The sequence below is a fragment of the Cervus elaphus genome, chromosome 19 (genome assembly GCF_910594005.1).
Source record: "Cervus elaphus chromosome 19, mCerEla1.1, whole genome shotgun sequence".
Lineage (NCBI taxonomy): Eukaryota > Metazoa > Chordata > Mammalia > Artiodactyla > Cervidae > Cervus > Cervus elaphus.
The window spans coordinates 65498233-65744875 of record NC_057833.1 but is presented as its reverse complement, the minus strand read 5'-3'; the positions used below and the strand labels follow the sequence as shown (position 1 = coordinate 65744875).

Below are 246643 nucleotides of genomic sequence, written 5' to 3'. Positions count from 1 at the left end.
TTCTGCCAGTGATCGGAATGTGTCAGGCAGGCCTCAGCACAACTGGGGAGAAAGAGGGCCGTGCCCCGGAGAGAGAGAGGCTGGAAAAAGTGCCGAAGAGAGGGCAGCAGCGGGAACAGATGAGTAATAGGATTCCTGGGCACAGCATGTCTCATCCAGGGATTCCAGGCACGTCGGTAAATCACGCTGGCTCTGGGCAAGCGCCTTCTGGCTGCCTGGCTCTGAGTGATGGAGTGATGCTGTGAACTCACCCCCGGTCCATGGCAGGGCCTTCTCCTTGCAGACGGGTGGCCGGAGCGGCCTGGGGCTGGCGCACGCAGACTCTATCCACTCACAGGATAGGTGTCTTTGGAGAGCCCACCACAGACAGAGCAGGACCTCCCACGGAGTGAACTGCAGATGCAAGATCGTACTCAGTGAAGACAGTCTTCAGGCCCCTGGTGTCACTATTCCTTGTGTCCAACATTTCCAAGTTGTTTTGACTCTATGCCTAGTATTATCTCAGATCACTTTTAAAGCAGAAAATGGATAGCTTTTTTTTTTTTTTAAAGAAAATGTATAGTTAGCTGTCTGTGATTTGCCTCTTCAATGTATAGCTAGTTTCATCTCCATTATAAATTAAGTGTTTTAAAGCAGTATGTGCATATATATATATATAATATATAATTGTTATTATAATTATGCAAAGTAAAAAATGAGATTCTTTCCCTGTCTCCCACAGTGTGGCCTTCCGGACCCTTCTCTGGCTCTCAGGCAGGATAATAAAGGGCACAGATCCAGGAGTCAGGCTGACGGTTGCTTCCTTGGCCTCCTGGTTTACGCTTCCCCACGCAGACCTCGCCTATTTATTTGACCCTTGTTGCGCCCGTTTTCTTATTCGTGGAATGTGTGTTGACTCACTCACATGGGAAAGAAGCGAAGACCCACTGACTCACTGCCTGCTTGCAAAGGCCTGGAATGAGTCAGGCCGGCCTTCAGGGAATTTGCAGACGCAAGTCAGGATTCCTAAGGAAACCCGGGAGGTCCCCCTGGAACGGAACGGGGACCTCTCCCACCAGATGCGGGCGCAGACCCGGGAGGGGTGAGCTGGCGGCGCCACGCGGCTCCGGATGTGGCCACGGCCGCCGCCCCAGGGAAGCAGAAATCATCTCAGAAATGCACATCTTGCTTCCTGCCAAGATGATTCAGATCAGCCCGAGAGAGAGAGGCCAGAGGCGTGGTGCAGCTCCTTCAACAGTAGACGTTTCTGAGGCACCTGCTGGATGCACCTTCTGCTCCCGTGAGCAGAGCACCGAGAACTTTCCCCGAGCTGCTATCTGCTGAGGATTCAGAACTAACTGCAAACAGCAGAAACCAGGGGGGACTTCCACGATGAAAAGTAGTTGCCAGATGGCAGAGCGGAGTGGAGGGTAGCGGAAACGAGCAGAATAAATCATGTTCAAGATAAAAAAGAAAAAAATGCACTCATGACTCATGCCCGTGACATGCTTTTGTCAGCTGCGATCCTGAAACTCAGGAAGCAAACGGTGATCTGGACCACAGCAGAGAGAGGGACGCCCCGTGTACTTTTGGCGGAATCGGGCTTGGGGGAAGTGGCCGGTCCGTGCGGTTTCTGATGGAGGTGCAGCTGGGCCTGTCTGCCGTTTTCCTCCAAGAGGAAGTGAGAGGCAGCAATGAGCTGAAGAAGTCCTGTTCTTAGGGTAAGCAAAGCCACGGTCTGCTGGCAGCCTGTCTGTCCCAGTGCCCGCTGTGGCCTCTCAAGAGGAGGGCCTGCCCACCGTCCCACTGAGAGAGCCCCACCTGAGCCCCACAGGCAGCCCACTCAGCACTCTCACCCCCCAAAGAGACGCTGTGCCCACAAGCAGTCATGCCCAACCTCCCATGGCAGTCACTAACACACTTCCTATCTCTGCGGATTTGCCCATTCTGAACATTTTCTTTAAATGGAATCGTACACTAGGTGGCCTTTTGTTCCTGCCTTCTTCCACCTGGTGTACTGTTTTCAAGGTTTATGCTTGTGTACCACGTCCAAATTCTTCCTTCCTATGGTTGAATAACATGTCACTGTATAGACACATCACATTTGTTTATCCATTCATAACTAAGTGGACTTCAGGTTGCTTCCACTTTTGGCTGCTATGAATATTCATTTACAAGTTTATATATGCGAACATGTGTTTTCAGCTCCTTGTGTATACACCTAGGAGAGTAACTGCTGGGTCATATGGTAGTCAGTGTTTAATTATTTGAGAAACTGTCAAGACTGTTTTGGAGAAGGACATGGCAACCCACTCCAGTATTCTTGCCTGGAGAATCCCAGGGACAGGGGAGCCTGGTGGGCTGCTGTCTATGTGATCACGCACAGTCAGACATGACTGAAGCGACTTAGCAGCAGCAGCAGCAGCAAGACTGTTTTCCAAAGGGACTACATCATTTTACAGCCCTGTTAGCAATGTTCAGTTCAGTCGCTCAGTCATGTCCAACTCTTTGCCACCCCATGGACTGCAGCATGCCAGGCCTCCCTGTCCATCACCAACTCCTGGAGTCCACCCAAACCCATGTCCATTGAGTCGGTGATGCCATCCAACCATCTCATCCTCTGTTGTCCCCTTCTCCTCCTGCCTTCAATCTTTCCCAGAATCAGGGTCTTTTCCAATGAGTCAGCGCTTCGCATCAGGTGGCCAAAGTATTGGAGTTTGAGCTTCAGCATCAGTCCTTCCAATGAATATTCAGGACTGATTTCCTTTAGGATGGACTGGTTGGATCTCCTTGCAGTCCAAGGGACTCTCAAGAGTCTTCTCCAATACCACAGTTCAAAGGCATCAATTCTTTGGCACTCAGCTTTCTTTATAGTCCAACTCTCACATCCATACATGACCACTGGAAAAACCATAGCGTTGACTAGATGGACCTTTGTTGGCAAAGTAATGTCTCTGCTTTTTAATATGCTGTCTAGGTTGGTCATAGCTTTCCTTTCAAGGAGTAAGCATCTTTTAATTTCATGGCTGCAATCACCATCTGCAGTGATTTTGGAGCCCAGAAAAATAAAGTCAGCCACTGTTTCCACTGTCTCCCCATCTATTTGCCATGAAGTGATGGGACTGGATGCCATGATCTTAGTTTTCTGAATGTTGAGCTTTAAGGCAACTTTTTCACTCTCCTCTTAAGCATTCAATTATTTTCACATTCTTGCCAGTGCTCGTTATTGTCTGTTAAAATCACAGCCATCTCAATGGCTGTGGTTTCTCATTGTGGTTGTGATTTCATTTCTTTCGCGGCAAATAATGATACATACCTTTCTCTTCTTAATGAATAATGTTATGTATTGATTTGTGGCTGTGCCGGGTCTTCGATGTTGCCTGGGCTTTTCTCCAGTTGCGGTATGTGAGCTTCTGTTGCAGGGCCCCTCTCGTTGCAGAGCCGGGAGCTCTCTGCCCTCAGGAGCTGTAGCGCGGGGCTCAGTAGCCGCCATTCCGGGTGGCGCACAGGCCCCGTTGCTCTGCAGCCCGTGGGATCCTCCCGGACCTGGGGTCCAACGTGTGTCTCCTGCCCCAGCAGGTGGACTCTTCACCACTGAGCCACCAGGGAAGCCCTGAATATTTTTCCAAGTGCTTATCGGCCACTTATATATCTTCTTTGAAGAAATGATTAAAATCGCATGCCTCCACTCTGCCCCAGACTCCCCTCCCATCCAGGCTGCCACATAACACTGGGCAAAGTTCCCTGTGCTGTACAGAAGGTCCTGGTGATGGTCCATTTTAAATTCAGCAGTGTCTACATGTCCACTCAGCATTCAAAAGACTAAAATCATGGCACCCATCCGGTCCCAACACTGAAGGGACCATGGTTTTAGTATGTCACTGTTTCCATTGTTTCCCCATCCGTTTGCCATGAAGTGATGGGACCAGATGCCATGATCTTAGTTTTTTGAATGTTGAGTTTTAAGCCAAATTTTTCACTCTCCTCTTTCATTTTCATCAAGAGGCTCTTTAGCTCCTCTTCACTTTCTGCCATAAGGGTGGTGTCATTTGCATATCTGAGGTTATTGCTATTTCTCCTGGCAATCTTGATTCCAGCTTGTGCTTCATCCAGCCTGGCATTTTGCATGATGTACTCTGCGTATAAGTTAAATAAGCAGGGTGACAATATACAGCCTTGACGTGCTCCTTTCCCAATTTGGAACCAGTCCATTGTTTTATGTCCAGTTCTAACTGTTGCTTGACCTGCACACAGATTTCTCAGAAGGTGGTCTGGTATTCCCAGCTCTTTAAGAATTTTCCACAGTTTGTTGTGATCCACACAAAGGCTTTGGCATAGTCAATAAAGCAGAAGGAGATGTTTTTCTGGAACTCTCTTGGTTTTTCTATGGTCCAACAGATGTTGGCCGTTTGATCTCTGGTTCCTCTGCTTGAACATCTGGAAGTTCTCGGTTCACATACTGTTGGAGCCTAGTTTGGAGAATTTTGAGCATTACTTTACTAGCGTGTGAGATGAGTGCAATTGTGCGGTAGTTTGAGCATTCTTTGGCATTGCCTTTCTTTAGGATTGGAATGAAAACTGACCTTTTCCAGTTCTGTGGCCACTGCTGAGTTTTCCCAATTCACTGACATATTGAGTGCAGCACTTTCACAGCATCATCTTTTAGGGTTTGAAATAACTCAGCTGGAATTCCATCACCTCCACTAGCTTTGTTTGGAGATATGCTTCCTAAGGCCCACTTGACTTCACATTCCAGGATGTCTGGCTCTAGGTGAGTGATCACACCATCGTGATTATCTGGATCGTGAAGATCTTTTTTGTACAGTTCTTCTGTGTATTCTTGCCACCTCTTCTTGATACCTTCTGCTTCTGTTTGGTCCATACCATTTCTGTCCTTTATTGTGCCCATCTTTGGATGAAATGTTCCCTTGGTATCTCTAATTTTCTTGAAGAGATCTGTGGTCTTTCCAGTTCTATTGTTTTCCTCTATTTCTTTGCATTGATCACTGAGGAAGCCTTTCTTATCTCTCCTTGCTATTCTTTGGAACTCTGCATTCAAATGGGTATATCTTTCCTTTTCTCCTTTCCCTTTCACTTCTCTTCTTTCCTTAGCTATTTGTAAGGCCTCCTCAGACAACTATTTTGCCTTTTTGCATTTCTTTTTCTTGGGGATGGTCTTGATCCCTGTCTCCTGCACGATGTCATGAACCTCCGTTCATAGTTCATCAGGCACTCTGTCTGTCAGGTCTAATCCCTTAAATCTATTTCTCACTCCACTGTATAATCATAAGGGATTTGATTTTGGTCATACCTGAATGGTCTAGTGGTTTTCCCTACTTTCTTCATTTAAGTCTGAATTTTGGAATAAAGAGTTCATGATCTGAGCCACAGTCAGCTCCCGGTCTTGTTTTTGCTGAGTGTATAGAGCTTCTCCATATTGCAAAGAATATAATCAATCTGATTTCGGTGTTGACCATCTGCTGATGTCCAGGTGTGGAGTTGTCTCTTGTGTTGTTGGAAGAGGGTGTTTGCTGTGACCAGTGCGTTCTCTTGGCAAAACTCTGTTAGCCTTTGTCCTGCTTCATTTTGTATTTCAAGGCCAAACTTGCCTGTTACTCCAGATCTCTTGACTACCTACTTTTGCATTCTAGTCCCCTATGATGAAAAGGACATCTTTTTTTGGTGTTCGTTCTAGAAGGTCTTGTAGGTCTTCATAGAACCACTGAACTTCAACTTCTTTGTCATTAGTGGTTGGGGCATAGACTTGGATTACTGTGATATTGAATGGTTTGCCTTGGAAACAAGCAGAGATCATTCTGTTGTGTTTGAGACTGTACCCAAGTACTGCATTTTGGACTCTTTTGTTGACTATGATGGCTATTCTATTTCTTCTAAGGGGTTCTTGCCCACAGAAGTAGATACAATGGTCATCTGAATTACATTCACCGATTCCAGTCCATTTTAGTTTACTGATTCCAAAAATGTCGATGTTCACTCTTGCCATCTCCTGTTTGACCACTTCCAATTTACCTTGGTTCATGGACCTAACATTCCAGGTTCCTATGCAATATTGTTCTTTACAGCATCAGACTGTACTCCCATCACCAGTCACATCCACAACTGGTGTTGCTTTCATTTTGGCTCCATCCCTTCATTCTTTCTGGAGTTATTTCTCCACTGATCTCCAGTAGCATATTGGGCACCTACTGACCTGGGGAGTTCCTCTTTCAGTGTCCTATCTTTTTGCCTTTTCATGCTGGTCATGGGGTTCTCAAGGCAAGAATACTGAAGTGGTTTGCCATTCCCTTCTCCAATGGACCACATGTTGTCAAAACTCTCTGCCATGACCCGTCCATCTTGGGTGGCCCCACATGGCATGGCTCATAGTTTCACTGAGTTAGACAAGGCTGTGGTCCATGTGATGAGATTGGTTAATTTTCTGTGATTGTGATTTTCATTCTGTCTGCCCTCTAATGGAGAAGGATAAGAGGCTTGTGGAAGCTTCCTGGTGGGAGTTATAGCCATAGGAAATATATTTCTTAAATAATGTCTCGGAAGTTGAAATTACTCCTTAGTCCATGTGCTGAAGTAGGGATGTTGTGTCGGCAAGTGTGGAACAACATGAATCTCAGGGTACGTTTCCCTCTGAGCTCTTGGGCAACCATGTCTACTGTCAATGAGCAGTCATCTCAAAAGGAATCTTTTCTTCTGAGCAGTGGGTTTCAACAGTTGGCTTAAAATATTCAGTAAGCCATCTTATCAACAAATGTGCTGTCATCCAGACTTTCTTGTTCTATTTATGTAGGAAAGGCAGAGTAGATAACGTATTTTTAAAGGCCCCAGGGTTTTCAGAATCTGAGTATTGGCTTCAATATTAGCTCCATTCAGTCAGTTAGTTCAGTCACTCAGTCGTGTCCGACTCTTTGTGATTCCATGGACCGCAGCACGCCAGGCTTCCCTGTCCATCACCAACTTCCAGAGTTTACTCAAATTCATGTCCATCGAGTCGGTGATGTCATCCAACCATCTCATCCTCTGTCGTCCCCTTCTCCTTCTGCCCTCAATCTTTTCCCAGCATCAGGGTCTTTTCAAATGAATCAGTTCTTCTCATCAGGTGGCCAAAGTATTGGAGCTTCAGCTTCAGGATCAAGTCCTTCAAATGAACATTCAGGGCTCATTTCCTTTAGGATGGACTGGTTGGATCTCCTCGCAGTCCAAGGGACTCTCAAGGGTCTTTTCCAATACCACAGTTCAAAAGCATCAATTCTTTGGCACTCAGCTTTCTTTATAGTCCAATTCTCACATCCATACATGACTACTGGAAAAACCATAGCCTTGACTAGATGAACCTTTGTTGGCAAAGTAATGTCTCTGCTTTTTAATATGCTGTCTAGGTTGGTCATATCTTTTCTTCCATGGAGTAAGCGTCTTTTTATGTCATGGCTGCATTAGCCCCTAACATTAGAGTAAGCCTGTTTATGAAGCTTTGAAGCCAGGCACTGAGTTCTTCTCTCCAGCTATGAAAGTCCTAGGTGGCATCATCTTCCAACAGAAGGCAGTCCCAGCTACACTGAAAATCTGTCGTTTAGCATAGCTGACTACATCTTAGCTAGACTGTCTGGATAACCTGCTGCAGTTTCTACATCTGCACATGCTTTGCCATGCACTTGGGAGTCTTAGAGACGGCTTCTTTCCTTAAAACCTCAGGAAGCAATCTCTGCTGGCTTCAGCTTTTTCTTCTGCAGCTTCCTCGCCTCTCTCAGCCTTCAGAGAACTGAAGAGAGCTAGGGACTTGCTCTGGATCAGGCTTTGCCTTAAGGGAATGTGGTGGCTCGTTTCGTCTTCTATCTGGACCACTCAGACTTTGTCTGTATCAGCAATAAGGCTCTTTTGCTTTTTTACCATTCATGTGTTCACTGGGGCAGCACTTTTCATTTCCTTCGAAAACTTTCCTTTTGCATTCATTTACAACTTGGCTGTTAGGTCAATGGACCTAGCTTTGGGGCCTGTCTGGGCTATTGTTATGCCCTCCTCACTGAGAGGAATCATTTCTAGCTTTAGATTTAAAGCAAGAGATGTGTGACTCTTCCTTTCACTTGAACACTTAGAGGCCATATTAGGGCTAGTACCTGGTCTAATTTCAATATTGTTGTGTTTCCAGGAAGAGGGAGGCCCGAGGGAAAAAAGATGAGGAAATAAGTGGTGGACAGTCAGAACATACACATATTAAATTTGCCATCTTAAATAGGCGTGGTTTGTGGCACCCCCAAATAATTACAATAGTAACATCAATGATCACTGATCACCATAACAAATATCATAAGAATAAAATTACAAATTTTTGCAACAATTACCAAAATGTGACAGATACAAAGTGAGGATATGTTGTTAGAAATATGCTGCTTATAGACTTACCCAATTCAGGGTTGCCACAAACCTTCAATTTGTAAAAAATGCAGTATCTGTGAAGTACAATAAAGCAGATCCCAATAAAACAAGGTCTGCCTGTATTATGCAAAATCTTTTCTCCTGTGAGCTCCTTTCCCCCTATTCCTTTGTGTTATTGTCACAAATTCACATTTTCATACATTATGTGCCCATCAACAGAGATTTATAATTATAGCTTTATATAGTTGACTTTTAAATGAGAAATAAAAATTCGCAAAAAATAGATTTTTACTGTTTTTAAAGTTTAGTTTGCTGTTATCATTACTGTTGCTGTTTATGTTTTCATTTTTCTTAATAACAAATAGGTAATAATAAATAGAACATCTTAATCTGTCCTTCATTTTTGAAAGACAGTTGTGCTGGATATAATGCTCTTGATGGACAGTATTTTTCTTTCAGCACCGTGACTACCACATCTCTGCCTTCTGACTCCATCAGCTCTGATGAGAAACCAACTGTTAATGTTATTAGTTAGGATTTCTTGTACATGATGGATTGCTTTTCTCTTTCTGCTTTCAAGATTCTTGTTTTGTCTTTAGACAGTTTGATTATAATGTGTGTAGGCTGGATCTCTTTGAGTTTCTATTCTTCTTGGGGTTTTTTTTTTTTTTGGCTTTTGTGTAGCAGAGTTTTATTAAAGTGTAAAAGTGGACAGAGAAAGCTTCTGACATAGACAACAGAAGGGGCATGGAGAGTGCTCCCCCCGCTAGTCTTTTTTTTTTTTTTTTTTAATTAGTTGGAGGCTAATTACTTCACAACATTTCAGTGGGTTTTGTCATACATTGATATGAATCAGCCATAGATTTACACGTATTCCCCATCCCGATCCCCCCTCCCACCTCCCTCTCCACCCGATTCCTCTGGGTCTTCCCAGTGCACCAGGCCCGAGCACTTGTCTTCTTGGGGTTCTTTGAGCTTTTTGAGTTTGTAGATTGGCATTTTTGAAATTAAGTTTCAGCCATTATTTCTTCAAATATTCTGCCTGCTTTTCTTTCTCTTCTCTTTCTGGGACTTTGCTTGTGTGCATGTTGCTATGTTTATTGGGATCTCACAGGTCTCTGAGGCTATGATCACTTTTCATTTTCCCCCCCTTTCTCCTCAAGACTAGGAATTGACCTATCTTCACACTCACTGATTCTTCTGTCTATTGAAATCTAACACTGAGTCCCTCTATTCAAGTTACTCTAATTTCCAAATACAGAACTTCCATCTACTTTTAAAAATATTATCTCTATTCTCTCTTTAGTGAGGTTTTTTTTTTTTAAACTTTCTTTTAATTCTTTAGACATGGTTTTCTCTAGCTCCTTGAACATGTTTAAAATAAATGATTTAGCTTCTTTGTCAAGTAAACCCAATGTCTCAGCTTCTCCAAGGATCATTTCTATTGATTGTTTTTCCTGTGTAGGGGTATTACATTGTTTCTTGGCATATCTCAATCTTTTGTTGAAAATTGTGCTTTTAAAATAACATGGCAATTCTGCAAGTCAGATTCACCCCCTCCCCAGAGTTTGCTGCTTGTTACAGCCATTAGGTGACTTTTCTGGACATGTTCTGTAGAGTCTGTGTTTTTTGCCATTGTGGCCAGTGAAGTCTCTACTCATTTAGCTTAGCAGTCAGCTAATAATTGGACAGAGGTTTCCTTAAACATCCGGGACCAAAAGAATTCCCTGGTCTTTGCCAAAGGGCTGTGTATATAAGGGCACATCTTCAAAACTCAGCTTGGCAGTTGAAAATTGGCTTTTCCTTCCTGTTTGTGCAGAGCCTCAAAACTAGGCACAGGTAAGAATTTAGGGTAGCCTCAGTCTCATACAAGAAGGCACACAGGTTCATGTGTGTGTGTGTGGCATTCTAGATTTCTTTTCAAAACTCTTAAGGACATCCTTCCCGTAGCTTTTCTTTTTAAGCTTTTGGTTATCTGTTGATTGCCTCAGCTCTTATCCACCTCCGAAGGGAAGGGCAACATTAAAACTCTTGCCTGGCGCTGGGAAAACAGGAGAGCTACGTGTAAAAGAATGAAACTAGAACATTCTCTAACTCCATACACAAAAATAAGCTCAAAATGAATTAAAGACCTAAAGGATACTAAAAAACTCCTAGAGGAAAGCAGGCAGGACACTCTGACATAAATCAGAGCAAGATCTTTTTGGATCTGTCACCTGCAGCAATGGAATACAAACAAAAATAAACAAATGGGACCGACCGAATTAAAAAGTTTTTACACAGCAAAGGAAACTGTAAACAAAATGAAAAGACAATCTATGGATGGGGAGAAAATATCTGCAAACAATGCAACCAACAAGGGCTTACTTTCTAAAAGGTACAGCTCATGGAGTTCAATGTCAAAAACCAACCAACCTAATAAAAATGTGCACAAGATCTAAACAGATATTTTTCCAAAGAAGACATACAGATGACCGATGGGCACATGAAAAGATGCTCAGCATCACTAATTATTAGAGAAATGCAAATCAAAACTATAATGAGGTCATTACGTCATGCCAGCCAGAATGGTCATCATTAAAAAGTCTACAGATAATAAATGCTGGAGGGGGTGTGGAGGAAAGAGAACTGTCCTGCAGTGTCAGCGGGAATGTAAATTGATGTGGCCACTACAGAGAACAACATAGAGGTTCCTTAAAAAACTGAAAATAGAGCTACCATATGATCCTGCAATCCCACTCCTGGGCATATATCCAAAGAAAACCTTAATTTGAAAAGATACATGCACTCCGAAGTTCATTGCAGCACTATTTACAATTCCCAACACATGGGAGCAACTTATGCAACCAAGACACAGAATCAAGACATGGAAGCAACCTATCCCTTGACAGATGAATGGATAAAGATGTGGGGGGTGTGTGTGTATACACATACATACATAGACCTACATATAATGGAGTTTTTACTCAGCCATAAAAATGATGAAATAATGCCACTTGCAGCAACATCAACATGGATGGACCTAGAGATTATCATAGTAAGTAAAGTAAGCCAGACAAAGAAAGAAAAATATCATATGATATCACTTATCATATGGAAACTAAAAAAAAAAAAAAAAAAAAAAAGATACAAATGAATTTACAAACAGAAAGAGACTCACAGACCTAGAAAAGAAGCTTATGGTTACCAAACGGGAGAGGGGAGGGGAGGGATCAATTAGGAGCTTGAGATGAACATATACACACTAGTAAACATAAAATAGATAACCAACAAGGAGCTACGGTATAGCACAGGAAAGTATACTCAATATTTGATAATAACCTGTACGAGAGAAGAATCTGAAAAAGGGTATCTATATATGTGTGTATGTGTAACTGATCAATTTGCTATATGCCTGAGACTAACACAATATTGTAAATCAAATGTATTTCAATTTAAAAAAATCCCCCCAAAACTCTTTCCTATAATTGTTTTCAACAAATATCTCTTCAGGAAAACAACTTTCACAGTGGGTCAACTTTGAGCTTGCTCAGCTACAGACAACACGGTAAGTGGGATCTTCCAGGGAACCATTAGGCAAGCAAAATGATGAGAGTTCTCGGGAGTGAGGCTTTGAAAGGGCTCTCGTGGTGTTGTGCTCCTTCCCGTGGCTGCCTGGCTGCACCAGGAACGTGGGCTTGGTTGTCTAGGCTCCCTCAGAGCTGGAATGAGAAATGCAACTAGAGCAAGCTGTAACACCACGAAGGTCACCGATCTTATTGAGACTCAGTGGTCCTTGCTGTCTTCACTGACATCACTTGGCAAAAGCTTTTGGACCATCTGCAACGTCCTAGGTCCTACTCCTGTTCCTCACCTAACTGTAGGCAACCAGTGGCATTTCTTCCCATGCCCCTACACTTACAAGCACCTAGAATGAGGAGAGAGACAAAGCCCTTCTCCAGATGCCCCCTTTCCTTGAACGCTCTTTGTTCACATTCTGTCATTTCATACCATGAATATCAGAACCTCAAGAAACTTTGCTCTCTAGCATACTGGATCCGACCATCTTTGTGGCAGGCACAATGAGGGTTCAAACCAGGCTACACAAGACCATGTCAAGTGCAAAATTTCCTGTGAACGTGAAAATGCACTGTTTCTACTAGGTCCGAAGCAATGTAACTCACAGTACTCTGCTGTTACCAGAAGTGAACCACCTTTCCATTTTCGGGTCAGGGGTGGTCAACATTACCGTAAAGGCTGTTTTAGAGCCTAGTGCTCACCTAACCTCAATCATTGGGCCACGCGCATTTCTAGCTAAAGATTTAAGCAAGTTACATGCCATGGACTAGGAGTGGTGGAGCCAACAGGCATTTTAGAAACACTTCTCTTAATCCAGATCCCCTCTCTTTAAATGACAACTGATGCTTGGGTTAAGCTATGACATGCTTTGGGCTTCCCCGGTGGCTCAGATGGCATGGAATCTGCCTGCAATGCAGGAGACCGTGGTTCAATCCCTAGGTTGGGAGCATCCCCTGGAGAAGGGAATGGCTATCCACTCTAGTATTCTTGCCTGGAGAATGGACAGAGGAGCCTGAGGGCCTACAGTCCATGGGGTCATGAAGAATAAGACATGATTCAGCAACTGATACTTTCACATGATTTGGGGTTAAACCTCAGGTTTGCTTTTGGGGATTAGCTTGCCATCTTTGTCTATCCTTTTCCTGCTTTTATTAATTTCTTACTTCAACATTCTTCCACTTTCTCAGCAAAATCTTATGGCATCTCACATCAAAATTTGTATGATTCTTGAGTGCATAAATGGGGGTCTTTTAAATCAAGGATTTTCCCCAACTACCAAATACCACAAATCTTTCTCTGTGGAATAATCACCATTGGCATCCCTCTTGCTTCTCCGACTAAAATGTATGCTTCTTGATGGCAGGAAGTTTATCCCTGGCACAGTTCCAGGCTTTAAGACAGTGCGTGCTGCACAGTATGGGCTCAAAAAATGTTTGCTGAAGGCCTTAAAATCGAAAATGCGATTTTTCTTTAAGTTGAGAGAAGGGCAAGGAGGAAGAAATACTTTTAAGATCAAGTCACTGCCTTTTCAAATTAAGGAAGTGCCACACCTCAGCCTTATTTCAAACCTAATCAAGAAAGAAGGCAGGTAAGACTCATAGGCAGGCAAGAGGGGTACAACACCCTCAAGGAAACGAGAAATAACCCAGACAGAGGCAGGCAGAGAAAAGGGGACTTACACGAGTGCTGGAGGTGAGGTGAGGACACGATCTAGCTGGTAGAGAGCTGGAGTGAATGGTCACAATCAGACACGGGAGGGGAATGGCACTATGTTGAAATCGAACACCTACCCTATCAGTTCAACACTACCAGGGAAGAATTTCCAATTCCAAATTCATTTCTGCAGCCCCCTTTTATATCTGAACCCCCTACACCAGAAGGAGAACCACAAGAAGGGAAGGAGCAGGCAGAGAGCAAAGACTGCTAGGCACATCCACAGATAAACCTACAATGACGACAAAACGCTGTGGCTCATTGCTTCAGGACTAAAGTCATTGTGAACTAAACTCAAATTCTTCTTCTCCAACAAGCAGCGCCAACTGGCTCGGCAGCGGCGTACCAGCCACTGTGACGCAGAGGCGTGACCTGTGTGCGCGGAGGGTGGGTTTGCCTTCTTGTGCTCGGGTCACAGGAACACAGAGGGGGCAGACAGAGCCCAGTTCACAACGTGGTCAGGTCCAGCCAGGCTCCAGCTCTAGCATCACCCAGCCAAGCCCGCCGGCCACCTGCAGAGGCAGAAGTGAGGATGTTAGCTTGACAAGACCTGAAGCAGCAACAGCAGCAGAAACACGAGCAGCTGTCATTCTGAGGCTCCAACGGGAGGACAGAGTCTGGTAAACGCTCTGCCTTCTCTGCACTACGCCCAGAGCCTAGTGCAGTCCTTGGGACACGGCAGGTGTTCAATAAACATCTGGCGCGGTTACCTGTGTTTCTTCTCAAACTCGTGACCTGGGATATAAAACTGAAAGGAACTTACCTCGTTTAGTCGTCAAGCATATGGTCCAGTTTCAAAATGGCCAATTTCAACAAGGACTAGAAAGCGTTATCAGAGGTCATCAGGTGACCGAGTACCAAAGGTGGGAACGACTGCCTGGATGTGACTCTGGGCCTCATGAATTACTGGCTAAACCGGCTCAGGCAGAAGTCAGCTCACCTTTCTGCCTCATTCCTCCTGCGTTAAATGGTGCTATGAATAGGTGCCACCTCATAGGACAGTTGTGCGGATTAAGAGATGGATTTCAAGTACTTACAGCCTTGCCTGGTACATGACAAACACTGTATATGCACTTTCTGTTACTATTATCAGCATTAAGATGATTTGGCCAAGTTATTCAAGTCTTCTTGGCCTGCTCCTCCCATCACTTATTTGTATCTACTTGCTCTCACTTCCATCTAATCTCTGCGCATCATACATACTTCTGTAGGCTTACACACTAAGTGCTGACATCCGCTCCACCCACCTCCCTCCACCAAGCGTTTTAAGAGCGGCAGATTCTGTTCTGTCAGGCTCTCCTTTGCCCCTTCTCCACCTGCTCAAATCTGATTTGTTCCTCAGTGTTCTGCCCAAATACCACCTCTTCCAAGAAGTCTTCTGATCATCCTTCCCAGAGGGATCCTGTTGTAGTCTTCACTTGCTTCAGTTAGCAGCTCATCAATTACACTTTCACTTTCCACTTTTAGGTATGTACCTTCCCATGATGAAACTATAAGCTCCAAGAGGACAAGACCCCAGTTTGGAGGCTCACTTTCTGCCCATTCCCATTCCCAAGCATGTAACAGGCAAGCAATAAGTATCTGTTGAATAACTGTATTTAAAATGTTTGTTTAGAAAGGTTCATCTAAATTCTAAAACAGCTTTATTGAAAATTCAATAAGTTGCTAAAGAAAGGTAAAAACCAGTTACAATTCAACACTAGTCATGTATTTTAAGGGAAAAGAAGGTTGCACGTGAAAAAGAAAAGACACTTGATTTATTGCATTAAAAAACTTTATTTAAAAGGTCTCATTTAAGCCAAATTAAACCCCAAATCGACAGCTCCTGACCTAAATGGTATGGTTTGAGTTGTGTGTCTTGTTAAAGGAGGTTATTTGCTATTATCACCACTGCCCTAAAAGTAGTTCCAGAGCAGAAGGTGGTACTATAATACACATCAGATACTTCAGATGCCATCTTCCAAGCAGAAGTTAAAAAAGCAAACAGGTTTTTCTATTCTGTACAAGTATAAAAACCATTACAGAATAGGGCCTGAACGCCTTTGACGCACAAGGTTTAACTATAAAGGGTGCTGTGTCCCTTCATTCAAGGAGTCTGCTGATTTCCTCCAACAATACCAGTGGTGTTCCAACACTGTTCAGGATGATACTTTGGGATTTCCCCTCATCTGGTGCTAACCAAAGGAAGCGGTTGATCAAGCCAGGGGACAGCCTATCACAAAATGATATCATAAAGCAATGGAACAGTTCTCTAGTGGGCAAGTGATCGGAAGACCCACTTCACAAGTATTTCTAGTCATGGCATCATGTACGTAAAATGATGCAAGCTCTGAATTCTGGTGCGTCTGAGGATAAATTAAGAACAGCTTGTTACTTTATAGCCACACCTTGAGTTTCATCAGAGGCAGTAAATCTAACAGTGTGTCTGAGTCCTTCTGGAAATCGCTTCAGCAGATGAATCCAACAGCCTGCAAAAGAGAAGAGGGCATGTGTCATCCTGCTGAGGTTCTCCATGTTCTCTTGGAGGACGGACCCAGGGCCCAAGGGCCTAAGTTCCTGGGAGGGAGGGAGGCTTCAGCTCTACCTAAGGAAGACCTTTATAACAGCTGAAGCTGCTCAGCAACTGAGTGGGCTGCCTGGTGAGGTAGAGTCACTGCAAGTGTTCAAGGTGGAAGGGTCACACAGGTAGAAGGGGCTCCTGCATTTGTTAAGAGGCTGGACTGGATGAACCTCAGGTCTCTTTCAATTCTGAGACTCTAGGAAATTCCCTCAGGGAATTCAGAAGAGAATTCCTAAAAGGAAAGAGAAAGTACACATATGTATACTTTTAGAATCCTCTTGAGTTTTTTCTTTTTTTTCCAAAAGGTACAAAAGAAAATGTAGTCTGCTGTCTTTAAAATGCATATACACCTTCCTACCACTAATAATTAGGAAGGGCCCATTATGACTTCTTTATATTATAAAGAAAAGATGGACAATTACATTTATAATTTCTGTAAATATTTTAGAAAAAATGCTTAAAATCTAGTAGTCAATGCCCTAGAAACTTTATAGATTTTTAAGTAATATGCACAGATACAAATACATTATGCATTAAATACAACTCACATCTGTGTTTTATTATACTCTAAAATATACAGGAATCTTGATGTACTGAAAGAGTGCAAGTAAATACAGTATTCAAGCAGTCACTATTTCTATTTACATGCTCATTAATTCTTCAAAAACCCACAAAATTATCAAATAGATCAAAATACTGTTCTGTGTTTTCACACTTTATATTCAGAAAAACCAGCTGATAATTTACAATGTCATAAAGTTTCCAGTTTCACGATACAAAAAGAATAAAATGAAATTGGGAATCACTTTGTGAAAATTTATGGAACTCTACCCCGACTTGGAAGACCCCCTACGTAAGTGAAATCATTTTCACTGGGAAGGTGACAGTTACAGTAAAAGCAGACCCATATAAATAGTCATTTAAAAGCCTAAACATCAGCCTTCCCCCACTCTTTGTTATTTGGAAGGCAGTCTTCCAATCTAGCATGTTATAAACACGCTACTTTAAATGTGAATAAGACCTAAAGGCTTTAGTATTTTAAACCTTGCCCAGTATAGAAATGCCTTCCAAGAGACTTGATGATGTTAATTTATGAGTAGCAAGGGAGTTTTTCTTTTTGATTCTTCACTAAACAATGACAACAAAAATACCCTAGTCCACTGTGGAGGCACAGGGGAGACACAAAGGTGACCAAAGTGTACCACCCAAAGCAGTGAGGCTGAAACGCCACTCCCCAGGACCGGACCACTGGGCTGCAACAGGGTGAAAATCATCCACTTCCTGATTTTACGAAATTTCCTTCTTTGAGGAAATTCTTTACATTTTCAAACAAAAATAGTTCAGTTTTAAACCTAAACCATTCAAAACCCGGCAACCAACAGCCTGACCCCAATCTATTACAAGTCTACATCACAAATATTTTCACCCTGACTGCACCCAGTCAGCTGGTTTTCAATTCTATTATAAAAGTTGGAATTTTAAAATTTTTATGTAAAAGAAAAAAAATGTAAAAATACATCTGCTTTCTCTCATGGTTTAATACATATTAGGAGGCTTTCAGATGTTTTCTTTTAAAAAAAAAAATCAACATTGAAAACCAAATCTCAGCTTCATTTTCAGAAATATTGAAGTTTGGTTTAGATAATGTCTAGTTTCACCCGCTCCAGTTTCCGCAAAGTGGTGCTCTGTTAAAACCCGAGTTATTTGGTCCTTTGGCAATTTGCTGTGCACATCATGCCTATTGTACCAAACTTTTATTGCCCTTAAATTTAGTTGTAGTTTTATTGATAAAATTGAAATCTAGTGTCCTTATCTCTTCTTTGACGATAGTGTTGCTTGTGTGAGCAGATCAGGGTGCAGTGTCCCAGATAATTCCAGGCACTGCAAACCCAAAGTCCACAATGATGAGGCTATGTGCCATCAAGTGTTCTCCTCTGGTCAAGTCTGCTTCAAGATTCCAGCAGTTCCTTTTGTAAAACATGCCTGTAAAACTGTTCTTCCTAATGTCATCATATTCCTGTTTGCACTCTCTTAGGTTGCGTTTGTATGTGAGTAAGAAAGTGCCTTGTTCCTGAAAAAGCACAGTTTGAAGCATCAGTGTCAGAACGCCTCCCCAGGTCTCTGGCTCAGCCTGTTAGTAGGTCTCTGAATCGGAGTCATTGAGCTCATCCACATCGGTGTATAAGTACTCCTGCTCCCCGCCGATGTTGTTGAAGCTACAGTAGGAGCTGGGTTCATTTCTCATGATGGGCAAGGCTTCAAAGCTGACAGTTTTCGAGGTGTTGGTGTAGCGGTTAATGGCATTGAATGTCAGGGATGATAAAGGGCTACTTGACGAGATAGGCATCATGGTGGCCAGAATGAGCGCGAGGCAGTCCGCCACGTCCTTGTTGGGGGCACAGGCCAAAGCTGGGGTATAGCCTGGAATTAAAGACAAGGTTAAAATCACTCATCCTGAGACTCACTTCACTAAAGAAAGGTAGTAAACCTATCCTGGTCTTCAACCTTAGACATATTTTAAATTACTTGGCTTATGTAATAAGCTGGCTTAATTAAAATGATTCAGAACTTTGTAATAAATAGTAAAAGAGGAAGGTCATAGAAACCTAGGGTGGGAGGAGACCTAACAGACTACAGAGGAAACCGAGGTCCCGGATGGATGGTTCCTCCACTATCTCATAACTTATCTGCATCCATCCAAGTTCCCAGATGGTATAAGGCTAGAATAAGGGGGGAAAAAGTCTGGTAAAACTTCATTCAGAATGCTGGGGGAGTTTTACCGTTAATTTGAAGTTCTGTAAGGAAGGGCTTACATGCTGAGAAGCCTAAATGTGCACTAATTTGTGAATGAGGCTCTGAGCTGGTGCTCAAAATATGCATGTTCAATGAAAACACATGGCCACCACTTAACTTCTTTTGGGGTCATAGTCCATTGAGAAAAACATAAACAGGTTTAAAGCTCCTAAATCAAACAAATGTTTCCTTTGCATATGTTCCCTTCTTTAGCAGAAGACTGACTTTAACTCTAAATGCTGGGCTGGATGAATCACAAGCTGGAATCAAGATTGCGTGAGAAATATCAACAACCTCAGATATGCAGATGACACCAACCTAATGGCAGAAAGTGAAGAAGAACTAAAGAGTTTCTTGATGAAAGTGAAAGAGGAGAGTGAAAAAGCTGGTTTAAAACTCAACATTCAAAAAATTAAGATCATGGCCTCCAGTCCCACCACTTCACGGCAAATAGATGGGGGAAAAGTAGGAACAGTGACAGACTTTTTTCTTGGGCTCCAAAATCACTGAGAATGGTAACGGTAGCCATGAAAGTCAAAGACGTTTGTGCCTTGGAAGGAAAGCTATGACAAACCTAGACAGTGTATTGAAAAGCAGAGACATCATTTTGCTGACAAGGTCCATCTAGTCAAAGCTATGGTTTTTCCATGTCATGTACCATAAAGAGAGTTGAACCATAAAGAAGGTTGAGTGCTGAAGAATTGATGCTTTCAAACTGTGGTGCTGGAGAAGACTCTTGAGAGCCCCTTGGACAGCAAGGACATCAAACAGTCAATCCTAAAGGAAACCAGCTCTGAATATTCATTGGACGGGCTGATGCTAAAGTTGAAGCCCCAGTACTTTGGCTACCTGATGTGAAGAGCTGATTTGCTAGAAAAGACCCTGATGCTGAGAAAGACTGAAGGCAAAAGTAGAAGGGGGTGGCAGAGGATGGACATGAATTTGCGCAAACTCTGGGAGACAGTGGTGGACAGAGGAGTCTACTGTGCTGCAGTCCATGAGGTCACAAAGTGTCCTAGCAACTGACCAATACCACCGCAACAAAGTATCCGTGCAACAAACTGGGAACACTTGGTTGGGTCAGGAAAGAAGACAGTGAAAACACAGAGTCTAATTAAATCGTCAACCTCTCTTGTTACTGGAACAATTTATAATTGGATCATTAATCTGAAGGTTAGAATTGATTACAAAATAAGATGGGTACTTACTATGACTTACTAACTTTGGACCCTGATTACGATCTCATATTGCAAAGTATGTAAGAAGACATTAGGTCACAGGCGACCTTCATTGCCATCTGTTTATTATCCTTTTCATATGCAAAAGCAATATAAAACCTTGAAAATGACCAACAAAGATCGTCTACTGGCTATTTGATTTACAGCCTCACAATGTGACCAAATATCCTATACAGGTTAGCAATTTAGGCTCTTCACTTTAATCTATATTGCTTCTTATTTCCAGAAATGTAATTTGCTGACAGTGAAAGTTTCTTTTAAATTAGGTGAGACTGAACTTATCTTAGTGGGTGGTACCACTCACTCCTATGGATTTCATGATTATATTAAACTAACGATTCCCAAATTTCTACGTCCAACCTAGATCCTGCTGACTTTGGGCTCCAGATCCATATGTCGATGTTCAATTAGCCACTTGGAGTTGCCAGTGAGCTTTTCTCATGTTCCTAAGTGAACCCAGCTCTTCCTTCTACATTCTCATCTTAAACAATGGCCTCCCCTCCCCTGCCCATATCGCTCCATGCCAGACTGCAGGCCATGTCTTCCCTCCCCAGGCTCCGATGAATCCGGGGATTCATCGGAGCCTGGGGAGGGAAGAAACATCAATGTCCTTTCACCTCCAACATCTCTGCCGTATTTCTGCCCACTCCCTCCTCCCACCATGACTGTGAACTTGTTACCTAGTCTAGACTTGCTCCCTTTCAGACTAGCTTTGTTCTCCCTGACACAAAGATCCTTTGCCACTTGACCTAAGAGACTCAGGTGTGGTCTAACTCAGTACTCACACTGCCCTGCGTTGTATCTCTATTAAATATGCCACTCTCTCAGCTTAGAGTTTTCTCCCGTGTTTTCACTTGTCCTTTGGATTCTGGCTCAGAAGGCACTTCGGGGGGATACCCTCCCTGATATCTCCTGCAGCATTCCAGGTTTATTCTAACTGAACTGCTTCACGGGCCTTGGGACAGCCTGTTTGTTCTCACTGCCACGCAAGGCAGTGGGCTGACCTGGACCCTACCGTGCGTCTGCGGGACTCAGCACACTGCTCACCGCATCATCACCTACACACACCCGCTGAGCCTGATGTGGCCAGGGGCTCTTCTAACCACTCAGCACAGATCTGTGCGCACAGACTCCTGCCTCGTCTATGAGAAGATACGCTCCCTGGAAAGAAGGAAAAGGAAGGAATACAGCAGGGTAAGAAGAACTGAGAATGCGATGGGGGTGATCAGCAGGCTGTGTTATAAGGGTAGTTGGGATGGGATTCACTGAATAGATGACATTTGAGCTAAGACTGGAAACAGGTGAAGGGTTCAGTCAAAGACTATTGGGGACAGAGTGTTTGAAGCTGCAAGAAAGATCATGATGCACGTACACCATCACGTACACGGTGTGAGGAGCTGGCGTGGCAGAACAGGACAAGGCGGGACGACGAGGAGACAAGCGGGAGTGGTAACAGAAAGAGCTGACAATCGGCCCCAAGAGATCATCTAAGGACCATCGGTAAACTGAGATTCGGTCGGCCCCGAGAGATCCTCTAAGGACCATCGGTAAACTGAGATGCGGATGAGCAGCAGCTCCCCACACGTTTCTCTAGCCTCAGTGCTGGCTTTTCACTGCGGTGCTTGCTCTCACTGCGGAGCAGGGGGCCTACAGCACTCAGGCCTCAGCAGCTGCAGCACATGGACTCAGCAGTTGTGGCTCCCAGGCTCCAGAGCACAGGCTCAGCAGTTGTGGGCACATGGGCTTCATGGCGTGTGGGATCTTCTCGGACCAGGGATGGAACCCGTGTCTCCTGCACTGGCAGGCAGGTTCTTTACCACTGAGGCACTAGGGAAGCCTCTCCCACGTATTTTAAAAGGATCCTGGCCAAGGGTGGTGGTAGAGGGGGAAAAGTGGGCATATCTGAATATACTTTGGAGGCAGATCAATAGTACAAGTTGGTGGACTGTGCCCTGGGTATGAGAGGTGTCAAGGAGCAATCGCAAGGATGGGAATGGTCATCAGCTGAGCCAAGGATGGCTGTGCAGAGAGCAGGCTTGGCAGGGGGAGAGAGGGTCAGCAGTCCAGTTCTGGACCTGTGCATCAGACATTCACAGGGTATGCTATCAGTCAGGCAGCTGGAGACGTAAATTCACACATTCTCAGCACAGATGCAGTGTTTGGGACCCCAGAACTGGATGAGGTCACCCAGAGAGTGAATGTAGGCAGTGTTGCTGTTCAGTCACTAAGCTGTGGCCGACTCTTTGTGACCCCATGGACGGCAGCACACCAGGCTCCCCACTCCTTCACCATCTCCCTGAGCATACTGAAACTCGTGTCCATTCAGTCAGTGATGCCATCGACCATCTCACCTTCTGTCGTCCCCTTCTCCTCCCACCTTCAATCTTTCCCAGCATCAGGGTCTTTTCCAATGAGTCAGCTCTTTGCATCAGGTGGCCAAAGTATTGGAGCTTCAGCTTCAGCATCAGTCCTTCCAATGAATATTCAGGGTTGATTTCCCTTAGGATTGACTGGTTTGATCTCCATGCTGTCCAAGGGACTCTCAAGAATCTTTTTCAGCACCACAGTTTGAAAGTATCAGTTCTTGGGTGTTCAACCTTCTTCATGGTCTGACTCTCACATCTGTACATGATTACTGGAAAAAACCCATAGCTTTAACTATATAGACCTTTGTTGGCAAAGTGATGTGGCAAAGTGATGTCTCTGCTTTCTAATACATTCTCCAGGTATGTCATAACTTTCTCCTTCCAAGGAGCAAGTGTCTTTTTAATTTCACAGCTGCTGTCACCATCTGCAGTGATTTTGGAGCCCAAGCAAATAAAGTCTGTCACTGTTCCCACTTTTCCCCCGTCTATTTGCCATGAAGTGATGGGACTGGATGCCATGATCTTAAGTTTTTTGAATGTTGAGTTTTAAGCCAGCTTTTTCACTCTCTTCTTTTGCCCTCATCAAGAGGCTCTTTATTGCCTCTTCGCTTTCTGCCAATAGAGTGGTATCATCTGTGTATCTGAGGTTGTTGATATTTCTCCTGGCAATCTTGATTCCAGCTTGTGATTCATCTAGCCCAGCATTTTGCATGACATACTCAGCACAGAAGTTAAATAAGCAGGGTGACAATACACAGCCGTGACGTACTCCTTTCACAGTTTTGAACCAGTCTGTTGTTTCATGTCTGGTTCTAACTGTTGCTTCTTGACCTTGCATACAGATTTCTCAGGAAACAGGTAAGGTGGTCTAATACTCCCATCTCTTTAAGAATTTTCCAGTCTGTTGTGAACCACACAGTCAAAGGCTTTAGTGTCATCAATGAAGCAGAAGTAGATGTGTAGAAAAAGCAAAAAGAATGAAGTACTGAACTTGCGAGCTCTCCAATAGTAACAAGTTGAGGAGAAGAGAGAGAAACTTAGTGAAAGAAACTGAAGATAGCACTGTAGGAGGAAAACTAAGAAAATGTGGAGTCCAGAAAGCCACGTAAAGAAAGTTTATGCAAAAAAAAATGGGTATACCTGAAACTAACAGAATGTTGTATGTCACTTATACTTCAATAAAAAATCAGTAAAATAAAAAATATTCAGTTCTAGTAAATATAATTATTTAACAACAAAACAAGAAGTTACAAACCCTTATCCAGTTACTAATTCAAGGAACCAGGTATTTGTGAATGAAGAACATCCCTTTAAGAAGGATACTATAGTAAAAACCATATGCATTCTCTCTGACCCTCCCCCTTATCCTGCCATAAGTGATCTGCATCTACTGGTCCAGGGGACAGCGTGCTGCAAAAGCAAAGTATGGAGACTACTTGGGGGAATATCAGACACTAGCTATGGCAGACTGCAACCTTCCCATCTGGTATTTCATATACATTTTAAATTCCACATTAAAAGCCTATTCCTAAGGAAGGAAGGAATAATCAGTTGTGTTGAATTCTGTATGTCAAGTCAAAGCAGAGTTGATTCCTAACACTGTGGAGGTCACTGGTGGTCTTGCTGAGAACAGTGCTGTAGTGTGGTGGGGTGAAGGTCTGACCAGAGGGCACTGAAGGGAGAAGAAAGACGAGAACTGGAGACAGAGGGAGAAATGACTCCTGAGTAACTGTGCTGCAAAGGGGGACAGAGACATACGGCCACAGCAGGAGCAGTAGGAGTAATGAGAGGTGTGTTATGATGAGAGAAATGATGTTTTTTTGCAGAGAGATCCTACAAAAGCCATTATTATAGGACACAAAGCAAAGAGATGCTACAGAGACCGCCTCAGGCAGGCAAAGAGGATAGGCCCTGGATGGGAAGACTAGATTCTGATAAAACCTGGCATTCAAGTAAGGGTCTTGATAAATGTTTGCTGAAAGAACAAATTCTTTGAATACTAAGATAACAAAGGTGATATCACTAAACCAAAGTTAATAAATCCTAATTCTGATTTGGGCTTCCCAGCTGGTGCAGCTGGTAAAGAGAATTTGCCTGCCAATGCAGGAGACTCAGGTTTGATCTCTGGGTTGAGGAAGATCCCCTGGAGGAGGAAATGGCAACCCCTGGAAAATCCCATGGACAGAGGAACCTGGCAGGTTACAGTCCATGGGGTCGCAAAGAGTCGGACTCGACTGAGTGCCTGAGCAGGCAAACACAACTCTGATTTAAGAGATGCGTGAAACTCGGGAGCTCACCTGTTAGATGGACTTTCCCTGTTTCTCCTGCCCTCGTTCCTTTTGCCACAAAGTGTAAGCCCTCGTCAGTATTAACTCCAGCTCTCCTCTCTGACCAGTGAAAAGTCCCCAAGTCTCCTTTCCTTCAAGTATGGATCACTGAAAGGCCAACGCCTCTAGCAGGTTAGGGAAAGAGCAGGCAGACACTACTCACCGTTCTCATCGACCGCAAGCACGCTTGCCCCTTTCCCCAAGAGTTCTTGAACCACCATTGTCAGCCCGTTTCGGGCAGCAACATGCAGAGGTCTGGAGAGAAAACAATATGTGTACACGTCCATGTGTGCAGGCCCATGCATGCGTGTGCTCACTCTCTACCCTGGTTGTTGAAGACCATTTACGCTAGGCCATGGAGACCCACAGACGCAGACCGGAGGCCGCTGGTCCCGACGGCAGTGAGGAGGGGAGAGAGGCCCGGGAGAGCCAGGACTCGGAGCGCCTGTCAGCGCTGCACCCAGCGCCAGCCAGCAGCAGCTCCCACCTCCTCCAGACCCTCGTGCCAGTTTCCTTCAAGACCAACGTTTAAAAAGATTTACTAACTAAACTGCATTCTTAAGTTGTGTTAAGAAATGTGGTTGGCAAACACATGTATTAAACAATAAAACTGTAAACTGCAACAGCACAAGTTCCAATAGGTTTTTAAAACAGTTTACAGGTTCCATGACTCATTCTGGACCCTTAAGGGATGAGACTGAGACCTGAATGGGAACCATTATTGTAAGATTCTTCTCTTTACTAAGTCTCAAAGCAGAACAGCAAATGAAAATGGTGAGGAATAATGGAAGACGCTGGGCCAGGATTTAGGCAGTCACCCAGAACTGGCGGCTCACATTAAAGACCTGATTATTTCTGAAATCTCTCTAGCTACAGACATGTATAAAACTTTTTGCCTCATTTGTTGTTAAGTGTATTATTTCAGTTGGTTGCCATAAAACACACAGAATAGTATTCCTTTCCACCATAAAACTGGATTGACTGACAACCTATTATTTTCAAGAATAAGGGTTTCAATTCAAAAACTTTTTAAATAATGTCTTTTAATTATGATGATTTTAGAAATGAGTTTTGTCAATTTTAAGAACTGTTTTTTATTTTTTAATTACTTCTGTGACAGACTGACTCCAATCACAGAAAAGAATTCCATTAATCATTTTTATAATTAAAGGTCACAAGGTTTACACTAGATACTGGAAGTACTCACGTTTGCAAAGCTGCATTGGTTGCATTGATGAGGTTTCTATCTGTTATCTTTTCCAGTATTAACAAGGCACTAGTTTCATGACCCTAAAATTATGACAAATAACTCTTAAAAACTTCGGCACCATCAAAGATAACTTTATACACTCAATACACCCCAATCTTCGTCCATATATTACCATTCATATACTATGCATTTTCTTGGCTAATGTCTTAAATATACGTCCAAACATGAATTGGTGTAATGGGGTTACAGGAGAGGACAAGAATATTTAAGATTATAGAGATTAGAAAAAGACAATAAGTACATTTAAGCCTGTGGTCCAAAACTTACTTGGCTTACTGGAAATTTCATATACCATGATGTTTCATACATAAGTAATCTTTTTTTCCAAGAAATCTGATGCCAGTGATTATTAGACAGGTTTGGTCCCTAGCTCTGTTCATTTTAGTTAAGTGGAAAAACCTTAAATGCCACTGTCGATATTAACAATCAAAAAATATTGTTAAGATGTGTACCTACCTTACTGCAAGCCAAATGGAGGGCGGTGTTTTTACTGTTATCTTGTAAAGTCAGATCTGCACTAGCACTGCTAACCAGCATCTCTGGGAGGAAAAATTGTATCAACTCTTTTGTATATGAACATACACCTCAGATTACTAATAACTCACTGCAGAGAAATGAAGACAGAAAGGAAAAATATCCCTCTGGCAAAAACATAAGTGCAAAAACACATTGCAATATAAAGGTCTATATTATATTCTCGTGTGTGTGTGTGTGTTGTATAAGGAACAGACAAGAACAACAGCAACTGACATTCATTCTGTGAGTGCTTACTAAATTTCACACTGTTTTAAGTACTCTAGATTTATAGTAACTTATTTACCTCTCAAAACAACCCTATGAAGTAGGTACTGTTATTTTTGTCACTGTACAGATGGAAAGACTGAGGCATGAGGCCACTCAGTTGGCAGATCTAGGACTCACATTCAGTCTGACTCCAGAGTCAGGTTTCTTGACCATCCTAACACTGCCTGCTAACATGAGGCCAACTGAAAATACTGTGGACCTAAAAGAAAACACGAATGTAGGCAGGTAAAAGGTTTTAAATCTGAGGAATGGTGAGATAACTAATGGAAAATTCAATGAACCAGAGTCAGATGGGAGCTATATTATACACAGGCAATATTCACACTTAGAACAATGAAAGCCTCCAGCGTTTCTTTACCGACTGTGTTTGTCTGTCCGTTTTCTGCAGCCATCATGAGGGGCGTCTTCCCAGAGGAGTCCACGGAGTTCACATGAGCATTGTGGCTGAGCAGAAGCTGCAGACACTCCACGTGGTCCGTGAAGGCGGCTGCGTGGAGAGGAGTCCTGCCCACAGAGGAATGCAAAGACGGGGCTAAGTCTGTGCGTGTGTATTTTTCATTTATCACCAGCAGCTTTCAAGGATTTACATACCAGGCTATAAAACTATTGCCTGGATACAAATAGGCTTACTAATTCCTGCCACAAAAATTTGTATTTTTGATAACTATTATTTAGGTAAACTAATATAAATAAGGGTAAATTATGAAACTGCCAAAAAAAAAAAAATGACATTAAAGGAAACTTTGAAAGAAACAAATCCGGCCCCATCATCTATTACAACTGTTAGACTCTTTGTAATTAGAAATCTGTTAACTTTATTAAAGAGTCTTCAGGGGGACTCCCTGGTGGTCCAGTGGTTAAGCATCCACCTTGCAATGCAGACAACATGGGTTCGATTCCTGGTTCACGAACTAAGATCCCAGCTGCCGCAGGGCCTGTGTGCTGAGACCCAACACAACCAAACACATAAAAGAAAGAATCTGCCTTGCAATGCAGGGGATGAGAGTTCGACCCCTGGTGGAGGAACCAAGATCCCACTGAGCCTGTGTGCCACAATTTCTGAGTCCACACACTGCAGCAGCTGCGTACAACTAGACTCCTTGAGCCACAATGAAAAATCCTGTGTGCCACGATTAAGACTCAACACAGCCAAACAAAAAAATAAACAACAACAGAGAGTCTTCGGGTAACAAGCACGTGCTAAGTTGCTTCAGTCGTGTCCGACTCTGCAACTCTATGGACTGTGGCCCATCAGGCTCCGCTATCCATGGGAGTCTCCAGGCAAGAATCCCGCAGTGGGTTGCCATTTCCTGCTCCAGGGGACCTTCCTGACCCCGAGGTTGAACCTGAGTCTTTTCCATCTCCTGCACTGGCAGGCGGGTTCTTAATCATGTGTGCCACCGGGGAAGCCCAACAAGAACGTATGTTTTTAACAAAGGGAAATCTTTTTCCCAGTTTCCCTGGTCAAGGTAAAAAAGCCTTTTATAATGAGAATATAATTAAGATTTTGTAACAACTTGTAAATATAAAACCAACCTTTAAGTAATAAAGGAGTTTCTTTAAATTCTCCCATATTAATCTAATAACTAATGAAATTTTCTACATGGTTGAATTCCTACCTTCCTTTTGAATCTGTGGCGTTCACAATGCTGGAGCCTAAGGTATCAATTAACATCTCAGCAGCACCCTCGTTGTCATTTATTCTGTGAAGGTAACAAGGTGATCACTCTCAAAGCGATGCTTTGTTTCTTAAATACTCAAATCAAATCCGATTCATTCTGCCTTTACTTACACAGCACAATGCAACGGACTGAAAGCATTTCCTTCCGTTTTCTGGAAAACATCTTGTTCTAAAAGGAGTTCTACACATGTCTCATGACCTAGATAAGTAAATGGGAACCAGATATTAAGATCCAAAGAAGATACTGAGGTGTCCATACATATCCACATATCCCAATAGATTAAAAAAAGGGCTTGAACACGGATTACAAGTAGTCAGTTCCCTGAAGCCATTAAACATCAGTTTTAGGCACTTTGAAATCCAAAGTACAACTTCAGCAGTTTATTATTGACAAGTATTTCTTCTGTGGGGGACAAAAATTAGTCTCACTTTTTCCATGGTGACCAATTAGAGTTATTTGGGCATTATTTCTTGAAATGATCTATTTGCATATAATAGTGTAACTTTCAAAATAATATATATTTACGTAACATTGTTGTTTTAGTAGCTAAGTCATGTCTGACTCTTTGTGAGCCCATGGATTATAGCCCACCAGGCTTCTCTGTCGTGGGATTTTCCAAGCAACAACAATACTGGCGTGGGTGGCTCTTTCCTTCTCCAGGGGATCTTACCAATCCAGGGATTGAACCTGTGCTCCTGCATTGGCAGGCAGGTTCTTTACTAGTGAGCAACCAGGGAACTCCTACTTATGCAGACTGAAATATTTTCTGGTTATAGGAATGAGCTAATGGTATTATTTTACAGAAGTGTTTAGAGGAAAAAAAGTACATGTCCCTGTCCCCATTCCCAGTACTACTCTCTAGACCTATTGCCTTATAGTTCCAGAACATTTTGAGGCATATACAACTGCATGTACAGAAATACATACTTTTTCATTTTTATGCAACTGGGACATTCTGCAACTTGTTTTTTACTTAAAAAACTATATGTCTTTTCATAATAGTATATGTAGACATCCTATTGCTGACTGGGAGAACGTCACAGTATCAGAAATTATCATAAATGATTTAATCTCTAATTACGGACTTCAAGGTGACTGCTAGTTTTTCTTTGTGATATCATCATCAATGTTGTAAATGAAATATTTCAGGTCTTAAGAGAAAAGTATTTATTTCTTTTATATTTCCAAGAACAATTTTCTGGAAATTATATTGCTGGGTTAAAGGACAATTACTGAATACTAGTAAGTATCAGGTCCACAACTTTTCTTTTTCTAAACAGTTTTATCTGTTTACTCTTGGCTGTGCTGGGTCTTCACTGCTGGGCAGGCTTTTCTCTAGCTGCAGAGACCAGGGGCTACTCTCCAGTTGTGGTGTTAAGGCTTCTCACTGCGGTGGCTTCTCTTGTTGCAGAGCACGGGCTTTAGGCGGCTCCAGGCTCTAGAGCACAGGCTCGGCAGTATTTTCCATCAGGGACTGAACCCGTGTCTACTGCACTGGCAGGCGGATTCTTCACCACTGAGCCACCAGGGAAGTCCAGGCCCACAGTTTTTAGTAGCAACTTTAAAAACAAGGGAAAACCAAACCTCAGATTTTCTTAAACCCAATTTTCAAAGCCAGGGTTTTCATAAAAGTATCCCCTACTGCTGTATTAATGACGGAAAATTAAATGTTGCTTCTACCTTGTTAAGTCATTTGGGATCCGCATTAGGAATAAAGTAGATTCTTAAAGAGCCTCTTGATTTATTTCCATGGTTAACAAGGTGATGCTATATTTCTTTTCTAATTACCCTAGCATTCTCAAACAACAGTTCAACTTAATTGTTATACTATAATTGTTTCTACCAGGAAAAGAAAGTATGTTTTAGGAAGTCTGTGGTTATATTCCATTACCTGTGAGTTCTTTCATTTAGTGGTTCTCAACTGGAGCAATTTTAGCCCTCAGAGAACATCTGGCCACATCTAGAGACATTTCTGTTTATGACATTGGAGATGGGGTAGGGAAGTGCTGTGGCATCCAGTGGGTAAAAGGCAGGGCTGCTGCTAAACCTCTTGCAGGCACAGGACAGTCACAACAAAGGATTAAACATTATCTGGCCCCAAATGTCAACAGTGCTGAGAAACCCTGCTTTAACTCTCCCTCTCCAAATGTTAACTCATGGCCAAGAAGTAGAGAAGGACAATGGTCCAGTATTCACTCGAGGGTTTCCTATTTTCCTGGGATAGCAGTTCTCAAGGTGTGGGGATAGCAGTTCTCAAGGTGTGGTCTGGGAGCTCCAGGGTAGTACTGGCAAACTATTCTTTTCTTAAAACAAGCCATCAGAGAAACCTGCTTCTCTCTCTCTTTTTTTAAAAATACTTATTTTTCATAAAAATGCTATTTTTATTAACATGTAATGGATTTATTACTATTTTAAAATAAATATCCTTAAATTTCTCAGTCCTAATTTACCACACAGTAAATATGAATAGCTAGAAGCCACAAGCCCTGAATGGGAAGATGTGAGAGTCACTGCCTAAGCAGACTGTAGACAGCGAAAAGGGAGTCCTGCGGCCTGCAGGCACTGCTGCATCATCTTAAGCTGAAAAACTTCACTTTGTGTCCTGGTTTATAGAAGGAGGAGGAAACTGGTCTCCTCATGTTTTAGAGGGATATTTTGAAGATGCTTACAAGCATCAAAAAAATTTGATACATTTTTAAAAGGAACACATGAGATCATGTAAATATTCTTAGTTCTGTGACTGAATGACTCCACAAACCGAAAATCTGAACGTTAAAGCTGAGTATGTATGTATAACCAGTTCTCTTCTAAAGTGTCGCCATTATTCCATTTTAAGAGGCTGTTTTCTGTTCTGTTGGAGTGCTTCCAATTTTCTTTTCAGCTGTACAATTACTAGTCAAAGTAAAACTATTTACATATTCTACTCTCAGAAGGCCAAAATTATAAAATAGCCTTTTGGCTGTAAATATGGTATTAATTTTACAATGCCTTTACATTCTCTGTACATAGAGGAAACATACATCTAATTCCTTCCAGCTCAATTCAGAATCATTACCAATTCTACTACAGCCTGGAAATTAGACACACCTGTTATGATCTTTAAATGGGAACCCGGCATGTAGTTTGGGCAAAATTTTGTGTCTTGCACACAATGTGCTCAGAGAGTCTAAATTCAGGAGTGATAAGAGTAGGGAACTCACTTAAAGAAAACCATGTTCTCCAGAAGGACCTGGTAGGAATGTTATAATAATAAACACCAACTCTCCAAAGGACAGTTATAGCAGTATTTTCACAACTAAATGCTCTACCTGAGGAAAAATACCTTACTGTATGATGTTTCTAAGAGCTAATTCTCACTGATTAAAAAAAAAAAAAAAGCAATAAAAGTCTGCTTCAAAATAGTTTTATCTCACTGATTTCTTAAATAAATTTCACATCTCTAGATGTCTTACTACTATTTGATTTTCCCTATACTTATAAGATGTCAAATTACATTGTAATGCAAAGGAAGAGTCGAAATGCAAAGGTTTTTATAGTTTCAAACCTGCTCTGGCTAAAGATCTGGGATAGTAAAAAAAAAATGAAACTGACTAAGCTTTTGAATTAGCAATATGTTTAACTATTCAAATTTTCCATGGTACCATCAATATAGTGATGGTGTGATCACTCACCTAGAGCCAGACATCCTGGAATGCGAAGTCGTGGGCCTTAGGAAGCATCACTACGAACGTTAGTGGAGGTGTTGGAATTCCAGCTGAGCTATTTCAAATCCTAAAGATGATGCTGCCAAAGTACTGCACTCAATATGCCAGCAAATTTGGAAAACTCAGCAGTGGCCATAGGACTGGAAAAGGTCAGTTTTCATTCCAATCCCAGAGAAAGGCAAGGCCAAAGAATGCTCAAACTACCGCACAATTGCACTCCTCTCACACACTAGCAAAATAACGCTCAAAATTCTGTAAGTAAGGCTTCAACAGTACTTGAACCGAGAAATCCCAGATGTTCAAGATAGATTTAGAAAAGGCAGAGGAACCAGAGATCTTATTGCCAACATCTGCTGGATCACAGAAAAAGCAAGATAATTCCAGAAAAACATCTACTTCTGCTTAACTGACTATGCTTAAAGCCTTTGACTGTGTGTATTACAACAAACTGTGGAAAATTCTTAAAGAGACGGGAATACCGGACCACCTTACCTCCCTCCTGAGAAACCTGTATGCAGGTCAAGAAGCAACAGTTAGAACCAGACATGGAACAAAGGCCTGGTTGAAAATTGGGAAAAGGAGTCCGTCAAGGCTGTATATTGTCACTCTGCTTATTTAACTTCTGTGCAGAATATATCACGTGAATTGCTGGGATGAAGCTTAAGCTGGAATCAAGATTGCCAAGAGAAATATCAATAACCTCAGATATGCAAATAATACCACCCTTATCACAGAAAGCAAAGAGGAACTAAAGAGCCTCTTGATGAACGTAAAAGAGGAGACTGAAAAAGCTGGCTTAAAACTCAATGTTCAAAAAAGGAAGATCATGGTATCTGCTACCATCGCTTCATGGCAAATAGATGGGGAAACAATGGAAACAGTGACAGACTTTATTTTGGGGGTCTCCAAAATTACTGCTGATGGTGACTGCAGCCATGAAATTAAAAGATGCTTGCTCCTTGGAAGAAAAGCTATGACAAACCTAGATAGTGTATTTAAAAGCAGAGACATTACGCTGCCGACAAAGGTCTGTCTAGTCAGAGCTATGGTTTTTCCAGTAGTCATGTATGATGTGAGAGTCCCTTGGGCTGCAAAGAGATCAAACCAGTTAATCCTTAAAGAAATCAATCCTGAATATTCACTGGAAGGACTGATGCTGAAGTTGAAGCTCAAATACTTTGGCCACCTGATGCGAAGAGCTGACTCATTGGAAAAGACCCTGATGCTGGGAAAGACTGAAGGCAGGAGGAGAAGGGGATGACAGAGGACAAGATGGTAGGATGGCATCACTGAATCGATGGACATGAGTTTGAGCCAGCTCTGGGAGATGGTGATGGACAGGGAAGCCTGATGTGCTGCCATCCATGCGGTTGCAGAGTCAGACACGACTGAGCAGCTAAACAACAACAATCAATATTCAGAGTTGCAAAATGACCAAATGTGGTCAATCCTCAAGAAGAGAGCAATGCTTTCTCAGAACAAAAGAATAGAGCTCTCAATTCTGATACAAGGACTAATATGAAAATTAAAAGTTTATCTAGAAAACGCTCATGAAAATTTTTGATTCCATTATTAATATAACTTTGCAAGATTCATATTTCTCTTCTTTTACTACAACTCAACAATTATTTCTCAAAATGGTTCCCAGTAAAAGAATCACACGAAACAGCGTATTACAAAAAAACAGAAGCCTCCTCTGCAGCAAGGCAGTTAGCTGAGGTTTAGAACAGCCACTAATTTTTTTTAAGCAAGTGGATCTTATACAAAGAGGTAATTTCTATTTTCTGTACATTTTGAGGGAAAGTTGTTAGAATTGTCAGCTAGTTTTGTAGATATGTTCTTAAGACTAACACTAACCTGAATGCTACATTGAAATTTGAAACAACAAATAAAAAATCCCTTGTATCTTTGATAATAACCTAAGTACACACTTGGACAGAATTGATGTTTTACACTATACATAGTATAGTCAACTGTTACTGAAGATGAGCAAATCTATCAACGTGCTGTTACTTAAATTATTTTAGTGACATTTCAAAAGCCAAACCCTGTTTTTCTATCCTTTAAAAATAGCTTTATACTTCTCTCTCTGACCTTTGGTGAGATTACCTGTAAAAGGACTAATGGTGACAATTACTCTCCCGGAAGCTAAAAGTAAGTCTGTTACAACCGTGCAGCCAAGTTCACTTAACTGTGAAAGTGTCCAAAAGTTTCTAGTTCCTACTTCTATGATCTATTCTACTAGCACTTCACTCTCTTAAAATGCTGAACATACATGTTACTGTTGATGTAAGGATCTTAACTTGCAGAGTGCTCAGGAAACACATTCCAGTCTAGAATATGATACACTCTCAGGGAAGTCAGAACGTGTTACAGTCGCCTATCTCTCTGTGGCATACACACAGCAGGCAGGGGATGCGGGTCTGGGTCTCTGTACTTAACCGTTGTAGCAGGCCCAGTGAAGTGCTGTGTATCCGTGATTGTCCACCATGGCTGGATTTGCATCCATAGATGCTGCCGACTGCAGAAGGGCTCCAAGAACACCGATGTGTCCACAGGCAGCTGACAAGTGTATTGGTGTCCGGCCCCTGCTATCTCGAAATAAGCAGTTAGCACCATGTTGAAGTAATGCATCCACACACTCTTCATGGCCTGTGACTGCCTGAAAAGAAAATTCCTGCATGTCACCGAACACGCTGTGTTGGGCACTACATACCAATGATAGCTAATTAGGAATTTTAAAGTCTGTATTCCCCATGTCCTCCCACCAGTCAAGGCATTTATCATATTTTGAGTATTTTTATTGAAAGTGGCTTGAGAATTCAGTTAAAGCAGTAATTTTTTCAAAATAAAAGTAATATGAAAACTAGGAAAAAGGGCCTTTCAATTGAATGAAAATATTTCAAAGGTGAAAAAGTTAAGACAAAAATGTGTAAGAAAGAAAAGAAAAAATGTATAAGACTATTCAAGATTTTAGGGTTTTAAAATTTTGTTTCAATATTATCTTTCTCTGGATTAAGTTGTGCTTTGTGGTTGCTTAAAATCAGAGTTCAGAAACTGAGACAGTGAAAGAAACAGTAAAGATGATTTGGTAAAAACTTCATGAAGAAAAATATAAACACAGCCTCGTTCAGTTTTAGGTAGAACGAGGTCATAAAAACCTTCAGAAAAGAAGGCTTCTGCTCACCCCTCTGTGCAGGGCCGTCCTTCCCCATCGGTCTCTGGCGTCGACGCTTGCGCCTTTGTTGAGCAGTGAGTACACACAGTCCGTGTGCCCGTTGAGCACAGACAGCATCAGAGGAGTCCTGGGCAACAACAGGAGCAGCCCCGTCACCACTGAGACCTCACCCGGAAAGCACGCTGGGCTGGCGGCTTTCGGAACAAGCCCTTCTTTCTGTGACTCAGCTTTAAAGCACACTTAAAAAGCTGCATTGGACGTCACTCAGTTACACACTATGCCAGACTTACCAAAACAGGGGCAAAAGTATGAAGACTGAAGATCTGTCTTAGATCCCAAAACTAATTAAAGAACAGGGAAAACTTACTGTCCATTTCCATCTTGAATATCTACTGCATTCTGTGGTTCGGCATTTCCTATTAGTAGCCGTAAGCATTCCGAATGACCATTTGTTGCTGTAAGGGATATTTAAAAATTTCAGCAATTATATATACATATAAAATGATGAAACAGAAAATGTTCATCTTAAACCACATTTTCTTGATATAATTTCAGAATATTCTTCGAATTTAACAAGAAAGAAACTGCTCATGGGATTCCCCTCTCTGGGGGTGGCAGTGCACTTTGGAACAGCAGCCTGCCTCCAGCCACGCGGTCACACCGCGATTAGACAGGTCAGTCACATTCTCCTCTCCCAATGGCTGGTTTCAAGCTCTGCCACTGAGACGTTCAGAAGTCTGAAGGGCATCTGGGAAATATTTTTATCCCTGATAGTGAAAGTTATCCTCCTTTCCTGATTTTAGATGTGATCCTTGTGGATGCTTCAAGGAAATTCTGTTTAGTCCCATCTTTTTTTTTTTTTTTTTTAAACTGATTCACTGACACTCAGTACATAGCAGCGGGCTACTGACGAGTGTTTGTATAGCATACTGGGGATGAGAAAAATACCTGACTAGGACTTCTTCACCTATATCAGTCTTGAATTCGTTATTTAAAATGAACACTGCTTGTAGTAATTCCTGTAGAGAGTGGTGACTCCTTATCTGTAGTGATACACAGAGTACCGAGTCATCACAGTGGCAGGGTTATGTGGCTTTCCATTTTCACAAGTCTACAACATCACAGAACACCCCATGAAGTAGGTCTCACACAGACACTTTGTAACTCCTGTCTCATTAAATGTTTAATGTAGTACCCTGGTACAGTAAGTAAAATATTTACCAGATGTTAAATGAAAGCACGTACCAATTCAAGATAATTTCCATCAAAATGAAGTAAAAACATATTGTACTTTTTGGTGTTTCTGATAAAGTACTTCAAAGTTAGACTATTATATAAATACAATTTCTAAAGTAGATAATATTTTTTAAAAAGTGATTATAATCTTGCTGTTGTCTTTTCCCTGAGAGTAGAATCATTAGAATTTTTACAATCAAAGTCTTTAAAACAATTACCAGGAGTATAATATACAAGAAAGTGAAAAAGAAGAGAGTATTAGATGGAAAGTGGTAAATAAAATCATTCATAGTCTTTGGCATACCTGCTGCATGTATAGGTGTTCTCTTCAAAATATAATCTTTGACTAAGATTGAGGCTCCCTGATTAATGAGAACATCCACACATTCTACATGGCCCTTAAATGCTGCAAGGTCCAAGGGTGTTCTTCCACTACTATTTCTCACGTCAAGATCTAACAAAGACTGTACTAACACTTCCAGGGCTTGATGGTGACCATGATAGGCCTAGGAACAAACAAAAATGGAAATTAAAATAATACATATGTTTAGACTGACTTCTTAGAAACCCTAGAACATAAAGGAGTAAGCAAACTTGTCTTCACGTCATTGTATTTAAGATGATCCAAAACTTCTGTACTGGTAACTCAGAAAGTTAACTATAACTTTTCTAATAATCAATTAGTAGGCTGCAGTGTTAGGGATGAGTATTCCACAAATAATACAAGTTCAAATGACAGGCAATCTTTTCACAGGTATATAATGTCTGGTTTATGGCAGACACTCTGTAATGTGTGACGCGGGTTCTAAGGAAGATTTCACTCTGAATCTGTGATTCCAAAGCCCAGGTTCTTCATCAGAGTTCAGCGTCCCGCTTCACCAACAGAATGTTACTGCGCTTCGACCACAAGAGACAGTAGCAGCTGAAGTTCAGCTGGTTCTTGTGTCCTCTGGTTTCTCAAAGTAAAATGACCACCCTATCCTACAATGTGCTGTATCTCAGAAAAAATTTCTTTTCAAAAATATTTAAACTGTGCCCTGCTGGAATAACTGCCATGCGCTAGGCACTGTCCTCGTGTACAGCAGAGCAAGGAGATTTTACAATTTGTCTGAAACCCCCTCTTTACACAATCTGATAAAGGGGCTTTCCAAAGAACTCATTTCAAAACCAACATGTCAACTGAACATCTATTACGCTTATTGGACTGGACGCTGAGCAGGACGTAAAGGCAACAAAGACACAGTTCTTGGTGGGGAAGCAATGTCTTCTCTGTTCACTCACGTCACCCCTTTTAGATAAGGAATGAGTGATTTTCTGATACTGTTCAGACCTGCAGCTTAGCATATACAGGCAAAACTGTAAATGATCCCATGTGAACTTTTCATTTAGAACTGAAAAATATAAAATCCTACCATGCCTGTGCTAAATATCACTTGCTTCTAAAAAGAGGTATTTAGCTAGAAAGAGGGCCCCACACTGTATCAAAGGGCTGTTAAGCTACTTCTTGTGGGAAATGTCAGAAAGGACCAGCAGGAGATAAAGCTGCTCTGGGCCTTACTGATCTCGAGATCACGGAGCTCAACTCTCTGTCTGAAGAGAGTTGAACAAACCTCTAGGCTTGTTCTTCAGTACCAGTGCCACTAAAAGAAGGGCAACTAGAAGCCAGGATGATGTGCACAGGGCTCTTGTCCTCATGATGTCTCTGACTGGGTTAGGACAAGGGACTGGGCTGTCTAGCATGTGCGAAGGCAGGACCAAGGCCGGTTTCCTTAGGCCTCAGGTCAGTGTGTTTTCACTGCAGCAAGTTGTCCCGGATTGGGAGTTTGGAAGTTAAAAAAATCACTTAGGTAATTTCTGAAAACCCCCTTGGGACAGATACAAAATGCCAAAGTGGTGGTATAACCACATTTCACTGAACCTGATTATAAAAATCACAAAACTGTTTCCATTTCAGCTTAAAAATACTATTTGGCACACTCCTGTTCATAATAGCACTATTCACAATAGCCATGGAGTAAAAGAACTAGTTAAAAGAACTAAACTTTTGAGATAATGTATTCAAAAAGTTGACAAAGTGCTTAGTCTGGCACCTAATAAGTGTTTCAGAGATGAGGTGCTATTATTGTAAGAGTGACGATAACGATGCAGGAAGAACTGTCTACACCCTCTCAGACATCATTTCTTGCCACCCATAGTAAAATGGCTATTTTCTCCATGCTGGCTTTGCACTTCCAGATGACTTATTTACTGTACAGGTCTGGAAGAGTACATAGTACTTCCAAAGACCCAAAGGGCAAGGAAGCAAGAAGCTTCAGCATGTCTTCTTAGTTATTTAGACCATGGTAAGAAGTACTGCTGGGGAGACAGGGGCAGAAAGATAAGGCAGAAAATTCAGTGTACATGTGTCAGTGTCAGAAAATATGCCAGAAAAATGTTAAGACAAAAAATAATAGTATTTGTGAGAAGAAACAAACAGGTCACTGAACTTTTAGTGACACACATTAAGTATAGACCCTTAAAACATTTTACTGCACTTGAAACCAGAGGTCTCACAACAGTGACCATACCCAATTCTCCTGACTCTCAAAGTCCCCCCACATCCCACAACAAAGATAATTCTTCTTTTAGCACAGAAGGAGTGAGATTGAGCCCTGCTTGAAATCCGTAAGGTAATTCATTCCTGTATATGACTTAACTGTCACACTCTCTCCTAACCTTCTCCTCTTAGTGATGGACATTAGTGAAGCTAGAAAATCATGAAATTAAATCCTATAGCATGAGCAACCGAAGGACCAGTGAAGACACACTTACCACCCCCAAAATCACAAAGTAAGCAAAATGTTGTAGAAATGCCACAGAAATTATTGTTCTTGTATAATCTGCTTAAGAATGCAGAAGCCATTCCACTAGAGTAGGTCATTTTAAAGTTCACATCTCAGGCATATTATCTCCTTAGAGCAGGTCTGGGGGAAATTAAACCCACCCCCCCCACTTTCTTTTTAAAGACAAACAAACAAAAGCACATTCAAGAATTCTCTGTTAAGCAAGTTCCTACAGCTTTAATTCTATGATCATCATTATCAGGACCCAAAGTTCTCGGTCCTAGCTTGAGTCAACACAAACAGGGATGAGATATTTTCAGTAAACCAGCCATCAAGTTGGCTGTGAAGGCAGTACTTACAGCCAAGTGTAAAGGGCTTATTGTTGCTCTATTGTCTGAATCATTCAGCATGTCTGTTCCCGATGTTTCCATTAACTGAGAAGGAAAAGAATTTTAAATGTCAGAAATGGCACTTTAAGACATACCACAGCAGGTATTCCTGGTCCCCCTCCCCCTAGTTCAAATCCATTTTTAGAGTATAAGTGGATACTTGAACATGAATTTAAAAATCCCAGAACATTATATTATGAAAACTAAACTCAGAAACCTTACAGAATGGATTATCCTGAAAATCTGGAACACACTCTAAGAGTTTTGAGGGAATGGCTATAAACTCTGACTTGGAAAGAAATGCTATTTAACTGCCACCAAGTAAGAACCTCCTCCCTCTTCCTCCCTCATAAACATGATTTCTGTCACCATCTTTGTTCCCAGGAATGTGTCAGACAGGCTCCAGTTCGACTGAAAGCAAATACTTAAATACTCTGAATAGTAACGGGAAAACCGATTAATACTTACAACATCTAAAGGAGTTTCACTTGCAATCTGAAATAAAGTTTAAAATAAAAACACTGAGTTGAAGAAGCAGTCTATGTAGTAAAGAGATAATGCAAACTACATGTCTCTATTTACCTATGGCTTTGTTAAATTCTCTTCTGAACTTGTGCTTTCTTTGCCTCCAAAAATTTATAGTCTTTTAAGTAAACAACTGTACAGCAGACCAAAAATGTATATACATGGGTCTCAGATTTTAGTCTAGAAATACTATAGTAACCTAAGAAAATAGTATTTCTGAAGCATGGTTCTAAATGCTATATTACGTATGACAACCTCCTTTTTCTTTTTTATACCCACCCTCCTTGAATTTTACTCCCACTTTAAAGCAAGCAATGTTAATTTATAAATAAATGAAGAAATCTGTGACATGAGGCATGTACCACACACTTGAGAATCATTTAACTTGCCTTTTGGTTTGGCTGAGTTGGGTGAATGGTGTATATACTCAGGAATGAGACCACATTTGAAATAAAAAGCTCCGCTGCAGCAGATGAGTCTCCCCTTTCAGGACAGACTGCTAGTAGACTGGGCCTTTCAGAATCCCTAAATATACAGGGGAATCTTCTCACAGGGACATGTATTTCTCACATGTGACAAAGTTACAGTTCTTTAATGCCTTCCAGAAAACCTTTCAAGAGGCAGGGGCAGTGAACGCTAGGTGGGCATGGGGGTTTCTACGGGAAGGACACAAGGAGACCTCTCCAGAGATCTGATTTCTTTCTGTCCCCTTTTGCCGTGAAAGGGAAAAGGGAATGAAATAAAGCTTAATGAGGTTAAGTGTGAATTTAAGATGGAAACGGATTCTAAAGATATTACAAGGCACTTATTTCTTGATTCATTTATTCTCATTGTCACTGCATTATTAGAACATAAACTCACACTGGTCCTTCCACAAGAACTCAGGATTCTTACCAGCTGAAGACACAGACGGTGACCATATGCAGCTGAATAATGAACGGCATTGTATCCTTGCTTGTCCCGGATCCCCGGATTTGCATCATTTCTTAGTAAGTATTCCAGGCACCTATTACAGTAAGATATATTCAAAATTCTAAATCCTGCATTTTAACCAATGACAAAAACAAAGACAAATTCAAAACTGGCAATTTTTCTTACACTCAAATAATGTAAAAATCATAAACACATCTACACTACATAAATTTATCATTTAAATGACACTGACTGTAAGTGTCACAAAACTACAAATTAAACGTTCATAAGAGAATCTCCTTTATCCACAGCTTGTCCATCTATGGCGCCAGTCAGCCTGCTCCGTGTTTGACAGGATTAGACTCCTAGTGGTGGGGAGCATCTAATCTATCTGGACCACACAGTAAGTATGATATCTCATTAGGAAGCTCAAGAAAGGATGTAAAAATATCTCCCAAAACCAAGATCGGAATTCACAGATCTCTTTAGAGATCTGAGCAGTGTGTGGACAACGCACAACTGGTATACAGGTAACAAGAAAGACCTTTCCACAGGAAATACACTTTATTCCTGTGCTATTAAACGATGAAGGAAGCAGTTTTAAAAGGACTTTATGATTCACAATTTGTTATAATTGTGATAAATGTTATTGTTACTACAGCCAATAAAAGAGTACTGTTAGAAATTAAAAGATTTATCTCTAGAGTTAGTTTGATACCATCCACCTTGGACAAATAGTTTATTCACCTTTATGGTAAAATGGCTTCTGTTTATTCATCTTACAGATGGACATACAAATTTAACTAAATAATCTAAACACCATTCATGTTTTTTATTAAGTCTGTTTTAAAAGCACAAACATTTCACTCAAGGGCATATCTTTCCATCTTTAATCAAGTTTTCTAGATGTGAATGACAAAACAGAAATAGTTCTCCTTACCAAGACTTGAATAGAAGACAGATTCTATCAGTGGAACAAACTATTTTAAGATAACTTGCTGATACATGAGTACGGGGGGAAAAAAAAGATTTACTTAAGGAAAGCAAAACAAGTAGGTTAGTTCATGCTTACTTTGTGAAGTAGGAGGGCAAGTCTCAAAGCACTACTTACCGTGACTAGTTGCAAGTATGCAGCATTAAATGGTCTGAAATAATTCAACCATAATACATGCAGAAATTCCTATCAATCATAGTGTTAAATAGTTTACCTTCACATTATTAGATGATTTGTCTCCTACAGCAAAACAAAGACTAAAACTTGATTTACAACTATAAAATTACTTCTATTGTCATGCCTTTCAAATTTTGCTAAGCAGTATGAATTTTCATAACTACTTTGTAAGCATTATCTTTATTTTTTTAATTTTTAATTTTTATTTATTTATTTTCATTTATTTTTATTAGTTGGAGGCTAATTACTTCACAATAGTGTAGTGGGTTTTGCCATACACTGACATGAATCAGCCATGGATTTACATGTATTCCCCATCCCGATCCCCCTGCCCACCTCCCTCTCTACCCAATCCCTCTGTGTCTTCCCAGTGCACCAGGCCCGAGCACTTGTCTCATGCATCCAACCTGGGCTGGTGATCTGTTTCACTATAGATAATATACATGTTTGGATGCTGTTCTCTCGAAACATCCCACCCTTGCCTTCTCCCACAGGGTCCAAAAGTCTGTTCTGTACATCTGTGTCTATTTCTGTTTTGAATATAGGGTTATCATTACCATCTTTCTAAATTCCATATATATGTGTTAGTATGCTGTAATGTTCTTTATCTTTCTGGCTTACTTCACTCTGTATAATGGGCTCCAGTTTCATCCATCTCATTAAAACTGATTCAAATGAATTCTTTTTAATGGCTGAGTAATATTCCATGGCGTATCACAGCCTCCATTCATCTGCTGATGGACATCTAGGTTGCTTCCACGTCCTGGCTATTATAAACAGTGCTGCAATAAACACTGGGGTGCACGTGTCTCTTTCAGATTTGGTTTCCTCGGTGTGTATGTCCAGCAGTGGGATTGCTGGGTCATATGGCAGTTCTATTTCCAGTTTTTTAAGAAATCTCCACACTGTTCTCCATAGCGGCTGTACTAGTTTGCATTCCCACCAACAGTGTAAGAGGGTTCCCTTTTCTCCACACCCTCTCCAGCATTTATTGCTTGTAGACTTTTGGATAGGAGCCACCCTGACTGGCGTGTAATGGTACCTCACTGTGGTTTTGATTTGCATTTCTCTGATGATGAGTGATATTGAGCATCTTTTCATGTGTTTGTTAGCCATCTGTATGTCTTCTTTGGAGAAATGTCTGTTTAGTTCTTTGGCCCATTTTTTGATTGGGTCATTTATTTTTAAAAAGTGGTGCTGGGAAAACTGGTCAAGCACTTGTAAAAGAATGAAACTAGAACACTTTCTAACACCATACACAAAAATAAACTCAAAATGGATTAAAGATCTAAATGTAAGACCAGAAACTATAAAACTCCTAGAGGAGAACATAGCCAAAACACTCTCCAACATAAATCACAGCAGGATCCTCTATGACTCACCTCCCAGAATATTGGAAATAAAAGCGAAAATAAACAAATGGGATCTAATTAAACTTAAAAGCTTTTGCACAACAAAGGAAACTATAAGCAAGGTGAAAAGACAGCCCTCAGATTGGGAGAAAATAATAGCGAAGGAAGCGACAGAGGATTAATCTCAAAAATATACAAGCAACTCCTGCAGCTCAATTCCAGCATTATCTTTAACAAATGAAAAAATTACTGACATTCAGGAAAATTAAATCACTTGCTCCCAATCTTTTGGTTACAATATGGAAAAGCAAGGACTAGACCTTGTATCTTTTCTTCAAGTGTTCATTCCTTGCTAGAAATGCTTCAGCACATGAGTTAATGAGTTAGTGACACTTTAACCCGGGTATTTATAAAATACTGAACCACAAAACTTCTTAATCTTGAAAATCTAGACCTCACTTTTGACTTGCAAATGAGAAGGCAAAGAGTTGATCCTCACTTTCTTTCTCACTGTAAGTTAACACATGCTCATTTTATAAAACTCAGAAAATTAAGAAAGAAAAATTTTCTACGAAACCCTCCTTCTCCTAAAATTAACTATATATGCAAAATCTGGAGGAATATTTATGGCTAAGTAATCTAAGTATCTAAGTAATACTAAGTATCTAAGTAATAAAGCATACTCACTGTTGAATACTTTGTTTTCTTCATCTGTTAGACAAATTAAATATCTTCATCCCAATTAAGCATGTAATTTAAACAGGGGAGATGTTCAAACTATTTAAAGTTCTCCTATTCTTCCTCCACCACCATGAACTCCCACCACTTTTTCTGGCACAAGTTCAGACTGAATGCACCCCGCGTGCTCCCTGGCTGGTCAGAGCTGTGGGAAAGGAGCACTCACCCGAGGGCAGGGAACGTGGCACTGTCACCAGAGGCCTCGGAACGCTCCCTGACCACGGGGTGCACAGAGCAGTCAGTTCTTACGTGAAACAGATACTACGCAGCTTAAAGACTATGGCTCATCCTCAAAGGACGATTATAACATATCAGGTACTGTTTAAGCAATTTTGATACTCTTATCTCATATGACACTCTACCGCAATATGCTACAAGAGATCAGTGGAGAAATAACTCCAGAAAGAATGAAGGGATGGAGCCAAAGCAAGACCACCAGCCAGTTGTGGATGTGACTGGTGATAGAAGTAAAATCCAATGCTGTAAAGAGCAATATTGCATAGGAACCTGGAATGTTAGGTCCATGAATCAAAGCAAATGACAAGTGGTCGAATAGGAGGTGGCAAAGGTGAACATCGACAGTTTAGGAATCAGCGAACTAAGATGGACTGGAATGGATGAATTTAACTCAGATGACCATTATATCTACTACAATGGGCAAGAATCCCTTAGAAGAAATGGAGTAGCCATCGTAGTTAACAAAAGAGTCCGAAATGCAGTACTTGGGTGCAATCTCAAAAACGACAGAATGATCTCTGTTCGTTTCCAAGGCAAACCATTCAATATCACAATAATCCAAGTCTATGCCCCGACCAGTAATGCTGAAGAAGCTGAAGTGGAACGGTTCTATGAAGACCTATAAGACCTTTTAGAACTAATACCCAAAAAAGATGTCCTTTTCATTATAGGGGACTGGAATGCAAAAGAAGGAAGTCAAGAAACACCTGGAGTAACAGGCAAATTTGGCCTTGGAGTACAGAATGAAGCAGGGCAAAGGCTAATAAGAGTTCTGCCAAAAGAACGCACTGGTCATAGCAAACACCCTCTTCCAACAACACAAGAGAAGACGCTGCACATGGACATCACCAGATGGTCAACACTGAAATTATAATGATTATATTTTTTGTAGCCAAAGATGGAGAAACTCTATACAGTCAGCAAAAACAAGACTGGGAGCTGACGCTGGCTCAGATCATGAACTCCTTATTGCCAAATTCAGACTTAAATTGAAGAAACTGGGGAAAACCACTAGACCATTCAGGTATGACCTAAATCAAATCCCTTATGACTATACAGTGGAGTGACAAACAGATTCAAGGGATCAGATCAGATAGACAGAGTGCCTGAAGAACTATGGACAGAGGATCGTGACACTGTACGGGAGGCAGGGATCAAGAACATCTCCAAGAAAAAGAAATGCAAAAAGGCAAAATGGTTGTCTGAGGAGGCCTTGCAAATAGCTGTGAAAAGAAGAGAAGTGAAAGGTAAAGAAGAAAAGGATAGATATTCCCATTTCAATGCATAGTTCCAAAGAATGGCAAAGAGAGATAAGGAAGCCTTCCTCAGTGATCAATGCAAAGAAGTAGAGGAAAACAACCGAATGGGAAAGACTAGAGATCTCTTCAAGAAAATTAGAGATACCAATGGAACATTTCATGCAAAGATGGCACAATAAAGGACAGAAATGGTATGGACCTAACAGCAACAGGAGATATTAAGAAGAGGTGGCAAGAATACACAGACGAACTACACAAAAAAGATCCTTCATGACCCAAATAATCATGATGGTATGATCATTCACCTAGAGCCAGACATCTTGGAATGCGAAGTCAAGTAGGCCTTAGGAAGCATCACTACAAACAATGCTCATGGAGGTGATGGAACTCCAGCTGAACTAATTTGAATCCTAAAAGATGATGCTGCGAAAGTGCTACACTCAATATGTCAGCAAATTTGGAAAGCTCAGCAGCAGTCACAGGATTGGAAAAGGTCAGGTTTCATTCCAATCCCAAAGAAAGGCAATGCTAAAGAATGCTCGAACTACCGCACAATTGCACTCATGTTACACTCTAGCAAAATTCTAGCTCAAAATTCTCCAAGCCAGGCTTCAACAGTATGTGAACCGTAAACTTCCAGATGGTCAAGGTGGATTTAGAAAAGGCAGAGGAACCAGAGATCAAATTGCCAACATCTATTGGCTCACCGAAAAAGCAACAGAGTTCCAGAAAAACATGTACTTCTTCTTTACTGAGTACACCAAAGCCTTTGACTGTGCGGATCACAATAAACTGTGGAAAATTCTTAAAGAGATGGGAATATCAGACCACCTGACCTCCCTCTTGAGAAATCTGTATGCAGGTCAGGAAGCAATAGTTAGAACTGGATATGGAACAACAGCTGTTTTTGACTAGGGGAAAGAGTCCGTCAAGGCTATATATCGTCATCCTGCTTATTTAACTTATATGCAGAGTACATCATGAGAAACACTGGGCTGGATGAAGCACAAGCTGTAATCAAGATTGCCGGAAGAAATATCAATAACCTCAGACATGCAGATGACACCACCCTTATGGCAGAAAGTGAAGAAGAACTAAAGAGCCTCTTGATGAAAGTGAAAGAGGAGAGTGAAAAACTTGGCTTAAAGCTCAGTATTCAGAAAACTAAGATCATGGCATCTGGTCCCATCACTTCATGGCAAATAGATGGAAAAACAGTGGAAATGCTAACAGACTTTATTTTCTTGGGCTCCAAAATCACTGTAGATGGTGACTGCAACCACGAAATTAAAAGATGCTTGCTTCTTGAAAGAAAAGTTATGACCAACCTAGACAGCATATTAAAAAGCAGAGACATTACTTTGCCAACAAAGGTCTTGTCTAGTCAAAGCTACGGTTTTTCCAGCAGTCATGTATGGATGTGAGTTGGACTATAAAGAAAGCTGAGCACCGAAGAATGGATGCTTTTGAACTGTGGTGTTGGACAAGACTCTTGAGAGTCCCTTGGACTACAAGGAGATCCAACCAGTCCATCCTAAAGGAAATCAGTCCTGAATATTTATTGGAAGGACTGATGTTGACGCTGGCCACCTGATGTGAAGAACTGACTCATTTGAAAAGACCCCGAGGCTGGGAAAGATTAAGGCGAGAGGAGAAAGGGACGACAGAGAATGAGATGGTTTGATGGCATCACTGACTCAATGAATGTGAGTTTGAGTAGACTCCGGGAGCTGGTGATGGACAGCGAGGCCTGGCGTGCTGCAGTCCACGGGGTCACAGAAGTGGACGTGACTGAGAGACTGCAGTGAGCTGAACCTCATGTGGCCATGTGTTAGGTCAGACTGTTACTCCCAGTTCACAGATGAAATGCAGAGAGTTAAGTAACCTAACCAAGGTCTCACAGCAATGACAGTACCAGTATCAAACCTAATGCTGTCCTACACGCATAAACAAAACAGTTAAAAAGGCTGCTGAATGCAAAGTTGTATACAATAATCATATGTATTTCTCTATTTCATAGCACAAGGGAATTTAAAGGTAAGATTTATTTTGGCAGTAAAAATATGAAATACTTAGAAATAAACCTAAGGATTACAAAAGTTCCAAGAAGAATGTATGATTCCACTTATATAAGGCTCAAAACAGACAAAAATACACAATGCTATTAGAAGTCAAAATATGATTTCATTTTTTTGAAAATCTATCTCCACCAAAGTGTATCTTAGTGAAATGTATCTATGTATTAATAAACACATGTATCTATAACCATCTGACAGTATGAGGGACATGAAACGATCTGCATAAATTTATGGAAATACTTGTGTTAGTGGTGCCTATCACAGAAGAAAAGGTGTGAGGAGGATTTCTTCCTTATATGTAATCAGAATAAGCAACCCCAGTCCCAGGTCCTCACCCTCGTGCTCATAGCCAGCCCTATTTTTGTTCAAATGGCAAAGAGAGTTTTGTTTACAAATACTGCATACATTTAATGTTTTTGTTTACCGAGTCAGGACTGCCTACAGTGACTGCAGGCATCAGGATGACAGGGACAACGAGTAGGGTGAGTGGAAACGATGTCATGTGTTTTCCCAATATCTACGGAAACTGAAGACAGAGGGACACACGGAGAGGGTGTTAGTTATATGTTACTTATAATAAGTTAGTATCTGTCACTGTGAAAACAGAGAGCCAACGGCAGCGTGTCAGAAATCCCACAGTGTATACAGCCTTCCCTGGGGGAGGGTAACAGGACATCACCAACCAACCGTTAAAGAAGGAAGCCAGCAGACACACATTACTGAGTAACAGTATTTGAAGCCAAGGGGAATTAGTTTCTCCTTTTAGAAAACATTTCACTCTGGGTTTGGCAGCAGAATGAATTATTCCAGATTCTCTTATTATTACCTAACCTATTCCTAGGATTTATAGCCTTGGAGTCCAAAAAAATAAACCAACGCTTTAATTCTACTATGTAAGTCTCCAAAACGTGCTGAGAGGATGCCTCTGGTACTCTGTGGTTACTGTGGCGTAGAGCTACCAGAGGTTCCCAGGGAACAAATCAGAGTTAGTAAATGATAGTGTCAGACAAGACCTCAGGGATTCTGATACTTTAAAAGTAAGAAAGAGGCTCCAAAAACAGTGCTAGATTCTTTAACACGCATGACCTCAGTTTTCCCCACAATTCTGAGAATGAAGGCTACTTCTTAGAATTGTGGGGAAAACTGAGGTCACACATGTTGAAGAGTCTAGCTTCTCTGGTAGCTCAGACGGTAAAGAATCTGACTGCAATGCAGGAGACCTGCATTTGATCCCTGGGTTGGGAAGATCCCTCGGAGAAGGGAATGGCAACCCACGCCAGTATTCTTGCCTGCAGAATTCCATGGAAAGAAGAGCCTGGAGGTCTATAGTCTATGGGGTCGCAAAGAGTTGGACACAATTCAGTGACTAACACTTTCACTTTTTCAGGCTTCATTCTAATTTTATAGATAAGTTTTTGCCTAACAATTACTTGCTTAGGCTCAAAAAGGATAATATGAAGACCTCAACACTTAAACTGGGTCTTTTGGATCAAGCTCATGTTCTTTTTAGTACATCAGGCTGCTTGTAGAGATACTGAGAATTAAGTGTCTAGGTAATAAATATCTCTAGCCTACTGCTCAAAACAGCTTATATTAGTTAAGAAAACTAACAATTTAATTCACTTCACTACTAAGTACAGTTCTAAAGAAAAAGTGGACTGGCTTAAAATAAAACCACAAAACTCCAACAGTATAGATGGAACATTGTCATGTTTATGTTTTTGTGTAGGAATTCAGGTTTAACTGTCTAAGGGCCGGAGGACAACGGGATAATCTCTGTGTCTATGTGACCTCAGTGGAATTTATGTGCATCATGCTGGGCAATATCCAATAAGCAGTTGATGGGAACAGTGGTAAAGGACTACTGACCCTTTACCTTTATCCTTTAAATGATTATATCATTTAGAATGATATAATCATTTTAGCTATAATCTATTTTAGGAAAACCTATAAATCAAATCTTGAAATTACAAAGTTTATAAAATAGAGAATAATCTACTTACCTAAGTGTACCAAAATACTTTCTGATTTGCAAAATGTTTATCACAGATTTTCTTTAAAGCTATACTAACCAAAAACATAATTCAAATAATTTATAGCTTCTCTCGAAAACTATCTATGTTTAACTATTTTGATATACATGAAACTATATAAATGATATATTTCTTCAAAGAGAAAATACAGTCATTCTTTAGTATCCAAGGGGGATTGGTTCCAAGAATGCTTGTGTGAACCTTCAAGTCCCTTATAAAAAAATGAACATAAACCTACAATGAATATAGTCGGCTCCCCAAATCTGCAGATGCAAAACCAGCAGACACAATTCACTGATAGCATATTTACTAGAGCTTTCAAGATTAGAATTATAAACACAAATCCAACATAACAAAAGGGATTTGCAATTACAGTCACAGAATTTATAATAAATTAATATTTGTGAATAATATCATTAAATTATGCTTTTTATAAGGAAACAGATCTCTGTTAAATGCAACTTTCTTGAAGTATACTTTATAAAACCTTTCCCTCAAAACTATTATTTTTATTTTCTACCCTTCACTGACTCAGACTCATGGGGAATACCACAGATACTGAAGATATCTTCTCTGTCTCTAAAGAGCTCATTTTCTTCCATGAAGGCAATATACATTAAGGTACTGACATCTGACCAACTTCAGGTGAATATTAATTATGAAAGAATTTATAAATCTCTCATTCATTTTTATTAAGTCATCCTTGGGCAACATTTACTCACTCACTGTCTACATAATTTACTTAATATTTAGTACCAACTATGTGTCCAATTCTGCTAGTTCAGTTACTCCCTATTTAAACACTAACTTGCAGGGATCCCTTGGGAATATGAACGCTCTACCTCTGAAGGATACTGGCATTCCAATCTCTGCCCTATCTTCTGACGGCACTGTCCGTCTACCTCTTGCCTCTCCCTTTCCCTATGATATACTCAACACTGCTGCCTCTGAGAAGTCAGGTGGAAGAAGCTTGGAAGTGATAGATACTAAGATTTGCTTTTGGAAGGGAGGACAAAAAGGGACCTTTTATCTTTCTTCTACCACCTCATTAGTTCATAAGGCAGGTTGCTGAGTAGCAGCAGGCAGTAATAACTATGATTAAGAATAACTATAAAAACAACTTCTTTTCCACACTAGACACTCAGGGAAAGAAATAATAAACAGTACAAATTTGCTACAAAATACAATACAATTTGCTATAAAAGTCGCCATCTGTATGGAAGATGCTGGTCTGTAGAAACAATAATCCTTCATTCTCACCACATGGTACTCACTTGCCATCTGTGTCTGACGTCGCTGCATAGTGCAGGGGTGTGCATCCTCTTTCATCAAGGTCATTCACACTTGCTCCGGAGCCCACGAGAGCGAACAGGCACTGGTAGTTGCAGTTGGCAGCAGCATAATGCAGTGGAGATCTTTTTGCCCAAATTAATTAAAAAAAAAAAAGAGTCAGGGACACAGGCCAGGAAGTATGAGCGCAGTTGATCCACCCGGTTATAAACACTGTATTTATAGTAAGTTGGAGGTTGATTTTTGCCATACACTAAGTCTTTCAAAGGGCCAGACAGAAAGCTAGGAGGAGAAACCAAGATGCCTGACAGCCTCTAAGAAAACATAATAAGACAGAAACACAGTTAAAAGGAAAAGAATGTAAAATAAGACAGAAACACAGTTAAAAGTATTTCATAGCTCAGACAGTAACAATTACAGTTTTCTGAGTGAATTATGGATACACTTCATATTCTGCTCCAAAACTTGTATTTTCCTTCCTCCCTAATACCATCAGCAATCTGAGAAGAGTTTTCATTTTAAGAAAGCTTCCCCTATACTAATACAAATGTTTCACGGTACAGAGGTAGCAGCTTCTGTTACGTCTCGATAGAGGAATAAATGGTAAGAAAAATACAGAAGTATTAAAAAGAATGCTGTTGTATCAACTGTATGGGAGAGCTGCACAGTAATATCAGATTTCTCAAGCAAAAAATGCATAGTTTTGAAGATTTTTCATCACTTTGAAGAGCTAGGGTACTGTGTTAATTACTAGAGACAGAATATTTGTAGATTACTTCTTTCCAGTTACTGACATGAAAAAGAATGCTATTAAATTTAGGAGTTTCTGTATTTAGATTACAAAACTATAATGATTCATGACTTTTCATTTAAAAAAAGAGGAAGAAAGAAAGAAAATAGAAAAGTGAAGGTAAATTTAGTCCAGAGTCTTCATGGCATATTGTTTTCTAAAATATTTACCTGGTAAAATGACAGTGAAGCATTATATTACTTTATTGTATAAAGTATAATATAGTAATAGTAGTTTTGAAAATGCAATTACTCCTGAATTATTTTCAAGCCTGTAAACTCAGAAGCTCTATCTGTAGCATACAATGCTTCATGTACTACAAACTAACTAATATAAACTGGATTAAAGTCTGCTTACACCTGCATGCCCTAGAGCCTGTGCTCCACAATGAGCCACTACAACGAGACGCTCGCTCACTGCAACTAGAGAAGAGCCCCCGCTCACCACAACTAGATAAGAGCCTACACAGCAATGAAGATCCAGCGCAGCCAAACACATAAAATAAATAATTTTTAAAAGGAAAAGAAAAAGCATGCTTACAAAAATAAATTAGCTATAAAAATATTGCACACCAAAGACAGTGATTTTTGATTTCCTGGGTCACTGGCTCCTTCAGTCAGAAGGCTTATGAGAACACTCTGTTCCTCAAAGGAATGACGTGGTCAGACAGTTGGTTTCACTTTTCTTTCACACACTTCTGATTCCCTACCACATGTGATTCTATTGACCTCTGCACTATACCATTCCAGGCACTGATACATATCCACACATTTCCTTCCAACACATACCCTCTCTTATTGTATACTCTGATATAACTCGTAAACTGTTGACACACATTTTGCTCATATTGCCACCTTTCTTTCTCTTTTTCTACTGAGGTAACACTGGTTTGTAACACTGCACAAGTTGCATGCGTCCAACATTAGACTTCTGTACACACTGTAACACGCTCACCTCTGTTTTTCAAACTGCCTCCCACCCTCTCCTATATGGTTCTAACAGACGTTGGGTCGATTCCCACTCTAAGTAACTTAGCAGACCCCAGCGGCTTTAATCACTGCAGTCACAGATGCAAGCAACAGTGAGGTCTGGGACTGAACAGTGAGGATGCAGCCTGGCTGAGTGACACACAGGGACTCTGCTCTGCATTCACATTAGTAACCTGCTTCCTCCCTCCTTCTGTGCTCTGGAACCAAAACTAGGCCACAGAGTCTCTAATAAAGAATGACTTGAGGGAACGGAGAACTACCACTGCTCTTGTAAGTTTTTGTTTAGGGAGCACAGGTACCACGTGGTTTTAAATATTCATAGCTATAAAGGAAGAGGGGGGAATGACATCATAAAAGGTATGTAGTGCTTATAAAGTAAAGCTGTGGCTGGTAGGCTGGGGCTATGGCAGGGGCCCAGTTGGAAGGAGGTTGTGGGTAAGAATGAATATTCAGAAGTTATCTATCTATTGGAGTTTTTCAACAAATCATGATCACAACATAAAAGATGTGAAATTTTTTAGTTAACTCACAGAAGCCAAATAACAAGATTAAGGAAGTCATTAAGGACTTCCCTCGTGGCTCAGACAGTAAAAAATCCGCCTGCAATGCAGGAGACATGGGCTCGAGCCTCGGGTCAGGAAGATTCCCTGGAAAAGAGAATGGCAACCCTCACCAGTATTCTTGTCTGGGAAATCCCATGGACAGAGAAGCCTGGCGGCCTACAGTCCATGGAGCTGCAGAGTCGGACATGACTGAGTGACTAACACATAGAAGCCAAATTATAATATTAAGAAAGTCATTAAGTAAATAACATTAAGCAGGAGCTACAGGGGAACTGTACCACAGCTCACCTTCCAAACTTGTCTTTTTTGTTGAAGTCTGCACCAGTATTCAGCAGAAGGTTTAGGCACTCCAAATTACTACCAAGGAAAAATACAATGAGAAGATGCAACTGTCAATAATTTTATGATGAAATGGATAGGTTTAAGTAAGTATAAAAGTACATTTTCAAATGAGGGCAGAGTGAATAAAATACTATGATTTATATTTTACAAAACAACAACAGAAAAACATGCCATGATCAGCTATCTTTTTCTTAAGAAAAGTAAAAATTTTGTTAACATACCCTCCAGCTGCAGCTGCATGTAGACAGGTCCTGCCAAAATCATCTGGGGTATCTATATCAAATCCTACAAGAATGAATACATCTTACATAATACTATATGCATGTTACTTTATATTAAAGCATTACATTAACAATTAAAAAATCACACCCCATCATACACAAAACTATGACTTACAAATAGGTACAAATTCATTTATAATAGATTAGTAATGTATCTTTTTTTAATTACCGCTAAAAGCCTGGGGTTTTTTAAAAACATGCTAGAGTACTTGTTTAAAAGTCATAGGATACAATGGAATATTATTCAGCAATAGAAAGAAATGAAGTACTACTGATACATACTTATAACACTGGATGACCCTTCAGAACATTTCTAAGTGAAAAAAAAAAATCAGTCAAAAAACCACATTAGGTGATTCCACCTCTACAACCTATCTAGGATAGGTAAATTTAGAGACAGGAAGTAGATTATTGATTACTAAGGGCTGGGGGAGGGAAGAAATGGGGAACTGATGCCAAATGAAATTTATCTGGGTGCAGGCGGTAGCGAAAATGTTCTAAAACCCAGTGTAGTCATGGTCATTTATCTCTGAGAATATACTAAATTGTAAGATACACGAACATTTTGGGGGGGGTGCAGTGTGCCACGCTGCACTGCATGTGGGATCTCAGTTCCCACACGGGCACAGAAACTGCACCCCCTGCCTTGACAAGTGTGGAGTCTTAACCACTGGACTGCCAGGGAAGCCCCATGAATGGTTTCTTGGTAAAACTTTTTCCTTTGCTACCCGTGGATTACTACTAACACTGAGAAGAGAGTTTTATAATTCTCTTTCATAGATAAATGGCTATGTGATTACTTGTGGCACGCATACACTTAAACACTCAAAACACAATCACCTCACTTAAAAGGTATCACTGAGGGCTTCCCTGGTGGCTCAGTGGTAAAGAACGCACCTGCAGATGCAGAAGACGCAGGTTCGATCCCTGATCTGGGGAGATCCCACACGCCGCAGTGCAACTGAGCCCGTGCACCAAGGCTGCGCAGCCTGCTCCCTGGAGCCCGGGAGCCCTGACTCCTGAAGCCGGCACGCCTAGAGCCCGAGCTCTGCACCAACAGGCCAGTGCAATGGGAAGCTCGTCAGCACAACTACAGAGCAGCCCCTGCTCTCCCCAACTAGGAAAGAGCCCTCACCGCAGCAACGACCCAACAAAGCCAAGGGGAGGGAAAAAGGTATCATTAAGAAAAACTCAGAAGGGTCTGTCTCACAATATGCTAATTTTTCCCAGAAACTTTCCCATAATTCTTTCAGCATTCATAAGTATTAATAATACATAAAATCTGTTCAACTTTTATAACATGCTAATAGAATATCATTTAAAGTAAAATCTTATATATTTAGTACTTCTATGCATTTTAATAAAGATCTTTATAGTAATATTTATATTAACAGAAAGCTACTGATCCTGTTTTGTTTCAAACTATGTGGCATTTTAAAACATTAATTAAATATGGTATGAATTTCAGACCTAGAAGATACTGTGAACTGGTCGCTGGCTCTCAAAAAGGAACCATGCAAAAGATATTTTGCTTCCAGACATAAAGGGACTACTTCAGGAATATTCCACATGCCATTCCCCAACTAAGAGAGAGGAAGAAATCACTAGAAAAATAAATATCAAATCTTAAAGGGCCCAACATCTTCTAAGAGGGGTTAATAAATGATCCATACTTGGACGTATTTGTATATAATTTTGCAAAAGCAAGATGGAGGGGAGTTTGGGGGAAGCATAAAAGAGGATAATTTGTCTGTGAAGGTTCCACTCACCAGAAGAAAGAAGTTTCCTACAGCAATCTGAAAAACCACTTAAGGCTGCCAAATGGAGGGGGAACATTCCATGTATGCCACGTCTAAAGCAAAGAGGACAGTATCTTCACCACAATGCGAGAAAAAGGCAATCACTTAAGTAAAAAGAAACTACTTAACCTCTCCAGCAACTCTCCTCTTAGAGTAGGGTTTTTCAAGCTCAGACTACTGTCCCTGTGGACTTCCTGTGGGTCTGTGTGTGTTGGGGAGACAGCAGGACATCCCCAGTGCCCCTGGGCTTGACCCACACTGGATGACATTAGCTCTCTCCCCAAATCAGGACAACCAAAAATGACTCCAGACATTTGTCTCAGGAGCAAAAATCATCCCACCTGCTTTGCCATCAAGGATCATTACCACAAGGCAAAATGTTTTGCTTAAGACTGTTCACTGCAGTAATTTTTCCCAGCAGTAAAAAACCAGAAGTAAGTTGTGTTTGTAAATGAGGAGAATGAATAAACTGTGAAATCTTTACACAAGAATTAAATTTTATAAAACAAATCAACTAGAGTTACTTACAGAGATGAGGAAAGAAAAAAAAGCCCCAATTTATATTTACATGGCTAAATCAACAACTGCGTGTGAAAAAAAAAGTTTCATGAAGCATACAGTAGCATACCATTTTTAGAAAGCTTAAAAGAAAATTTAAAACATATTTATGAACATATAAAAGTATAATAAAAATTTAAAAATACACATAAGAATGATAAGCATCAATTTAAGTAGGGTGTGTACTTCTGCAGAGCATGCAAGAGAATCCATCTTTCAAACAAAGTTTTACATGGAAACTTTAACATATTAGTCATAATCCATAAACAATTGGGATAAAAAACATAAAAAGACCCAATGAAGTCATATTAAACATTCTATTACATCATCAACACAAAGAGGAAAAAGCTCACCCAAGAGAGAACCACACTGAGAAAAGCCGCGCGCTCCCTGGCAAGCCATCAACGCCTGGCACGCACTTACTTGGCGGTGTCGGCCCCGCTCGTGATGAGGGTGTTGATGAGCAGCTCGTGGCCATACCTCGCTGCTATGTGCAGAGGAGTGTTGCCATTCTTATCTTCACAGTCGATTACAGCTCCTGCAGCAAAGGAGGAATAAAATCCATAGATTTCATCCACAGCACAGTTACTGGGTCAGGCACTGGGACTGCAGATTTTATACTTAAAGCAAGTTTGTGAACTGAGCATAAGATTTTAATAGATTTAAAAATCAGAAGACAGTCTGCAATGCCTCATGAATTATTTGATCATGAGTTTATTCCTACCCTTTCCTTGCCAAATGAGAACAGCTATTGTCTTATCAATACTTATCAATACTACTTACAAACAGTTCTTTGGAACATGGCTTGTGAAACACTGCCTTAAAGTAATGTACCCAAAAGTTCTTTTTATTTAGAAGTTTAGCTTGCCTAGTACTAATTCAAATACAAAATAATACAAGTTTAGAAAAGAAATGAAAATGCTAAAAACAGTTCAAGATATTCAAAAAGGGAAAGAGAAACGCAACTGAGTTTTGTCAATATATAATACAAACTGCAGTGGAAAGGCAGTTATTTTTCTATTTAGCATGTTTTTTAAAAGCCAGTACTAACTGCTAGTGATATTATATAAATAATCTAAGCGAAACAATACAGAAATAAATGAAAAATGACTATAAAAGATACATGTACATGGCATATAAAATTCTTCATTATCTGATTTTCATGAGATATGATATCAAATGTCAAAAATATGTATACTGCTATGACAATTCCTCAATACCATTCACTATGTGGATGCTTTTACTACACTTTAGAAAAAAAACAAACAGAAATACTTTTTACCACTCTGGATAATGGTTTGTGATCTGGAGAATCTACCATGGAGGGCAGTCATGTGCAGTGGAGTTTTTCCATCTTTGCTCTGAAATAGACACAAAGATTTAAAATTCTGGTTATATTCGTAACACGTAATTGTTCATTTTTATTTTGAATATCCTCTTGCAACTTTATTTTGTATGACTATTACTCAAGTGTTAGGTTTAATAAATGTCTATGACAGTAAAACAGCTATCTGAAATTATGAACTAATGTTTTAGTATGTATACCATAAAGCACAAATACACAATGCCTACAGTTTATAGAAGGTCCTGAGTGGTAGGTGTGTTATAATCTTAATATCACTCCTATTTCACAGGTGGGAGAACTGAAGAATAAGGATACTAATGATTTGACCAAGGTCACATCATTGGAAGTGGTACAGCCAGGATTTGCTGCCCAAGGTTCAAAATTTTCACATTGCTACAATTCTTTTGTCCTAAAAGAAATGCTGAATCATTCCCTGACCAAGGGAAAGTGAATGTCAGAATTAAATTCAGCCACTATAATTCACTTTAAAAACTTTATACACTATTTAGTTTATAATTACATGTCATCAACATTGTTAACTATTTTCTCAAATTACTTAAGATAATAAACCAGACTGGTCGTGCATGTGTATTCAACATAGAAATTCTGAAATTTCAGAGGAATTCCACATATGAAGAAAAACAATGCCTGAATTACGTGATATCTTTTACTGTGAGTTAGGTAAAGTCTTTTCTTCCCTCAATTATTTTGTTAATCAAAACATACATGTGATTATCACAAAGGAAGAAGTATTTGGGGGTACCCTGGTTATCTAACCAAAATTTAAAGTATAGGGTGGGGGTGAGAAAAGGTATAACAGCTATCTGGCTTGACAACTGGATATGTTGCATGAAATTGTTATTTTTTTTTTTTTTTTTACTTTCAACACACATACTATAGAGTTTCTATCCTCTAGAGTAACTGATTACAGAATACCACTTGAAGAATGGAGGGAAAAAAGGCAGTAAGTGACATCGTCAGTGTGGCTGGGTTCATGATAAGCAAGGTTATGAAAAACCAGACCTATATTGCTCTTTTTATAAAAACATTCACTTACATCTAAATAGTATTTTGTAGGACAATCAATTTAAAAACTTACAAATTGAATAATTACGAACCTAAATTTACATTCCAAATGTAAGTCATCCACAATTTGATCAGGTTAGAAACATTAAAATAGAGGATGAAATGGGAGGAAAAGATGAAGGAGAAAGGTGACTTGATAAGGAGGACTTGAGGGTCAGCAAGTATGATTTTCTTTCTTATAAGGCAAATAGCCTGGAAAATCCCATGGACGGAAGAGCCTAGTAGGCTACAGTTCATGCGGTCGCAAAGAGTTGGACACGACTGAGCAACTTCACTTTCACTTTTCACTTCCAAATAACCATTTGACAAATATAGGAAACACTGGTGTCAGGAATGAAGATATATTCTTGAATGAAAACACATTCTTATTACTCGAAAACTCACTACTATCAACAGTTTTTATACAATGTCAGGGTTGGACGGTACCCAGAAATCAACAACCTGGAGACAGTGTTTCAGTAAGCTTGGTGCTAAGGTAACTGGACAGCTACACATCAGCAGGAAGTTAGACATCCTCAGACAAGACCAAAGCAACTTTTATGAAATCAGTTTTAAATCAATGTCATGACCTGTTGTCTTCAAATCTACTTCACCACCACATCTTAACTGCTTTGCTAAAATATTCCCTTGTCATGTGTAAAATCCACCACTGAATTTTCTAAATCATTAAGGAAGTAACGTCAAATAGCACCATTGATAAGAGCCAAGTAACCCCCTTGTAGAAATAATTCTCATCTCTACATTTCAAAAGAAAACACAGACTTAAGAATAACCACAGGTAGTCAGCTACGTAGGCAATGACACATGAACCAAATAATCAATTATCTTCAAACTATAGTAACCACTTGTCTAAATGGCACTGTATAAAATAAACAGAGAGCTTAATTTTTACTGAGCAACTGATAAACTAAAAAATGCGTAACAGTTAATGATGTAAGTAAGTCTCTCTTACTCCAAGATACTTAATATTTAACAAAGATAATTTTAACTATAGTCATTTTATCATAAACAAATCTAGACTAAAAATATCTGATGAGATCTTTTCATTTGAAAAATGTTAGATAATTTCAAATTTTTTTATTTTGAAATACTCTTCACTAAAAAAATATTACTAGGCTTTTGAGGAAACAAGTAATGAACTTTCCACTCCTGTAAGAATTTTTTTTCTGAGCACTGATTATCCAAACAGCAGGAATTCTTCAAATCAAAATAGGCAGTTCAAATTTGTTATTAGGAAATTTTTAGAAGTTATTTAAATTATTAAAAATAAAACTTCAGGGACTTCCCTGGTGGCTAAGACTCCGAGCTCCCAATGCAGGGGCTCTGGGTTCGATCCCTGCTCAGGGAACCAGATCCCATATGCCCCAACTAAGACTTCACACTGAAGATCCCGCATGCTGCAGCTAAGACCTGGTACAGCCAAATAAATAAACATTAAAAAAAAAAAAAAAAAAACCTTCAGTAGGTGATCTGACTGAGAAGTGAAAGCTGTAAACGTCTTTTCTTAAAAGAGACACTCATACCAGAGAAGTGTTTTTAAAAAATACATCATGCTCTTTGCTTCCATGGTTTGGTACGTGTAACTTCTGTCCTTTAGCTGGCAGGGGCAACTCAGAGCCATGACCTAAATACAGACGGGCCTGCTGCCACTACAGCTGTCAGCGTGGGTCAGCGGCATTGTTAAAGGAGGTTTCCAAGTCAGAGGTGAGAAAACAGACTCCTTTCCCGACCCTCTGAAAGACACCAGCTCATCACACCTACAAAGGGAGCTGGAATTTTATGTAACTAAGCTCTGAAAACATTCCAAGCTTAAATGTTTTACTAATCCTAAACGGTTCTATTTTTTTTTATGGTTCCTTTTTTTCATACCACAAGCCATACCACAAGGTTTGGCAAGTGTTCAAAGAATGAATTAATAAATTAATACAGACACAATCAGTGAAAGCAACTTGGAAAATATAAATGACCATTACACATTATAAAGTAGTTAATTGTGGTTACATGTGCATTTCCAAAGACTTATGAGTAAAAGTACATTTATTGTGGCTCCAGAGCTTTTATGTATTTCTAAAACTCAAATGCTCACTCTTCGAAGCGACTGACCAAAAATCAACTATTCCTTGTATGTAAAACACTGATATTCATCTTTTAACTTTTCTAACATTGTGAAAAATTTCAAAACAGCAAAGTTGAAATAATATTACTGTGAACACCCATATGCATACCACCTAGAGTCTACTGCTAACATTTTACTATATGAACATTATACATTAGTCTCTCTCCACCCAACCCACGCTATTAAGTGATTTTTTTTTCTTTTTAACCAAGCTGTGTGGTATACAGAACAAGGGATGAAACCCATGCCAGCTCAGAATGTTAACCACTGGACTGCCAGGGAAGTCCCTAAAAGATACTTTTCAAAATTAGCTACAGATAACGCTACTTATTACCTCTAAAACACTTTGGTATGTGTATCATTAACTAAGGTTCAATATTAGCTTGGTTTGTAACCTTCTAAGGGAACATTTACATGCAATGAGGCCTATGAAATCTTAAATGTACCACTCGATGAGTTTTGACTAATTTTTATTCATATAACCCAAAGCTGTCAAAATACAGGACATTACCACCATACCAGAAAGTTCCCCCATGCCTTTTTATCAATCCCTCCTCCCAGTGACAATAACTGTCCTGTTTTGTACCCACAACTATAGATAGTCTGGCACCCCATTACTATTTTGTCTGTTCTAAAATCTTATATAAGTGGGAACAGTGAACAAATTCTTGTGTAACACTTTTACTCAGCATAGTACTTTGAAGTCTTATCTGTGTATGTACCAGTAACTCATTCCTTTTTATTGCTAAATGGTGTGTGCTACCAACAGTATTAATACAGTGCAACCCGAAATACTAGAAGGGATTCTGATTTGACTTCCTACCTTCATATTGACATCGGCCCCATTGCCTACTAGAAGCTCTAAACACAATGCTCCGTGTGTAGATGCAGCAGCAAAGTGCAAAGGAGTAAACCCTTTTTCATTCTTTTGATTTACATTAGCACCAGAATCTATCAGTTCATTCACGACAACATCCTGTCCATTGTAGCAGGCTACGTGAAGAGGTGTATTTCCATAGGCGTTTGGTTCATTCATCTATTGCAAGACAAAAATGTCAATGTTAATGCAGTCTTCCTAATTATTAGTGTTGTGAGCTACCTTAACAACATTATGATTGAAATCAAATTATTAAAGTGAGAAACAGGGAAAAATAATACAGACAAGGCTCATCATTTTAAACTTATTTTAAAAAAATGAACATAACTACAGCATTTTGGTGTCAAATAGATTTTGTACCATCAGGAAATATAATTCATATATACAATGTCTATTTCAAGATAAAACTGAATGATTCCAAGAGATATTTTAGGAAAATAAAAACATATTTTAAAAAGCATTCTACATAATACACAATTATAGAATTAACTCTAAGAGTTATGAAAAATGAACACAAACTGAAAATTGACATATACTGAAAAACACACATATTTTCTCCTGGTTCATTTACAGTGACCAAAGATGAAAGTTGGTTTTTAGTAGACAGCAAGATTTTTTAAAAATGAGTAATATCCTTTCCTATTCATTTAACTCATTTTTTCAACAAACTTAGGCTCTAGATATTTTCCAGCCTATATACTGATATACTGATATGTTACCAAAACGAATATGCTCTAAACAATATAATCAATACTGAGAAATAATTCATGTAATCTTTCTATTCCTTAAAAAATATATTGGATTAATATTTTCAAGTTTACACAGCTTTCCTGTAATGAAGAATTTTACCTTTGCCCCCGTGCTCTGGGAGGTAACCCATGGCATGCCTGATAGACACGTCCTTATCTAGGCTGGGAGCTGGCCACCCTGCCCCGAGAGTAGGGTTAGCACAGTGGGTGGTCTTTGGGGGCGGTGGGGTGGGTAGGGTTAGCACAGTGGGTGGTCTTTGGGGGCGGCGGGGTGGGGGGGGCAGGGCCACAAAGAACAGCCATGTGATTTGGGGGAAGGGCTTTGGATCGCTTGGTCTCTGTGGACTGAAATCAATCACATGAGCAATTTTGATCAACCATGCCTATGTAGTGGAATCTCAACAAAACTGATAACAAAGCTCAGGCTGGCAATACTGCGTGCATGCACCACACTCTGATGCTGGGAGATCAGAGTCCTAACTAACTGCAGGGAGAGGCCAGAGGGAGCTTTGTGTTTAGAACACTCGCGCGTCTCTTCTTTTGGCTGATCTTAATTTGTAATTTTCTGCGTAATAAATCATAACTGTGAGTATAAGAGTGCTCAGTGAGTTTCTGGAGTCCTTCTAGTGAATCATCAAAGCTGAAGGTAGTTCTGTGCCCTCTAACCTTGTGGTTGGGCCCAACTTATCACAACTTTAACATTTTCCTTTCTCAGATCTCCAGTAACAGAAATTAGAGGAACTGAAAAAGCCACATATAACTTTAGTCAAATCATCTAGATTTCATCACCAAAAGCCGGCAACCTAGAATAGATTCTCCCTTGGAGCTCCCAGAACTTTGAGAGATTACGTTTACTGCCTTCAGTCACCCACTTCATGGTCATTTGTTATGGCAGCTCTTAGAAGCTGAGTCATGCAATCAGAGGCCGTGGGTCACTAAGTGGCTCCAAGTCTGACCACTTTTTTGGAAGAATGCTCTCACCAGAGTTTATTTTGCTGCCAATAAAATATGCTTTAAAAATTGTCCCAGAACGGACTTGAAACAGTGACCAGAAGTAGGCTGTCTCATTTATCTAGATCAAGGGTCTCTTGGGCATTATAATCTCTGTGCTGAAATAGAGCTATAGAAGTGCTGAGTTGAAAAAAAAAAAACTTTTCATCTGTTTGCACTCTACAAGATTCTACCTATGTTTGGCTTTCTGATCCCCATCTTTCAAAAATTACGTGCTTCACATAGTCCTTAAATTAGTAAATAGTTCAACCAGATCACCAACTATCTTTCTGTCTTTCCAGCTGATCTAAACTACCTCCCTTTCTCCTGGTTGTTTTAAATCAATGGCTCAGGGGTAAAGAATCTGCCTGCCAATGCAGGAGACATGGGTTCAATCCCTGGATTGGGATGATCTCCTGGAGAAGGAAATGGCAACCCACTTCAGTAATCCTGGGAAATCCCATGGACAGAGGACCCTGGTGGTCTACAATCTATGGGGTCGTGAAAGAGTCAGACACGACTTAGCAACTAAACAACAACAAATAATCTGTGTTTTAAAGAACCAGATGAGTTTGTCAGACCTGTACCTAAAATAAGAGTAAATCTGCTAACTGAAAGTTGCTCAGTTGTGTCCAACTCTTTGCAACCCCATGGACTATATATATAGTCCATGGAATTCTCCAGGCCAGAATACTGGAGTGGGTAACCATTCCCTTCTCCAGGGGATCTTCCCAACACAGGGGTTGAAGCCAGGTCTCCTGCACTGCAGGCAGGTTCTGTACCAGCTGAGCCACAGGGAAGCCCTGAATCTACTAAGGGTGGGGTGTAACATGCATGTGCCTCAAGGATGGACTGTGGGAGCTCCAGGTATTCTTAGCTACCCCAGTTCTATTATCAAATATATTCAGATGAAGCAAGCAACCCCTCCCTAACCAATCTACAGATTCATATAGTAAGGAACACTTGCAGCTGACGGGCCAGAAGCCTTTCCCTGCCTACTTCTGACCAATACACTGTAATAGAACAGTTACAGTCATTTAAAGGAAATGTTAGACAAACTGGGCAAATACTACTGACAATAACCAAGCCACTTAGGAAACTAATCCAAGTATGTCTGATCTGCTGGTTTCCACAGTTGAAATGAAGCTACAGGGGGCTAGAATGTGATGGAAAAGGGAAACTTCTGTCAATCATTCATCTTTGGAAAGTATTCTACCTCTTAACACATTTGACTAACTTCATGTCTTGGTCAGACATCAGCAGACTGTATATTACATAAAGGAGTATAAACACAACACTATTAAAAGACAAAAATGTTACTGTAAGAAAACATCTTTTAAATTTGAAAAAACTTCCACCGACAATGAAATCACAAACACACGAAACGCTCCATTCTTCATCCTGCTTAGTACACCTACATCAACCCCAAGATCGAGAAGGTACTTGACCACGCTGATCATCCCGCTGGAGGCTGCTGCGTGGAGAGGCGTGTAAGACTTCTTGTCCTTGCATGTCACCTCAGCTCCGTGCGCCACAAGTAACTTCACTACTTCAATGTGACCTGAAAATGTGTTTATGAAGAAAAAAACAAGCAGAGAACATATGGAAAATATGAAATACAATACGATCCTGAATATTTTTAAAGACAGGTAAAAATACAAGACAAAGCTCAACAAGTCACCACTTAATCATACTATAACCAGAGAGTGGGCACAAGGAAAAAATAAGAACTCAGGATAATTTTGATAAATGTTGACAGATGCCACAAAGAGCTGAAAATAATACATTTAATTTTCTTATCCGATGATGATCCTGCAATCCTCCTTTTACCTAGATCATGTTTCCAAGGTTGTTTTTAATACACTCTCAAGTTACTAAGCTAGCTTTTTATGTCTAATAAGAGACATTAGTTTATGTTTGCATGCTTTAGTGGAATCTTCTATTCAGAAATCTGGGAGTGAATTTGGCATATTTCTTAAAAATGTCAAGTCTTTGGAACACTAAGCTAAAAACTTCTCTCTCACTATTTCCAGCTGTCCTTAACAACCTTAGTTTGTTACTCACCCATGCTGATTCCCAAATCTCAGTGGTCTAAACCATTAGCGTTTTCTCATTAGCATTATGATAGCTTGTCAAGAGGGCTCTGCTCAGTCACTTAAGGATCCAGACACATGGAGCTGACACAGTCTTGAAGGCAGCTGGTCACTGTGCCAAGAAAGGGGACTACAGAGCTTCACACCATCAATCAAATGCTCTGGTCCAGAGGCCATGCTGCTTTCATTAGTCAGAACTAGTCTCAGGCTCCCCGCAACCATGCAAGGAGGCCAGGAAGGAGGACCTGTATCTGAAAGGTGAGAGAACCACTAGTCTCCTTTCCTCTTCTCACATCTTATCAGACTAGGTTATACAGTGCTTTCTCCTCCTCCCCAAAGCTTTCCCACCACTGTGCCTTTGTCCATGAAACTGATTTCTTCATTGTACAGAATGTTCTGCTTGGATGTTTCTTTCTAATCACTGCTATTAATCCGTGAAGAAGGCCATGTCAGTTCCTATCTTCCCTAGAAGTCTTATAAATAAGCCTTCTTATAAGTCTTCCAGTTCCCTAGAATTACATGGCCAAAAGCACCCACTACCTGCAAATACGATCTCATAAGCATATAATACCTTGTGATGTTTCTTATACTTGAATCATTATTTAACTAACACTTTAATTACTTTTATGTATTAGGTTCCCAAATACAGATCTTTAAAGGAAAATGTCATAGGTTCTTAATGTTCTCCTTCACGGTATACTTCAAACAAAACAGACACCCAATAAACATTTGTTGCATTAAACAAGTTGTTCATGATGTCATTTTTAATACCCCTTTATAGGAAAGGAGTATATAAAGTTAGTAACTATGAGATTTTCAAACACAGCACCCCACTCTCCTGAAAAAAGGATACTATAGGATGTATAAAGAATCAAGTATATTTGGTTGTTAATATATGTAAATTATCAATTAAAGTGTATACTTTCAGATACTTTTTCCCATCTTAATATGAAAAATATCTACTATATTTTTAGGAAAGGAAAAATCAAAAGAATATCTATTAAATCATTAGATGTCAAAGTAAATGTGACTATCATATAAGAGCAGTAGCTGGTACAGAGATCTCTCAAGACAGACATGTTACTTCTCTGACCTACGGCTCTAGAAAAAACTACTACTTGGGTTTGTCATAATGTATTAAAAATCAGGACCTATAATACCTGGGAGGGTCACACATGAATGGAGCTTATTTAAACCAGTTAAATGCATATTATTCACTAACAGGCCAAAAAGAAACAAATTCTGATTTTTAAGACTAGAAGGCCCATAACACAAACATACTGGAAAAACTGTTCAAAATTAATATATCACTCTAAGTAAATGACGCAGATCATATTAACTGTGTAGATTCCAGGAAGTGTGAACTTTTCCTGATGTTGATAAAAAACCTATTTTTAAAAGGTGCCATGCGTAAGCAAATTTACTATCTTAAAACTGACAAATATTTATTTAAGCACATTTCTGAAATATGCATAAATTTCTTTAATGGACCACTGAAAACATTAAGAAGAGGTCTTTCCATAGTCAGTTTGGTGTGACTTATTTAAAAGAAAAAAGGCAAGAGAGTTCTAGAGTGAAATAAATATATTGTTCTAGCTAGGCAGACCCTAGCCAGAATATGTATGTGTTTTCCTTATCAATATATAAAATGATGGTACCCAAGGGGACTAAATTTCATTCAATTTATCTGAGTGTATTTTCAGAAGATAGCATTCAGTAGATAAGCACGGCATACTTCTGTAATGAGTAACAACATTCTTTAAAAATAATTATATCCAAGCAATGTAAGCTTGATAAATATAATCATTATCCTTCAGGAATTTGGAAAATTCTCTGTATTTTTCTTTTGTTCATGAATGTATAAATAAAACAAGCTATGTTTGTTTTTTTTTTCTTTCAATTTTTACAGGAGTACAGTTGGTTTAAAATGTGTCAGTTTCTACTACACACCAAAGTGAATTAGCTACACACATACATATACCCACTCTTTTTTAGACCCCTCCCCACACAGGTCATCACAGAATACTGAGTGGGGTTCCCTGTGCTATACAGCAGGTCTGCTTACTTTTATGGAAAGAAAAGGAGCAGAAAAAAAAACCAAAACCAAACACCATTTCATATCAACTCAAATTATGAACTGCTTTTAGAAGAAATAATGTAATGAATTGCTTACTAAGGTAATTAACCTTTATTTAGTACCCTCTATCTCAGAGTCATCACAGCAAGGTGACTGGATTTTGTTAAAAACACTGTGCAACAGAAAAGATGAGTGAGTAAACGGGATCTTAATGAAGGTCCATAGTAGGAGCAAATACAGGGGAGGGAGGGGAAAATGATCGATTCATCTGGGGTGAGAATGGAACTGAGAACTCAAGAGTATTTAGTCACAGCATAAGGGTGAGAGGTAGAGCCTAAAGAGAAAAGCAGTCTCAGCCAGGAGACAGCAGGCAAAGAAGGAAATAAACTACAAGAATACATGGGATTCTAATGTTTCCTGGGCTAATACTGACAGAGTCTCTAGAAGTGACAGTGATCTGGACTTCAGGCCTGTCTAATAGACTAGGTAATAAATAGCTCCGTACTTTCATATATTTAGCTCCTTTTAATTCTGAACACCTAAAACAACTGAACAGCTTTTGAAATTGGATGTAAATACTCTTCTTTCTCCAAGCTTAAAGAAAGGAAGAGACAAGGAAAGAAACAATATTAACCTCTGAATGTTTACGCTCAAAAATTAAATGGACTGTGAGGCACAAAAAATACAGAATATCTTCTACAATCCGCAATCAGCCTAAAAAAAATGACATTTAGCAGATCAAGGAAAACAAAGCCATCCAAGGACCCTGAGATAAACACACACCCAATTAGAGACAACCCACAAAATTCTGTGGCCTTTAATTTTATGAAAATTGTTGTTTAGCCAAGCCTAACTCTTTGAAGATAAAAAGCCTAATGCTCTCTGCTTAATGTGTTAAAGTTTTACTATAAGTTATATAGTTTAAAATCAGAATAGTTGTTCCTAAACTGTCTTCAAGAATAAGCTATGCTAGAGTATTCAGAAAACTCCTCAAGACTTTAATACAGAAAATCTATAGGCTGTAAGGAGACAGCAGGAGGACACCGCAGAAGACTTGCTTCTGGATATTTTACCTTCAATTAACAGAAGAAAACTGCCCATGACATAACTAGAGGCACAAACCTTTGGTGTGAGAGAAACACCAACAACCCCAGAGTTACTTCCATGATAGGCAAAGGATCTTCCTGGACTTGGGGTTATTGACAAATTACTTTGAGTTCATTTGGTTTCTTACATTTTTCTATTTTACAATTTTATACAGTAATTTTAAATCAATAATCTTCCATCAATCTTCTAGTTTTAAGAGAGAGCTAAGAAAAGACAAAAGTGAATGCAGGAAGTAATGGGAATGGCTGCAAAAAGAGGAGTTCCTTAACTCTACTTTAAGATGTCTCCATTCACGGCTTCCTTCCTGAGGCAGAGCCGAGCCCTGCAGGACCTGCAAAATTAGGGGCACGTTGAGGTTCACTTCAGCCTGAGTGGTTTTGGCACCCACAAGCCAGCATCTTTTCTGTTCTTTCGTAAGTATCCGAGGAAGGCTGACGCGTCTCTCCCCTGGCTGTCCAAGTCACCTCAAGAACCCATTAATGCTTGGCAGTGCTCTGCTCATGGAGTGGCACAGGTCTTAAGCGGTCTGCCCCAGGATCATTTCCCCATGAACTCTGTTTCAGACAGCAGATTTTGGAGATCCTAAGACTTCTCAAGAATTCCTCCCCATCCCGCCCGCTCCTTTCTGGCTGTGCGGCACAGTTTGTGGGATCCTAGTTCCCCGATCTGGGACTGAAAATATGCTCTTGGCAGTGAAAACGCAGTCCTAACCACTGGACCACCACAGAATTCCCTCAAGAATGTTAAAAGCAGAAAAGCTGGTATCTGCACCTCAGTCTCTTTCTGTGCAATTACTGTGGCAGAAATCAAACCAATCCAGTGCTTGGCCCAGTAGGTTTTAAAAAAAAATTATTTGTTTATTTTGGCTGCGCTAGGTCTTCATTGCTTGCTCAGGCTTTTTTCTAGTTGTGGTGAGCAGGGGCGACTCTCGAGCTGCGGTGCCTGGGCTTCCCACTGTGGCAGCTTCTCTTGCTGCCGAGCACGGGCTCCAGGAGTCATAGCGTGCGGGCTCGGGAGCTGTGGTGCACGGGCTTAGCTACCCTGCAGCACGTGGGATCTTCCTGGACCAGGGCTGGAATCTACGTCCCCTGCACTGGCAGGCAGGCAGGCACTTATCCACTGCACCACCAGGGAAGTCCAGTAACAGGCTTTCTAATACATCTTCACAACTTCTACCTTAATATCCCCATACAAAGATGTGATCAGGATGGCTATAAGAATGAGCTTTCAGTAAACACCAATCTAAACTCTGTACCCCAGGCTTCTATCTAGGATGTCTCTCCCTTCAAAGGTAAACAGAATTAATTTTAAACAGCTTTCAAGAGAACTGGGGAGAAGGCAATGGCAACCCACTCCAGTACTCTTGCCTGGAAAATCCCATGGATGGAGGAGCCTGGTAGGCTGCAGTCCATGGGGTTGCAGAGTCGGACACGACTGACTCGACTTGGCGGCAGCAGCGGCGGCAAGAGAACTGGACCCAAGGTACCCCTGCCCTTGCCAGCCTCCCCCACCACAAAGCTGGTTTCACTTGGGCAGCAAACTGAGATATAACTTCTCACTATCCTAAAAGACATACTATACAAATGCAAGAATGACAATGTCCAACTTTTCCTTAACACTTAATATCAAAAAATAAAAAAAAAAAAAAATACATACCCATATATGCTGCCCAGTGGATAGCACGTCTATCTTTCTTGTCAAAAGCGTTAATATTGGCACCTCTAGACAAGAGTAATTTGACCATCTGGAATGAAAATAAACATAATTTCATCAAAATTGAGGAGAACTGTTTATGAATATCTATCATGAAGACTCATCTCAAATCTCTCTGGCACTGAATTTCTGCACTTGCAGAAACACTAGATTATATACTGAATGCTTTAACATAATTTAATAAACAACAGGACAAAATACAACAAAAGGTTTTACTCTGGTTGTTATTGAAGTCAGGCATCAATATCTTTTAAAGATGCCACTGTGTCCTTTTATTTTATGAACAAGTATAAAGCGAGAGTATTTAACAATATGTTTTATTCCTTTTTTTATAGCTCAAATATTATTTAAATTCAAAGTGCTTTCTGATTCCAGAAATGTCTTAAATTTAATTCAAACACAAATGAAGTGTCCATAATATGATTAGACCTGAAGGCCACTGCAGTCTGCTTATCTCAAAACGTACCAAGAGTAGTTATTTCCATTATATCTAAACATATTTACAATACTTTCCCGGCTGGAAAGGGCATTGCAGATGTCAAAAAGGGACTCATCTATTGACCAGAACTGCAGTGGAGGCAAAAACTCTTTATGTGGCAAAAACCGGGAAGAAGAGTGAAAACAGCACTGCAGCAACTGGTTCTCAGCCAGTGAACCCTGGGAATGTCACTTTACTTCTCCTTTTTAAATCAAGGTATAGTTGATTTACAATGCTTCAGGTAGACAGCAAAGTGATTCAGTTAAATATACACATATATATTTTTCAAACTCTTCTCCATTATAGGTTATTATAAGATATTAAATGTAGTTCCCTCTGCTGCACAGCAGAACCATTTATATTTACTTGAGTTTCTGCGTCTGCAAAAAAAATGAAGGACTGGACAAGCTGGCCTCAAAAGGTCTTCTAACCGAGTCTCGTTCTTTCCTACGTCTTCCATGTACATACGTGAGCCCCACTCTCTGCTATAACACACCTAACATTAGTCAATGCTCGTTGTATAACTACTATTTTTTTAAACTGTTTTCTTTTGATGGCCTCTCATTAATGAAATTTTGACAAATGTTCAAAATAAACTGTAAGAAAATGTTTTCTACACTCTAAACTCCCTCTGCAACCATCTTTCTGGGAGAACAATGAAACTGCGCTGACTCCCTAGATATTTTTTCCTTCAATGACAGAAAAAACTTTTCACATTGTTTTACAGTTAGTAGCGTTGGTTGGGGCTGTATCTGATAAATTTCTAAATGTGAGAAAGGCAGATCATGAATTATGATGAAATAAAGTCTGAGGGTTTGAAGAAGGTAAACATAAGGAGCGAGACAGCCAAGTTCATTAATAACGGGGGTGGGGGCGCAGAGAGAATCACTGAGGGAGGAGCACACCTACCTCCCCATGGCCACTGAAAGCTGCATGATGCAGTGCAGTTCTTCCTGCCCGATCGGACACGTTTACATTACTCAAAAGAGGAACTAAGGCTTCTGCGCACTTGACAGCTTTGTTAGCAGCCGCTATGTGTAACGGGGTTTGCCAGTTTTTGTCTCGAGCATTAACATCTGCAGAATGCTTCAACAGTACCTGAACTGCTTCCTGAAACACACGAAGATATAAGTTACATAAGACAAATGACTTAACAGCTTTAGAAATTGTACATCCAAGATGGAAAAACAGTTTCTTGAGGAAATAAAAAGTTTGGTAGAACCTGCTATAAACAAGCCAGAAAACAAAATACCTTGAACTAAAGGCAGTACTCAGAGCCATGCAAGATACAGCAAGATAAAACATTCCCTTTGTCCATCCTCCAACTGAGGCATAGTCATCAATCTCCATCAAAATGTACAAGAAGAAATACTGACGAATATTGTTCAAAAACATTCATCACTACTCTTGCTTTTCTCGATGGTGAGATACAATTAATTTATAATTTCAAAGCTTTAAAAATTACATTTATCACTTTGCCATTAAATACAAAAAAATTTAAAACATACGATTTCCCAAGGTATTACACACGCTGTATTTTACAAAATGAAAAATCACTAGGATCTAGTTCATTAGAGTGAGAGAGTGAGCGAGGCAGGGAGGGAAGAAAGGAAGTCTTTGCTGTGATTCTACCTTGCGGGAAAGTTGGTGTTAACAAGGCCAACTAACGGTTTACTATTCAAAGTGACTGGTCTCCCAGAACACAAGGAAAATGTCACAACACATCCATAAACTGGACTCAAGGCCAAATCAAAAGGAATCCAGTAAGCCATCAGTATTAAGCAATATAATCAGAATTAAACATAGCAAGATCTTCTCCTTGCAGGGACAATCCTATTTTTGGCAGGGGAGCAACAAACTATATACAAAATGAAAAAGACCAGAAGCAAATTATCTCAGTTCTGTCATTTACAAGGTATAACTATTCAAGTCTAGTAAAACTGACCCCTGGTGTTCTTATCAGTAAAGGGGGTAGCACCTGCCCACCACTCCTTTCAAGACTGCTATCAAGCAAAAAAAAGCTAACATACATGGTGTTCAAAAGATGAGAATAACTATAACCATGCAACATAGCAAGGAACACCAAACAAAATACTATTATTCATGATTCACATATAGCCTTTGAAATAAAAAGTAATCAGGACGGTCTGAAATCTGGGAAACGGCAAAAGGCTGGAGAGATGCCCATCAATCAATCAATCTGCCAAGTAGTTAATCAAGGGCATGCAGAGGCCTGCCCTGTGACCTCGCAATTCCACTCCAACTATTCTACCCAAGAGAAAATTTGAAAGATCCATCTGAAAATGTCATAGCAATCTTTTGTTTACTCATAAGTCAAAAAAGAAATGTAAATGTCCACCTATAGGAAAATAGATAAAACTGTTGCATATACATACAGGGAAACACTACTTCGCAATAAAAAGAAATGAACCACCAATGTACACAACAAAAAGGACAAATTGCAAAAGAAGTCAAGATGTAAGAGTACACATTGTATGATTCCATTCTTACAAAATTCTAGAACAGGCAAAATTACTCCATGGTGAGAGAAATTAGAACAGTGTTCACCTCTGGGGACAGGCGGGACTGACTGAAAAGGGCCATGAAGGCACCGGCTGGAGTGACGGAATCGTCAAAATCTAGACTCGGAAAAACGCTGCATAGGTGTACACATCTGCCAAAACTCAAGACTACACACTTAAAGTCTGTGCATTTTACTGTAACTCATATTTCAATTTAAAAAAGGGAACACAGGGAAAACATACATATAGAGGAATATGTACTCAGAATCATGGAGAAGAGGGTACAAGCACTGTCAGGACTCTCTATAACACTCTCATGGGAGATGATTAAAAGCAACGTGAATAATTTATAATTGGGTAAATTGGGCAAATACAGCATACTATAGATGATAGGTTTGCCTTAATTACTTCCAACTAAAATGCACAATGCATACCTGTAAGTTTCTGAAAAGTGTGTGGAATATTTATCTTCCATCAGCACAATCAAAGCTATACTTCTGTTTCACAGAAAAGCAAGAATAAACCCAGTTTACGGTTGACGGTGGGTAAGATGGCACCCACCACAATGGCTCAGACTCTAGAATCAGGACAGACTAGTCTGAATCCTGAGTCCACTGCCAGGGACTTAACGGTGTACCCCCATGTTCACACAGTGAAGTCCTGCCTCCCCCCACCAAAGTGTATTTAGGAGGGAAAGGAAGATGAGACGGTAAGGGAGAGGCCCTAAACTGATAGACTGACCGCATTCTAAGGCCAGGAAGCGAGCCTCCCCTCTCCCCCTGCCTCACCAAACATGAGGACGCAGCGAGAAGGCAGACATCGCAGGCCAGGAAGAGAGGCCTCGTTGAAACTGACCCCGCTGAACCTTCCTGTGGAACGGTTAGCCTCCAGAGTGTGAGAAAATACATTTCTGTTGTTTAAGCCACCCAGCCTGTGGTATTCTGTTATGGCAGGTGAGCTAATATTGACACCATTTACAACTCAGAACAATATAGGCCAGTGTCATATCACAACAGCAGTGACCTTTGACAATTTAGAGAAAACTGGCTTCCCTGATGGCTCGGATGGTAAAGAATCTGCCTGCAATGCATGAGACCCTAGGGTTCGATCTCTGGGTTAGGAAGATCCCCTGGAGAAGGGAATGGGAACCTACTCCAGTATTCTTGCCTGGACAACTCCATGGACAGAGGAGCCTGGTGGGTTACATAGTCCATGGGGTCACAAGAGTGGGACACGACTTAGCGACTAAACTACCACCAGAGGTACATATGTGTACATATGTGTAAGAAATGCTGCAGGTGGCCTTGACTTCAAACAAACAAGTTATACCCTAGAACACTGATTTAAATATGATTATGAAATATGGGGATGGGGTGATAACAAAAGTTTAAATAATATCTGAAGAGTATTTATTCATAGCTTGGGGTCAGGCACAGCGAAAAGAAGGGCTGACACATTTGCAAATAAATACAATGTTTGGGTGAACCAGTAATACTTCACATGGTGATCTATTTTAAACTCAGTTATCAGAACTAAAATGATAGTTCTTGGGGTCATATTAAAAAGCAATAAACACATATCCTTCAGAGGATCCAGTGTGATGTGGCTTTTTTAAAATAAATAAATAAATACACACACACAGCCCTAACATTCAGAAATCGATCTATTCAGAATACCCCTCATTTACAGAGAGCTGAATTGTATATGACACTTGAAGAAGGACAGTCACAAACCAGTGGTGGAGAAAAGATGAGGCAGCCAGGCAATAGGAGGTATGTCATGGAGGCGGAGTTGGAATGGGGGGTACTTCACTGGAAGCAGTCTTTCTCAACCCAAGTTCAGCGAGGAAATTAACCTTTAAGACATCCACTGTCCATGAAGAGTTAACTTCTATGAAAGACTAAACTTAATTTTAGGTTGAAAAGCTTAAACTTATTAGGATTAGCTTTCTAACCCACAGCTTGCCCTTAAGTTCAAGCTACATACATAATTTAAAAAAAACAGCAGTTCGGTCTCTGCAATCTGCCTCTAACGTTAATTATTTTAAGAAGTTCTAGCCTGTTATCTCTACAGATATACAAAGTGTTCTTCCTGATAATTTAATCTGGCAAAACTCCACTAAATTTAAGTCACATTCCCAAGAGTCATGCCAAAAAAATAGGTAAATATGATTAACTTACCAAAAAGTTGCAATGATGGTAACGCTTATCTTCCTTAATTGCCTTTATCGAAAGAAACTTCTTTACAAGAGGGCTAACGACAATCTCAATAGTATTACCATGAATTTCAGAGTTCAAAGTATCTTGGTGAATATGTCTTAGTTTCCAGAATTCCCAGATTTGCCTAAGATTACCCAGCTAGAATGTGGCAGGTGACACCTGAAGCCAGTTTCCCCCAGTCCAGCCCCGCAGTTCATCAGTTGCAGCCACCAAGGACACTGTTCCCTCCCTCCTCCTCCCAACTCAAAGGCCAAAGGCCAACAGACCGCCTCTGTCACACCACAGCATTCACAGTTCTTTCCAGTCACTCTGTCCTCCACTCCTCTTCACTTGCCCAGCGCTTGTTTTGCGTTCAAGACGTAGTTCTTGATTAGTACAGAGAAGGAACAGACTTAAGGAGGACCTGGTCCCATGATGGGCAGAAGGAGCAGAAGCGACTCTCTCCATTTTTCACAATCTCAGCAACTGAAGAAAATGCTACTTTACACCGTCACACACCCTTTTATATTTTAAATTATTTTAAAAAATGTTTTCAACCAGAATTAAATATATTAAGATGGGTAAAAGGTGTGCTCTGGGCACAATGCATTCGTAAAACACACCCCATCCATTTTAGAAAGGCAGTAAAATGACAGAAAAAAAGAGGGTCCAGGTATTTATTATCACCTTTGCTACCCAACAGCTGACTGGTTTCTGGCAAGTTGTTAACTACACAGTTTCTTCGAAATATTTTTATTCTTCAAGGATTTTATGAGGGCTAGAAGATATGACAAACATAAAAGCGAATTCTCACAAAATGTCAGTTTATCTTGAAGATCAAACAAAGCACAGGATTATTAATAAGGAATTGTTCTTCTTCATAAGACACTTAACATATTTTAAGATTATATTTAGAACTGGCAACACAGGAGAACTAGTAATGTTTCCAAAATGAATTTTACAGTTTACCTAAACAATATTTCATTTATCCATTATACACTGCAGAGATTACTTCCTGATCACAACCAGCAGAACCTCTGAAACAAGTCTATCAGGCTATTGTGAACCAGTCAGCAGAGAAAAGCCCTGATGAGGGATTTCTAAGATAGAAAAATAACTGCTGTCCTGCAGGAAGTGCAAAAGGAGAGTTTTCTATTCTCTGCCACTTCAGACTCTCCAAGAGGTCTTCGTCACAAAAGGAAAATGGAACAATTAACTTGGTTTGTACAAATTGCAAAGTAAAGTGACCAGTCTAGGTAGTTTCCGTTGCTTGTTCCTTTTTTGAAAATACAGGATCTGCACATGGGCTCCCAGGCAGGCCTACTTAAAGATTTTACACACAATATATTTACTAAGAGAAATTTCATACCTCACTACAAGACGCAACTGCTCTGTGTAAAGGTGTCAACCATTTGCTGTCTTTGGCATTAACTCTAGCTCCTGCAACAAGAAGAAAAAAATTAATTGAAATATTTTGTATAAAATAATTTAAAATAAATAACTAGTTACATACAGTCCAAACTGGATAGATAACAATTGAAAATGTAGAAGTTCATTTTTTACTTTCTGCTAATAAATTATCCTTAAATTACAAAACAAAACCTTTTTAATTGATATCCAGGAAGGAATTAGCTCTTTTTATTAAAAATCAAAGAAATATTTTATATGTAGGCTAGAAAAGCCACCTTTATACAGAGCATATCCAAAGTGAAAATCAGACCCTACTGCAGAGTGTGTGTTAAAAGCCTGATACTTAAATAAATAAGAATACTCAGACATAAAATACAGATCATAACAAAGTCTTCATTATATTTCTTTATTAATATACATTTATAAATATATTATATAAAAATTATAGATGTATATTTATAATTATGTATATTATACACATTATTATACATATATATAATTTATATAATTATATAAATATAAAATATTTACAAATGTATAATTTATAAATATATAAAATATAAACATAAAATATTCCTTATATTCTTTACTAATATAAATATAAAACATACAACCATTCAATACAAAGTCTTCATTTCTTTACTAATGAATGTATCATGTTATAATGCAATACAGTAATATCGAAATAGTTCTCCAGTGATTATTTAAAATGCTCTAATACTATAGTTATTTTATAAATGGATACAATGGCTTTAAACTTAGGGGAAAAAAATTAAATAAATGAACCAACCCACATGTCTTTCCAGGTTATACCTGAAGTTCTGAAGAAGTAATCATTAAAACAAATCAACTATGTATTTTTTGCTTAAAAATTATTTTGCTTAAAAATTATTAAGTCAACAGACACAAATTTTCTTTAATAGAATGGAAATACCATCGAGTAAGACAGTAAGTGTATTACATATGTGGGGAGGAAGATTTATCACCTACGTAAAACCTGCTGACTTGGTGCTTAAATGCCTCCAAAGCAGAAGCAGCACAGCAAGGGATCACTCTAAGCAGAGACAGCCTTGGCTCTCAGGAGTGCAGAGGAACTACCGAACAGGTCCAGCACGACAAGCAATCCTAGATTTACATCTAGAATCATAACTAGCTAGTGAGAAGAGGCTTTAGGTACCTTGTCCAACCCCCAAACTTTCCAGATGATGCAACGCTGGTACAAGGAAGCGGCTCAATGCCATCGACTGCAGCAGAACCTAGGATAGAACTCAAGACATCCTAAGGTTCTAATGTTTACATTCTATGTTTTGAGTGTGAGATTCTAGGTAACAATCAAGTGCAGTGACTCCAAGTTACAGACTGAATAACCTCTAGCTATAGGTCCCTAACTAGTTGAATATGAGCTTCTAGGTAATAATCAAGTGCAGTGACTCCAAGTTACAGCCCTAATGAGTTTTGTGATCCCTCTGAACCTACATTTTCATCTATAAGACAGATCTCCTAATACCCTGTTACAGAGATTAACAAGGGGAGTTCCCTGGCGGCCCAGTGGTTGGCACTCTGTGCTTCCACTGCAGAGGGCACAGTTCCAGGCCTGGTTGGGGCACTAAGATCTCACATGCCGCGTGGTGCAGCAAAAAAGTAAATAAACTGACATATAACCACTGTATCTAGTACACACAGGGCACAAATACAGTAGAGGTAGATTTTTACAAGTCTGAATGTGAAAGAAAATGAATGAAAAGCAGGTGTAGGAAGTCATCCACAAATGCAGCAGCTGAAGCTGAACTCTGTGTGGGCAGGGCCAACCGGCAGGACATTTAAAAGAATCCTGAACCAGCAGGAGAGCTTTCAAGACTGCTTAAGGCTGTGGGAGAAAGAAGGGGAGTCAGCAAAATAAAACAGCCAGAGACAGTGGTATATCCATGAAATAAACATCTGAGCAACTACCAGCCAGGTTCTTTGGAGGCCAAAATGGTGAAAACAGACTTTCCTGACAGCAATAAAGCCAGCGTTTGCTTTGGGTAAGAACACAACACCCGAAGGCGGAGCCCTAGACAGTGAAGGGGCGCCTTCCTTCTCCCCATTCACCGTTTGGTTCTCTATAATCCCCGCACCTCTTTCTATGACTTTATATTTAAGTGCACAGGAGACGGGCAGGTCCTGGCATTTTAGGCCTGAAGGGTAGTGACACAGACACTCAGAAGACACAAATACCCTGGAAAGACAGAGGCAGAGAATTTCTAGAGGCCTGAAAACGTATGAGTCTCCACAAATGGGAAGGGTCCTAAGTCTGACTCAAGGTATTAACTGACAAAGAAACAAAAAGTGGCTGTCACAAAAAATGAGGATGACCTCTATGTGCTGATAAAGATCTGAGAAACAAAAAGTGAAAATAGCAATAAGAACTGTATAAATAATGTTCTTTGCTTTTACATAGAAAAAGGAAGATTTAAATATCTATATTTACATAAAGAAACCCTGGAGGAAAGCCATCAAAAACAGATAGGCGGCTGCCGATCTGTCTGTATGGGTGGTGGGGACGCTGAGAACTGGATGATGTGAGGGAAACTAGGGTGCAAAAGCAGCTGCCCTAAGCTATGTACCTTTAAAGGTGAGTCCATTTTAATTTGGAAATGAAACAGAAATACTACATATTTAGAAAGTGAAATGTACTGATGACGGAATAAAAAACACTCCAAGAATTTGACTTCAAGTACAAAGAAAAAAGTTACAAAGTAGGAAAAGGTAAAAATAGTCTTTCTTTTGGAAATGGGTTATCAGATAGACAAGTGAACAAAGAAAATCTAACTTTTACAGTGCCTTTGGCAGCCCAAAGTAAAAAATCCTGCTGGCTTCATTCTTCCATTTTAAGTTACAATTATTAATTTTATCAAAAACATGAGTGATTGTAACAAATAATCCACTAGTGGCTTAATGAGGATACATCATACTGCCATTAGCAATTAGTAGACAACCTGATAAAAAATTCGGCTTGCTCTTTTTGAAGACTCTAAAGATACTTCAGGGAAGATCAACACAATGGCGTTTTAGACATCTGATCATATCCTTTCTCAAAAGACACTTATATTCCATTAAATCATATTTCTTTTAATAACACTAATTAGATATTTTAATCCCTTGGAAATTATAAGGTCGAGTATATGAGAAATGGTTGGGCTACCTCTAAGGGCACAGTACAACAAATTCCCCTGCCCACCATGGGTTAATTAGCACGCACTTTATGTATTAACAGACAAACAAGGCAACGTGCATTATAAGAGCAGCAGCTGGGTGCCCAGTGAAACATGGCTTAAGAGTAATAAACATGGCAGGGCACATCAGACGTCCAGGCTACCAGAGCTCACCTCCTGTGAGCTCTCTGAAGGTAACCAGATGTCTGTTCCACACACACAGTGCCCAAATTAGTTACATATTCATATAGCAAATTACAAAGTAATTCCAGTAATGGAAAAGACATTTCCAAAGGAAAGCAACTAATCCAAGAGCTGAAGACTAGCCACAGAGAAGATGAAGACAGGCAAAAGAGAAGCAGAGAGGAGGGAGAGGGAGCAGGAAAAGGAAAACAGGAGGAGGGGTGAAGGGGGGATGGAGGAGAGGGAAGGATGGGGAGGGGGAGGGGAGGAGGGGAAGGGGGAGGGGAAGGGGGAGGGGAAGAGGGGAGAGGAGGAGAGGGAGGGAGAGGAGGAGAGAGGGGACTGAAGGAGGGAGGCGGGAAGGGGGGAGGGGGAAGGGAGGGAAAGAGAAGGAAATCCTATCCACTTATAACACAGAACAGTCTTCCTACAGAGCAATGAAACCAAAGCTAACAGCTCTGGGGGCTCCATCACAGGCTCTCTACCTGGCAGAGTACATAGTATCTGTGATGTAAAAGGATGACCGTAAGTCATTAAGAAAACATTCCTTTCTTGACTACTTCCCAATCACTTAAAATAGAACAGAACAGAACACAGCAGCACCGTCTCAATAGCTGAAATCAGGCTACTGGGAGGCCATGTGGTAGGAGGTAAGGCTCAGAAACAAGACCAGACAGCAATCTGAGGAGGCATCTTCAACGACCACTGCAAACCGACACCCACAGAAAGCCTCCTGAGCACCAGGAGCATACCTCCCTAAACCCAAGGTTATGCTCAACTGCGTAAATCAAAGAGGGTCTTTACTAGAATCCCCTTTTTCCTAGTAGATCAGCTGAGCTTTCCTTTAAGAAAAATAAGCAGCCAGAACCTACACCACATAAAATATCTGAATTTGGATTTACCATTTCAGAGTAGAGATGTGATTAGATTTATGTTAAAAGCAGAAAGAAAACAAGACAGCAAAAATCAACTGCAGGGTCATGCAAACAGGTTGCCTGTATCCACTTGGTAGCACAGTTATATTAGACAGAAAAACCCACATAATCTTCCTTTCACCAATCTTTCCTTTTACTAATTCATATATATAAAATACACTCGAAAACAACAGCTTTTTAAAGATACTTAAGGTAAGAGTCCTTTCAGAATTAGATAAATGTCTACTTTATTTGGAGATAAAACAGAAATTAATTTTAAAAAATAAAAAATCTGGTTCACCTATATCAGTCTATCACAGGCTCTTGCCAGCAGTGCAGCCAAAGAGAGGTCTGCACAGATGAGGAGCCAGGCAGGTTGGTGGTTGGAGGGGCCCAGGAGGAAGACCTGTGATCTAATAATGGCTCTGTAATCAGCAGGCTGTGACCCGGGGCTGTGCCCCATTACCCCTGGAGCTTCATGTTGTGAAAAGTAATCTCCGTGTGTGTGTGTGTGTGTGTGTGTGTGTGTGTGTGCGCCCCATTACCCCTGGAGCTTCATGTTGTGAAAAGTAATCTCCGTGTGTGTGTGTGTATGTGTGTGTGTGTGTGTGCCCCATTACCCCTGGAGCTTCATGTTGTGAAAAGTAATCTCCGTGTGTGTGTGTGTGTGTGTGTGTGTATACATGTGCATGTACACGCACGCACACGTCTCTGTCTCTCTCAAGGGAGGCTAGGCCCCAGGTTAAAACAACATAGGGAGCACCTGTTTCTGCAAAGTGAGTTCTATGAACTCAGGCATTCAAATCACCAGTGTCCCAGCTGACTCTAGGTCTCTCAGGGCTTCTCTGCAAGAAGACCAATTCATATGCTCCCTCCCTGATCTGTTCACTCACCAAGACCTGCCAAAATTGCTCAGTCTTGTCTGACTCCTTGCGATCATATGGACTAGAGCCTGCCAGGGTCCTCTGTCCATGGAATTTTCCAGGCAAGAATACTGGAATGGGTAAAACAAGGGCTATGGCAAACGATCTCTATGATTCATTTCCAGAGATGATATTCTACTTTGAAATATTCATAATAAATTATTTCATGCTTATTAAATACCCTACCCTACTTTAATAAGGAAGTATCATTATAATCAATGTCAGGGATCTTCAAATTCAGCCCACAGGTTGCCAGCCACCTATTTTGTAAATAGTTTACCACCTTACAGGAGTCCAGATAAGTAGCTGCCACTGTCTGGATGGCCCCTCACATGAAGTTATCAACCTCTGATCCAGGCAAAGAACTTGAGAGTTGATACTATTAAAGTTATTTTGCTTTTCCTACATGTCTGTAATAATTACAGTCTCACTAATAATTTTCTAAAACTCCTGTTTGCAGAGCATAGTTTTCTTCTTTGCTCCTAAGCCACAGAGGAGACAGTCCATATCCAGTGAGCTGGGCCAGGAACCACGTATTTTAGCACTCTTCCCAAACTAGAAATAATGCTTTCCTTTGGCTGACTACCAAAGCTAGGGTCAAAGCTTCGGATTCTGTTTTGAGGCTGGGAGTAGAATGAACAAAAAGCAAGTAAATTTCCACTTTTCCACCTGTGATGCTGGACCATCACCACCCCACCACCCCAAGCTGGTGCACTTCACCATTTAAGAGGGCGTTATTGACACTAGGGGGCTTCCCTGATAGCTCAGTTGGTAAAGAATTTGCCGGCAAAGCAGAAGACCCTGATTCCTGGGTCAGGAAACCTGCTAGAAAAGAGATAGGCTACCCACTCCAGTATTCTTGGGCTTCCCTTGTGGCTCAGCTGGTAAAGACTCCCCCTGCAATGTAGGAGACCTGGGCTCAATCCCTGAGTTGGAAAGAATACCCTGGAGAAGGGAATAGCTACCCACTCCAGTATTCTGGCCTGGAGAATTCCATGGACTGTACAGTCCAAGAGGTCAGACATAACCAAACGACTTTCAAGAAAATAGTCTGTCACTGTTCCCATTGTTTCCCCATCTATTTGCTGTAAAGTGATGGTGAAGTGATGGGGCCAGATGCCATGACCTTCCTGTTTTGAAAGTTGAGTCTTAAGCCAGCTTTTTCACTCTCCTCTTTCACCTTCATCAAGAGGCTCTTTACCTCCTCTTTGCTTTCTGCCACTAGGGTGGTGTCATCTGCACATCTGAGGTTATGGTATTTCTCCCCACATTCTTGATTCAAGCTTTAGCTTCAACCAGCATGGCATTTCACACAATGTACTTTGCATAGAAGTTAAACGGGGTGAAAATATACAGCATTGATGGACTCCTTTTCCAATTCTGAACCAGTCCTTTGTTCCATATCCAGTTCTAACTGTTGCTTCTTTACCTGCATACATGTTTCTCAGGAGGCAGGTAAAGTGGTCTGTTATTCCCATCTTTTAAGAATTTTTCACAGTTTGTTGTGATCCACATGATCAAAGGCTTTAGAATACTCAGTGAAGCAGAAGTAGATGTTTTTCTGGAATTCTCGTGCTTTTTTTGATGATCCAATGTATGTTGGCAATTTGATCTCTGGTTTCTTCTGCCTTTTCTAAATCCAGCTTGAACATCTGGGAGTTCTTAGTTCATGTACTATTGAAGTCTAGCTTGGAGGATTTTGAGCATTATTCTGCTAGTGTGTGAGATGAGTGCAATTGTGCAGTAGTTGAGCATTCTTTGGCATTGCCTTTCTTTGTGACTGGAACGGAAACTTCACTTCCCAGTCCTGTGGCCCCTGCTGAGCTTCCCCAACATGCTCGCACACTGAGTGCAGCACTTTCACAGCATCGTCTTTCAGGAACTGAAATGGCTCAGCTGGAATCCCATCACCTCCACTAGCTGTGTTCACAGTGATGCTTCCTAAGGCCCACCTGACTTCACACTCCAGGATGTCTGGCTCTAGCTGAGTGATCACACCATGGTAGCTATCCAAGTCATGAAGATCTTTTTTGTACAGTTCTTCTGTGTATTCTTGCCACCTCTTCTTAATACCTTCCGCTTCTGTCAGGTCCATACCTTTTCTCTCCTTTATGGTGTCCATCTTTGCATGAGATATTCCCTAGGTATCTCTAGTTTTCTTGAAGAGATCTCTTTTCCCATTCTATTGTTTTCCTCTATTTCTTCACATTGTTTTCTTAGGAGGCTTTCTTATCTCTCCTTGCTTTTCTCTGGAACTCTACATTCAGATGGGTATATCTTTCCTTTTCTCCTTTGCCTTTCACTTCTCTTTTCTTAGCTATTTGTAAGGCCTCTTCAGACAACCATTTTGCATTTATTTTTCTTGGGGACGGTTTCAAAAATACAAGCACTAAATGAATAGCTCCCAAGAAAATATCTATAGTAGGAGACCAGAAAATTAAGTTCTTAAAACAGAAGTTCTTCAACAAGTCACTGCCTACACAAATTCTACTAAATGCTAAGTAGATGGGGTGGGTAGGGTGTAGAGAAGAGGAAGAGTCGTTCAGATTGTAGCAGAGTTAAGAATATAAATGCCGTAGTCACATAGCCTGGGTTTGAAAGCTGGCTCTAGCTTTTATTAGCAATATAATTTTCAGCCAGTTATTGCATCTCTAAATGCTTTCAGTTCAGTTCAGTTGCTCAGTCATGTCCAACTCTTTGCGATCCCATGGATTGCAGCACGCCAGGCTTCCCTGTCCATCAGCAACTCCCAGAGCTTGCTTACACTCGTTCATCGAGTCGGTGATGCCATCCAACCATCTCATCCTCTGTCATCCCCTTCTCCTGCTGCCTTCAATCCTTCCCATTGTCAGGGTCTTTTCAAATGAGTCAGTTCTTTGCATCAGGTGGTCAAAGTATTGGAGTTTCAGCTTCAGCATCAATCCTTACAATGAACATTCAGAAATGATTTCCTTTAGGATGGACTGGTTGGATCTCCTCACAGTCCAAGGGACTCTCAAGAGTCTTCTCCAACACCACAGTTCAAAAGCATCAATTCTTCGACACTCAAAACTCTTTATGGTCCAACTCTCACATCCATACATGACTACTGGAAAAACCATAACTTTGACTACACAGACCTTGTTGGCAAAGTAATGTCTTTGCCTTTTAATATGCTGTCTAGGTTGGTAATAGCTTTTCTTCCAAGGAGCAAGCATCTTTTAATTTCATGGCTGCAGTCACCATCTGCAGTGATTTTGGAGCTCAAGGAAATATTTAAGTCTGTCACTGTTTCCCCATCTATTTGCCATGAAGTGATGGGACCAAATGCCATTATCTTAGTTTTCTGAATGTTGAGCTTTAAGCCAACTTTTTCACTCTCCTCTTTCACTTTTATCAAAAGGCCCTTTAGTTCCTGTTCCTTTTCTGCCATAAGGGTGGTATCATCTGCATATCTGAAGTTATTGATATTTCTCCCGGCAATCTTGATTCCAGCTTGTGCTCATCCAGCCTAGCGTTTCTCATGATGTACTCTGCATATAAGTTAAATAAGCAGGGTGACAATACACAGCCTTGACATACTCCTTTCCCAATTTGGAACCAGTCTTTTGTCCCATGTCTGGTTCTAACTGTTGCTAAATGCTTTAGTTTCATTTATTGATAATAATAAGAGATAAGAGCGGTATAATGAGATCGTACATGAAAAAGCTAAATTTAACATAGTCCTTGAGAGTACACTCTCTGCTTCCTATTACTTCACCCCAATCAACAATAATCGTAAAATTAATTCTACTAGCCTCTAGTGTTAATATAGATTCTACAGATGAATATACTTGTTTGATTACATACAACATGTCAAAAGTTATACCCATCATTCACAAATCTTGAAGATGCATCATGTATAAATATTTGATTTCTAGTGAATTTATTCTGGACTGCAGGTTAAAGGGAGTTAAGTAGTTTTACTCAGAAAAAGCAAAACAAACCTAACTGGCCAAAATATAAAAGAAAAGGGGAGGAAACACCACCTTCACTAGAAGAAAACAGTTACAATCACAGACAAAAGTATGAAGAATTTCTACCAAATACAGTGAAATATGTACCAAAATGAAGGGTGTCAGGTGAAGCTTCTTCAATTCTCGGGACAGCTACAAAGTCGTCTAAATCATACTGATGTGCATGCCCTTCTGCCCCATTCTCTCCACTGTCTGTGTCCCAGAATCCCTATCTAACACCCCTTCAGATGATCTAGAGGTCATCCACAGGAGAATCTCCCTTCATAACACAGAAGAACAAGCTAAGGACACTGCATGAGAGACCAAGCAAGCACCCTCATTATTTTTGACAGAGCTGCTGGAAATGGAGGGTAAGAATCAATCACCATCGATCACAACCTAAGTAAGACTCTATGATGCGAGTTGCTGCCAGTCACCCCAACTATCTGTAGTACATCAAGAATAAGGGAAACTATGCTACCAGGACTAACAGAAAACACATTCCGTCTGAGAGCTAGGTAAAGAAACACACACAAGTGACGCTCACTTTTTCCCCTCCTTACTCTGTTCTTTACTAACAGATGCTCTGGGAAAACATATTCCTCAGTGATATATAACAGAGGTCCAATGGTGAGGACTCTGTGCTTTCGTGTCGAGGGCTCAGGTTCAATCCCTGGTCAGGCCAAACCCCACCAACCAAAAATCTTAAAGGATTCAGCATGAGACTAGAGCAAAAATATACAAAGGCAGAGAAAATGGAGCAAAAGATAGTTAATAGGTAAATACATTTGAAAGTAATCCCAGGAAGGGAGAGGAAGAATTTGTGAATCACCTGTTACACACAGGGGCTTCCCAGGTGGTGACAGTAGTAAAGGACCTGCCCCCCAATGCAGGAGACACTAGAGACATGCGTTCGATCCCTGGGTTGGGAAGATCCCCTGCAGGAGAGCATGGCAACCCACTTCAGTATTAATGCCTGGAGAAGCCCATGGACAGAGAACCTGGCAGGTTACAGTCCACAGGGTTGCAAAGAGTCAGACAGCACTGAAGCGACTTAGCATGCACACTTTATACACAACTTCAGAGTGCTTTATACACTTCAGAGAAATTAAGCTCTGAACAGACAGCTCAAAGAAGAGCTCCAAGAAAGAGGTAAGACAATGCAAAAAGATGACAGCTGGCAGACCAAGATCGAGAAAAGGATAAAAGCAATTAAAGATGAAAGCCTAGAAACAACAAAAAGCAAAATAGATATGTCTTAAAACATAGTCAAGAATCTGAAGCCACAGCTAGAATGAACCCTCAAAAACCCAGGTCAGGCTCTGTTCCTCCACTGGTTTTCCACATCACTTTTTTTTTTTTTTTTTAGTTGGAGGCTAATTACTTCACAACATTTCAGTGGGTTTTGTCATACATTGATATGAATCAGCGATAGATTTACACGTATTCCCCATCCTGATCCCCCCTCCCACCTCCCTCTCCACCCGATTCCTCTGGGTCTTCCCAGTGCACCAGGCCCGAGCACTTGTCTCATGCATCCCACCTGGGCTGGTGATCTGTTTCACCATAGATAGTATACATGCTGTTCTTTTGAAACATCCCACCCTCACCTTCCACATCACTTTAAGCGCCAAAGCAAGTCTTTAATTGGAATCCTCCCACCTCTGCTTTATTCCCTACTGCTTTTTTCACTTGCCTTCATACATGCTACACTTTGTGGTATCTGTTCGTGCTAATCTCTTAATTTCCACCAAGTAACTGCACCATACACAAGGCTCTCTTCCTTATTTGCTTCAGTTATCTCCTTGTATATCCCTGAATTCTTTCCTGATAATCCAACACAAATAGCAACTGATCCCCACCCAACATACTATTCCTTTACCTTATCCATAGCAATTATCATCACATGACAAACTTGCAATTATCATCACATATTAACTTGCAATTATGTCCTCCATTAAAACATAAACTCTATAAAGGCTAGGACTTCATGTACATTATTTAGGGTTCTACCCACAGCACTTAGAATAGTACCTGCTATGTAGCTATGCTTATTAAGTATTAGTTGAATGAATGAATAGGTAAAATGAAATAACCTAAAACTAAATGTAAAAATGGGCTTCCCAGATGGCACAGTGGTAAAGAATTCCCCTGCCAACACAGAGACACAAGAGATGAGGGTTTGATCCCTGGGTCGGGAAGATCCTCCGGAGTAGGAGATGGCAACCCACTCCAGCACTCTTGCCTGGAAAATTCCATGGACAGAGGAGCCTGGTGGGCTACAGTCCAACAGGGGTTGCAAAGAGTTGGACACAAGTGAACAATTTAGCTTGCACACATGCAAACGTAAAGACAAAATTATACTCAGAGAAAAGCTGATAAAGACAGATAAAGGATATCTATTTTAGTAGCAAAACACACAATAAAAAAATTTACTGACAGAAAAACACATGGAAATAAAACATCCAAAGACGCAATGGAAGATATAAATGAAATGAAAATCTGAATTTCAGGACTAAGTGTAACTTAGGACAAAGACTCAGCAGATTTAGCCTAGGAAAGTTAGCATGAATTTCAGTAATAGAGAACTGAATCCTACAGGCATCCAGGCAGAAGAGAATGGACTATGGTGGTGCAAAGTGTGATGGGGGGATGGAATGTAAACAAAAAGAGCCTGATCCATGACTTTCATTCAACACTAGAAGATAGTGGAATAACATATATAACACTGAAAAGAGAAAGCATAAATTGAGAATTTTATAACTAGCTAATCTACCAATCAGCTAAATAAAAAAGGCAATGGTTCAAAATAAATAAATACCAAAATAAATTAAATACCAGGGAATACAATGTCCGTGAGTTCTTTGACAGAACATATAAAAACGAAAATTACTTGATGATGCTGTTCAACCAAGATACATCAAAATTTAAAACTTGGGAATAGAGAAGCTATGAACAAGGACACTGTGTGTGCTGAGATAAAACAGTGGGAATTATGATTATAAAACAGAATGAAAAGTCATAATTCTTGACAATGAAAACACAAGAGTGAAAAGAAACAAATTAGAAAACATTATTTCCTAATTTTTCATCATGAGTACTCATGCGACCCCATGGACTGTAGCCCACCAGGCTCCTCTGTCCATGGATTTTTTTAGGAAAGAATACTGGAGTGGGTTGCCATTTCCTCCTCCAGAGAATCTTCCCAACCCAGGGATCCAGTCTGTGTCTCTTGCTTAGCAGGTGGATTCTTCACCACTGAGTCACCTGGGAAGCCTGAATTTTTCATGATAGTAAATCAGAAAACAACCAAAACCTGCAACACAAACATGGGAGTCCATGTCTCTAAGGGATGATCAACTTCTTCATATTCTTCACTTTTCATTTGAGAGAAGTATTTTAGGAACAAATAACCTTACTATGCATACCAAAGTAGCTTTTATAACATGAAATTATAGGAATTTACTTTATTATGTGTTCTTATGGAATTATACCATGACTTTTGTCAAATGCATGAGCTAAATGGGGATTATTCCACATTGCTTAATTTTTTTTTCAGATTACATCAGTTACAGTGAACCTAATTACGACTGCAATATGTCATTGGTAATTAACATGAAGGGCAATAAGAGTCTACCCTAAAGTAGAGTAACAATTTTCATTACCAATTACAAACAAATTAGCCTAATCTGGTTGTCTACTTTCCCCTTAGTGTATTTAATATTGTTCTTTATCTAAGAAATTGATAGGGCCAAACACCTAGTTTCAATTCTAATTTATAATGTATTTTAAAAACTCATTCCGTACAATTATAAGGCTGTTTTGAAATTAGGGATATGTAAATCAGTGCATTGAAAACAAATTTAAGTGGAACTCATGAAGCACCACCAGAGAATCTTGAGTCTACATACACTGTTTGAAGACCACCATTCTGGGTGATAGTTATTTGTCCTTCAGTTTTATCATAACCGACATAGAACATGATTTTAAAGCACAGAATAAAATGATCTAACATATAGAAATGATTACCACAATAAGGGTCACCTTACACAGTGACATTTCTTTTTTTCTTGTGATGAGAACTTTGAAGATTGCATCCTCAGAACTATCTTAAAATCACCTTGTAACTAGAAGTTTATATCACTTGACCACTTTTACTCATTTCTTCTACCTTATAGTCTATCTCTGGCAACAACCAATCTATTCTGTTTCTATCAATTTGATTTTTATAGATTCCACATATAAGTGAGATCATGAATTATTTGTCTTTTCCTATCTGACTTATTTCATTTAGCGTAATGCCCTCAAGGCCCATCTATATTGCTGCAAATGGCAGGGTTTGCTTCTTTTTTATGGCCAAATAATATTTCATCATGTGTATTACTACCTCATCTGTATTTATCCTAGGTTGTTTCCATGTTTTTGCTATTATAAATAATGCTGCAACAAACATACAAGTGTGTGTATATGTCTTTGAGATGATGACTTTGTTTCCTTTGGATATACACACAGAAGTGGCTTTGCTGGATATACTGTCATAGAAATGACAGTTCTATTTTTAATTTTTTGAGGAACCTTCATAGTGTTTTCCATCATAGTTCTACCAATTTACTTTCTGGCCAACAAGGGTTTTCCTTTTCTCCATATCCTTACCAATACTTGTTATTGTTTGTGTGTTTTTTTTTAAAGGAAGCCATTTAAAAAGTGTGAGGAGGTATCTCATTGTAGTTTTGCTTTGCACTTCCTTGATGATTAGTGATGTTGAGCACTATTTCATGTACCTATTAGTCACATCTCTTTCGTCTTTGGAAAAATGTGTCTTCAGTTCCTCTGCTTGACTTTTAACCAGATTGGTTTGTCTGCTTTTTGCTATTGAATTGTATGATCTCTTTGGTGGCTCAGACGGTAAAGCGTCTGCCTACAATGCGGGAGACCCAGGTTTGATCCCTGGGTCGGGAAGATCATCTGGAGAAGGAAATGGCAGCCCAATCCAGTACTCTTGCCTGGAAAATCCCATGGACAGAGGAGCGTGGTAGGCTGCTACAGTCCATGGGGTCGCAGAGAGTCGGACATGACTGAGTGACTTCACTTTACATATTTTAGATATTAATCCTTTATTATAGGACTTGCAAATTGTGTGTGTGTGTTCAGTTGCTCAGTGGTATCCAACTCTTTGCGACCCCATGTGCTGTCCATGGGATTTTCCTGCCAAGAATTCTGGAGTGAGTTGTGATTGGCAAATTACTTTCACCCACTCTGTAGGTTGCCTTTTCATCTTGTTGGTTTCCTTTGCCTACGCAGAAACTTTGTAGTTTGATGTAGTCTCACTTGTAACATCTGCTTTGGTTTCCTTTGTTTCTGGTGTCAAATCTAAAATATCATCACCAAGACTGACGCCAAGGATCAGTCTTACCATCTATGTATTCTTCTACAAGTATGAGTTCTACAAGTATGATTCTTATGCTCAAGTCTTTAACCCATTTTAAGTTGATTTTTGTGTATAGTGTAAGACAGTTGTCCAGTTTTCCCAAAACCATTTACTGAAGAGATGGTCCTTTCCCCATTAATTTTCCTTGCCTCCTTTGTCATAAATTAACTGACCATGATATGCACGAGTTTATTTTTTGGGCTCTCTTTTTGTTCCACTGATCAATGTGCCTCCTTTTATGCCAATACTATACTGTTTTGATTACTACAGCTCTGATCCTCTTAAAACTACACAAGGCATTACCAAAGAACTCAGTGCTGACCATTTTATGGTTATTCGACACGTGAAGCAAACTGGAAAGGTGAGAAAGCTCAATAAACGGGTGCCTCATGAGCTGACCAAAAATAAAAAAAATAGTCATTTTGAAGTGTCGTCTTCTCTTGCTCTATGCAACAACGAGCCATCTCTCGATCAGATTGTGATGTGCAACAAAAAGTGGATTTTAAATGATGAAAACCAGTGTTCATAGTTGGACCGAGAAGCTCCAAAGCACTTCCCAAAGCCAAATTTGCACCAAAAAAGGTCATGGTCACTGTTCGGTTGTCTGTTGCCCATCCACTACAGCTTTCTGAATCCTGACAAAACCATTACATCTGCAAAGTCTGCTCAACAAATCAATGAGATGCACTGAAAACTGAAACGCCTGCATTCTTTTCCATAACAACGCCTGACCGCCTGTTGCACAACCAACACTTCACAAGTTGAACTGGGCTAAAAAGTCCTGCCACATCTGCCATATTCACCTGACACCTCCTGCCAACTGACTACCACTTCCTGAAGCATCTCAACAACTTTTGCAGGGAAAACACTTCCACGACCAGCTGGAGGCAGAAAATGCTTTCCAAGAGTTTGTCAAATCCCGAAGCACAGATTTTTATGCTATAGGAATACACAAACTTATTTCTCATTGGCAAAAATGTGCTGATTATAATGGTTCATATTTTGATTAATAAAGATATGTTTGAGCCTCGTTATAATGATTTAAAATTCATGGTCTGAAACCACAATTACGTTTGCACCAACCTAATATAACTCTATACACTCATACAACTTGTTATAAAAACCACAGTAAAAAAAATTTATTAATTTATAATGGCAAAAATTCTGTTCAGGCTACTATTTAGCAGGATTTTCACTCAGAATTTCTATTCAGTGCTCCTTCTCCCAAATATCAAAGGAATGATACTATCTCTCCAACTGCTTTATGCATATCTCTGTGCAATCTGAAAATACAAGCTGAATTTGAACATAAGCATCCTTTCTCAATAAATAACAGATTATTGTAGAATAATCTTGGTACTACAAAAATATTTCCAAGCTCTCTTTGATCGCCCATTTTAGGTTTGCAAGAAGTCTGAGCACCACAAAAGCTATTTTATAGGAGACTGTTTTACCATTTCTTCATTTTATAAGGTTTTGAACAGTTTAGGAGAAAGTTAAAAATAAAGTACAATTTCCTAAAATAAATTTTACAGGCCCTCAAAAAGAATTAGATACACGCTATTTAAAGACATAAACCTTGCTGCCATCATTTTCAAAATATACCTACTATCATATAATTTCTTATCCCTCCAATGCTATACTAGCTCCAAGCTACCATCACTTCCTCCTTGGAGAACTGTAATCATCTTCTAGTAATTCTGTGGTCAATGAGGCCTTGTATGACTACTTCGTGTAACACCCAACCCTATATAATGCTTATCCCACTCCATTATAGCTGTCCCTCATCATTCGCAGGGAACTGGTTGGAAGACTTCCTGTGGATATCAAAATTCACAGATGCTCAAAGTTCTTATATAAAATGTCATAGTATCTGCATATAACTGATACATATTCTTCTGAATATTTAAAATTCTCTCTAGATTACTTATAATACCTAATACACTATATAAATAGCAGTAAATAGAATACAATGATATGTAAATAGCTACCACTGAATGGCAAATTCATATTTTCCCTCTGGAACACTCTGGAATATTTTCAATCTATTTTTGACCTGTGGTTGGTTCAACACATGAATACACAACTCATGAATACAGAGGGCTGACTGCATTCTGATCTATTTTTTTCACTTTTCCATAGCATTTATCTCCTTATTCTACATCCTATAAAATTTACTTGTATTTGTAGCCTGTTTTTCTTTAGAGTTATATGCTCCACAAAGGAGGTGACTTGTTTTCCAATGTACTCTAAGTACCAGAAGAGTACATTACTTCTAGAATAAACAAATAAGTTTCAGGTTGTCTAACAAGTATGAAGAAATAGTGAGGTTTAATAAATATTAATGACAAAAATATACATGATGTGCTCTTACACAGAGCTGACCATACCAGATAAAATAAGCAATTCAATGATTTCTGCATCTCCAAGATAGGCAGCAGCATGCAGTGGAGTTCTCTTTTCATTGTCCTGTGATAAGAAGGAAAGGTGGAACATAAATTTTAATATAAAGTTAATTTTAATATACTTTAAATGAAGAAAAACCCACTATAAACTATAGCTTACTACTTCCACAACTCTAGTATGCAAGTCCCATTAACAGAGTATTTCTTTGCTAGGAAAAGAAAAGCCTAAAAAATATATCTTGGCCTTAAAATAATAGTATAAAATACAGCAAAGAATAAAAGATAAATCTAAGATGACAAAGCAATAGGTTCTTAGACTTTCTTTGAGTAAAGACGACTATATTGCTTATATTTACAGGAAAATTTCCTTTACTTCATACTACTTGCCCACCTTCCCCAAATTATATTTCCACAATTTGACACAGTTTATAAAACAAACCCTAATAAACCAAAAAGGTTGCTTATCAAAATGTTTCCATAAAACTACAGTGGCAAAAGTAGAAAATATCCCTGGGGATCTGAAATTATCTCTTAAAATAATCTTAAGGTTTTCTTAAAGTTCCTGCCAATTTCGGTTCTGGCTCTAAAATATATTCCTACCCTATACACAGTCTTCCAAACCTTCCTCTAGAAATGGAAGCTGCGTCTAAGTGCACGGCTGTGTGTACTTCTTGCCTCAAAGAATAATGTCCTGCAGTGTGAGAAGCAAGGTCTTAATGTCACACTTAGAGACTCAGTTCAAAGTATACCTCATCTAAAGTTACAACAGTGTTGCTGAAGTCATGGCATCTGAGAAAGCTATTCATTTACAAATATTTATTCTGAAATTTACAACCAAATTTTTAGATACTGGTTTTTGAGCCAGATTATTAAGTTTTTTTCCATTACTCATTTCCCTCTTTGTCCAGAGGAATAAAGTTTTTCCTGGTTATTGACCCACCCAGCAAGAGAACAGATTCCTAGCATGCCTTGAAGCGTTGTTACCTAGTGTGGACCGATCATGTGCGAGAGGAATGAACGGCACAGCTTCGACACCTTCAGCCTAGAAGACAAACTACTCCAGAGCCAAGACCAACACTTCCCACCTCCCTCACTGGACAGCATGCGTGAACTCTGCCCGCTTTGACCACGCAGGGGTAGGCTAATATCCGACAAGACTTAAGGAAAACATACTGAATGATCTTGTAGAATGATCTTGTAGAACAAAGCTGCCCCCAAAACACACAGTTCAACCACTGACTTCTGGACGATTAAGAGAAATAAAATTATTACATAGGTATCGTGGACATACCTGGTGGTTCAGGGGTTGGAAGTCTGCCTGCCAGTGCAGGGGACATGGGTTTGATCCCTGATCTGGGAAGATTCCCCATGCCAAGGGGCACCTAAGCCTGTGTGCCACAACTCCTGAGCCTGTGCTCCACAATAAGAGAAGTCACAGCAATGCAGAAGCCCATGCACCGCAGTTAAGAGTGCAGCTAGAGAAAACCCACGCGGCAGCAACAAAGACCCAGTACAGCCACAAATAAGTAAGCAAATAAATAAATAGAAATTATAAAATGGGTATTTTGGGGGGTCTCTGGTGTTATGATAGATAATATTGCAACTTTCAAGACTTAAAAAATGAAAAATTTCACATCACAATAATTTCCCAGTTTGGCAATACTCCAATTATACTAAGAAAAGACTGTTAGGCCAATGGGAATAAACTAGGGGAAAAAACTGGGGTTAAAAATATTCACAGGCAGTTCTAAAAAGGTTTAGATGTATTTATATAAAATTATTAGAAAATGTGTATAATACATAATTATAACTTGCTCCATATACATTTCTTCATATAATGTTAATATATTTGTGTCCTTAAAATAGTAATAGGTAAGAACGGAAAAGGAGATTGATATAGGGGTTGCTACTGTTTTTTTAATAAGCTAAGAGGTCTTGTCTGTCTAAAGCCCAGTTAATTTCCACAAGATCATATTTTTTATTCCAATACACACCCCATTAAACAAATGGTTTGCATAGAAATTATCGGACAAATAGTCATTGAGAAAGCTAACACAGAACCACTAAAATATAAGGCTTTATTCAAAGCTGAGTCCTAAACTTAGTCACTTTAATAAAAGGATCCTTGGCTGAAGGCTTTTCAGTGTTATTCACTAACACATCAAACTTCCCTATGGTATTTCGTGGTCAGTGGTTTAGTCGCTAAGTCGTGTACAACTCTCGCAACTTCATGGACTGTAATCTGCCAGACTCCTCTGTCCATGGGGATTCTCCAGGCAAGAATACTGGCGTGATCTGCCATTTCCTTCTCTACCCTATGGTATTTAAATATGACTAAACCCACTCAAACTGAGGAAAACATCTCCTCCACAGGATAAACCACATACACAGCACTCACAGCACACACATACACTCACATTTATGAGTGAGAGATGTCTGGAATTCTATGACTCAATGCCTTGAATCCTATTAAAGTATTTTATGACTATGAACGTTTTTTCCCTTTGATCTGTAGAGAGGAAAAACTAAGGAACAAATTGATTAATTTTAAAAGAAAAAATTTTACCTATCATATTTAGCTGCAATTAAATACTGAAAATGATACAATAAAACACTTAAGTTCTTTTTAACAAAATTTATTAGAATGAAAAAATTACTATACTCTTACACACACTGAATTTCACTTCAAGGATTTTTTCTTTTTTTAGATAAAGATATTGCTGCTAAGTGCTGCTGCTGCTGCTAAGTCGCTTCAGTCGTGTCCGACTCTGTGCGACCCCATAGACAGCAGCCCACCAGGCTCTGCCGTCCCTGGGATTCTCCAGGCAAGAATACTGGAGTGGGTTGCCATTTCCTTCTCCAAAAGATACTGCTATGTGTGAGAAAAACTTTAAGTATATTTACTGACCATCAGTTCAGTCAGTTCAGCTCCATAGTTGGAAGCAAAATGCTGAAAACAACTTAAATGCCCATCAACAAGGAAATGGTTATTAAAAATTTATGAAGCACAAGCAGTTCCTAACCAACCTTCATTTAACTGACTCACGTTAGTCCACGTTCTATTTCCTGAGTGAAACTTAACAGTGACGTTGGCACAGCATGTGTTTTGAGTATCAGACCACCACAACCAAGACCCTGCATGCTCATTCCTATCATTGGGTGTATGAGTACCAAGGGTAAGATAGGTTTGCTAACACAACTGCTTGCACCAACTGGACCTGCAATCATACATGTGATTTATTTATTTATTTATTATTTAAACTGATGAAACAGGAGTGAAGAAAAAGCAAACTGTTTGTATGATCACTAGGTGAAATACCATATAAAGACTCAATACAGGCAAGCTAAAAAAAGTACTGCTGAACTGGGTGCAGCCAAGACAACTGATACACTAAAGCAGTTAACATATACAGAGCTTGATTCTTCGGTATGTCAATTCTTACATCACCTAAAGAAACCCAAAATGGGAATTAGAGCTAATACCCTGGGGCAATGGTCTGTGCAAGTAAAGGAACACTGAACTCCTATTAGTGGACTCCACGCTGTCAACCAAAAGCCTTGCCCCAATTTTTTAAAAACTGGCTGGAATATTACACATTACAGTAAAATGATTAAAGATCATTTAAAATGCTTCCTTCTGTCAAACTTTGATTAGCGTATCAACTACCAGTTATGAACATTTTTAGATGAGAGTCTTGGAGCCGTATATCCATGGAATGAAATACTATGTCCAATTCCGAAGTGTAGGGGGTTTTCCCCACACATCCACACAACGCTCCAACACCAGCTAGCTGTCCTATAACTCAACACAATTCTGACACTACCTGCCAGGGGACAGCATCAGATGCCACAGGTTAAGGACTCAGTCCTACAAGAGGGGGTCCCCGCCCCACCACAGAGGTCAACAGCAAGTTCAGGTTGTTATCAGGCCTCTGACTGGCTACAAATCCAGGTTCCCCTGACCTCCTTGGGTGTGATTAATTGCTGGAGCAGCTGACAGGACTTAGAAAAGCAGTTTATTAACTAATACCAGTTTATTACACAAGATACTGGAGGACAGGAATTAAAACAGTCAGATGAAGAGAAACACAGGACAAGATCCTAAACAAAGGATCTTCTGTCCTCAGAGTCTGGGGCCTGGACCAGTGGCACGTGTAAGCATTTCTGGTTCACCAGCCCGGAAACTCTCTGAACCCCTCACCTTGTGGGTTTTTATGAGCTCCCACTGACTGCTGGCAACTGAACTCAATTTCCAGCCCTTCTTTCCTCAGAGATTAGAGGGTGAGACTAAAAGTTCCAATCACGTGGTTGGCTCCATAGGCAAGGACCCCACACTTAGAGCCTTTCCAAAAGTCATCTCATTAACATAAGGCACCACGGCTTTCCTCCTAGGAAATGTCAAGGTTTTTTCTGTGCTAGAAATAGAGACTAAGACTAAATATATATATTTCCTATTATAAACCATAATATCACACTATGTTTTCAATATAAAATAACAAGCAGACCCCAATGCTAAGACTCCAATGTTCCTTACCAATGGAACATCTCTAAAGCAAAGTGTTAAATGAAAAATGCAGCCTAGCAACAATTGTGTTAAAGGTTCTACACACTCCTAGACTCTTCTGGACTTGAATATGCATAAAACATCCTGCAAGGATACTCAAGGATATCCTGTATATTTAAGACACAGTGATTGCCTCTAGATGAAGAACACTGACCCACTAGAGTCTGAAGGGTGAGAGAGTTATTCCACACCATCTGTGGCCTTTGGTACTGTCTGGAGTTACTACCATGTACATGTTTCAAAAAGTAAAATAAAAAATTAAAAATAACATTTCAATCAGCTGAAAAGCATTGCAATAACTTCCCATACCAGGCATTTTCACAAGTCCAAGTGCCCATTAAAAAAAATGTTTCTTCATAATCAGTTTTTAAAGAAACCATACCTCCATGTTGTATTTCAAACAAATTTAACTAGAATTATTAAATACACAAAACAGACTCAAATAAAAAATTTCACTCATTTGATCACAAAGCTTTTTGATTATATCCACTGAGGTAAACATGTTTTTCTTATAGTTCTCATGTGGTGCTCTGGAAAGATATTTTGTGCATATGATCAGGACTACAAAAATTATTTACCCTCCCCCAATAAAAGCAAAACAAAAAAATAGTTTTAGCTCTTATAAGTGATTATCCTGAAGATGAAAAAGGACAGGTATTAATGGAGAGTAGTGACTGCTAACCACTTTGAGCTGACAGTGTAAGTTGCTCAGCTGTGACTCTCTGCAGCGCCATGAACTGCAGCCTGGCAAGCTCCTCTGCCCAAGGGATTCTCCAGGCAAGAGTACTGGAGTGAGCTGCCATTCTCTTCTGCAGGGGATCATCCCGACCCAGGGATGGAGCCCAGGTCCCCCACACTGCAGGCTGAGTCTTTAGCGTCTCAGCCACCAGGGAAGCCCCAGAGGCAAATGCTGGGCTGGTGCACCACACACCAGTGACTGGACAATGAGGAAGCTCCTTTGTGCTGGTACAACAGGTCTCCATATTGAACCTATGGGTGGTTATACAAATCTACACACGTGACAAAATGTCCCAGAATTATATACGAAGACATTACTACTACCCTGCCTCTCCTCCCCCAAATGAGTGCGTGCAAAAACTGGTGAAACCCAAGACAGGTGTATTGTCTAATTTAGTTGTATTGTGCCATTATCAACTTCCTGCTTTGGGGGTTTCCCTGGTGGTCCAGTGGTTAAGACTCCATGCTTCCAATGCAGGGAACCGGGTACGATCTTTGGTTGGGGAACTGAGATCCCACATGCTGCAGTGCAGCAAAAAAAAAAAAAAAAAAAAAACCACAAAACTTCCTGCTTCTGATAATGTACTCTAAGTAACAGGAGTAGGAGGAATCTGGTAGATGGAAACACAAAACCCTCTCTGTACCATTTTTTAAAATTCTGGAGTGTCCATAAATAATTTCTCCAAAATAAGGTTTTTAAAAAGTGTTCAGAAACATCCTGAATTATACTTTAGTTTTAGTTTTTATGCTGTATTATGGTGAACTCTGAAATGCTCACCCAAACACAGGCAAGCAAGGTTAAACAACTTGTGAGAAAGAAGGGAATCCATGGTGCATCCAAGCACAGGCCAGGAAAAGAGTGAGATCCACTAGGAAGTGCCTTATGTCAAACCTGGGAACTCAAACTACACCTCTACATTCTCAACATTTTTTGTGGAAATTTTAACTTAAAGCAGAGTTTGGGACCTGGTTGGAATAGGAGGAAGTGTTTGTGTGAGTACTCAGTTGTATCCAACTCTTTGCGACCCCATGGACTATATAAAAAATAGGTATGTGAAAGACAGAAATGATAAACTGAGAGATAGAACATCTGTATAAGGAGAAACAGAGTCTAAGAATTCACCTACTGAATGGAGTCAACCACATCCCCCACAGCAATGACTCCAGGCCGTGACTCTGCCCTGCTCCAGTGCTCAAGCTTTCATGTGTGTTAGCTGTGACCAGGAAGAACAGTAACCCTAGCATCACAGAGCTTGCTTTACATGCTAGGACCGCTCTAAGCACTTTGCCGCAACAGGTTAAGGAAATGCATACAGAATAAGAAATCAAGTCACAGAAAAGTTTAAAGAATTTACTCATCTGAAATTGGCAGAATCAGGACAGAAGCACCGGCAGTTGGGCTCCAGGGTACATGCTGTTAACTTATTTGACCCAATGGACCCTAGCCCGCCAGGCTCCTCTGGCCACAGCATTTCCCAGGCAAGAATGCTGGAGTGGGTTTGCCACGCCTTTCTCAGGGGATCTTCCTGACCAAGGGATCGAACCTGCATCTCTTACATCTCCTGCATTGATAGGAGATTTACCACTAGCACCACCTGAGAATCTCAATTTACTATACAGACTCTATAAGGCTCCATTCTATATTGAACCATTGTTTGTTTAAAACTAATCACTCTCCCTCAAAACCTGTGGCCTGACTTCACTTTTTCTTATCAATTTCTTATCATAATTTTCTAAGTAGTTTTCTTTTCTCTGTTTTCCATTTACTTTCCTCTAATGGTCACTTTCTTGGTTGCCACTTATCATTTTTACTTTTCTTTTATTTCTACTACTATCAGTCTGAAACTTTCCTGTTGAATATCTGGGTATCATCTTTCAAGGCTCAGCTTCTGGTCCACATAACTCAGCTGGAATTACCTAGGAATGAGTCATATCTACTCTTTGTCTTCACCTCTTCATAAAGTAAGTTATGATGGCTGGTTGTCCTCAAGATCCTGCACTCAGAGAAGCCTTGTGGTTAACCTCTGCCTTGGGGATATCGTTCCATAGGGTGCTGGTGGATGTCTGAGATGCCTCAAATAAGAGAACCCTAGTTTTCTTCAGTATGGAAGTGACACTCTGTACACTTAAGAACCATCTGGAAAAATCCTCAGATTGCGTTGTTAGTTTTTATTTTTACGTGACAGCAGATCAAAGTTGGAAGGCAATTTCACATTCACTAAATCATAAGCTCAATCACCTTTAGTGGCACCAATCATCTCCACTCTCCCTCCTTAACCTGATGTTTGAAAGCACTAACCTATCGCTAAAACCAGTTGTTGTTAAGCCGCTTGGTCATCTCCAACTCTCTGCGACCCTGTGGACTGCAGTATGCCAGGCTTCCATCCTTCACCAGCTCCCGGAGCTTGCTCAAACCCACATCCATCGAGTTGGTGATGCCATTCAACCATTTCATCCTCTGTTGTCCCCTTCTCCTCCCGCCTTCAATCTTTCCCAGCATCAGGGTCTTGTCCAATGAGTCAGCTCTTCGCATCAGGTGGCCAAAGTATTGGAGTTTCAGCTTCAGCATCAGTCCTTCCAATGAATATTCAGGATTGATTTCCTTCAGGGTTGACTGGTTTGATGTCTTTGCAGTCCAAGGAACCCTCAAGAGTTTTCTCTAGCACCACAGTTCAAAAGCATCAACTCTTTAGCACTCAGCCTTCTTCATGGTCCAACTCTCACATCCGTATGTGACTACTGGAAAAACCACAGCTTTGACTATACGGACCTTTGTCAGCAAAGTAATGTGTCTGGTTTTTAACACTGTATTGAAACCAGTCAATCTCTACTAAGAGAATGAACAGTGGCACATTTTCATCTTTCACCTTTGTTTCCTTTACCAAGAATGCACTTTCCCTGCCCAAATCTTTCCTACTCTTTATGGCCCAGCTCAGTCTTCAAGACCATGTCAATTCACTGGGATCGCTCTACCCCAGGCTTCTATTATGACATTATCATTTGTACTATTCAGGTGGCATTCTTCTTATTGCTCAACTCTGGTTTATGTCATGGTTTCATAATTAGGTAATAAGTATCTGGAGGAAGCAAACTATCTAATTTTATACCCACACAGCACCTGGCTCAAAGTTACATGCCACACAAGCACTAGAGAGGTTTAAACAAAGTGAAACATTAATGAAGAAGATTCACCATGAATCAAGGACACACTAATGTGACGCAGCGTGTGAGAGGCGTGTGTGTTGATCTGGGGGTCCCAGAACACAGTGTGCTCTAGGAGAGCTTCTGACAGACAACTACCCAGATCTCTGGGAACACACAACTATAAACATGAGTTAAAAACTAGCTCTATAATGTTTGTTATGATTCTTTTCCAAGGAATACTTGGAGAACCTCTGTGGAACCTTTAAGTTTCAGATTACAACATGAAAAATCATCTGCATTTAGCAGAACAATATAACTTTAAGTAAAAAGTATTTTCAACTGTAAATAGTCTGTGTTTCTCTCACTATTCTTAAGAGCTACAATTTATTGAACACATACCTTAGATGGCATTACTGGGTGCAAGGGAAAGAAATCTAAATTGAATCTGTTTAGGTAAAATGAATCTATCAGAAGGATGCCGGAATACCTCATGGAGCTGAGCAGCAAACAAACTACAGTTTTGGTAAGGAAGGCACGCAGCAAGGCCACAAGGGAACACGAAACATTCAGGACTCTTGTCTTTTTCCATTTTTTCAGCATCAGCTTCTTTTCTTTGCCTTTACCAACAACACCTTCCCTCTTATTAGGAAACAAAACCAATACAGATCCTGGGATTTACTTTTAAAAATTCAGCAGCCCCAAGAGAAGTCTTTAATTTTAAACCTCAGAACAGTACTCTGATAGACTCCACTTTGGTACGTTGCTTACCTGTATACCAACAGAGTGCAGTAACCATGTGGGACAACAAGCTTCTCAGAAAAGGAGTGCAACCTGTGGATCTTTATTTTGTGGCAGGCACTGCATAAGGCATTTCACATATCTGCTTTACTTTGCAAAATGACTGTATGGTTTAGCATGCATTATTCTTAAGAGATGAGAAAACTGTTTTTAAACCCAGGCTCTTCACCTAAACACTGTTAACAACGGACCAATTAAAAGTATTTATCAAAGTTTGGCAAGCTGTGGCTTCTCCCGGGAATTGTGAAAAAAGCAAAACCGCTACAAATACACTGCTTAGCTCTTTGGGCTGGAGGTGGAACTTCCCCACACTTGGGGACAGTGAAATCTCGCTTATTCCTTCTATGCACAGAGCAGAACTATCATTAGGCTGTAAACAATGTCCCTCTAACATTCTCTTTCTATATTCACACAAGGAGGAAAAGGAATGGCTAAGGAATAATTGGGCAGGCTACTTCTCCTTCCATTTCTTTAGAAAAGTGCGCTAGCCAGATATCCAGGATTGCCTATACATTTGACCCTTGGACAGCATGGGTTTGAACTGCGTAGGTCCATATATAAGCCAGTTTTTTTCAATAAATATATTAGGAAAAATTCTGGAGATCTATGACAATTTGGAAAACTTACAAGTGAACTATGTAGTCTACATATACTGAAAAAACTAAGAAAAAGTTAGGCATATCATGAAGGCATAAAATACATGTAGATACTAGTCTATCCTTGCTTAGGCATAAAGTGTGTGATATTTAATATATTTAATGTTAGTTTTCTTACTGTTTTATAACTTTGCTTTCAAAGGATTATATTACTATATGGTATCCCCTCCTCCTCCTCCTCCCTCATCTTATAATTGGAGAAACTGCATTACCAGCCTATCAATAACATAACTAAGTGGTTTTTGTACAGGCTAGGCTTCTGAGAAACAACTGATTACACCAGGCTACCACAGAACAATCATATTGTTGCTGCTTCAATATCACTGCATGAATTGTTGTACTTGTAAATAAACATGAGTTTCTTTTTCATATTTTCTTTTTTGATGTTTAGTGTTAGCAATACATATAACATCTAGTGATTTGTATCATTATAAGACAATATTGATGGTGGTGGTGAGAGAGATGATTCATCTTATAAACAGATGATGTAAACTTACAGTACAGTCAAGTATTGTAAATGTATTTTCTCTTCCTATAATTTGCTTAATAATATTCCTTTTTTCTAGTTCACTCTAAGAATATAGTGCGTGCATGGTCAGTCATGTCTGACTCTTTGTGACCCCTACTCTCAGTAGCCCTCTGTCCTTGGGATTTTCCAGGCAAGAATAGTAGAATGGATTGCTATTTCCTCCTCCAGGGGATCTTCCTGACCCAGGGATCAAACCTACATCTCTTGAGTCTCTTGCATTAATAGGTGGATTCTTTAACACTGAGCCACCTGGGAAGCCCATATAATACAAATAACATACCTTATCTGTGTTAATCAACTGTTTATGTTATTGGCAAGGCATCTAGTCAACAGTAAGCTATTAGTATTAAGTTTTAGGTGAGTCAAAAATCATACATGAATTTTCAGCTACACCTGCTGGGTGCAGAGTAGGGGTGGGTGCCCTTTATTCCCATGCTGTTCAAGGATCAACTGCATTTAAGTACCAGGGAGAGTACCTAGGTATGAATGTCTATACTTCCACACTTCTGAAAACACTTAACAAGAAAGTATATATCCAACAGTTCACCAATGATACATAGTAAGTCAGCTATATTAAAAATAAATAATATAATGACCTAGTTGTGCTGGTTAAACTAAAACACAAAACCAAAAACAATTCATCTCAAATAATGTACCTTAAACACAGCAACAGATGCTTTACAAATCCTAATCTCAGTACAATGAATGCAAGCCAAACTTTAAAAACTTCAGAGCAATAAAAGGGATGCTCAATAAATATCTGCTGGCTTGAATTTATCAAACTCACAGGCAAATCTCCTAAGACAGATAAAAATTAAAGTCAATGAGTAGCATAAAGCAAAACCTAAAGGAACTTGAAATGTTTAGCTTTTGACAGTAACAATCATTCTGGATAACAGAGACAAGGAGATTTTACCTGACCCTCAATCACCCTTGTAAAAGGTTACAGTTATAAAAATATTCTAGGGAAGTTGGGGAAGGGGGAAAAGAAGGCAAAGAAGAGGGTGAAAGTTATTCTCTTGGTTTAATGTGTTATTAAGGAGATTTTGAAAATAGCACCATCTTTTAGGACAGAAAATGTTTACAGTTCTTTAATTGTAACCTCTTATTTTTCAAGTACAGAAAAGCACCAATTAAAAATGGTTTTAAAATAAAAAGATCTCCTCTCAGAAGGGTAGGGACAACACTGGTTCAATCAGCAGCTCAATGACATGTGAGGTCTCTCTCAGAAATCCTACCTGTCCACTTTGCTGCCAACCACAACTATATGTTCCAACCACAGTGTAAAGGCTCATCTCAAGCTAGTCCACCCCAGACAACATCCAGCAACTATCCAGTAGCAGAAGCCATCTACTCCCTGTATGTCTACTGTAATTAATTACTTAATGAAATTTCAAAAGCAGTTTTAGGTTTTAAACACATCAATACATGACAATCACTCAAAGTCAGAACCTTAGGGTTCACTCTTGATGTTGCAAATTCTATGGGTTTGGACAAATGTTTAATGAAACTTATGTATCTATCATTATGGTATCAGAGCATTTTCATTGCCCTAGAAATCCCATGTGCCCTGCCTATTCATTCCCACCCCCATCAACCCCTCATGTTTATACTGTCTCCACAGTTTTAACTTCTCCAGAAAGTCATACAGTTGGAATCATATAGTATGTAGCCTTTCAGACTGGTTTCTTCCACTAAGTATAGCATGCATTTAAGGTTTCTTCATGTCTTTTCATGGCTTGATAGCTCATTTGTTTTTAGTGCTGAATAATAATCTATTATTTATCCATTTACCTATTGAAGGACATCTTTGTTGTCATTGCTGTTGAGTCGCTCAGCCGTGTCCGACTCTGTGATTCCATGAACTGCAGCACGCCAGGATTCCCTGTCCTTTACCACCTCCCAGAGTTTGCTCAAGCTCATGTCCACTGGGTTGGTGATGCCATCTAACCATCCTGTCCTCTGTCGCCCCTTCTCCTCCTGCCTTCAATCTTTCCCAGCATCAGGGTCTTGTACAATGAGTTGGCTCTTCACATCAGGTGCCCAAAGTACTGGAGTTTCAGCTTCGGCACCAGTCCTTCCAATGAATATTCAGGACTGATTTCCTTTAGGATTGACTGGTTTGATCTCCTTGCTGTCCAAGGTACTCTGAAGAGTCCTCTCCAACAGCACAGTTTAAAAGCATCAATTCTTTGGCCTTCAGCCTTCTTTATGGTTCAACTCTCACATCTGTACATCACTACTGGAAAAACCATAGCTTTGAATATATGTACCTTTGTCGGCAAGGTAGTGTCTCTGCTTTCTAATACAATGAGTTTGTCACAGCTTTTTTTCCAAGGAACAAGCGTCTTTTAATTTCATGACTGCAGTCACTGTCAGCAGTGATTTTGGAGCCCAAGAAATTAAAGCCTGTCACTGTTTCTGTTATTTCCCCATCTATTTGCCTTGAAGTGATGGGACTGGATGTCTTGATCCTGATTTTCAAATGTTGAGTTTTAAGCCAGCCTTTTCACTCTCCTCTCACCCTCGTCAAGAGGCTCTTTAGTTCTCTTCACTTCCTGTCAAAACGGTAGTGTCATCTGCATAGCTGAGGTTATTGATATTTCTCCAGCAATTCTGATTCCAGTCTGTGCTTCATCCAGCCTGCTTGGTTGCTTCCAAGTTTTACATCTTCCTTTTCAATTTGTATACCATTTAGTTCCTTTCCCTTGTTATTTCCACATTAGCTGGAACTTTCAGGATGATGCTGAAAAGTTGTTGTAAAAGGGAACACTCTTGTCTTACACCCAATCTTAGTGGGAAAGGTTTGAGTTTCTCACCATTAGCTGTAGATTTTTTTTGTCGACATGCTTTATCAAGTTGAGGTAGTTCCCTAATTATTCCTAAGCTTAAGGAAAGACTTTATCATGAAGGTGTTGGATTTTGTCAAACACTTTTTCTGCACTATAGATATGATTTTGTGATTTTCTTTTTTAGCCTGTTGATATGACAGTTTACATGAATTAACTTTCAAAGGTTGAACCAGACTTGCATAGCTGGCATAAATCCCAACTGACCATGTTGTAGAATTCTTCTTACACATCGTTGTATTTGATTCGTTAACACTTTGTTGAGAAACTTTCACATCTATGTTCATGAAAGATACTGGTCTGTAGTTTTCTTTTCCTATACTGTTTTTGTCTCATTTTCATATTAGGGTAATGCCAGCCTCAAAGCCTGGAAAATCCCATGGATGGAGGGGCCTGGTGGGCTGCAGTCCATGGAGTTGCTAGCAGTCGGACACGACTGAGCGACTTCACTTTCACGTGTTGAGAAGGAAATGGCAACCCACTCCAGTCTTCTTGCCTGGAGAATCCCAGGGACGGAGGGGCCTGGTGGGCTGCAGTCCATGGAGTTGCTAGCAGTCGGACACGACTGAGCGACTTCACTTTCACGTGTTGAGAAGGAAATGGCAACCCACTCCAGTATTCTTGCCTGGAGAATCCCAGGGACAGGGGAGCCTGGTGGGCTGCCGTCTATGGGGTCGCACAGAGTCAGACACAACTGAAGTGATTTAGCAGCAGCAGCATCAACCTCAAAGAATGAGTTAGAAAACATTCCCTCTGCTTCTAGCCTTTGAAAGAGATTGTAGAGAACTGATATAATTTCTTAAGTGTTTGGTAGAATTCATCAGTGAATCTGTCTGGGCCTGGTGCTGTTTTAGAAGGTTATTAATTGTTGACTCAATTTCTTAATAGATATAGCCTATTTGGACTGTCTGTTTCTTGTGAGACTCTCAGCAAAAGAATTTTTTAAAGGAACTGTCTATTTTATCTAGGTTGCCCAATTTCCAGGCATGGAGTTGTTTGCGCTACTCCTTTATAATCCTTTTCAGGTCCACAGGCCCCACAGTGACAGCCCTTCTTTCATTTCCGATAAGAGTAATCTGTGCCTCCTCTCCTTTTTTCTTAGCTGGTGGAGGCTTATCTATTTTGTCAATCTTTTTAAAGAACTAGCTTTTGGTTTCACTGAAAACAGAAAATCAATAGAGAAAAATCAATTTAATTGACTTTTGCTCTAATTCTATTTCTTCTGCTTTTTTTGGATTTAACTTGCTCTTCCTTTTCTAGTTTCCTAAAAGCTTAGATTACTAATCTTCTCTTCTAATATATACATTCAATGGTGTACATTTCCAGAAAAAGCAATGCTTTCATTGCATCCTCCAAATTTTGATAAATTGTGCTTTCATTTTCAGTACAAAATCTTTTATATTTCACTTGAGATTTATTCCATGGCACATTGTTATTTAGAAGTTTGTTACTTTAATCTGCATGTATTTGGGATTTTCCAGTTAACTTTGTTAGTGACTTCTAGTTTAATTCCATTTTGTTCTGAGAGCAGACGTTACATAATTTCTATTCTTTTGAATTTGTTAAAGTGTGTTTTATGGCCTAGAATGTGCTCTATCATGGTAAATATTTCATGTGAACTTAGAATGTATACTCTGAAGCTGTTGGATGAAGCAGTCTACAGATGTCAACTATGTCCAGCTGTTTGATAGCGCTATTGATTATGTCCTTACTCATTTTTTACTACTTGATCTATTTCTGATAGAGGAGTGTTGGAGTCTCCATCTCTAACAGTTGATTCATCTATTTTCCCCTGCAGTTCAATCAGTTTTTCTCTCACATAGTTTGATACTCTGTTCTTAGGTGCATACATATTAAGGATTGTTATGTCTTCCCAAAGAAGGGACCCTTTGATCCCTATATGAGACCCTTCTTTATCCCTGATAACTTCCCCTGCTTTGAAGTATATTGTGTCTGAAATTTATATGGCTACTCCTGCTTTGTCCTTTTTTTTTAAATTGAAATATAGTGATTTACAATGTTCTGTTAATTTCTGCTGCACATCAAAGTAATTTCAATTTTATATATATATGAAGTGCAGTGTTAGTCACTCAGCTGTGTCCAACTCTTTGTGACCCCATGGACTATAGCCCGCCAGGCTCTTTTGTCCTCGGGATTCTTCAGTCTATGGGGTTGCACAGAGTCGGACATGACTAAAGCGACTTCGCAGCAGCAGCAGCAGCACATATATATATACACACACACACATATGTATATATTATACACACACACACACACACACACATTCTTTTCAGTTATTATTCTACATTGTGGTGTATCTCAGGACACTGAGCATAGCTCCCTGTGCTATGCAGGAGGACCTTGCTGTTCATCCATTCTATATAATAGTTTGCATCTGTTAACCCCAGACTTCCAGTCTGTCCCTCTTCCATCCACTCTCCTCCCTGACAACCACAAGTCTGTTTCTCTATGCCTGTGACTCTGTTTATGTTTCGTGGATACGTTAATTTATGTCATGTTTCAGATTCCATATGTAAGTGGTATCATATGGTATTTGTCTGACTTACTTCACTTATTATCATCATATCCAGATCCAACCATGTTGCTGTAAACGGCATTATTTCATTCTTTTTTATGGCTGAGTGGTATTCAATTGCATATTTGAGCCACATTTTCTTTATTCATTTATATGTTGATGAACAACAAGGTTGTGTCCATGTCTTGGTTACTGTGACTAATGCTGCTTATGAACATAGGGGTGCATGTATCTTTATGAGTTGTAGTTTTGTCTGGGTATATGCCCAGAAGTGGGATTGCTGGATCCTATGAGGTAACTGTTTTTAGTTTTTTGAGGTACTGGCATAATGTTTCCACAGTGGCTGTACCAACTTACATTCCCATACTTCTGCTTTCTTTTGATTAGTGTTAGCATGATTTTTTTTTCTTCATCCATTATTTGTATGTGTCTTTCTGTTTAAAGTGGGTTTCCTATACACAACATATTGCTGTTCTTCAATCCTCAGTCATGTCAAACTCTTTGCGACCCCACAGACTGCAGCATGCCAGGCTTCCCTGTCCTTCACTATCTCCCAGAGTTTGCTCAAACTCATGTCTGATGAATTGGTGAGGGCATCCAACCATCTCATCCTCTGTAGCCCCCTTCTCCTCCTGCCTTCAATCCTTCCCAGCATCAGGGTCTTTTCGAATGAGTTGGATCTTCGCATCAGGTGGCCAAAGTACTGGAGCTTCATCTATAGCATCAGTCCTTTCAATGAGTATTCAGGGTTGATTTCCTTGCTATCCAAGGAACTCTCAAGAGTCTTCTCCAGTACCAGAGTTTGAAAGCAACTTTCAACTGGCTCATTTAGAGCACTGACTACTGATACACTTGGATTAATAGTTACTATATTCATTACACTTTTCTATTTGTTTCCCTCATTCTTTATTCCTATTTTTATCTTCAACTCTCTTTCTGCCTTTTGCAGTTTTACTTTAGCATAAATTTAGTAAAAATCCATTTTCTCTACATTCTTAGCCTACAGTTGCACTTTAAAAAAATTTTAATGGTTGGACTACAGATTACTGTACACATTTACAGCTGATCTATCTACTTTCATAGATACTGTCAGTTCTTTTAGAAACAAAATAACCCTGATTCTTCAGTCCTGTCCCTTATTATCACTGTCACCCACACAAAATCAGACCTCTGACCATCAGAAGAAGGGGGAAAATTAATGACTACTAAGTAAGAAGCCAAAGTTTCTGCTACTTTGAGTTTGCAAGACAATGTGGTATGAGGAAAATATCAGAAGACGCAAGACACCTATTAGAGAAGAAAGTCAAAGCAATTTTATTACAACCCACTGAAAAGAAAAATGTAATGAAACAAAAAAGAATCATTAGCTGTATTATAAGCTAAAATCTGATGAAGCATCCCCCGTCACCCCTAAAATCACCGTGAAATCACCCAGGCTTAAGTGATATATTATAATTCACAGGGCAAACAGAATAGTTTACAGAGCTGTCACCACTGTGGACAAAAATAGCCTCAGAGATCATCTAGTTCAATTGCTTTATTTTACAAATGAGAAAAACAGGGTTCAGAGAAGCTGAACCTTGGAAGGGCACACAGGCTAGAATCTGGTTTGTCTGACTTAGAAGCCAAGATTCCTCTCGCTATTACATTTTGGATCTCTTTACCTTCTTACAGTTTAATAAGTTAACAGCACCAATGTGGGAGCTAGCATTCTTTATATTCATGTGTTTAGCTGTAAATATCTGCACATATTTGGATTTTAGAAAATAATATATTTTAAAAATCAAAGCAGTGGACTTCCCTGGTGGTACGGTAGGAAAGAATCTGCCTGCGAAGGCAGGGTACATGGGCTTGACCCCTGGTCCAGGAAGATTCCACATGACATGGAGCAACTTAAGCCCGAGGGCCACAAGTACTGAAGCGTGAACACTTAGAGTCTGTGCTCTGAAACAAGAGAAGCCACCACAATGAGAAGCTCATGCGCCACAACCAAGAGTAGCCCCTGCTCACCACAAGTGGAGAAAAGCCCAAATGGCAACGAAGACCCAGCGAGCCAAAAATAAATAAATATATAATTTTTTAAAGCAGTAACAAAGGACTCATTACTATCCCATAACTGTAGAAATATGGCCCCACTTTAGAAAAAATTTCCATATAGCATGACAACCTTAACCTTCTTTTTAGAGCCCTCTATCTGTGGTAATTACAATTATGAAGTGAAACTCACAGTACAGAGTCCAGGAATAAGAGACGTTTTCAGTGCTTAGAAAAGAATCACACGAAAGAGGAGACTCAATCCTAAGATAATTTAAACACAAAATATCACATTGCCTACTAGAAAATACATGTAACTGAGAGTTACATTAACATTTATTAAAATTTATTAAATTAACGTTTATTAAGACATTCATTAAAATTATTAACAGTTTTTATAGTTAGTAAACAAGGAAGGGGTTCTCCTGGCGGCTCAGTTGGTAGAAAACCCGCCTGCAATGCGGGAGACCTGGATTCGACCCCTCAGTTGGGAAGATCCCCTGGAGAAGGGGATGGCTACCCACTCCAGCATCCTGGCCTGGAGAATTTCACGGACTGTATAGTCCATGGCACGGCAAAGAGTCAGACACGACTGAGCGACTTGCACTTTCAAACATGGAAGCTACACACAACAATTCATATTTCTTGGTGAAGCTTATTTTGAACAGTCTCCATTTATAAACAAATACTTTAGATAAGGCTACTCAAATATGCCCTCACTTAACTATAAATATTAATCTTCAGCACAAGATAACATTTTATATTATCAGCAGCTTGAGAAAAAGAAATCTAGTCACAAATATATGCATATGTCGTAAGGTCATGATATTTAACTATTAAATCACATATATTCTCAATTAATAGATAATCTAAATATGCTCCACCAGCAAATTACATGTATTATATATAACCTTAAACATTAATTTAGAACAGGACTAAAAAAATCAAGTAAGAATCAGATTTCACAGCTACAATGGGGGGGGTGTCTTCATCCTGATTTGAAATATACCAGTTAAAATCATTAGATACACTAGAAAGATTTGATCTTATCTCTAAAATCCTATGCTTGAACTCTAACACAGTGAGTAAATACAAATATGGCTTTCTGTGGTAGGTAGGAATCAATGTGGTTCTGTAAATATATTACACACAGAAACCTCTTTCAGGTGTGGGAAACAAAATGATCAACTTTATTAAATGGGTTTATGAAAATGTACTTTAGTCAAGTTTATGCAGCAGCATTTTACTTTTTAAGTGATTTTATGTTATTCTTTAAGTGATTTATATAATTAATATTTTTTTCCATTCGGCAGCTGAACCAAAAGGAAGACTTCCCCCAGTTACATAACAAGAGTTGTCAATACCTTTAAAGAAATTATCCTTGTATTCAGTAAGATTTTCAGCATAAATTATCTGTATTTAGTACAATATCAATTTGGGACAATATAAAAAAATTAACATTTGTGTCACTGGAGTCCTAGAAGGAGAGGAGAAAGAAACTAAGAAAAGAAAAAAATTCTGAAGAAATAACAGTTGGAGATTTCGCAATTTTTGGTAAAGACATACATTTATACATTCAATATGTTTAGTGAACAACAAATAGGATAAATGGAAAGAAAACCATGCCGAGACACACCATTATCAAACTGTTAAACTCAATGATAAAGAAAAATTGTTTTTCTCAGGCTGCTTTTAAAGACAAGTTACATATAAAAGAAATACTCAAATACTTGGATTTCTTATCAGAAACCAGGGAGGCCAAAAGGCTGAAAAAAAAAAAAACAAAAATATAAAAAACCTGTCAAACAAGAATTCTGTATGACATGAAAGTGTCCTTTAGAAATGAAGGCAAAATAAAAACATTCTCAGATAAAAGAGAACTAAAGGAAATTAATTCCCAGCTGACTTGCTCTATAAGAAATGCTAAATGAAGTTTTTTTCAGGCTGAAGGGAAATGCTACCAGAAGGGAAACAGATCTTCAAATATGAAGGAAGCAGGATTTATTGAAAGCAAAAAATTTTAATGTTATCTGGGAAGGAATTCAGTGTACTACATATATTACATGGCAAATCTAACACACAGAGTGGAGAGTAAGGACTTTTGGATTTTTTTAAACTTTAAGTGGTAAAATTGACTGTGAAAAGATATATATTTACATTACAATCCCTAGAACAACTACTAAGAAAATAATAAAGATATGGTCAAAATGCCATTAGGTATGCAAAAATAGTATATCCAAATAATCCAAAAGAAGAAAAGAGGGAACAAAGGAGCAAAAATTAAAAGGGATGGACAAAATTAACAGAATCCAGCCAAATCAATAAATATATTAAATGTAATGATCTGAATACAATAGGGTCAATTCATGAAAAAACAAAACAAAAACAAAAAGCCATTGACAACATTAATGTATTTATACCTAATAACAGCTTCAAAGTACATGGAAGTGAAACTGATTTTATTAGGAAGGGAAAGACAGATAATCCACAATTAGAGAAAAACTTTAGCATGTCTCTCCCAGTATCAAAAAGGACAGGCACCCAAAAGAACAAGTAAATAGAAAAATTAGCAAAGATACAGATGACCTAAACAATGCTATTAATCAATTAAACCCAGTATTTTCAGAATGTTACAGAACATTCTACCTAAGAACAAAAGAATATACATTATTTTTAACTGCACTTAACACATTCAGCAATGTAGATCATATTCTGGGCCAAAAACTGTAACTTAACACAATAAAATAAAATGAAATCATACAAAGGATGTACTCTGGCCATGACAGAACTAAACCAGAAATCAGTAACAGAAAGACATTTGGAAAATCCCCAAGTATTTGAAAATGAAAGTATATTCTCTAATAGTAAAGCATATTGAATAAAAGAAGAAAACTAATTCTAAATATCCCATGTAAAGAGGAAATCTCAAAGGACACTAGAAAGTATTTTGAATTGAATGAAAATGAAAATATATCAAAATTGTGATATGGAAATTAAAGCAGTATTCAGAGGACAATTTAAATATTAAATGTTTCTTGCACAAAAGAAGTTCTCACAACCTATGGTTACCAAAAGGGTAAACGGAGGGAGGGACACATCAGGAGTCTGGGGTGAGCAGGTCCACGTTACCATACATAAAACAGGTAACTAACGAGGACCCACTACAGAGCACAGAGTACTACACTCAAGACTCTGTAATAAGCTGTTACAGTTAAATCTGAAAAAGAATAAAATAACCACAAACAAGCTGAAGAATAGAAATGATAAAGAATAGAAATTAATGAAGGTGCAAACAGAAAAATAGAGAAATTTAATGAATCCTAAAGCTGCTTCTTTGAAAAAAATCATTAAAACTGATAATCCTCTAACAAGAGTTACAAAAGAAGACAGAAGCTTGCATCAGGAGCCAAACAGGGGATTATCAGTACCTTAAGACATCAAAAAGATCAAAGGAATACTATGAAAAATTTTATGCACAAAAATCCCACAATTTGGGAGCACCCTTGGTGGCTCAGTGGTAAAGAATCCACCTGCCAATGCAGGAGACGAGGGTTCGACCCCTGAGTGGGGACGCCCCCACATGTCACGGAGCAAGGAAGCTCATGTGCCACAGCTGGTGACCTGCGCTCTAGAGCCTGAGAGCCACAACGCTGAAGCCCATGCACCCAGAGCCCGGCTGGCAGTAAGAGAAGCCACAGCAATGAGAAGGCCACGGGCTGTAAGGGGGAGCTCCCCAAGTACAGAAAAGTCCACACAGCAACAGACACCTAGTACAGCCAATAATAAAGAAATAAACTTTAAAAAAAAAAAAATCCCACAATCTGAATAAAAGAACCACTTCCTAAGAGACATACAAATTACTCAAAGGAAAACAAATAAACAAAAAAACAGTAACCCAAATAGTCTTACATTTATTTTAAACAGTGGAATTCATAGGTAAAAACACATCCTAAGAAAGAAAACTTGAAACACAGGCAGTTTCAATGGCAAATTCTACTAAACATTTAAGGAAGAAATGACACAAATTTGAACATCATCTAGTAAGCAGAAGAGGAGGGAACGCTTTCCAATTTATGAAGCTAATATGTTATTATCCTGATACTCAAAACAGGCAAAGATATTACAAGAAAACTACAGATTAATACCACTTAGAAACATAGACATAAGTACCCTCAACTAAATATATATAGCAGACTGAATCCTGCAGTGCGTTAGAGGAATACTATGTCACAAACAAGCGGGGTTTATTTTGGGATCACATGTCTCATTCAAACAGAACCAACATAATTCAACATATTTTAGACTAAATAAGAAAAAAAAATCATGATTATCACATTTTTTAAAAAGTATTTTTTCATGATTTAAAAAAACCCTCAGCACACTAGAATAAAAAGGAACTTCTATAACTTGATAAAGAGTATTGATGAAAATTACAGCTAATATCCTATTTAATGGTAAAAGACTGAAAGCTTTCCTTCTGAGATCAGGAAAAGGGCAAGTCTGTCTACTTTCATCACTTCTATTCATTCTCATACTGAAGTTCTAGTTTGCAAAATAAGTCAAGGAAAAGAAATAAAAGGCATATAGATTAGGAAAGAAGAAATTAAACTGTCTCTATTCACAGATGGGAGTATTATCTATAGAGAAAATCTCAAGGAATCTTTAAAAAAAAAATCCTAGAATGAGTTTAGAAAAATTGCTGAATGCAAAGTTAACACACAAAAAGCAACTGTATTTCTAAATACCAGCAATTAACAACTACAAGTAAAATATATTTTTTAAAAACTGTACATTTACAATATGAAAGAATGAAAGAAAAAGAAAATACAAATGCTTAGATATGAATCTGACAAAAATTTTGCAAGATTTGTATGGTGAAAACCACAAAACATGAAAGAAATACAGACAACCTAAATAGAGAAAGAAACCACACTTGTAGACTGGAAGACTAATTATTGCTAACATATTAATTTGATCTATTGATCAATATTCAATGCAAGCCTAATCAAAATCCCAGCAGGACTTATAGTAGATATAACCACCTCGAATTTATGAGGAAAGGCAAAGACGTTAAAATAGTCAAAGCAATTTTGATAGAACAGAACATAGCTGGGAGCCTCACACTGTGTGATTTCAAGGATTACTACAATGCTGCAATAATCAAGGCACTATGGTATCAAAAGGGAGAGCCATAAGCTGAATAAAGAGTTCAGAAATCAATTCACATGAATATTATCAACTGATTTTTGGCAAAAGTACAAAATCAATTGAATGGATATATAATCTTTTCAACAAATGCTTCTGGATATTTGTGTGCCAAAAACATTAACATCAATCTATACTTAATACCTAACACAAATATTAACTCAAAAACATCATAGACCTAACTGCCATATCCAATGTTTTAAAACTTCTAGGAAAAAAGACATGAGAAAACATGTAGGTTAGGCAAAGAGTTCTTGGATATGAAACCAAAAGCACAGTCCATGACACCGATATATTAAACTTGATCAAAATGAAAAAACTTTTTTTTAAAGGAAGATATCAGTTAAGAGGATAAAAGACAAGACATACACTGGCAGAAAACATCTGTAGATCACACATCTGACAGAGAACCTGCATTTGCAATATATAAAGTACTTTCAAAATTCAAAAATAAGAAAAGAGTCCAACAAAATAGGGGTAATTAAATTGTGTTGGGACAATGTAGTATCCATCTGGAAAAGAAAAAAATCCACTAACTTAAGTTACATGCCTAATTTAACTACAAGTGTATCATAAAGCTAAATTTAAAGAGTATAATGATAAAGCTATCAGAAACAAATATATTACCTTTGTGACTTAGGTTAAGGAAAGACTTCTTGAGTAAACAAAAACTCAAAATCATTAACAATAACGGAAAATGCTGAAAAACTTGACTACATTAAAATTAAGACCTCATGTTCAATGACACAATAAAGAATGAAAAGGCACACTGGAATGGGAAATGGTATCTGTAAAACACATGGTTCATGAAGGGTTCATATCCAGAATATATAAAGGACTACCACAGATTAGTAAGGAAAGAGAGAAGTAAAAAGAAGAACAGCGAAGTGTTTAACAGGCACTTTATCTATGTGTGTGTGCTCCTCTGTCCATGGGATTTCCCAGGCAGGAATACTGCAGAGGGTTGCCATTTCCTTCTCCAGGCCATCTTCCTGAGCCAGGGATTAAATCTGCATCCCCTGCATAATAGGCAGGTGGGTTCTTTACCACTGAGCCACCTGGGAAGCCCCAAGAGGCTATACATATGTCCAATGAACATATAAAAAGGTACCTGACACTAGTACTAAAAACAAAACAAAACAAAACAAAACACCTCTCCAACTTTGTAAATAATAAGATACTACCACATACCACAGAATGGCTAAATAAGGAAGTATGACAAAAACCAAGAACATGGTTCAACGATGTGGACCAACAAGAATTCTCACACAGTGCTGATGGGAATGTAGACTGTTTAAGAATATGGCATTCTCTACTGAGGTGAATATATGCATAGCCTTAAATATCAGGAATTCTACACCTACATATATACCTTATAGAAATGCATGGTTATGGGCAACAGAAGACAAGCTTATGAAAGCTGCATTGTTTACAAAAGGCAAAAACTGGAAGTAACCCAACTATCCCCCAACAGGAGAATACGGATCAACTGTGGGGCAAGCACTCAGTGGGAGATATGAACAATCTTTAGCAACAAAGAACACAGGCAAACTTTTATCTATTTTTTTTTTTACAGGCAAACTTTTAAAATGAGACAGTTTCTGCAAAAGAACCCAGATCCAGAAGAATACATGTTGTATGACTCATTTAATTAAACATGCAAAATTAAATTATATTGCTTAGGAAAGAATAATTAGGTGGCAAAATTATAAAAGAACACTAAGAAAGAGACTATAATAAAAGTCAGGCTACTGGTTACACTGTGGTGTGGGAGGAAATAGTTCTAATCACAAAGGGGGCACAAAGGGCCCTTGTGAGGTGCCAGCATGTTCTGTTTCTTGATCTGGGTAGAGGTTACATTTAAATGATTCATCATATTCTCTACTTATTTACATGTTTTAAGTGAGCTATATTTCATAATTTTAAAAAGATAAAAAGGAGGAGAAAAATTCAGATACGAGTGCTTCAACATTCTTTCAAAATATCAATTAAAACACATTTGAACTAAGATGAAACGTACATCAAAAAATTGGCAGAAGACACAGACTCTGAAATGATATTTCAGCTTAAGAAAAGTAGCTTCCTTTGTTGGTTTGTCAAGTTTCATTCTCCTGAACTAATGTTTGAAATGAAAATGAAAGTCACCTGAGTATTGGAAAAGAAAGCTACTCACCCTTACACCCATGCCTTTCCCCCAACTATCATTTGGATCTACAAGGGAATTAAGAATAAAAATAGAAATTTTATTACCAGAAATTTGCGCAAGGCCATCTGAAAAAACTCAAATAAACGATTTAATGTAATACAGTTTCTATGTAAACAAAATCCCCAAATCCTCACTGTACATATCTATCTTCTAAACTAATGATAAAAACTTGACATACAGCATTTTGTAACTGTTTTCTTATATACAAAGACAAATATATTCTAAAATGAATAAATATTTTTTGAGCTTGTACAAGAGAACATGCTTCATTATCACTTGGGTAAGAAATATTCAAATCACTGAGTCTCTAGAAAAACTGAGGGAAAAAATGATACATTAATAAAATATTTATGTAATTTACATGTTTTCCTCAAAAAGTAATTATACTAAGATATGAAAAAATATCTCAAGGTTTTATCATTGTAATTTAATGAAAATGTGTATTTGTTTAATTGACTCAAATCACTCACTTTCACAGTAAATATTCTAAAATTATCAGCTAAAATATTCCATTTGTGAACATGATTTGGGATGGGATGTGACATCAGAAGTTTCCTACCCCAAATCTGACTCTGGCTAGTACAGGTTCTTCGGTTTATACAAAATTACCAATGTATTAGGCAGCTAGACTTGTTTTTGTGTGCTGTTCTGGCAGCATGACCTGAATGAAAACTGAACCCCATATTATCAAAAAATGGTTTTATCACACAGTTCTTGGCTTTATTAGGCAGTTCTTAACAGAGAATAACATCCCTGAATCCCCTCTTCACCTGTGGCCTTTCTATTGTTTCCTGTGCTGCTTTTAAACTTTGCTCAGCAATCCTGCAAACTTTATTTTTATTTACTGATTATGAGTTAGACTTGTCATTCAATAGTAAAGTTTGGCTTTTGAGGATTGTCAGGGAAATGCAAATGCTAAAAACTTAATTAAATGCCTTCCTTAAGAACCAACGTCCATTCCTCAGCATTGAGGGAACAGCGGATTAAGTACCTTTGGCAGAGAACAAGGTAGAACAAGTCCACCTCCAGCCGTCCCTTTTAAAGTCAGTATTCTTGACAGACCTTTAGCAGAATGGTGCATACGATAAGATTATTTTTCGTAAGAGCCTTTGCTTGCCTGCATTTCAAGTGCACGTATTTTTTGGTTTTGGTCCCAACCCCCCTTTTTTTTAAAGAATTCACCCTTCCTATGTTAAAGTGATTTGAATTGTCTAAGCAAGAACTGACGGAAATACAAGAACTAAAGAGTGTCTTGATGATAATGAAAGAGGAGAGTAAAAGAGGAAAGTGAAAAAGCTTGCTTAAAACTCAGCACTCAAAAAACAAAGATCATGGCATCTGATCCCATCACTTCATGACAAACAGAAGGTGAAAAAATGGAAAGAGTGACAGATTTTATTTTCTTGGGCTCCAAAATCACTGCAGGTGGTGACTGCAGCCATGAAATTAAAAGACGCTTGCTCCTTAGAAGAAAAGCTATGACCAACCTAGACAGCATATTAAAAAGCAGAGACATTACTTTGCTGACAAAGGTCCATCTAGTCAAAGCTATGGTTTTTCCAGTAGTCATGTATGGATGTGAGAGTTGGATCATAAAGAAAGCATCAGAAAACTGATGCTTTTGAACTGTGGTGTTGGAGAAGACTCTTGAGAGTCCCTTGGACTGCAAGGATTTCAAATCAGTCAATCCTAAAGGAAATCAGTCCTTAATTTTCATCAGAAGGACTGATGCTGAAGCTGAAACTCCAATACTTTGGCCACCTGATGCAAAGAACTGACTCAACTGAAAAGACCCTGATGCTGGGAAAAACTGAAGGTGGGAGAAGGGGATGACAGAGGATGAGATGGTTGGATGGAATCACTGACTCGATGGGCATGAGTCTGAGCAAGCTCCAGGACTTGGTGATGGACAGGGATGCCTGGTGTGCTGCAGTCCATGGGGTCACAAAGAGTCGGACATGACTGAGCATCTGAACAGAATTGAACTTATAGTAAGTCCTTTGTATACATGGATCATAAATACTTGAGAAAAAAATTTCAGAAAGTTCCCCAAATCAAAATTTGAATTTGTCCCAGGCCAGCAGCTATATATAGCATTTACATTGTATTTACAACTATTTACATAGTATTTATGCTGTATTAGATATTATAAGTCATCTAGAGATGATTTAAAGTATATGGGAGGATGGGAGAATGTGTATGGGTTATACAAAAGTATATTTTTGTATATATGGGTATACTGTTTCATACAAGTGTCTTGTTGAGCATCCACAGATTTTGGCTATCTGGCAGATGAGATAGGGTAACAATGGGGAGTTCCTAGAACCAATACTCCACCGATGAAGGATGGCTATATGGGTCTAAATACAGATAATTCAAATAGGGTGTCTATCTCCAGAGAGTTACTGAACATGACACAACTGAATTAAGATGAGAGTTACAAAGAAGTTCGAAGTAATATAGCCATCTAATTAGGGTGATATAATACCACCTAGGGGACCAGGAAAGGTGCTCCATAAAAAGAGATACTTAAATCTTGTATTAATTTTGTTTAGCTGTGTAAGAAATGCCCATAAGTACAGCAGCTTAAAGCAGTAATCATCTGTTAGTTAGAGTTCTGTAGGGTAGAAATCCAGGTATGGTGTTGGCTGGGTTCTCTGCTCAGGGTAGCTTGTAAAGCTGGAACCAAGGTGTCAGTGGGCTGTGCTCACAAAAGGAAGCCCAACTAAGGAAGAATTCACTTCCAAGGCTCATGCAGGCAAAATCTGGTTCCTGTGGTTGTGAGACTGAAGTTCCAATATTCCTTTCTGACTATCAACTGGAAGGTTCCTTCCTTTTGCTCCCATAGACAATTGTTGACCTGTGGCCCCTCCATCTTCAAAATCAACAGCAGATAATCTGCCTCATATTCCATTCCTTACTCCCTGTGTTTCTGACTCTAGATTGAGGTTTAAACAGCTCATGTCATCAGGTCAGGCCCCCCCAGCTATTCTCACTTTTGGAAAGTGAACTGTGCTAGATGTCATAAACTCACAGGAGTGCCATCCTATCATATTTACAGTACAGGGGATTCTACAGGATATGTACAACAGGAAGTGAGGACTCTGTGGACCACTGGAAGAGCTCTGACTGCCATAAGCTGCAACTTGTAGAATGAACAGAAATGGAAGACGAGATGAAGAGAGCTGGAAGCAATGTGGGCACAACTGATACCCAGAGTCAAGAAAGAGCATTAACGACATGGGGAAAAGTATGTATGACTGGTCTCCCCAGTGCCCAGCATAGTTAATAGCACGTTTTTGTTAAGAGAATGAACCAATATACCAAATTATATCAAGTTAGACTATCAAATATTTACTAAGGGCTTACATACTTACAGCTACAAGAGAAAAACTAAGAAATCTGTTCTAATCTAAGTCACTGGGCAGAAACAGGGGTGACAAGCCAGGGGGGACAACACAGACAGAAAACAGAACTGGACATTAAGAAAATGAGGCTCTTAAGCTATCTCTGCTAAATGGAAGTGACCACATCAAATAAACTCCAGGGGTCTCAGCTGAATGACATAACTACTATACCTCCAAAATCCCTTTCCAGCGCTATCTTACACAATGGAAGGCTTGATCCTTGCCCTGGAGCAAATTCTATTTAAGAAGTTTTGAATCCAGTTTTAATTCATGTTGTAATCTACATATTGCTCTATTAGTAATAATATTAAAACAACAAGTCCACAGAGCATCCTAAACACGGAATTGACTCTCCTCAGGTGTATGCATTTAGCAGCAATCAGATAGTACTAGGCTAAGGCTTACTTGCTTTTCATAAAAAAAAAAAAAAAAAAAGGAATAAAAACACCAAAATTCCATATCAATAAGAGTAAGAGGAAGCAAAGGTGATGCCATCTATGAATGGGCAATTTTAATTATCAGATACAACACAATTGTTTTGAAAACTAATGTAGAGAATTTCTTTTTCAAAAAGATTGCTGGACTATAATAGAAAATTGCCATTTCACAAAATATGTAAGGTGCAAGTGTGAAAACATTCATTGGAATGTTAGCTGTTTCAATCAATAAAATGCTTCTTAATGGCTTTTATAAAGTTAAGTATATTTTTAATAGGCATATTTCCCTGAGCTGAAGAGACAGAGCTGGGAGTCTGGGGGAGAAAACCAGGATAAGAGTTCTCAGGGCAGAGTGTCAGAGTGGAGAGATGATACAAAGAGAGAAGCCTAGAGACCTGCAGAATATCCCTTTGTGCTAAGAACAGAGAGAACTGAGCAGCACATGTGCAAGGGACTTTTCACGAGTGGAGACTTGTGAAAAGAACCACCCAAAATGATTAAAGCTGTGCTTTTCAATCTTTTCTTCTTTATCACTTGAACCCAAGAGACTTTTTAGACTACGCTTTCCTAATTGCCTTGAGGAAATTTTAATGACTGTGTACCTAATTTATGTTCTTTGGCTCTTGGGAGGGCCACGAATCATTGTAATATGAAAGATTTTTCACATACACACATGCATCCCAACAAAAAACACAATTTGGAGGTGATAAGGAAATGGCAACCCACTCCAGTATTCTTGCTTAACCCCACGGACAGTGGAGGCTGGGGGGCTACAGTCCATGGGGTCAGAGTTGGACACGACGAGGTGACTTAGACAGCACTGCATATCACCACCAACGAATGCATGAATCAGAGGTAACAGTACTCAGTTCACACACAGGGAACTATGCACTGTTCCTACCAGCCAGGCTGGAAAAGCCTACCACTCCCAGAGCCTTGGGTAAAGTACTCAGGAAAAATTATCTCAGGAGTGGGAAATAATTATCCTGTTTTGAAATTAAACATTTATAGTAGGAACAAAATGTGTAAGATATGGACAAATCTGAAAAAAAAAATGTAAAAGCGGAATTTAAAAATTTTCTGAGGGAAATTAAAAATGACCTAAATAGAGAAATATATAACTTGCTCAAAGGTAAGGGGACTCAGTACTGCTAAAATTTTAATTTTTGCCAAGCTGATCTATAGATTAACAAAAGCCTGATTTCTTTCTTCCTCAAGAAACTGACAAGCTGATTCTAAAATTCACGTAGAAATGCAATGGACCTAGACTAGCCAAAATAATTTTGAAGGAGAAAAAAGTTGGTAATTTCAAGACATATAATTCTTCTATCAGTTATAACTCTTCAAACAGTGTGGTATTGGTGTTTAGCTAGACAAATACATCAATGGAACATAACAGAGTCCATAACTAGATTCACACATATAGGTACAATTGACTTTTGATAAAAATGCAAAGGCAATTCAGTGAAGAAAGCATAGAATTTTCAAGATTTTTTGGGGGAGGAGGGAACCCATGCTGTGTGGTTCCTGATGAGGGACTGAATGAACCTAGGCCATGTCAGTGAAAGTCCAGAATCCAAAACCACTAGGCGAACTCCCATTTTCAACAAATATGTTAACAACTGGATATATCCATATATTAAAAAATGAACTTTGATGTATACCCTGTATCACATGCAACTCAGACTATAGATCTAAAAGTAAAATTTATCTACTTCTGCTTCACTGACTACACTAAAGACTCTGACTGTGTGGATCACAACAAACCGTGGAAAATGCTTACAGAGATGAGAATACCAGACCACCTTACCTGTCTCCTGAGAAACGTGTTCGCAGGTCAAGAAGCAACAGTTACAAACAGACACAGAACAACTGACTGGTTCAAAACTGGGAAAGGAGTACAACAAGACTGTATATTTTCACTCTGCTTATTTAACTTATATGTAGAGTACATCACACAAAATGCTGGGCTGGATGAAGCACAAACTGGAATCAAGATTGCTGGGAAAAATATCAATAACCTCAAATATGCACACGATACCACTCTCATGGCAGAAAGTGAAGAGGAACTCAAGAGCCTCTTGATGAGCGTGAAAGAGGAGATGAAAAAGCTGGCTTAAAACTCAACACTCAAAAACGAAGATCATGGCATCCAGTCCCATCACTTCATGGCAAACAATAGGTGAAAAAATGGCAACAGTGACATTTTATTTTCTTGGGCTCCAAAAATCACTGCAGATCGTGACTGCAGCCATGAAATTAAAAATGTTTGCTCCTTGGAAGGAAAGCTATGACAAAACTAGACAGCATATGAAAAAGCAAACACATTCCTTTGCCAACAAAGGTTCATAAAGTCAAGCTATGGTTTTTCCAATAGTTATGTACAGATGTTTGAGAGCTGGCCCATAAAGAAGGCTGAACGCTGAAGAATTGATGCTTTCAAACTCTGGTGCTGGAGTAGACTCTTGAGAGTCCCTTGGACTGCAAGGAGATCAACCTAGGCAACCTTAAAGGAAATCAACTCTGAATATTCATTGGAAGGACTGATGTTGAAGCTGGGGATCCAATACTCTAGTCACCTGATGCGAAGAGCTGACTCACTGGAAAAGACTTTGACACTAGGAAATGACTGAAGGCAAAAGGAGAAGGGGGAGACAGAGGATAAGATGGCTAGCTAGCATCACCTACTCAGTGGACAGGAACTTAAGCAAACTCTGGGAGACAGTGAAGGACAGAGGAACCTGGCATGCTACAGTTCATGGGATCACAAAGAGCCGGAGAAGACTTGGTGAATGAACAACAAAACTTTTAGAAGATAGGAGAAAATCTATGTGACACTGAGATATAGATTTTTTTCGACATATCACCAAAACCAAAATCCATAAAAGAATAAATTGATACACTGGATATCATCAAAATTTTAAACCTCTGTTCTCTAAAAACACTCATAAGAGTGAAAATAAAGCCAGAGATTGAGGATTTGTGTTCAGAACATATAAAGAGCTCTCAAAACTCAAGAGCAAGAAACTATCTAGTAAGAAAGATTACCAAAAACATTTGAAAAGACATTTCCCAAAGGATATAAAGACTCCCTAGGAGCAATGAAAAGATGCTCAACATCATCAGTTATCTCAGAAACATAAATCAAAGCTACAGTGAGATACTATCTATTAGAATGTTTAAGATGAGAAAACACTAATCATACCAAACACTGGTAGGATGTGGAAAAAACTGGAATTCTCAGGTCCTGTTGGTGGGAATGTATAATGGTAGAACCAGTTTGGAAACAGTTGGCAGTTTCTTAAAAAGTGAAACATACACCTACCATATGGTCCGACCATTCTGCCACCAGATATTTACCCAAGAGAAAGGAAAGCATATGTTCATACAAAGACTTGTAGACATACCTTCAAAGCAGCTTTATTTGTAACAAATAAAAAAAAAAAATCCCTCAAACTCTATCAACAGGTGAGTGGATAAACAAATTGTGTATATCAATACAGCTCAATGCTATTCGGCAACAGAAAGTAATGAACTATTAGCATATGCCTCAAGATGGATGAATCTCAGAATAGTTATGCTGAGTTAGAAGAGCTAGATAAAAGAAGGACCTACCATATAAAGCTCTGGAAAATTCAAGTTAATCTACAGTGACACAAAGTAGATCAGAGGTCAGGGGCAAATAGAATCTTTTGAGAATGATGGAAATGTTAACTATCTTGACTGTGGTGATGGTTTCACAGGCGTACACCCATATCAAAACTTATAAAACTGTACACTTCAAATATATGTAACTTACTGCATGTCAATAATATCTCAATAAAATTTAAAAATACACTGAGGCACTAATTGAGACTTAGCAATTAGCAAGTTCAGCCCAGTTTGAAATTCAGGACACAATCTATGACATTTTCGTTATATAATACAATTATCATTATTTATCTACCGCCAATTTACATAAACATGTCCATTAAAATAGATTCAAATAAAGAACTTACAGGACATTTAGTCTATTTGGGAAGCTGATAATATATTTATAATAACTCATAATAAACTCCAACATTATACAAGTTTCGTTAGCACGCTCGCACCGTCTGCGTCAGCCAGTGTATCTGTCTATGAAGGGTGTGTGCATGTGTGCTCAGTCGTGTCCGACTCTGCAGCGCCATGAACTGTAGCCCACGAGGCTTCTCTGCCCATGGGACTTTCTAGGCAAGAATACTGGAGTGGGTTGTCATTTCCTCCTCCAGATGATCTTCCTGACCCAGGGACTGAACCCACATCTCCTGCACTGCAGGCAGATTCTTGACCACTTAGTCATCAGGGAAGCCCCATCTATGGAGTATGTATCTCCCTAAATAAACCTTTCACTTAAAAAAAAAAATTAATTAAATAAAAATTCTGCTTGCTCATCAGAATTTTTCTTTACTTGGTGAATTTATCTTATTACCAATCAGCAAGACTAAAAATAACTCAAATGTCCTCTAAGAGGAGGACTGATTAAATAAATTCTTATAAACACATAAGTGCAGAACTATGTGAATATAAGGAATAAGGAAGCTCTCTCCAGGCTAGTATGGACGAATTCTCCAAATACACTGGGGATAAAAAAAAAAGGAAAAATGGAGAAACATATATGTTAAATAAAAAAGTTAGTGGAATATAGAGGTAAGTCACCATAAGTTTCTAGCTGCGAAAACAGCTGGTTTCATTGGACAAAACCTCCTTTGTTTTAGGACTATCATAATAAGACATTCACAGACAACGACATGGAACACATGCTCATTTATGGATCCTGGAGGAAAGCTGAACACTGGTAAAGAAAATGTGAAAGTCTGAGGTTGAAACCTAGAAGCACTAGCAAGAAGAAAGGAGAGGTGCACTAGTCAGGGATGGAGAAACTACAGGGCGAGCCTCTCCAGGGAGGATGCCAAGCTGGTTCTGTCTCCAGTCCTTCCCTGCTTTACCCCGCGCTCAGTGGAAGCCAGCTGGGAACCGTGTGGGCACACGTGAGATGCGGCTGGGGGTCTGTGGCTCCAGTACTAACTACTGTTAAGAGCTGCAAACGACTAGGCACACAAGCATGTTGTGGGGACAGAGAGCACACACGATAACCTCCAGTAACTGAGAGAGGGGGCTGTGAACACGAACAGCCTGGTGGGCTGTGAACACGAACAGCCTGGTGGGCTGACAGCCAGCAGACGCAACGGGTGCTCACCAGAAAGACGTACTAAAGATCAGGGCACTTCTGGGCAATTTCTAGGAAAGGCTAGAGAACCTGAAGAATGCGAGTGGGTGGAGTTCAGCAACTGTGTAAACTCTTGCTCACTGCTTTGTGTGAACTGCCAGCAATCTTATTACAACAACACTGAAGACAAATGATCGGCCTGTGTGATGTACATACACACATGTAGGTACATATATGTATTTGCCGAACAACTTCACCTGATAGAGTAAAAGCAACATCATTTCCATGATCCCAGAAAGTATTTTTGAAAGCTTAACAGATGTCAGTATTTTTTAAGACTACTTTGGCAAAATCAATCCCCAAAAATTTTCAATAAAAAAGTACATCTAAATTTAGAAACCAATATGCAAAATATACAAGGTAGCATTTTCAAAATTATCAAGCTTATAAGCAAGATCTACTGACTAGTTCTTAAATCAACTCTTCTGAGTTTAGAAGGGGTCACAGTCACAGAATTCAAAATCTAAGACTTCCTCTGATTTAAACACTAAAAGCACTGTTGGCTGGATTTTAACTACCCCTGGTTTGAAACGACTTTGAATGACATTTTTATCTAGCCAAAAACTATGGCACTAAGGGAGGCTTGTTTATTCACTCATTTGCAATGCTAAAATCTAACAGTATTTGATTATGAAATTTAGGATCACATTTGTATACAGAATGATGACATAACTTTTAGGGGAAAAAATCCATTTTTTAAACCATCATTGTTTTATGGCACTATTTGGCAAAAGAAACAAATATCTCCAATTTACTTTTTAATTTCCCCAGGTTCTGTCAAATCTACATAGGTCCAAATTCCTGAGTTTTTGTTTGGTCACCTATTGCTGGGATGGAAATGTCAACCTACCAACTTGACAAGATTATTGTGTGAGTTACAGCAAGTAACCATAAAAAGGTTTAGGCACATCACTGCCTCTGAATTACAAACTCTATATTTAACATGAATTTATATCACTGTGGATAGAAAAAACAATTCCTGCTTGTGGAAAATTTTCTAATAAGGCCATACCTTTTCTCTGAAATGTGTAATTAATATTTCAAATTATTTGGGCTCCATAATATGGCATTAAATTCTGCTAATACTAGGGAAAGGTATTATTATTATTGCCATATAAATCTGAAAACACAAATGAAAACTTCTGGACAAAAGCAGGAGATCATTCATCTGGAATTTTTAGAGCCTCACAAATTTGGGGTGTTTAAAAAACCATGAAGGACCTAGATGCCCATCAGCAGATGAATGGATAAGGAAGCTGTGGTACATATACACCATGGAATATTACTCAGCTGTCAAAAAGAATTCATTTGAATCAGTCCTAATGAGATGGATGAAACTGGAGCCCATTATACAGAGTGAAGTAAGCCAGAAAGATAAAGAACATTACAGCATACTAACACATATATATGGAATTTAGAAAGATGGTAATGATAACCCTATATGCAAAACAGAAAAAGAGACACAGAAATACAGAACAGACTTTTGAACTCTGTGGGAGAAGGTGAGGGTGGGATGTTTCAAAAGAACAGCATGTATACTATCTATGGTGAAACAGATCACCAGCCCAGGTGGGATGCATGAGACAAGTGCTCGGGCCTGGTGCACTGGGAAGACCCAGAGGAGTCGGGTGAAGAGGGAGGTGGGAGGGGGGATCGGGATGGGGAATAAGTGTAAATCTATGGCTGATTCATATCAATGTATGACAAAACCCACTGAAATGTTGTGAAGTAATTAGCCTCCAACTAATAAAAAAATTAAAAAAAAAAAAAAAAAAAAAAAAAAAAAAACCATGAAGGCCATTAATGCAAACCTACACATTTTACAACAAAAGAAAAGTGAGTCCTAAAGAGTAAAATGGATTTGTGGCTCAGCTGGTAAAGACTCTGCCTGCAATGTGGGAGACCTGGGTTCGATTCCTGGGTTGGGACGATCCCCTAGAGAAGAGGAAAGGCCACACACTCCAATGTTCTGGCCTGGAGAATTCCATGGACTGTATAGTTCACGGGGTCACAAAGAGTCAGGCACTACTGAGAGACTTTCACTTTCACAATAAGGTTAAGAAGACAGAAGCACTTAGGCCTTTCAAATTACATTCCTGTTCAAATGATCATCCTGTAAACTGTTCTCTACATTGTTGCTGTTCAGTTGCTCAGTCTTATTCAACTCTTTGCGACCCCGTGGGCGGCAGCACACCAGGCTTCCCTGTCCTTCACTATCTCCCAGTTTGCTCAAACTTACAGCCATTGAGTCAATATGCCATCCAACTGTCTCATCCCCTGTCACCCTTTTCTCCTTCTACCCTCAATCTTTCCAGCATCAAGGTCTTTTCCAATGCATCAGCTCTTTGCATCAGCTGGCCTGGCCAGAGTACTGAAGCTTCAGCTTCAGCATAAGTCCTTCTGAATATATTCAGGGTTGATTTCCTTTAGGATGGACTGGTTGGATCTACTTGCTGTCCAAGGGACTCTCAAGAGTCTCCTCCAGCACCACAGTTCAAAAGCATCAATTCTTCAGTGCTCAGCCTTCTTTATGGTCCAACTCTCACATATGTACATCACTAATGGAAGAACCATAGCTTGACTATATCGACCTTTGTCAGCAAAGTGATGACTCTGCTTTTTAATATGCTGTCTAGGTTTGCCACAGTTTTTCTTCCAAGCAGTAAGCGTCTTTTAATTACATGGCTGCAGTCACCTTCCGCAGTGATTTTAGAGCCCAAGAAAATAAAATGTGTCACTGTTTCCGTTGTTTCCTCATCTATTTGCCATGAAGGGATGGGACCAGATGCAATGATCTGCATTTTTTGAATGCTGAGTTTTAAGTCCGCTTTTCGCTCTTCTCTTTCACTTTCTTCAAGAGGCTCTTTACTTTCTCTTCACTTTCTGCCTTAAGGGTGGTGTCATCTGCATATCTGAGGTTACTGGTATTTCTCCTGGTGATCTTGATTCCAGCTTGCATTTCATCCAGCCCCACACTTTGCATATAATGAGTAGGGTGACAATATACAGCCTTCATGTACTCTTTTCTGAATTTTGAACCAGTTCATTGTTCCATGACCAGTTCTAACTGTTGTTTCTTGACCTGCATACAGATTTCACAGGAGACAGGTAAGGTGGTCTGGTATTCCCCTCTTTTAAGAAACTTTTCCACAGTTTGTTGTGATGCACACAGTCAAAAGCTTTGGCATAGCCAATGAAACAGATGTTTTTCTGGAATTCTCTTGCTTTTTCTATGATCCAGTGGATGTCGGCAATTTGATCTCTGGTTCCCTTGCCTTTTCTAAAACCAGCTGGTACATCTGGAAGTTTTTTTTTCACATACTGCTGAAACCTAGCTTGAAGGATTTTGAGCATTACCTTGCCAGCATGTGAGATAAGTGCAACTGTGTGGTAGTTTGAACATTCTTTGGCATTGCCCTTCTTTGGGATTGGAATGAAAACTGACCTTTTCCAGTTCTGTGGCCACTGCTGAGTTTTCCAAATTTGCTGGCATATTGAGTGAAGCACTTTCACAGCATCATCTTTTAGGACTGCAAATGGCTCAGCCAGAATTCCATCACCTCCACTAGCTTTGTTCGTAGATAAGCTTCCTAAGGCCCACTAGACTTCACACTCCAAGATGTTTGGCTCTAGGCAAGTGATCACACCATGTTGGTTATCCAGGTCATTAAGATCTGTTTTGTACAGTGCTTCTGTGTATTCTTGCCACCTGTTCTTAATATTTTCTGCTTCTGTTAGGTCCATACTGCTTTTGTCCTTAAGTGTACCCAATCTTTGCATGAAATGTTCCCTCGGTATCTTAAATTTTCTTGAAGAATTCTCTAGTCTTTGCCATTCTATTGTTTTCCTCTCTTTCTTTGCATTGTTCACTGCAGGACGTTCACTGAAGAAGAGACGCAAAAGGCAACATAGGCAAGGAAAGATACCCCTATCTGAATGCAGAGTTCCAAAGAACAGCAAAGAGAGATAAGAAAGCCTTCTTAAATTCTTTACATTATGAATATTAACCTGCCTTTGAATTTTTTTAACTGTTTCACCTATTTGGCAGACAGTGCTTCTTCCACATCTGAGTGACCTATTTTTCTAAAAGTTTGCTATTTCAACTGTTTTTAGGCAATCAAAAATCTTCTACTAGGTTACCTATCCAAACAACTCTTTCCCTTTATTCCTTCCTGAAAACGCTGATTCCCTTCAGATAGAGTTCAATAAATCCCTGATGATGAGCTTCCGTTATGCCACAGGACGAACCTGGTGATTAACAATGACTTATCTAAGCAAAAAGCTAATCCCATTCTACCTCTGCTGGTGGACCGGTCTACAGTGGGCTTGTAACCAAGGAATCTCGGGGAGTTTTGTAGGGATTCTGAAAAAGATCTTTTGCTTGATTAAAGAAGAAAAAAAGGAAATTTACAGAGAGTTTCCTTTCCAGTTTCTCTGGTTGTTTGTCTTGAGTGCAGGATGCAGCAGTTATCTCTTTACCAGGAAGAGAAAGCCAACAGTCTCACAGAGAAACTCACCCAGGGCCATGATATTACTGTCTTAACCAATGCCCAAACACCCTGTTCTGGATTAAATTCCTGTATAAACAACAAACATATTTACTCAGATAGTCAACCACTTGTGGGCCAAAGTCTCCAAAAAGAAAACTCCCATATTTTCTAGTGAAATCATCTCAGGTACCTTCTACAATAAAAGACTTCCTTTCAGACCAAATTATATAAATGAATAATATTTTATATCAGTTTTAAAAAAATCAATTAGATACGTTACTAAGAAAGATGCTATTTAGTGGTCCACAGTATTCAGTACTTCAGGATATGACTCAAGAAGCTAACCTAAATTAATAACAATGTTTATTTAACAGTATAGAGACAAATCTGAACTCTTATACCCACTCTAAGTACAAAAACAAGTTTAAAAGATGTAAGTTTCAAAAAGATGTCATTCTCAAATACTCATTTGAATAAATTATTTTAGAAAACACTACTGTTGCACTGACATAAAGGTTAAAAATATTTTATTACCTATCTAGAATGAGTAGGTTTTATATTATAGAACAGTGTAAGTTTTATTACAAACATACACACTCGCCTGTTAAAATCCTATGCAATTCCTTATCATGGAGGATAAAAATAAGGGGAAAAAATTGCCATCCTAAGTTAGAAGAATGGCCAAAGACTTAACAAATATGATGAGGACAATACTGTCAACTAGCAAGAGTCATAGGAGTAAAGGAACCATAAAAAAATTGTCAAAACCCCATGGACCATTAAAGACAAAGTCCCCCTCAAGAAGGGTCTACTGATCTGAAACACTAACCAAGCTTTTAGTTCTAAGCGTGGTTCTATGTTTCAGACAAGAAATCAAGCTAGCAGATGTTAACAAACAAAATTTTAAAAGTAAGCAAAGAAAGGAATCTATAAGGAGAAAAGCAGAGACTAAAAGTCATAAAAGTTAAGAGGTCACATACTAGTTACAGCCACAGAACAGTTTCTAAGGACTTCACAGTGGAATAAACTGATTCTCAAAAACAATCTTTTGAGCATAAAACTTTTCAAATTTAAGATAATTTGATTATTATAACAGAAAAGCAGTTAGCTATAACAAGGCTTTATAGAGATATTAACCATGGTTAGTAGGATTATAGACCAAACTTCCTCAACAAGATGAGATTTGTTAGTTCTTAAACAGAACTAGTTTTTAAACAAACAAACAAAAAATAGTATGTTAAATAGAACAGAATGCCTTTTTCTCCTTCTCCTAAGTCTATACCCCTACAATTATTTTGTCTTGAGTAGACTCTCCAGGACACCCCAATTATATAAAGTAACCAGCACTTCATTTAAAATAAATCCTGAATGAGGTAAATGTTTCCAATAAATATAAACTTAAACACAATGTTTAAAGGAAAAATGTAATGACAGCATTTTGGTTACATTTTAGAATGTGAGGATGAATCATTTTAGCTAAAGATTCAAATTTACTCAGTTAACTCAACCTTTAAATATAAGATACTTCTTATATCTACTTAACATCAAGTGGTCACGATAGCACTGTCCAAAAGAACAGGGGAAAGATGAGAGCTGGAGATGAGCTGGCAGAACACGGCTTTCTTAGAACTGGCCAATCAATTCCAGGTCATCTGTTTTGCTGTTGCTATAGGGACCTTATGAATCACGACTTCTCCCTACTCTCCATCATTTAGAGAACTGAATCACATATGAAAAAGATACCGAAAACATTAACTTCCAGTAAAAATATATACAGTAAAAAATTTGACTGTATTACAGTTAATTATATATTTTCACCCACCTCAGCTTAGTAAATTAAAAAGTTTCACCACTGGATAAACATACACAGAATTATCTACATACCCACTCTTTCCAAAACTGTCCCTCACGTCAGTCCTGAATATTAAATCCACTGTATCTTTAAAAGTCTGAAGAACTTTCAAACAATGTTTTTATTTACTGTGATACCCAAACAGATGCATCTTTGTGTATAATGTTTACCATGATTACTTACAGAAAGCAAATTTGACCTCAGAACCAAGTTAGATATATTATAAATTTAAGACATGTCTCTTATTTTAAGTTCACAAAAAAGAATCCTCATCTGAATATTTAACAGTGAAGTGTCATGATGTCTATAACTTACTTTCAAATGGGATTCAGAAAAAGAAAGGAATAAATAAATGTGTAGTATAAATATAACTTGTGTAATTATTGGAGAGAAAGCAAATATGGCAAATGTTATCAATGCTGGAGGTTATATGAGTATTCAAAGAAGTTTTTCAACCTTTCTGTGAAAAATTTCAAAGTAAAAGGTGGGGGGAACAAAAATCCTTCACTGACTCCTAGTTGTCCTAGGTTTTAGTAATTACCCTGAATACACACGTCCAGTCCTTTCCTTTTTGCCTTAAGACCTTTCTACTTTGCTTAAAAAAACTTACAGAATTGTGTTATGTCTTTTAACAAAAATCATCAACTCTAGCAAAGTACGCTTCAAGGCTGGTATCAGTGAAACTGTTTTACCTGAAAGTTAACATCTTCTTTCTTAAATATTAGTGCTCGAACTTCATCAGGATCTCCATTAAATATAGCTTGCACCAGTGAGGGCTAAAATACAAGAGAGTAACAAAAACATTAATCACACCACATGGATGATTCTAAAGCTATTTCCACATAACTTTCAAATCTAAAATTTTTCTTTCCTATCACAACAATAATCACTTGGCTTTTGACATGAACCAAGTTTCATGAAGTCAAATCATATGAAAGTACAAGATTCCTCCTTGGAAAAAAGAGTAGGCCTAATTAAAAAAAAAAAAAAATCAATTCCTTATGACCAAAATTAGGTAGTATAATAAGCATAATTAGATTTTACATGAGTGGAAACCTTTTGTTTATACAGATGGTAAAAAGAAAGTATCTTCCAAATAAATACAAGTTAGACATTTCAACACATCCTTGCAGGACACAACTCGTCAAACCAGCAGTGTGACAAGGAGCCCAGAGGAAGGCCTCCATGAACAGCTCTGTCTCGGGCGCCCGAATAACTCGCATGAGTTAGCATTACATGTGTAAAGATAAAAATCCAAAGGAAACCTGACAGTTGATGAAAATCACTGCTATTCAAAGACCAAAAATTACTGTAAATTGAGTAACATGAAGAGGCAGACACATGCATGTCTAAATATAACAAGTTCTTAATCAACGATATAGCCTCGCTGATAAGGTATCACATTATACTCTAACAAAAAGTTAAATGACAAAGTTTTAAACATAAAATTAAAGATGAAGTCTGATTCTTTTTCTGTAACAGCCCTGCATGTAAATATACAAAATTCACTACAGAGAAGGCTGTGCCTCCGTGTTGCTGGCAACAGTCAACTTTGCTAAAACATACAGTTCCTCATACTTGCTACATCAGTTTCTAAAACCACAAAGTAAAAACTGAAATATGGGTGCTGTAGCCTACTATCCTCAAATTATTTTTTAAACTCATTTTAAGAGATTAAGAGATAAAGTCTGAAATGTTATCTAAACATCTGAAAAAGTGAAAATAGGAAATGTGTGTATTTATACACAAGTAATATTGCATCATACTCACACACCTATATTGCTTTCACTTGGGTTTTTAATGAAACTAGTGGAAATTAACTTGCATTTATTCTTAAAAAATAAAATTTACCCTGCTAGTTCAGTAAAAGATAGTAAACATATAAACTCTCGTATCTTACCAATACATTTCCCGAAGGTGGAGAATGTAGGGATTTATTTTCCTGTGGCAATTTAGAAATGAATGCAGGAGACTCATCTTCTACCTCCTCCAAAACAACAATACACACTCGACTCATTCGTTCTTTTAAAAAACTGAATTCTAAGCTATGTGATAAAAGTCACAGTTGGAAGAGCACAAGTAGTTTTTCCTCCTCTTCTGTACAGCACTCAGAATCATTCTTTGAAAAGCACAACTGGTTTTTTTTTTAAAGTTAATAAGTACTATCAGAAAAACTAAAGCTTAAAATTATAACTACATAACTTCCTAAAAAAAATAAAATAAAATCCCAAATTCTATTATTTTCTGTCTGGTTACTGTAAAACTTAAAAGAAATTTCACATCAACATGTCAAGAACTAAAACTGAGTCCGGAACAAGTTCATTTAAAAATATTTTTCTGCTACCAAAATAGTCATATTACTACTCTGTTTTACAGAAATTCACTTGCATAAAAAGATCACTGTTTGGGTGATAGCACCACACACAACAGAATAAGACGAGAAACAAGTGCTGAGACAGATGATCACAGCTATACCCACTCCTGCCTGCAAGGTCATAGTTACCAGCAGCTGGCTTGCTTATCACTGAAAATAAAATATGAAATCTCACTATTCGGTTTCCACTTCTAACTTGTCTTCACTTCTTCAGCTTCGCTGGTTTAATACAGATACTATCCAGAAAAAAGAAAAAAAAAAAATGCAGCTAGAGCTCTCAAAATGTTGCTCAGAGGTTGACAATTCTTTCTGTGTTTGAGAAAGAAAAAAAAAAAAACACTCTGCATTAATAGCAAAGCTGCAGTACATTTACATGCAATGAGTCAGACCACAAGAGACAATAGGACTCTTGGTACTAGAATACAGCTTGATTAATCCAGATATTCCATATAAGAAAAGAAACAGTTAGCTTAATTCCCATCGACAGCACAGGAAAGGCAGAGTGTTCATTCTTCCTCCATCAGGCAGTGGTCTGTGGCTGCTCCAGCAAAAGGGCACAGGCACCAAGCAGAAATGGTGTTAGCGGAGAATCCTAATGGAACAGGCAGGCTGCGAAGGAATTAGAAGGCATTTGAGCTCAAATTACGGCTTCAGGCTTTTCATTTTTAAAAAAGAGAGGGAGAGAACTCCAGTAGTTTATCATTCCAGTGTTTTCTTTGATCTCCACATGAATGCAGCTTCCATCAAAGAGTCTTCATTCAGAGGAAAAAACAGCAGACTGTGCATCTTCTCTGAGCCAACTACTTTATTCAATCATCTGCCTCTGTGCCAATATAGTTTCCTTCCACTGTGAAAACCGCTACAGTCTTCCTTTCCAGTCGATTTCAGATGCTTTCCTGTTCCTCATATGATCTTGCAAACCGCCAGTGACACCTCCAAATGAGTAGTAGGTCCTTAAATAACAGAGAACCTCAGGATCGGCCCCACAGAAGCATTCCAACTGAGCAACAGTCTGAAGAGCAAGGACTGCAGAACCGCAGGATGAAATGCCTAGTAATGCTCACATGTTACACTTACCAGAGAGCTGAGCTACTGCTCCGGATGTAACTTCCTCTAGCAGGAGAAAAAAATAGTGCGTTTGGACAGCCTTCACAATTAGAAGGTTCATGCCAGTTCTGTGACTAATCCAGATCAAACCAAAAAATTCTATAACTGAAAAATGAGTGCGCTTTTAACATTTTCCACTAAAAGCCACAAGGAAATCTGGTGTACTGCCTCTGCTGACTAACACTGGTTTTAGCAAGTAAACAATTCCAAACAGTTTAACTGCTTTCGTATGTTACAATATGGCAAATGTTTAACCCTATAGTGACAGCTGCAGTGAGAATGTCTGCAGTGAACCCATAAAAGAGAACTAGAGATGGAGGAGTATTTTATAAGACTCTAAATACCATACACCCAAGGTTTTCTTCCTATTTTCTCAAGACCATTTTTAATCTACTAGATGTATGTTATTTTCAACAATGTAAAGTTTATTTTTAATCTACTAGATGTATGTTATTTTCAACAATGTAAAGTTTAAACGAAAGAAATTTAAGATTCACTAACAATTTCTGAGTTGTTAAATTTAGTCAACCAAATCATATTTTGAAAGAGAAAAATGAAAATTCCATATTGGAGAAATTCTAATTATAAAATTCTACTAATCACTTGAATTTCACAAAAGAAACAATACTGTCTTTCCATCTGGATGTGCAACAAAGCCTTAAAATCTGTCAAACAGCTACATAAATCTATTGTTTCAAGTCCTTGGTAGTGAATTATCTACATGTCAAAAAGGTAAAGGGTTAACACAAAGTAAAGAATCTTCTGCCTCCCTATAAAAGTAATTATCCTGAAGCTACGAATAAGTGTCAAAAACAACCAATTTATAGTTGGTTTTCTCTGTTTCCTCCCCGTTTCCTGGTTTACTCAAGGATAGGGTTATTTTCCCACAGAAAAATGACAAAGAAAATACTATGATTCCTCCTCAATCTTTGTTCTTTCATCTGTCAACCAGCATTTTTATTAATAAACATAATAGCTATTCTTGAACATTTGTGATGTGCTAGATGTTACATTCTCATTTAATATTCACAATGGCCTTGCTACATTCCCATATGTAGAGAGAAAAAAAAAGGCTTAGAAATTATTATATCCATAGTTGGCAAATTAGTAAAGTTGTACCTAATTGCAAACACATGCTCTTTCTAATCTACTCTGCTTCCACTGACTGTACGCATACACTCTCATCTAAGAGTTATGCAATCTATAATACCAGACTACGAATGTGATATTAGAAGACAAATAATCTAAATGATTGTGAAAAGTTTAGGTAACAAAGGAACATACTATTTACGGCAATAATAGTCCCAAACAAGTTATTTTTAAATAGGTACTTCAGGGCTAGTGTTACCTCACACACTTAAGTCAGTTGACTTATCACAACATTAAAAAAAAAAAAAAAAGAAAAAAATCCAGCATAATATAAACAAGAAAGCCAGAATTTAACAACAAACTCCATTATCAATTTATGAAAAAACCTATAACCCTAACATAACTGTATTAAAATACTAAAATGTGCTAAAATTTCACTTAGTTATTTTAAAAAATATAAATGATTTTAAGTCAAATTAAAGACATGCAAGTATTCTGACATGCATGAAACCACTATAGTAACAATATACTGTCACTGTCAGGGGGCTTCGCCCCCCCAAACAAAATCTCTTTTTATATGGACAATTTTAGCTTGGTAAAGTCTCCAGTATATAAGTTCACCTACTTAGACCTAGGCAGGTACACCCTGTTTTCTTGCTCTAGGTCAAATTCCATACTTTGGTTTTTCCCAAATGGAAAGCAAGCTCCTTGAAAGCAGGGGCTATGTTACATACATATTGTTTCCTCCAATATCTTCCATCTGTAAATAATTTCACTGAAATAAATTCTATTATGTCATAAGACTCTGGAATAGAGTGGCAAAAATAGAAAAGACAAATGGGGGTAGGATTCATGTATTTTAACCAGTAAACATGGTGGTATTAAAGTGCAACACAATGAATTTTGTGCCTCTAGTGGGAGAGCAACTTAAATGTGTAAGTTGACAGTATATAAAACAATGATGGTGAATGACAGTTAAAACTATGGGCTCAGCAGTCAGCCTACCTGGAGCTCAGATTCCAAAGACAAAGCTGTGTCTTTGAGCAAGCTGCTTTAGTCCTTGAGTCTAAGACTTAGACTTCTAAGAATAATAATCTCCAGAGATTTTTACCTTGGAGACACACTGTAACAGAACAGTGATTGAGAAGATAGGCTCTGTAACCAAACTAATCTAATCTGGCTTCCTACTAAGAAACATAACTGTGTGACCTTGAGCAAGTTACTTAACATTTCTGTGAATCATTTCAGTATCTATTAAAGAGCTGAACAGAATCTATTCATGGTGTTATTAAGAGCAAAGTTTAAAATGAAGATAACAGTATTATTACAGATACTTAGGATAGGTAAAAGATATTCCTTGTGAAACCCTGGATACTGACAACCTTCCCTTACTAGGGAGGTGATTCCCTTCAGGGGTCAGAGATTCTACCCTGTTACTAAGTTTCCACCCTTTTCAGGCCTCTAGAGACTGCTAGAAACTTCTCTTTACACTCCAGTAACCAGACTAGTGCTTACCAAGTGTTATTGAGGGAGAGAGCAATAAACTTAGGCAAGAGGTTTTTGTATTCCTCCACATTCATTGTTTTTCACAGCCTAGGGAAAGAGCAAGAATAAAAAGTATTGGCTCATAATACAGTAAGTTATTTAAAAAATACTGAAATGTTATGTTAACAGTGCCATACAGCGCTGTCTCACATCTCCTACTGAATATGACAGGCCCCCTAATTTCAAGGAATTCACATCTTAAAGGAAAAGGACACAGGTAAGTGAGTACTGAAAAAACTGCCGTGGTTTAGTCGCTAAGTCCTGTCCCGACATTTAGCGACCCCATGGACTAACCCCAACTAGGCTCCTCTGTCTGTACTGAACAACAATACTGGAGTGAGTTGCCATTTCCTTTTCCAGGACATCTTCCTGATTCAGGGATCGAACCCAAGTCTCCTGTATTGGCATGAGGATTCTTTATCACTGAGCCACCAAGGGAAGCCACTGAAGAAATTAGGAATGGAGAAAAAAATTATGATGAAAAATTGACAATAACTATGCAAATTTAACTCAACACTGGGTTTTCTGCTATTTTCAGTTGAACAATGCAAGAAAATGTATTTTTTTTTCTTGAGGCATTTAATTTTTAGGCCATATCAGATTAACTTTTTAATAGGCCAACAATTTCAATGACAACTTCATAATCCTTCCATTCTTTAGATTAAAACGTATCCTCTCAAAAGCTTACTCCTACTTTTCACACAGAGTCAATTCATGGAAAAGCTGGCTCAAAATTCTCATTTTACTGATAAAAAGTTTAACATCCTGGAAGATTATTTTTAGGTTCCCCATTTTGTTACAACAGAATTTTTCTTGACACAAATGATTTTTCTTTTCTAAACAGCCAACCCAAAGCTCATCTTATCTCTTACAAATTCATAAACTCCAGATTGATTATTACAGAGTAAAATATTTTATTGAGGGTATGCTAAATGATTACTCTGCACCAAACTAGTCTGAGTATTAAAAAATAAAAGCTTGTGGTAAAAAATGGTGGGTTCAAACTATGTTTCAGAAACACTTCTCACAGTTCAAGGATCCTGAACAATCCTCTTGAGTTACATGCCTCCCCAGTCCATATACTTAGGAAAAAGTCTTGTGAACAGGTTTAAAAGGAAGCAGGGTGCGAGGAAGCAGGGTGGGGGGGGTGAGGTGCAGAGAATCAAGAAACAGTTGCTCTCTAGGCTACTGGTCAGATTTCCATGTGATTAGCACAGCCACTGCAAAAATGGCACTATATATTTTTTTAATGATGAATTCAAAATCTCTGAAAGAGATCAAATTTAATTCTCCATGTGTAATGTATTTACCAACTAGGAAAAGGTCAGTTTTCATTCCAATATCAAAGAAAGGCAATGCCAAAGAATTGCCAAAGGCAATACCACACAATTGCACTCATCTCACACGCTAGTAAAGTAATGCTCAAAATTCTCCAAGCCAGGCTTGAACTTCCAGATGTTCAAGCTGGTTTTAGAAAAGGCAAAGGAACCAGAGATCAAATTGCCAACATCTGCTGGATCATTGAAAAAGCAAGAGAGTTCCAGAAAAACATCTATTTCTGCTTTATTGACTATGCCAAAGCCTTTGATTGTGTGGATCACAATAAACTGTGGAAAATTCTGAAGGAGATGGGAATACCAGACCACCTGACCTGCCTCTTGAGAAACCTGTATGCAGGTCAGGAAGCAACAGTTAGAACGGGACATGGAACAACAGACTGGTTCCAAATAGGAAAAGGAGTACGTCAAGGCTGTATATTGTCACCCTGCTTATTTAACTTATATGCAGAGTAGATCATGAGAAACACTGGGCTGGAAGAATCACAAGCTGGAATTAAGACTGCCAGGAAAAATATCAATAACCTCAGATATGCAGATGACACCACCCTTAGGGCAGAAAGTGAAGAGGAACTAAAGAGCCTCTTGATGAAAGTGAAAGAGGAGAGTGAAAAGTTGGCTTAAAGCTCAATATTCAGAAAACTAAGATCATGGCCTCTGGTCCCATCACTTCATGGCAAATAGATGGGGAAACAGTGTCAGACTTTATTTTTTTTGGGGCTCCAAAATCACTGCAGATGGTGACTGCAGCCATGAAATTAAAAGATGCTTACTCCTTGGAAGGAAAGTTATGACCAACCTAGACAGCGAATTAAAAAGCAGAGACATTACTTTGTCAACAAACATCTATCTAGTCAAGGCTATGGTTTTTTCCAGTAGTTATGTATGGATGTGAGAGTTGGACAATAAAGCAAGCTGAGCGCCGAAGAATTGATGCTTTTGAACAGTGGTGTTGGAGAAGACTCTTGAGAATCCCTTGGACTGCAAGGAGATCCAACCAGTCCATCCTAAAGGAGATCAGTCCTGGGTGTTCATTGGAAGGACTGATGCTGAAGCTGAAACTCCAATACTTTGGCCACCTGATGCGAAGAGCTGACTCATTTGAAAAGACCCTGATGCTAGGAAACACTGAGGGCAGGAGGAGAAGGGGACGACAGAGGATGAGATGGTTGGATGGCATCACCGACTCAATGGACATGGGTTTGGGTGAACTCCAGAGTTGGTGATGGACAGGGAGGCCTGGCGTGCTGTGGTTCATGGGGTTGCAAAGAGTTGGACACGACTGAGTGACTGAACTGAACCAATTTTCTAATGTTTACCCAATCATACTTCTAAAATAGCCAATGTTATCTGAAGACCTCAAGTGGTTTCAACCTACCAGTACTGTATAATGATAAATAATAAACTGTTAACCCTTTCATCATTAATATTACTAATACTTCATAGTGCTAACACATTTAGTTCAGTTGCTCAGTTGTGTCCAACTCTTTGTGACCCCATGGACTGTAGCCCACCAGGCTTCCCTGTCCATCACCAACTCCTGGAGCTTGCTCAAGCTCATGTCCATCAAGTCGGTGATGCCATCCAATCATCTCATCCTCTCTCGTTCCGTTTTTCTCCTACCTTCAATCTTTCCCAGAATCAGGGTCTTTTCCAATGTGTTCTTTGCAAAGACCTATATTTTGCACCCATTTTTGCCATTTTCCATTAAACTAGAACATACAAGTTTTCACACAACAAAGACGATACTTCCCAGTTTCCCTTTAGTGAGCAGCCACAGGACAAACTTCTAACCAGTATTTTAAGTAGAGGTGTCATGTGGCTTCCAGAAAACTTTCTAGAAGAACAAATGGCATTATCCATCCTGTTTCCTGGAACATGAAAGATTGGCCACCATCTTAAACCAAATAAGGACCAGAGTCTAGCGTAGTGGAAAAGCAGGCTGAAGGGGCTCTGGGTCCCTGAGGACTCCGTGGGACAGAACTGCCATGAAAGTCCAAGACTGCCTACTTTCTGAAAAGTAGAAGTGTTAGTCGCTCAGTCATATCCCACTCTTTGCAACCCCATGGACTGTAGTCCACCAGGCTCCTCTTTCCACGGAATTCTCCAGGCAAGAACACTGGAGTGGGTATCCAGTTCTTCTCCAGGGAATCTCCCTGATGCGGGATCACACCTGGGTGCTCTGCACTGCAGACAGATTCTTCACTGCCTGAGCCACCAGGCAAGTCCACTTGCTTCCTGATTTTTGTGTTAGAGAAAAATAGTTCTGCCTTGTTTTGAGTCACTATGATTCTCAGTCTCTTTTCACATGGAGCTGAACCTAACTCCAAAAGAGAATCTTGTTCTTTCTTTAATCATCAATCAGTGGGCACATACCCATCCAGCCCTGTTCTTCTACCATTCACACTCTAGTACATGTTATAGCCACTTAAATTTTCAATAGATGAAATGCATTATAAACATTAGCCACAACAAATTTAATAGAAACAATCACTTATATACAATAACTTATAAACACAAGCCACAAAAAATTGAACAGAAACAATAACTGACCAGAAAACAGCTTGAAGAACAACCCACTATATTACACTGTATAAGCAAAGGAAAATCAACAGAGGGAAAATGAAACAAGTATTTATCACACATATTCTTGTTGAATCCTCCACTACCATTGGTGGGTACTATTTTACAATTTATATATTGAATATACAATTGTATATACAATTTATATGTTGTAAATGGAGGCTCAATAACATCCAGTCAGTCAATGACTCATCCATTCATCTGTATTTATTCATCATCTACTATGTGCTGGGCTTTTTTCTGCTAGGTCGAGAAAACAAAATTATGAATAAAAAGTCAATCTGTGTTCTGATGAAGCTTACCCACAAATAAATATTACAAAACTAGGAACTATGACAAACTGTAGAAGGAAAACAATTTTGGAGAGGAAAGATCTAAAGGAGGTCCATGTGGTTGGGGCAGCGATCATGAGGGACAAGGGCAGACGCAGCTGGAGAAACAGCAAACTCAGCTTACCCAGGGCTTTGTAAACCAAGTTATAAAGTCTGTATTTTTTTTTTTTTTTGTCATACATTGATATGAATCAGCCATAGATTTACACGTATTCCCCATCCCGATCCCCCCTCCCACCTCCCTCTCCACCCGATTCCTCTGGGTCTTCCCAGTGCACCAGGCCCGAGCACTTGTCTCATGCATCCCACCTGGGCTGGTGATCTGTTTCACCATAAATAGTATACATGCTGTTCTTTTGAAATATCCCACCCTCACATTCTCCCACAGAGTTCAAAAGTCTGTTCTGTACTTCTGTGTCTCTTTTTCCGTTTTGCATATAGGGTTATCGTTACCATCTTTCTAAATTCCATATATATGTGTTAGTATGCTGTAATGTTCTTTATCTTTCTGGCTTACTTCACTCTGTATAATGGGCTCCAGTTTCATCCATCTCATTAGAACTGATTCAAATGAATTCTTTTTAATGGCTGAGTAATATTCCATGGTGTATATGTACCACAGCTTCCTTATCCATTCGTCTGCTGATGGGCATGTAGGTTGCTTCCACGTCCTGGCTATTATAAACAGTGCTGCGATGAACATTGGGGTGCACGTGTCTCTTTCAGATCTGGTTTCCTCAGTGTGTATGCCCAGAAGTGGGATTGCTGGGTCATATGGCAGTTCTATTTCCAGTTTTTTAAGGAATCTCCACACTGTTTTCCATAGCGGCTGTACTAGTTTGCATTCCCACCAACAGTGTAAGAGGGTTCCCTTTTCTCCACACCCTCTCCAGCATTTATTGCTTGTAGACTTTTGGATAGCAGCCATCCTGACTGGCGTGTAATGGTACCTCATTGTGGTTTTGATTTGCATTTCTCTAATAATGAGTGATGTTGAGCATCTTTTCATGTGTTTGTTAGCCATCTGTATGTCTTCTTTGGAGAAATGTCTGTTTAGTTCTTTGGCCCATTTTTTGATTGGGTCATTTATTTTTCTGGAATTGAGCTGCAGGAGTTGCTTGTATATTTTTGAGATTAATCCTTTGTCTGTTTCTTCATTTGCTATTATTTTCTCCCAATCTGAGGGCTGTCTTTTCACCTTACTTATATTTCCTTTGTAGTGCAAAAGCTTTTAAGTTTCATTAGGTCCCATTTGTTTAGTTTTGCTTTTATTTCCAATATTCTGGGAGGTGGGTCATAGAGGATCTTGCTGTGATTTATGTCGGAGAGTGTTTTGCCTATGTTCTCCTCTAAGAGTTTTATAGTTTCTGGTCTTACATTTAGATCTTTAATCCATTTTGAGTTTATTTTTGTGTATGGTGTTAGAAAGTGTTCTAGTTTCATTCTTTTACAAGTGGTTGACCAGTTATCCCAGCACCACTTGTTAAAGAGGTTGTCTTTTTTCCATTGTATATCCTTGCTTCCTTTGTCAAAGATAAGGTGTCCATAGGTCCGTGGATTTATCTCTGGGCTTTCTATTCTGTTCCATTGATCTATATTTCTGTCTTTGTGCCAGTACCATACTGTCTTGATAACTGTGGCTTTGTGTGGAGTCTGAAGTCAGGCAGGTTGATTCCTCCAGTTCCATTCTTCTTTCTCAAGATTACTTTGGCTATTCGAGGTTTTTTGTATTTCCATACAAATTGTGAAATTCTTTGGTCTAGTTCTGTGAAAAATACCGTTGGTAACTTGATAGGGATTGCATTGAATCTATAGATTGCTTTAGGTAGAATAGCCATTTTGACAATATTGATTCTTCCAATCCATGAACACGGTATGTTTCTCCATCTGTTTGTGTCCTCTTTGATTTCTTTCATCAGTGTTTTATAGTTTTCTATGTATAGGTCTTTTGTTTCTTTAGGTAGATATACTCCTAAGTATTTTATTCTTTTTGTTGCAATGGTGAATGGTATTGTTTCTTTAATTTCTCTTTCTGTTTTTTCATTGTTAGTATATAGGAATGCAAGGGATTTCTGTGTGTTAATTTTATATCCTGCAACTTTACTATATTCATTGATTAGCTCTAGTAATTTTCTGGTAGAGTCTTCAGGGTTTTCTATGCAGAGGATCATGTCATCTGCAAACAGTGAGAGTTTCACTTCTTTTCCTATCTGGATTCCTTTTACTTCTTTTTCTGCTCTGATTGCTGTGGGCAAAACTTCCAACACTATGTTGAATAGTAGTGGTGAGAGTGGGCACCCTTGTCTTGTTCCTGATTTCAGGGGAAATGTAAAGTCTGTATTTTTTAAAAAATAATTTTTATTTGTTTGCTCAGGCTTTTCTCCAGTTGCAGAGTATGGACTGCAGGGAGCTCGAGCTTCAGAAGCTGAGGCACAAGGGCTCAGCAGGTGTGGCTCCCAGGCCCCAGGGCACAGGCTCAATAGCTGTGGCACACCGGCTCAGGGGCTCAGAGGCATGTGGGATCTTCCCAGATCAGGATCAAGTCACGCCTCCTGCATTAGCAGGTGGATTCTTTCTATCACACTTAGCAGGTGGACTCTTTATCAAACTTTACAACTAAAGTTTGTGGTTCTGATTAAGTGACTGGAAAGTTATTAAAACTTTTACAGCAAGGTTTGCTTTAAAAAGATCATCATAGTTTGCTTGAAAAAGATTAAATGGCTTCAGTGTAAAGAATGGACTGAAGCAGAAGAAAGGAAGCCAAAGGCCCAGTTAGGAGACCCTTGCAGTAATCCAGAAGATGAGTGATCTGATCTAGGGTGCTGGGCATGTGAAAGGAGAGACAGATACATTTTAGAAATGGGACTTACTGGCCATGCTAACAAACTGGATGCAGGAAGTAGGGATAAGGTGGTTTTTGACTTAGGAAACTGGTGCTTACTAGAGTTCAAGCAATTTGGGTCTTCTTCAGTTTCTAAATTTATAAAATGGGGACTATGATTTGTTTTATCTTATCCATGGTTCCTTCAAGCTCTCAGTTGGTTTCAAATGTTAATCCAAATTCTCTATCTTAGTATACACCTTCATGATTTGAAAACGAAGTGTTAATAATCCCAAAGCTGCCTAATTCTAGGTAGGTATAAAAACATTCCTAGAGAATGCTAAGATTATAATCTAAAAATCTTTTGGCAAGAATACTTTATTCCTAATGCATTCACCAAAATAACAATACCAAATAATTCAACAAATACCTAAATATTAATATTTCCACCCCACTATGTATACCACACCAAAGGATCACAAAATGTCATATATCATCGTCACCTTCAAAGACCTCAAACCACCTAGTGATTTTTTGGATATGACACCAAAAACACAGGCAACAAAAGCAAATATAAACAAGTGGGCAACAAACTAAGAAGCTACGAGACAGCAAAGGACACCACCAACAAATTGAAATGACAACCTATGTAATGGGAGAAAATATTTGCAATCCATATATCTGATAAGGGATTAATATGCAAGATATATAAGGAACTCATACAACTCAACAGCAAAACAAACAAAAAAAACCCAACAAAAAAACAAAAAACAAATAACCTGACTTTCAAAATGGGCAAAAAAACCTATGTAGGTTTTTTCTCTCTTTTTTTAAAGTAGGTATGTTTCTAAAGAAAACATACACATGACCAATGGGTACATGGTATTGTCATGTACATGACATAAGGTGCTCAACATCACTAATCACTAGGGTTATTCCAAGTGAAACCAAAATGAGATTTCATTTCACACCGTTAGGACAGCTAGTACCATAAAGATAAGACAACAAGTGTTGGTAAGAACATGGGAAAAAGGAAACCCGTGTACACTGTTGGTGGGAATGTAGACTGCTATAGCTAGTATGAAAGCCAGAGGGAGGTTCCTGAAAAAATTAAATATAAAACTACCACAAGATCCCACGATCTCAGTTCTAGGTATACATTCAACGGAAATTAAGCCCAGTATCTCAAAGAGTTATCTGGACTCAATGCAGATATAATGCAGAGTACATGGTATTACTGTACTCAATGCACCATTATTCACAAAGCCAAGAAATGAAAACAACCTAAGTGTGTACTGACAGATGAAAGGATAAATAAAATGTAGCATACGCACATGCAATGGAACATTATTCAGTTATAAAAATGAAGCAAACTGTGCCATTTCCAACAACACGGATGAATCTGAAGGATATTACGATAAGTGAAATAAGCCAGACACAGAAAAATACTGTGATTCCATTTATATGTGAAATCTTAAAAAGCTGAACTCATAGAGGCGAGGGCAGAATGGAAGAAATGAGGCTGGTAGTCGAAGGGTACAAATCTTCAGTTTTAAGGTGAATAAATTCTGCAGATCTAACATACAGCACGGTGACGATAGTTAACTACTGCATGTAAGCTTTGAATTTGCTGAGAGTAGATCTTGTGTTCTTATCACAAAAGCAAAAAAAAAAAAAAGGTAACTGCATGAAATGATAGACTTACTAGTTAACATGTTTAGCTTGACTGTAGTAATGATTTCATAATGTATATGTATATGTATATTTTATTGTCATGTCATAAACCTTAAACAAACACAATCTTTACTTGTCAATTATACCTAAATAAAGTTGGAGGAAAAAAGACCTCATGCGGCCTAAATGAGGTACTACATCATACATGAAAAAAACTAACATGTACAAGGTAAGAATGCAAGATAGTAAAAAGCAATATATATAGAAGACTTAAGTAAGAGGTACAGACTATACCTGTCACTAATGCAGTCACTGGTAAGAGTACAGTATATGAACTTATGAACTGTAATTGATATGTAAAGATACATTCTAACTGCCCACTTTCTAAAAAAACTAATGTCCTTTATAAAGCTATCTATTAGGTTAGCGCAAAAGTGACTGGTGTTGCACTGCTGAACTTTGCCATTTGATACCAGAATACATTCTTAAATAAATAAATGTGGTTATGTTATATGTCATTTTAATGCACATTTCTCACTTTATGTTTGTTTGCTCATGACCGATTACTTGCTGTTTATATTTATTTTAGACTAGGGAAATGATGTTACACAAAAAGCAAATTTAAGCGATTTTCTTACTGGAGTTCAAAATGGGTCATAAAGCAGCGGAGACAACTCACAACAATGCATTTGGCCCAGGAACCGCTAACGGATGTACACTGCAGCAGTAGTTCAAGCAGCTTTGCCAAGGAGACGAAAGCCTTGAAGATGAGCAGTGCAGGGGCTAGCTGTCAGAAGCTGACAACCACCAGCTGAGAGGATCATCAAAGCTGATCCTCTTGTAGCTACAGGAGAAGCTGCTGAAGAACTCAACGCTGACCATTCTATGGTCGTTCGGTACTTGAAGCAAACTGGAAAGGTGAAAAAGCTCAAAAAGTGAATGCCTCACGTGCTGTGTGCTAAGTCACTTCAGTTGCGTCTGACTCTTTGAAATCCAAGGACACTAGCCCACCAGGCCCCTCATGGGATTCGTGCCTCATAAGGCGAGGCATGAAAAAAAAAAATTGTTGTTTTGAAGCGTCACCTCCTCTTATTCTACACAACAACGAACCATTTCTTGATCGGATTGTGACATGTGACCAGTTATGACAACCGGTGATGACCAGCTCAGTGCAAAGCCAAATCTGCACCAAAAAGAGGTCACAGTCACTGTTTGGTGGTCTGCTACCCGTCTGATCCACTACAGCTTTCTGAATCCCAGCAAAACCATGACATGTGAAAAGCATGCTCAGCAAATTAATGAGATGCACCAAAAACTACAACAGCTGCAGCCGGCACCGGTCAACAGAAACAGCTCAATTCTTCTCCACAACAACGGCCGGATGCATGTCGCATACCAATACTTCAAAAGTTGAACGAACTGGGCTACGAAGTTTGCCTCATCTGCCACATTCACCTGACCTCTCGCCAACTAACCACCACTTCTTCCAGGATCTCAACAACTTTTTGCAGGTAAAATGCTTCCACAGCCAGCAGGAGACATGTATTTCTTTCCAAGAGCTGGTTGAATCCTGAGGCACCGATTTTTATGCTAAAGGAAAAAAAAATCATTGACAAAAATGTGTTGATTGTAGTGGTTCTTATTTTGATTAATAAAGATGTACTTGAACCTGGTTATGATGATTTAAATTCACAGTCTGAAACAGCAATTACTTTTTTACCAACCTAAATAAATTTCATTGTTGATAATTTTTCCTCCTTTAATTTACCAGAAAGGTGCCTTCTGAAAGAAACCAACAGTCTTCTAGCTAGAACATTTAATATCAAAACTCATTCTTCATCATATTTTGGAGAAAAATGTTGAAACAGTAAAACTATTTATAATGCAAGAACAGCAGTCAGCTACCCAACATGTAGATAAGTGCCACCTACTAGAAATATAAAGTGAGCCACATAGGTAAATTAAAATTTTCAAGTAAACATATTCTAAAATGGTGAGGCAGGTAAAATTAATTATAATAACACTCTGTGTTATCAAATATATCCAAAATACTGCATTAACTTGTAGTCAATATAGTTATCAGATACTTTACTATTAAAACTGTCTTCAAAATTTCCTGTAGAATTTAGAGTTAAAGCCTATCTCAATGAAAAGAGTAAATTATCACTGGAAATAACTGCTCTCTATTTAGATCACGTAAGTTTACAATACATGTGCTCAAGTTGTTCCAAGCATACTTAAAAGTTTTCCAATAACTAAGACAATTAAACACAATAAGAATATAGTTCCTCACTTACAACAGCCAGCCATTTGGCTGGTGACGATCACGTACAACACTGACTTAAATCTATTAAGAACCAACTTCAGTATGCTATCTACATTACTGTCTGAAGGAAAAGAACATAGTTTAGATTTTTATGGCAGTTCAGAGTCAGTAATACTAATATGCACTGTTCTACAGTAAAATAAACACCTCAGGAGATAATTGCCTTAGCTGATATTTCCTAAATATTTCTGTCTTAATTTAAATGGCTCACCAGTTCTTTCTTTGTCTCTTCTCTCAAAACATAAAAACATCTAATTTTATCACGGTACAAATCTTGGCTTGAAGGCAATAACATACTTTGTTATGAAACAAACTACATGAACTTTACAGGTGCCATTTTCTTTATTCAGAGGCCTCTTCACATACATTACTATTCCACATAGAGTTCATAAGTGTAACTTCACAAAAACTGGCTAGTCATCAGTCGGCACAGTATTTCTTCAGGTACCTTCTTTGTGGCAAAACGCTGTCCACTGGAGACGGGAATGGCAAATCACTTCAATATTTTTGCCTTGAGAATCCCGTGAAAAGTATGAAAACACAAAAAGATAGGACACTGAAACATTAACTCCCCAGGTCAGTGGGTGCCCGATATCCTACTGCAGAAGAGTGGAGAAATAGCTCAGAGGGAATGAAGGGGCTGAACTGCAGTGAAAACACCACCCAACTGTGGATGTGACTGGTGATGGAACTAAAGTTTGATTGCGTAAAGAACAATATTGCATAGGAACCAGGAATGTTAGGTCCATGAAAGCTGGGTCCATGGAATGTTAGGTAAATTGGAAGTGGTCAAACAGGAGATGGCAAGAGTAAACACTGACATTTTAGGAATCAGTGAACTAAAATGGATCAGAATGGGCAAATTTCATTCAGATGACCATTAAATCTACTACTGTGGGCAAGAATCCCTTAGAAGAAATAGAGTAGCCCTCATATGCAACAAAGGAGTTCAAAGCGCAGTACTTGGGTGTAATTTCAAAAACGACAGAATGGTCTCTGTTCGTTTCCAAGGCAAACCATTCAACTTCACAGTAATCTTAGTCTATGCCGCAACCACTAATGCCAAAGAAGCTGAAGTTGAACAGTTCTATGAAGACCTACTCTAGAACTAACACTCAAAAAAAAAAAAAAAAATGTCCTTTTCTTCATAAGGGGACTGGAATGCAAAAGTAGGAAGTCAAGAGATACCTGGAATAACAGGCAAGTTTGGCCTTGGAGTACAAAATGAAGCAGATAAAAGGCTAACAGAATATTGCCATGAGAACGCACTGGTCATAGCAAACACAAAAGACGACTCTACACGTGGACATCACCAGATGGTCAATATGGAAACCAAACTGATTACATTCCTTGCAGCTGAAAATGGAGAAACTCTACAGAGTCAGCAAAAACAAGACCAAGAGCTGACTGTGGCTTATCATGAACTTCTTATTGCCAAATTTAGACTTAAATTGAAAAAAGTAGGGAAGAACACTAGACCATTCAGGTATTACCTAAATCAAATCCCTTATGATTATTCAGTGGAAGTGCCAAATAGATTCAAGGGATTAGATCTGATAAACAGAGTGCCCGAAGAACTATGCATGGAGCTTGGTGACACTGTATAGGAGGCAGGGATCAAGACCATCCCCAAGAAAAAAAAAGGCAAAATAGTTGTCTGAGGAGGCCTTACAAATAGCTGAGAAAAGAAGAGAAGCAAAAGACAAAGGAAACAAGGAAAGATACATCCATGTGAATGCAGGGTCCAAAGAAGAGCAAGGAGAGATAAGAAAGGCTTCTTCAGTGATCAATGCAAAGAAATAGAGAAAAACAATAGAATGGGAAAGACTAGAGAGCTCTTCAAGAAAATCAGAGATACCAAGGGAGTATTTCATGCAAAGATGGGCACAATAAAGGAAAGAAATGGAATGGACCTAAGAGAAGCAGACGATATTAAGAAGAGGTGGCAAGAATACACAGAGGAACTATACAAAAAAGATCTTTACGATCAAGATAATCAAGATGGCATGATCACTCACCTAGAACCAGATATCCTGGAATGCAAAGTCAAGTGAGCCTCAGGAAGCATCACTACGAACAAAGCTAGTGGAGGTGATGGAATTCCAGTTGAGCCATTTCAAATCCTGAAAGATGATGCTGTGGAAGTGATGCGTGCAATATGCCAGCAAATCTGGAAAATTCAACAGTGGCCACAGGACTGGAAAAGGTCAGTTTTCATTCCAATCCAAAAGAATGCTCAAATCACTGCACAATTGCATTAATGTCACACACTAGCAAAGTAATGCTCAAAATTCTCCAAGAAAGGCTTCAACAGTATATGAATCATGAACTTCCAGATGTTCAAACTGGCTTTAGAAAAGGCAGAGGAACCAGAGATCCAATTGCTAGCATCTGTTGGGTCATCCAAAAAGCAAGAGTTCCAGAAAAACATCTATTTCTGCTTTATTGACTATGCCAAAGCCTTTGAGTGGATCACCACAACAGTGGGAAATTCTTCAAGAGATGGGAATACCAGACCACCTGACCTGCCTCCTGAGAAATCTGTATGCAGGTCAGGAAGCAACAGTTAGAACTGAACATGGAACAACAGGCTGGCTCCAAGTCGGGAAAGGAGTCCGTCAAGGCTGTATACTGTCACCCTGCTTATTTTAACTTATATGCAGAGTACATCATGTGAAATGGATGAAGCACATGCTGGAATCAAGATTGCTGGGAGAAATATAAATAACCTCAGATATGCAGATGACACCACCGTTATGGCAGAAAGCAAAGAACTACTAAAGAGCCTCTTGATGAAAGTGAAAGAGAAGAGCGAAAAAGTCTGTTCAAAACTCAACATTCAGAAAACTAAGATCATGGCATCCAGTCCCATTCACTTCATGGCAAATAGATAGGGAAATAATGGAAACAGTGACAGACTATTTTTTGAGGATCCAAAATCACTGCAGATAGTGACTGCAGCCATGAAATTAAAAGATGCTTGCTCCTTGGAAGGAAAGCTATGACCAACCTAGACAGCGTATTAAAAAGCAGAGACATTACTTTGCCAACAAAGGACCATCTAGTCAACGCTATGGTTTTTCCAGTAGTCATGTATGGATATGAGAGCTGGACCATAAAAACGCTGAGTGCTGAAGAATTGATGCTTTCAAACTGTGGTGTTGGAGCAGACTCTTGAGAGTCCCATGGACTGCAAGGAAATCAAACCAGTCAGTCCTAAAGAATATCAGTCCTGAATATTCATTAGAAGGACTGATGCTGAAGCTGAAACTCCAATACTTTGGCCACCTGATTTGAAGAACTGACTCACTGGAAAAGATCCTGATGCTGGAAAAGATTGAAAGCAGGAGGAGAAGGGGACGACAGAGGATGAAATGGTTGGATGGCATCACCGACTCAATGGACATGAGTTTGAGCAGACTCTGGGAGTTGGTGATGGACAGGGAGGCCTGGTGTGCTGCAGTCAGGGTCACAGAGTCAGACATGACTGAGCAACTGAACTGAACTGAAGGGAGAAAGTAGAAATATTACTGTATTTAAGTAGCATTTTTTTAAAATAATAATGTTGGATTATTTCCTTCATAATTTTGATTACCTCAACCAGTAGTTTAAAATTAAGCAAAAGTCTTATCATTCAGACTGGATTGAAGGCCAGACTGAATTAAAGATTTTTACATTATATTATTTGGAAAAATATCCTATTATTTCTCTTATTTGTGCAAGATTTGGCTGGAATATGTTAACGAGCAGCATGTCTCGCATATGACTTATGTTTACCAGATTCATGATAAACACATCCTCTAAAATATAATTAACATTATTTGCACAATTAATAATCTTTCAGCAACTGTGTCAAAGACAACTTTGTTGTTGTTCAGTTGCTCGTCATGTCCGACTCTTTGTGGCCCCACGGACTGCAGCATGCCAGGCTTCCCTGTCCTTTGCCATCTCCCAGAGTTTGCTCAAACTCGTGTCATATCATCTCATCCTCTGTCGAGAATATGGATCAGAAATACTGGGCCTAAAAACAACTGAGGCCCAATATTTCAAAGAAGTAGAGTATAAAATTTTTACATTAAATAGTCTGAATTTCTGCCTTTCTCAAGAAAAGACCGAAGAAAACTTATCTGCAATTCATTTTGGTTTCTACGATGTGGTGACACTGGAGTAAATGCAGTGCTAAGTTACTGTACTTTACAGTCTGAAGGAAGAAGAAATCCCAGTTTAAAAAGAAGTTGCTATGGTTACCCAATGTTTGCCTTTATAAGCAATAATTACGTGAGCCATTCAGGGATTTCCCACTAGTGTAGGAGACTCAGTAGCTGAAGTATACACTAGTCACTTCACACACAAATTGGGGCTGCATACACCACTTCCATTTCAAAGCAGCTATCAGTGGGAAATGCTAAAGATGATTCACATCTTTCTAAACCATACAAGGGTGGAGACAAAAACACTAAAAGGAACTATTTTAAAATCCAAGTGATGACTCAGACAGTTTTCGACATTTTTCATATTCCTTCGTTTCCTTTAGTAAAGAGTGCTATCTAGAATTGCATAAAGCAGCTTCAATTGTTGAAAAGAGGAAAGGGCGTTTCTAATGTGTTTCAGTCATGGATTTTTTTTTTTCATAAATAGACATTCATGCTCTTGATAAACCTGTAAAAAGTCATGCTTATAACTTAGTATTACTTCAGAATAAGTGTCTTTTTTTTTTTTTTAAGAATAAGTGTCAATTCTTTTAGATGTAGTCAATTTTTAACTTCTTAAGTGAGAAGAAGGGCGTTCCTGTCAGAATTGATGACTAGCTCATTCTTGAATAACTGGTAGTTAAATGTACTGTCAGTTATTATATTTATAGAAGCTTTCTGTCTGTCTTGTTCACAATTAGAACACTCATTAATGCAAGAATATTTATGAAACTGTGACCCCCATACAGTTGTAATGTTATCTTAAAATTATGCAGCCCATTACATCTTAATGGGCGTTCCACAAAGTATCTAGTTTTCTGCACAAGAGACTATTAAATATGCTTGTTCTTTAATATTGGGGCTATTCTAAAATAAAACAGCATCTTACACCAAACTAAACTATAGAGTCTTATCACCACAACCAAAGAGAAGTCAAAGAAGGGGGCTACAGGGTGAATCACTTGGTTCCTCAATGTTATCACATAGGACACCTCGGCTCCTCCCAGTTTTTATGCCAGACTCAGCATGGACCTTAATTCCCTTCACAGCCACAAAATAATACATTGTTGTCCAGCAGGAGGGGGAGTTTTCTTCTCTGTCTCCTTTTTTAGGTACAAAGATATTCCCTGATATGGGACCAGACCTGACTCACTAGTAGGCAGAACAGGACTGCCAAGATTAGCTTACACGATTAGGGGTTTCTCCAAGTCGTGTGGGGTACAGGCGGGCAAACACACAAAACTGGGGGCCTGTAGAGAAGTAAGTGGGTAACGGTCAGTGAGTAGGCAACTAACAGCATGCTATTTACGGTATAGAAAATTAAATTTTGGCATTTTATTTCAATAGTTTTCTTCCCTTTATGAGATACTTTGAGAGTTCTGTAAATTTATTTTTAAAGGGGGAAAATAACATCAATAATTTATCTTGAGAAAGATTAAAGGTGATCATTTTATGAATGCTATTGAGAAAAGAGAATAGTATACTTTAGAGTATAGAACTGTAGAATTATACTTTACTTCTGACCAATTAAAATGAAAGTTTTATATAAAAAATGTTTCCTGTTACTCTTACTTTTCTCCTCTAGGAAAAGTAAGAACTACTAGACACATGTCAAACTGCACCTAGAATAAGACAACCAGAAAACATTCAAAAAGGGCAGCCAGGATGCTTATGGATCTAAGAACCATGTCCTAGTGTCAGCGAAGCTGAGGGGTTTCATCTGAAAAGGAGTCACGGAGAATATGACAGCTTTAATCTTTGTGAAGAGTTTACATCATCTCTGTCATTGAGAAGAGACACCAAATTGCACAGGTCTTGAAATAAAAACTAGCATCAGTGAATAATAACAAGCAGGAAGATAAAATCTGGTTCAATATAAGACTGTACTTTTTTTTTATCTAGCATTTTATCTGAAAATGGAAGAGGCTGTCTGCTCACATGGGGCAGGGATGAGCATCCCAGGTCACCCGAACACCTTCTGATGATGGTTCTAGGCACTTAATCTGTACTTAATTTGTAACAGCATGCCTGCAAAATACACTCCATTTCACAGATGAATTCTGAGCTAGACAAGTTAAAACTGGAAATCATACAGCTAAGAAGTGGAGAACACTGGATTCTTACCCAGGCCCATCTGTCTCCAAGGCCTGGCTCTTCCCACACATCACACACCTAAGAAAAGTTACATCCGCAGCTGAGGAAGCAAATGGGATTCCTCTGTTGGTGAGAACTGAGTGTCATCTGACTAAAGTCCCTTTGAAACCGAGATGCCAGAAACGACCAGAACCCCTCCCTTCCACGCACACCAGCACTTCACACCCGTTCTCGTGTGAGTCCCTCACAGCAAAGACACAGGCTGAGGGAGCCGGGGAGGCTTTCTCTCTTGGCATTCTACTCCGAGAAGAGGACAACAAAGTTAGATTCCTTCAACGTCCTTCTGGTTTACCCCTAAGATATCTATTTTCCACTTTTTCCCCTCTTATCTTTCATGCACTTAGTAGTCATCCACTAAACACCTCTTACACGCCAGGTACCAAACCTCAATGACTTCACCATCTGAAAGGAAGAACCTGTAGGCACAAAGGTGGAAAGGGTACATTTTTTTTTCAAAAATATTTCCATCTCCTTGGCAGATTTCCCTTTATCAATTCCAAATCCTTTCTTCTATCCCTTTGGTTTATTCCTCACTGCAGTCTCTTCCTTCTGCTTAGCCTACAGAAAACTCTGGCTCCCTAACAAGCTACCACTTTTCACTTGTTTTTCCCTACTGCAACCAGACTCCGTCCCCAACCACTGCTCCAAGGTCACCAATGATAACCAATTGCTAAATCTTTATTTTTCTCAACTTATAGTACAATACTGGACACCAGTAATACTTATTAAACTCTCTTCTGGCTACTTCTGTAAGACGTTCATCCATTTTTTAAACCTCTTAAGTACCTTTCATGTGGCTTTCCCCCCTCTAGACTTAAAGACCGGTTTTCCTTTCGGCCCACTTGGCTTCCTCCTGGTCCTCAATCTCTTCTTGGACAATCTCATCTACTTCTATGAGTCATCAGTTATGTGAGACTTCCAAGACTTTATTTCTAGTTCTAATCTCCAAGGACAACTTCCAAATGCTCGATGGGCCCTTTTACCTTCATATTCTGTATTATTTCATACTTAGCATGTCAAAATTCAACTTACCATCTCCAGTCCACTCCCTCAAAGGGTTCTTTTCTGAAACTCCCAGGTGGGTTAGCAGCACTGACACTGCCATATACACAGCAGTCCAGAACACAAAAAGAATTACCTGAAAGACGTTCCTTACTTATCCCCCACTTTCAGTTAGTTGCCAAGTTCTAAGCATTCTACATAAAATCTCCCTGAACTCTCTTCACCCACAGGGACCTAGCTCAGACCCACTTCTGTCCTCTCAAAACCCACCTCCTAACTGGTCTCTCAGCTCTTGGCTCTCCATTCTCCAGTTCTATCCATCCTCATAGCAGACAGGTCCTTTCACAAGAATCTCTTGCTTTAGGGAGTGCATCTGATCCAAAGATAAACAAAAGACCCAGGACTGCTTAGAGTACCGCCTATTCCTTAGTTTAACTCAAGGATGAACACACAATCAAAGCCAGACAGGAATTTCCTCAAGATTTTAGTTTCCTGCCAAGGATATGAGGGAAAACACCCTTCTTCTTTTGGGATTGTAATGAAATATAAGCTAAACTGCCTTACAGGAGAGAAGAGGACAGAGCTTTAAAAGGGCAAGGGATGTGGGAATTTCACACTGTGGCCAAGTCCTGGAACTAGCTCTGTCTGACCATGCCTACTGTCTGGCTAATCAGTTTTCTTTTGCATTTAAGCCACTTTCAGTTGGGATTTCTGACATTTGTAACCAACAGTCCTGATTAACAATTTTCTATACCACTAGTCACTTCTCTAAATTACAACGTTACTTGCCTGCTTTTATTTAGTGAAATAAATTTTACTAAAACACATCACTGAAGATACCCACCACCATCGTAACTTGTAACAATTCCAATATATCACATCATTTCACGCGGCTGGGCCACCATATACTGTGTTCCCTCTGCCTAGAATGCTCCCTTTCTACCCAATTAGCCACAAAATATACAATAAGGTTGCATAAAATAAGGCTGGAAAATTAGGCAGGGGCCAAACCAGAAAGGGCCTTATATGCCACACTGACATATATACATTTTAACTGCAGAAAGGTGGGGAGACTACTAAAAAATTTTAAGTCCAAAAAAATGACATAATCGGATTTGCATGTTAGAACCCTCAGTGTGGATGTAACATGGAGGACAATTTAAAAATGAAGTGATACTAAAGACAAAGAAAACAATAGTAGGCTGCTGCAATAGTCTAAGCCAGGGGCCACAGGAATGGAAAGAGGAATAAACTAGGACATTTCTGGGGAAATAAATTTTGCCAACTGCTGTCAAATAGCATTGATAAATCTTTCAAAGTATTTAAACTAGCATTTCTAGTTGCAAGAATGTAGACATTGGGAAGATCTCCTGGAGGAGGGCATGGCAACCCGCTCCAGTATTCTTGCCTGGAGAATCCCATGGACAGAGGAGCTTGGAGGGCTACAGCCCACAGCGCAGCGCAGAGTTGGACACAGCTGAAGCGACTGAGCAGGGGACACAGCACAGACATAAGCAAGTAATGTGAAGCCCATAAAAATGGACATATCGGGAATCTACCGAAGGATCACTGATAGCAAAACATTAACAACAACCTAAGTGTTAAATAAAAGTGATTTAAAATTTAGATGATATCATACAGTCAAACTGAATGATATTTAGAAGTTGAATTTTTCTTCTGTAATTAAATTTATTTTTAATTGAAGAATAATTACTTTATAGTATTGTGCTGGTTTCTGCCAAACATCAGTATGAATCAGCCACAGGTATACCTATGCCCCTGCCCTCTTGACCCTCCCTCCCCCCTCCTGCCCCATCCTACCCCTCTAGGTTGTTACACAGCCCCGTCTGAGTTCCCTGGGTCACACGGCAAATTCCACTGTCTATCTATTTTACATATAGTAATGTCTGTTTCGATGTTACTCTCTCCATACATCCCACCCGCCCCTTCCTTCACTCTGTATACGCTACAGGCTCATCCACCTAATTAGAACTGACTCAAATGTGTTTCTTTTTATGGCTGAGTAGTATTCCACTGTATATATGTACCACAGCTTCTTTATCCATGCATCTGTTGATGGGCATCTTGGTTGCCTGGGTCCTAGCTATTGCAAACAGTGCTGCAATAAAATTGGGGTACATGTGTCTTTTTCAGTTTTGGGTTCTTCAGGTATACGCCTAGTAGTGGAACTGCTGGGTCATATGACGGTTTTATTCCTAGTTTTTTAAGGAATCTCCATAGTGGCTCTATCAATTTACATTGCCACCAACAGTGCAAAAAGGTTTCCTTTTCTCCACACCCTATACAGCATTCATTGTTCATAGATTTTTTTTTTTGATGGCCATTATGACTGGTGTGAGGTGATTCTCATTGTAGTTTTGATTTGCATTTCTCTAATAATGAGCAATGTTGAGCATCTTTTCATGTTTATTAGTCATCTATATGTCTTCTCTGGACAAATGTCTTAGAAACTGAATTCTTTAAAGCATGAGACAATACTCATAAAAATGTGCAACACATCACTATACACAATATGAGTCTAATTATATTAATGAAGATCAGAAGAACTTCTGATTTGGTTTTTAAAATTTTTTTTAAATTTTTTGAAAAAGGACAGTCAGTTCAGTTCAGTCACTCAGTTGTGTCCGACTCTTTGCAACCCTATGGACTGCAGCACACCAGGCTTCCCTGTCCATTACCAACTCCCAGAGCTTGCTCAAACTCAAGTGCATCGAGTCAGTGATGCCATCCAACCATCTCATCCTCTGTTGTCCCCTTCTCTTCCTGCCTTCAATCTTTCCCTGCATCAGGGTCTATTCCAGTGAGTCAGTTCTTCACATCAGTTCGCCAAAGTACTGGAGTTTCAGCTTCAGCATCAGTCCTTCCAATGAACATTAAGGACTGATCTCTTTTAGGATGGACTGGTTGAATCTCCTTGCAGTCCAAGGGACTCTCAAGAGTCTTCTCCAACACCACAGTTTGAAAGCATCAATTCTTCAGCACTCAGCTTTCTTTTTGGTCCAACTCTCACATCCATACATGACTACAGGAAAAACCATAGCTTTGACTAGATGGACCTTTGTTCGCAAAGTAATGTCTCTGCTTTTTAATATGCTGTCTAGGTTGGTCATAGCTTTTCTTCCAAGGAGCAAGCATCTTTTAATTTCATGGCTGCAGTCACCATCCACAGTGACTCTGGAACCCAAGAAAACAAAGTCTGTCACTGTTTTCATTGTTGAGTGGTAGGATTATTGATAATTTGCTCTTTCCTTCAAATATTCATATATTTAATTTTTTCTGAGTAACATTATTCCTTAGTCATGATTTGCTAAACTCAGTGACTAAAGAAAAATAAGTCCTAGAGGGGTTAAATGACAAAAATTCATGTCAGTAAGAGTTAGGACCAACACCTGAACGTGGTTAGAAGGCTCTCTGTTAAGCAGCAGACTCATGAAGGCAGAGCCATGTACTTGCACCTCCAGAGAACCTGCAACAGCGGACCACTGGACACAGACCAAGGCTGTTGAGGCCTGAAGCTTGCCTCTAAATCCAACCTCAAAAGCATCAAATCACTAGTGAAAAGGAGACTATAAGATGGTTAAATTTAAATACTTGTTTTTATAACTTTACTTCTATATATAAAAAACTTTTTAAAGAACGATAAAGGAAATAGCAATGACAAACTAGACTGGAAAAAGAAGGCATCAAGGAAAAGTGTTTGGAGGCACTGATGTTTTATTGTCTGTACTTACTTTGCTTTTTAAAACACAGGAATGCTTTTAACATGAGACTATTATTTCCTTCAAGTGAGACTTCCACAATCTTACTACAATCCCAAATAAACTCTACAGACCCAATTATTCAACTTATTCAAGTAAAATAATTATCAAAAAGTCCTTTGATAACCTTTGATTCTCAAAAAAATCTGCATATAATATTTATGAAATAAAAGGCTTCAATGAAAGAAGCTTGGATGGCTACTGGATAGTAGGAAAAGACAAAATGATCAAGGACAATTTTCAAAGTCTGAGCTATCTGAATTTTTTTAACACTACAAATTAAGAACTGTGTTTTATTTAGATGTCATTTAAATTACAGGATCACCTAGAAAATCGACATCTAAGATGGTAGACTGAAGATTATGTTAAAAAATCTAGTCAATAGAGCTCTTAACCAGTTCATACACTTGTATCTGTTTTTTAAAAAAACTAAACCACATATCAGATCACAAATGATGGTTTTGTTTCACGAGCTTTAACTTGCCGATCCACGTGAGCAACTATGTGCTGTGCTTAGGTGCGTCCAACTCTGCGACCCCACGGACTGCAGCCCGCCAGGCTCCTCTGTCCATGGATTTCTCAGGCAAGAATACTGCAGTGGGTTGCCATTCCCTTCTCCAAGGATCTTCCCAACCTAGGGATCGAACCCGTGGCTCCTGCATTGGCAGGCAGATTCTTTACCATCTGCACCACCAGGGAAGCCATGAGCAGCCATACCACTATCTTAATTTTACTGCTCTTTATGAGGAATTTTAAAATGGTTCCTCATGTAAATTCAGAAAATTTGCAGAAACCAATGCAAAAGCACCATCCAGTGGTAGAAAATGAAAACTGCAACTTGTACAGGGATCACATTTTTGTGATTCTACACTGTCCCCAGTACACATTTACCAGGAGACAAAAAGATAAATGGGCTAAATGATACTGATGGTGTCTGCTATTTGTTACCATTTTCCTAAACAAATCTTATTTTTACTATCTTAAGTTTGACATTTTTCCTTTTTCTGACTTGCCCACCCGTTACCCAAAAGTTTGACTAAATTAAGGAGGAGTATTTCAAGACTTCCCTGGGCCTTTACTGAGCCAGAGGTTAGAAAAATTTATAAAAAACAGAAATAAGGTATGTGAGGGATGAATTTCCAATGAAATTTTACTCAGCAAGGGCCACTCCGGGAACAAATGAGAGGCATCTTATGTTTCACTTTTGTTTTTTAAGTGATAATCTAAAAAGCCAGGTAAAGATTCACAATTGGTTAATTCCTTCAGAATTCTTAAAGATAATATGAATAATTAATGTCATCAAAATTATTTCAAGTTGACGAATACAACATAATAATGCTTGCCAACAATCTGCTCCCCATCTACCAGGGTACAGATGGATACAATTTTTCAGCTTCCATTAAGACCTCTCGATCACCCTCTTCTAAAAACTAAATAAATAAATAAAGTTTAACAAAGAATTAATAAAAACAACACAAAAAAATAAACCCAAAAGCTAGTTAAGGCAGATTTGTTTTTGAAACGATGTTGCATTAAGCCTACTTAATATCAAATGGTATTACCATTTGGATCATTAACTATCAAAAAGTACAGCAGGCTGCAGCTTGGTGATGTAAAGCCAGGAACTGGGCTTCAGTTTCTTCCTTTCTACAGTCTCTCAGAAATATGCTTGAATTTCAAATAAGCAGCGTGCCAAACCAATGATCGATAGCAAACCAGCTTACACTGTGTGCACTAGAGCCTTCAGTCTGACACCTGGAGACTTCTAAGCTCTCTGCACTTAACAGCAAGGGTGTCTCGCGCATGTGAGGCTGCCCAGGGATGGCTGAGTGGCTGACTTATCTACAGGGTGCATCACAAACACGGAACACAAAGGAAAAAGCGCTAGGAGCAGGAAGACACACCAGTCAGACAAAAGAAGGAAGAAACACTTCCAGTACAGCATTAAGTGTTTCAGGATAAAACAAAACTAACTGCATCATCATGTTTAATATTCTCTTTCCCAAACTCCAACAGCAAAAGCTTACTAGATTCTTAAGCCCCCTGCACTGAAAATCGATTTGCTATACTAGTTTCCCACAAATACAGGGACCACCACACTTATAAACAAAACACCTACAACACATGATTTGGGCTGACACCAAGTATTTATTCATATACACTCATATATAAAAGAAAAATTTAAGGTAGGAGGCATAAATAGCAACAAACTAACAAATTACAAGAGCTGCCTCTATTACTGCAGAGAGACTAGGGGAGAACTACCTACCATAATAGGAATTCCCACACTATGTCCTCTGGTGGAAGCAGTAGTGGTATTGTTTCAATTCCAATACCAGGCCTGTAGCAGAAAACAAAGATCAAAAGCAAGGATATGCTGACTCTAGAAATGAAGGGCTACATTATAAAGTAACTAGTACTTTGAACTGTTAGATAATATTAAAAAATCTTAGGTAGTTCAGAACTTAGTTTTACCCTTCTATCAAGAAAGAAAATTATTTTTAATAAAAGAGGGAAAGAAAATTATTAATCAGTGTAACGAGACAGGAGTCTTTTAAAGGTTTCCTTTACATATGAACCAATTCTTGCTGGATTCTCTGAAGAGACTCAAAATGTGGGGTTAGATTCTTAGGATCCTAGTGACAGGATAGTCTCATTAAATAAAAAAAATTTAAAACTATCCAATGTATTTAACATTTCTCAAATAATTTCATGGGGACATCTTAATCTAAGAAACTGTCTATAAGGTATAAAATACTCAATCTACATATTTTCTGAATATTGAAAATATGTTCATTTTAAAAATACATCAACTTAAGAAATAACAATAATATTAACAAGGATAAATACTGATAATTATTTTCTATATACGTACTAAAAATCTGTGATAATATACAGGCTAGGAACTTGCCTCTCTCCATCTTCTTCCACTTAACAATGTGAACATTACCCATGTTCTTGAATATTCCTCTATAACACCTTGAATAACTATGTAACATTACATTCAAAAGTAATATCTTATTGTATTTAACGAATTTCCTAAGATTGAACATTTGGGTTACTCTTCTTCTTTTACTCATACATAATAATTTTTCCAGGTTCATATCTCAACAGTTATTTACAGTGAAATGGCTTGTTTTCAAATAAATAAAATTAGGCCTAAAATATTCTGGACCCTTAATTCTCAGGTGCAATGACTTAGAAAGACCAAATGTTGGTATTAAATTCTCTGTATATAAGTATTCTGTCAACCATATTTATTATTAGTCTGAATCATCCGTGTTTATCATTGTTGTCATAGTGATTATTGCTAATGTTCTAATATGCCTTTCCAGCATGTTATGTTAGAAGGAGACAGAAACTATCCACCTGGCAGGAAAACGTTAGCTACAGTTCTAAACAGATCAACATTTGTTATGTCTCCTCTAGTCAAAAATCTTTATGAACAAATTAACTGTGTCAAAAAATATTCAAGGAGCAGTACTTTTACTATTGTGCTGGAGAAGACTCTTAAGAGTCCCGTGGACTGCAAGATCAAACCAATCAATCCTAAAGGAAATCAACCCTGTAAATTCATTAGAAGTACTGGTGCTGAAGCTGAAGCTCCAGTATTTTGGTCACCTGATGGGAAGAGATGACTCATTGGAAAAGACCGTGATGCTGGGAAAGACTGAAGGCAAAAGGAGAAGAGGGTGGCAGAGGATAAGATGGTTAGATAGTATTATCAACTCAACTGACATGAATTTGAGCAAGTTCTGGGAGACAGTGAAGGACAGGGAAGCCTGGTGTGCTGCAGTCCATGGGGTTGCAAAGAGTAGGACACAGCTTAGCAATCAAACAACCATATTATATTAATGTAACAGACAGTGATATTATTAACTTGCCATTTGGTGACAGCAAACACAAAAGGAAGTACTTTCCTGAATATTATTATCTATTGTATTATTACCAATTCAATTCCCAGAATCTCAAATTTTAAACAAGAATTTCAAATGAAAGATGGTGCTTTACAGGTTTTAATAGTTATGTTTGAATCCTTTTGTGTTGACAGTCAAGCTCAAAACAGTATTATAAATGAATCTGTGATTAATATTAAGAGCCTTCTGTTACTATAGCACTTACAAATACAATTTAATTGCCTCACAAACTATGGGAATCTTTTGATGCTTATCAAGCAACAAGTAATTGCAATCACTTTCATTTGTACTAACTAATATTTATATATCTCATGTAAAAATTACATTTTTTACTCTAACTAAATCCAGTTAGCTTCCTATCATCATACTCATCCAAATAATCACTTGTTAATAACTTCACATGTGCTAAGTACAAGGAGAAATTATTTCTGGCTTCATGAAGTTTACACAAAACCTCTCACATATTTCTTCTCCAAGACATGTGAAATGAGGTAGCAAAACGCCAGCTTGAGAGTCTAAATCATATACAAATACACATGTGTGACTGTGTTAAGCCGCCTCAGGCATGTCTGACTTTTTGCAACCCCATGGACCACAGCATGTCAGGCTCCTGTGTCCATGGGATTCTCTAGGAAAGAATACTGGAGTGGGTTGCCATTTCCTCCTCCAGGGAATCTCCCCAACCCTGGGATCAAGCCCATGGTTCCTACGTCCGTCTCCTGCATCGGCAAGCGGGTTCTTTAACAGGAGAGCTACCGGGGAAACCCACAAATACACATAAAATAAGAAAATACTGTCTCCCCCTCCCTCTACATATATTTTAACAGTACACAAAAAAATTACAGTAAGGAAATGCAACATAGTTTTACATTTTGTATTACAATTCCCTTAATGGTTTCCTCTTCTAAAATATCAAATTATATCCAAAACGTACAGCACTCTTAATTTACTGCTCTATGGACTCAACTCACAAGATGCTAAGTGATTGAAATAATTCAGTTCAGTTGCTCAGTCATGTCCAACTCTTTGCAACCCCATGAATCACAGCACGCCAGGCCTCCCTGTCCATCAGAAACTCCCGGAGTTTACTCAAACTCATGTCCATCGAGTCGGTGATACCATCCAACCATCTCATCCTCTGTCGTCCCCGTCTCCTCCTGCCCCCAATCCCTCCCAGCATCAGGGTCTTTTCCAACGAGTCAACTCTTCGCATGAGGTGGCCAAAGTATTGGAGTTTCAGCTTCAGCATCAGTCCTTCCAATGAACACCCAGGACTGATCTCCTTTAGGATGGACTGGTTGGATCTCCTTGCAGTCCAAGGGATTCTCAAGAGTCTTTTCCAACACCACAGTTCAAAAGCATCAATTTTTCGGCACTCAGCTTTCTTCACAGTCCAACTCTCACATCCATACGTGATCACTGGAAAAACCATAGCCTTGACCAGACGGACTTTTGTTGGCAAAGTAATGTCTCTGCTTTTTAATATGCTATCTAGGTTGGTCATAACAAATGAAAAATGTATGAAGAGCATCTTTTCACATAAAATTCTCACACAGCGAAGTATATCACACCTTGCATTAACTGATTTGGAGAAATCACTGCCGAAGTGTCTTACGATCCAAGACACAGAAGCACAATGCTGGAATCATGAGTGGACTCACATGAAGGCCTCATAAGGACACAGGAACCACAGTTTCATTCCCCCGCCCTCACAGCACAGCAGCTCCTCCAAGGCGGGGCCGTACCCTGCTCACATGAGTATGCCCCAGCTCTTTGGCTCTGCATACAACAGCCATGACCAATTTGCTATGTATGGACATTTATCTCTCATACGGACAATTGAGTCTTGTCAGCAGAAGAGAAATTCCTTTTTTTTTATTTTTCTGTTTTTGTCCCAAGCAGATGCAAGATTTTACAGGTTAAAAATGAATATTGGCAATTTCATATGGGCTAACCAATTATTCACAACAAGTTCCTTGAGGGTAGGCACCATTTCTTATGTCCCTCAAAATGCTCACCTTCTAGTAAGGGCAAGAGATAAGTAAAAAGTAAACTACACAGCAGTGCTGTAAGTGCTTTGATAGTTCAAACTTCTCTGTGAGTGTGTGTGCATGTGTGTGTGTGAAACAGACATACATACATATAAGGAATTAGGAATCACGAGACATACTAGTCAATGAAAGGTATCAGGAAAAATGGAAACCAACTGAAAAATAAAATAGGGCTCCACTGCTACGTGATCACTATACTGAGCTGTACATATTTATAGAAATGTAAAAGTACTGGGGAACTACTGACTGATTTATCTCTGAAAGGGGAAGCAAGTCAGGGATGCCTGCTCTCACCACTCCTATTCAATTTATCAAAAAGAACTCCTAGCCACTATGACAGGACTATAAGAAGAAATAAAGGGCAAACAGTTCAGAAAGAAAGGAATAAAACTGTCTGTATTAGCAGACAAACTTGACTGTCTATGTAGAAAATCCCATGAACATATCAAAAAAGTTTCCAGAACTAAGGAGTAATTGTAGTAAAGTCATAGAATACAATTATATTTCTGCATACTACAAATTAACTAGAAATTTAAAATAAACTTTAAGCAGTACCATTTATAACAGCACCTCAAACTTAAAGTACTAAGGTATAATTTAACAAGATATGTACAAAATCTGTATGCTAAAACTATAAAATACTGATGAAAGTGAAAGTCGCTCAGTCATGTCTGACTCTTTGGACCCCATGGACTATACAGTCCACGGAATTCTCCGGGCCAGAATACTGGAGTGGACAGCCTTTCCCTTCTCCAGGGGATCTTCCCAACCCAGGGATCAAACCCAGGTCTCCTGCATTGCAGGCAGATTCTTGACCAGCTGAGCCACAAGGGATAGAGGAAACCAAGTAAGTGAAGATATCACATTTGTATACGGGGAGACTCATCATTATTAAGGCGTCACTTTTTCCTTGTTTAATCTATAATTCAATCCAATCCCAACCAAAGTCCCAGTAGTATTTGTAGAAATAAATAAGCAGATTCAAAAATTTACATGTAAAGACAATGGATCTAGAAGAGCCAAAACTATTTTTAAGAAGAATGAAATTGCAATCATATAGATCTAATGGGATGGAACGGAAATGTCCAGAAATATATCCATACAATACATGGTCAACTGACTTTTGACAAAAGTGCAAAATGCAGTTCAACAGAAAAAAAAAAAAAGTCTTTCCAACAAATGGTCTTGAATAACCAGATAATTCATTTGCCAAAACAACAACAGCAAAACCTTAGACTTCTATCTAATACTACATATAATTAACTTACAGTGCATCATAGAACTAAATGTACAATCTGAAATTATAAAGTTTTTAAAAGAAAACAGAGGAGGAAATCTTTGTGATGATGATGAAAGCAAAGATTTCTTAGAAATGATATAAAAAATACAGCCCATAAATAAAAATGATTAAAATTCATCAAAACAAAGAATCTCTGCTCTTTGAAAGATACCATGAAAAGAATGAAAACACAGGCCACAGACTTGCAAATTAGATATATAATAAACAAATTATATCCAAAATAAATGAAGAACTTCTATAACTCAATTTTTTAAATGTAAACATTTTGACACTTCACCAAAGAAGATATATAGACATTAATAATTAGAAAACTGCGAAATAAAAACATGAAATCCTATTACACACCTACTAAAATGACTTTTCTGTGTGTGTATAAAACTGATAATACCAAATGCATTATGCTAAGTGAAAGGCTATATACTGAATGATTCTATTTCTTATGACCTTCTGCAAAAGCTAAAACCTTAAGGACAGAAAGGCTTCCCTGTTGGCTTGGTGGTAAAGAATATGCCTGTCAATGCAGGAGATACGTGTTCGATCCCTGGGTCAGGAAGATTCCCTGGAGAAGGAAATGGCAATTTCCTTCTTGCCTGGGAAACTCTTCTGGTAGTCAAGTACTCTGGCTTGGGAAATTCCATGGACAGAGGAGCCTGGTAGGCTACAGTCCATTGGTCGCAAGAGAGTCGGACATGACTTAGCAAATAAACAACAAAGTTGCTAGGAGCTGGGGACCTAGGGAAGGGACGAACACAAAGAGGCAAAAAGGCATTTTTAGAGGTGATGGACTTGTTCTATATCTTGACTGCAATGGTCATTACATGACTATGCATTTGTAGAAACTCACGAAATTGTATACTAGAAGGGTAAATTTAACTATAAATTCAACCTTAGTAAAAAATAGAAAAAAACATAAAAATACTAGAAGTCACAAAACAGTTTTAAAAAATAATCTCATAATAGGAGAAGACACAAAAATTTAGAAGACATAAAAATTCATAAATTTAGTTAAAATTATTACATTTCTGCATTTAAAAATGTAACCAAAAGGTGAAATAAATGACAAACATTGGCAGGGGGTGGTGGGGGTGGTGGGGAGAAACCACTATTAAAATAGGCAAAAAATAGGAACAATTCCTAGGAAAGGAAACATAAATGTCTTAAACATACAAAGAGATGCTCAACCTCATAGAAGAAAATAAAATTAAATTATACGGCTATATCATTGTTAATCTCTCAAACTGGCAAAGATCAAGAAGCCTAAAATGACTGAGGTCCTCCAGTGAAAAAAGTATTAATATAATCTGCGTTAGAAAGTGATTTATTAATAGCTAGCAAAACTCTGAACACATTCTAAACTGATACGGAAATACATTTCTAGGACGTTTTTAAGCGAAAAGAACAAGTTACACTGGGGTCTATAAAGTGTGATACCTTGTATGTAAGCGAGTGCCAACTGAAGACTGTTTTTAAGGACCAAGTCACTGCAGTCATTGACCTTTAACACACATTTAACACAATCCGAAAGGAGCTCAGGGCAGAGATGGGGGCGGGGGGTGGGGAGACACTCTGTGCTCTGGGAAAAACTGGAAGAACAGGCCTTCATATGGTTAGGTCTTTTAGGAGAAAACTCTCTGAACCCAAGCTCTTGCATCTCCCCACACACAGAAAAGCACTAAATCCATTAACTAAGACACCCGCTCCTCATGGGCAGCAGCGCCTCTTAGCAAGATGTGTGTCTGGCTGCACACACCCACTTGGCCAAAGCCACAAACCTCTCCCCTCACCTCCTTGGAACAGTTTCTCAGAGCTCTCTGGGAAGGAGTCTCCCAGTCTGAATAAACCTGACTCACAGTTTCTGCATTGTGAGTTTTTAACTCAATGAGAAAAAGATGTATCTGTATTTGCTTTTCTCTACATACAGAAACACTAAAGATACATGGGAAGCAAACATGGCTATTCATTTAAAATGAGCTGTACAAGTTTAACATATGAGACACAAAATGGGAGAAAGTCTTCTCAAGTGTAGCTCTACCTGATTTTGATGATTGTATCACATGAAGGTAGGAAAAAGAGGAGAGAGAGGAACTTGCTCCACAGCTGACATATTTGCACATGAGCAAAGTGATACATGTATGTGTTACACTGAAAATAAAAAAGAATTTGGTCTTTCTTTGTCCTGGGCACCTGAGAGCATGGGTGCCCTTGGAATTTCCCAAGTGATATTAAGTGTCTTTGTTATTCATGGGGAGCTCCAAGGACCATGCACTGGTTTATGCTAATGAAGTGATTCTAGGCAGGTCCCTAGATTGTTCCAGACTGGGGCTGATCAGGCTGAAGGAATACTGTGTGATAAAAGCACTGAGGCTGTGTGTGAGTCACATGATATTAGCTTGACCTCCTGAACTCCAGGGAGAGGATGAGGCTAGAGACTGAATTCAATCATGTAGCCAATGATTCAACCCATCATACCTATAAACTGAATAATCTTGACACTGAGCTATCAATATGCTAGAAGGGTGATCTGAGACAGGTTGGGACCTGGGACCCTTTGCTGCAATGCTTATACTTGGACAAACATCTCCTCAGGCAACAGAATACAAAGAAAACTATAAGGGACTAGAGTAACTGCATGCATGCACAGTTGCGGCAAATTATGAACAAAAAGACCAGAAAATCCAACTGCCACTTCGGAGGTGTTCATATAAAAAAAGCAGGGTAGCATGCGTGATGCCTGTACATGGCACCACCAAAGAGGGGGGCAGACCACCTACATCACCTCTCTGTTCCTACCTACCCATCTGCCCCTACTGTTTGTGTCCAGTCGCTAAGTCCTGTCCACCTCTTTGCAACCTCAGGGGCCGCAGCACGCCAGACTCCCCCAGAGTTGCTCAAATTCACGTCCATTGAATCAATGTTGCTATCTAACGATCTCATCCTCAGGTGCACGCTTCTCCTTTTGCCTTCAATCTTTTCCAGGATCAGGCTCTCTTCCAATGAGTTGGATCTTGCCATCAAGTGGCTTCGGCTTCATCGTTAGTCCTGCCAATGAATACTCAAGGTTGATTTCTTTTAGGATTCACTACTTTGCTCCCCTTGCAGTTCAAAGGACTCTCAAAGAGTCTTCTCCAGCACCACCATTCAAAAACATCAGTTTTTTGCTGCTCAGCCCTCTTTATGGTCCAACTCTCATATCTGTACATTACTGGAAAAACCACAGCTTTTGTCGGCAAAGCAATGTCTCTGCTTTTTAATAAGCTGCCCAGGTTTGTCATAGCTTTCCTTCCAAGGAGCAAGAATCTTTGAATTTCATGGCTACAGTCACTATCCGCAGTGATTTTGGAGCCCAAGAAAATGAAGTTTTACTGTTTCCACTTTTCCCCCTTCTATTTTGCCAGGAAGTGATGGGACTAGATGCCATGATCTTAGTTTTTTGAATGTTGAGTTTAAGCCAGACTTTTCACTCTCCTCTTTCACCCTTGTCAAGAGGCTCTTTAGTTCCTCTTCACTTTCTGCCATTAGGGTGGTACCATCTGCATATCTGAAAAGTGAAAGTGTCAGTTACTTCAATCATGTTTGACTCTTTGCAACCCAGGACTGTAGCCCACCATGCTCCTCTGTCCATAGGATTTCCCAGGCAAGAATACTGGAGTGAGTTGGGATTGAACCTGGGTCTCTTGCATTGCAGGCAAATTTGTTACCATCTGAGCAACTGAGCTTGTTGATATATCTTCCAGCAATCTTGATTCCATCTTGTGATTCATCCAGTCCGACATTTCACATGATGTACTCTGCTCAGACATTAAATAAGCAGAGTGACAATATACAGTCTTGTCGTATGTACTCCTTTCCCAATTGTGAACCAGTCAGTTGTTCCATGTCTGCTGGAAACTGTTGCTTCTCAACCTGCATACAGGTTTCTCAGGGGACATGTAAGCTGGTCTGGTATTCCCGTCTCTTTAAGGATTTTCCAGTTTGCTGTGATCCAACAGCCAAAGGCTTTAGAGTAATCAATGAAGCAGAAGTAGATGTTTTTCTGGAATCCCCTTGCTTTCTGCATGATCCAATGAATGTTGGCAATTTGATCTCTGGTTCCTCTGCCTTTTCTAAATCCAGCTTAAACATCTGGAAGTTCTCGGTTCACATATTGCTGAAGCCTAGCTTACAAGGATTTTGAGCATTACTTTGCAACACGTGAGATGAGTAGAATCATGCTGAACATTCTTTGGCATTGCCTTTCTTTGAGACTGGAATGAAAACTGACCTTTTCCAGTCCTGTGGCCACTGCTGAGTTTTCCAAATTTGCTGGCATATTGAGTGCAGCACTTTCACAGCACCATCTTTGAGGATTGGAAATAGCTCAGCTGGAGTTCCATAACCTCTACTAGATTTGCTTGTAGTGATGCTTCCTAAGGCCCACTTGACTTCACACTCCAAAATGTCTGGCTCTAGGTGAGTGACCATTCATCGTGGTTATCTCAGGTCATTAAGACCTTTCGTGTACAGTTCTTCTGTGTATTCTTGCCACCTCTTCTTAATATCGTCTGCTTCTGTTAGATCTTCACTGTTTCTATCCTTTATTGTGCCCATCCTTGCATGAAACGTTCCCTTGATATGTCCAATTTTATTGAAAAGATTTCTACTCTTTCCCATTTTGTTTTCCTCTATTTTTTTTTTTCTTTTTTTGCATTGTTCATTGAAGAAGGTCCAATCTCTCCTTGCTATTCTCTGGAACTCTGCATTCAGTTGGGTATAATCTTTCCCTCTCTCCCTTGTCTTTTGCTTCTCGTCTTTCCTCAGCCATTTGTAAGGCATCCTCAGACAACCACACTGCCTTCTTGCATTTCTTTTTCTTGTGGATGATTTTGGTCACTGCTTCCTGTACAGGGTTACAAGCCTCCTTCCACAGTTCTTCAGGTTCTGTGTCTACCAAATCTAATCCCTTGAATCTATGTGCCACTTCCACTGTATAATCAATCATAAGGGATTTGATTTAGGTCATAACTGAATGGCCTAGTGGTTTTTCCCTACTTTCTTCAATTTAATTCTGAATTTTGCAATAAGGAGCTCATGATCTGAGCCACAGTCAGCTCCAGGTCTTGTTTCTGCTGACGGTGTAGAGCTTCTCTGTCTTTGGCTGCAAAGAATACAATCAATCTGATTTTGGTATTGACCATCTGGTGATGTCCATGTGTAGAGTCATCCTTGTGTTGTTGGGAGAGGGGGTTTGCTGACCAGTGTGTTCTCTTGACGAAACTGTTAGCCTTCTCTCTGCTTCATTGTTTACTCCAAGGCCAAACTTGCCTGCTACTCTAGGTGTGTCTTGACTTCCTACTTTTGCATTCCAATCCCCTATGATGGGGCTTCCCAGGTGGCGCTAGTGGTAAAGAACCTGACTGCCAACGCAGGAGACCTAAGAGATGAGGGTTCTATCCCTGGGTCAGGAAGATCCCCTGGAGGGCAAGGCAACCCACTCGAGTTGGACACAACTGAAGCGACTCAGCACAAACACCCCTATGATGAAAAGGACATCTTTCTTGGTGTTAGCTCTAGAAGGTCTTGTAGGTCATGTCTGGCTCCTTGCGGCCCTATGGACTGTAGCCCGCCAGGCTCTTCTGTCCATGGGATTTCCCAGACAAAAATACTGGAGTTGGTTGCCATTTCCTTCTCTAGGGGATCTTCACAACCCAGGGACTGAACTCATGTCTCCTCGTCTCCTGCACTGGCAAGTGGATTCTCTACCACTGCATCACCTGGGAAGCCCGAGGGCAGTCTTGCTGAGACCAAACTCTTAACCAGTGACATCTTCAGAACTGCACTGTGGCAGGCGGGTGTTCATTGCAGCCTTGTTTGCATTAGCAAAAGAACAACCTAGATATCAACAGGGAACTGGCGATACGTAATAAGAAAATTGGCCTTCCCTGGTGGCCCAGACAGTAAAGAGTCCACCTGCAATGCTGGAGACCTGAGTTTGATCCCTGGGTTGGGAAGATACCTGGGAGAAGGCAATCGTTACCCACTCCAGTATTCTGGACAGGATAATCCCATAGACAGAGGAGTTTGGCAGGCTACAGTCCATAGAATCGCAGAGTTGGACACTGCTGAAGCGACTGAGCGTGCACGCATGCAACAAGAAAATACTAAGCAGCCATGAGTATTAATAATAAAACTCTTTAAGTATTGATAGGGAATGAACTCAAGACCCTGGAGGCAGAGAGAGGAGATAAGATGTACCACAGTGTGTGATACACTATCTACCATGTAAAGGGCAGCAGTAACAGGTATTTGTTTATACAATAAAATCTCTAGGAATAAACAAGAAAATAATATTGGTTGGCTATAGTAAGAGGAAATAGACAACTTAGGGGTGAGTAGATTGAACAAGAAAATATTTTTACATTATATTCTATTTCTTTAAAATGATGAACCATACAACTGCCTGATAAAATTAAATTTTAAAAGCTTCACAGATGAATCAGATGCATACCAATGGCAAGAATTATTTAGAACAATATTTTGTTCAATACTGGAAATGCAATCTATCCTTTGAAGAAAAATTCAGATTATTTAAATATCTAAAGGGCAGAATGATAAATCAACTTGATGTTATATGATGCAACCATTAAAAGTCATAATTAGGAAGATTATGTAGCAACTAGGTGAAGTGTGACACTAAAATGAGATGAAGCTGGGTGTCAACATAAATTAAATATAAAAGTCCCATAATTAATGTGTTACTGACAAAACATTTTTAATGAAATAAACAGAGCTGCCATGATATATACAGCATGTAGTGCAATGTATTTATTTAAATGAAAAGGTTGTAAAACTGCATATTCCCTCTGTTTAGAATTACACATCACTCACTCATTCCAACAGTTCCTGAGCTGTCACTGTGTGCTAAGCGCTGGTAACAAAGAGCACAGTACTGTTCTGAAGGAGTCACAGTCTAGTAAAGGGGACAAGCGCACACAATGCACTTACGACAGAAGGACACACAATGAAAACCAAGAGAGCCCAGGCCTAAAGGGGGCAGGAAAAAATGCTTGTTATGTACTGAATTAATGACATACATTATACAGTCACACAGATGGTGCAACTAACCCAATCGTGAGAAGCAGGAGAACTGAGTGTGTGCACGCATGTGTCAGGTATCACTTCTGCCAGAATGACTTGGACTGTAAACAAGATGACCAAATAAAGGTAAAAAGGCATTTATAATAAAGAGGGCAGCGTGCAAAAATAGAAAGCAACATACTACAGGTAGAAACATAAATTAATGTATCCTCTGTGGAGGGCAACTAGCAAAATTATACATGTATATCCCACTGGAAAAAACTACCAAACTATATCAGCTGGGAGAAAAATGTACACAACAATCTAGTAAGCCTTTTTTTTTTTTAAGTAAGCCATCTTGTGCGTTAAAAGTGAGGAAAACAAGAACAGATATGCATCAACGTGGCTTGTCTACTGTAAAATCTGCATCACTGATACCCACTTCTATAGTTTCCTCTGCCTCATAGGCAGAAGTCTGGAAGTACATTTCCCAGAACCTTTTCCTCAAATGATTCAAAGATAGCATTTCTCTGCCAATGAGGGTGATAACATGATTTTAAGAAGAGAAGCAGGAGCTATTATTGTCTGAAGGCAACTATAAGTAAACACATGGGCAGGCAACAAGCATGAGATCCGAAAGGGCCACTGCACAACAATCATCTGTTTTTTTCCAGACTCAATATTGTACAATGTCAATTTTCTAAATTAAACCCATAATTTCAATGGAATAATTGTTAAATTCAAGTTTCCATGGCAATTTGAAACTTATAATGTACACAGAAAAAAAATCAAAGGGCAAGGAAGAGTCCATTTTGAAGAAAAGTGTGAACTTCTCAGCATATACAAAAATAAAATTCCAGATGGGTCAAAAAACTAAGTAGGCAAAGAAACTGCAAATTTTTAGAACAAACAGGATATTTTTTAAGACCTTGACCGCTTCTTAGACAAGAAAGGGAAAAAACTAGAAAAGATTGGGAAGTCTGATTACACTACAATTTAAAATGTTCATAAATAAAGTGAAAAGACTTGTAACACACTGAGATGTATATGACAAAACCAACAACAAAAAAACAGGAAAAAAAAAAAAACCATAGCATGTATGCACACACACAAACTGTCTCAAAACTGCACTGTAAGGAGGATGAAAGCAACAGGCAACTCACCCAGAAGCTCCAACTGGTCAAAGCACATGAACATATATTCTACATCAGTACAATCTGGGAAATACAAATTAAAACAAGACACTACTTCACACCTATCAGATCGTAAAAGCTGAAATCAAATGAAAACAATTACCAACAGGTTTGAGAGTAAAGAGGCAATACAGCTGGTACAACCACTTTGGAGAAAAGTAAAATTACATTGTAAAAGTGAATGTGTATATATGTTATGACCCAGAGAGACTACTTCTACATGTCAACCTCAGAGAAACGTGTGCATGTACACGAAGAGACACGTCAGGATATCAACTACAGTACTATTTGTAATCGCTCAACACTAGAAACTACCTAAGTGCAGCATGTTAGGGGAATAAACTGCATTTATTTGTATGAGATATATAGCAATGTAACAAATGTGCTATGATGAATAAAATTTAAAAACAATGTTGCAAAAGACATATCATTTCAAAGTTTAGAAAACACAAAAATGATAGCACATATGGTTTACAGTATTATTTATGGATGTATAAACACAGTGTCAGTGCAAAAAAACTGAAAGACGCAAGCCAACTTTCAAGGCTGGGGAGGCTGGGAACGGGGCGCTAGTTGTGTGTAACTATTTTACTCCTTTCTAAGAGACAGCACAAACAGGGCAAAGCGCTGATACCTGTTTACTCCTGGTAACGGGTGAGGAGGTTTCTATTAAATTTTATTTCATCCTCTGTGTCTGAAAATCTCAATCTTATTTTAAAATATTTTCCAAGATAGATCCTTCTGCTTCACTTCAGCACAGAAGACAAACTGAAACGGGCAAGCCTGGGGAAAGGCTGCACCGACCCCAGCAGGAGGCAGAGCAGCATAAAGACGCGTACACACGTGGCCAGGGGGAGAGATCTGCTGCTTCCACACGCTGGTCAGGACTACAGAGCTCTCCACACTCACGCGAGCCTTGGATACCTGTCAGCTATTCCCTTTTAGGCTCTCCTGTATGGCTGAAACATTTGTGCATATGTGATAATTCAAAAAACCAAAGGTCCTCCAATGTCAGCTTGATTTGGGGGCTGTCATAAAATTCAAGTTCAATTATATCACCTTCTAGATAGTGAACTTCGACTGCCTTTCCACAGAACCACTTAGCAAAAATCAAAGCTTGAGGAGCCATAAACTCTACACTACTATTATCAAATCTGATTCACAGTATTATCATCACGTCTGTATTACTAGCACAATGTCAAAGACACATCCCTGTCAATCTGCACCAAAACTTTTCACTTTCACTATTTGTGTATCACATAAAAGATGACAGCTTATAAAGTAAATCTAAAACTCATCATCTGTAATCATCACCTGTAAATAATTCTACAGACATAGGCCTCAAGAGTCATTCAGATCAGATCCCAACAGAATTATTGGCAAAGACACTGAAAATTCCAAAAAGACACATAAGAACACCTAGATAATGAGTCAGCCCCCACTGATGTCTTACTTCAAAAGTACAGTTTGAAACTAAGAGCATGCTTTGATCAACACTACTATTTCAGATAACCTCATCAGAGTGTGTATGCACGTTCACACATTCATGACAGTGACACGGTGACCCAAACGGCCCAGCTCCAGTGAAGAAGAATGCATGCCCAGAGGTCCCCCAGGTCACCACTCCTATCACAAACCACTGCAGCAGGACCCTAGGACCCTTATGAAAAGTACTGTTATCAGACAACTCCCAAAAAATATGCTAAGCCCTGGAAACCATCGTGTGTCATTTTTCTTGTTTAAATATTGAGGTAATGCAACTTTTAGAACTGAACGCTAGTTTCTTTCATGGCTGTCTGCATATCAGCATGACCTGTTAAGAGAGACAGGATGGGAGATGCACTCTTTCCCTTTCACACAGCTGTTTCTCAGCTTATAACACCAAGGTCATATCACCCTTCAGGCACTCCACAGGGGTATTCTTATTACTCTTTCAAAAAGGAAAAATAATTTGTTTCTGTTAACTCAGAAGTAGACCAAAATGCCCCTGTCTTTTCAGACTCATTTTTAGAGGCAAAGATAGAAGTGCTGTAACTTGGGCTGTTTGATGCAGCACTATGCAGTGGTGTGACCGAGGTACCCTCCTGGGCACTGGGACCACGACACAGTTCACTTGGCCATTACTACTGACCTGTCATCGTTTCTGTGTTTCTTCTCCTTTTAGTCCTTTATTGAATCACTTTCTTCTTTTGTTCCTTCTCTGAACCTTTGTCCTGCCTCTTTTATTAGATGAAGTCAGATGCAACTAGCTCTGATCTTTGACCGACACACATGAACTACTGCACACTCTCTAGCGGTTACATGAAATGATGTTCTAGAGTTAGACCTGTTACCTTGAATAAAGTCACTTAAATTCTCTGAGTCTAAACCTCCCTGACTTTAATAAGAATAACGCTGCTTACCTTAAACTCAAAAAAGTACTCCGGGTTCTTCAGCGACGTAGTGAACGTAAGCCACGTGCCCATTTTCCTCCTCCTTCCCTCCATCCACCCCCGGAGCAGCCGTCCTGTCTCTGGTCTTTACAGACCCATATAGGAGACAATGTGACATGAAAGTCGCTCAGTCGTGTCCGACTCTTTGCGACCCCATGGACCATACAGTCCATGGAACTCTCCAGCCAGAATACTGAGTGGGTAGCTTTGCCCTTCTTCAGGGGATCTTCCCAACCCAGGGATCAAACCCAGGTCTCCTGCACTGCAGGTGGATTCTTTACCAGCTGAGCCACAAGGGAAGCCCTCATATAGGAGAGGAGGGGAAAAAAAATCTGTATCACATCAGGGTGCCTCAGACAGTAACTAAGAAGGAGACAGAAAGGGGGTATACAAAGAAGGGGTCAGAGCTCCAAACACTACTCTGCCTTTGTCATAAGATACTGGTACATGCCACAGGCCAATTCTGTAAAATGGATCCAATGGTTTTTAAAAAACGAATTCTGAAAAATCACCCGAGTTGACAGTCCCATCTTCCCTCAGTACAAATATATACACACAAAAACTGTACCTTTCCAAGCCAGTGAAGTGACTGTCTTCTTTAGGGATTCGTTTCTTCCCTGTCAGGGGGTTTGCCCAGCCTATATCTCCTCTCTCAAAAATGACCAGTACCATTCAAAGCCCATCACTTCAAGCTTCTGCCAAAAAGAGGGGAATTAAGTGAATGAAATACTGGAGCAGGATGGGGGAGGCAGTCTCACATAGGAAAGGGTAGACTAGCCAAATCGCAGCAACGGCAGGAGTGGAGCTGAGCACCAGGAGCCCCTGGAACCAGGCACTCACAGTCAGCATCACTCCTGTCAAAGCGGACCGCTTCCTTCAAGGAGTGGCAAACACAGGCAGAGCTTACATGCTGCATCCGACCACACCCACATCCACAGAGGGGTGAGTCTCCTTTCTGGTTTCACCTTAAAACATCCAGGGAACTCTGACTGGCCCATGTAAAGCAAGGCAGGCAAGTGACGAAGCAGTGAGGCCTCTGGGAAGCCCCAACAGAACCACGCGGTAAGGGACCGAGACGGACAGACAGAACCCCAAAATAAGAGGGTGCTGCCCCCAGGAGACAAAACACGGAAGGCAGGCAAGCAGGGTACTACTGCAGTGAGAAAGCAGAAAGAGCAGCTTCTGGAATTGAAGAGACCTTGGTTATAATCTACTTGATCAGATAATCAGAATAAACCTTGGGCAAGCCATGTATCATCTCTGAATCAGTCTCCTTGTGTATAAAATGAGATTAAAGTAAGACTTAGAAAAAAAAATCATAAAGTTACCCAGAATTCTAGTACCTAATAGGCATAAAGACAGAAATGTTTTATTAAATCACTAATTCATTACATCTCACTTTTTTCACCAGTAAAGTTAGAAATAATCACATAAATGTTTCAATACTTGATTGTTTCTGAAAGTTAACATGTAACAGGCCTTTTCCGTCATTCAAAGTCATAGAATTTCAAGGGAATAAACGCAATGCTTGATTATTTCCAGGAAGTATACCACACCACCTCTAAACTGGCAGCTTGCTTTCACTGAGCTTAAGTCACTTCCTGTAGCTTTCATCCACCAGCCATTAGTGTGACATATGGTGAAAGTCCACTCCTGCTCTCCGATGGCAGGCATCCAAATACGAGGCAGCCACGATGCCTCCCACCCCCCTGCCCAGGTTAGTTTCCCAGCTACACATTCCTATTTGCCTCAGCCATCCACACCACACGATTTCAAATGTACCTCCCATCTGAGAATGCACCTATAGCCAGAAATGTGGTAATTTCAGGCGAGGAGTAAGACAGGATCGAGGCCCCCGTGTCATCTCTGTGCACCAACCAGACACTTCTTTGCGTCACATGTACTGATGAAGCTAGCAAGCTGCACCCCTCAGCCTTTTTCATCAAGGATTAGTTTTGGGAAGAAAAGACAGGATTTTCCACTTCTCTCTGTTCATTTTCCCTTTGTTGGATTCAGCGGATCACATTAGTCTATCAAGCTCAAACCTCTTGGGTCCTTTAACCTGTCAACCAAAGTCCTCACTATCTCACAGTCAACACTGATGTGCAGTAACATTTCTGGGTCTCCTCCTTCCAAATTATGGAAGGATTATACTTCCCTACCCCACAAAAACCCGCGCTGGGTGTGGTCACAAAACCTGCCTTGATCAGTTAACTGTGAGCTGAAATGATGGATGGAGCCTCTGGAGGCTGATATGCCATCCATCATGTTCTGTCTCCTGTACCACGAGTAAAATCAATATTCCAGAAGGCAGAAAACTCCAGAGGTTCCTCTGTGAGGACAACCCAAAGCAGAGAACCCTGCTACCTGAGAACAGACACGCAATATAAGCAACAAATAAATCTCCTCTCCTTGTCAGTCACCGAGATTTGAAAACTATCGCCACAGCAAAACCTAACCCATTCCACCCATCACACCACCCCTCCTGTATCTGCACCAGCTGCGAATGTGCTGAGTGATCTGTATACCTCATGCAACTCATTGAAGACAGGAGGCTGCCCCCACAAAAAGAGAAGTTAGACTGTTTTAGTTTGTTCTTAATGAATTCAGGCTAATTCTTAATGTTAAGTACTTCACCTCCCCTGGAAACAAGTAATTCTTTTAAATAATCTACTCTAGAATCTCACCTGAGGGCCACATCAAACTCCATAATCTTGCTTCTTTCCGTTTCTAAAAAGTGGGTAAACCTTTTCTGTCTGAAATCATCAGGTGACACTCTCCTGAACCCCACCAGACCTGAAAACATAAAAAGCTATTTAAAAATTTCATTTTTCAAGTTCTTACAATCCAAAGATACAATTAATTTAAGTCAAGAACAAATAGTTGCTATCTTTAGTCATCTCTCTGGACTTCATTTCCCTCATTCTGTTAACCTCTCGCCGCTCTGCTTTAACCCAAAGACTGACCTTTTCTGAGCATGGCCAGTCAGAGGAATCTTATTTTTCAGATATAATATTCATGTCTTCCTACATTCAGCTAGTCTCACTATCCTGTACTATTCATAAGCTCATTACTTAAAATGTATTCAACATTTACCAAATATTTACTATGTATTAGGCAACAGCTCGGTCTGGGACATATCTGTCTTCAAAGAATTTATAGTTAAAAATGTCAACTGAACACAACAGAAGTGGGTAAGAGCAACACCACAAGGAATTTTGAATGCCTTACTTAGGTAGTGTAATACAGTGCCTAGGAACATAAACTTTGAAAGCAGACAGTCCCGGTCTCAATTTCCTCACCTGTAAGACAGAGATAATTAACAGCAAAGAACTGTTCAAAGAATTAAATCAGACAACACAAGTAAGGGGCTTAGCTATATTTAATGCTAATGTTACCCTGAAGCGAAAGGCAGAGGAGAAAAGCAAAGAAATACCCATCTGAATACAGAGTTCCAAAGAATATCAAGGAGCGATGAGAAAGGCTTCCTCAGTGATCGGTGCAAAGAAATAGAGGAAAACAACAGAATGGGAAAGACTAGAGATCTCTTCAAGAAAACTAGAGATACCAAGGGAACATTTCATGCAAAGATGGGCACAATAAAGGACAGGAAAGGTACGGATCTAACAGAAGCAAAAGATATTAAGAAAAGGTGGCAAAAATACACAGAAAAACTGTACAAAAAAAGATCTTCACGCCCAGATAATCACGATGGTGTGATCACACACCTAGAGGCAGATATCCTGGAATGCAAAGTCAAGTGGGCCTTAGGAAGCATCACTACCAACAAAGCTAGTGGAGGTGATGGAATTCCACTTGAGCTATTTCAAGTCCTGAGAGACAATGCTGTGAAAGTGCTGCACTCAATATGCCAGCAAATTTGGAAAACTCAGCAGTGGCCACAGGACTGGAAAAAGGTCAGTTTTCATTCCAATCCCTAAGAAAGGCAATGCCAAAGAATGCTCAAATTACCACACAATTGCACTCATCTCACACGCTAACAAAGTAATGCTCAAAATTCTCCAAGCCAGGCTTCAACAGTATGTGAACCAAGAACTTTCAGATGTACAAGCTGGATTTAGAAAAGGCGGAGGAACCAAATATCAAATTGCCAACATCCGTTGGATCACCGAAAAAGCAAGAGAGTTCCAGAAAAACATCTATTTCTGCTTTATTGACTATGTCAAAGCCTTTGACTGTGTGGATCACAACAGACTGTGGAAAATTCTTCAAGAGATGGGAATGTCAGACCACCTGACCTGCCTCCTGAGGAATCTGTATGCAGGTCAGAAAACAACAGTTAGAACCAGACATGAAAAAACAGACTGGTTACAAATCAAGAAAGGAGTCCGTCAAGGTTGTATATATATCTTGAGAAATGCCGGGCTGGATGAAACACAAGCTGGAATCAAGATTGCCAGGAGAAATATCAATAACCTCAGATATGCAGATACCACCACCATTATGTCAAAGAGCAAAGAGGAACTGAAAAGCCTCTTGATGAAAGTAAAAGAGAAGAGTGAAAAAGATGACATAAAACTCAACATTCAGAAAACTAAGATCATGGCATCTAGTCCCATCACTTCATGGCAAATAGATGAGGAAACAATGGAAACAGTGAGAGACTTTATTTTGGGGGGTTCCAAAATCACTGCAGATGGTGACTGCAGCCATGAAATTAAAAGACGTTTGCTCCTTGGAGGAAAAGTTATGATCAACCTAGACAGCATATTAAAAAGCAGAGACATTACTTTGCCAACAAAGGTCCATCTAGTCAAAGCTATGGTTTTTCCAGTAGTCATGTACGGAGGTGAGTGCTGGACCACAAAGAAAGCTGAGCGCCGAAGAGCTGATGTTTTTGAACTGTGGTGTTGGAGAAGACTCTTGAGAGTCCCTTGGACTGCAAGGAGATCCAAACAGTCCATCCTAAAGGAGATCAGTCCTGAATATTCATTGGAAGGACTAATGCTGAAGCTGAAACTCCAATACTTGAGCCACCTGATGCGAAGAACTGACTCATTTAAAAAGGCCCTGATGCTGGGAAAGATTGAAGGCGGGAGGAGAAGGGGACGACAGCGGATGAGATGGTTGGATGGCATCACTGACTCAATGGACATGAGTGTGAGTAAACTCTGGGAGTTGGTGATGGACAGGGAGGCCTGGCGTGCTGCAGTCCATGGGGTCGCACAGAGTCAGACACAACTGAGCGACTGAACTGAACTGAATGGTTAATAATTGAAAAAACTGACACACTGATATGACTAATCATATTTTAGAGTATTATGCTTTGGACCCAATAGCAAGAATAGACTAAAGAGTAAGTCTAAAGTCCAGGTGAGGTGTATGAATGCATGCTCTGTTGTGTCCGACTTTGCAACCCCATGGACTACAGCCTACTATGCTATGTCTATGGGATTTTAAGAGGGTTAAAAGGCTGTTGGCAGTAATCGACAGTGCAGTTAGAGAGAAAGAACAAGAGAAAACTCAGCAAAGATTTTTGGCTGATAATAACTATCATCAGCCAAGACTATCATTTACTCTTGGCTCTGATAATAACTATGTAATCTTGCACAAGGCCTCGGTTCTCTCATCAATAGATCTGACCTATACAATCAAAGTTTATTTCCAGAGTACTACCTGTTTTTACTTCCCTCTAAAAATTTCCCTCGTGGCTCAGATAGTAAAGAATCTGCCTGCAATGTGGAGACCCAGGTTCGATCCCTGAGTCAGGAAGATCTCCTGGAGAAGGGCATGGCAACCCACTCCAGTCTTCTTGCCTAGAGAATTCCATGGACAGAGGAACCTAGTGGGCTATAGTGCATGGGGTCACAAAGAGACACAAAACACTTTCACCTGTTTTTCCAACTTTTATAGTTTATATATCTATAATGTCAGTAACAGGCATCTCTTATACAAGTATCTGTAGCAAAAACCCAAAAACTCTAAAGCATAATTAAATGCTAACAATCGCCTTCAAAAGCAAGCAGAAAAAACAGAAAGCATGCACCATGTCAAGAGCTAGAAGAAAATTGTATCTGTGATTAGACTTTTTCAGAAAGGGAAAAGAAAAAAGAAAAAAACACCAAAAAACCACCTATTATAAATCTAGAAACTGTGAGTTAGATTTTCTTTGTATGCAGACTGTCTCTATCACTTAAATTTCCCAATTCAAGGAATACCATGAAAAACTTTTAAGATAAGCTTTCCACAGTGAAGCTTCAGAAATTTCCAAATTTCCAAATCATCTAATACCATTCTTCCATCTATTAATATTAAAACTAATAGACAAGAAAAAAGAAAAGACATCCAAACTGGAAAGGAAGAAATAAAAATATCGTTGTTCACAGACAACATAATCTTACATGTAGAAAACCCTAAAAAGTCCACAAACAAAAATGAATATTAGAACTAATAAATGAATTCAAAGTTGCAGGATACAAAATCAACACACAAAAATCAGATTGTTTTTTTTTAATATAGTTAACAAGAAACAGAAAAGGAAATTAAGAAGACAATTCCATTTACAGTAGCATAAAGAATAAAATACCTGGGAATAAACTCAACCAAGGAGGCAAAAGACTTGTACACTGAAAACTATAAAACACTGCTGAAAGAAATTTAAAAAGACAAACAAATGGAAAGATATGGAAGACTTAATAATATTAAAACATTTATACTACATAGGGTAATCTACAGATTAAATATAACTCCTATCAAAATCCCAGCGGCTTTTTACAGATTAAAAATTCATCCTAAAATTCATATGGAATTCTGAATAACCAAAACAATCTTTTGGGAAAAGAAACTTGGAGATTTCACATTTCTTGATTTCAAACTACAAAGTTACAGAAATCAAAACTGTGTGGAACTCATGTAAAGACAGACACATAGACCAGTGCAAAAGAACCAAGCCCAGAAACAAAGCCTTGCATACACACAGTTCACAGACCTCAACAAGGGCACCAAGGTCATTCAGCAGGAGAAAGGACAGTCTTTTCAACAAATGGTGTTGGAAAAACTGGACTTCCATGTGCAAAAAATGAAGTTGGACCCTTACCATATACCATATACAAAAATCAGCTCAAAATGGACTAAAGACCTAAATGCAAAAGCTGAAATTTATAAAACTCTCAGAAGAAAATGGGGAAAGCTTCATGGCACTGAATTTGGCAAGGACTTCTTGGATATGGCCAAATCACCAGCAACAACAACAACAAAAAGATAAAGTGAACTTTATCAAAATTAAAAGCTTTTGTGCATAAAAAGGCAACCTACAGAATGGGAGAAAGTACTTCCAAATCATGATGAGGGGTTAATATCCAGAACATATAAAGGACTACAAAACAGTAACAAATGAAAACAACTCAATTAAAAGATGACTATTTCCCCAAAGATATACAAATGGCAATACACAAATGAAAAGATACTCAATATCATTAATCACTGGGAAAATACAAATCAAAACCACAAAATACCACTTAACAAATATCAGAATGGCTATTATAAAGAAAACAGAAAATAACAAATGTAGGTGCAGTGCATAGAAATTAAAACTCTTAAGCACTTCCATGAGAATGGAAAATAGTACAGCCAATGGTAGAACACAATTACAATATGCCATTTCCTCAAAAAATTAAACACAGAATTACCATATGATCCAAAGATTTCACTTCTGGTGATATATCCAGAAGAAATGAATGTAGTGACTCAAACAGGTATGTATACACCAACGTTCATAGCATCATTACTCACAAGAGCCTAAAGGACACTTAGAAAGCAATCCAACTGTCCATGGATGGATTAACAAAATTTTTTAATGTGGCATATACATACAATGGAATGTTAGTCAACCTTAAAAAAAATATATTGACACATGCTTCAACATGGATGAGCCTTGAAGACATTATGCTAAGTGAAATAAGTCAACTGCAAAAGGATAAATATTGTATGATACACTTAAACAAAGCAGAACGGTGTTTGTCAGAGGTTGGGGGGTGAAGGGTACAGGAAGTTAATGTTTAATGGATAGAGTTTCACTGTGAAGATAAAAAAAGTCATAGAGATGGTTGGTGGTGATGGTTGCACAACAATGTGAATGTATTTAATGTCACTTAATTGCACATCTTAAGATGATTAAAGTGATAAATATTATCTTCATTTTACAACAAAAAACAAATAGAAAAATAATTTTTTGCTTTTATATAAATGAAGTTTAGACTAATTTGTATTTTTTGTTTAATTCATTTTAGAATGAGAATTTTTTAACATCAGAGGTAAAATAATATTCTGATGAATTCTATCACACACACAAGAAATATTTATTATGACCAATGCCCCTAAATATCTCCTGTCATTGTTCAGATAGCAGAGGGATATGTTCAAATCATTTGATCTAAATAAAAAGGAAAATAGGGACTTCCTTGGCAGTCCAGTGGTTCGAACTCTGCATTTCCACTGCGGAGTGCATGGGTTTGATCCCTGATCAGGGAATTAAGATCCCACAAGTCACGTTGTACAATGAAAAAAAAAAAAAAACGAAAAGAATATAATAAGAAAAAAATTAACATGAAATTTAAAAAGATAACTGTATCTACTTAAATGTTTCCAAAAAAAAATTGGTAATCAGGAAAAAAAAATCTTTCAAGGCAAGGTTTTAAAGACAGAAGTTCCTCACATTAAACTAGTGAAAAACATCCAAGTATATAAGTATCAATGCTAAATATTATTTGTATTCAAACTTGAGAAAAAACAAATTGTGGTCTTTTTTAATAATTTAGTTCCTAACCCCCACTATGAAATGACTGTGGGTTACTTCAAAAGGTTCCAAGCCTCCTAGGGATTAAAATGGTATACATAAAAACTACATTTACAAAATCAGCTTACCCAAGATACTAATATCTAGGAGGAAAGACCAAGGCCCTTAAGTTTTTAACTCTTGACATGTTTTCCTCCCTGGTTTCTTCTGGATCTTCCACAGCTTTGCCCAGCACACAACACTTATTTATTGACCCACAGATACTGTGTTTAGGTCACAGGCCAAACAACTTTTACAAAGGCTTGATCAAGACTAGGACTCCAAATCAGGGTAATGCTAATGAATTTTATATAGATAAGAAAATATCTGCGGAAAGTCTCTTTGCCTCTAAATCACTTTCACTATGGTTCTCCTAAATGCTGCCTTAAACATAGTAACGCAGTAGCAATTCACTCAAACCTACAGTTTATTTTCAGTGTTTAAGGAAACAGGAAGCCTATCATTTCTTTATGATTAGATAAAGCTCTAATCAATAATTTAAATGCTCCTACCATATTTCTTTTTTTATGGCTATGCAGTCTCTTACAAAGGTGCTTGCTAAATGTATTCATAATTTTTCTGTAAGATTCTCATAACATTTTTTCCACAATCATTTGTCCGATGTAACCTTTACAAAATAGTTTACCATTTCCTGTGATTCTTTTCATCATTCTTTCAGATAAAATTCTCCACTTACCTAATCTACAAATAATGCTTTTGTAGTTCTATGAAGTCAAAATTTAATTTTCAAAAATGTTGCTATATATTTTATACATTAAAAACGTACTCAAATCAAGATAAAAAGCCAAAACTTTACATCAAAGCCCAAGGAATTAAACCTTCTTGTCTATGGAAGCCTAACCCAGCCAGAGACAGAAATATAGGTTTAAAAGTATCTGAGGGACCAATATCAGGATACTATCTGTTCAAAAAAATTTTGGTCTCAAGACCCCTTCACACCTTAAATTACTGAAGACTCCAAAGAGTTTTATTTATTGGGGGGGGGGGGCAGGTATTTATGATGATATCTAATTATTCAAAATGAAAAACTGTTTATGTAGTTTCAAAATTTTAAGCTTCACGCTTCTTCACCCGTAGATTTCATCTCCAAAAACCACTTTTCTCTGCTCACCTATAAAAAGAAACTCCTCATCTGTTAAAGTTTTACCATGAGACTGCAGCAGTTCAGGCACATCTTAAGACTCCACTTCTAATTCTAGTTCTCTTGCTGTTTCCACCACATCTGCAGTTGTTTCCTCCACTGAAGTCTTGAACCCCCTCAAAGTCTCCATGAGGGTTGGAATTAACTTCTTCCAAACTCCTATTTATGTTAATGTTTTGACTTCTTTCCATGAATCATGAATGTTCTTAATGTCATCTAGAATAGTTAATCCTTTCCAGGAGATTTTCAATTTACTTTGCCTAGAGGCATCAGAGGAATCCTTACCTATGTCAGCTACAGCTTAACAAAATGTATTTCTTAAAAAATAAAACTTGAGGGTTTCCCTGGCAGCTCGGTGATAAAGAATCCACCTGCCAATGCAGGAGACACAGGTTCGATCCCTGGTCTGGGAAGATCCTACATGCCATGGAGCAACTAAGTCTGTGCTCCACCACTGCTGACCCCGTGCGCTGGAGCCAGGGAGCCACAACTGCCAACGCCACGTGCCGAGAGCCCGGGCCCCACAGGGCGGCCACCGCAACGAGGAGCCCGCACCACAGACAGACAGTGGCCCCCGCTCACCGCAATGAGAAGCCTGCGCCACAGACAGACGGCAGCCCCCGCTCACCCCAACTGGAGAAAAGTCTGCCGAGCAATGAAGACCCAGCGCAGCAAAAAAATAAATACATAACTTGAAGTTAAAACTACTCCTTGAGCTATAGAATGGATGTTGTGTTAACAAGTTTGACAACAACCAAACGTGAATCTGTGTGTACACTTCCCTAAGCTCTTGGATGACCAGCTGCACTGTCATCCTAAAAGGAATCTTTTCTTCTGAGTAAATGGTCTCAACAGCAGGCTTAAAATACTCATTAAGCCAAGTTTTAAAATCCAGACTTTGCTGTTCCATTTATGGAAGACAGGCAGCATAGACATAGTGTAATTCTTAAGGTCCCCAGGATTTTCAGGATCAGAGCATTGGTTTCAACTTAGTTACTAGCTGCATTAGCCTCGAACAACAGCCAGCCTGTCCTTTGAAGTCAAGCACCAACTTTTCACTTTCAGTTACGAAAGTCCTAGATGGCATCTTCTTCCAACAGAATGCTGCTCATCTAAGTCAGAAATCTACTATTTAGTGTAGCCACTTTCATTATCTTAGCTAAATCTTCTGGATAATTTGTTGCAGCTTCTATATAAGCACTCATGGCTTCACCTTGCAGTTTTAGGTTTTAGAGATGGCTTCCTGCCTTAAACCTCATGAACCAACTCTGCAAGCTTCAAACTTTTCTTCTGCAGCTTCCTCACCTCTCTCAGCCTTAACCAAATTGAACAGAATTAGGGTCTTGCTCTTGACTAGGCTTTGGTTTAAGGAAATGTGGTGGCTGGCTGGATCTATCCAGATAACTAAAACATTCTCTGTCTCAAGACGAACAAACCACTATAAATAAAATAAATAGGCTACAAGGATACATTACACAACACAGAGATTATAACCATACTTTATAACAACTATGAGCTGTCCTAAGTCGCTCAGTCGTGTCCCACTCTTTGTGACCCCATGGACTGTAGCCCGCCAGCCTCCTCTGTCCATGGGGCTCTCCAGGCAAGAGGACTGGAGTGGGTTGCCATGCCCTCCTCCAGGGGATCTTCCCGACCCAGGGATCGAGCCCAGGTCTCCCACTTTCCAGGAGCCCCCAGGGAAAAGCCCCTATAATAACTATAAAATGGAGTAGAAACCTGAAAAACTGTGAATCACGAATGAAGCCCATGTTCCCAAGGGCCTGTACCACCTGAAACTTACATAATATTATCAGTTACACCACAATTAAAAAAACTTTTTTCTCCATATCAGCAATAAGGCTGTTTCAGTTTCTTTATCTTTTGTGTGTTCACTGGAGCAGTACTCTTAATTTCCTTTAAGAACTGCTCCTTTGCATTCGTTCAAAACTTGGCTAACTGTTTGGTTCAAAGGGTTTAGTTTTTGGCCTATCTGGGCTGATAACATGCCTTCCTCACTAGGCTTCATCATTTCTAACTTCTGACTTAAAGTGACAGATGTATAACTCTTCATTTCAACAGGTACTTAGAGACCATATATAGGGTTATTTATGAACTGGCCAAATTTCAACATCGCTGTGCCTCAGGGAATAAGGGGGTCCAAGGAGGGAGAGAAAGAGAGAGAGAGATGTCAAAACACACGTTTATGGATTAGGATTAAGTCTGCCACCTGACATGGGGCATAGTTCATGGTGCCGAAAAACAACTACAATAATAACATCAAAGACCACCGATGACAGATCACCATCACAAATAATGAAAAAGCTTGAAATATTTCAAGAATTATCAAAACATGACTCAGAGACACCAAATGATGTTGGAAAAATGGCACCAACAGACTTATCTGACACAGGGTTACCACAAATCTTCAAGTTGTAAAAAACAGAGTGTGAAGCAAAGAAAAGGACAATAAAACAAGGCTTGCCTGTACACACATACAGGTTTCTCTACATGAGACGTTCAGTTTTGCCAAGGGTTACACACACGCGTGTGCGCGCACACACACACACACACACACACACACAGGCTCCATGGATTGTAAGTGCCAAACTCACAGTAACTACTACTGCTTTCTCCAAGTGACTTGTTTAAAGTAGGCTTTCTCAACCTCTGCAATAATGACACTGTAGAGCAGGTGATTCTTTGCTGAGGGTGGATGTCCTGTTCACCGTACAATGTTTCAGCTTCACTCCTGGACTCTATCCAATAGATGCCGGGAACATCCTTCCCCTTCCCCAGTTATGACAATCAAAAATGCCACTGAAGAGCTACCACCTCACACCAGTCAGAACAGCCATCATCAAACGAACAATAAATGCTGGAGAAGGTGTGTAGAAAAGGGAACCCTCTTGCACTGCTGGTGGGAATATAAACTGATACAGCCACTATGGAAGACGGTATGGAGATTCCTTAAAAAATGAGGAATGAAACCGCCATACGACCCAGCAATCCCACTACTAAGCATATACCCTGAGGAAACCAGAATTGAAAAAAGACACATGTACCCCAATGTTTACTGCAGCACTATTTACAATAGCTAGAACATGGAAGCAACCTATATGTCCATCAACAGGTGAATGGATAAAGAAGCTGTGGTACATATACACAATGGAATATTACTCAGCCATAAAAAGGAATGTGTTTGAGTCAGTTCTAATGAGGTGGATGAACCTAGAACCTGTTACACAGAGTAAAGTAAGTCAGAAAGAGAAAAATGATATTGTATACTAATGCATATATATGGAATCTGGAAAGATGGCACTGATGGATTTACTTTCAGGGCAGCAGTGGAGAAACAGACACAGAGAACAGACCTACAGACACGGAGAGCAGGAGGAGAGGGGTTGATGTGTGGGGAGAGCGACATGGAAACTTCATTACCACCTGTAAATAGACAGCCAGTGGGAATTCGCTGTATGACTCAGGGGCTCTGTGGGGCGGGATGGGGAGGGAGACGGGAGGGGGCATGGCTGATTCTTGTTGAGGTTTCACAGAAAACCACAAACTCTGTAGAGCAATTATCCTTCAGTTAAAAAAGAAAAATAAAGTGGCCACAAACAAACAAAATTGTCATTGGAGAAATCCTATCCCCCACCGAGAACCACTATTTTGGAGAAAATTCATCTAGGAAGCCTAACCTCACCTTTTGTTGTTACTGTTGTTTAAAAAAGAGGAAGGGGGCAATAAATCCTATTCTAGCTCTTTCTTCTCACCACTCCTAAATTTAATTATTTGATGGTGGAAAGCAACTGTCCATTCTGAGTCCACATACATGTATGTGTGTATCTTCTGTACCGTGAGCACATTACTGCATAAGGAGAAGACAGGCCAGTTTTTCTCAACTGTGGGAGTGCATATCAAAATAACCTTTTCAAAAAAAAGAAAAACATATATATATATATATATACACATACACACACACACACACACATACCAATGTCCTGTCTCAGATACACCTTTACTCATCCAGAAATATCTGAATGTCCACTCTATGCAAAATATTATTGTGGGTGATGGGGATACAGCAGTAATAACAGACCTGGTCCTGGCCCTCTTAGAATTCACATTCCAAAAGAGAGAGAGAGACCACAAATACAGTCAGATAAAGAGTATTATTTCAGATAGAACTACAGGGAAATAAAACTTTATGGGACCATTTTTTGCATTCTCACCAATAATATTCAGTAGATAATATCAAAGTACTGAATGAATTTCTTGTTAAGAGTTTGGTATTGGGCAAAACTGTGGCCTTTACTCTCCGGGAAATTATAAACTCAAGACTAAATAGTTACATTCTCTCATAGTTTCAATTCTAACTTCCATGAGTTCAATGAAAACACTACATTAAACCCTTGAAAATGGTAAAGTTTAACGATTTTATAAATGGGGGGAGGGGGAAGTTCCTGCACTTCTAAAGGCAACTGTAGGCTGTAAGAGGGAGTAGTCCAGAAACAAGGCTGTCTCCAGCAGAAGTTATTCAAAGGAAAAAACATCTGCTGACAAGCTGACAATCAAGGATTGTTCACAACAAATCTGGCAAGAGTGAGGAAGAGGACTTTTTTCTCTTTCATTTTATACTTCTGTGAAAAACTGGTACCAAAAACCTGAAATAAGTAAGTTTTCTGCTCTTCAATTTTTCCTAAGAAGCAAAACAAAACAAATCACACACACCCCTCCCCCACCCGCCAAAATGAAAAAACAACAAAAAACTCTTGCATATCCTTTCTATGGTTAAAAAACAGTTGTGTGTGGAGAAAAGGGAGCCCTCCTACACTGTTGGTGGGAATGTAAATTGGTACAGCCACTATGGAGAACACTATGGAAGGTCCTTAAAAAACTAATAAAGCTAGTGCTGCCATATGATCCAGGAATCCCTCTCCTGGGCATATTATCTGGAGAAAACTATAAATCAAAAAGGTACATGCACTCCTAAGTTCATAGCAGCACTACTTACAATAGCCAAGACATGGAAGCAACTCAAATGTTAATCAACAGATGAACAGATAAAGAAGATATGAAATATTACTCAGCCATAAAAATGAATGAAATAATGCCATCTATAGCAACCTGGATGGATCCAGATATTATCAGACTAAGCAGTCAGAAAAACAAACACCATATGATATTACTTACATGTACATGTAGAATCTAAAATATGACACAAATGAACTTATTTATGAAACAGAAGGGCTTCCCAGGTGGCTCAGTGGTAAAGAATCTGCTTGCCAGGCAGGAAATGTGGGTTCAATGCCTGAGTTGGGAAGATCCCCTGGAGAAAGAAATGGCAACCCACTCCAGTGCTCTTGCCTGGGAAATCCCATGGACAGAGGAGTCTGGCAGGATACAGTCCACGGGGCCACAAAGAGTCGAACAGAACTTAGTGACTAAGCAACGACAACACTGAAACAGAAAGAGTCAGAGACACAGAAAATAAACTTATGGATGCCAGCTATTTTATATACGTATATATAAAGCAGACAGACAACAGGGAACAATATCCTGTAATAAAACACAATAGAAAAGAATATGAAAAAGAAAGTATATTTAGGCATAACTTAATTTGCTGTACAGCAGAAATTGACATTGTTAATCAAGTTGACTTCAATAAAATAAATTAAAAAAAAAAAATCTATGGCTAGCAAAGGAGAAAGAAGATGGCAGAGGATATATTAAGAGTTTCGTATTAACACACACACATTATTGTACATAAAATAAACAAGAAGGTCCTACTGCATAGCACAGGGAACTACACTCAATATCCTATAATAAGCTATAATGGAAAAATATGAAAAAGAATATAATATGTGTGTGTGTATACATACATGCACAAATATGTATCACTTTGCTATATATACCAGAAAGTAACACATTGTAAGTCAACTACACGTCAAAAATAAATAAATAAATGTTGTGAGTATCAAATAAGAAAAAGATCAAACACTTCTCTGTCATATCAAAACTACTTAAAGATACCACTTAAATACACTCAGCCTTTAGGAATCAGAAAAAAAGGTCAGATGCCAGAAAATGTTAATCTAATGTTTCAATACACACTCCATTCCATACACACAAACAGCAGCAACCTGTTCACCCTCTAACAGTGATTCTCAAATGGATGTTTCACAAACTTCACAGACAGCTCCCGTGGATCCTATTCCACAAGTGTGTAACTCATGAATTTGTAAGTATTTCATGCCTGCAAGGAAGGAGCTACATTTAATAGCTTTTAATCGCTCAAAGAAACAAAGAAGGAATTGCAGAGAAAAAGGCAGATTCATCTTCCTCTTAAGAGCCTGAGGTTTGTCCCTGCCACCTCTAAAACATTCAGAACAAGCTTTGTTCTTTCCTCAAAGCTCTAACTTGAGGCAAGAACTCTATAAAATAAAATCTTCCAATGGCTGCTCCCCAGTTTCAAATTCAACTGTTGAGAACACGAGATAATCCAGGAATTGGCCCTTACATACTATGATAATGATGACCCAAAGAACAGAGCAGGAAATGGAGCTGTTCTGGAGTATTATTAGTATTAAACTTGAAGTAGGCTGGGATAAACTCAGATGCACAGTGTAATCCCTAAACACTAAGAAAAATATAGTTCTTAAAAATCAAACATTTTAAATGGTAAAAAGAAAATACAAAAGGTAACAAAAGAGGAACAGAGGAACAAAAAAGACATGACATATATAAAAAATGAAAAGTAAATGGGAGATGCAAATCCATTTCAAAAATAGCATTAAGTAGGAAAGGATTAAAAAACACTCCATTAAAAAGGCAGATGGCTAGACTAGATTTAAAAAAGCAATGCCCACCTATACGCCACCTACAAGAGAAACTTACAAACAGGTTGAAAGGATGGAAAAAACATACAACATGCAAACAACTATCAGAGAACTGAAGTAGCTCTATTAATATCTGACAAAATATGACTACATAAAAAAGTTACTTGAGATAAAAAGATATTTTATAATATTAAAAGTACCAATGCAATAGAAGATATTAATGAACATAAACATATGCACCTAAAAAGCAGGCCCAAAATAGGGGAAGCAAGAAAATGAGAGAAATGAAAGGAAAAACAGGCAATGAGTAACAGCAACAGACTTCAATGCCCTACCCTCTTAAACGTATAGAGCAAGTAAACAGGAAATCAGTAAGAATAACCTGAACAATACTGCTAACTAATGTGATCTATGTGACACATACTCAAGACTCCACCCAGCAACAGAATTCACATTCTTCTCAAGTATGCATGGAGTAAACTCCAGGACAGACTGTATGACAGACAATAAAGTCAAAGTGTTAGTCACTCAGCCGTGTTCGACTCTCTGCAACCCCATGGACTGTAGCCCATCAGGCTCCTCTGTCCATGGGAATTTCCCAGGCAAGGGTACTGGAGTGAGTTGCCATTTTCTTCTCCAGGGGATCTTTCAGTCCCAGGGATAGAACCCAGTTCTCCTGCATTGCAGGTAGATTCTTTACTATCTAAGCCACCAGGGAAGCCCAGACAATATAACAAGTCTCAAATTTAAAAGAACTGAAATGAGACAAAGAATATAAATAATATTCCCCAATCACAATGCAATTAAATTAGAAAACAAACAAAAAATTGGGGAAATCCACCTGGTGGCTCAGATGGTAAGGCATCTGCCTATAATGTGGGAGACCCGGGTTCAATCCCTGAGTTGGGAAGATCTCTTGGAGAAGAAAATGGCAACCCACTCCAGTATTCTCGCCTAGAAAATCCCATGGATGGAGGATCCTGGTAGGCTACAGTCCATGGGGTCTCAAAGGGTTGGTTGGACAAATGTTTGGATACTAAACAAGACATTTATAAAGAACACTTGGGTCAAACACAAAATCATGAGGGAATTTAGTTAGAATGTATTTTCAACTAACTGGAAACAGAATCAAAACATAGGATAGTAAACACAGAAGTATTTAAACGGAACTTTAAAGCTGTACACACCAATATGAGAAAAGGAAAAAAGTATGCTTTTTTCTGACTGCTTAAGATGGAAACCAAGTAAACCCAGAGCAAGCAGAAGAAAAGAAATTATAAATGTAAGAAGGAAAATCAGTATGATGGAAAAGGGAAAAAACAGAAAAAAATCAATAAAATCAAAAGTTCGTTCTCTGAAAAGACCAATAAAATTAACAAATCTATAGCTAGACTGACCAAGAAAAAAAAAAAAGAAGACAAATTATCTAGGAATGAAAAGGTGTACATCACTGACTTTGGAGAAATTAAAAGGATTATGAGGGAATATTTTAACAATGTCAAGCCAACAAGTTAGATATTACAGATAAAATGAAAAAAATTCCCTCAAAGACACAAACCAACAAAAACTGACTCAAGAGGAAACAGAAAGTCTAAACAGACCTATAGCAAGTGAAGAAACAGAATCAGTAACTTAAAAGACTATCACAAAGAGAAGGTCTGGCCCATATAGCTTCACTGGTGAATTCTACCAAACATTTAATCCTTCACAAACTCTTCTAGAAGAGAGCAGAGAACACTTCACAGTTCATTCTATGAGGCCAGCATCACCCTTATACCAAAGAAAAAGATATCACAAGAGAAAGAGAAACAAAATATTAGCAAGCTAAACCCAGCAGCACACAAAAGGGGTTATATGTGTTTGGTTGTTCTTAAAACATTAAACATAACATTATCATGAATACAGTGTATTAAAAAGCAGAGACAACCCTTTGCTGACAAAGCTCCGATAGTCATAGCTATGTATTTTCCAGTAGTCAAGTATGGATGTGAGAACTGGACTATAAAGAAGGCTGAGCGCTGAAGAATTGATGCTATCAAATTGTGGTGCTGGACTCTTGAGAGTCCCTTGGAGAGCAAGGAAATAAAGCCAGCCAATCCTAAAGGAAATCAACCCTGAATAGATTGGAAGGACTGATAATGAAGCTGAAGCGCCAATAATTTGGCCCCCAGATACGAAGAGCCAACTCACTGGAAAAGACCCTGATGCTTGGAAAGACTGAAGGCAAAAGAAGAGGGAGGCAGAGGATCAGATGGTTAGATAGCATCACCAACTCAACAGATGTGAATCTGAGCAAACTCAGGGAGACAGTGAAGGACAGGGGAGACTGGTGTGCTGCAGTCCATGGGGTTTTATTTACTTTTTTTTGTCCATGGGGTTTTAAAGAGGCAGACACCACTTAGTGACCAAACAACAATCATGTAATTCAGCAACTTGACTCATATGAATCTTCTCAAGAGAAATTAAAACACACATCTACACACATTGAAGGTTTGTGGCAACCCTGCACTGTAAAATGATGGTTCACATTTTTTAGCAATAAAGTATTTTTAAATTAAGATATATATATTGTTTTTTCAGGCATAATGCTGTTGCACACTTAATACATTACAGCACGGTATAAACGTAACTTATACATGCACTGGGAAACCAACCAGTTGTGTGACTTGTTTTTTTGATATACTAGCTTTACTGCAGTGGTCTGGAGTCAAACCTGCAATATCTCCAAGATGTACCTACAAATTGTTTTTGTTGTTTTTTGTTTAGTCACCAGGTCATGTCCAACTCTCTTGCGACCCCATAGACTGTAGCCTGCCAAGCTCCTCTGTCCATGGGATTTCCCAGGCAAGGATACTGGAATGGGTTGCCATTTCCTTCTCCAGGGGATATTCCTGATCCAGGGGTTGAACCCACTTCTCCTGCATTGGCAGGCAGATTCTTTACCAGTGAGTCACCAAGCAAGCTCCACACTTGCAAATTATAGCGGTTGCCTAAGGCTGAGAGGGCTTCCCACATGGCTCAGGGCTAAAGAACTACCTGTCAATGCAGGAGACGCAAGAGACAGGAGCTTGATCCCTGAGTCAGAAAGATCCCCTGGAGAAAGAAATGGCAATCCACTCCAGTATTCTTGCTGGAAAAATCCCATCGACAGAGGAGCCTGGCAGGCTAAAAAGTCCATGGGGGTCACAAAGACTCAGACATGACTGAGCACCCACACAGCGCAAAGGTTGAGAGAGGAGAGGAGGCCAGGAGAAACGCAGGTAACTGCTCGCTGGCACAAGGTTTCTTTCTGAGGTGATAAAAATGCTCCAAAATTAGACTGACAGTTGCAAAACCCAGTGAATTTACTAAAAAACAAACAAAACAACACACTGAACTATTAATTATTTAATAGGTAGATTTTCTGAATTAGATCTCAAAAAGATATTAAAAACAAACTCCAGCTTCAGTCTGTTGGCCCAAGATCATACAGTCAGAAAGCGGCAGAGCTAAGTTCCAAACTCGTCTTTTAATACAGTAGCAGTTGCCATTTACCAAGTGCCAACTATGTGCCAGGGTTTTACACACTCTCATTTAATTCAATAATTCTGGGAGGAAGACACAACTACCTTCCATTTCTAGGTGAGGAAACACAAACTTAAGTGAAATAACTTGCCCCAAGTCACAGAGCAGATAAATTAATGAGCTAGAAGTATATGTTCCAGCATTCCAGACAGTCAGTTAAGACATCATACTTGTTCTCCATATCCATGAATGACATCTATTATTATTTACTTAGCATTTAAGTGATTTGCTCCTCTTGCCTGAGAAAGCCACGGAAAAGAATGAAGCTATAACCTGAGAGGGTAAAACCGAGGCTACAGACAGGAGTAGAAAAGGTAGCAGATGAGAACTTAAGACTGACATACTGGCACCCAGGGGAGGAACTGCACATGAAGCACCCACTGAGAGACAAGGCCTGCTGAGAAGGGGGCACAGCCTGATGGACAGACTGCAAGAGGCAGCAGACCAAGATGAATGGGATGAGACTGAGGCATAAGTCAGGAGTTGAGCCCGAGGTGCCAAAGGACTCAGAAAGGAGACTGAGGTAGAAAACCAGAGACGAAAGCTGACCAGGCATGACTAGAACAAAAGGGTGCAATGGAAGAGCCGGGAGACCCTCAGAGACGCCATAGGAAAAGCTGTCCCATGATTCAGAAAACACAACCCTAGCCAGTACTGCTCAAGTCAGCAGGTCAAGTTTCTCAAGAGGTCTGTGTATGGCCAAATTGAACCTAGCCAACTAGGTGAAGTAGGTCCTAACACAGCAAAGCACAGGTGTGGGTGAAGAAACAGGATAACCGATGATGAAAGACATTATGGTCAGAGAAAAGGAATCCCAAGCTCAAAACTGAGGCTTCTAGGTGCTGAGGAAACTAGGTGAAGGGTAGGGAGTTTTTTTTTTATAAATAGAACCTGGAATCTTAGTAGGTGGAACATTGCTAGCAAGGAAAGAAAACACATCGAAGTTAATTAAGCAGCATCTCAAAAGCAATAATTCAGTAGCCAAAACACAGGAGGTTCTAAACCAGTAAAGCACCAGGACATTCAAAACAATCCAGATATTACTGATCATCTCTAAAAGTTAAACAATCGAGTCAGTACATCTAAATTTAAGTGAAGATGATTTACAGAAATGCAGCTTTATGATAAAAGATAAAGTGAAGGATGATTTGTTTCATTAAGGGACTATTTAAAATAAGTTTCTTTAAAATAGCAAGGTCACTCACTGTTAAAAAAGTGGTTTAACCATATACACAAATTTCCAGAGCATTTCTACAGTACACCTATACAGTGTTTCATTTAGAACTCTTAACCAGTTTCTGAGTTGGGAAAGACTCCTTTTAGGTTCCCTCTCTGACCCGCTATAGTATCAGCTGAGAATGTCTGCAGGCTACAGTCCCCCATTCTCCTCAACTGAGGTCTCTGGATTCCAGACATCTCTGTTTGAATCATTTAACCAACAGACATGCTGGTTTTTAACTTACCTGCCTATACCTTGGATTAGGCTACTTACTGGCTCTACACGAGTAATTCCACACTTGCTATTCCAATTTGCTCAACTGGCTTCAACCCCACTGCCCACCCTTCAGGCAGCAGTTTGCTCCTACATCCCTTAACAGCCAGCTGTTGCTAACTCTGAAGTCCAACTAACTTCATTTCTTCAGGACGTGACTGTGCCTTCCGTTGTTGTCTGAAGTTCTCCCAGAGACTCTCTTCTCACTCCTGGTGTGACCCAGTCTGACACCCTGGAACTACACACGGCCTAGCACACAAGCTTTCGAAAAGGGGGGAACCACCCACCACTCAGAGAACTAACAGAGAAGCTCTTGTTTACCATCTACATACATACACACCACATACATATATAAAATCTTTAAAAGCTGTTTGAATGATCTGATTTTACCCTAATTAATCTACACTAATAAAAACATAATACTAAAGATAGCTAAGTAGGTCCTTTCTGACTTTCATCCTTCCTAATCCGAGAGTTTCCTCAAACGAAAAAGAGGAGGAAATGCAATCAATAAGTTATTTCTTAAAAAACAAAAAAAAAAAAACAAGTTAACTGCAGGAAAAGTTTCACGATTTAATCTGCATCAACACTAAGATTTGCAGTTCTCCTTAATAAAATATTTGATCCTTTTTTGGTGGCAAAGATTAAGGAAAAACATGTTCAAATGAAATATCCCCATATAACACCAATTCACCAAAAATATACTTGTAGTTTTTGCTCCTCTAAAAGGATATTTTACTCAGGCTATGTATGGCTCTTGTCCACCACGAATGAGAGAAAACAATATTACAAGAGGAACATGAGTAAACAAAATCTCATTAAAATACACTTTAAGGATCCCCAACTCCACAATTGGGTTCAGTTAGCCATTTGTCCCTTTGATGGTCTCAAAGCACAAGTAGCATAACTGTTCTTATCTAATTCCAGATTTTCCCATACCAGAAAAGAGCCCCTGTTTTCTATATAGACATATCTCCATTTTCAAGGACCAGCAGGTAGCAGGCATACAGAAGTTTGTTATCTAATAATATAACCAGAATGTTAATTATAATAATTTCCATGAAAATAATTACAAGGAAAACAGCATATATATATACTGTATATATATATACATACACACATATATGGTGGTCTGGAAGTTAACAACTGAAGACTAACCTATCAAATTATTGTTGCTGTTATTTTAGTTGCTAAGTCATATCACTCTTCGGCGACCCCATGGACTGCAGCCCACCAGGTTCCTCTGTCAATGGAATTTCCCAGGCAAGAATTCTGGAATGGGATCTTCCTGACCCAGAGATAGAACCCACACCTCCTGCACTGGCAGGCAGATTCTTTACCACTGAGCCGCCAGGAAAGCCCAACCTACCAGATACATGAATTTAAAAATACAAATAACACAAACCAGGGCAACTGCTTCTAAATTATAACTTGGATAATAATCTAAGAAGTTATATCAATTAAAGTTACAGTGTGTGTTTTAATAAATAAATCCCCAAACTGTGGCATAATATGCGTGCTTAGTCGCTCAGTCACGTCAGACTCTGCAACCCCATGATACTGCAGTCCGCCAGGCACCTCTGTCCATGGGGATTATCCAGGCAAGAATACTGGAGTGGGTTGCCACGCCCTCCTCCGGGGGATCTTCCTGACCTGGAGATTGAACCCAGGTCTCTGCACTGCAGATGGATTCTTTACCGTCTGATCCAGATGGCCTAACATAATAGTTAATTTTTATTTCACGTCTTTAGAGTTTACCAGGTTAAGTTCAGTTCAGTTCAGTTCACTCAGTCATGTCTGACTCTTTGTGACCCCATGAACCGCAGCACGCCAGGCCTCCCTGTCCATCACCAACTGCCGGGGTCAACCCAAACCCATGTCCATTCAGTCGGTGATGCCATCCAACCATCTCATCCTCTGTCATCTCCTTCTCCTCCTGCCCTCAATCCCTCCCAGCATCAGGGTCTTTTCCAATGAGTCAGCACTTCACATCAGGTGGCCAAAGTATTGGAGTTTCGGCTTCAACACCAGTCCTTCCAATGAACACCCAGGACTGATCTCCTTTAGGATGGCCTGGTTGGATCTCCTTGCAGTCCAAGGGACTCTCAAGAGTCTTCTCCAGCACCACAGTTCAAAAGCACCAATTCTCCAGCGCTCAGCCTTCTTTATAGTCCAACTCTCACATCCATACATGACTACTGGAAAAACCATAGCCTTGACTAGACGGACCTTTGTTCGCAAAGTAATGTCTCTGCTTTTTAATATGCTGTCTAGGTTGGTCATAACTTTCCTTCTGAGGAGTAGGCGTCTTTTAATTTCATGGCTGTAATCACCATCTGCAGTAATTCTGGAGCCCCAAAAAATAAAGTCAGCCACCGTTTCCACTGTTTCCCCATCTATTTGCCATGAAGTGACAAGACCGGATCTTAGTTCTCTGAATGTTGAGCTTTAAGCCAACTTTTTCACTCTCCTCTTTCACTTTCATCAAGAGGCTCTTTAGTTCTTCTTCACTTTCTGCCATAAGGGTGGTGCCATCTACATATCTAAGTTACTGATATTTTTCCCGGCAATCTTGATTCCAGCTTGTGTTTCTTCCAGCCCAGCATTTCTCATGATGTACTCTGCATATAAGCTAAATAATATATCAAGAATTCTTATCTAATGAACATTAACCAACAAGGCAGACAAAGATGGCGCCTACACACACACACACAAATCCCAAAGTGAAAGCTATTATCCTTTAGTATTACTGCAAACAAAATTTAATTCAATATGAAACAAACTCAGAAAATGGAAACAAAAACATCCAATCCAAATTATAAATATGTACACAGAGGCAGTAAAACAGCATAAAAGTATATACTTTTTTTAAAAATTCTTAAACATATTATAAAAGTTTATGACCAAATGATTCATGCTACTACATGGATGAACCATAAAAATACTATGTTAAGTGACAGAAGTCAGACATAAAAGGACACATGCTGTATGATTCCATTTATATGAAATATAGACAAATTTATAGAGACAGAAAGTGATTACTGACTGCTAGGGGTTAGGAGGAGGGGAAAACAAAGAGTGACTGCTAACAGCTTTACTGTTAGCAGTGATGAAATGTTCTAGAATTAGGTTATGGCTGTACAATTCTGTGAATAAAAAACTACTGAACACTTTAAAGGATGAATTTCATGGTATGCAAATTATATCTCAATTTTTTTAATATTTATGACCACTTTCGCTATTTTATCTCAAAGAAAACTGTTTCTTAATAGGAATCTTATTGTATAATAGTTTGCTTCTTCAAGTTGATCTACACTAGAGGTTATAAACTGGTCCTCTCAGTTCACTTCATTACTCAGTTGTGACAGACTTTTTACGACCCCATGAACTGCAGCACACCAGGGTTCCTTGTGCTTCACCAACTCCCCGAGCTTGCTGAAACTCATGTCCAGCAGTCGGTGATACCATCCAACCATCTCATCCTCTGTCGTCCCCTTCTCATCCTGCCTTCAATCCTTCCCAGCATCAGGGTCTTTTCAAATGAGTTGGTTCTTTGCATCTCTTTGTAAGTGGCCAAAATATCGAAGCTTCAGCATCAGTCCTTCCAATGAATATTCAGGACTGATTACCTTTAGGATTGATAGGTTTGATTTTGCAGTCCAAGGGACTCTCAAGAGTCTTCTCCAACACCACAGTTCAAAAACATCACTTCTTCAGCGCTCAGCTTTCTTTATGGTCCAACTCTCACATCCATACATGACTACCAGAAAAACCATAGCTTTGACTGGACGAACTTTTGTTGCAAAGTAATGTCTCTGCTTTCTAATATGCTGCCTAGTCTGGTCATAGCTTTTCTTCCAAGGAGCAAGCATCTTTAAGTTTCATGGTTGCAGTCACCACTGCAGTGATTTGGGAGCCCAAGAAAATAAAGCCACTCACTGTTTCCATTGTTTCCCCATCTATTTGCCATGAAGTGATGGAACTGGATGCCATCATCTTCGTTTTTTGAATATTGAGTTTTAAGCCAGGTTTTTCAATCCTTTCACTTTCATCAACAGGCTCTTTAATTTCTCTTTGCTTTCTGCCGTAAGGATGGTGTCATCTCCATAACTGAGGTTACTGATGTTTCTCCCGGCAATCTTGATTGCAGCTTGTATGTCATCCAGCCCAGCATATAGCATGATTTACTCTGCATATAAGTTCTGCATATAAGTTAAATAAGCAGGGTGACAATATACAGCCTTGACGTACTCCTTTCCCAATTTGGAACCAGTCTGTTGTTCCATGTCCAGTTCTAACTGTTGCTTCCTGACCTGCATAGAGATTGCTCAGGAGGCAGGTCAGGTGGTGTGGTAATCCCATCTCTTGAAGAATTTTCCACAGTTTGTTGTGATCCACACAGTCAAAGGCTTTGGTATGGTCAATAAAGCAGAAGTAGATGTTTTTCTGGAACTCTCTTGCTTTTTCGATGATCTGAGCAATGTTGGCAATCTGATCTCTGGTTTCTCTGCCGTTGAACAGCTTGAACATCTGGAAGTTCTTGGTTCACATACTGTTGAAGTCTGGCTTGGAGACCTTTGAGCATTATTTTGTTAGCATGTGAAATGAGTGCAATTGTGCGGTAGTTTGAACATTCTTTGGCATTGCCTTTCTTTGGGATTGGAATTAAAACTGACCTTTTCCAATCCTGTGGCCACTGGTGAGTTTTCCAAATTTGCTGGCATATTGAATGCAGCACTTTAACAGCATCATCTTTTAGGACTTGAAATAGCTCGGGTGGAATTCCATCACCTCTACTAACTTTGTTCGTAGAGATGCTTCCTAAGGCCCACTTGACTTTGCATTCCAGAATGTCTGGCTCTAAGCAAGTGATCATACCATTGTGGTTATCTGGGACAAGATCTTTTTTGTATAGTTCTGCGTATTCTTGCCACCTTTTCTTAATATCGTCTGCTTCTTTTAGGTCCATACCTTTTCTGTCCTTTCTTGTGCTCATCTTTGCATGAAATGTTCCCTTGGTATCTCTAATTTTCTTGAAGAGATCTCTAGTCTTTCCCATTCTATTGTTTTCCTCTATTTCTTTGCACTGATCACAGAGAAGGCATTCTTCTCTCTCCTTGCTATTCTCTGGAACTCTGCATTCCCTACTAACCCCCTTTTACAACCACAGCTTTAAGATTTCCTCAGTGGTAACTACCAACTTGCCAACATTTATAAATAGAAATTTTTCATAAGAATCTGTATTTCTGGCTTCCTACAAAAAAACTGGAGTTTTCAAAATACTAGGCACATTGTTGCCCGGCAACAATGGACTGGAGCTGATTAGCAGCTAACATACCTGTTATCTGCCATGATCTCCATCATTCCCTATTGTCTCCTAGATACTGAAGCCAAGTATCAGCTGCCATTCAGCTCCCTGTTTGTGAGTTTTTATCCCTTATCCAAACAAAGACCACCTACCTTTCTTATTAACATATACTATGAATCACTGCTGATAAAATATAACCCTGTAATTGGCCTAAGGGTACAAACTTCCAGCTATAAGATGAGAAAGTTCTGGAGATCTAGTGAACAGCGCTGTGAGTATAATTTACAAAGCTCTGTTGTATATACACAATTGAAAGTTGCTATAAGACATACACCTTAAATACTGAAAGTTGTTACAAGACATAGATCTTAAATATTATTTATACATAAAATGATAATTATATGAAGGGACAGATGTGACTGTAGCCATGAAATTAAAAGATGCTTGCTCCTTGGGAGGAAAGCTATGACAAACTTAGCGTATTAAAAAGCAGAGACATCACTTTGCCGACAAAGGTCCAGATAGTCAAGGTATGGTTTTTCCAGTAGTTATGTATGGATGTGAGAGTTGGACCATAAAGAAGGCTGAGCACAGAAGAATGGATGCTTTCGAATTATGGTGGTGAATGCTTTCGAATTTGTGGTGCTGAAAAAGACTCTTGAGAGTCCCTTGGATTGCAAGGAGATCTAACCAGTCAGTCCTAAAGGAAATCAACCCTGAATATTCATTGAAAGGACTAATGCCAAAGCTAAAGCTTCGATACTTTGGCCACCAGATGCAAAGAGCTGATTCACTGGAAAAGACCCTGATGCTGGGAAAGATCGAAGGCAAAAGGAGAAATGGGTGGCAGAGGATGAGATGGTTAAGACAGCATCACCAACTGAGTGGATGCAAATCTGAGCAAACTCCAGAAGATAGTGAAGGACAAAGGAGCCTGGCATACTGCAGTCTGTGCGGTTGCAAAGAGTGAGACACATCTTAGCAACTGAACAACAACATGGAAGTGTTGACTAACTTACCGTAGTAACCCATTTCACAATATATTCATGTATCAGGGCAGTGTTGTACACCTCAAAGTCACATATGTTATGTATGAATAATATCTCAATAAAGTTGGAAAATGTACAAAAAAGATCTTCACGACCCAGATAATCACAATGGTATGACCACTCACACTCACCTAGAGCCAGACATCCTGGAATGTGAAGTCAAGTGGGCCCTAGGAAGCATCACTAAGAACAAAGCTAGTGGAGGTGATGGAATTCCAGTTGAGCTATTTCAAATTCTAAAAGAAGATGCTGTGAAAGTGCTGCACTCAATAAGTCAGCAAATTTGGAAAATTCAGCAGTGGCCACAGGATTGGAAAAGGTCAGTTTTAATTCCAACCCCAAAGAAAGGAAATGCCAAAGAATGCTCAAACTACCACACAATTGCACTCATCTCACACGCTAGCAAAGTAATGCTCAAAATTCTCCAAGCCAGGCTTCAGTAATACGTGAACCGTGAACAATACATGAACCGTGAACTTCCAGATGTTCAAGCTGGTTTTAGAAAAGGCAAAGGAACCAGAGATCAAACTGCCAACATCCGCTGGATCATTAAAAAAGCAAGAGAGTTCCAGAAAAACATCTATTTCTGCTTTATTGACTATGCCAAAGCCTTTGACTGTGTGGATCACAACAAACTGTAGAAAGTTCTGAAAGAGATGGGAATACCAGACCACCTGACCTGCCTCTTGAGAAACCTGTATGCAGGTCAGGGAGCAACAGTTAGAACTGGACATGGAACAACAGACTGGTTCCAAATAGGAAAAGGAGTACGTCAAGACTGTATATTGTCACCCTGCTTATTTAACTTATATGCAGAGTAGATCATGAGAAACACTGGGCTGGAAGAATCACAAGCTGGAATTAAGACTGCCAGGAAAAATATCAATAACCTCAGATATGCAGATGACACCACCCTTATGGCAGAAAGCGAAGAAGAACTAAAGAGCCTCTTGATGAAAGTGAAAGAGAGTGGAAAAACTGGCTTAAAGCTCAACATTCAGAAAACTAAGATCATGACCTTTGGTACCATCACTTCATGGCAAACAGATGGGGAAACAGTGGAAACGGTGGCTGACTTTATTTTTGGGGGCTCAAAAATCACTGCAGATTTTGACTGCAGCCATGAAATTAAAAGATGCTTACTCCTCGGAAGGAAAGTTATGACCAACCTAGACAGCATATTAAAAAGCAGAGACATTACTTTGCGAACAAAGGTCCATCTAGTCAAGGCTATGGTTTTTCCAGTAGTCATGTATGGATGTGAGAGTTGGACTATAAAGAAGGCTGAGCGCAGAAGAATTGATGCTTTTGAACTGTGGTGTTGGAGAAGACTCTTGAGAGTCCCTTGGACTGCAAGGAGATCCAACCAGGCCATCCTAAAGGAGATCAGTCCTGGGTGTTCACTGGAAGGACTGATGTTGAAGCGGAAACTCCAATATTTTGGCCACCTGATGCAAAGAGTTGACTCATTGGAAAAGACCCTGATGCTGGGAGGGATTGAGGGCAGGAGGAGAAGGGGACAACAGAGGATGAGATGGTTGAATGGCATCACCAACAGGATGGATATGGCTTTGGGTTGACTCTGGCAGTTGGTGATGGATAAGGAGGCCTGGGGTGCTGCAGTTCATCGGGTCGGAAAGAGTCGGACACGACTGAGCAACTGAACTGAACTAAAAAGTTGGAAAATTAATAAATTTTAAATGCAACCATGCAAGGAGAAAAAAACTTGACAGTGACACCTGTTGAATAGAATCCTGCAACTGTTACAGATTCATGCTGTATAAACACATCAAAGTGGGAAAAAAGTCAAGAGAAAAAATTTATGTTTCCACTCCTACAAACAGCAGACATTCCTTTTATTTCATTTACAGTTATTTCACATACTAATAAAAAATAATACAATAACTTCTTACCCCCATACTGGGGTTGGCACATAATGAGGGAGAGCTGTCTCATTCACTGACTGGAGAGGAAAGCAAATTACTGTGTTTATTCATGGATTCTACATTTAAATCAACTAGAACCCCCCTGATGCTTATGTGTACAAAGAAAAATAACCCCTACCCATGTTTAGTTTCTATGTAACAGACTGTATTAACAATGGAAAAAAGCAAAATACAGTGTAAATATGGAAATAGCAGAGAAAAGCTCAAATGAAAATGAAGACTGAGTAAAATGCTGTCAAACACCTTCCAGCTATAAAATTCTGTGTACTTAAACAGATCTCCTTTCCTCCAAGTAAAATAATTCATCTAACTGAATGGCCTGTTCGTAAATGGAAAAGGTTAAAATGGTATTTTCGGGCTTCCCTGGGGGCTCAGTTGTTAAGAATTCACCTGCCAATGCAGGAGACAGGGGTTCAATCTCTGATCCGGGAAGATCAAAATGCCGAGGATCAACTAGGCATGTGGGCCACAATTACTGAGCCTGCGCTCTCGAGTTTGGGAGCTGCAATTACTGAAGCCTGCGGGCCCTAGAGTCTGTGCTCCACAGCAAGAGAAACCACTGCAATGTAAAGTCTGTGCACCACAAATAGAGAGTATCAGGGCTCGGTGGTCAAGAATTTGCAAGCCAATGCGGGGGACTCAAGATGGGGTTAGACTCCTGGGTAGGAAAGATCCTTGGGAGAAGGAAATGGCAACTCACTCAGGTATTCTTGCCTGAAAAATTCCATGGACAGAGGAAGCTGGTGGGCTACAGTACATGGGGGTTGCAAAGAGCTGGACACGACTAAGCATGCACCCGCTCACCTAAAGCCAGTGTGGCAACGAAGACACCCAGCACAGCCAAAAATAAGTAAAATTATTTTTTAAAAATATATTTGCATTCCACTTCACTTTTACCATCACTTTCAATAGCTAATAAAATATCAACATACAAGATGACTTCTAAAAGTGGTTAATCCCTTTAAACCAGGCAAAAACAAACTCACTTGTAGAAGTCTTCCAAAAGACAGACCAAATGAGCCAACTACTAGTAGTTTAGAGGTAAACCCTAATGCTCTTTCCCCCATCTGAGCCATGCCACTTCATTAACTTGCCCAAATATCAAGTTTACAGGTGACATTTTACATATCATCCTTAGTTCAGTTCAGTCACTCAGTCATGTCCGACCCTTTGCGACCCCATGGACTGCAGCACGCCAGGCCTCCCAGTCCATCACCAACTCCCGGAGCTAGCTCAAACTCACGTCCATCTCAAACTCACGTCCATTGAGTCGGTGATATCATCCAACCATCTCATCCTCTGTCTTCCCCTTCTCCTCCCGCCTTCAATCTTTCCCAGCATCAGGGTCTGTTCAAATGAAAAATCTTTATCATCCTTACCATGGAGTACTCATGGATATTATCTAAAACTGGAGTAGCATCACAAATGCTTCATAACTGCAATTCCTAAATACACAAAAACAGAAGTGCACCTGGTTTTTATGTGCAACTGAAAATACAACCGTTTCTGTAAAATGAGGTGCTCTCTTTACTAAAAGTTCACAAATTTCTAATGCACACAATGATCCAAATAACTTTCTTCAAAAGTGTAGGACCAGAAACAAAAACTGTTATCTCAACTATAAGTTATGGAAACACAAGGCGCCATTGGATCGGTAAAGATTAGCGGAGTACCTAGATTTCACACCATTAAAAGCATAACGTGAATTAACTGTACAGTAATTAGCAGGAATTGGTTTATGCTTTACCTGTTATTCTTTAATAGTGCTGCCCCATAGAACTTTGTGATGATATAGATGCTCCACATCCGTGCTGTGCAACACCAGTCAAGTGCCACACAGGGTATGGGACACTTGAAATGTGGCTAGCAGGAATGAAGAACTGAATTTATTTTATTTAAAATCAAAGTTAATTTAAATTTGTTGCTACCTGGGCTACTGGCTATCATATTGGACAATGTGGTTCAACAATTTGAAATACAATGTATAAACTTGACTAAACGCTAAAGTTTTTTAAAGTATCAAGTCCTGACGACCTTAACACCGACTAAAACCTTCCTGATACCAAATGATACATACACAAGTTCAACCATCGGCCTCCACAGAAAAGTCACTAATGACATGACACTACTTAGATTCAAATTTTTAAGGTACAATATTTGCTAAGAGACAATATTGAAAAACACATCTCAAGTTTTTCCCCACCGTTTCTCAAAAGGGGAATTCACTTCCGAAACAGTTTCCCAATGCATCCAACTACCTTCCCTTTAAACCTGCTCAATACCTTCTGTTCAGAAAAACAAATGGCAAAAAAACAAATCTCAGCACGAGTAAGTCTACTGCGATTCGGTGTATTTCACACGTTCATTTCCCTTTTCTTTCAGAGGAGATTTCAAATGTTTGCATTGCCTAGAGTCTTGCTACCCATCGTTCAACGTTTTAAGGTAGACAAATCATTCCGATATCGTGGCTATTTCGTCCCTAGACACAAAAGTATCTCCCCCATCAAAGAGTGTCACGACTCTTTCCCGCACTTCAGGTGTTCGTGAACCCGCTCTTCCTGAGTCAAGAAAAGTAACCAAGATGGTGCACAAAACGTCAGAAGAAAATGAGTCTGGGAACTTGCACGCTGAATAACTTAGTCCTTGAGAGGAAAAAAAAAAAAAAAAAAAAAAATCAACCTCCTTTGACCCGGAGAGGCGGCCTCCAACTTACCCGGCGACGCCAACACGCGAGCAAGGTCGTGACCCACGGTCCCGGCCGCGGGCGGCGCCCGGGCCGGGCGGCGGGAAGCCACCTGTTAGGCCCCGGCCTCACTCACCTGGAGGAGCGAAGGCGCGGATCCGGACGCGGGCGCCCGGCGCGAGCGCGGACCCGCCCCTCAGGCGGCGGCGGCGGCGGCGGTCGGAGGCGGCGGCACGTGGGCTCCCCCGGGCCGGGCGGCTCTGACAGGCGGGCCTCCGCGACCCCCGGGGCGTCCCCGCCGGCCTCGCGCCGCCCAGCCCAGCGGGCGCCCCGCGGCCCGCCCTGCCGGCGCCCCCGCCCCGCAGCCTTTCCCTCACACGCCCGGGGCCCGCCGCTCCTCGCCTACCTGGTCGCGGAGTTTGAGGAACGCCATGGCGGTCGCCGCCGCCCGGCCGGCGCTGCCGCCTCAGGAGCCTCTCCAGCGCCCGGAGCCGGCAGGTCGGCGGCCGTGCGCTGAGGAGTCCGCGGGCAGGGGGGCGGCGCCGCTTCCCCGCCTCCAGCCGCCGCCGCCGCCGCCGAGAGGTGAGGAACCGGAGGGACCCGCCTCCTCCGCGAGGACTCCCCGCCCTCTTGCTTTCTTTCTTCCTCTCCCCCGTCCGCCGCCTCCGCAGCCGCCACCGCAGCCGCCACCGCCTCACGCCCTCTTCTCCCGACACAGCCGAGCGGCCCCCGCGGCCCCGCCGCTCCAGCTCGCGGCCGCCGCGGCATCCAAACTCCACTCCACAATATTACCACCACCGCCCGCCGCGATTGGCGGCCGCGCGGGGGAGAGGCCAGAGTAAGCCGGGCGCCCATTGGCCACGCCGCCGCGCTCGCCCGGGGCCCCGCCTCCCGGACGGGGCGGGGCCGGGCAGGAAGCGGCGAGGGTGGGCGCGGAGCCGTGAGCGCCGGGCGGGGGGCGGGTGTGAGAGAGCCGCGCGGAGCCGGGGGAGGGGCGGCCAGGTGCCCGGGGCGCGCGCCCGGGGGCGCGGGGGGCGGAGCCCGGCCTGGGGTGCGGGTCCCGGCTCCCTCAGTGACTGCCCCCGGGCTCGCGCGTGAGGGGAGCCGGGCAGACGCCCGCCCCCTCACAAAGCCTGAGGAAGCGGCGGGGACGGGGTGAGGGGCCGGAAAGGGCGTGAGGGGTGGAGGGGCCCCCGGGTACTGCCGCCTTCCCGGGAGCGGCGAGGGCACGGGGGCCAAGCCGGCTCTCAGGTCTTTGCGTCTGGGCTTCCTCTGGGTGCACAACCCGAGGGAGCGAGCTGAGAGGTGGTCCCCGGGAGGCGGCTGTCCCTCCTCGGGGGCCCGCGCAGGAGGGCAGAGGCCGGAGGGAAGGGGCTGAGCGAACAGGCCGAGTCTGACACGTCGAAGGAGAAGGAGCTCTCTTCTCTCCGACCCCCGGCCCTCCGCACCTTGAGGAGGTTAGAAAAGGGGGCGTCCGGGGATGGCTGCCCTCCCGGGGGGCGCAGCACCCGTGGGCGGGGGAGGGAACGACGCCGCCGGCCTTCTGGGCGGAACGGCAGCATCTCTGCAGCCACGCTGGCTCTGGTCGCCCGAGTCTTTCTCTACCCCACAGTTCCAATCTGAAGCAAGGCGATGATGGTTCTCTCCCCCCAAAGCATCCTGCCTGGCTTGCATTTTTTTTTTTTTCCGCCCTCTTTCTTCTTTCTCATCTGAAGGGTTTTGCCTCCCACTCGAGAAAAATCAATTTAAAAAAAAAAAAAGGAAAGATGTGCTGGATGCATCCTTGGATGGAGGAGGAGAGGAATGACTCCCTCACCCTGCCACACACGCCCCCACGCCACCCCACAGCTCTGAAACGGCTTTTCTTTCTTCGGCAGTCGCACTCTGTTGCCATTCCAGGCTTGTGTGGGAGAAGACTGCTGTGCGCCTGTGTCTGTCCGCCCGGGCGACTCCAGCCTTCGGTTAATGAAAGGTACAGATGGTTAGAACACAAATGTGTGACGTCAGGCTTGGTTTTTGAAAGTTCTCGGTTCCCTGCATCAATTGTGTCTCTTGGGACGGACTTATTTAGAGGATCGATTTTGGTCTAATGGCAATCAGGAGAAAAGGGAACCTATGCCAGGAATGTCAGTGTCTTGTTACAGAAAGCTTCTTTTAGCTCCATAAAAAACGGAAAATACCAGAGTGCAAAACGGAAAGCGCCGCTGATTAATAGCCTGATCCTTCCAGTATTCTTTGACATACCAAAGCTTCGATTCTATACAAACAATTTCTTATCTAATGACATTTCTCATCATAAATTATATTTCCTACTTAAAATGGAGGGATTTGCACAACTGCGAGGTAACATGATGAAACCAAACAGCTCTTGCTTTGCATCCTCAGTACCTCTCCCCCTTCATCAACTCCTGCACATTAAATAGGGATACTGTTTGCCACCCAGTCTCTCCTTTCAGTTCAGTGAAGGTGAAGGAGTTAATATTGTGAAAACACTTGAGTTCTCCGAAACAGAGATGCTGTGGTAATATTACTGGAGTACTTTTGATCACAAGATGCCTTTATAAACAGTTACCCATGTGCTGTGTCCACTACAGAGTTCCTTGTCCAGGAGTGTTAAGAATTTACTCTCATTCACACACAAGCCTATTAAGACCTGTGGCTGTCTAGCCAAGAATTAATACATCACCCTCTCCCAGCAACCCACTCCCAATAATCTCTCTTCTAAGTTTAAGTTCTAGAATTTAAAAGCACAACAGGAACTTGATTAGGAGCAAGGCAAAGATTCACTTTTGGGAAAACAAATACATTTGGAAGGTGAACAAAAATCATGGGTCAAAAATGCATTTTAATAGATTTTAGGCTTGAGCTAATGAAACTTTTCAGGGCTCTTCTGAAGTTTTCTAATTAATAATAGTTAATGAAAGTATTTTATAAGTCACCATCCCTGACAGCCTTGCAAATAGAAGGATCCAAACTCTCCTTATAGATAATGTTTAATATCCAGGTCAGGTCTAACCCTCCTCCACCCTAACCACCATTTAATTTGTGTCTTAATTTCACCATTTGTAAAAACTAAGCATAACATTATCTGGCCTACACATCTCATACAATCAAATAAGATAATGGTATGAAAGGCTGTGGGAACTCTGCAGAACCATTCAAATTTAATGTTATTGTAGCAACTACATTTCCATTATCAGGACAAAGAGTAACAGTCATTCTGAAAAACAGGAATAAGAAATTATGTAATTTAGCAATAGGATTAAATAAGGGTTATATTCAAATTCTGACAGTAATTTTTATATCTTTATTATAAGGTTATTCCAGCCTCTATATATAAATATATATACCTTTAATATACCTTGTAATATATGTAATCTGCATATAAGTTAAATAAGCAAGGTAACAATATACAGCCTTGATGGACTCCTCTCCCAATTTGGAACCAGTCTGTTGTTCCATGTCCAGTTCTGACTGTTGCTTCTTGACCTGCATACAGATTTCTCAGGAGGCATGTAAGATAGTCTGATATTCCCATCTCTTTAAGGATTTCCACAGTTTGTTGTGATCCACACAATGAAAGGCTTTGGCGTAGTCAACGAAGTAGAGGTAGATGGTTTTCTGGAACTCTCTTGCTTTGTCAATGATCCAGTGGATGTTGGCAATTTGATCTCTGGTTCCTCTGCCTTTTCTAAATCCAGCTTATACATCTGGAAGTTCACGGTTCACGTACTGTTGAAGCCTGGCTTGGAGAATTTTGAGCATTACTTTGCTAGTGTGTGAGATGAGTGCAATTGTCTGGTAGTTTGAACATTCTTTGGCATTGCCTTTCTTTGGGATTGGAATGAAAACTGACCTTTTCCAATCCTATGGCCACTGCTGAGTTTTCCAAATTTGCTGGCATATTGAGTGCAGCACTTTCACAGCATTGTCTTTCAGGATTTGAAATAGCTCAACTGGAATTCCATCATCTCTACTGGCTTTGTTCGTAGTGATGCTTGCTAAGTCCCACCTGACTTCACATTCCAGGATGTCTGGCTCTAGGTGAGTGATCACACTGTCATGGTTATCTGGGTCATGAAGATCTTGTTTGTATAGTTCTTCTGTGTATTCTTGCCACCTTTTCTTACTATCTTCTGCTTCTCTTAGGTCCATGCCATTTCTGTCTTTTATTGTGTCCATCTTTGCATGAAATGTTCCCTTGGTATCTCTAATTTTCTTGAAGAGATCTCTAGTCTTCCCATTGTATTCTCTCTTTCTCTCTCTCTCTTTAGTCGCTCAGTCGTGTTTGACACTTGCGACCCCATGGACTGTAGCCCGCCAGGCTCCTCTGTCCATGGAATCCTCCGGGCAAGAATACTGGAGTGGGTTGCCATTTCCTTCTCCAGGGGATCTTCCTGACTCAGGAATCTAACCGAGCTCTCCTGCATGGCAGGCAGATTCTTTACTGACTGAGCTATGAGGGAAGCCCCTCCCATTCTATTGTTTTCCTCTATTTCTTTGCATTGATCACTGAGGAAGGCTTTCTTATCTCTCCTTGCTATTCTTTGGAACTCCGCCTTCAGATGGGTATATCTTCCCTTTTCTCCTTTGCGTTTAGCTTCTTTTCTTTTCTCAGCTATTTGTAAGGCCTCCTCAGACAGCCATTTTGCCTTTTTGCATTTCTTTTTCTTGGGGATGGTCTTGATCACTGCCTCTTTTACAATGCTACAAACTTCTATCCATAGTTTTTCAGGCACTCTTGTCTACCAGATCTAATCCCTTGAATCCATTTGTCACCTTCACTGAATAAGGGAATTGATTTAGGTCATACCTGAAAGGTCTAGTGGTTTTCCCTACTTTCTTAAATTTTAGTCTGAATTTGGCAATAAGGAGTTCGTGATCTGTGCCACAGTCAGCTCCTAGTCTTGTTTATGCTGACTGTATAGAGCTTCTCCATCTTTGGCTGCAAAGAATATGAACAATCTGATTTCAGTATTGACCATCTGGTGGCGTCCATGTGTAGAGTTGTCTCTTTTGTTCTTGGAGGAGGGTGTTTGCTATGACCAGTATGTTCTCTTGGCAAAACTGTTAGCCTGTACCCTGCTTCATTTTGTACTCCAAGGCCAAACTTGCCTGTGTTTGACTTCCTACTTTTGCATTCCAGTCCTCTATGATGAAAAGGACATCTTTTTTGAGTTTTAGTTCTAGAAGGTCTTGTATGTCTTTATAGAACTGTTCAATTTCAGCTTCTTCAGCATTACTGGTCAGGGCATAGACTTGGATTGCTGTAGTATTGAATGGTTTGCCTTGGAAACAAACAGATGATTCTGTCATTTTTGAGATTGCACCCAAGTACTGCATTTCAGACTCTTTTGTTGACTGTGAGGGCTACTCCATTTCTTCTAATGGATTATTTCCCACAGTAGTAGATGTAATGGTCATCTAAATTAAATTCACTCATTCTGTTCCATTTTTGTTCACTGATTCCTAATATGTCATTGTTCACTCTTGGTCACCTATTTGACCACTTCCAATTTGCATTTATTCTTGAACCTAACATTCTGGGTTCATATGCAGTATTGTTCTTTATAGCATCAGACTTTACTTCCATTACCAGTCACATCCACAACTGGGCATTGTTTCTGCTTTGGCTTAAACTCTTCCTTCCTCCTGGAGCTAGTTCTCCACTCTTCTGCAGTAGCATATTGGGCACCTACCAGCCTAGGGAGTTTATCTTTCAGTGTCATATCTTTTGGCATTTTCATATTGTTTATGGGATTCTCAAGGCAAGAATGCTGAAGTGGTTTGCCGTTCCCTTCTCCAGTGGACCACATCCAGAAGTCATGTCTAAAATGATGGAAGGAAAGATATCATATAGATGTGACCACCTGGGTAATGGCTGTGAGCTAGGCAACCACACCCAAGTTTACTTGCTGTGCTATAGTGTGGTGGGTATTTACCAGCACTTTACATGGCTTATGTCCTTTAAATTTTTCAGTAACCTTTTAGGGTTAGGAAACTGGGGCCCAAAGATAGGGTGTGCCCTTAGCAGGGCCTGGATATACAAGGACCTGGAAAGTCAAAAGCTTCCTAGTTTATGTTGTAGGAGATAGACAACTACTGATAACTTTTGAGCAGATAATCCTTATATTATAAAAGGATTTTTATGATGAACCTGAAATATATGGAAAATGCATAAAAGAAACTGCCAAAGCAGCAAAGGTATGTTCAGGGACCTGGAGCATAGAATGGGAAGACCTCATATACATATGAAAGAGTTTCTGGAGATGGGGAAATAAAGCATGAAGGAGAAGCAGCCTCCATAGCAATAATCTGTGAGAATTTGTCAGACTTAACGAGAAATGAATTATCAGATCAAAGGAAGATGCTTAGGCTCAAGTGGCATAATTTTTTTTTTAATTGAGACCCATACATAATAGTGAAATTAGAGAATACCAAAGACTTGGTCTTTCTTACCAAGTAAGAAATGTGCAATGATACCACTGAGAAAAGTGAACTTATTTAAAAGGAATGACAGCCATCCTGTTAGCAAATTTATTAGCAACAATTGGCTACGGAAGACATTGAAAGTGTCTTCAGTGTATTGAGAGTCCATTACTGAGTAGCTAGAACTCTATTCCTAGCTAAACCATCTTTCTCAAGAGGAAGAACAGAATAAACACATTTTTAAAATTTAGGACTCACAGATGGTCATTGAAAAAAATACAAAAGAATACACTCCAACATGAAAAAAGCTGAACCCAAAAGGAATAAGTAAGTGAGTGGGAGAAGGAAGAATAAACAAATAAATCAGCTAATATCTTGGTTAATCTAAATCAACAGTATTTTTTTAAAAGACTAGTATTTGAGAATTTTAAAACCCTGTGAAATTAAGTTATTAGCCCTTCAAAATGTGGTGAAAAAAGTTAGTCGCACTGTGCCACTGTCTGACTCTGCGATCCCATGTGCTATAACCAGCCTGGCTCCTTTGTACATGGAATTCTCCAAGCAGGAACACTGGAGTGGGCTGCCATTCCCTTCTCCAGGAGATCTTCCCAACCCAGGGATTGAACCTGGGTCTCCTGTGCTGCAAGCAGATTCTTTACCAACTGAGCCACTAGAGAAGCCAACATGTGGTAGATGATGGCAGAAAGGACTTCTGAGTTAAACATGACTTTTTTTTATTCAGAAGGAGTAAAGTAGTCTTAAATTTTAGACTTTGAGAAGCTACTACATTAGTAAAAGTTTTTTGTTTCAAACAATGAAATCCAAGCAAGAATTTCTTAAATTGACCTTCAGCAGCTCCGACTCACTGGGAGAGCTGAAAAAACAAGCTTGGGCTGAGCTTCTAGAAAAAGTGCTCTAAATCATGCAATAGGGCTGGTGTGATAAAGATACTGCTGCTGTTCCCAACAAGCACCAAATGCTAGGAGCTCAGTTTCTCCTCATCTGCTCCTGCCATCAGCATCAATGCCAGATCTGTGTCAGAAACTTAGTCTTGCAGTCACTGCCACCTCCACAAGCTGGATGTTGGCCTCTTCCTACACCAGGACAATGGGAGCCCCATGCAGAGCTTATATCCTTACATCCTCCCATTTCCACTGGTGCTTCCGGTTAGCAGGTCCAGTGTCATAGGCCTGCATCCTAGCTGCAAGGGAGGCAGGGAATTTGAGTTCTCAATTTTATACTGAGGAATAGGTATCTATAACCAGGGAATCATCCCAAATATAAAAGGCTATTTAAAAGGTTATGGCAGCCTTGAATATGACAGGATCCACTAGTGATATACTTACTAAACCTAGAAGGAGATTCACCAAAATAAGAGAAATAGAATGTGTACCTTCTAAACCTATAGAGAGAGGAAAATAAAATGACCTAGAGAAAAGTCCAGGTTAGCAGACAAGAAAGAAAAAAAAGCAAATTAAAATTAATGATAAATAGGAAACTCCAATTATATTGTAGAAAAAGGTCCAAGTATATTATTAATCACAAAAAATATATATGGTTTAGGCCTGTCTTTTAAAAAGTAACAACACCAAAAAGAAAAAGTTACTCAGTCATGTCTGACTCTGCGATCCCATGGACTAGAGCTCACCAGGCTCCTCTGTCCATGGGATTTTCCAGACAGGAATACTAAAGTGGGTTGCTATTCCCTTCTCCAGAGGATCTTCCCGACCCAGGAATCAAACCCAGGTCTTCTGCATTGCAGGCAGTTTCTTTACTGTCTGTGCCAATTGGATCCCCAAAAGCAACAACAACACAACAAATCATTCAGACTGGATTTTTAAATAAACCCAACTATATGCTGTTTGCAAGATACATGGTTAGAACATAGAAGAAGTTTGAGGAAAGGCAATTAAAGAAACCTATATACCAAGAAAGTACTAACCAAAAAATTGTTCTTCTAATAACATTAATACCAGTTATAATTTAAGCAAGAGGGTTAATTGAGATAAAGAGGTGATGTATAGGAATCATAAAAGGAACTACCCCCCATGATATATTCATAAACTCATGTGCACTTAACCACATAAAGCAAAATTTAATGGGACTTCATAGAGAAATTGGCAGATGTACCATTTAAAAACTAACAATCAGGCAAAGCATTAAAATATCATAAAATCAATAAGCTTCATACCATGTGAGATAACATAATCTACAGGAAAAAAATAGTTCATGCTACTGCTCCAAGACACTAAATATTGCCATTTTACATGTAGACTTTACCAACATACAGGAAGAAAAATGCCTTTTGTTTGTTATGTTTCACAAAGAAACTGAGAACCAAGTATAACCAAGATTAGTGATGACCAAGTCCTTGCTCAGTCATCTTGTCTTCCAAACCAACCTTGGACCTGTCCAGTTCTTTGACAAGGGCAATTATTTCAACAACAGGGCCCTGGGAGCCATTTCACTGCATCAAAAGCTCTTCTGAGGGGGTCTCTGCTTAACTGCCTTAATTATCTCTCTGCTGGTAATTGCTCCACTATGGTTGAAATACATGGAAAATGCATATAATAGACTGCCTGAGGTAAAAATATACATTTGTATACAGTTCAGTCACTCAGTCATGTCCGGCTCTTTGCAACCCCATGGACTGCAGCACGCCAGGCCTCCCTGTCCAACACCAACTCCTGGAGCCCACAGAGTTTGATATAAACTCTTAAAAACCAAGCAAGCAAATATTTGGACCAAAAAAAAAAATGTTTTAACTCTCAAAGGAAATATTTGTTGTTGCTTAGTCACTTCGTCATATCTGACTCTTTTGTGACCCCATGAACTGTAGCCTGCCAGGCTCTTCTGTCCATTGGATTTCCCAGGCAAGAATACTGGAGTGTGTTTCCATTTCTTCTCCAGGGGATCTTCCTGACCCAGGGATCAAGCCTGCATCTCCTGCATTGTCAGGGGGTTTCTTTACCACTGAGCCACTAGGGAAGACCTTAGAGGAAAGTAGACTGCAACATTAAATAAAATTTGAGTGACAGAAATATGAATCCTTTCTTCTATTTTTCTGTATTGTGCATATTTTATTTGATGAGGATTGTTTGAGTAGTTTACAGATATATTGGCGCTTCATGATTTCATTACTTCATTGGAGTAAAAAAGGCATGAGATGTAGAAAATGGCAACAGAAAGTGTGACTGCATCAATAAGCACATTAAATGCGATTGGACTGAACACACTACTGAAAAGGCAGATTTTATCAGGGTAAATAAAAAAGCAAGATCTGACTCCATGTCAAAGGTCAGCAAGAGACACACTGAAATTCAAAAATATAAGTAGATATAAAGTAAAGGATGGAAAAGATACAACGTGTAAGAAACAGACACAAGAGAATGTAATGGGTACAGCCACTACAGAAAACAGTACGGAGGTTCCTTAGAAAGCTGAAGAGAGAATTACGGTATGATCAGCAACCCCACTCCTGCGCATATATTCAGACAAAACGGTAATTCAAAAAGATACATGCACCCCTATGTTCATAGAAGCACTCTTCACAATAGCCAAGACATGGAAGCAATCTAAATGTCCATCGAGAGATGAATGGATAAAGAAGATGTGATACATATATACAATGGAATACTACTCAGGCATAAAAAAGAACGAATAATGCCATCTGCAGTAACATGGATAGACCTAGAGAGTCAGAAAGAGACAAATACCATGTGATATCACTTATATGTGGAATCTAATATATAACACAAATGAACCTATTTACAGAACAAAAACAGACTCATAGACATGGAAAACTGACTTTTGGTTGCTAAGAGGAGGGTTTTGGAGGATGGTTGGAGTGGGAGGGTGAGTTTAGCTAGGTAAGCTATTATTTATGGAATGGATAAACAATATGATCTGACTGAATACATTTTGATAAAAGGTTGAAATATCTAGAAGATGTAGCAATTGTAAATATATATACATCTAAGAACCAACTCCCAAAATGTATGAAACAAAACCCAGCAGAACTGAAAGGAGAAATAGACAATCAATAACAGAAATTTCAACAACCTACTTTAAATAATTGATAGTACAACTTTAGAAGATTTTAACAACACTATAAACCAACTTGTATTAACTAGTATTTATAGAACACTCTACTCAATAATCACAACATACACATTTTTTTTCAAGTGCACATGGAACATTATAGGATAGACCATATACTGGAGTCCAAAATAAGTTCCAATAAAGTAAAGAATATTGAACTTATACAAAGCATATCCTCTGATCACAATGAAATTAGAGATCCATAACAAATGAATCTGAGAAAACACCACAAATTTGGAAGCAGCACCCTGCTAGAAAACCAATGAGTTAAAGAAGAAATTGCAAGGAAAATTGAATAAGTTGGACTAAATGAAAACAAAAACACAACATATCAAAAGTTATGGGATGGATCTATAACAGTCCTTAGAGTGAAGTATATAGTTTTAGATTCCTATATCAGAAAAGAAAAAAAGTCTTAAAAATCTAAACTTCCCCCTAAAAAACTAGAAAACAAAGAGCAAAAGAAACCCAAAGCAAGGAGAAGGAGTGAAATGATAACTGTTATAAAAGAAAAACAACAGACAAAAAAATTTTAATTTGGTCCTTCGAAAAGATCAACAAAATTGGCAAATCCTTAACTAGACTGACTAAGGAAACAAGAGAAAAGGCACTAATTATCAACATCAGGAATAACAAAGGGTATTGCTACCAACCCTACAGAAATTAAAAGTATTACAAGGGCATATTATCTGGAAACCGAAATGGCAACTCACTCTAGTATTCTTACCTGGGAAATCCCATAGACAGAGGAGCCTAGAGAGCTATACAGTTCATGGGGTCACAAAAGAGTCAGACCTGACTGAGCAATTAAACAAGGGAATATTATTGACAACTTGACACCAACAAATTAAAAAACTTGGATTAAGTGAACAAATTTCTAGAAGTACACAAAACCAACTCAAGAAGAAATAGAATATTTGACTAAACATACAGGTAAAAAATTTTAATTGCTTTTGAATGTGGTGCTGGAGAAGACTTTTGAAGTCCCTTGGACAGCAAGGAGGTCAAACCAGTCAGTCCTAAGGGAAATCGGACCTGACTATTCATTGGAAGGGTTGATGCTGAAGTTCCAATACTTTGCCCACCTGATGTGAAGAGCCAACTCACTGGAAAAGACCCTGATGCTGGGAAAGATTGAGGCAGGAGGAGTAGGGGGAAACAGAGGATGAGATGGTTGGATGGCATCACCCAGTGGACATGGGTTTAAGTGAACTTTGAGAGATAGTGAAGGATAAGGAGGACTGGCATGCTGCAGTCCTTGGGGTTACAGAATCAGACAAGACTAATCAACTGAACAAAAACAGAAATATATTGAATTAGTGATTTAAAATCTCACAAAGAGAATCTCTCCCCTAGATGGCTTTACCAATGAATTTTATCAAATGTTTAAAGAAGGAATAGTACTCAGTTCAGTTCAGTTCAGTTCAGTCGCTCAGTTGTGTCCGACTCTTTGCAACCCCATGAATCACAGCATGCCAGGCCTCCCTGTCCATCACCAACTCCCAGAGTTTACTCTAGCCTTTCATAAACTCTTTCAGAAGACAAAAAAGAGAACACTTTCCAATTTATGAGGCCAGTGTTACTCCCAATACCATAGCCAGACAAAGACATCACAAGAAGAAAAAAAAAAGCTACAGAACAATTCTTCATGGACAAATATTTAAAAATTCTTAACAAAATATCAAATCAAGTTCATTAAAATATATATATGTATGTATAATACATAAAAATTATATATAATATATAATTCCATATATAATTATATATATATGGTTTCCATATATATATATGGTTTCCCTAATGGCTCAGTGGGTAAAGAATCCACCTGCAATTCAGGAGACACAGGAGATGCAGGTTCGATCCCTGAGTCAGGAAGATCCCTTGGAGGAGGAAATGGCAACCCACTGTAGTATTCTTGCCTGGAAAATCCTATGGACAGGGAAGCCTGGTGGGCTACAGTCCAAAGGGTCCCAAACAGTCAGACATGACTGAGTGACTAAGCACGATATATCTATATTCATTCACCCAGTTGTGTCCAGCTCTTAGCAACCCTGTGGACCATGAACCACCCAAGATGGGTGGAGTCATGGATGGGTCATGGTGGAGAGTTCTGACAAAAATGTGGTCCCCTGGAGAAGGGAATGGCAAACCACTTCAGTATTCTTGCCTTGAGAACCCCATGAACAATATGAAAATGCAAAAAGATAGGACACTGAAAGATAAACTCCCCAGGCCAGTAGGTGCCCAATATGCTACTGCAGAAGAGTGGAGAAATAGCTCCAGAAGGAATGAAGAGGCTAAGTCAAAACAGAAACAATGCCAATTGTGGATGTGACTGGTGATGGAAGTAAAGTTCAATGCTGTAAAGAACAGTATTGCATAGGAACCCAGAATATTAGGTCCATGAATCAAGACAAATTGGATGTGGTCAAACAGGAGATGGCAAGAGTGAACATTGACATTTTAGGAATCAGTGAACAAAAATGAACTGGAATCGGTGAATTTAATTCATATGACCATTATATCTACTATTGTGGGCAAGAATCCATTAGAAGAAATGGAGTAGCCCTCATAGTCAACAAAACAGTCTGAAATGCAGTACTTGGGTGCAATCTCAAAAATGACAGAATGATGTTTGTTTCCAAGGCAAACATTCAATATTACAGTATTCCAAGTCTATGCCCCAACCAGCAATGCTGAAGAAGCTGAACAGTTCTATGAAGACCTACAAGACATTCTAGAACTAACACTCAAAAAAGATGTCCTTTTCATCATAGGGGACTGGAATGCAAAAGTAGGAAGAGATACCAGGAGTAACAGGCAAATTTGGCCTTGGAGTACAGAATGAAGCAGGGCAAAGGCTAACAGTTTTGGCAAGAGAACGCACTGGTCATAGCAAACACCCTCTTCCAACAACACAAGAGAAGACTCTACACATGGACATCACCAGATGGCCAACACCAAAATCAGATTGATTATATTCTTTGCAGCCAAAGATGAAGAAGCTCTATACAGTCAGCAAAAACAAGACCGGGAGCTGGCTGTGGCTCAGATCATGAACTCCTTATTGCCAAATTCAGACTTAAATTTAAGAAACTAGGGAAAACCACTAGACCTTTCAGGTCTGACCTAAATCAAATCCCTTACGATTATTCAATGGAAGAGACAAATAGATTCAAGGGATTAGATCTGATAGACGGATGCCTGAAGAACTATGTACAGTGGTTCATGACATTATACAGGAGGCAGTGATCAAGACCATTCCCAAGAAAAAGAAATGCAAAAAGGCAAAATGGTTGTCTGAGGAGGACTTACAAATAGCTGAGAAAATAAGAGAGGCAAAAGGCAAAGGAGAAAAGGAAAGATATACACATTTGAATGCAGAGTTCCAAAGAATAGCAAAGAGAGATAAGAAAGCCTTCCTCAGTGATCAGTGCAAAGAAATAGAGAAAAACAATAGAATGGGAAAGACTAGAGATCTCTTCAGGAAAATTAGAGATACAAGGAAATATTTCATGCAAAGATGGACACAATAAAGGATAGAAATGCTATCGACCTAACAGAAGCAGGAGATATTTCCCAGCATCAGGGACTTTTCCAATGAGTCGTCTGTTCACATCAGATGACAGAAATACTGAGCTGCTGCTTCAGCATCAGTCCTTCCAGTGAATATTCAGGGTTGATCTCCCTTAAGATTGACTGGTTCGATCTCCTTGCTGTCCAGGGGACTTTTAGGAGTCTTCTCCAGCACCTCAGTTAGAAGGCATCAATTCCTTGGCGTTCTACCTTCTTTACTGCCCAGCTCTCACAACCATACATGACCACTGGGAAGACCGTAGCCTTGACTGTACAGACCTTTGTCAGCAGAGAAATGTCTCTGCTTTTCAACACACTGTCTAGGTTTGTCATTGCTTTCCTGCCAAGAAGCAATCATCCTCTGATGTCATGGCTGCAGTCACTAGCCACAATGATTTTGGAGCCCAAGAAAAGGAAATCTGTCACTACCTCCACCTTTTCCCCTTCTATTTGCCATGTAGTAACGGGGCTGGATGCCATGATCTTAGTTTTTTTATTACTTAGTCTTAAGCTGGCTCTTTCACTCTCCTCCTCCACCCTCAACAATAGCCTCTTCAAATCCTCTTCGCTTTCTGCCATTAGAGTGGTATCATCTGCATATCTGAGGTTAATGATGTTTGTCCCCCTGTCTTGATTCCGGCTTGTAACTCATCCCGTCTGGGGTTCCTCATGATGTGCTCAGCATATAGATTAAACAAACAGCATGACAGCAGACAGCCCTGCCATACTCATTTCTTGATCTCAAACCAATCAATTGTTCCATACAGGGTTCTAACTGTTGCTTCTAGACCCGCATACAGGTTTCTCAGGAGACAGGTAAGATGGTCTGATATTCCCATCTCTCTAAGAGCTTTCCACAGTTTGTCATGATCTCACTCAAAAAAAGCTTTACCATAGTCGATGAAACAGAAGTAGATGTCTTTCTGAGATTCCCTTACTTTCTCTATCATCTAGCAAATGTTGGCAATTTGATCTCTAGTTCCTGTTACTTTTCTGAACCTAACTTGGATATCTGGAAGTTCTTCATTCACATAATGCTGAAGCCTAGCATGCAAGATTTTTTTTTTTTTTTTTTTTTTTTGCATGCAAGATTTTAAGCATGACCTTACTAGTATGGGAGATGAGTGCAATTGTCCAATGGTTAGCACATTCTTTGGTACTACCCTTCTTGGGAATTGGGATGAGGATTGACCTTTTCCAGTCCTGTGGCCACTGCTGGGTCTTCCAGATTTGCTGACATAATGAATGCAAAACCTTGATGGCATCATCCTTTAGGGATTTGAGTAGTTCTGCTGGAATTTCATCGCATCCACTAGCTTTATTAACAACAGTGCTTTCTAAGGCCCACTTGACTTCGCACTCCAGAATATTTGGCTCTGGGTGACTAACCACCCCATTGGAGCAATCCAGTTCATTACAGTCTTTTTTTATCCAGTCCTTCCTTGTATTCTTTCCATCTCTTCTTGATCTCTTGGGCATCTACTAGGTCTCTACCGTATTTATCCTTTATTGTGCCCATCTTTGGGCAGAATGCTCCCTTGATGTTTCCAATTTTCCTGAAGAGATCTCTGGTATTTCCCCCTTTGTCGTTTTCTTCTCATATTAAACACTTCATTGAAGAAGGCCTTCTTATTTCTTCTAGCTATTCCTTTAGTTGAAACTCTTTAGTTGAATTCCCTCTCTCCCTTGCTTTTTGCTTCTCTTTGGTCTTCCACTATTCATAAAACCTCCTCAGATAACCACCTTGCCTTCTTGCTTTTCTTTTCCTTTGGTATGGTTTTGTTCACCACCTCCTGTACAAGTATTACAGGCATCTGTCCATAGTTCTTTAGGCACACTGTTATCTAGATCTAGTCCCTTGAATCTATTCATTACCCCTACTATGAATTCATACAGGATTTGATTTAAGTCATACCTGGCTAGCCTAGTGTTTTTCCCAGATCTCTTTAGTTTAAGCCTGATTTTTGCTATAAGAAGCTGATGATCTGGGCCACAGTCAGCTCCAGGTCTTGTTTTTGCTGAGTGTATACAACTTCTCCATCTTCAGCTACAAAGAATGTAATCTATCTGATTTTGGTATTGACCATTTAGTGATGTCCATGTGTAAAATTGTCTCTTGTGTTGTTGAAAAATAGTATTTGCTATGACTAGTGCATTGTCTTGGCAGAATTCAGTTAGCCTTTGCCCTGCTTCATTTTGTTAGCCAAGGCCAGACTTGCCTGTTACTCCAGAGATATCTTGATTTCCTACTTTTGCATTCCAATCCTGGATGATGAATAGAACATCTCTTTTTTGGTGTTAGTTCTAGGAGGTCTTCTAGGTCTTCATAGAATTGATCAAGTTCAGTTTCTTCAGCATCGGTTGTAGGGTCCTAGACTCAGATTACTGTAATGTTGAATGGCTTGCCTTGGAAATGAACCAAGATCATTCTGTCCTTTTTGAGGTTGTACCCAAGTCCTGTATTTCAGACTGTTGTTTATGAGGGCTACTCCATTTCTTCTAAGGGATTCTTGCCTGCAGTAGTAGATGTAATGGTTTTCTGAATTAAATTCACCCATTCCCATCCATTTTCATTTGCTGATTCCTATGATGTCAGTGTTTATTCTTACGTGAACTCTCCTCTGCTCTTCCCCAGTAGCATACTGGATACCTTTAGACCTGGGGGACTCGTCTTTGAGTGTGTTATCTTTTTCACCTTTTATGTAGTTCACAGTGTTCTCACGGCAAGTATACTGGGGTGATGTGCCATTCCTTCCTGCAATGGATCACCTTTCATCAGAACTCTCTGCTATGACCCATCCATCTTGGGTGGCCCTGCAGAGCAGGGCCTCAGTGATCCATGAAGGGGATATATACCATGACCAAGTTCGATTTACTTCAGGAATACAAGGTTAGTTTAACATCTGGAAATATCAAATTACCAAATAGTTTAACATCTGAAAATATCAAATTTTTTTGATAATGTCAAATAGAGTTTAACATCAACATTAAAATATACTTTATACATATATATATATATATATACACACACACATACACACACACACCATGAGTCAGTTGGACTTATTTCAGGAATGCAGTTAGTTTAACATCTGAAAATCAATTAATGTACTATACTGTATTAATAGAATACAGGACAAAAATCACATGCACATGCACTACAAGTAAGGAAATATGAACTCAGTGAACCTGAATCTTTTCTACGGGACAGTAAACATGCCTGTGAGCTTTCTTGATGGGTCAGCAGTAAAGAATCTGCCTGCAATGCAGGAGACCCAGGTTCTATCCCTGGGTCAAGAAGATCCCCTGGAGGAGGCCATGGCAACTCACTCCAGTATTTCTTCCTGGAGGATCCCATGGACAGAGGACCCTGACAGGCTACAGTCCACAAGGTCTCAGAGAGTAGGTCATGGCTGAAGTGACTGAGCATGCACGCACAAACATGCCTGTCCTTTGCTCCAGAGAGGGACTTTACCTTTATTACAGTGACCAGGAAGCTTCCCTGATGCTGGTTCCAAAGGAAGACACTGTTCCTATCCCCAAAGCTTTCCACTCTACAAAACATCCTTAATAAGATAGCCTGGAACAAAGGCAATGTGAGACACACGGAAAATGGTCTAAACAGAAAATGTAGCCATAATTAAGAGCACAGATACTTCATCCATCTTGCAGCATGGAGGTTGGGAGAGTAGAGAAGATGAGATAATTGGACAAGATGTTGTTAGCTCTCTTTTTAGTTTTTTTTCTTCACAGTGTCTCAGTAGATGAGAGTATCAGATAAGAGGGAGGACTGGGCATAGGGAGTCTGGAAGACTGAGAGAGGGTAGACAAAGGAAATACAGTTACTGGGTACTACCCAGGGCCCTCCTGTAATTGATGGTCATAAATTTAAATAAAGTCACAGTTATGACTGTTTTAACCAGATTTGTTCCATTTCTAAAATCATGGCATCCAGTCCCATCACTTCATGGGAAATAGATGCGGAAACAGTGAGAGACTTTATTTTTGGGGGGGCTCCAAAATCACTGCAGGTGGTGATTGCAGCCATGAAATTAAAAGACACTTACTCCTTGAAAGGAAAGTTATGACCAACCTAGACAGCATATTAAAAAGCAGAGACATTACTTTGTCAGCAAAGGTCCATCTAGTCAAGGCTATGGTTTTTCCAGTAGTCATGTATGGATGTGAGAGTTGGACTATAAAGAAAGCTGAGCGCCAAAGAATGGATGCTTTTGAACTGTGATGTTGGAGAAGACTCTTGAGAGTCCCTTGGACTGCAAGGAGATTCAACCAGTCCATTCTAAAGGAGATCAGTCCTGAGTGTTGATTGGAAGGACTGATGCTGAAGCTGAAACTCCAATACTTTGGTCACCTGATGTGAAGAGCTGACTCATTTAAAAAGACCCTAATGCTGGGAAAGATTGAAGGCAGGAGGAGAAGGGGATGACAGAGGATGAGATGGTTGGATGGCATCACCGACTCAACGGACATGGGTTTGGGTAGACTCTGGGAGTTGGTGATGGACAGGGAGGCCTGGTGTGCTGCTGCTCATGGTGTCGCAAAGAGTCAGACACGACTGAGTGACTGAACTAAACTGAACTGTTCCACTTCTTGGGTGTAAGGACAAAGTAGGCAGAGGACTGGTGTTAACCAGGATTGTAGTTTTTCTGGGCAAGCTTGATAGACAAAAAGTAGATGCACCCAGAGAAGAGAAGACAGTGGTGGCCCAGGGAGTGGAGGCTGAATGAAGAAGAGAGTGAGGAAAGGAAGGACAGTGGAAAATGAATGGGGCTAAAGGACCAGAGCTGCTGATGTGGCTGGACGGTGTTTGGAGTGCAGGTATTAGAATACGTGAACTAGGAGACAGGAGGTGGCGGTCAAGTAATGAAGTGCTTAAAGTTGAGGTTTCAGTTCAGTTCAACCGCTCAGTTGTGTCCGACGCTTTGCGAACCCATGAATCACAGCACACCAGGCCTCCCTGTCCGTCACAAACTCCTGGTGTTTACTCAAACTCATGTCCATAGAGTCGGTGATGCCATCCAGCCATCTCATCCTCTGTTGTCCCCTTCTCCTCCTGCCCCCAATCCCTCCCAGCATCAGGGTCTTTTCCAATGAGTCAATTCTTCGCATGAGGTGGCCAAAGTATTGGAGTTTCAGCTTCCGCATCAGTCCTTCCAGTGAACACCCAGAACTGATCTCCTTTAGGATGGACTGGTTGAATCTCCTTGCAGTCCAAGGGACTCTCAAGAGTCTTCTCCAACATCACAGTTCAAAAGCATCCATTCTTTGGCACTCAGCTTTCTTTATAGTCCAACTCTCACATCCATACATGACCACTGGAAAAACCATAGCCTTGGCTAGACAGACCTTTGTTGGCAAAGTAATGTCTCTGCTTTTTAATATGCTGTCTAGGTTAGTCATAACTTTCCTTTCAAGGAGTAAGCATCTTTTAATTTTATGGCTGCAATCACAATCTGCAGTGATTTTGGAGCCCAAAAAAATAAAGTCTGACACTACTTTCACGGTTTCCCCATCTATTTCCCATGAAGTGATGGGACCAGATGCCATGATCTTAGTTTCCTGAATGTTGAGCTTTAAGCCAATTTTTCACTCTCCTCTTTCACTTTCATCAAGAGGCTTTTTAGTTCCTCTTCACTTTGTGCCATAAGGTGGTGTCCTCTGCATATCTGAGGTTATTGATATTTCTCCCGGCAATCTTGATTCCAGCTTGTACTTCTTCTAGCCCAGCGTTTCTCATGATGTACTCTGCATATAAATTAAATAAGCAGGGTGACAATATACAGTCTTGACATGCTCCTTTTCCTATTTGGAACCAGTCTGTTGTTCCATGTCCAGTTCTAACTGTTGCTTCCTTACCTGCATATAGGTTTCTCAAGAGGCAGGTCATGTGGCCTGGTATTCCCATCTCTTTCAGAATTTTCCACAGTTTATTGTAATCCACACAGTCAAAGGCTTTGGCATAGTCAATAATAGATGATTTTCTGGAACTCTCTTGCTTTTTCGATGATCCAGCAGATGTTGGCAATTTGATCTCTGGTTCCTCTGCCTTTTCTAAAACCAGCTTGAACATGTGGAAGTTCACAGTTCATGTATTTTTGAAGCCTGGCTTGGAGAATTTTGAGCATTACTTTTCTAGTGTGTGAGATGAGTGCAATTGTGTGGTAGTTTGAGCATTCTTTGGCATTTCCTTTCTTTGGGATTGGAATGAAAGCTGACCTTTTCCAGTCCTGTGGCCACTGCTGAGTTTTCCAAACTTGCTGGCATATTGAGTGCAGCACTTTCACAGCATTGTCTTTCAGGATTTCATTTTTTTCTTATTTTTTTTTTTTTTTTCTTTCAGGATTTGAAATAGCTCAACTGGGATTCCATCACCTCCACTAGCTTTGTTTGTAGTGATGCTTCCTAAGGCCCACCTCAGTTCACATTCCAGGATGTCTGGCTCTAGGTGAGTGATCACACATTCATGATTATCTGGGTCATGAAGATCTTTTTTGTACAGTCCTTCTGTGTATTCTTGCCACCTCTTCTTAATATCTACTTCTTCTGTTAGGTCCATACCATTTCTGTCCTTTATCAAACCCATCTTTGCATGAAATGTTCCCTTGGTATCTCTAATTTTCTTGAAGAGATCTCTAGTCTTTCCCATTCTGTTGTTTTCCTCTATTTATTTGCATTGATCGCTGAGGAAGACTTTCTGATCTTTCCTTGCTATTCTTTGGAACTCTGCATTCAAATGGGAATATCTTTCCTTTTCTCCTTTGCTTTTTGCTTCTCTTCTTTTCACAGCTATTTGTAAGGCCTCCTTAGACAGCCATTTTGCCTTTTTGCATTTCTTTTCCATGGGGATGGTCTTGATCCCTGTCTCCTGTACAATGTCATGAACCTCCATCCATAGTTCATCAGGCTCTCTGCCTATCAGATCTAGTCCCTTAAATCTATTTCTCACTTCCACTGTATAGTCATAAGGGATTTGATTTAGGTCATACATGAATGGTCTAGTGGTTTTCTCTACTTTCTTCAATTTAAGTCTGAATTTGGCAATATCCTTATTCAAATCAGTTCAGATCAGTTCATGATCTGAACCCCAGTCAGCTCCTGGTCTTGCTTTTGCTGACTATGTAGACCTTCTTCATCTCTGGCTGCAAAGAATATAATCAATCTGATTTCAGTGTTGACCATCTGGTGATGTCCATGTGTAGAGTCTTCTCTTGTGTTGTTGGAAGAGGGTGTTTGCTATGACCAGTGTGTTCTCCTGGCAAAACTCTATTAGCCTTTGCCCTGCTTCATTCTGTACTCCAAGGCCAAATTTGCCTGTTTCTCCAGGTGTTTCTTGACTTCCTCCTTTTGCATTCCAGTCCCCTATAATGAAAAGGACGTCTTTTTTGGGTGTTAGTTCTAAAAGGAAAGTTGAGGTTTAGAGCTATGCAAACATGGGAATGGGTAGCTGAGGGTGGAGGAAAAGATCACTGGAGGAGAGGTGTTCAGGAAACTGAGTGACCAGAGTGTCAGATGGATCATTTATGAGCTTGTCGGAGTCACCAAGAGAAGCTGGAGTCTGGTGGAGAGAAAGACAGGCAGGTGCTAAACTGTTCAAGGAATGATGGGGGGGGGGGGGTAACCGGGAAGTTACTAAGGATTAGGACAGGGAGGGTGGCAGCTGCTCTGGACTGGTGGCAGACTATTCCTTCATTTAGTAAGTATTTCTTTGTATATGACTAACTAACATTGTGGGAGAGAAACTATTTCACTGTTCTCAAGAAGTGTATGAGCTAACACAACGATAATGCATACACCTATAAGAAGCTAAACAACAGGGCAAGCATTGCAGTATGTGGAAGTAGAAAGAACAGTGACTCAAGGCTCTGGAGATTGGAGCTCTAGTTCCAGCCCTGCCAATAATGAGCTGTGAAAGTGAAAGTGTTTGTCACTCAGTCATGTCCGACTCTTTGTGACCTCGTGAACTGTAGCCCGCCAGACTCCTCTGTCCATACAACTCTCCAGACAAGAATACTGGAGTGGGTAGCCATTCCCTTCTCCAGGGGATCTTTCTGATCCAGGGATTGAACCGGGGTCTCCTGTATTGCAGGCAGATTCTTTATTGTCTGAGTCACCAGGGAAGCCCAATTAGCTGTGAACAGGTGTCAATCACTTGAGCTCAACCTGGCCTTGGTTTCTACCCTTGGATATGGATTAAATTATTCCCAAGAGACCTCAGGGTCTAACATTCTGTGATATAAAGTAATACATCTATCTTAAGGAAGTTAGAGGAATAAGCGTGATTGTTTAGATGTCACAGGAAGAGGAAATAGAAACATGAAGAATTTGCCCGGCAGCAGGCTAAATCAGGTTCACTGTTTGTTAGTCCGTTTGGAGTGCAGAGGGGGCTTCCTGGATGGCTCAGCGGGTAAAGAATCCACCTGCAGTGCAGGAGACACAGAAGATTCAGATTCAGTTCCTGGGTCGGGAAGATCCCTTGGAGGAAGCAATGGCCACCCACTCCAGTATTCTTGCCCAGAAAATCCAGTGGACAGAGGAGCCTGGGGGCTGCAGTCCATGGGGTCACAAAGAGTCAGACACGACTGAGGGGCTAAGGGCGCACACACACACACACACACACACACACACACACACACGGTGCAGAGAAGGTACCCTCATCCGCACTTGTTTCCCTCCACTTACACAGAGCTGTGTTTTTCTTCCCATTATGTCTATTCGGTTCTGGCTAGGTCATGATTGTTTATGTCAAATACCAAAGAAAATACCGTTAGAACCCATCACTGGAACATCTACTTTTCACACAACCCTGAAGGGATACATTTTTATAGGAAGCAAAGAGGTATGTTGCCCTCTAGGAACTGTATGTCACTTTAGGGTGATTAGGCTGACATGCATTTCCCTGATGGAAAACGTAATGAACGGGTTCGATAACCCTTGACATCAGGATAACGTTGAGGTGGGATCGGAGGTCAAGGTTTAGAAGGATATAATTGAGGTGAGGGGGATAGAAACAGCTTTTCTTCTGAAACAGATTCTTCCTTGATAACTTCAATGTGACTCCTATATTTTTTAATGCATGTAAGCACATTCACTTATACAGTTAACAGATGTTCATTGAGATCCAGTTGTATGCTAGGCCCCATTGTAAGGGCGAGAAGTATTGTAGAGAGCAAAATAGCTAAGAGCCCTGTCCTTTCTTGCTTTGCCAGTGTATACTGAATGGGGGAGAGGGACATAAGAGAAAAATGAATAAGGTATTTTTCAGGGAATGATCAATACTGTGGAGCCTGTAAGCCTATGTTCATGCCTTGCTGCTGCTGCTGCTGCTAAGTCACTTCAGTCGTGTCCGACTCTGTGTGACCCCACAGATGGAAGCCCACCAGGCTCCCCCGTCCCTGGGGATTCTCCAGGCGAGAACACTGGAGTGGGATGCCATTTCCTTCTCCAATGCATGAAAGTGAAAAGTGAAAGTGAAGTCGTTCAGTCGTGTCCAACTCTTAGCGACCCCATGGACTGCAGCCCACCAGGCTCCTCCGTCCATGGGAGTTTCCAGGCAAGAGTACTGGAGTGGGGTGCCATTGCCTTCTCCTCATGCCTTGCTAGGTTCTGGTAACTGGAGCAAAAGGGTACAATGACGAATAAAAGCCTCTTCCCATAGTTAGTGAATTTTAACCATGGGCTCCTTTAGCTGGGGTTGTCTGGAAAGTGAGACCTCAAAAATGAATTTTCAGTCACGCAGAGATGGAGGGGAAAGAGCAATGTTCCAAGGAGGCAGCATGTTCAAGACATATAAAGAAGCCTACTGTGGCTGGAATTTTGCAAGGACAGGAGAGTGTAACAGAAGGTGAGGCTGAAGCCTGAGTCAGGGGCTTAGAATAATCCGGGCCTTGTAAGTCAGATCAGAGGGTGAAAGTTTGACTTCTTATTTCTTTACTGTGGTAAGCTATTGGAGGGTTTTAAGGAGGGACATTCTGTGACCTTACTTTTCATTTTAGAAGTTTACTCTGGCAGTTGTATATGGAGTAGACCCAGGGATGCGTGAGGGGAAGCGGGAGCTCTGTTAGAAGCTGAGAGGTTACGGAGGCTGTGTGCGCGGGAGGAGTGTGGAGAAGTTGAATTTGAGATCTGTTCTGAAGGCAGGACAACAGGGCAAGCTGACTGATGGCATATGGGGTGTTACAAAGAGAGGAGTTGAAAGACAAAAGCCCCTGCACTGGATGCGTAGAGTCCTAACCACTGGACCCCACCACCATGCTCTTGGAGCCTGAAACTGTGTTCTTGAATAAGCACAGATAGAATGAATGAATACTGTAGCTGTTGATAGGGTTAGGGTCTAGGCCTAGGTCAAGTGCCCTGCCTCAAAAGAAGGCTTTCTCCCTTTTAACTGACAGATGTTATCTCCACGTGGGGCCCGCTGGGATTTTACCACTATCCACACTGAACTGCAGCATAAAACGGTGTTTCACTTTTCACTGCCCTAAATGGACCCTTTCCACAGAGTCAGCTGATGCTGAAGTAGGCCAGAACAGGGCATGTGTCTGTGGTCTGTATAAAGCATATAATCCTGTTACGATCTGTGGTAAATTGTCTGCAAAGATGGCTGGGACGTCCCTGGTAGTCCAGTGGGTAAGAATCTACTTTGCAATGCAAAGGAAGCAGGTTTGATCCCTGGTCAGGGAACTAAGATCCCACATGCTGGGGAGCATCTAAGCCCACGAGCCACAACTGGAGAGACTGTGCGCCGCGATGAAAGGTCCTACAGGACACAACGAAGTTCCTGCGTGCTACAACCGAGATCCAACCCAGCCAAATCAGTTCATTCGAAAAACAGTTTTCTTTCTTCTCTGTGCATATGTTGCCCTGCCCAACAACAGACAGCATTTGTTCCCCTTGCCCTTGAATCTGGTGGCCTTGAGACATGCTCAATAGAAGTCAAAATAACATCCTATCACTTTGGGCCCTGGGACTTAAGAGCCCTTGCAACTTCCAGTTTTAATGCCTTGGGATCTAGACACCAGGTTTAAGAAGCTTGTAATGCTGAATGATGTGAAACCACATGGAGAGAGAGAAGCCCAGCCAACGTCCAGCCATCCCAGCCTCTGCAACTGAGGTGTGAAACATGAATCAAGCCATCTTGGATTCTCCAGCCCAGCCGAGCTGTCCCAGCCAACCAAATGCAGCAGACAAAGGAACCCCACTCAAATTGCACAATCATGAGAAATAATAAATGGGACTGTTTTAGGCCACTGCTTTTGGGAGTTATTTGTTATTTAGCAACAGATAGCTAAACTAGAATCTGTTCCAGGATCCATTTTATGGCACAACTTCTAGAAACACATTGTATTTAAAAGCAGAGTGCCTTCAATTTCTCGAAAAACTACAGATGCAATTATCTCTTGTCTCAGCTGTGTCCCTTCTAGAAATCAGTTCCAAAGATATCCTAGCAAAAACACAAAGAGATATATTTGCTATTAATTTCAGCACTATTTGCAATAGCATCAAACTTCAAACACCTCAAATATCTATCAGTAGGGGACTGGATGAATAAGCTATGTAGCATCCACATGATGGAGTACTAGGCAACTGTCAAAAAGGACACTGAACCACCTCTGAACTACTGTGCAGAAATGTGCCTGTGGTATGTTATGCTACTGTTTAATTATTTTTTTAATGGAAGGGTAAAATATAACATTTTCCAAATAAATTATTGCCTATAAGGGGAGAGAGGAGATAGGGTAAATGATACCACAGGAATATAATCTGCAAACTCCAGATTGTGGGAAACATTATGAAATAGCCAACCCAGTTTCTTCAATAATTGAAGATTTTTTTAAAGGGTGATAGAATGGGAACCTGGTGATTAAAAAGAGGAACTTAAGAGCATATGAACCAATTATAATTTATGAACCTATTTGTATTCTGATTTGAATAATTAAACTAAAAGTTTATGGAACAATGGGAAAATGAAAACATGGGTTGAATATTCAACAATAAGAATTTGTTATGTAAGTGTGATAATGAAAGTGTGGTTTTCTTCTTAAAAGAGTCATCATATATTTGAGATACACATCGATATTTTGTATAGTTGAAATCATGTGCCACTGGGAGTCACTTCAAAAGAATTACATGGATTGGTTAGGTGAGTGAAATTATACATTAAACCAAATTGGTTATGAGTTGAAAATTAGTGAATCTGGACAGTTGGTTCATGAAGGTTCATTATGTTGTCATCTTTACTTTTGTGTATATTTGAAATTTTCCAAAATAGAAAGTTAAGAAAAAGAAGGGCCCTGAGCCCCGGTGTTTTAAGGGTGCTGAATCCATTCTCTTCATAATAGCAGAGCTTACACCCATCATCCCCAAGTCACAGCACCTACATCAAATGGAAATCATGTCTGTGAACCATGATGGGTATTTAGAACTGTAAGTGATTGACACCATGTCAGTAATTTTAAAGTTACAATGAATTGAAACATGTATATTATCTAAGGTGAAACAGATCACCAGCCCAGGTTGGATGCATGAGACAAGTGCTCGGGCCTGGTGCACTGGGAAGTCCCAGAGGGATCGGGTAGAGAGGGAGGTGGGAGGGGGGATCGGGATGGGGAATACATGTAAATCCATGGCTGATTCATGTCAATGTATGACAAAAACCACTACAATATTGTAAAGTAATTAGCCTCCAACTAATAAAAATAAATGAAAAATAAATAAATAAAAAAATAAAGTTACAATGAATTCTCAGGCGGTCCAGGTGTGTTTGTTTTTTTTTAAGAATTTCCTGTGCAACAGGGACCTACTATATAGGACAGGGAACTATAGTCAATGTTTTGTAATAACCTATAAGGGAAAAGAATCTGAAAAAGTGGTGTGTACATATTCACATATGTGAATAACTTTGCGGTACACCTGAAACTAGCGTGACATTTTAAATCAACTGCAGTAAACAATTTTTAATTTAATTAGAAAAAGAATTTCCTGTGTCATGTCATTTCTTACACTTAGGAGAAGGTTTAACATGTAAACAGCCCCCTTCTTTTCTTCCAGACACGTGTCTCATTCACTCAGTCATTCGGCGCTCCTTGGCCGAGTGACTGTGTGAGAGGCTCTGGTGCTGGGGGCAGGGCGCTGCCACCCAAAAGGCTGTTAGCATATGTGCCCAGTGCTAACTGCACCGTGGGACAGAAGAGGGCTGTGATGGAGGTCTGGGCAAGCACAGAGGAAGACCCTGGGTGCTCTCGTAGGAGTCGGGGAGGAGTTCCAAAGAGGCGGTGTCTGGGGCATGGTTCTGGAGAAGAATGGGCTTCCCTGGTGGCTCAGCTGGTAAAGAATCCGCCTGCAATGAGGGAGACCTGGGTTCGACCCCTGGGTTGGGAAGATCCCCTGGAGAAGGGAAAGGCTACCCACTCCACTATTCTGATCTGGGGTCGCAAAGAGTTGGACACGACTGAGCGACTTTCACTTCGCTTCACTGGAGAAGAATAACTAAGAATTGGAATTAGCTTCTTTTGGAGGCAAGATGTAACCTGAAACTTTCCACTTTACAAAATTCTTTTACTTTCAAATACCAAAGTGTCCTCATCTCCTTCCTCCAATTAAATAAATGACATTGGTTGGCCAAAAGATCTGTCCAGGATCCAAATGAACTTTTTGGTCAGCCCAATATGTACCAGTCTTCCTCAAAGTGTGGTCCCTGGACCAGCAGCATTGCCATCCATTGGGAACTTTGAGCTGTGCAAACTTTGAGCCCCATCACAGACCTACTGAGTCTGAGAACCATAGATTCACTTCCATAAATGCAGCTTGAAGAAGAAGAAAGAAACCTGTCCTTTTGTCCAAGTTTTTAAAAATACATGATTATAGGGGAAATTTTGAGTGAATCCAAGATGGGAAAATAATTTAGCGTGGCTGAGAGCTTGCCCAAGCAGTGCTTGTGGAGTCCCCAGTATTCTACAGAGAGAGCCCTGAGTGCCGGGCTGGGCAGCTGCTGTCAGCCCCCCAGGAGCAGCTGCACACTCAGGAGGTCAGGGACTCCAGGGGACCAGACTGCCAGTTTCCTCCTCTGAGATAACAGTCCTGAGGCCCAATGCTAGACTAGAAGTTTATTCTCTGAGAGGGAGAGTTTGTAGGTACAATGAGTAATAAAATTGTGTGATAAATTTTTTGTGAAAACGTGTAGAAACGTTTTACTTTTTTCACATGACTACTAGAAAATGTTCAATAGCATGTGGAGCTCTCCTTTATGGCTTGCATAATATTCCTCTTAGCACACGTGATATGTAAGGTGTATATGAAATGGAGGGTAGACAGGATACAAAATTTGACTATTTTTTTCTCTGGCTCTGGGCAGGAGAGTGGCTGTCCAGAACCACAAATGATCATTTCTTATTCATGTGTCATTTGTGTTGGTATCATGAAGATAGCTTGATGATAACAACCATAAAAATCCTGCAGCAAACATCTTTTATATCCATACTCAAAAGCAGTTTTTAAATTCTAGAAAATGGACTTCTCATTGGAAGATAATGCATCGATCTGTAAAAACTAGAACATACAGCAATATGTACCAAAATAGCCACCCTACTCCTCCCCCTTGACTGCTTCAGACATCGGTCATTAATCAGGACATTTTTTCCCCTTCCGATCTCAAACACAGCGTCAATGTCTGTATCAACTGAGTGGTCTGAGGAGCTCTGCAGCTGGTGAGAGGTGCAGCCATGGTACAGAGTTAGGTCAAGCTGACTCCAAAGACTGAATTTCTTCTTTATGCCATACAGAGTCCCACTTCATAACTGGTGCACACTTGTATTTCTAGTTAAAGTCAATAAATCAATGTCTTATAAATTTGGTTGGTTGGCACAAGTCCACCCCTGAGAGATCAAATATCTTTTGATGTGCTGGCAACTAAGAGCCAGGTTCTAGACCAGGAATGGCCAGTACAGAGCATGTATCCTCTCTTCTCTCTTTTCCCTGAAGTCTGACAGACCTTGCCCATCAACTGCCGCACTAGACAATAGCCTCAAAGTCCTCTTCAATGCTGTGCTCCATGAAGCTACTGTTTTTTACTTTTTGGCTACAGCATTTGGGATCTTAGTTCCCTGACCAGGGATCAAACCCACGCCCCCTGCATTGGAAGCTCAGTCTTAACCACTGACCACCAGGGAAGTCCTGCTGTGTCTGGTTTAGAACCCACCAGGTAGTTTTGACAGAGAAGGCAATGGCACCCCACTCCAGTATCCTTGCCTGGAAAATCCTGTGGACAGAGGAGCCTGTGGGCTGCAGTCCATGGGGTCGGGAAGAGTTGGCCACGACTGAGCAACTTCACTTTCACTTTTCACCTTCATGCTTTGGAGAAGGAAATGGCAACTCACTCCAGTGTTCTTGCCTGGACAATCCCAGGGACGGCGGAGCCTGGTGGGCTGCCGGCTATGGGGGTCACACAGAGTCGGACACGACTGAAGCGACTTAGCAGCAGCAGCAGGTAGTTTTGGAATGGAATTTACAACAATGATAGTAACAGTTGTTACTGTATCAGGATTATTCTGATATTATCTAATGTATTATATATCTGAAATATATCTAATATATTTCTATATTCAGAATGTTGACATTGCTGCTATTCAAGAAAGTATACGAAGATCTCACATCCCATGTGGTGCAGCCAATAAAAAGAAAAGAAGAAAGTGTACACAGCTAGAAGGCAAATTTACAAATGTAAATAAAGGGTGTGGCCAAAAGGTGGTGTTCCAAAAGAAGTACACTGTAAAAATTTCACGTTAAAGGAACTCTCAAGGATATTCGACTGAAAGTGCAAAGGATAAAATACTGAAAGCTGATCTAAAGTTAGAAAGGGTGTGACATTTGCTAAGGCATAGGAAAGATGCCTTGAAGGGGAGCACTATTCAAACTACTTTGATGCAGTTTTTGCGAAGAGATAAAACATTTTATCAGTGTTTCTGTTTTAAATAACAATCTATTCAATGTTAGTTTTGCCATTTTTTAAAAACTTTTATTTTATTGAAGTATAATTGATTTACAATGTTGTGTCAATTTCTGCTGTGCAGCAAAGTGATTCAGTTTTATATACACTCTTTCTTATATTCTTTTCCATCATGGTTTATTACCGTATACTGAATAGTTCCTTGCATTATACAGTAGGACCTTGTTATTTGTCCATTCTGTGTAAAATATTGGGTTGGCCTAAGTGTTCATTCAAGTTTTTCCATAAGGTTTTACATAAGATGAACGTTTTGGCCAGCTCAATAAAGTCGCATCTGCTAATCCCAAACTCCCAATCCACCCCTCCCCCACCCCTCCTCCCCTCTATATCTGTGAGTCATATCTGTTTCGTAAGATATATTAATTTGTTTTATATTTTAGATTATCCATATAAGTGATATCGTGTGGTGTTTGTCTTTCTCTTTCTGACTTGCTTTACTGAGCATGATCATCTCCAGGTCCATCCATGCAGCTGCAAATGGCATTATTTCATTCTTCTTTATGACTGAGTAATATTCTATTGTGTCTACTCATTTGTTGATGGACATTTAGGTGTTGTACCTAAATGGACATTTAGGAGATGTCTTGGCTGTTGTAAATAGTGCTGCTATGAACATAAAGGTGATGTGAATTTTCTTATTTATTTTTTAAAAATTTTCAAAATTAAATTTAATGTTTTTATTTTATCCTATTCTTAAAATTTTTTATTATTTTAGCATGTGTATTTTTGAATTGTAGTTTTGTTTGGATATAAGCCCACTCCCAGTCCACACCTCCTTTCCCCGCACCTTGCCCTCCATTGGGGATTTCGGGATCATATGGCAACTCTATTTTTAGTTTTTTTGAGGAAACTCCATACTGTTTTGCATAATGGCTGCACCAATTTACATTCCCAGTAAAAGTATAAGAGGGTTTCCTTTTCTCCACACCCTCCCCAGCACTTGTTATTTGTAGACATTTTAATGTCTGACCGGGGTGAGGTGCTACCTCATTGTAGCTTTGATATGCATTTCTCTAATATTTACCAACATTGAGCATCTTTTCATGAGCTATTGGCCATCTGTCTTCTTTGAAGAAATGTCTATATAGGTATTCTGCCCATTTTTTGATGGTGTTGTTTGTTTTTTTGTTGTTGGTTGTATGAGCTGTTTGTACATTTTATAAATTCAGCCCTTGTCAGTTGCATCATTTGCAATATTTTTTCCCAGTCCGTAAGTTGTCTTTAATTTGTTTATGGTTCCCTTTGCCATGCAAAAGCTTTTACGTTTAATTAGGTCTCATTTATTTATTTTTGCTTTTTTTTTCCCCTATTGCCTTGGGAGACTGACCTAGGAAAACATTGGTATGAGTTATGTCGGAAAATGTTTTGCTTATGTTCTCTTCTAGAAGTTTTATGTTGTCATGTCTTATATTTAAGTCTATAAGCTGTCTTGAGTTTATTTTTGTGAATGGGTTCTAACTTCATTGATTTACAGTGTTGCTGTTTTTAAACTATTCCTGTCCATCTACAAATGAAAGTAAAAGGTTTTAATATTTTGGCAAAAAAATTTAATGAAACAACTGTCGTTTGTCCTATTGATTATTAAGATTACTTTGCTCTGTTTCAGCTTGCATGGTCATTTTTATGCTCCTGAACTACCATGCAATGTGAGGACTGCCTGTATGTTGATAAAACAAGAAGAAATTCAAAATCATAGAATCGTGCTGCTAATGCTTTGGCAATGTAAGTGTATTTTAAAGTCTAATTGGAGTTAGAAAAAAGATAAAGATGCAGTAATATTGTAGTCACATCTGCCAGTGCAAGCCTATAACTCACATAGCTATTTCAGAGGTGTGTGATGTATCTGAGACACAGGTGACCTGGATATTCCTTGCCAAAAGGGTGGGAATATGGAAAGGAAAAGATGGGGAGCAAGCGTGAATCACTGTGTAATGTCTCATCCCCAGAAAACATGGTGGTCCACGTCAAGCCATCTTTACATTTGCTTTCTAAGGAATGAGTCTGCACCAATTAATTACAAGGCCACT

At 39.7% G+C, this 246643-nt stretch overlaps 1 protein-coding gene and 1 long non-coding RNA gene across 7 annotated transcripts; one reads left to right on the top strand and one right to left on the bottom strand.

Moving 5' to 3' along the window:
* Window positions 1–16736: 16736 nt before the first annotated feature.
* Window positions 16737–215069, bottom strand: ANKRD28 (ankyrin repeat domain 28). 5 transcript variants are annotated; one of them, XM_043875390.1, is made up of 28 exons: window positions 214899–215069; window positions 136092–136175; window positions 94692–94770; window positions 77645–77715; window positions 72465–72665; window positions 71021–71108; window positions 65506–65648; window positions 62295–62507; window positions 58207–58285; window positions 57348–57462; window positions 56337–56419; window positions 54508–54571; window positions 54233–54301; window positions 51587–51727; window positions 41427–41538; window positions 40476–40502; window positions 39978–40052; window positions 37101–37302; window positions 35928–36015; window positions 35570–35687; window positions 34825–35044; window positions 28789–28876; window positions 28616–28699; window positions 27355–27500; window positions 26649–26731; window positions 26130–26212; window positions 25086–25177; window positions 16737–18619 (listed from the first exon to the last, which is right to left on the bottom strand). In XM_043875390.1, exons 1-28 carry the CDS (start codon window positions 214923–214925, stop codon window positions 18333–18335), a joined length of 3162 nt encoding a protein of 1053 aa, XP_043731325.1. In that variant the 5' UTR covers window positions 214926–215069; the 3' UTR covers window positions 16737–18332. The 5 variants fall into 5 exon arrangements, with proteins under 5 accessions (XP_043731325.1, XP_043731327.1, XP_043731324.1 ...); XM_043875392.1 differs by lacking the exon at window positions 214899–215069 and adding an exon at window positions 138851–138869; XM_043875389.1 differs by lacking the exon at window positions 214899–215069 and adding an exon at window positions 137300–138859.
* Window positions 215070–215457: 388 nt separating this feature from the next.
* On the top strand, window positions 215458–235019 carry LOC122676043. Of its 2 annotated transcripts, none has more exons than XR_006335401.1 (3): window positions 215458–215949; window positions 216370–216464; window positions 234960–235019. It is a non-coding gene; the product is annotated as an uncharacterized LOC122676043 (long non-coding RNA). The 2 variants fall into 2 exon arrangements; XR_006335400.1 differs by lacking the exon at window positions 234960–235019 and adding an exon at window positions 223832–224226.
* Window positions 235020–246643: the final 11624 nt, after the last annotated feature.

What these genes read in the sequence shown, in the direction of transcription:
- ANKRD28 (XM_043875389.1), bottom strand. Translation starts at nt 137,416, where the DNA reads ATGAGTCGAGTGTGTATTGTTGTTTTGGAGGAGGTAGAAGATGAGTCT. An exon ending in TAGGAAACTTCTTTCTTCTG is followed by an intron (nt 54,572 to 56,336) that starts GTGAGTGGAACC and finishes TCATTCTTGTAG; the next exon opens with GATTTGATATAGATACCCCA. An exon ending in ATTCAAGATGGAAATGGACA is followed by an intron (nt 35,688 to 35,927) that starts GTAAGTTTTCCC and finishes GTTGTTGCCCAG; the next exon opens with GACTCCTCTGATGCTGTCTG.